The 224,332-nt window shown below is 38.0% G+C and overlaps 1 protein-coding gene across 1 annotated transcript; it reads left to right on the top strand.

Moving 5' to 3' along the window:
• Positions 1–2,432: 2,432 nt before the first annotated feature.
• Positions 2,433–223,066, top strand: SH3RF3 (SH3 domain containing ring finger 3). The gene is made up of 10 exons (XM_088136560.1): positions 2,433–4,950; positions 146,844–147,119; positions 157,622–157,717; positions 168,725–169,081; positions 183,129–183,229; positions 186,274–186,444; positions 187,481–187,728; positions 191,034–191,368; positions 209,169–209,506; positions 214,944–223,066. Exons 1-10 carry the CDS (start codon positions 4,264–4,266, stop codon positions 215,110–215,112), a joined length of 2,778 nt encoding a protein of 925 aa, XP_087992686.1. The 5' UTR covers positions 2,433–4,263; the 3' UTR covers positions 215,113–223,066.
• Positions 223,067–224,332: the final 1,266 nt, after the last annotated feature.

The raw sequence follows: 224,332 nt of genomic DNA, 5'->3' as shown, positions 1-224,332 counted from the left end.
AGTTTTTAAATAATCTTGCAGTTGATCCAACAATGGCCAATTAAGTCAATTAAGTGTTTTCGCCTTCCTTTCCCTTCCCCCTTTTAAAACTTCTTTAAGTTGCAAGATAACAACTTTGCTACTTATTTCTACAAAGCTGGACTACAAGTTCTTCTTTACTACCAAGATTCCAGGGACCTACAGAAGAGAAGAACTGTTCCTTATTCTTTTAATTATTGTAGCATCAGAGCATCAGATGGTACCATAAAGGGAAAAAAGAAGAAGAGTCTGCTTTAGTGTCAAAGGAGATACTGTAATGTGGGAAGGGTGTGTGAAGGCATCCATGTCTGCGTGGAACCATTTGGGAATGCAAAGGAAAGGCAAGGGGGCTGGCAAAAAGGGAACAAACCCTAAAAGGAAAAGGCAGGCACTGGTAGACTGGCACTTGCTTTCCTTTTAGTTTTGCCTTTCCTGGGAAGGCAAGAAGCATGGGAATGACCAACAGGTCCTGCAGAGGCTCAGCGCTGTTGCCAACCCACCCAATTTGGACTGGAATTTATGACCTTGGCTGAAGAGACAGCTGGGGGCAGCACGGGCAGCAGTGCAAATTGCCCTTCATCCAGAGTTCCCAAACTGTGTGCTGTGGTGCCCCCAGGGGCACCGCTAGCTCACAGGGGCACTGCAGGATATTTTAAACTCTATGGAGAAACACAGCAATACTTGACATCTATCAGACACCGCACGAACTACTAGCTCAAGGTGGTTGACAGTTTTGGCCTGGGGTGCTGTGAAAAAATTACTGAGTCACTAAGGATGCCATGAACGGTAAAAGTTTAGGAACTTCTGCCCTCAATGTTACAGTGGCTTGTAACTTCACTGTATCAGGGTAATGATGTGCACCACCACAGGGGAGGTAATAGCAATCCTATTTGTCTCTAGCAAGCGTAACACGAAAGTGGGACTACAGAATTATTCGTTTCATTAGGAGTACAATCCTGTTTAATTAGGAGTAATCTCGTGACTTAGACAAAATTTAAAGTTTGTATCTTTGAAGGAAATGAGCTAAGATACAAGCACTGTAAAAGCGCTCCAATATTTTTGTTGCATTTCCTTCTTTCTAGACAATGCTCACTATCCTTAAATGTAGTCCAAATGCTTTTATTCCTGAGACTGGCAGCTTTAGTAGGATAGCACCTAAGTCCTTGATAACTCATATGTCATAGTTCTTCATTAGATCAGTATTATTTAGAGTTTATTTTCTTTGCTAGTTGGGTCTGTTTTTGCAAGGATGCTGCTGAATATTACTCAGCAACAAAGGGCCATCTGACTTTTTAAAAAGGGCCAGCCTAACCCACACAGTCCTTAGATGTACTGAAATACATTATTTTTAAAACATTTGAGAAGCAGAGGTTTATATTCCTTCAGTTCTATAGCTAATCTTTATCACAGAGGCAGCAATGTCTTCCTGCAATTACAACTGCATTGTAGGTCATGGATTGGCCTTACCTATATTAGATATATGATAAGCAGACAGTAGGACTCTGAGCACCATAATGATATACAGAGATCATTAATGGATGATTGATTAAAAAGTGTAGCTTACAGAAGGACTAGAAGTATGTCTGAAAACCACAAAATAATTTCAAGCAGAGGACAGGATGGCAGAAAGCAGTGATTTGCAGTAAAACAACAGCACAAGGGAATGGTTTTGGGTTATATCCTTAATCTTGTTTCTAAATAAACCATGGGCCAAAAAAGGCAGCAGTCCTCTGCCCACTTCATATCTAACTCCTCCACGTTTTTCTTTTCCTCTTTATTTTTCTTTGCTGTACAATCTGCCAAAATGGTTTTCCCACAATTTTGGCAGAAAAAAAATGGCATTGGGTCAGATCAGCTTTCCACAGCCCTCCTACGATATAATGTGCAAGAGCAGGCACCCAGACACCAAACAGATGCAAAAATATGTGAGTTTGGGTCACGTTAGCAGCCTAAAACTAAACAAGAATATTTTCATATACTGACATGTCATTTCCTATTTTTCTTGTCAAACGTGTTAGATCAAATTCTATTTAGAAGTGGGCCAAATAATAGCATTTATTTTATTATTATATATTATATAATGAAAGCCGGCTAGGTGACTTTGGGTCAGTCACTCTCTCTCAGCCCAACTTACCGCACAGGGTTGTTGTTGTGGGGAAAATAGGAGGAGGAAGGAGGATTAGGTATGTTTGCCTATTTCTTTCACTTTTTTGTTAAAGCACTTTCTGTGTTTTTCTTTCTTTTTCTCAATAATAATAATAAAAAAAGGTATGTTCTCTGCCTTGAGTTATTTATAAAAATAATAAAAGCGGGGTAAAAAAAATGTAAAAACCATTTAAAAGCAATATAAAATGTTTGTTATAAAATTTATTGTCGTAAATGTTATCCCGAAAATATATCCATAGAATTTGAAAGAAAGCTACAGAACTATGTTAGGATTTTGCATGCATTTTTACTTGGCTGGCCAGTCTTATGGGCAAGTCCCCATACTTCCCTCTACCCAATTTAAAATCCGAACAAAGCTTTCAGCCTTCCAGACCAAAGTGCACTCCTGCTTATTTAAACATTTCTTTAATTCAGCCGATCATTTGTTTATTAATAGGGTTAAACAGAAATTCTTCCCAACTAACTGCATGTCACCCACAGATCTGTAAGGAGATCCCATCTACTGCCCTGCACATGTACACCACCGCAGATTGCTGATACATGTTATAATGGACTATTTAGTTGCAGCTAGCTAAATAGGTGTAAATCTGTATTAATTATTAATACAATTCATTTTTTCCAGTATGAGTTTGCAAAGTGGGGAGGCGAGGGAGGACCTAAATTTCTCCTTCCCGCTGCAAGTTTACCAAAACTCCACTAGAGGGAAGCCAATTGTAAGGAATACGTCTGACTCGTCCGGAGTGGGCAAACTTCTTCAAACTTCCATCTCCTCCGATTGCTCCTGGGGTACGTATTTCCGTTCCTCTGACGCTTGCCCGAGACCGAGCGCCGATATGCGAAAACATCCCTCTGTCCCCCTCCGATGGATTATACGACTACGGGAACACGCTGCGGCGTCGCAGCACCATAAGCAGAGCACGAAGTTGGTGTCTTATTGCTAATGCGCACTAACTTTCTTTTGCCTCGAGTGGGATCAGGAACGGAAAACAAAGTGACAGGCCAATTTTGAAGAGAAAGGGAGATCTTTGCCTTACGGATCTTGCGCCTCCTAGATGGAAGACGTCTGAATCCCTCCGTGCAGCAGATGAAAGACTTAGTTGCGTCGTGCAATTCAGCCCCCTTCGATTAGCAGCAGCAGCAGCAGCATCCTTGGAGGATAATAACAGGACCCGACGTCGAAGGAGTCGAGGGCGGGGACTGGGCGGTTGTCCTGATGGTTGGCGAGCACGGGAAGGGCAGAAAGACCCCAAACCTTCGAGCGACAGAACTTGGCCGGGGTTCGGGATCAGGCTGAACTCGTCCTCCCCAGGATCCATGCAAGAAACGAGGATTAGAGGAACCGACCGCTTACGGCACCCTCCCCACCCCACCCCACCCCCGCCGCCTCCTTTGTATCTTGAGCACCGCCGCCGGGAGGAATATTTGGAAGATGGGAGCCCGTGAGACCCAGCGGGCGGAGGCTGCGCCTGCCCTCGCCGTACACAACAGGGAGCGGCGCTGGGAGAGCGAGGCAGCCGCGGCTCGCTAGGAGGGAGGGCGGGCGGGCGGGGGAAGGCAGCCCGCCGAGCCCCGAGGAAGGGAACGGCCGCTCGCTCTCCGGCGCCCGCAGCCCGGCCCTGGGCTCCGGCACTGCCCTCGGGCCAAGACGGAGGCGCCGAGGGAGCGCCGCGCTCTGCGCCTCAGGCGCGCCGTGCCCCGCCGTGCTTGCTGACAGCCGGGCGAGCACGAAGCGAGAGGAGCAGGTGCTGCCGACCTTCTCCGGCGGGCGGGCAGCGTCGCCCTCGCTCTGCCCGGGCTTCGTTCGCCGCGGAGGCTGCGGAGGCGCCTCTCCGCTGGGGGCACGGGGGACGGCGGCGAGGGGAGCGCGCGAGCGGGTGGCAGCCCCCGCCCACCCCGGGGAGCCATTGCCCGCCCGCCGGGGAGGAAAGCGGGCAGGGGAGAGAGCCGCGCTCCCAATCCCCGCCCTCCGCGCGGTGGCTCTCGCTGACAGGCCCTAGGCGGGCTGGACTCGGCGGCCCCTGCGCCGGCTGCCATGTGCCGGGGCTGCCGCCTCTCCAGCGGCCTCCCTCGCTGGCCTAAATGCTCCTAGGGGCGTCCTGGCTGTGCTCCTCCAAGGCTGCCGCCGCAGAGAAGCGAGCGGCGGAGGAGAGGCGGAGGCGGCGGGCGTCTTCTGCGGCGGCGGGAGGCGGCGGCGGGGGCAACGGCGAGGGACCGCCAGCCGCCGCCGGAGGGGCCATGGACGAGTCGTCGTTGCTGGACTTGCTGGAGTGCTCCGTGTGCCTGGAGCGCCTGGACACGACGGCCAAGGTGCTCCCCTGCCAGCACACCTTCTGCCGCCGCTGCCTGGAGAGCATCGTCAGCTCCCGCCACGAGCTGCGCTGCCCCGAGTGCCGCATCCTGGTGGGCTGCGGCGTGGACGAGCTGCCCGCCAACATCCTGCTCGTCCGCCTGCTGGACGGCATTCGACAGAGACCCCGCGCCGGCGCTGGAGGCGGCTGCTGCGGGGGCGGCAACTGCGGCCCCGGCAGCCCCAAGCCCCAGAGCAACGCCGGCCCTTCAGGCGGCAGCAGCAGCGAAGGCAGCCCCGCGGCCGCCGCCGGAGGAGGAGGAGGAGGGAGCAGCGTCGTTCCCCCCGTTAACCCTGGTTGTCAACCCCTGGCGGTGGCCACCACGTCCACCGGCTCCCCGAGCGTGGCCGCTGCAGCGGCTTCGGCCGCCGCCAGCCTGCGGGAACTCGCCGCCGCCAGCCGGAGCGCCTCGCTTAAGGTAAGTCGTCCGGGGCCGAGCCGCGCTCTCCCGGTTCCCTTCCCGCCTTTTTCTCCTTCTTTCCTCGCTCCCTTAGAAGCGCTCGTGCCCCGCCCCAGGCAGCGGGCTGCCCCCGCGCCCACGCCCCCTTTCCTACCCTGTTCGTGTCTACCTTTTCAACTCTGCAGCATGGGAACATCTTTCTGCACTTCGCCTCCAGGAGGGTGACTTACCTATTGGGCTGGCTCCAGCAACTTCGCTGGCTCTCCGCGTAAACTTTGAGGATTTGAACAGACGCAGGGTACGTGGCAATCCTGAGGATGGTAGATGTTGTGCAAAGACTGCTGCCCATTAAAAGCATGTTGTGGGAAACTCTTTTTATTTACTTTCAGAAATTCCTCACCAGGAGACAAAAGTGGAGCCAGATACAGTGGGTGATTGGGGCTCCTGTCTCTCTTCGTGGCTTTCTCTGCCATTTGAGAGCTTCCACCCAGCTCTGTGAATGTCCTGATCAATTTTCCTTGAAAATAGCTCTAGCAGATCCAAATTATGATGTTTCAGAATTGCAGGACCAATAAGAGGTGCCTCTGCCAAAAATCCCTTTCTCTAAATTGGAGCGTAGAGGATTCACTTTGGCATCAGTGGGAATATAGTGCTGGTTCTTTAATTTACTCAGCTACAGATACTTCATTTACCTGACGTGTAAGGCACCTTCTCCTTTTCTAAAATGAATGCACTTTGACCCTCAACTACTGGTGATGCAGCAGAATGTAGGCTTTTACATTAGTTGTATACTGGCTTAGTTGTTGCTGTTTCTGAGTCCCCTTTCCCATACTCATACTTCGGTCTAAGGAGTATACAGTTCTGTGCAATAGTTCTTAGAAAATTCCTTTTCTCTTTGTGCTCTTTGAAGCTGTTCTTTCTGTTTCTGTTACTGTACAATGGATGATCAAATCCGGAGGTAGTTTATTTTTTTAAGCATTTTTCAAAAGGACATGTCATTGTTTGCTTCTAACATGGGTACTTCAGAGGGCAAGTGTTCTTTAAAATCACTGATAAGGTGTTTGATCTGGGCAGCATTTCTTCCTTTGAAGGAGCAGTGGCTGTTAATGAAGTCATTTACTCTTACATAAAAATCATAATGTCTTAAATAAAATTCAGTATGTTGAATAGTGGTACTGGACTTTATGGTTGAATTAGGCACATGGTACAGGAAGTTGTCAGACATATGCTACATAAATAAAAGTTACCCAGTTCCTCTAATCCCAGTTGTAAGGAGTAGTCAGCAGGTGATTGGAAAGATCTCTCTCTTCTTCAGACACCTACCCATCAGAATAGAGAATGTTGAGCTGAATGTAAAAATAAGATCTAGTATAAAGTGGCTTCCCATGTTCTTGTGAAGCAATAACGTTATTGAACCATCACATACTAAAACCAGTTTTTTCGTGTACCAGGTGAACTATCTTCGTATCTCAAATGGGGCTCTGGAACATGGCCACAATCAAGAGATACTGCTAGAAGCTATAACAAAAATCATCATTGTGTGTGCAAGAATGAGTAGTTTCTTGTACATACTGGTTTATAACGTGACAAGAGTTGGTAAAAACCTCTTTTTGTTTGCAGTGACACTTTTTCCTCACTTTTAAAATAACTTAGCTGTCACGTTTACTCCCTTTTTCAGGCTAATGAGTTCATTAATGTAAATGATTCAGTGAAATTGTTTGTTTAGCCTTCTAAGTGATTTCACAGCATTACCTTTTAAATCAGTCCAGCATTTCCAATCCTCATAAGGTTCCTCACAGCAAAAGAACATATAGCTATATCTGCACAAGAAGTTCTTAGAATTGCTACTATTAGCTATTTCACATATTTTCCTCAAAATGGAGGAGCACCTTGCATGCATTAAACAATACAAAATATAAAATAGGTCATTGTAAAGAGCAGATATTTTACCAAATTATAACATTTATTCTGCGGGATATGCCAAAAAATAAGTTCTTACTCTACTTTATAATTTAGCTGGGAATAAATACTAACTGGTTCATTGAAAAGTGGAATTCACTTACTTCCATGGGAAGAAATATGAATGGTAGAAGTAGCATTATTATGTTTACTAAGTGCAAAATTATTATTATCATGTATGGGTTGTTCGTTAAAGAAAATTAAGAAGCATTTATTTGCATGATGGTAGCTATTCTTTATGCATTTCTAAGAAATTAACTTCATAGTGGTGTTTTAAAACATAGCTGATACCTTCTTTGAATTCCTACTGATCCAATCCATTTTTAAGGACACTGAATGTTACATTAAGTTATTGCAGATTGGCTTAGACTGAGTTGGACTAAGTAATGAGGAGATATTGGGATGTGGAATTAGCTACCAAGGGAAGTAGAACGTCAGCCACAAATGTAACAAATGCTTACTGGACCAGAGAATGGCAAGTTATATTAGATGTTCTGATTTCATTATACCTATAGTTCTGTGTATTTATTAAGAAGTATGCAATTCTAACTCTCAAAATAAACTTACTGAATTAAGTAATTAAAATTTCCTTAGGGAAAATTTATCAGCCAACTATGTTAAAGTCATAAAGTTCGGGTTGGCTAACTAGTTTAGCCACTGTAGGTTACTCCACTTAAAAATGTCGATATTGTATAGCTGACAGTGACCAAAAATGTGATTGTTGTTGTTGTTGTTATTGACATTATTAAAAAAATCCTGCTTCTCACTTCTGAGATGTGCAGTTGATAAATATATCTGCCTGACCCTTCACTTTCCTTAACCAGGTTGCTTAGGTTGCTCTTGCTGATATTTCATGTTTAAAATAAAATTCCAAATCCTATTCTGTTTTATAGTTTAACAAATATTTTGCATCTGCAGAGGAGCAAAACTTTTGATCCTCAGCCAATACTAGAAAGGACTCGTTTTTACCTGACTACATATCCAATAATGTCAAAATTTTCTAAAGCATTATGATGTTTGATGGATATATTTAGCATTCATCTGACATAATATATTAAAGGAAGCAGTAACAAGCTCTGGATTTTTATTTGCATTTTAATGCTTCATTTTGGTAAGGGGATCATTGGAAAAACAAGATGTGCTTAAAAAGATATGCAATATTTATTAAGCTTGTGTTATTCAGGAAAATTATTTTGTAGTTGTCATCTTCTGTTTCTTTGTTTAAAGAGAACCTGACCTGTATTTATGTCAATGATCACATATTGTCTTTTTTTTCTTTCAATGGAAGAGGGGAAATAATTTACCTTTAACCTATAGTGCCAAGTAGAAATTATCACTGTTTCTGGGTGTTGATTTAGTAGTGCAGAGAACTTCACCATACTTCCCATCTCACCATAGCCAGACTTGCTAAATTATCTTAGGCAAGCCGCAAAGTCTATCCTTCCATCTTCATGTTGGGATTACACATACTGACATGTTTTATAGGACTTATTAATTATAGGAATTACTGAGATGTTGGATATGAAATATTTTCACACGCAAATTTACTTTACATTTATTTACTCTATAAACTGCCAGACTCGCAAAAGATTCTCAGCGGGTTACAATATAACTAATACAATTGTAAAATAAATACATAACGTAAAATCCATAGGACTGCCCGCCCACCACAATATCCATTCACTGATGACAACTTTATGGTGAAAATTACAGATTAAAACTCTGTGAAACATCTCCTTGTCACTGCTTTCCAAAAGCAGTTTGTACATGCTTGTTATTGTTGCTATAATTATGATTAAAATATCAAAACATTTTTATATTCTTGGAATCAAAACTATTTTATTTTTCTCTCCAGTTTCAGGCTAGTCCTATACAAATGTTGACCCATTTGATTGAATACAGTTTGCAGATACATACTGAGGTCAGCCATCATGTGATAATGGATGTGATAACAACCCTGTTTTGGGGCTACCAGATCTGGGCTACCCATACCTGCACAATTGCTAAGATGGCAGGAAAGAATTTTCTGTATCTCTTTGCTGCTATCTAGTGATCACCTGGATTTTTGCAGTCTGAAACTAGCAGCCCTAAACTATTTTTTCCAACATTAGGATACTGCTACCTAGAAAAAAAAAATTGTTATGTAAGTGTTCTTAAAGATTCTCATTATGCGAAGATTCTAGTTTTCTGGGATTGTGCAGCATACTGAAATAGTGTCCACAAACATAATAGCTATGTTTGCAATCCCACAGGATATTCTTTTCATTTTCAAACCTTTATCTAAGATGCAAACTAATTCCAAGATTTTCAGTGCTTCTCTTGGCTGACTTCCCAACTGGTTATATTAGATAGATATAATTCAAGAATGGCTCAGGTCTGCAAATTAAATAAATCTGGTAGATTCAGTTAAATCTTGTGAAGTTTATTCCCATACTTTGCAGATGGAATACATTAAGTCTACATAGGGATTAAATCTTTTGTTTCAGAAAATAATATCTTTATTGCTACTCAGTACATGTTGATATGCAGGGATTTAACAATAACATATTACTCTCATACAGGCTATAAGTAAACTTTATTTTTCTTCATATCGGTGTTTGACAAATGAAAGTTAATGATTAACATAAGATTCCTTTTTAAAGATTATGGTGACTGTCTTTAAAGATAACAGATAATGATGAAAAATTTTTTTCCAGGATGTAAGTGTTGATGTTTCTTTGGAATAAATAGTTGTAGAAGGTTGGTCTCCAGGGTTTAATAGCCATGAAAAAGATTTGTGTTAAGGTAGTTAGGCCTTAGATTAAGATTTAGCCCTGTCACTCTTGACTCTTCAGTGGAACCATTTTGCCACTCTGTTTTCTTTTCTTCCATTAACTGAGGCAGACAAATGAATTTTGCCCTTATTTGCTCAGTTGGTTCATATTTGGAGTGAAGCCATATTTTGTGCTGTTGTGGAAATTTATATTATAGCAAATAATCTGCCAACCTGCCATTCCCCTAGAGTTCATTAACATATCCATTACATGCTATGTCTGTTTGCATTCAGCTTTCCAGAGAATAAGGCTTTTTTATCTTATTTGGGGGGGGTTTGCCTTCAGTATATTCAGTACTGAACAATCTGGAATAGTCGAACTGTTATTTCTTTACTCCAGAACTTATTGTAACAAGATAATTCAACCTATAAATGTACAATATGTATATTTTAAAACTGGGTTTGGAAACAGCCTCACCTGGTGGGAAATGCAGGTTAGGAAAGATTAATACGTCTTATCAATATATGTTTACATATATTTAACTTAGAAATCCATTATGTATGAAATTAGTTCTTTGTCAGGCACATTTAGTGTAGTTTTATCAATATCACAATCTGTGAGCTTTCCAAATCTACTGAGGTTGGGGGCCGGCAGCCCTGTATTGTGTTGCTTCTCCTGCTTCTTCTGGGGTCTGTTTCAGTGTTGACTGGGAGCAAGAGGTCCCCCCCCCCGGCTCTTGCTTTGCAAGGTTTTCCAGGTTTGGTATTTACTCTTCTCCTGTCTAACATCTACATGAAACTGCTGGGTGATGTGATCCATTGCCATGGGGTGAGATATCATTAGTATGGTGATGATACTCAGCTGTACATCTCTGCCCCTGGCAAATCAGGTGATGCTGTTAATGTCCTGTCTCAGTGTCTGGAAGCTGTGGGGGTTTGGATGGGGAACAATTAGGCTTCAGCTCAACCCTAACAAGACTGAGTGTCTGGGCCTTTCGGTTTTGGGGACTTAACATCTTTGGTGCTGGATGGGGTGGTGCTGCCCCAAACAGACCCTGTGTACAATTTGGGAGTCCTTCTGGACTCACGACTCCTGCTCAAAAAGCAAGTGGCAGTTGTGGCCAGGAGAGCCTTTAGACAACTTTGTGTTGTGCACCAGTTGCACCCATTCCTGGACTGAGAGGTTTTATTTTCAGTCACTCATGCCCTGGTTACCTCCCAAATAGATTACTGTAACACGCTGTACATGAGGTTGCTCTTGGAGAGCATCTGGAAATTGCACCTGGCATGAAATCTGGCAGTGTAGGCAGTTATGTACACTGCCGAATCAGCATACGTTGCACCTCTGCTCCACAAGCTGCATTGGTTGCCAGTTTGCTTCTGGTTTCAATTCAAAATGCTGGTAATGACTTATAAAGCTCTACATGGCATGGGTTATTTGAGGGACTGCTTCTCCCCAATTACATCTACCTGTCCCATCAGGACCAGCAGAAGAAGCATGTTACCGTTCCCATCTATTAAGAAGTGCCATATGATGGGACCAAGGAGGAAAGCTTTTTCCACCATGGCACCCACCTTTTGGAACATCATCCTTTTGGAGGTTACTTGCCTTCTAAAGATTCTGAAGACATGGTTTTGTCATTGTGCCTAGGGATCCGGTTATGGTATGGAGCCTGCTAGATGATTGTATTGATTCATGCATGACTTGCACTTTCCCAATGATTATGTTTTATGGTTTTAATTTGTATTTAATGAGGCTATTGTTTTATTGTTATCTATCTTTTGTTTATTTTTTTTGTGGTTGTTTTAATTGTGAGCCTCCCAGAGTCACAAATGTGAGATGGGTGGCTATGTTAATTGAATTAATTAATCAATCAATCAATCTTTGGAATTCTTAGTTTTTAAACTGTTGTTGTTCACAGAAAAAATGATACATGCTTCTCATACTTACTGGATTCCAAATTTTTCCTATATAAAGGAGGTACATGAATATGTTGTGAACATTTAATATGGCACCCCCAAAGAGAGATCTCTTTGGAGAAGACCCTGATGCTGGGAAAGATTGAAGGCAAAAGGAGAAGAGGACGGCAGAGGATGAGATGGTTAGATAGCATCACTGAAGCAATGAGCATGAAACTGAGCAAACTCAGGGAGGCAGTGAAGGACAGGAAGGCCTGGCGCAATATGGTTCATGGGGTCATGAAGAGTCGGACACGACTTAACGACTAAACAACAAAGTGCACATGAGAGAAGTTACTGCCTTTTCCCTCTTTTGTTAGAAATGTGACAAGGCTACCTGTAGGAGTTAGGTAAACAGCAACTGTGGCAGAAGCAGCTAGAGCAGAAGCAACTGGTAATAAAGGGATCATACTATGAAGCAGGGATTATGTCCAGAACTGGTAACTCCCCTCACAAATTAAAAAAAATATTTTCCAAGTTTCAATTGGGAATGAATCTGCAGGGTCCAGTTATCAACATGGTTTAAAACAGGGTTCCCCAAAGTGGTCAGTATCGACCTTGAAACTTCATGAAGGGGTCAATGAGCTAAAGAGTTTTGGGACCCCTGGATTAAAAGAATTACAAGTCAGAGCTTGTGATAAAAGCTCATAATCATGTAAAAAAGATTGATTGATTGATTGATTGTCCCTATAGTCTGCTAATGTACCATTGATAATTTTCTATCTTGCACAGCATCAAGATGAAGATAAGTTAGTACAGAGAGCATGGATTGTTAAGTACAGAAATAAAGGAAAAGAAATAAAAAGAAGAAAAATGTGTGGAAATTGTTTTATGCAGAATAGCTCCCAGAACTTCAACCATATTATCTGGAAGTCCTGCTTTTTTGTCTTTTAAAAAAAATCCTACATCAACCCCATCAGTGTTCCATTGCAAGAAATCAGATATAATTTCATCTTTCAGTGTTTTATAAAAATTCTTCCTTGTTCACATAGCCAGAAATCCACAATTCTTGATAGTTTCCAAATATTGGGGATATAGCCAAGCAGAACCTATGCATCTTTGAGATACAGTGATTAATCCAGAGTCATATTAACAATCCTGTAGAATTTGCCCCAAATGCAACAATAATAGGACAAGGTCAGAGCAGAAGATGCAAACTGAAGGTCTCTACCTATCAAAAAGTATGACAGGAGGGATACTTGTGGGCATTTGTGGGCTACTGTCTTATGGGATATCTTGCTTTCCAAGATGCAAGAGTGGCTCCTATTTCCAAAACCTTCTGTAGTCTTGTCAAAAGGTGGCTTTTCTGGTAGGCCTTTGGAAATTGACTAATCTGAGTGGGATGGGTGACAGAAAATGAGAATGTGAGATAAAATTTTAACATTGGTTACAATTTTTATATTATTATGGTAGTGCTTGATTCTTATTTCTATTTTATTGCATAATACTTAGTGTCTTTTGGGATTAAAGTAGCATAAAAATCTTAAATACACAAATAACAGGGTGATAGAAGCCAACTCTTACTGAACATTTTCTGAAATGTCAAATATACAGAAGTATGTTTTTGTGGTATTAATCCCATCTTAAGATCAGAAAACTAATTCCACATTGTTTATTGGAACCTTTCTTTGGTTTGCCAGGGCGTGAAATAACGTCTGTTGTTCCAATCCCATATGTAAATAATACCAGCTTCCTATAAAAAGTATTACTGGCCTAGAAACCAAAATTAATTCCTCTAACACCTCTAACCACTATGGAACTTAAGAAACACAGTAGCATCTGGACCAAATTGATCAACTATCAGATACTTGAATAAACTGCCAGGAAGTATCACCAGGTAAATCAAACTCACTTTTTACTAGAATCTCTCATATATACTTGGAAGAAAATGTCACTTCCTTATATTCTGCAAAAGTGGTTTGATGAAGAGATCTGGTGAATATAGATCAGAACTATTCCATTCTCCTGTCTACCATGTATCTAGCTGGGGTCAGCTGCGCCATCATAGGCCATAATGTGGCTTCATGCTAGGTCTCAACAATGCATGTCAAGGCAAGACACATATCTAGGATCAAATCTTGAGTGAAAATTTTATTTGCATTCAGTTCTGTCAAATTGACTGACACTTTTGCAGTATAAAAGATAGATTTAATTTCATAGAAGTCCATTTATTCCAGCATTATTGTATTGGTGATTATGTTCTAAGAGTCATTAATGAACAATGGGTAAACATTCTGGGATAAACATTGTGTTCCATTTGCTGTTTATTACCAAGAAGAGAATGCTAAGTGTGAATTTCAAGATAGAGATGAAGTGGCATAACAAAACCATCTAAAGTGGTTTTCTGGATAAGTACTATAAACAGAATGAAATCATGCTATGAATGATTTAGTAAGTTTATGACTGTGTCTGAGGAATGCAATTTTGTACAAACCTGTAGTGTTGTGGATTTCTCATAAGATTTATAAGAGATTATTTACATTTGTTTTCCTATTATGACTACTTTTGCCACAGATTCAGGTCCTTATCATTTAATTGGGGAGCATAAGGGAGAAGGGTCTGCCAAGTCAAGATAACATATGTTCCAGATTCTTCTCTACAGTACATTTTGAGAAGCTAAATATTTGTTTTACTCAGAGCAATCGTTAACATAGTTTTTCTCTTTTCTGGTTTAAGAAGAATGGGTTTATTTAGAAGATAGAAGCCTCTAAAAAACAATATTTATCAGCATTCCTCCAGAACTCCAAAGCTATATGTAACTAGTTAACCATGGACTCATTATCACATTTCCTACTTGCGGCATAAACATGTCCTAGTAACCATTTTATTATCTCATGATCTCATGGTTTTGCCTTATCTTAACCTCAGACCATAGCTGAGGCAGCTTAGTCATCTTTGGCTGTTCCATTTTTAAGGTAGTGTTTTCTGTCTTGTGACACAATTTGTAAGAACCACAGTACTCAGTTCCCAACAAAAGCAACTCTCATTGAAACCAATGAAGGTTCAAAGGAAAGTTCATTTTATTGGAAAGTAGTGAACAGCTCTAGAGCATAGCTGGAACTGAGTCCCACGTGTGCCAAAACCTAGTTTTACCTCACTCCCATTTCACCTCCCCCTTCAGTCTTGGAATCTCTCTTGCGCATGTCGAAGATGTCCTCAGGTTCTCACGTTGGTATGGCTTTGGGCATTCCTGAGAGCACGATAACAGCCCATCTGCACCTAATGATCGACATTCCCATCCTTCCACCCCGCCTTCCTTTCTCTGCAATGGCAGAAACAAAGTGAACAAACTAGCAGTCCAAGTGATTGATTGCGAGGATTCTGACATGCCACCCCTCTGGAAAAAAGGATCAGTTTCGGTCTTTGTGGACAGAGACCTGTAGAGGGATTAGATAGAGAGAACTAAAACATGTATACATTTTTACAACATTAATGAATTCGTTATTTTGGCTTGTTAGGATATTTCTTATAAGTTAATCAGCTGTGGTGCTCACACATGTTTCTTCACCACCCACTTGCACTGAGACTTGGGAAAATGTTTCCATTGAATGCGGAACTGTACTTCTCCTCTGCGTTTTCTGGCATCTAAAATTTCTTTTACTTCAAAATGCTGCTCGCCTTCAATCATTATAGGGTCTGGTGGTGGCTGCACCACGTGCCACTCTGGTGATTCTTTGTAAGGTTTTAAAAGGCTACAGTGGAATACTGGGTGAATCCTCTTAAGATTCTTAGGTAACTGTAGTCGAACTGTAACAGGGTTAATGACTCTTTCTATTGTAAAAGGTCCCACAAATTTGGGTCCCAATTTCTTTGATGGTTGAAGTGTTTTGAGGTACTTAGTCAATAAGTACACTTTGTCTCCTACTTTCCATTCCTTTTCAGGGGACCACTTGCGATCTGCATGTTTTTTGTAATCCTCCCTGGCATCTTGTAATGCCGCTTTAATTATAGGCTAAGTATCTGTCATTTGTTTGATCGATTCGTCTACTGAGGCCACTTGAGTGGATTCCTGGGGAAATTCTGGGATAGTGACAAAATCCTGCCCGGTAGCTACTTTGAACAGGGGAAACCCAGTGCTCTGATGCACAGCATTGTTATAAGCCACTTCAGCAAATGGCAGGAGTTCTGCCCAATTGTCATGCTTATAATTTACAAAACATCTTAACTACTGTTCTAATAAGGACTTCAAACATTCAGAAGCACCATCTGTCTGGGGGTGGTCACTCAAACTCAGGGCTTGACTTGACCCAATTAGTTTCACCAATGCCTTCCAGTGTCAGATTCAGCCAGTGCGGCACGGCTAGGGACTTGCCCAGCCGTGCTTAGTTAGTTTCACCGCCCGAGCGCCAGCAAAGGAAAAGGAGAAGTGAGAAACCGTGAACTGATTAATAGGCCAGCTGGGACCGCTTTACTAAACTGCAAGCAGATACTTTGTGTCAACACCAATTTGCCTTGAGCGCTGCAGACAAAGGAGTGAGCAGCAGCTCGGGGCAAAGCAATCAGCGGGTGATTGAGAACCCCTGGCTTTGCGTGCAACAGAAAGACCCAATGAAGACAATGACCACGCCATCAGGGTAAAGCAATCAAGAAACAAAAGAACTGGACTGAATCTGCCATTTCAGTGAAGGGGGGGATTACTGCGGGTAATTTGTAACCAAGCAACGGAGCTAAGCGCGGGAAGAGGGGGACTATAAATTGTGCTGTAAGATGTGCCAAGCCAGTCCTGGCTTTGTCTGTAATTACGTACGTTACACTTGAGTAAACTTCTTTGCTGAACACACGTGTCATGAGAGTTTCTCTGAGTCGAACGGGGTAAACCTTACATCCAGAACTTTGAAGTGAACTGGACCCCATGATCACTAATGATCTGGTCAGGGCCCCATGCAGTCTATAGATATGCTGTATAAATATTTTAGCCAACTTCCCCACAGTTGGGATAGATGCGCATGCTACAAAATGGGCTTGTTTTGAAAACAAGTCAGTTACTACCCAATTCACTGTTTTCTTCTCACTTTCAGGTAGCTTAATAATAAAATCCATAGCAATTAGTTTCCAAGGCTTCTCAGGGTTTGCTACTGGTTATAAAAGGCCCATTGGTTCCCCCCCTTGTCTTTTTGCCATAGCACATGTTGGGCAGCTAGCTACGTACTCCACTATGTCTTTCCTCATAGATGGCCATTGATTGCGAGGATTCTGACACAATTTTTGTTTCATGAATGATGTGGGTGCTGACACAGGCAAGGGTAAGATCTATCTTGCTCCTTTTATGCTGTTGTGGGCACACTGTGTCTCTGAGGTACTTACAGGATCCAATGCTTTCGTCAAAATGACCAAAGTATCAACATCTGGACAGTTGCCTTCTTTTACATTGCTCTGATCCTGTTGACAACATTACAGTGGTACCTCGGGATACGAACGCCTCTACTAACGAACATTTTGGGTTACGACCAGCTTTGGCAGGAAAAATTTACCTCGGGTTACGAACTCGCCTCGACTTACGAACCGGATCCACGGCCATTTTCCCTGCTGCCACGTGGTCGCGGCTTCTGGTGGGCGAGGTCGCGGTAGCAAGGAGACGTTCGGTGAGACTTGTGGTGTGTTTTGTGAAGGTTTTTGGTGTGTGTGTTAGCCTGCAGCTAAGAGGCAAAGAAGAGAGGAAACCCCTGAAGGGGACTCTCCCTCCAACCAATAACTGCCTCCCCACCCCATTCTCCCTCTTCATGCTGTGCCAGTTGCACTGTTTTTCATGTTTTTGTGGTGTAAAAATAAAATGCATATGTTTCAGAATGGATTGTACTTTACATTGAACCTTATGGGGAAATTGCCTCGGGTTGCGACCAACTCGGGATACGTCCAGAGTCATGGAACGGATTAAGTTCGTATCCCGAGGTACCACTGTACTTGTATAGGTAGTTGAATAGTAATTTATACCCAAACTATCCAGTTTTCCTTAATAACTTGGTTATAATATTATTTTAACAATATGCCTCATAAAATGATGAAGGGGTCTCAGGAGGGCCCAGATTACCATGAATGAGGCCACCAGAAGGCTATCCATGATGCAGTGAGGGCAGATGTTACACTAACCTTACTACTATGAAGTAGGCCCTAATGATGGGTGTAATTCATGCTTGGTTGGATTCAATCCTTGCTGCCCTCCAGTGGTGCTTCACCCATTTCATTTCTCTCAACTTCTTTGTAAACCAGGGGGAGTTCCAGGATCCACAGGAGAAGAGAGGTTGCATGAGCATGATCCGATCCGAGGCCCCCACCACATTCTTATTCCAGGTAAAAACCTGGGCATCAGTCAGGCCATGCAGGAGACCCCTAGCTCCCTCTGGAACCCAATAGTTTCCAGTAGTTGGCCTGGGGCAGACTGATCAAATAGGCTAAGTGTCCCTGCAGTGGAGGGCAGCACCAGAGAACCTCTGGGCTTCCAGAGGGGCCTCTGAAGGTCTGTTAACTGAGTTGAGCACAGGGGACCAGAATGTGACACCAGCATAAGGCACCAATCTTCTAATGGTGCACCTATCACCTCTCTAATTGAGCCCATCCACCTTGCTGCTGGTAGTCATCTTTTCTTTCTTTTTAGCTTTCCCAGCATTACAGACTTCTCAAGAGAGACAGGTCACATAATATTTCCAAAATATGATAATTTAACCCTTTGGAATGCATTTAAGGGATTTATTCATGGATTCACCGTTGCCATTGTTTCAGCAGAAAAGAGACTCATAGATTTTAATCTTGTACAGCTGTAAAAAGTAGTTGAAGACTCACTTTTGTCTTATGCTAAACCCACCACAGATGAATTATACCAAGTGTTCTTTAGCAGTGAGGGTTAAATTGGCACTGCTACATTCAGAACAATTTGAACATTCTTTGAAATTCATTAATCAGAACTACAGTGGTACCTCGGTTCACAAACTTAATTCGTTCCACGACTCTGGTCGCGAACCGAATTGGTCACGAACCGAATCAAATTTTCCCATAAAGTTCAATGTAAATACGGTTAATCCGTTCTGACCCCTACGAATGTGGTCGCCAACCGATTTTGGTCGCCAACCGAATCAAATTTTCCCATAAGATTCAATGTAAATAAGGTTAATCTGTTCTGAACCATATGTATTTTTTTTTAAACCACAAAAATATGAAACAAAGTACAGTACAGTACAGTATGAAGAGAGAGAACACTAACCTTGCTTGAGGCGACTTCTGGCGTGGAGGACAGGAAGGCAGGTAGGGAGGTGGTTATTGTTTGGAGGGAGAGTCCCGCTCACCTACAGGAAGCCACGACCTCGTGTCACAGCAGGGAAGATGGCTGCGGGTCGTGTTCGTCACCCGATGCAGAATTCGCGAACGGAAGCAAAATTTTGCGAACGGTGCTGTTCGTGAACCGAATTGTTCATGAACAGAAGCGTTCATGAACCGAGGTATTACTGTACTGGGTATCAGGAGAGAAATCTGTAAAGTTGTTGTATCACTGCTTGAAGCAACAAAAAACAACACAATTTTATATCTGGAAGTCATAATCATAACTAGTTAAATACTAATAATCTAATTACCATTTTTAATTTTTATATTCAGTTATATAAACTGGATACATCTGTGACTGCCAGTCCTTCAAAATAGATCAAACTAGGAAATGAGGTCAGTACCTCTTTTGTTGCAAAGCCATACTGACAGAATCTTGCAAGTCTGAATGTGTTTCCCCCCTCCCACCCTTTATCTTCATGTGCATTAGGGAGGGACTTGTATAAGACATTTACGCATGTTACATTCTTGCCCCAGACTCGCGCCCCTTTTATCAAGGCAGTTCTCTTTGTCCACTGCATCAACTGACCAGCACATTATTAATTTGGGGAAAATATTGAAATAGATCTTCTATAGTCTGTCTGTCTGTCTATCTATCTAAATCAAATCAATCATGTATCTATTATATGTATAGACTACTGCAAGAAACTAGGATTTACAATTTGTACACACTCTATAAAATACCCGGCTTTATGTTTTTCTTGAAATATATCACAGTATGTTGAATTAAATATGTCTAAATGTATAGATATAATTTCAGTAGGTATAACCTGGTGGTTAAAACTTCTACTGAGTCTCTGAGGTAAGATGAATATAATTAATATGAATATTACATTGAGACTAATGTATATTTTAAGAGGGATTCCAACATTAATCCCTAATAGATACTTTGCAAAGATAGAGAAACTAATGAAACAATTTATGGAAAGCCCAAACCCCTGAAATATCTGTAGCCAAATTGAGGTTGCCTTATGCTGAAGAGAGCTTTAACCTGCAAGGTTTTCAACTTGGGCTTTTAATTTAGTATCTTAATTTTTATGGCATGAGAATGGTTCTGAATATCACCATCTTTGGGCCTATTTAAAGAGTAAGCGTGTAAGTTTTAGAGTGCAAGGATAGTAAACAGAGATGTTCATTTCAAAGCTTGAAAGCTGCTAGACAATATTTGCCCATTAAGCAGTGAGGTTTTCATCCAGAATCACATGAGAAATTGATGTCACAGTACTTTTAAAGCCTGAAAACCCTCTGCTCAACAGGTTTTGAAAATACCAGGAGTCATCTTAAGCAACATGTCTGGGATATTGACTTCCAACAAGTCTGAGTCTAGGCCGTGGATTTTTTCCAATTGAGCACGTGCCACCATCTTATCACTCCTCTATTCCAATTCTGACATTTTTCCAGGCCTTCACCCTGGCTATGTTAGATGCCTTAACCTCCACAGACCTGTGGAGACATTATAAAAACATTCATCTAAATCAGCACATATACCGAAGTGGAGATGGTTCTGTGGAGTCTCTGAGCCACATGTTTCTTCTTGTTCTTTTTCTGGGGAATCTTGGATGAAATTTATCTATCCCATTCTAAAGAAATACCTTGACAGAGAGTCCAGTGCTTATTTGTCACTTCTTCTATCTGACTGGGACTCTGATTTGTCTGATTCTGTGCTTCTGTATGTTCTATTTGTCCCTCTTACAACTGATGACTAACGCTAATCTTGGTGACCACCACTATTATTTGTATTATTATATTATTTTATTATATTTTACGCGTACTTTTTGTTCATAACTATAGATTTTAGGTGTATGTGTATCTGTATAGATCTGATTTACATATTTGATATATATTGTGTTTTCTAGCTCAAAAGCCACAGTGAAGGAAGGGAAAGGAAGAGGTAGAATTATCCAAATGTGAAAATAGCAGGAAAGATGTTCTACTAGGACACCTGAGCCAAATAAGGAATAAACACCTTAAATCTGTTGATTTATAATAGTTGTTTTAAAAACAGTGAGAAACTGAATTTCGAATTCAGAAATATATATAATTGAAACGTACACTGACAAAACAGTATAGTACAGATCCTTTAGCAGCCTCAGAGGTACCTGCGATTGTAATGTATCTTAACAGATGCAGCACTTGAAGTAAAACCAATAATTCAGTTTTATATGAAATTTAAAAACTGAATAAATATCCAGTCTTGGAATATCAATGGATCCAAGTTTTTAAAAATGTAAAATTTATTTCTTATGATTTAATTCATCAGAAAATATTATTTTGTAGCTATTAGATCCCTCAAAGGAAAGGTAACACATTGATTGTTTTTGCTGATATTATAAGAAATTTGGGGACTGTTTAAGTTATTATTTAGTCTTGTGTGGTCAAATCGTAGTAAATACAATTTTGGGGGAGAAATATAATAGCTTAAGATTTAATGTGAGGTTAAACTATATTCGTAATATATTGAATGTGTTATTTTATGAAGAGTTTTGACTCTGCTGAGGAGAATCTTACATCAATAGTAAGAAACTTATTCTGCTAATATTAAGGAATTGCTTTAGGATATGAGATTGTTATCTATTTTAGAAAAGTCTTTGTATTATTAAAATAAGATAAAGCAATATGTTTCTCTATGATCTCAATTTAATGCAAATTTAAGGATGAGGATGATTATTTATTAAATTTATATACCGCGCAACTTCCAAAAACACTGAGCAGTTACAAATAAAAGCATTAAAAGCAAGAAAAAAATACAACAATACCAAAAATGAAGAATAAAGATGGCAAGCATGACAAAAAACTGGACAAGAATGAAAAGAAACAAACCCACACAATCCAAAGGAGGGTTCACTCACCTTGGGCAAAGGTCTGGGCAAAGAGCCAGTCTTCAGGGCCCTTCGAAACACCAGCAGGAATTGAAGTAATTCCCTGTTGATAGAAATGAATATTGCATTTTTTTTCCTGTTATGTTTAGCTTATTTTAATCAGTCATGTATGCAATTATTCGTATTGTATAACCACTATTTTTTTTTGGCTAGTGTTATAGTTGTTGGTATTTCATTATATGATAAAAAATAAAATAATAATAGAAATATTATGAAAGCTTTGTTGTGTGCATCACAATGCAAGTGTCTCCCCTTTTGTACAGGTGTGCAACATCACAATACAAAAGGGGTGGAACTTGCAATGTTCTGGTGCAATGCTAATTAATCGTTTGAGCCCCCCTTTGGACACCTCCGCCCTCTCTCTCCAATCATGGGAACTGCCCTTCGTGGCCATTCTGGCTTTTGCTGCAGGATGGTCAAGCACCTGGCTTCCAAAGAGGCACCTGCCCACTTCATGCCTGACCGAAGGCTTGCACGGACTCCTTGTAAATACAGGATTGGCAGTCTTTTGCATAGCAATATTTCGTATTAGGATTTTTTAAACTTGAGGGGTGATTAGCATGCCAAGTGATAAAACTGGTGTCCCTGTTATTAGGTTGACTGAAAATAGAATATGTATTTTTACTACTTTTTGTATTGAAATGCATGATGGTGTTCAGGGGTACATAAGGATAGGAACTGATGCACACACACAGAACCAAAAGATCAACGAAGTATTATGTTATTTTACAGCTGTTTACATTAACAAGATGATGTAGTTTGAGTGTATGTACAAATTATTGCAAAAATAATAACAAAGAAACGGTGTCTTTATAACTAACAACAAAAGTGAAGTCTTAAAAGAAAATCTTAACAGTTCTTAGCTTGCAAACTGTACTTCTTTCACTTCTTTTCTCCTCCTGCTTATCTAAAGTGTTGGCTTTGGAATGATAATTGCTTTCCTTCTCTACTGAAAGGGAAAAATAAAGAAACTATGAGCCCCCCCCCCCATACTCAAGCTTTCTCTGGCTCCAGCACCTGAACCAATTGGGTTTTTGTAGAGGAGCAATGAGGTGAAGAAGATAGGAGGTATCTGTTAGGAAAAACATGAACTTAGCCCAGGAAAACAAGAAGGCATGAGAAAGAAACTCAAAATTGCCCCATCTTGACTCTTTTTGGTATAAGAGGGAAGAAAGGGGAAACGCTGTCAAGTTTTCAAGATTCTTTTAGTATAACCTATATTAATAAAGTAGAGTTCTAGTATTTCTTGTGGTATTTGTTTCCTGACCTGGGCTGAGAGCTTTGCATTGCAATGGTACTCAGTCCAAGCCTGCCTTTTCCAGCACTACTTTGGTTCTGTTACTCCTCCACTGCTACAGGTATCTCCTGGTTCCTTTGTGCTCCTCTGACATGGATCCCATGAGCTTCCTGCTCCTCTGGTCATCTTTCTCCTTCTCTGTCAGCATTGGGTCTGGTTGTTTTTCTCCCTGGCAGCATCTCCTGCAGAACTGAAAGAAGCCCCTATCCTTGATTTTCTTCTTCTTTGTCCTATATACAGTACGTTATCTTTAACATGCTTACATACCAGCTTCAGGTGCTTCTAGAAGAGTTTTAAGGATTTTTTTTCTTCCTGCCTCCATGCCTATATATTTGTACTTGGCCATGAGATCTCTCTGAACAAAATAATATATTCCACCTGAATACGTACACTTTTACAAAGAAAGATCCAGTTCTCAAATATGTCAACTCACTCTGCACAGTTGACCAGTTGATCCCAAGTTCTCTTGCATGAAACTGTTCTTCATGCAAAAGTTAGGCTTAATTTTAGCACTGCTTTGGTTGCACAGTGGATTACATGTTGGGAGAGGAAAAGGTAGTAGGTTCTTTTAGATCTCTTAGAAGCTTTTGATACTCTGCTTAAGGCATGTTCCTGAAAAGCTAGTTAAATTGAGAGTGAGCAAAACAGTGTTGCAGTGATCTCATTCAAATTTGGGTCTCTGTTTTTCAATTCAACTTCTTGGCATTTGTGCATTAGGGCCGTGCAAGATTGAATCTTATCTTCTACCTTGTCCAGCATCTGTCTGAAATGCTGACTTTGGTCATCTGGATATTTAAAGTCCAGTTGCATTGGTATGTTGATTACAAACAGCCCTATCTCTTCTTTTTCATCTGAATTAGATGAAACGATGGAAGTGCTAAATTTCTGTTTTCTTCCAGACATGCATATCTTTGTTTAATTGTTTTATTGGTTTTAAAATTGTAGGCCCTCCAGAGTCTTGTGGAGTCAGGCAACCTCTAAAATGTATCTATGTATGTATCAATCAAATTAACCAGTAATCATCTCTTTTGATTAATAGTGTGGAAACTCTGGAAAGGAGTTTCAACATCAGGTCTGTAGTTTGGAGTTGTTAACTGATCCATCCTTGTCTTTAGAAACACAAGTGTTCCCTGTGGCTCAGAATGTTATTTATTAATTCGCATTGGTACAACACTCTTGTATCTACATGATGAAAGTGTAACTTTAGTGATCCCTGTTCTAGTTTAATGATTCCTGCCTTAGAGACTTCAATGCCTTTGAAAACAGTCCAAAATATGGTAGGCAGAATATGAGTTGAAAGAAGATACTATGATCAATTGTCTCATCTGAGTTGTATCATCTTTTCTGTTCCTAGTTTGTTTCCAAGCTCAATTCAAAGTGCTGATTGTGACTAATAAAACCATTCACAGTTAGAGTCACAATACCTAAAGAATCCAAAAGAATATAGCTTCTTCTATGAGCTGTCTGTGTCTTCAAACCATCTTCAGAAGTGCTTCTTCCTGTACTTTTACATGTTGAGATTTGGTAGCTGGTTATGAGTCACCCCTTCCAAAGGCTGTGTACCACTTCCCCCTAAATAAATTCTTACTGCATATTGGTGCCAAGTTATCTATTTGTTTTATTAAAATTAAATACTTTTCACCTGCATTTTAGATCTGTTATACTTGTGCTATTTTTTTTGTAGTCTATTTTTAAGCATTTAATTGCATTTTTGCTGCTACAATTTCTTTTAGTGATTTTATTGTTTTATCTTATATATTACTTTAAGTATCTATGCTACAGAGAGATGCATGTGTTTAAATGATGATGATGATCAAAATAAATTTTACTTTGTACATTTTTATTATGTGCTTTACATAATTTATTTAACAGTATTGGTAGAATTAAGTGATTCCTTGGATATATGAATGATGTCACAGATTAAATATGTAATATGGAACATATCTGCTACAGATTTGTGTACTTCAAAGGATATAGTCTACCTATTAAAATTATGAGTAATTAAGGGATAAGAATTGGAGTTGTATATTTAAATGTAAATCAGCCTATTCAAATCTTAGATATACCATCACAATATGGTTCTGTTGTATTTCCCTTTTTAAGTTTTCCTAGTTTTTCATCTGCCCTGAAAATTTGCTTTGAAGCTGTTTTGACCTATAATTGGTTTATATTTATAGGTGGCTTTTTATTATTGCATTTGTTACCATTTGATAATACACTGGAGTGGAGTAAATGAATAGCTAAGAAAGTCTTTTATTGAACTTGGCAGGCTTCACACAGATAATGTAGCGACTTTGGCATTGGTATTGTAGAAAAGAATAGCACAAACAGCAAGGAGGTCAGAAAGCCAAGCTTAGTTTGGAATTAGAACATCCATCACAGCTATGAGTTCACATGCAATTCATTTGACTTTTTATATCCACAGTTTTGTAACTCTTCTCTTGTACTTAGGATTTTTTTGAAATCCATAGTGACAGTTGATCATAAAACAATGAAGCAAGTAACAAAGAATAAGACTATGTAGCCATTTAATTTTTGTTAGTTCACGATAGAGTTATACTACTCAAATCTGATTTTGAGAAAAGATTAGCAGATATTGTCTCCAATTCTGTGCAAAGTATATTTGGGAAAGAGAGCTTTCCCTTCACTTTTTTTATTAGCAAGGTACAAACTAAATAGATCCTGTTATCAGTTTTCACAAGCATTGCCTAAGAATATACTGTACCTTTAGATACATCAGTAGTTGACAAACATGTTTCTTAATCTACATTTTAGTTTCATTTTTTTTTTAAAGCTAACCTAATTCTTTTTATTTAATAAATTACTAATGAAAGAAGCAGGGACGTATGTTCTGCTTTATAGAATGAAGTATGAAATTACAGAGTATATCTTGTGCAATGAATTGTTCTGTGTGGGAGACATGCCTATGAAAGCTGCTGGAAAACTTGCTCAAAAGATGTTTAAGAAGGCATCCTGTATTCTTGTATATCTCTTTACTCTTCTACGTGGATGAAAAATATATATGTACAAATTTGGTGAAGGGCCTGAACATATTCCTTGGCTTATACACCTGCTTTCATGCTAAAATCAATTATTCCAAGATCACTATTTCTGAATAAGTGTGCTTTTGATTTACATTTTGATGTAATAGTTACTCAAAAATAAATTAAATGCACAGATATAGAATGGAGATGCCTGGGTTGATAAGAGTACTTGTGAAAAAGATCATGACATTGTAATTGATAACAAACTAGATGTAAGTCAGTAGTGTGACAGGGCTGCCAAAAAGGCAAATGCAGTTTTAGATTGTATCAATCCAGATTGTTAAAAGCAATTGTTTCATACATTCAGCATTGGTCAAAGTCGACAAGGATGAGCAGGAGATTAAAAATGTAATTTTACAAGGAGAGTGTGAGCATCAAGGGCGATTGGTGAGAGATTTATTCAGGAACAAGCACTTCCACTTGACTAGACCACTGATAGCTATCACCTCTCTGCCTCATCTCTCTGGATTCAGAACCTCATAGTCACTTCTGCTGTTGGAATACTGGGCAATGCATACCTCACCCTACCCTCCTCCACAAGTCAGTGTTTCACATATCCTTTGAGATCTGTATCATCCTTGAAGGAGGACTCTTCTTGATATGGGGAATGCAGGATGCTTCTGGGCAGAAAGGCAGGATAAAAATTGATTAGATGATATCAACACATCAGTACAAAGTGTTCTTCCACACCTAGCAATGTTTGATTTTCAGATACCCAGAGCATTTTTGTTTTGTCATGGTAGTAACTAATGTTCTTTTCCATGGCCATCATAGGGGATCTATACAATAGAAACAGGTTTGCAAAACAAAAACCTGGCCACCTAGGTTTTTGCAAGTTATTTGATCAGAATTGCAGGCCTGTTGATGAAAGTTCCAGCTGAGAGTTTATCTGCTAGGGAGAATATCCAGAACTCAGCAGTATCATAGATGCTGATTCATACACATCTATGGATTGGATCTTGGCATGACATAAAAAAATTATATTGTAGAGTTATTTATGATTACAGTCTTTGGGCTGTATTTTTCAGGAACTAAAATAAAGAATCTGCAACTATGAAAAAGGAGTTGAACTTAGTTGACCCTTCCCTCAAAGAAGGGAATATGTCTCTCTGTAATGTCACTTTATTATATTCTTGTCTTTATTACACTTTAGAAAGAATAGTTGTTTAGCTGGCCAGACAAGCTGTGAGAAATGTACTGTTGGCTGATAATTAAATGAAGACTAAAGTTGTGGCTATTTCTGTGGTTGAAGATGGAGTAGAATATGTACATATACTGCTGCCACAAATATTCTTCCAAGAGAAATTAGATGGCAAAAGGGTTTGTGGGTTCACTAATTGTGGAAACACCACATTGGCAAAGACAACAAAATACCAGTTTGCTTCTCCATGTAATAATCCTTTAGCACATGCATCTTTCAAAGGCATTGTCCAAAACACTTTAGAATTACCTGTTACAGTTTGACAGAATCTCTTGTAATTTCAATGTGCTCCTGTTGGATAACATTACAAAATGACATATGTTCTTTTTAATTATTTTCATCATACAAAGGCTCCAAAATTGCTTTCACAAATTAAAAAAAGCTTTCCTAATGTTTATAAATATAATCACTAACTACAAAGAGTATATACTGCTGCAGAACTGGATGACCAATTGTGGTAAGTAATCAAAGACAGAACAGCTTTCCATTTCTGCAGTTCTGATCTGCTTAAATACTGCTTTCATATACTGAATGTATTATTGAACTAGTGCAATACATTTTGCTTACATGAACAGAGTTGCTACATCTATTTGGTCTCAGTAGGTAATTCTAGTTTATTTATTTATTTCTCTCTCATCAGCACCACCAGAAGTGAAACTCTGCTATTAGTAATTATGATAGAGAAAAAATAATAATCACTACATAGCTGTGGAATTTTTAAGCATGGAAGATTTTTACAGTGAAATACAGTCCAATGAATGTTTGAGTGGTTTCTCATACTATATTTCCAGTGTTTTAATGAAACAGTTTCTGGCCCTTTGCAAGGTTGTTTAGTCTGGGCGTTTGGGAGTTTGGAATAGCTAATCTGTTCCAGAAGGCTAACCACCAAGAACGTTCCTTGTCTGGACAGCTTCCTTCCTTCCCAGTCCCCTTCATTGCGTTGCAAATCTTACAGATCCTGCTTCCTCCCAAGCAAGTAACACAAGTCTTTGGTCTTCTTTAGCATAACATGAAAGAGAGCAGTCTTTGGCAGTGTGAAGCTCGAGCACATATATTTCCTGTCAGCATTATTACCTGGAAGGGAATGAAAGAAACTGACTGTTTCACAGTTATGATTTATTTCAACATCATAAGGAGATTATATGGCTTCTAGTATTTGGAAAGTTCATTTTTGTTCCCATTAAACATTAATCTGCAAAGCAAAAATGTATATAATTCACACCTTTAGAAAGGTTGAAACTTACTTTTAACCACTGACATAAAATGCAATTTTTTTTTCAGACAGAAAAGCAGAAATAACATTAACACTTTTACAATCTGCAAATAATATTAGTGCCTCTAAACCAAACTAACACAAATCAATTCAAAACTATATCTCAGTAAGTTTAGTGAAAATCACTCCCAAACAGATGGGTTTAACATTGTACTCTTAGTTTCTCAAAGTCATCCTTTCACATTAATTTCAGTTGTACTGTATTTATTTGAAATCCACAATTCGAAATGCCAGGTGTTTAGTGTTTTCACTCCAGTGACAGGAAATCAGTGTATCCTCTAGATCAACATCTATGGATGCAAAATAATACAGTCCAAGTTAACCCAATTTTAGGCACTATGTGCATGAGATTCCATGATGACGTGAACTCTTGTGGATCCTTTACAGAAGATGTTCTCAAACTTTGCAATAGTATGACCCCTTACATAAATGATGAAATGATATAACTAATGAAACTAATGAAATCAGTTCCATGAATAAAACTAATGTTTTTACTGGAATTAAGGAAGGCAAGGAATATACTACTGTTAATAATTACATTTTAATCTTTACATCAAGACAGTGATGGAACTTACAGGGTTATAAATGAAAATTATTCCATTAGGAATTAACAACTTCCTGCCCCGAGCAATAAAATTATTTTTTTAATTGGAAAAATGAGCTTACTTTGCATAATTCCTGACATTTGGATTTCATTTGAAAGTTAGGCATTGTCATTTAACAAAGTGAGGAGGAGGAATGATGCTTCTTTACCTTAAATCACCTTCTGTTAAAATTCTGCAGCTTGCAAAGCACTGCCATGTTATAAATTACTTTTGGGGTTCCCTCAGCTGAGCTATACTGAAATAACAAGTCAACACACTTCCTCCCCTCCCTTCTATCATAATTCCCTCTGAAAGCTTCAGATGTCCTGTGTAATTAACAACATTCAGACCCAGATTCCACCTAAGAGCCAGAGAGCCAAATTGTTCTCAAAGCTGTGGTTTGACCACAAATGCATGGATTCAAGAGCCAATTTGATCCAAGTTTCAGAGCTAATGCACTGCATCTGTGAGGAATTGTCCTAGAAAGGAAAGGAACATATAAAGGTTTACTGAAAAGCAAAATATTAGAGGTTGAGAGGGATGATTGTTAGAAGATAGCTCAGGTTTAGCAAGACAGAAGAATATATGCTCTCATATGTATGTATGTATGTATGTGTTCTGCCTCGTTCTTCCCCAAAGCTGGCAAGTGCTTGATTATTCCTCAGGTGTGGACTGGATATTTTAATGCCAAGTTTAGTAATGTGTTTTTGTCCATGCTTTTGTATCAAGTGAGTGGATTCCCATTTTGATTTGTATTGTATTTGTATTGCTTTTTAAATTGTCAGTTTGGAGTCATGTGGCACCTACACTGAAATAAATATGTCTAAAGTCTTGATTTTGTTCAATCTTTACCCCAATATTATACAACTTGGCCACTTTTTTGTCTTTTGAGATTGCTAAACTTACTACACAACTCATAATTGGTAAAGTGGCTCAGAGTAATCTGATTTTGGCAGAAGTGCTAAAGGTGAGCATAGATTGGTGGGCCCCAGCGTTGGCTTGAGGATTCACCTATACAGATTCTTCTTTACAAGCTTCTTGTCTGAAGACTGGAGTAGCTCTGCTGTAATTCCAATATTTAAAAAGAAATATAAGAAGAACCCTGGCAAACCTTTGACCTGTCAGCTTGCTGAGTGTAATGAGCAAGCTGCATGCAAGCAGTTCTATAGAAAATTGTTAGTCTAGCTGGTGCCAGGTAACATCCTGATGCAGGAGCAGGACTGTTTCAGGGAGGAGGGTCAACACTTGATTAGTGTCTCAATCTTCAGAGAGGAGGGACAACAATTTATTAGTGTCTCATTCTTCATCATTAAAGAGAGAAGCATATTAACAATCTGCCTGGGACCTTTTGTACTGCCATTGTGGCATTTGATTCAATCTCAGGGATAGGCTTTGGGAGAAATAATCTTTTGTTATTGATATGACATTTATGAAGAGATAATGCTGGTCCAGTGTGATCATCTAGGTCTCCTCTCACCCTCAATTCATGTCCTCAAAGGGATGAAGCAAGGCTTGCTCTTTAATTTTTATATTCCTTAATTAGTACAATATCTGATAAAATTTAAATTTCATCCCCTTTGTGTTAGGCAACAGACCTGTTTCATCATTTTTATATGCTGATAGTGCAGCAATCATGTCATCAATTATAACAAAACTAAAGTAGATGTGTTCTCCAAATGAACTGTCACTTGCCACCACTCTTGGAAAATTAATGGCTTTGACATTGATCAGATCAAGAGTATTTAAACACCTAGGTGCTTCCTTGCAAGCCTCAGTGACCTGGAACAAACAACCAAGTCCCTGCCCAAGCCCATAAGCTTTCAAACACCATTCTGAGTTTTGCTAATCATATTAATAATAAGTGTGTCCCAGCTGCTGCCAACATTTTCAGCGCTGAGGTCATTTGTTATATGGTGCACACATTTGCTACTCTCATGACTTAAGCTTCATTTAGGCAGTGCAACTGAAATTTCTAAAAGCTATGTGTTGAGTACCCCATTGTGTGCCTAACTCACCATTGAGTGTGGAATCCAAGCTAATCTCTGAGGACCAGCATCTTTTTTTGCTGGCTGAAATACTGGATTAAATGACACTGTCTTAGTGGCATACTGGAAGACAAGCATTGTACAGACCCAAAATATTATGGCTCATCAGCTCATTATTTGATCCTGCTAGCCCCAAGAGAGTCTGGTCTTGCCTTGCTGTGACACTGATACTGCCTTGAAGCAATGTCTTGACGTGACACAGACATTTAGGCATGTTTTAATCAAACTTCCACCTTGTATGCAATAGGCCTGTGTGGGAGATCACACTCTTATGCTAAATATTTAGCAAATATCCTTTCCCCAATCCTCAGGAGAACTTTTATCTCAATTGCTATAACATCTTACCCTCATTCCTATTAGAAGGAAGATTTCGTTTGTCCCTGTCATTTTCCACTTACAGTTTCCTTTTTGTATGTCATGGTGAACTGAACTTATAATGCTTTTTTTAATCATTCACCATGCTATCTTGGAGGAGGAGGTTATTTGCCTCTTCCTAACTGACATTTTCATCTTAATTTTTTCCCCCAAAAAATTTACTAAAGAATATATAGAACAAATAAAACTAATACAAAAATCTAATACAAAATTGTATTAAAAAAAAGGAAGTGCAGAGAAAAAAAATTGCCCCGCAAAATAAAAATAAAAAGAAATTTTCCCCTTCATCCCCAGCAAGTATATACAACATTAACAATTTATCACTGTCTGTTAAATTACTACCAAATACATCTTCATTCCATACTTCACTCTATTTTCTATAGACCCATCTCTAAATCCTCAGTTTTCCTTATTAATCAACAAAAGATGTAAAGATTGACAAACATAACTAACAACATGAGCATTTAGTTTCCCTTTCCATTTAAACATAATCCCCCTAATCCCTCTCTTAATAATCAAAATCTAATCCCAATTAACAAACATTACAAAAAGGTAAAAACTGTTAAACATTACCAGAAATACTAATCCCATATCTGTATACCAAAAATAGTAACATAGATATTACAAACTAATTGCACTCAATTGGACATTTCAAAAAAAAAGTTATCCAGTCAAAGTAACCATTAAGCATCACCAAAAATAACAACCCATTACTTAACCATAATCAAATAAACCATATCAAATAATCAAATAAATAAATTTGTATTTTTTCTAATTCCTCCCATCCTTGAATCCCACAGATAAAATACTAACATCTGCTTTCTTCTATTATCCTTGTCTCTTCTCTCAAAATCCTTGTCATCTTTATCAAGGTCCAAGTTAATTTCAATGTAGCCACTCCTATAAATCTCTTATAATCCAATTTAAACAGGTAACCCACATCCCTCTTTTCATACATGAATTGTATGCCTTTTTTAATTTGCAAATTATTACCCAATTCCATTTGTAAATCCAACATTTCCATCTCTTTCTTATAGGTTATAATTTTTAAGTCCACCTTAAAATCCATTTCAATTATCTTTCAAGGAATTTGGTTCTCTTCAGTAGCAATTCTAAGAATCTTTTGGAAATCTTCTGGTTTTCCCCAGGTCTTGCAAAAATGGGACACTGGCTCCAAGGAAGGAAGGAGAGGTGTGGCTTGCAGAATGTATGGAACACGTGGCTTTGGGAAGGAATGGGAGGATGGGACACAAGGTTTAAGGAAGGAAGGAGGTGAGGAATGGGAGGATGAGACTTCAGGTTTAAGGAAGGAAGGAGAGGCCAGGTTTAAGGAAGGAATGGGAGGACGCTGGCTTCAGAGAAGGAACGAGAGGCGTGGTTTGGGGAACAGCATGAGACAGTGAAGGCCAGAGGTATGGGGCATGAGGCGGCATTTCTCAGTGGCAGCAGCGGCACCCCCAGAAGTCAAGGCCTGGGGGCAGTGGCAGCTGGCTGAAATTGCTGAAGGCCTCAGGCCTCTACTTCATCCCCAGCCCTGCCACTGCCACTGCCAAGTGCCACTGTGCAGGGTGGCCAAAAGGGCATAGATGGGGGGGAATTAGGCGGGTAGGGGGAATTGCAACGCTGGGGCAGCTGAAGCAGGGGTGGCTGTGGTTTTGCACAGCACTGCAGCACCCCTCAACTCACGTGTGGTCTGCTCTGAGACCCCCGGGGCCTCTCCTACTCCCTGAGGCATCCCCGTGCTTCTTACCTGGGACTCCGTTGGCTTAACAACCCATGATTCTTGCTAAATGATGGCAGCTGGAAGTGCTGGGATTGCAGTTGCTAAGCAAAATGGTCATGTGATAATTTCCTTAACAACTGCATCGCTTAGCAACCTAAATTCTGGTCCCAATTGTGGTCAGATAGCAAGGACTACCTGTAATCTCAAGTTCTCTCTTTTACCCAGAGAGAATTATTGGCAGTCTGGATCCACATCCAGCTGCCTTTTGGCCGTAATATCTCCCATGAAGAGCAAGGCGTCAGTCCACTAGCTTCACCAGAAGTGTGAATTTGCTCCTGACTGACATATTATCAATTATCTCTAGAAGAGTTGCTAAATTTGTTGCCCTTGCTATAACCAATAGGTGTTTAATTGTCTAGCAATTTCAATAATTTGCTGCACTGCTTAAGCTGATTTGCCTTTTTATCCTCATTTTATTACTCCTTGGTTGTTTTAGTGTGTGTGTATGTATTTTTTTAATTTATTTATACATATATATATATATATATATATATATATATATACATACATACATACATACATACACACACACACATACATACATACATACACACACACACATACATACATACATACACACACACACACTTTTCTTTTCTTTTGTTCTGTAGTTCTTTACTGTATAATCAAATGAAATGAAATTCCATCTGCAGGTCAGATAGTTAGAGCTTTGTGTAGACAACTCCTTTGAAGGGCAAATAGACTATGTTGGAAAAAAAAGAAAACATCCAGGCTTCATACAGGACTGTAGAATTGTTGCATTGTTTTTTATTCAGTTCACATTAAACTAGTAAGCCTGCTCAGAAGGAAGTGTAAGGAAAGTACTCTGATGGCCATTCATCTGTTGTCTTGTGACCCCTCTCCTTCCAGGGGTTGCAACCCACACTTTAGAAACACAACCTTATAAAGTGAGCAGCTTCTGAAGTCATTGGCTATCTGATTGGCTACTGGGTACTCTGCAGATTTTCACTAACTATCAGTTTGAATGCAGCTTGCTGTTATATAAAGAGATTAAGAGGTGCCGTTTCAACATTTCGGTGTAATTTTTTCTATAACTAGAATGACTGAATCTAAATCTATTCCCAGTATATTTATAAGTAGATGTGAGGGCACTTAGCGGAGAGTTTTGTTACTTTGGCTGCTCTAGCTGGCTAGGTGGGTGTTTGGAAATGGCCCAGACAGAAACCTATCTAACTCACTGAACTGTAAGAAGGAGGAAGAAGTACAGCACAATGCAACTTGCAAGATTCTGTTATTATAGCTAATCTTAATAACAGTAGTTTTAGTCTTGTGGAGTTGGTTTCTTGGTCTGGTCTACCTTAGTGGGGCTGACAGTGTGTTTGGGAGTGGCTGTTTTTCAAAAATTCAGTAAGCAGCTGTGGTGCAATTCATTGTCATGTCACAGAACATTTCTTTGAGAGAGAATGTTGATGCCTACAGTACCACCCAAATCCAGAGCTATTACTTTGTTTTTGGTTTCCATTCATTGCAGCCATCTATTCCAACCACCGTGAGCACTAACTCAGTTCTCAGAGTCATGTTCAGTACTGACAATCTTTGGTGTCAGCTATTCAGAACTCTCAGCAGTCACCAAAGGGAATCTGCTCACCTATTCCTAAATGCTGAATTTATTCATAAAATAAAATAAAGAAACATTGAAAATACCTTTGTGGTTCCTTCTACTGTTCTGGGATCTAAACTGCCCTTAACATTCAAGAGATCAGGGTGTCCTCCTGTCTCATTGACATCAACTCTGCATCCTTTATTCTTTTCAATAATGGCAAAGCTAATTGACCACATAGTGTTCCATTCTGAATGTCCATCTGTAGGTTAATGACACTATGGATTGAATTACAATATCGAGAGAGATGGTATTCTCAATCCTGATGTTCCCAGAGTTTTTCAGACAGCAGCCATTGGTTGAACCATGGGTTCATAATAACTCTTCAGGAACAAATATCTCCTGTGATACCCAGTATCCTATATAACAGTAACTGTTGGTGCCATTTTTTCCATCATGGGGTCTGAGACTATAACCAGTTTGTTGAAATGTTGATAAAAACACATTTGTACCTAATGACTAATTTCAGTATGATTATCTTATTATAGTCCATAGGATTTATGCCCATTAAGTTATTGTGCTTCTTTTCCATCTCTCCCATATTTTTCTAAGCTTTGATATAGAAATGATCATACTTCCATGGCCATAGGCCTATTTTCAGGTGTTGCTTTCTCTTTAGACCCAGCTACTATTTTAATATTTCATATTAGTGTTGATAATTCTTCCATTTTCTCACATCCTTATCCACTGACAGTCCTCTATTTCTGACTGGAGTTTTAGTCATTTTCTCAATGTGGGTGTACTTCTCACCAAAAAAATCTCTCCAACTACAGAAAATTCCCAGTGTGGCTTCAGTGCAGGAGCAGGAGTCATATGCACAAATGACCACATAAAGAACCATAGCTATAGGTATGCAACCTATTCTTGTTTTTGCTACTAAGACTGAGAAATTAACATCCATTTCAGTGCAGTCTGGTTTCCATACTCATGGTTGGTCATCTCAGTATTCCATGGGTATTTTTTGTTTGTTAGATTTATATCCCACATTTTGTTCTCAGGTCAAGGCTATATAAATAGCACTTATCTCTAATTTAGTTTTCAGGATTGACAGTGGACTTGAACTGAGATTTCCTGGTCCTTGTTCAATACCTTAATATTCTGTTTGTTATTTCATTGAACAGAGAAGAGTTCTCTTTACTGCAGTCAGTTGAAACTGAGGAGAGATATATCTAGAAATAGAGCAAATAGTTTGTCTGCAGAAAGCACCAAGTTTAACCCTGTTATCTCCATGAAAGGCTAAAGCAGCAGATAATATGACAACCTCTGTTGGAAAATCCTGAAGCTACAACAATCAAAAGGAGCAATACTGGAGTAGGTAGACAAATAGTATGACAGTTGCAAGACAGCTTCCTAAGTTCAGAGGACCATTCTTATCCTAATCACTCTATGGTTTTTCAGCATGGAAGTTTTCCAATACAACTATCATCTTAAAGTAGAAATAGTTTAACCGTTAAAGTATATTTCTTGAATTTTCCAGGATGGAGACTGTGAAATGGTAACTTTGGGTACTAGATTTATTTAGAGTAGCCATTTGCTTCTCACTTTTATATTGACTAAGAATGGAAAGCCCCTCAAATGGAACAGTGAGCCCTAGCTGCTATTCTTCAGATGTGACAGACCCATAATATGCTGCTAAGTACTGTATGGACAGAGATTGTGGATTATGGGAATTGAGGTCCATCATGTGAAACTAAGGGAAATTTCTAATGAAAGGCTATTCTCTAAATAGGGGATGTCTTCAAGTAGAGGCCCTTATAGTATTTGAAAAAGCAAACATAAGATATGATCACCGCAGATTTAGTAATTAACAGAATTGTAAATCTGCTTCCTAAATATTCATAGTTAATAAAGTCATAAATTCAGTGGCAGCTCCCAAATTTAGACCTCCTCTCTAACAGCCATCTGTGACAAATAACTTTTACAACTGCCTGCAGCTTTTCCTTTTATGACACATGCCATCTGGCTTACTACTGATATGTATCTTGAGTCTTTGAAATGTTTTGGTTCATTGTTCTTCAAGCATTCTCCCTTTCCTGTTTTGCCATGTAAGTAAGACTCTGGTGAATCCTTCTGAAAAATTATACTTTAATTTATCTGCAGGATTGTGTATTTAACCACTGGTAATCCTGGGAATTGCTAAGAGGAATCGAGGGGCTGATTTTAACCTTGCAAAGTTGATATTTATCATTAAGACTTCACTGTGTTATGCCATAGAGTTGTATGGGTATTTAAAAGGGAAGCACAATACATGGTTAGAAATCACTATATATAAGTAGGAATGGTATCAAAGAAAAAAAACGCTCATAGAATTCCAACTGATCAGACATATTCATGCAGTATTGTGACAAATCCATTTAGTCAATACTCTCCATATCCTGTATGTATCATGCATTTGGGAGAAGGACTCATCTTCCGATATGAACCCAACAGTAGCTTTGTAACATTTTAAAGACCACATATTTATTATGGCAAATACTTTCCTTAGTTGTTCATCTGATACAAGTGAGGAATTTATTTAAGCTTGCAGTTATGGCCAGAATGTTCTTTGCTTTGCTTTGCTTTGCTTTGTCCTTTCTTTGGATTGCATTAGAGGCAAAGAATATCAGCATGAATGTATATAAAAATGCAAATGCTTAATTCTGTTGTGTAGTAGCTTCTACTTTAAGAAATTCCAGGGTAGCTATAAATAAAATAAATCAGCATGACATAAGAACAAATGTATAAATTAAAATCAGCAAAATCAAAATAATGTACTAACATTAAAAAATACACCTCTAAAATCCAGTAATTAAAACAATTTTCCTGCTTTACAAAACATAAAACAAAATAGCTTGGAGAGTCATGCAAAATAAAATATAAAGCATCCTATTCCTTCAGTTAGTTAGCAGAGTCTCAGAAGATTATGGTGTCAAATGAAGATAAGCTCCCTGTAAGTCAAGTTGAACCCCGCCTGACTACATGGACACTTGGATGTAGTTTACTTGGCACTAATATAGAAGCGGTTTGCCATCTCCTTCTGAATTTTTTTTTTTTTTTACTTGCAATTTAACTTACAGCCCTGGTATTTTCTGGTGGTTCACAGGTCTGATCCTACTTTGTTTTCTGGAGATCAAGCAGAGTTGATCAGCAAATAAGAAAAACACCTTTATTGATCAAATTCTCTCTTTGTATAAGATTGTGAAAAAAATTAGTTACAAAATAAACTTTGTATAACTTGAACATTTGTATATTGTTATACCCAACTGAATGCGATCCAGCTAAAAGAATCATGGTACTAAAATATGTTTTTTTCACTACATAAAACAGTAAAAAAGACTAGCATCAAGAGTTTTTGTTAGGCATCTGCCAGTGTCCTCTTCGCCAGGAAATCCTCTGGTGTATCTTAATTCTGATGTCAATTCTCCTTTTCCTGTGTTTTATCTGTCCTTCCTAAGTGACAGAGGTGAAGAGATAGTATAATATACTTCACCTTTTCTCTATTGTCCTTCGGAGTGACTGTGAATTAGGCCTAAAGTAGAAAACAAATGACACTGAAGTTATCTATCTCAGTTCTTTCCCCAAGCCAGCTATCCCCTTCCACAGTATATGTCTGGTGTTATGGTTGTGTGAGAGCCAAAACATTATCCAACACAAAAATTAACTAAAATTCATTTGTCCTTCTCGGGCTTTGTTTTGCTTTGCTTTGTTTTGCTATAGTGGGGAGAATTGTTTGTGGGCTAACACTTCGAAAATTTGAGAAGCAAATTGGGAAGTGATTTGCAATAGAGTAATGGTAGATGAAATGGTAGGTTAGCCAGGTGTCCTCTCATCCCTGCCCAAAGGAACTTATTTCATAAATAGATGACTTTATTTATAATTGATCACAACAACAAAAGTAAATGAAAACAGTATTTAGAACAGTATTTGACTGACATTATTCTTTATCCAAAAATAATCTCTGGTTTTATGGATTTAATTTCTCATTATGTCAATAAGCTGCTGATGAATTTCCAGACTCTTAGCAAAGACCACTGTTTTCATTCTGTGTCAGTTTATGTTGGGTCCTCTTTTTTAGCAGTAGGATATGAGGGTCTTTAAGGTTCTGTTCAAGGCAGTTGACATAGTAGAGTCATTGTATCGTCTGCACACAACAACAGCAGAATTTTCCCACTGAGCAATAATGAAGGTAGAAATCAAGATAGGTAAGACGTTTAACAGTCAATTAATAAGTATTTTGAATAAAAGGGCAAGTATGCATCTCTATTTAAGCTATTTAGGTGTAGGAATGGCCCTTGATAAATATCCTGAATCATAATACAGTATCTGACTTGAAGATGGATATTTTCAAGACAACTATAAAAAGAGGAAAGCCTTCCCCAGAGCTGTTCTCTAGGAATTGTGTTGAAAACTGATTTCTGATTGGTAAAGCATATGGTATATCCCTTAGTTTAATAATATATTTTTCTGCTGAATGATGTATCATAAAGTATTGATCAGTTGTCAGTTACCCTGTCCTAAATCTTGTCTGCTCATCAGTTAGAATATTTTTACTTTCAATCCAGTCCATTGTGATAGTTGGCTGGATCACTGCAGTCATAGGTGGTCACTGTAGCTGGGAGTACCATTGCATGATTACATCTAGTGTGCCAGCTGTGCCCCTTCTGAGCCCATTGGATTTGGTGATGTTTGTCCATGTCTTGGCTATATTCCATCTTGATTCCTGCAGTATGTGCTATATGGAGATGTCCTTGAAAAGTGTATAGATATAGGTTGTACAAAATGAGGTAGGTACCTGCTAACTAATGCAAGATTTAAAAATCATGCCTGTCCAGAAAGATTTGCATTGATTGCTAGTTGCTTACTGGTCACCATTTACAATATTGTGTTGACCTTTAAAGACAAAGTGGCTTAGGGACTGTTAAGACATTGCTTTAGGAACCGTCAGTTCTAGGAATTAGAGGAGAAGCTTTTTTGAAGATGCCCTGAGATTAGACATCAATTTTTAGAGAATAAATAATGACACATATTTCTGTAGACTTTCGGCAGGTATTTTTCATGCATACTTCATTTTGGACTAGGTATTTAATAGAATTGTAGTCTTCATTTATTATAATCATAGGATGGGTGACATCAACATACAGCTATTAAAAGAAATACTAACTTCTGTGTTCCATGATGGAATTCTTTAAGTGACACTGCTAAAGCATATACTGTTCAAAGTGTATTCCTTAGTTCCTTCTACCTTGATGTATTTTCCATGTTATTTTGCTTCTGTTTTTGCAGTAAACTAGAGGATTTAACTCACATGTTTTCAGAGAGCTGTGCTGAAACTTCCTTTTGGGTTCTTTCTCATTTCCTGACTCTAACAGGCCTGGAGATGGCATCCAAGCTTAGGGAAATTTGCATATAAAATTGTTTCAACTTAAGTTATACTTGTCTATTTATTTTTACTTACGTTTTTAATAAATAGCATGGTGTATAATAAACTTGGTGTCTGATTTTTTTTTATTTACTATTTTTATTTTTTTACAGCTCTGTCCCAAACAGAATTTGACTGTCAGAGCAAGCACCTGTGTTTTTAATAGCAGCCAACAGCAGATGGAATTTCTCACAGCTGCAGATAGACAAGTCACCTACAAGTGCCCTCCTATAACACTGTTGCTAGACACAGCTAAGAAACCAACTAAAAACAGTTCCTAACCATGCTTATTTAGGCTAGGTTTCATTTAATTAAAATAGTCTTGTATTCTGAAAAATGAGCTTTATGTGAGTCTCAGTCAGCTTACAAATTTTGGTATCTTCACATGAATCTTCATGTGAATTTGTTAATTTGATTCAGGTAAAGTAAAAGAAAATCATTAAAAATTACAGATCTACAAAATACTTTGCAGTTGAAATGTTCCCGCCCTACTACAAGTGGTCCAACCTCAAAACACAGGTTGAAGAGCCTGTTTCAGTCAGATCCTTCTGGTGAATAACCATTCTGAGAGTCAATATTCCAAAGATAGAATATCTCAAGCTTGAAAATGTTTTCTACACTTTTGTTAAAAATGAGTTCAGTAAAGTAAAATCAGTGTGACCAGAGATTATTTTGAGATGATTTTGAATGAATGAGATAATTATGTAAGGATGCCAATACTTTTTGAGGTTTTCCCAGTAGTGCTTGTAACACATTTTGGCAGCAAATACAGCCTTGAGCTTCTGAGATGAGATGAGAAGGGGAGGGGGGAATCAACTTTTTAGTTTGGCACAATGACATCTACTGAAATTACTAGATGCTGAATGAAGCTTCCTGCTTTGCTGAGCACAGTGTTGTATCACATTTCCAGATTTCTGCTGGCAGCATGAATTGAATTGTGATGTTGGGAATAGGTATACATTAACCATTGCTCTATTTGAGTTTTGTACTGTTCTGTTTTTTGGAGCATAAACCTATTGATGTCTATATCAACCTTTGTACAAGATATCTTAATTCATTCTATTTGTACTTGTATAAATGTATAGATAGATCATCAGTTTTGAGATAATACATTAGTTCGATAGGGTTCCATTGGTAATCCTGTACATATGAACATGAAAATATATTGCAATGAATGCTGTGGAATTTGCAGTTGCTTGTGGAGGCATAGGACCCAGTTGTTCACATACTTTTGTGATACTATGAATGTTGCTTCAGTGAGACTGAAATTTTATGTTTAATGGCAGAAAAGATGAAATTAAGCTGAACATTTTAGTAACTGAAAATTTTTCTAGAGGAACTCTCTAGCTGAATATTTTCAATGGAAAAGTGATGACCTCCAAAAGCATTGTACCGTATTCTATAATCTTGGTTATTTGCTGCCTGTTGTGACAGATGAAGTCCAACATGTGAGCTTAGCAATTTCTTTTGGGAAAATAATTCATGGGAAAAGAAGTCAGAATTCTCATTGTTCAGGACCAGCAGGATAGAAGGTCAGAGAATAGGAAACATTATTTTGCAAGCAATCAAGAACTGTTTGTCTAATTTTGCAAAAGTTGAGAAGATTCCCAAAAGCTAATTTACTTTTGGGAGTCAAATCCTAGAAGAGGGGAACTGGAAACACACCAGTCTAAAAGGACTTTTTAATCTATCTGTCTATTTCAGGTGTTCCAGGACTGAAGTTAATATATGGCCATATGTTTTCAGAGGAATGTAGGGATAGTTGCCAATATTTTATTATGGGTTTCCATGGTATAAATAGTCATGAGACAAGCATACAGTACATTAAAAACTGAAGCTTTTCTTGCCATTCTCATGAAGCAACATCCTTGCAGAATTTTTGCTTATGATTCTCCTATTAGTGGCCCAGAAATCCTGGTACAGAAATGCTATATGAAATTAATATTCTTTGTGGCTTAATTTTTGTACTTAGCAATATTAATAATAAAATACTTTACATCCCAGAATGGCTCACTATGGCCCTTTTTTTCTTTACCCCCAATAAAACACAAAGAATGGAATTGTTGCAATTTCTTCTTATTCTGATAGGAAACCATGATAGGAAAGCTGCAGTTTTTGAGTTGGTGCCTTCTTTGGAGAGAGAGAAGCCCAGAGTATTGGTCAGGAAAGCATGTGCTAGCCATTAGATAGTTTAGTGCAGTGTTTCTCAACCTTAGTAACTTTAAGATATGTGGACTTCAACTCCCAGAATTCCCCAACCAGCATGCTGGCTGCAGAATTCTGGGAGTCCACATACCTTAAAGTTGCCAAGGTTGAGAAATGCTGGTTTAGTGATTTAGTGGCATTGGAGGTAATTGAATATAGTAATGTTCTCTATTCTGAATAAAACATAATATTTAAAATAATGTTACAGGTCTTAAAATATATATAATGTATATATAATATAAAACTGATCACAAGACAAAAAGTTAGCTCCTTTGGGCTGCATGTGCTATTTTCAATAATAAAGAACAGCAATTCACATAATCAGTGAAAAAATTGGAATTCAGTTTCAGATGAAATTCATCTGCTTCACCTTAGAAAAGACTGAGAAACTGAAACTGAAAAATAATATTGGAGTCAAATTAGCGGAACCACTTTGCCATCTTGGGACTTCTTATGATCAGTAAGTGCAAAAAGGAGGAGATCAAGAACTATAGTGGAGATAATAGGTTTCATCTCTCTTCAGTAGAATATTCTGGAAATACTCTATTGATTGGATACTGTGAGGAGAAGGAGAGGACATTCTTTCTAATCCTTCAAATCATGGTATGAAATATGAGAAAAGTGACATCTGAATCAATTTATTATTGCTATTTTCTCAAATAAATGGTCTAAGGTATAAATTAGCCATTTTTTATCACTGGATAAAATCCTTTGCTGTTTTAGTTTATGTGGTAAATAAATAATCTGCACATTATAGCTTGTTAAAGAAGACTCTGAACTTAGATTTATAATCAAAATGTTCCTAATTGAATTTATTTACTTTTTATTTATGTGGATTATAAATGGACTCTTATTTTATCTGTACATTGAAAAATTATAAAAAATACACTGATGTTGTAGAATCTTTTCAAGTTCCAGAATATTATTTGTAAGAAGGTTTGTTAAATAATCAATAGCTTTTACAGCACTGTTTCAAACAGTTTTTTACAATATATCAATGCCCCATTAAATTTAATTGTCATCACTGAACATTACCAAGCAAAAGTGTTAATTAGTCTGTGAAGCATCTGTATAGGTTCTCCAGTGCTGATGATATGTCATAAAAAAATTGCCACATAAGAGTTCATGTGCAACTTCCTGGGACTCTAGAAAGAATCCTGCTTCAGGAACAAAAATACCTATTAATGGCAGCTGCTGATTGTAGCATTTCATTTATCATGTTAACAACTTCATAATGGACTTTTAAAAAAAATAGAATTGCAGAGTAAAAGATGTTTTAAACATTGCACTGGCAAAAATTGCATTGTTATATGCAATAGTTTTAAAAATTCATATATTCAATTTATAACCTAAACAATTTGTTAACTGTTACAATTAAAGAAAGCCCGCTGTAAATACTGAGTTAATAGCTGATTAAGGAAACACAAATGTGTACAACAAAAACAAAAAACAGCAACTTTCATTACCACAATCACTGTAAAACTAAGTTGAGCCTCCTGTTTGAAAAGGAAATATTTGGCAAAAAAGATCACTAGTCTTCCTTTCAGATAAATATATCAATTTTTGTGCAGACATAGAAGCAGTTTATAGAAGAAATGATGCTGCATTACATTCTCAAAGAAACAGTGTACTCTCTTCTCTGGTGCTGCTACCAGTGCTGCTAAATTTAGATCTCTGAACTCTTTCTGCAGCTTTCTGATTTTCTACCTCCCGTTCTTCTTTCCCTCCTACCAGCTATAATCAGTGTTACATTCTAAAGTATCTCCAGGAAAAACACTTTTATCCTAAAGAGAAAATTAACATTATTCAGTCGCATCCTTGTCTGAAGCTGACCATGATGGCAAAATCCATAAGTTCCAATTGTAATTGTCCTCTGCAAACCGTGAGGCTGATACAGATGGTTCATTCCATATAAGAAAACATTTGGAGAGATTGTTCGCAGAGGTGCAGTCACAAGAGACTACAGAGGTCATAGAATTTCCCTCTTTATGTATGTTTTAATGACAGATTAATAGGCAGCCTTATCCAATGAATCTAGTCCTACATTGGGTGATACATAGGATCCCAGTTTTTCTGCATTCAGCACTTGCACCTCCTTTTTTAATAGACTGTTTGGAACAGTTCTCTTTTCATAGAACTGCTATGATTGTAAAAGAGTTTCTTTATTCAGAGCATGGTAACATTAATATACTTGATGACTCTTTGATGCCTCTTTCTATACTGAGAAGTTGAGGGTACTCCAAGAGTACTTTTTATTTGTTTATTTGTAAATTATGGTTAAAGAACAGATTAAAAGAAAGAAGAAAATATCTCATTATGATAATGATAAAATGGGATAAAAGAAGGAAAAAATTAGATAAAATAATAGGTAAAAGAAGTTAAAGGGTATTATGCATACAGCAATAGTAAGACAGGAAATAGCATTGGGTAGATATCTTCATAGTCTCCCAAGCAACCAGGTATTCCAGGTCTAAACTAGTTTAAATCCATTGACTTTTAATGACAAAATAGAGCAAAGTTAAACAAGTTCCTTAGTTTCTCCATTTAAGTGGAGGTATGCGCTAATAAGAGTGCAGAAATAGAAACTTGGACTCAGGACAGCCCCTGTGCTCAGCAAGAAGGGGGTATATCAGAACTGATTGAACAGAGCAGCAGAATGTAAACTATGGATTCAGTGACTATTTTTAAACATAGATAGTGGTGATCTAAATAAGGGATGTTATTAAATTGCCCTTCTACGAATTTCAATGGTAGGACATTAAATCTTGCCCTACCGTGTGAATGTCTTGGTGCTAGGAAGAAAGTATATTCAAAAAATAGTTGGGAATAGCAAAAGGGTTAATATAATAAGCAAAAGGGTTACTATAATTCACTATTATATAATTTGAGACTTGGTGCTGTAAATTTGAAAATTGAAATCTAAAACACATTGCTTTTTCTTAAAAGTAAGTTGCTTCAGAACCATTGTTCTTAGTCTTGGGTTGAGGGGCACAATGAGCAAGATCATTTGCTATAGCTGTCTTCGGAGAATAGTTGCATTTTCGACAACAAAAAGTTGGACTGAAAAGTCACTCCCAAATTTAATTTCAACCAGCATTGCAGGCAGCAAATTCACACACAAGCAGCTATAGGAGATCCTAGCTCAAATTTCAATGAAGCATTAGGGGGTGAATCAGGGAGCATGGAGAATATTCTCACAAATCTAGACTGAACTACTTCTAGGAGTGTTATATCTTTACAAAGGCAGAACTGTGCATCATAGACTAAAAATGAGATCACCTTAGCCCTAAACAATGTAATTGTCTCTAGGTCAGAATTGTTGCCTTTCTAGCTGACCTGTCTGGTTATTGTGTTTGAGGCCTTCTGTGCATGAGATGAGATTTTGCCAGTTTGTTACTTCATGTGAAGGATGAATGGAAAATGATACTTAGGTATTTAAAGCAGTTTACATAGGCATCCATGGGGTGTGAGTGAAAATCTATAAGATGGTGGTTGTGACATTGCAATTGCAAGGTCTCCCCTTCTGCGTATGCGTGCACCACATATACAAAAGAGATATGGCTTCAGTTGTGACACTGAGCCTATCATCCTGCAGATTTTTAAACCCCTGCAGACACTGCTGACAATTTTTTTCCTATTTGAGTGCCATTTATTTGCCATTTATATTGGTAGTAGGAAAGTATTTTAGAGAATAGGACCATGTTTGTTTCTGAATAATTGATTGTAAGCTTTTCATGTTGGCAGAAGTTAGTTGATGCTTGGAGGCACCTCCAAAGTCCCACCTGAAATAGAAAGAATGGCAGCATCAGATAGTAATAGAAGGATGGGTCTGTGTGCCAGCTGTAAGGGCTGAAATATATTATTTGACCAAGCTGAACAATACAATTAAAATAGAATTTAAATAACAATGGGGCAAGGATACAACCCAAGAGTGAAACATCATTCCATGCTATGATTTATGTTACCATAGTTTATTGAATAAACTACAGTGAATTGAATTTACACATTAAGGTATTAATCACAATGGATGGGTTCATACAGCATGCTAAATCAAAATGAAACAAACCATGTTTTGGCCTTGTGTAACTACGAACCCAGTTTTAGTGTGTTTATATTTCTAGAAATTAGCCAAATTTGTGTTAAATTTTGATGATGAGAGAGAGTTCTAGTACTCGCAAATGCTCAATGAGTATTTGATGATTAACTTAACTATTTCAACACCTTGTCCTTAATCAATTAAATATTTCTGCTTAAACTTTGTTTTTGCCCATATGTTGAATTATTCATACCTGAATTTTCTTCCCTATGCTAAGCATTTATTTTCATCCATTGCTAACCATAGAAGAGATTTGTAATACATATATAAGCAGAATGAACTCATCTATGCTTGATTTACCTCTGTATCTGAGCTTATGTGAAAACTTTAAATAGTCTGCTACCATGGATATTTGAATAACAACTGGAACAGTATTTAGAATAAGCAAGCTTGTTTCTCTAGAAATGCAAAATAAAAAAACAGCTGCATTTCTCCTATTCTGGTATCCCATCTCCTTCTTTGCTTTCTCTCAGGCAGAATTAGAGTTCCGTCTACTATAGCTGGTAGAGTAAACAATAAGGAGTGAAGTGCAAGGGAAGATCTGGCTGGTGGTCTTCCTTGCAGGTTTGTAACTTTAGAGCTCTCTCCAGCATCTCCAGACTGAAGTCTAGCAACCTTACTGTTGCTGAAAAACTATGGCCAGGTGATCTGAGATGCAGTAGATGATAAAGTAGGATGGATAAAACTTAGCAGAAAGACCCACTAAAGCTTCATCTAAGAAACATCAGTCTGTCTCTCTGTCTACTTTGGAGAATGCTTGGCCATTCAAATTGCTCAGGAACCCTGTTTTGATATAATGCTAAATGACACTATTATGGTTATTTCCATTTATATCCTGACTTTCTTAGACAACATACACAACAACAATAACTCTGGTAGGTTGGGCTTCTGGTTTATGCCTTAACCACTATAGTGCACTGATTCTTTTTTTGTGAAAGAGCAGGATCAAGCCTTGGGCTTCTCAAGTTAATTTACTGCTTTTCAGTTCCAACTTCAAATTTGAGATGCTGCCAGGACATGATAAGGAATGTGCAAAGGGGATATGAAGTCATTCATGGGTACAAACATCTGGAAAAGCAATGGAAAAGTATTAGGACTAGTAAGAAAAGAAGGGGACAATTCCTAAAAGGTAAAGGCACCCCCTGGTAGATTTGCCTATGCAACGGCTGGACAGCAAAGTGTACCTTCCCTGCATGGATGGGAATGGCAAGAAGCAGGGGAACAACCACTCAGGCCTCTAGTGGCTGTAGTCCAGGCTGAGTACCAACCTGGACCATTTGCCAATCCACCCCAATTTGGACTGGTATTTCTAAAGTTGGCTTCAGGAAAAGTGAGGATCAGTATGGGGGACAAGCAGCTTAGGTTGCTATGCATCTTTGCCCTTGGACTTTACCAATAGGCTTTTCCAAATCCTAGGAAGATACAATTCCACTATATCCTGAATTAATAAGACTCCACCTGAGTATGGTGTCCAATTCTGGATATCACAGCTTAAAGCTAATTCAGATAAACTGCAATAGTTGCAGAGAAGGGCAACCATAATGATGAGAACTGGAAGCACAAATCTTATGAGAAAAAGTAGCATCTGCAGGAGGGATTGGGGTGGGACAGATTGACAAAAGCGGCACTGCATCTTCATGATGCAAGCCCCACTCCCTTTGTGCATGCAGAGGCTCAATATCTGTTAATTGAGAATATTTTAATTTGGATTTCAGCAGGGCATTGATCTTGATGGCCTACATGATGCCTTCCATTTCTCTGTTTGTAACAGAGAATATTACATAATTTTAGCTAGGGATATGATATAAATATGGTTAGCAGCTAAGGCATAGAACTAAGCACATTCTGTTGTCTTGGGAGAGAATGGATTCACAAATGTGATTGATTGATTGATTGATTGATTATGTGCTGTGAGGGACTCAGAATTTAATTTGGCAAATAAAATCTGGGAGGGAGGGAAGGGTTACACTGTGATCTGATCTGCTTCCTTTAAGAAAATAATAACTAACGAAAAGGGGGAAATCATATCTTTCAAGCAATATTTCATTTTAACTTCAGTTGCACTAGTAGCCATTCGTTAAACATCCTCCATGAAATTATTACCTGCTCACAATACAACCCTTATTTCTTACCTGTTCATCTACTACTTTTCCATGAATTAATATTACTTTTCATTCAGTTTTTACAAGGGCAATTTCATCTGTTATTAACAGTTTACTTGGTTAAATTTTTGTTTGTTTGTTTGCTATTAGGATAAATTTTAGGACCCATGCAACGTGTTTCTTTTATTGTAAGCTTGTCGTCTGAATTTGTCCAGATAACTACACAGAGAATTTTTAATACAATTATTGTGTCATAGCTGTTCTATTAATCTTCCATTGTAAATATAGCTATTCCAGAGGCCTAGGGAATTTGTATCTATAATATAATGTCATATAAAATTGTATACAATGTGTTAATATAAAAAAGCTTATTTCTAATTAATGTTCTGTATTTGATTTCTCTGCATCTCTTTTATATTATCCCTTCTATGCTTACACTGAAGCCCCAATGGGTCCTTTCGATTGCTGAGGAGAATTTTGTCTGGTGTATCTCAGCTGTGCATAGTCTTAATCATGCCTAACCTTCCCCTCAGTTCCTTTATGACTGCTTCAATAGTCACCTTATTGGGAACTTTCTCTGCTCTTTCAACTAAGGTCAGATGAGGATATTTATCCCTTACTTCATTTCTGTCAATTTTATTGTCATCTCTATTTTTCTCTTAACCAAGAAGAAAAAGAATGAATAACAAAGAAAGATCAAAATCTTTTGGAGCTGAAAGATATGGATATGGGGTTTGAGTTGTACCCAAGGCATGAAAAATGCTCTGATTGTGGCAGCAAATTATGGCTTAATGGTGGCTGTCCACTCTCTTTGCTGTTTGAACAAAGGGTTAAAGTTAAGTTTTCCACACATCCTCCAAAGTTCACAAAACAGTTATGCAGGAACCAGCCGTACTAAATACGGATGCTTCTTTGGAAAAGCACTGATGATGGTGGTGCCTTGGAATTCTTCAGCAAGCATTCTTGCTTTGGTCTCAATGTGTCTCAGGTCTCACACTTACACAGTTCTTCAGGACCATATACTTAGTGCAGTCTTCACATTAGACTTACTAGGCCAGTCTAATGTCTTTTGAACTGCAGAGGACAAGTGTCCACCTACATCAGGGTGATCTTTATAAGGTTTCCCATGCAAGGCCAGGAATACAAAAAAAAAAAAAAAAAAAGGATCCATTCCTCTGTTAAGGCAATTGGAAAATGTTTTTGCTCAGAACACTTCCAAAATGGTCAAACTTCAAATGTAATTTCAAATGTAAAACAGTACATTTAATGTTTAATGTACATGTAATTTCAAATGTAAAACAGCTGTTCTGAACTTGAAAATAATGTTTTTGAACTCAAAATGGTACATCTCAAATTTAAAACAGTTCAAATTCCAAATGTATATCCCTTGTCTCAGCATCCAGCACTAAATACATTTGTAGCTGAGGCATAAGACAAATCTAACATGTTGTCATATAAACTTGATAGATAAGAAGGGATGTAGACTAGATAGGGTGGAAGCTGTTAATATTCAGCATATGCATTTTGTTTCATATTGCTAATCACCAAGCATATCTCATATTTCACCCTCTTTTCCTTAAGTAAAAGACAGTTTCTGACAAAAGATGAAAAGGATTTGGTCACCAGGAAATTAACATTTCTAAACATACTCTTCTTGCTATAACCATTGCTCTTTAATGTTTTGTGGCTCCATAGAAACCTCACCTCTCCCTAGAAGCTCAAAAACATGGTAGAGAATGTTTACACTATGGAAGATGTGGGGAAAAAAAATGAAAACCATAGCTTATTGCAAGGAGGGGTAGTAATCTGCACAATAAACAATAGTATTCCTGGTCCCAGACTTGATACAATGGCTTTGGCTCAAACAAACTTCCTTGTGACATTCAGAACACAATAGTAGTCAAGCAAAAACCTGTGGTTACTTCCAGACAGCATTCTCCTTACAGATGGAAGTACAGGAATGCCTTAATGTGACATTATACCATGGAGGATTCTTCTTTATATTCTTGTCATGCATGTCATCTCTATGCATAGGAATCCATTACTCAACAGGATATGTAATAGAATTCTGGACTTGCTTTGCATATCCTGTTCCACAAAGCCATTATTTCAGGAGAATGAATCTTTACTCCTTGCAGGGAAAACTGAACTTGTTCTGCTCCTCCATCAGGTTTTATATTTGGTATTTAACCATTTTAAAGAGTGATGGGGGAATGCAGGCAATCCTGGATCTTCATAACTTTAACAATTATATTCAAGTCCAGAATGTTTGCACTGCAAACCAACTAATCTCTCAAGAATCACTAGTTCCATATACAATTTGGAACCAGGAAACCCAGGAAGTACCTTAGCTTTGCACTGGGCAACACCTCTTACCAATTTCATGTATTCCCCTTCAGCCTGGGTACCACCCTGAAGACTTACCAAGTGCATGGCACTTGTCATAGCACTTCTTTGTCTACGGGCATCCACATTTACCTCATCAGTGACCCCATCAAAACGTTAGCTGCTACATCATAATCAATATACTATCCATTTCTTGCATGATGTTAGATTGATGATAAACCAACAAAAAAACTTCTTTGATACTCCTTCAGGTTCTGCTGTACTTATGAGCCCAGCTGGATTCAGTATTGCAAGATACCTTCCATCTCCTGGGACTCATTTTCTCTCAGCCATGCCCTATAATATCAGTCTTCATTTACCTCTCTCTGGGCAAAAGTGATTCCTTGTAGTAGATTTTGGAACCATCCCCTCCAGAATTGGTTCTTGGTTGTCTTTTGTCCTGGCAGGACTCTCAGAGGTTACAGTTGTATCTCCTGGTATGGATTCAACACTCCATACACTCGTAGGCTGTGTTTCACAGCTTAAATTGGGATTTTTCTTCTCTACTTTCATTACTCACTGTCACCATCCATGTATACCAGAATGGATGAGAGGGTACATTTGAACAGCTCACTTACCCATATCAGACTTTTTGTCTTGAGCTCCACAGATGTTTCCCAGACACTCAACACAGTATGGCTAGATAAGAATCTTTATTGCATGCTAGTATGATGTCTATATAAACAATTGATTGCTTCTTTGAGTGTGAGAGCAGAGTTTCTTCTTATACCCACTCAGTTCACATTCAACACTTGGGTGAAGATTATCAAATGGCTTGACCAATTTTTTTTTTTTTTTTTTACTTGTACTCTTCATCCTTGGAAAGTAAACTAAAGTGAATAAGCCTCTTGTTCACTTTAGCTTATTCGACAGGGTTTTTTTCTTCCTTAAAATACAAGGTCTTACATTTTCTTACAGTATTTAAAGATCTCCTTGATAGCAGTGCTATTATGCATGGGCCTATAAATAAATTACTCTGGGTTTTTTCCCTCACTGGTGGTGAAGCATTTCAAAAGAATTTTGAAATTTCTACCCACCAGTGAAACCTCTGATGCCAGAGTGAAATGGTTTGGTGATTCTTTCAGGGCAAAAGCAAAGCCCAACAAAACTTTCCAAACTGCTGACTACTATCTATGGTTATTTTTAAGGTTGTAGTTTTGATTACATGTCTCATTGGCCAGAAAGTCCTTTGAATTATGTGCTCTTAAAAGAGAACCTCTATGCATCCATAATTTTATCCATAAAATGTGGTTTTATGGCCTGATTATGTCTTTTTTCTGAATATTGTTTCTGACTTCCATTTCAAGGGACCTTAGTCCTTACCTTTCTACTTGCCCATCCTCAGGTCCCCTTCATTCTGTCATTTTGCACCTCACTTTATTTATTTGTGTATTATGAGGATTGAATAAAGGAACATCCATTCTACATTCAGTGGGTGGGTTAAATCCCACTGTTGCTATACATTATCATCTTCCCCCAGCCTAACTTCTTTGTGTGGGCACTTTACATTGACTCTCTCTACTTCAGTAACTTCCAGACATCTGCCACCTGTCTTGTAGATTGAGTTTTTAAAAAACACGATGGATTAGGTTACTGGGACAGAATGAATGCTGGATTACAAGCAGTACTGCCTTCATATTGGCTGGATATGGGCTCTTGGAACTGCCCTTTGTTAACTTTGCTGTTGGCTTTTATGTGTAATATACAGAGACTACAGTGAAGAAGAATTGGTTGCTTACTTCTAACAATAGTTCTTAAAAAGTGCGTTCACATAAATCACCTGCCTTCCCTTTTTCAGGTGTTACTTTGGTAGGTATTCCTGGTTTCTGGACAGCATCAGTTCAAAAGGAATTGAGAAGAAAATATGAGTATCAGTTGGGACATACAGTTGAGATGTATTTCCTACTAAAAAAGCTCTCCATTATAGAAGATTTAAAATTGGATGTCAGCAAAAGTACAGAATTTACTACAATTAGATCTTGCTCTTATATGAACTTGTAGGAACTTCCTGTTCAGGTGACTGATCAGGCGCAAGTATCTAATGCCTCCTGATTTGGTTTTAGGTCATGAAAGGTTTATTATAGCTTCCTATGAGCAATTTGTACCTATGTGGTATAGTAATACCTTAAACCTCTTTTTGAACAGGGAAGCAAGTGGTATGAAGTATAGTTGTACAGCTGTTTGTGTGGGCATCAGAGCATTCTCTGATGCAGTTGAACACTGTTACTTCATATCCCCACAAGGTGCAAGGGACAGAATTGCAGTCAAACCTCATTTCTTTCTGATGTTAATGTCTGGGGACAGGGAACTGTTCTTGATGGCTAAAGTAACTATTTAGAAACACTGCAGGTCACCACGGTCATGTGATCATGATTCAGGTGCTTTGCAACAGCCACGCACTTACAGCAGTTGCAGCATCCCCCGGTCACATGATTACCATTTTTAACTTTCACAACTGGCTTCCAACAAGCAAAGTCAATGGGGAAGCTGGAGGAAGTCACAAGTCGCAGTCACATGACATCATACTTAATGACTCGTGATTCTCTTAATGACAGAACTGATGTTGTAAATCCGGCATGGTCACGTGACATTTCACTTAATAACTGTGTCACTTAGCGACAGATTTGCTGGTCCCAATTGCAGTCAGTAAGTGAGGACTATCTGTATATCATAAATTAGATATTCTTTATTTGAAAATCACCAACATCAGTGTAGGATGCTAAATATGCTTTGTGACTAAGCAACAAGCTGAAGGCTTAGCAAAGCTCTAATACCCAGTTGTTATAGCTGTAATTGTATTTGAGTTGATGTGCCCTAATATGTCCTTTCAGAGTTCGTGCATTTGAACTAATATTGGAATGCCTAAAATTGTGACATCAAAATAATTCAATAATAATCTCATGTATATTTTGGGAAATTTACCCATATAGATATAGTATTAAATTTATGTTGGCATTACTCTGTTTTTTTCCTTGTCCTCCAAATGTTTGCTAGTATTAAAGCCAATATGGTTTCGATTTACATAGAACTAATCATATTATTCAAAAATGCCTTGTTGATTTTTGTGCATCATAATTTCTCTATAATTTTTGGGGCCTGAAGAAGGACCCATATAACACCTTTCCTCCGTGAGCTGCATTGGGTCTGCTTCCGGGTCCAATTCAAGGTGTTGGTTATCACCTTTAAAGCCCTACATGGCATGGGGCCAGATTACCTGAAGGATCACCTCGCCCCCATGATTTCAACCCGTCCCACCCGATCTCACAGAGAGGGCATGCTCCGGATCCCTGCGGTAAAAGAACTTCGATTAGTGGGGTCCAGAAGGTGGGCTTCTCTGCTGTAGCCCCCGCTTTGGAACATCTTGCCCCCGGGGGTGAGACAGGCCCCCTCACTCCAGGCCTTTCGGAGGGATTTGAAGACCTGGCTCTGCCATCTGGCCTAGGGCGGGGAGGGAGGATATCAAAAATGGGGTTGGCTGGCCCCTTAGCAGCCTGGTGTGGCCTCTATCGGCCTCTTGGATTTTTTAGCCATTTTATCTTTCTCTTTGTAACTTTGGTTTTCTAATCTTTTAATTATGTATTGCCGATTTTAGTTTGTTGTAAGCCGCCCAGAGTCCCCTGTTGTGGGGAGATGGGCGGGGACAAGTCAAATTAATAATAATAATAATAATAATAATAATAATAATGATGATGATGATGATGATGATGATGATGATGATGATGGTCACAAGCCATACTAAACCTAAGTATGGTGCAGTTTAAACCAAGTAGAAGAAATCCTTAACTCTGCCTTAGTTATGGGCAATATGGTTTTCGTTGCAGAAAGTTGTTTAGATGTTTTATATAATCTTGGGAATAGTAATTTTTTTTTAAAAAGGTTATGGTTCTGTGAAATACCTAGATGAAAATCAAGCTTGTTTTCCCAGTAACAAGAAGAGAAATTGGTTGAATAATTTTTGTTCCCTTCTTTCACTCTCATTTTCTTTCTGTAGTCTTGGAAACCTTATTTTGTACTCTAGCCAAAGTTTTACAAGTTTTGGAAGGCTGCTCATATTTGTTCCTATTGGACATTTATAAATTAGTCTGGTTAAGGTTATATTTCCTTGCAATACCCGTGAAATACAAAGGAACTGCTGAAAGATGCAGTCATGGGTTGAATACATGGGTTCAAGAACTTAATTGAGGGAGGCAGTGCCACACCATATTTAATTGTAGGAGAGCCATGTGATTCTATGGTAGCCAAAGTCTGATACCACCTTTTAAGACTAACAGATTTTAATTATAGAGCATAAGCTTTCATGAGTTGCAGCTCGCTTCATCGGATGCATGGAATGGCTTAACTGAGGCTGAGTTTAAATGCACAGAATGAGGAAGTGGGAGAAAGGGAAGAGAAGTCAGGGTGGTTATGAAGATCAAGGGAGACAGATCACTGCCTGTCACTGTATATTTAAATCCAACTTCAGTTAAGCCACCCTATGCATCTGACAAAGTAAGCTGCCTCTCACCAAGGCTTATTCCTTATAATACAATTTGTTATTAAAAGGTGCTATCAGATTTGTTACGACATAATATTCCAGTGTTTCTCTTCTTTTATTTAACTTAAAAGACAGTGAAAAGCAATTTCAGCCAAGGTATGGAAGGACAGTTTAGCTGTTTCACTTTCTAGCCTCAAGCATCATTAATTGCTTTGCATTCTTTAGTGAACAGTTTCTCTCACTGCCTTTAGTCCTGCTTGTTTTAGGGATAATTCAGCCAGCAGCAATTTGACTTTCTAAGCATTTCTTCTGAACTCCGATTTTCAATTCTAGTCAACTCGAAACATCTACAGGTAGTCCTTGCTTAACAGTGGTAATTGGGATTGGAATTTCCATTACGAAGCGATGTTGTAAAGCGCAATGTCACTTGACCGCATCGCTTAATGATGACAATCCTGGCAGTTCCCATTGCTGCTGTTAAGCGAGGATCACAGGTCATTATGTTACAGGTCAATTACTGTACGGTCATTAAGCATGACTGTGACTTGTGACTTCCTGCTGGCTTCCAACAAGCAAAGTCAGTGGGGAAGCCAGCAGGAAGTTGCAAGTCCCAGAAGGCTCGCAAACAGTCCGGTGAGTGGGTGAATGCTATAGAGTGCAGCCAGGGGGGATGCTGCAGGACCCACAAGGGTGGGAAGGAGTGCTGTGGAGCTGCACAAGGGTGGTAGGTGTGGGAAGGGGAGGTGCGGGCCATGGGATACCTGGGATTTCATATTCTGTAGCAGGCTCCTTAGGAGAAAAAGTGGCAGAAGTGATTTATGGAAGTGACTTGCGACCTTCCCTGCTGGCTTCCCCATTGACTTTGCTTATGCAAAGCCAGCAGCGAAGATTGCAAATGGCAAACATGTGACCATGGGGCACTTTAACCATTGTAAGTGTGAGCCAGTTGCCAAGTGCCCGGATCACAATTGTGACCGTGGGGGTGCTGGGATGGCTGAAACTTTGAGGACTGTTCATAAGTACTACTTGTTCAGTGCCATCGCAACTTCAAACAGTCATTGAATGAGTGCTCGTTAACCAAAGACTAACTGTATACATTGATAAATTATGATGTGAACTTAATGTATTTGTGTACCAAGCATTTATGCACTGAACTTTGCTGTTAAATATTAGAACCACTCCTATCTAGAGTTAAGAAAAGGGCTTCCAGAACTTATGGGGAATTTTCCATCTCTCCAAGTGAGGTGAACTGGCATTGACCTGGACCTAGCTGGTGAGCTTCTGATAGGTAAATCTTATTTCATTTATCTTCTGACAAAGACATACCATGCTGTCTTTTTGATTAGTAATTGGTAGTTGTCCTATGGTGCATTTCCTCTTTGATGGGACTTCATCCTTGAGCACTTCATGTACTCACTAACTAATGAACCTTTAGCAATATAAACACTGCCCAATTCATTCTAGGAACACTAGCCACGCTTCATTTAGATTAGAACCAACAGTTCGTTTATAGCAAGAAATAGGTGAATAGAAGAAAAGAGATGTGCAGGAACGCATTTAAGTTTTTTGCTTTGTCTGATGACATACATTCATTGATTTAAACTAGCACATTAGACTTCATCATTTTGTGAATCTGTTTATCTTGTGGTTTCCTCCAGTTAATTGGTGAACCATCATTAGCTGTAAATTAATAGAAAACGGAATTCTATGTGGCCTGTATGAATTGTTCTATTATTCAGTTAAACCACAGACTCATTTATGTGATACAAAATAGAGAGGCAACCAGAATTAAACTTAGTAAAATGATTAAATGAAATAATCCTTCATAACTGAATTTTCTGTAATCTCTAAGACTACTTTCTTTAGAGAAATGTGCATTGTTTCTTTTAATTCTGCATTTGGCCTGTTAGCTAGATAGTTCATGATCATGCATTTATAGTCTTCAGCTATGAACCATCTAAACATGCAAATTTAAAAGTAAATCCCCTTGAAATAAATGGAATTTATTTCTGTATATGTAAGCATAATCAGGACAAGGCTCTTAAAATACACTTTTGGCAATGAATAATGCACTTGATTTAGATTTCAAGCACACCCAATATCAGTATTAATTCATTTCAGTCTAGTCCTACTTTCTACTGAGGCAGTAACCCTGTAATTGGCATATTATACATATTTGTGAGATTATTTAACCTTGCATTTTTCTCCAGTTGTGAGAAATCATTACCTGGAATTAGTGAGAGTGTCGGGCAGAGTGATAATCACAAACACTCCTGTTTGTGCAGAGCGCAGCAAAAACTCCAGGAAAATATTAGCCATGACAGCAAACACAATGCAATGTCCATTTCTTGTTTCCCAAAGAAATCCAGTCAGAAAATATATACTAACTGGTGTTTATTGATAAAAATGCAAAATTCCATAAAATGCAAATATCATACAAAATATAAAGAAAAACACATCTTCTCATTTAATGTAGCATCCAAGACTTATTAGCAACACAAGCTTAACAAAATCCTGACACCCCTCTCAGCCCGTTTTCGACACAACAATTACACGTTACAAAAATAATACAGACAATTGATTACAACAATATAGAATCAATTACATTTGTTCAAACCCAAGTCTGGTTAACATTGTTTCATGTTGTACAATAGGCAATGATTTGGTAAATACATCTGCAAGATTTGCTTCAGATACACAATACACAAGATCAATGAAATTTTCTAACATAGCTTGTCTTACATTTTTGTACTTTACATCCACATACTTAGTATGAGCTTTTAAGTTTTCTGTTTTAGCTAACCCTATACAGGCCTGGGAATCTTCATGCACTGTATAAGGCAATGACACTTTGATGCCTAAATCAGTGAATAATTGATGAAACCATCTTAATTCACAAATTGTTTCTGACAAAGCTGCGAATTCTGCTTCTGCAGTAGATAAGGCAATTGATGTTTGTTTCTTTGCTTTCCACGCAATTGTGGATTCACCAAATTTACAAACAAACCCAGTTATTGACTTTCTGTCACCTTCTTCTGCAAATGAACTATCAACAAAAATTACAGGCTTTTCAGGCCCTTTGGTTGACATTTTGAGACAAAAATCTACTGTACCTTTTAAATATCTCATTATTCTTTTTAATCCTTGCCAATCATGCTCAGTTGATTTAGCTACTTTACGGCTCAAAACTCCAACAGCATAGGATAAATCAGGACGTGTCCATTGGGCTAGGTGAAGGATTGAACCTATCACAGAATGGTATACTTCAGGTTTTTCACACACCTTTTCACATGTCTCATGTTTTAAGAAATCACATGTCATTGGGTTCTTTACAGGTTTTGCATCTGACATCCCCATCTGTGCTAACAACTGTTCTATCTTTTTCTTCTGACTCAGATAGATTTCTCCATTTTCAGTTCTATGCACTTCAATACCAAGGTAGTATCTTAACATACCCAAATCCTTCATTTTAAAATATTTCTCCATTTGCTTTGCAAATTCTTTCACCAAGTTTAAAGAACCAGTGACAGGACAAAAATCATCAACATAAGTGATAAGGACTGTATAATTTTCTCCAGTTCCTCTGGTGTACACACATGAATCAGCTAATGATTTCTTGAAACCAATTTCTAACAAAGCTTTATCTAAACATTGATGCCAACATCTCCCAGCTTCTTTTCAATCCATACAGTGCTTTACGCAACCTGTAAACTTTCTGGGAATCTCCACATGAATATCCTGGCGCTTGTTTCATGTAAACAACTTCAGGAAGATCAGCATTTAAATAAGCTGTATCCACATCAAAATGATGAACAACCATGTTTCTCTGTGCAGCTAAGGCCAACATTACACGCAATGATTCAGGCCTAACTGTGGGTGCATATGTCAGGTTGTAATTCACAAACTGCTCTTGTGAATAACCTTGTGCCACCAACCTAGCTTTATACTGCACAGTATCATCAGGTAAAAGCTGCTTTCTAAATACCCATCTGGAACCTATGGCTTTTTCTGATACAGGTAAATCAACAATTTCAAAAACATTTTGTTTTACCAATGAATTAAATTCTGTGTCCATAGCAATGTTCCATTTATCTTGCTCATCAACAGATAAAACTAACATTTCTTTGAAGTCTTTTGGTTCGCAAGTGATGTGACATACTCTCACTTGTTGAACAACAAACCTGTCAGGTGGAACCCCTTTTGTTATACGGGTTGACCTACGTGGAATCTCAAAAACGCTTTGTTCCTGTTTTTCACTTTTCTCTTGTGCCTGTGCCTTTAACTGCTCAGCTTCAGCTACAGCCGGCAACTCCTCCGCTGCCGCTTCTTGTTTTATCTGCGGAGAGGGGGGTGCATGGGCTGCTTGCTCTCTAGCTAAGTCTGTGTATGAAGGCAAAATGACTTCTGAATTTGCATGGAGCCTTTGCCAATTAGAAGGCTCTTCAAAATTACAACTTCTGGAAATCACTACTCTTTCTCCTCCCACTGAAAATCTATATCCTTTAGATTCTCCTGAATATCCAACAAATCTAAGATACTGTGTTTTTGGTTGGTTTTTCCTCCTTTGAGCCTGAGGAATCTGTACGTAGGCAAACGTTCCAAACGTATGCAAGTGCTTTAAGGAAGGATATCTCCCATACAGCAAAAAATAAGGAACTTCATTCACAGCTGAATTCCAGTGTCTATTCGTGAGAAACAGTGCTGTTAACATTGCTTCACCCCAAAAATGGGATGGCACATTAGCATCCTTCAGTAGGCTATCTTTCAAAACCTTCAGAACGCCAACCTTGCGCTCAGCTACACCATTTTCTGCAGACACACCAACATTTGTTAATCTGTGGAAAATGCCTTTTCTACGTAGCCAGTTTTGAAACTCATTGCTTACAAACTCACCCCCTCTGTCCGTTTGCAAACTCCCTACTTTGTGCCCATGTTTTCTCTCAACAAAAGCCACAAACTCTTTGAAACGAGAGAAAGCTTCAGATTTCTGTTTAAGCAAATAACAAAACGTGAAACGTGTTTTATCATCTACTAACACAAACATAAATCTTGCTCCACCTTCAGTTAAAGGAAACGGACCAGCCAGATCTGCATGCACAAGATCAAATGGTTTTTTAACAATTCTGCTACTTTTCCTAGCAATAGGTGCAGATTTTATCTTAGATTGCTTACACACAGTACAATCAAGAAATTTTCCACACTTCTTGAATCTCAAATCTGGATATACTTTTGCCATTTTTGACAAACATTTCCATCCTGGATGTCCAAGCACTCTGTGATAATAATGTATACAATTATCATGCAAAGACACATTGCCAGTGCAACTTCCAATTAACATATCTTGTTTAGGAAGCATTTCATACAATTGATTAACCAATTCCCCTCTAGCACATTCAATTCCCTCTTTACTGACATAGCACTCAGAACCTTGGAATACAACAGTATAGCCAAGTTTAGTTAATACAGGGACACTGAGAAGAGAATAATCAAGTGTAGGCACACAAAATACATCAGAAACCACTTCCCCCAAACAAGGAATGAACACGTTACCTTGCATAGTGACCTTAGCTATAGAACCATCAGCCAAATTAACTTGTTGAATTTTAGGCTTGCATTTGGTCAGTAACAACTGCTCATTGTTTACAATGATTTCACTACAAGCAGAGTCCAACAACCACTTATCAGTACAATGTTTGTTTCTGTTAGACATCAAGGCAGACACCATTCTAGTGCTTGCTTGCTTTTTAACAAATTGTCCTTTTCCACGACGAGGAGACTTTCTGGAACTCTCAGTAGGCTGATTTTTCATAGGACAGTCTTTTAGAAGATGTTTGGCAGACTGACAACGAAAGCATTTCCTCACCATGCACGCAGTCTCTGTGCCAGTAGAAGAGCGCTGCTTTACGTTATCAAGCCTCTTCTTTGATGGTAATTGTAAATCCCTTGAACTCTGAATTTGTTGCAATCTGTTTGTCAGGTAATCAACAGTAAGATCTGCTGGCGGTAAAACATTCACAGTTTCTACAAGCATATCAAACGAATCATCCAGACTCGAAAGTATTATACATGCTTTTTGATTCTTGGGAAGCTGCATATTCCGATCTGCCAACTCAGCAAACAAAGTTTTCATCTTGTTCAGATGCTCAATCACATTAGCACCTTGCTCCAATTTAAGGTTATACAACTGCTTTGACAAACTTACGATGGCAGCTGAAGTCTGTCTTGCATAGATTTCACGCAAAGCCACCCAGCATCCATTAGCAGTCTCCTAATTACGAACATGCACTAGTTCTGAAGACTCAAGTCCCAATATAAGATTACCATATGCACGGTCAAGCAAAACTCTCTCAGCATCTGTAGGAGCTGCTGGCGCAGGATTGTTTACAACTTGCCAGAGCCCTTCCTTCATGAAGAAAGATTTCATCTTTATACTCCATGTCTGGTAGTTCTTTGAATTCAATCTTTCAAACGGAAAACTCACCGTTGTCGTTGCCATGTTTTATTCTTTATAACAGGCACTTGACACAGAAAGAACCCAAACTTCAAACGAAACGTTGACCAGATGCTCACAAGCAGGGTGATAAATCCATAAATCTCCCGTCACTTAGGAATTTCAGTCCTGGCTTCCAGCACTGGCATCAACGGCAAAACAAGCCTGGAACTTCACGCCTGGGCTAGCACACGCCTGGGACCACAGTCCTGGGACTAGCACTCCTGGAACCATAATGCTGGGACAACACTCCATACCTGGGCTGGCACAGCACCACTGGCCATAACCTGGGCCCATAACCTGTCGGGCAGAGTGATAATCACAAACACTCCTGTTTGTGCAGAGCGCAGCAAAAACTCCAGGAAAATATTAGCCATGACAGCAAACACAATGCAATGTCCATTTCTTGTTTCCCAAAGAAATCCAGTCAGAAAATATATACTAACTGGTGTTTATTGATAAAAATGCAAAATTCCATAAAATGCAAATATCATACAAAATATAAAGAAAAACACATCTTCTCATTTAATGTAGCATCCAAGACTTATTAGCAACACAAGCTTAACAAAATCTCTAGCTACAAACTCTTAGAGAAGAGGTACGCTACTTGGTACTTTGTTACAACTACGTAGCCCATAAAACCTACATAGTGGCTAACACTAAAACAACTAACAACTACTCAGAGAGGCTGAACATTTTCCTCCCCTTGTATTATAGCTCTATGCCACCCCCACTGGGTAACTAGCATACACACGCCAATAGGTGGCAGTAAATAGCACAATACACAACACACAATAACAGGTGTTTTTCACATGATCTCTGTAGTCAAAATATTATTTGTTATTGTTGTAAAGATAACGGGATGAATCCTTTCCCATGAGAAAGAAAATCCTGACAGAGAGGTCAAACTAATATGTTACCATTTCAAATTATTTTAACTGTGCTCCTCCATCTGTCTGTCTGTCTCTTACTCTCATGGAATATTAACATTTCTGGAAGATTACATCTTCTGAACACTATACATTTCACTGACTTTTTTCAATTTGAAGGAATTTTATTAATTTTATTTAAGTTTAGAGGAATATTTAGTTATATAAATTTCCACCTGAAGTATGAATGGTGAAGTCAAAGTTTTGGTTTGTGGTGAGCAATATATTTGGCTAGTATGCCTCTCCATATCCAGTTCTATTGGTGCATCATAGGCTGAACTTTACACCTTAATGAAATTTTGATTACATAATTCCTTCTACTGAAAAGCCACAAGCAGAGTATAGAAAATAAAATCAAGAGCATAGTCTAAATTTTATAAATATGAAATTATTCCTGTCCTTGCAGAGTTGCAGCATCTTCCTGGTTGGCTGGCGGTAGTATTCCAAGCTACAGACTTTTTGAACAAGTTGACAAAAAGCTCAATAATAACATTCAGATCCAAAGTTTCTATGCAAGTCCCTTTTGTATTCAGAAACTCAGATTTATATTGCTAAAAAAGAAGTAGGGGAGTGGAATGGATTATATCTTTGAGTCAAAGTCAACTTCAGGTTGACTGTACAGTTTTCTAAAAGCTATTCTTAATTTTTTTAAGGGATTTTTCCCCCTTAAGAAATTGGAAGTGTTTAAGCAATAATATTTTAAAACATTTTTATATTTGCCTGTCTCCTAAAATAACAGTGAAATTTTATATGATTAACAGGATAGTTAGCTTGTACTATGAAACAGATTTTGTGGATGATGGTTGATCATCCATGTGCAATTTTTTTTGAAGTTGCTTCTGTGAAAATAAAAAATGGAAGTCTGTTTTTGTATGTAAATAGCTTCCCTGAACCACAGGCTTACTGATGTGGGGAAACATTTTAAAAAGGAATAGTATTTACTCTGCCCTGAGCTCTTGAAGGAAAGGTGAGATATAAATCAAATAGTTAAAAGACCAATTCAACATTTCTGAAGGATTTGAAATCTGAATTTAAACCCAATTTTCAAGGCAAGATCAAATTAACAATAAATTATTAGCAGAATATGAAAATAGGTATTGCTTACCCCACCTCCCCCATCCAAATAGAAAACTGAAACTATAGGGTCTAATGATTTTTATTTCTCATATTTGGAATTAAATGAATTAATGAAAACAATGTTTATACATTTTTCACATTGATTCTGTACTATGTAGTGTAAGGAAGAAGTTTTAAGATGATACCATAAGTTTCTACAGAAGGATCAAGGATTTTTTTTTCTTATTTTTGATCTAAATGGTGTTGAAGGCTTGGGATAAATACAGATAGCTAATTACATTTAATAATTTGTTTTATAATTCTTGTTTGAAAAAATGTCTGCAGATCTAAAATGTTTTGGTAATGAATGTATTTTTGGTGGGAGAAACCCGATTAATTTGGGTCAGGTCTATGTAGTTGCTACTACTCTTAGACAGGAGTCAAAGACTGTATCTGATCTGCTGCATATCTTTGAGATATTATATTTCTGTGGATCCCAATCTACTTGCTTCCTATCCCAGTTTTTAAAATTTGTAACAACTGCATGCTAAACTGTCATTCTGAACCATTTCAGTCCCTTTGTTCAGATTGATGTAGCTTTTAGAAAACTGCATGAATTGGTCAACCTGAAGTTGAGTTTGACTCAATGATTCCACTTCCCCATTCTTTTTTAGTGATATAAATCTGACCTTCTGAATAGAAAATGAACAGTTACATAGAACGAGAACGTTTTAAAAGTGCCTTTTTCAAATGTTAATTTTCATACTTCTAATTCTTTTATATAAGATAAGGTCATGCATATTTTTAGACATCCAAACAAGGCTTTTGTATTATGATGGCAACCTATAAGAGTATTGTTTAGACACAAATAATAGCAGCTAAAATCTTATTAACCCTGAATCTAACTTTTAATTTAATATTTTAAATTTTACACTTTTAGAAATTAAAAAAAAAATATTTTTGGGTGCAGCCAATTTGTAATTTTTATATCGGAAAGCATCTTCCAATACTGTTGCATTAAAGAAAAAAAAAGACCCAAACTCCTTCTCAATCATATCCATGACTCTTGGATTTTTTTTAATTAAAAAAAAATGAAAAGTAGTTTCTGCCTAATAGCCTGTTACCTACAAGACTGTGAGGCTTGTCAGAACACTCCAATTTCAAAATGCTCTGAATTAATTTTTAATTGCTCTGCAAATGAGGTGCTGAAGGTATAGAAGTTTCACAACACCAATATTCCCTGGAGCATGAGTTATAAAAAAAACTAGAAGGGAACACTTAAATTCAAGGTAGATTTTGGGGCCTGTTGAGAACTGATAGCTATTTCAAGTACTTGTGGTGCCTCGTTAAAAAGCTAACATTTAACTCAGCCCCGAAGGATTAGAATCCCTTGTAAACTGTCTTCGTATGTTAGTTATAAATCTGTTCTACATACAAAGTTTTTTATCTGTGAGGTTGCCAAGAATCCTGTAGATGTTATTCTTAAGAGAAATTCCTGGGCACATCAAGGCTAGATTTGAACTTTGTGCCTCAGGGCCATCTCTGTCAATTGATTCGTATCATTCAGGGGTGTTCTCCAAGAGCTTCCCTCAACTCATGAATATTAAGGTGTCATTAAATGTGTCTGTTAAGAGCTATATAAATACTATCTTGTAAGCAAGTTTCTAAGCATTAATTCTTTGCCATGTAAGGCAGGCTGACAGGCAGTCTACTTTTGAATAATACTGAAAATAGCAAATGCATTTGAGATATGAAAGTTGTATTGAAGTGGCCAATGCAGAAATGAGCTTTATTACTTGCAGTTAATCCTCAAGGTTCCTGAATGTCACCTGACAACAGCAGTAGTAGATGTGGTTCATGGGTGGCAATTAATATTTGTTGTTATACTCTTTTCAAAAGACTGGCTAAAATTACCAGTCTGTGACTGTTTAGGACCAAAGCAATTTATTTTTGTGATGATGTTCTCTGTAAAACCCACACATTTATTAATTCATTCTTTCATTCATTCATTCATCAAATATACATGGTCACCATCTCACGAAAAAGTGACTCTGGGTGGTATACAATAAAAACTATAAAACAGTAATATAAAAAAAATTAACAGATCTATAAAATTTAAAAATTGTGATTAAAAGGCAAAGAGAGGGCAGCAGATATCAACAGCAGTAGAGCCACCTCAGCACCTCATTGGTCCCTTAAGGTGCCCAAGCCTGATGGCATAACCAAGATTTGAGGGACTTCCGAAAAATTAACAGGGATGGAGCCAACCTTACTTTGGGGGGGGATGATGTTCCATAAGATGCACATTCCAGTTGTTGGATATCTATTACCGTCTATTAAATTCTTATCTTATAATTGGTACATGTTTCTTCAAAATAGATTAATATAATTAATATATATGAAATTATACACATACATAAACCCCCCACTCCAAATTCCTCAGTATAAATTATTACAGACATTAACTTATTAAAACTGTAAGTCTGAAAATTAATACAAGTAGGAGTTCAGTTTTAATTTTATCCAGCAGTGGAATATTATGGCTGTTTGGTCTATAGAGCTATTGGATGGATTCACAGATGCCTCATGCAACAATAAATGTACAGCCACTGCTCATTTAGCGACTGCCTCAGTGACCATCTGCAAATACGATGGTAATAAATGGTAATAAAAGATCCATTTTCAGACCAGTGTGCGTACTTACCACCAAATTTTGTGCACCTGACAACAAAAGCCTTCAGGGTGAAAGTGATTAAGGTCTGGTCAGTTTCAGGCAGCAGCTGTGATCTGGCCAGAAGGTTCTAATTAACTAATTAAGGTCACAGAGCTGAGCTTGTTAACTTGCTGTTAGCACTTTTTAGAGAAGCCTTGGGCTGTGGAGAAAAGCAGCTCAGGAAGAGATAGCTTGTTTAAGCAATCTCTCCGCCCTGTGAGGCAGCAAAAAAAGGGGGGGGGAAACGGGTCAGGCATAGGACACTGTACAAAACAACTTGATCTGAATGAGAGGGCAGCAACCAGTGATCTTTGCAGCATGTCTCTCTCTATATCTCAATGACATGTTTACTTAGCGACCATTTTGATTAACAACCAAGTCATTGGAATGGAACATGGTTGCTAATCGAGGAGAGGGTGTACTTGCACAAGGTCTGGAAAATGCTCAGGACAGTCTTTGTAGGAGGCTAGAATGAGGATGAAGAGATAGGACAAAGTTGTATGTATGGAATGTAGCTAACAACAATAAAAGATAAAAATAGAATTATAAGTAAATATCAGGAAATCAATATTATTATTAGATTTTTATCCCACCTTTTTATATATATAACTCAAGGCAGTGAATGCCCAATACTTCTGCCTCCTATTTTCCGCACAACAACAACCCTGTGAGTTAGGGCTGAGAGAGAGTGACTGGCCCAAAGTCATCCAGCTGGCTTTCATGCTTAGAACTCATAGTCTCCTGGTTTCTAAGCCAGCACTTTAACCACTACACCAAACTGGTTCTCCCATCTTTGAGGGAAAATGTTACATTCCTCCTGTGTACAGTAAGTTAGTACAAATTATATATTACTTCATAATGTAGATCTGACCTACAGTATTGAAATATTGGAGAATGCTAATTAGTTCAACAATATAGAGGCTTTTGCAAATTGTTTTGCAGACTTTTTAGGATTTCATGGTGAATAAGAAAAAACTAAACTTGGAAGGACAGACTATAGTTTTGTTCTCTCCATTTATCCTGTCAGGTATTTTGAACAAAGAAGACAAACCCTCTGTAAGTTGTTTAATGAACATGTTTCTAAATTCAGTTTTTCACAAAGACCTTCTGTTGTGAGAGTAATTGCCAAGATATGTCCCTTCACTACTCAGAACAGATGGGAGAGAGCGGTTTCCTGGCCTAGCTAACCATTGGGATTTTGTGCCAAGACATAATTGTGCTGATTTGTGTACAGATTCCAAAACCTATGTTTGATATGCAGACTGTGATGGTATGAAGGGTTAGAGTTTTGGCAGTGTCTGGAATGCTAATGTGTATGGAAGACAATGCATTCGTTGAAAAAAGATTCGGTATATGTGGCTGAGAATTTAAAGTAATATTAATTCATCACTCTCTTCCTTATCTTCCAAACACTTGTGTTTACTTTGCCATCTGTCTTTGTATTTTAATCACAGTTGCTATTGTGAATATGGGGCTTTTTTCCTGCACCATTTAGCTAAGTAAATAAAGTCATATGAAATTAACTGTTTCTGTTCTGTATAAGTTGTGCTGAACATTTCCAATATTATTTGTAGGTAACACAGTTCATAGGAGTGTGAAAATAATCTGTCTTTATTTCTTTATCCCCATTCTTTTGATATTTCTTTTGTTAAATCAAACTCACCCCATGTTTTATTCATTAGTATTTAAATCATTTTGTTTTTTAATCTTTGCTTTCGTTATCTGTTCATTTGAATATGAAACCCATCTGCTCTCATGTGCCAGCAATATAGTCCATCTAGTTAGTTTCACTTTTTTAGGCCCCCTCCCCTCCCCCTCCCACCCTTAGACTAGATATGCCAAATCTGAGACCTACAGAAAAATGTTCTCACTTTTATAAAGTAATGATAAAATGCTGCAATTTATGGAATGTGATTCTCAGAAAGGTTTGCCTGTTGCTCTTTTATGTCTTTTTAAAATGAGGAAAAGTTGTTGTACTCCTAAACAATATAGATTACAGTTCCCAGTTACCTAGAAGAAAGTGAATTTAGGGAGTCAAGTTAAATGCCCCTAATCCAAATACACCTTCCCAGGGAGGCAAAGTACTGGCTCAGCTCAGGGGTGTCAAATTAGGCAACTACCCCCTTTACAAAAACACTTTCTCAGGGAAACTCCGCTGTCAGCTTAGCCATAAAACTTTTAGAAGGCCAAGGAATGATGATAAACTGGGGAAAGATACAGTGGTACCTCGGGTTACGAACACCTCTGTTAACGAACTTTTCGGGTTACGACCAGCTCCGGCCGCAAAAATTTACCTCGGTTTGCGAACTCTGCCTCGGGGTATGAACAGGATACGCGGCCATTTTCCCTCCCGTGACACGGTCCGCGGCCATTTTCCGCCCCTGACACGTGGTCCGCGGCCATTTTTCCGCCCCTGACACGTGGTCCGCGGCCATTTTCCGCCCCTGACACGTGGTCCGCGGCCATTTTTCCGCCCCTGACACGTGGTCCGCGGCCATTTTTCCGCCCCTGACACGTGGTCCGTGGCCATTTTCTGCCCCTGACACGTGGTCGTAGGGAGGGGGACTCTCCCTCCAAGCAATAGCCGCCTCCCTGTCCTCCACACCAGAACGGATTAACGGTAATTACATTGAACCTTATGGGGAGATTTCCTTCGGGTTGCGACCAATTTGGGGTGCGACCAGAGTCACGGAACAAATTAAATTCGTAACCCGAGGTTCCACTGTACTGGGAGTGAGCAGAGCTCTGGTAAAGGCAAAGAAAGTAACTCCCTAGAATGAAACTACTGTATGTTCATGGAATAACTCCTTCTTTGTTCTTACAAAACATCATTGTCTTTGTAGTCCAGCCCCATTGCCTCATAGTTACACCCTAATTGCCTCACTGCCCTTGCTAGGAACATGATGTGCTGTACCCAATCAAATACTTGCTGTTGTCTACACCCAGTCAACTATTTGCTGCTATATCATACGCATACTCCAGTTTGCATAAGTCTATAAAGAGAGAGTGGAACCCCACCCCTCTTTAGACCTGCCTTGGCCTCCAGCATTGTCAGTGAACCAATTTGTGCCTCAGTGTAATGTGCCTTGGTCTTGCATTCAAAGGTACCCCTGAGAAAAGTCTCCTTCAAAAACTCCACTGAACTCACTTGGATTTGCTTCTGGGTAGATATGTATAAATTGCGTTGTTAAATTTTATTAAACTCTAGTTTAATGTATTGTGGGATTTCAAAGATTTATATCTATCTACCTTTCAATAATACGTGGTTTACATTTGAGATTAAAATTGGGTTTGGAATTCTTTTATGTTAATTAGAGAGACAGAGTGGTCTAGTGTTTAAGGTGTTAGACTGGTACAGGTAGTCCTCACATCCCAACTGCCTCATGCAGCGACTGTTTGAAGTTACGATGGTGCTAAAAAAATAACTTTGCAACCAATCTGTATTTCTTGCTGGATCCTTTACTTTTGCTAGTTATTAGCAATAAAGCTCTACATGGCACATGTCTCCAGTTGTTTTTGTTCTTCCCACCATATTGGCAAGGTTCCTTTTATGAAACAATGTCATCTAGTGGGGCCTAGGAGACATGCCTTCAATGTCACAGTGCCTGCCCTGTGGAACAGCCCTCTCCACCCCCCACCTCCCGAAAGATTTGGATGGCATGTTAGTCTTCTGTAGGGCCTTGAAGACGTGGCTGTTCTCTTGTTCACTAAGTTAGAATGCTGGTTGAGCTCAATGTGTAAGATTAAGTAGGGTTTTTTCAACTGGTTTATTAGGACCTTGGTTACTTTGTATTGTTTATATACGTTGAATTATTTTGAGGCTGATGTGATAATTTTTTGTTTTTTTTTACTTTTGAGGTATGTCGTTGGCATGTTTTTATGAATTGTTAGCCAACGAGAGTACAATGCTGAGATGGGAGGCCATATAAATCATAGAAATATTCAACCCTAAAAAACAGAAGCTATCCACCACTTCAGTGTCTTCATTATCAGTTTTTAAGACTGATTGCTATATCTATCTTTAGTGAAGTCTTCTTTATATTTAATTGTAGTCCTGTTTTTCTATGCTCCTGACTTTCATTACAACAACTTGCAGATCATTCACATTTTCTACTATCAGAGTAGTGTTATCAGCATAGCTCAGGTTATTGATCTTTCTTCTTCCAATTCTAAATCCTCCTCATCTTCCAATCTAGGTTCCCTCAGAATATATTAGGTGTATAGGTTGAATAAATAAGAAAAGAAATACAGCCTTGTCTCACCCCTTTGCCAGCCTGGATCCAGTCTGTTTCACCATGTTCCATCTAGACTGTGGCTTCCTGTCCTATATATAGATTTTTTTTAAAAAAGGATCCAAACATTTCAGTGCCACCCATTCAAGAGGAGCTTTAGGGGTGCATGAGGAGGGTGGGTTGCCAGTCCTGTATGAACTGTTTTGCATTGCAGGAGGGAATTTAAGTGACAGAATGACACCATCACCTGATTACTCCATTCAGAAAATTAGCCTAATATCTTGATTTCTGTTTTAATTGGTATGCAAAGAGCTATTCTGTCTGTGAAGACTATCTGTAGTCTGAAGTAGCACAGACCAGACATAAATCCTTGATAACAATAGTTATGTCCTCTCTAGCTTATGTGGATATGGTAATCATAAAGCCATTACTTTGTGGACTACAGGTACAAATAGCAAGCCATGCTTGATTGAGAAACAAGCATTTCATGTGAATGTGAATTATGTAATTGTTGGTCTTTCTTCATTGGAACTTTATATTTATTTTATTTAAAACATTTGTATGGCTGCTCATCTCAACCAAAATGACCCCAGGTGGCTTTCAAAAAATTCAGCAGAAGAAAGAATACAAACCCTCAATACATAAACTGATAAAGAATGAAATGGCAACCAAACATAAATTGCACTATCATCCAGTTGGGCCTCCAACACATCACAACCCAAAAGCCCAACAAAAAAGCCAGGTCTTGAAAGCCTTTCTAAAGATCAACAGGGTTAGGGCTAGCCTTAAGTTGGGAGGAAGGTGTCCCTAAGATATTGTAAACTGAAATTACCCTTAAGGTGTGTTCCTGGTGGAAATAAGCTTATGGTAGTTAGAGAAGTATATTGAACTAATCAAAGTTAGTACATGCTGTCAGTATTTGAATATGTAGTGTTACTGATCTTGTCCTACTCAGTGGAGAATCTTCATATTTACAATTGTTACTATTTCGCCCTTATTTTTCATGTGTGTTTGATGTTTAGACTCCTGTAAGAGACTGATAAGCTAATTTAAGATTATTGTATGGAAGAGGAAAACGATGAAGAGGTTATTAGGATTAAAATAATAAATTTGAATTCTATAGCTCTAAATAAAATTTTCTTCTATGTGCAAAATTTTGCAAGAATCAGCTTTCCAGAGTCTTAAGAAAATGGGATTACAAATTAGATTGACAAGGAAAACATACTGCACACAACAGATTGCATTTTAGACATCTTGTTGAATAAAGTTAACCTTCTTAATAGTCTCTAAGAAAATTTGACAAATTATAGACTGCTACTAAAAATTATTTTTAGTTCTGAACTAGAGCTTTGAACTGTTAACATTTCAATCTTTTGTTAGACTGACAAGATATATTTTTTGGGAATATGTCTCTGCATTTAGAAGCTTACTTCTAAATAAGTAGAATATAAAATTGAACAGTAAGTAGTTTGGACCATATTACTTATATAATTTCCAATACACAAACACAGAAAAGTGTATATTACCACAGTAACTCACTAATACAGAAGTAACATTAACAAATACTAAAACTGAAAGTATTTTACAAATTACTTGTACATCGGAATAAATATTTTCATGGGCAAGGAAGTTTTTATAAAAGCTTAACTCATAAGCTGCACATCCGCACTTGTATACACTAAAATAAACTTACATACGGAATTTTAGCCTCAAGTAAGGTAAAGCTCTGCCCAGTTATCAGCAATTCACTCTTCTCCCAGCAGAACTTCACATTCTAGAGATCTTTTTTCAATTTTTCAAAGGTGCATATAGCTGCAGAGGAGGGATCGATTTTAAGGGATATACCTTGAATGAATGATACTTGAGATAAAATTATCCGTGTTTTTCCCCCCAGTGGTCACTCTTCTAACATCTTAGTGATACTTGGGCATTGGCCACTGAGGTGGCAGACTAAGCATTCTAAGTATAATTCATCCAGAGAAACTTTTAATTATTTTAGTCAGAGCTTTTCTTCCTTAAGGTAATTTTTATATTCGTTGTGAAACTATTAGTTTCCTAATTATTTTATTGGCAGGGATAGTGTTTAGGAAAAAAAAATGTAGATGTTGGGAGATCTTGATAGTGAAGCACTGATTGTAGTTTGCTTTCAATACCATTAAAGTAGATCAGCCTTAGCTGTTGTGTACTTCTTGTTTAATAGGCAGAAAACTTCACTTGCTACTTTTATTTTGGGACTGTCCTTCATAACACTTAACTTTCTGTATACAAGGGAGCAGGAGGATTTCCCTCAGCCTGCTGTAAAAATAATGTTTTAATTAGTAGATTGTATTTATAAGTGAAATACTTACTAACAGATTAGAAGCAGAAGCCTTTATTAGATATCTGTATCATGATTTGGGGTTTAGAAAAAGTTCCGATTGCTGCTTGTGCTATAGTTGATATTGGCTGCATTTTTGATTATTTGCCAGAACATAATTTTTCACCAAGCACAAGAAATCACTAGATCTATTCAAGGGATCAACATAGGGCCAAGCCACAATTCTTTGTTTTCCAAAATATTTCCTGGCATTTGCCATGATGTATTGCATTTCTGTGGCAACCTTCCCCACCCTGGGGCCACCCGATGTGTTGGAATACAACTCCCATAATCCCCAGTCCGCAAACACAGCATTCCTGCTGGCTAGAAATTGTGTATTTTAGTCCAATACATCTGGCAGGCATCAGCCTGGGAAAAACTAACATACTGTCATGTTCGGAAACCTACATCTTTATGGGGATGTTGCTGTAGAAAAATGGACAAATGAATCAAGTTCATTGTATTAGAAACAGCTGTATCATTTTGTTCAGCAACCTTGTTGTGATTATAGAACACTATGCAATTATAGTGGGAATGGCACCATTCCATTACTGAGAGAAGAGCGTTCCCTCCCCATCTCTAAAGCAGCCAATTCAAAGCCATGTCTTCTGCATCCCCATCGTAGTATTTTCTTTCACCCTATCTATTTCTCTCTGTGTGTGCATCTACAAGTATGATCTATTTGGTCAAAGATTTGTTTTGTGTCTGTGAAAGGATGAAGAGGAAGACAAGACAAAATCATTTGTAAGATGTCTCCATTCTCTTACCCAGTCCCACAATCACTAAGTTTAGAATGAGGCTTTGAATGTTTAAATCTAACATGAAACCTCTTTAATTTTCTGGGAGTGGGTACAAAGAGGCATATACAGCTGTATGCTGTGTAAAGAAGATATTTGTAGCAGCAGTGGGTTAAGTAGCAAGTGGCCAAATTAGAAGTGATGACAGAATTGGGTGAATGATTTCTGTCAATTTTGTTTTATTTTTTACTAATAATATGAGCAGGTACTTTAGATCTCGACTCCAGTCTTTTCTCCTTGGACTGTTTTCATACCTGAAGTGATTCTTCCCATCCACCCAAGTTTTTTTCACCTTGAAATATCAAACTCATGATTTTAAAATACTAGGATGAATCACATAGCATCAATAAAATAAAGCTACTTTGGCTTTTGAACTTCTGTTTTCATCAAACGTTATATCTATCTATCTATCTATCTATCTATCTATCTATCTATCTATCTATCTATCTATCTATCTATCTATCTATCTATCTTAGCCTCTGGGAATTTTTTACCTTGCACAGTTTTATTCTCATTTTAATTAAACTTTTGTTTAGAAAGCAGCTTTTAGAATGTTACAAAGACTGAAGTTGTACTTATTACTTATTTACTTATTTACTTATTAAATTACTTATTTGTAATTAGAAACTTGAAGTTCACAAAAGAATAATAATGTTTTTATAAAATCCTCCGGATTCCATCCAACAAGTTGATGATATTTATTTGAAGCAGTGGGTGTGTTTTGATACTATTGAACAATCATGGAAGAAAATAGTCAGACTTCAATGTATATTTCCATCCCATCATACTATACAAATAAACAAAAATAGGGAAAGTGCCAGTGTTGACACCCTGATGGGGAGTTGGGAGCCAACAGTTCTTTAGAATTTGAAGGCAATAGACTCAATATGGGGGAAAGGCCAAAAAGGATTTTATTGAATAAATGTTAAGAGAGTTAACAGAAAAAGATACACCAATCCATGTCCCTTCAGCATGCCAGGAACCCCAAGAATGTCAGTAGATTCTTTTTCTAGCAGTTGTGCTAGAACTGCTAGCAGTTGTGCAGAGTTAGCAGTTGTGCAGCACCCTCTGTGGACTTTGAGTCTATATTAAGATCAAACTGTCTGGGGGCTTTTGCCACCTTTTTATACTTTTCTTAAGAGACATTGGGTATAAACAATAATACCTGGAGATGGCTTGGTAGCACCTCTTATCAGTGCCTTTAGACATTATCACCAATGTCCTCTAAAATTCTATATATTTTTCAGTAGATTATCTTAATCAATATGATTGTCAATTAAACCTAAACGTACTGAAACTGAGTTACAGTGGAAAGTGATAGAATAAGGGAGGAACGGTACTTGCTCATCTCATAATGGGCTTGGATGAGTGTTTGGTAGATACCAGGAACTATATTGGCATGAGCATAATAAAGCATTATTGTGACTCACAGCCATTCTAGCTAGGAATTATGGGAGCTACACTCCCAATACCTCTAGAAGATGCCATCTTTGAAAATGATGGAGTTTGTAAGACTCCTATCTAGAAAGCGCCAGGTTGAGGAAGACAGACACGAGATGTTCAGTTGCAAATTACAAATGAGGTACTATCCTTACATCATTTTTAAAGTCACCCTACCAACATATATCCCACATTCTTTGATGTTAGCCTTTGCAGAAGGGGTTGGAGGTGATCATGATTTATGTATCTTTAAAATCTAGTTTGAGTTTGTGTCTTTGGAGACTGTTTCCACCAAATGAAAATAAAAAATAAGTTAAGCCAAAAAACACTTGCTATTGTATACAGCATAGAATGGGATAATTTATACCCTACATTATAGCATCCATAAAGGTCATAAATAGCACAATACAGATTGATATGTGTTTATTTGAATGGATGAACAAATGATGGTTTATTATGGCCTTAGACCAACATCTATATTTACTTGAAGTTCCAAAATCAGCATATTTATAATAAGTGTGATTGTACCGTCGTATATACTTTAGTAGAAATTCAAAATTCTAGAATAAACTAGTTAAATTGTGAGGATCCTATAATCATAGTTATTCCTTTTATTGTTACAAAATTTGGCAGAATAATCTTCTCTCTTTCCCTCTTCTTCCCTCCAAACATTGTATCCATGCTACTGAACAAACATTGCCCATAATTCCTTGTCTTTTCTTGTAACCAATCTATTTGTACTCTGATCTGAATCAGAAAAAGAACAGTATCTAATGCCAAAATATGAGCTGAAGTATCAAGAGACAAATCTAAAAAAATATTTGCTTAGGAGATCAGGGTAGATATTTAACTGTTTCTTCCAAAATGATTCCAGTACAGAAGCATAAATACGAATACAATCATTCTTTATGCTTGAATATATAAATATAGTGGCCTTTTTTGAAAAATATAAAGAAATCACAAAACTTACAAAGTGTTGAGTTTTGCCAAGACAGAATCTGCTGCTTTAGTAGGTGTTTGACCTTAGGCAATTAAATATTTTAGTATTCTTTTGATGGAGTGTATTTCAGTTTTTAAAATTAACTGAGCATAGTTATACCATTTTGTCACTCTGGAGATTTTATGTCAGTAGACTAACAAAAAGTAAAATGTCAGAATAGTGTTGCCTTGTATCATAATATAACTTCTTTCTCTTTGCCTGACCAGAGATCAATAAATCTGTCTGTTTTTTAATGGTTGTATACTGGATTTAAGTCAAGACTATAATTGATTTAGATGTTACCGTCAAAAAAGGGATGAGTGGATTATATTGTCCATTAATTTTTGCTAATTTTGATTAAGAGGAGTAGAATAACACATTGGCCAGAATACAGATCTGAGGCCAAATTCATGCAAGGTTGCCTGTTAATGGGATGCCCTTGGCAAGCATTTGTGTGAATTGGACTTCAGCTTGTTTGGGGTGGCCTCAATTGCCCCCCTGCAATTTTTGTTTCTTGAAATAAAATTCCTAAATCCATTAAAACAATTTGAGCTTCTTCCTGAGATTTCAGAGGGACTGTTATTTGAAATTTATCATGTTTGTAAATCATACTTTAACTGCTATTTGTTTTAGAGTCTTTAAACTTAAACCTTTTTTCTAGTGAAGAACAATTACATAGGAAATACAAAACTACTTTCCATATTAAAACTGTACTCAGTTTTCTAGAAATAAACTCAATAGAAATGACTTTAAGGGCTCATGCCCAGCTAACAGTCTGCATCATACAGCAGACTGTCATTGAATTTTTATTATTATTGTTGCTGTTATTATGGTTACTGTCTGATCAAGGGAGTTCCTTATTAAGACAAAACATCTAGAGGCTATTTGAATATGAGTTGGTGTCAGTGGTTACAATCCATTCTATAATTATATATACTTTTTTTTAAAATTTATTCAATTTCAAGGCTGCCCAATCTGGACAACTTACAATTAAAAAAAAAACATATAACAAAACCCTCAGCTGATTAGAAGGCTGAGGGTTCTGTTTTGTGACTCAATGTCACAAAAATCAAAGATAGTAGAGACCCTATAACCATTCTATCCCAAGGTCTGGGAGAACAACAGTTTTTAAATACCTTTCAGAAAGTCATTGAAGTGGGAGCAATATGGATCTCTGAAGGGATGCAATTCCAGAGGGCAGGGGCCACCACTGGGAAGGCATGCTTCCTGAGTCCTGCCAGATAAGCATTGTTTAATAAATGGGACCCAAAGCATAGCCATTCTGCCTGACCTCACTGGATGGGCAGAATTTGAAGACAAACAGTCCTCAAATAACCAGATCCTATACCATGAAGGGCTTTATTGGTGATAACAACTGGAGGCTATTTGAATACATTTTTAACATATTTGAATTAATTAATATTTACCTATTTTATTCAATATTTATTCTATTTTTACTGTAAACCGTCCAGAGTCACCCCACAGTGAGATGGGCAGTGACAAATTTGAAATATAAATAAATTAAATAAATAAACCAGCACCTTGAATTGCATCAGGAAGCCAGCTGGTAACCAGTGCATCTCGCAAAGCAGGGTGGATATGTGAGCATACTGTGACATGCCCATCACTGTCTGTGCCTCCACATTCTGGACCAGCTGTAACTTCTGGGTGATCTTCAAGGGCAGCCCCATGTAGAGCACATTACAATGATCCAGTTATCAGGAGGCCAAGGTGTGAGTGACCATCTAAAGGGCCTCCTGGCCTTTAGCGGACCATAACAGTGTGCTGAGTTTTAGCAACTCTTTATTCTCAGTAATAAAATACCATAGTCATCTATTTTAAGTGAGGTTAATACTACAGTCCTTTTGAATCTCTACAAATCCATTTAGAACACCTTCATTTTCCATTTATAGCTCCTCCTAGCTTCAGTCTTGGAAACTAGGAGGATTGTAGGGCTACCATAATCTGGACTGCAGAAACTCAGACAGGTACTAGATTGGGTGAGTTTTTATGTTCCTTTTTGGCTGGCTTTTTACAGCTCAGATCTAATAGATAAATGAATTTGTTTTCTCCCTGCTTTGGCTGATCAGCTTTAAAAAAAACCCTGCAACTCCAGCAAGTTGCTTATGGTTCTCCCCCTACCCCAAGGAGACACAACCCACAGCTTGAGAACTGCGGGTTGGACTATGAAAAACTTTACTCTTGGTATTAAATAACACTGGTCAGTAATTCAGTAAAGGAGGGGTAAATGTGGGGGAGGGGAGGGGAGGGAGGGAGGGAGGAAAATAGAATTTGTAATAGTTGCAGCATCCTGAGTAAATTTTCCTCTAATGCCTCATCTTTTTAGAAATGTGTAGCCATCTCCATAACCAACAGACAACCATTGGTCTGGCTTACTTCTCACTAAATGTACAATGATTGTAATAAGTCCCTTATTCATTAATGAATCAGAAGAATTAATACTCAGGTTTTCCTATCATTTTCATTCTTTTAATATTTCACAGCCACTGATGAAAAGATATTATGTATTGCAACTTCAAGAACATGTAAAGCATCAATATGAATATTAAAAGAATAATCTGGTCACCTCATCATGAAAAATACACAGTTGTGCTCTTCACTAACTTTATTTTTTCAGACAAGAAACACAGTAAATCACATAGTGTGTTGCAAAATCCAGAATATATTTTGGAGATAAATTTGAAAAGCAGAGCTCCTGGCAATGTTATGAAATTTACCCATATTAGCCAACATAATATGAATTTTCTGGTGTTAATAACTTGCCTAAGGATTAACAGAATTAATACTAGCTTACATTATAAATAAAAAATATATCAGTGTAAGCCTTAAAGACACTGCAAGCAGTAACTTTAAAGAAAAGAACTTGAATTATTCAAAAGGACCGAACAAGAAAGAAACAGGCCATGGCACAAAATAATTGGGCATCTATTTTAATTAACCATTTTAAAAACTCTATTTCCTTTTTATTGTCATATCCCCACAGTGTAGCTCTGCAATGCACCCATCCACATTAATCAGTCATTCCAAAAAATTGCCTGTCATCATCTCTAAGAATGTGGTATTTCTCACATATTTCATGCTTCTAAGAGTGGTAGACACATGCTACGTAGTACTTTTTCATTGGAGGTCACTATTTAATTCAGGACAGTTGTTGTATAATCTTCTTCCATCTCACCCAAAAAGTGTATTTATAAAGAAGTATTATTTTTAGAGGGGTAGGTAGCAGAAGTAATTGGGATGTTTTATGCGTGTTTCCTCTCATGCAACTGTGACACAAGATTTACTATTTCTGGGAATAGTGAGAAACTAGAGGTAAACCAGGGTGTTGTTCACTTATATACCAGCAACACATTTGCCCCAAGATTTCTCTCCCAACAGTGCCATGTGGATGTTAAAAATCTGGAGGCATCAGCTCAATCGAGATTTGTTTTAACCATGATTTGTTGAGTAATGGAATCAGGCATTAAAATTAACAAAATGATTGTGGTTTATGTGTCCAATTCCATTTGTTTTCCCTTTATTTCTCTTCCCTGCAGCCCCAATTATAAATATACATGTATATTTTGACCAAATGACATTCCAGAGAAGAGCAAGAAGGGACAATGAGTTATCCCTAAATAAGCAATGCTGAGAAATTGGATAACAATGAAATGGAAAGTACAAGATTTAAGAAAGTCTTTTAAATCAAGGAAAATGTTTATGCAAATATGGTAAAAGGCAAATAAGATCTACTGGAGAAAGAAGATATAATTGAAGAGATTATGCAAAAATATGGAAGAACTGGACAAAAAAGATCCCAAATCAATGATACATAAAAAGATTTGATCATTGGACTAGAGCCAGACATTTCGGAAAGTGAAGTTAAATGGACCCTAAAACATATTGCTAACAGCAAAGCTGTAGGATTTGGTGGAACACCAGGAAAACTGTTTGCAGTCTTAGAAGACAGTGAAGTGCTACATGCTGTTTGTAACCAGGTGTGGAAAACAGCACTGCCCAGAGGATGGGAAAAGGTCCCTTTATATTCCAGTACCAAAAAAGGGAGAGTAAAGAACTCTCAAGGAGTGGCAGTTATCTCACATGCTATAAAATAATGCTTAAGATTTTGCAAACCAGACTTCAGCAGTACACAAAATGAGAGCAATATATTGTGAGTTGCCCTTGAAAACCCCTCACCTCTTGAAGAATTTTTGTGATGCCTGTCATAGTGTGACCATTGGTTCTTTTACAGCTGGGTGTGCTTGTTCCTTTAAGGAGCACAGCTGCTTTCCAGAGACAAAGGCAGTGGAGGCCTTTATGTTTCTTTTACTATATACAAAACTAGTGTACAGCAATAAGAAACTACTATTTACAAGAACGGTGTCAACTTTCTCTGGGTCTCATGACCAGGGCTATTCGCCAGCAACCGCTAGCTCTGTTGCTTAGCTACCAACTCCCCCCCCTTTCTCCCTCCCTCCCCTTCAGCTTCTCAGGAAGAGAGAGATAGGAAGGGAATTGGCTGAATCACTTAAGAGTGTGCTCAACACTCATCATCAGCCACCCCTCTGCATGGACATTGCTTGGTGCACTTCCCTGTGGACCTTCTGCCCAGCCCTTCTGCTCTGGGGCTTCTCTGAAGAGTCCAGGGGTCTGTCTGCAGACAGCCACCTCCCTCCCTCCCTGTCTGCCTTGGGTTGTGGGTGGAGCAGGTCCCTGTCTCTGAATTTTCACTTCTCTTCTACCAAGGAAGCCTCCAGCTGACGTCTTCACCCTCTTTTCCCTCTGGGACCAGGAAATGGCAACTGCACGCTTGAATTTCCACCACACGTACAGCAATGTTTCTTTCCAGCCAAACAACTTCTAGCACAGTGTGTCGCGTTGCAGCACAGGCAGAAATGTGGCAGTGTGTCTCTGCTCTTTCTCCTCTCTCCGTCTTTCACTCTCCTTTACAGTGAGACCACCAGCATGTCCCCCAGCAACTGGGAAGGTGGGTCCCCCCCCCAATCAGGGCTTTAGTCCCTGACACCTATGTATACTAGGCTTGGGCAATGAGAATGCTGCCTCCATTGGTCCCCCAGCAGTCCTGCAGCAGCTAGATCAGCTCATAAGCCCCAGTGACAGCACAACTGCCCTCCAAAGCCATTCTTGAACTGCTTCTCCCCATTTTTTTCTTTCTCCTTCTTCTGACTCACACCAGCCCAGCAGTAGCCATGTCTGGCCACAAAACCCATATGCCGCAATGACCAGGAAGGAGCAGAATAGAATATGGAGCAACTAAATGATTGAAAATTGGGAAAGGAATATGCCTAGGTTGTACCCCCTAACTTTATTTATTTAACTTACATTGACAAAAATGCACATGATCTGAAGAGAAACCAGAATAGGTCCCTTCTGGATACTTCTGTTACAATTTATGCCAAAACATTATTAGATAAATTAGAAGATTGGGTAGAGATTAATGAGAATATTTTGGGAAGGGCAAAAGGATGCTTAACTGTTGCCAGGTTTTAATATATCTTGCCTCTAAAATAATAAGCGCTATTATGAAACATTTGTATGTAGCATTTGTTGATTTGGCTACTGCTTTTGATTCAGTAAGCAGAAGTAGGTAATAAACAAAATTAGCTGATAATGATGTAGATAAGCATTATTGTATTTAATATAGCGATTATAATATATATATTAGGGCAAGTTTCCTGGATTGCTTCAAGAAATAATATCTAAGAAAACAAAGAAAAAGCCCCAAAGTTGCAGTCTTGCACATGTATTGTTTAATCTTTATAAAAATTCAGTTGTGCCTTATTTGTCAGCTCCAGTGTTTTTGTCCTTCATCTCTAGATAATCAAAAAGTATTTGTTTTATTCCATGCTGATGATATGCTTCTTCTCTCAGTAACAAGAATTGGGTTGAAAAGAATGTCTTAAAAAATAAGAACAATTAGAAATCACTTTTCCCAAAATTAAAGTTATGGGTTTGGGGAAATAATCCAAAATGTTTAAATGGTCTATTGGAAGAGCTTCTACAGAGCAGTGTAAGCAGTTTAAATATCTAGGAATAGTGTTTAATGAGTCATTGTCTTGGAAAGCTCACACAGAATGCATTAAAATAGTAACAACTAAGACAATTGGAGCAATTTTACCACACAAAAGGAGGCAGATTAATATATCTAATGTGAAATTTGTTCTGTGGGAAAATGACCCCACAAATACTGTTTGGAGCAGAAATCTAAACTCTGTGTAGATTCTGTGTACATTCTACTTCAAAATTTTTGCTCCAAACAGTATTAGAAGATATTAGAAACAGATATTAGAAATCATACAAAATCAGTTTTGCAAAAGATTGTTTCTCACAGGAACTTATGTCCATCTTTCTACTAGCTAACTTTGGCTTACCCTCAAAGCTCACATTAATAAGGTCTTACTTAGCTTTTGTATGGTTAGCTTTCCAAAGAGTTCAGATTTCTGTTAAAGAAATGCTAGGATTTGTTAATTCAAAAAGTTGTTGGAAATCTGCCTTGTATGAATTGTTCAATAAATATCTACTCTTAATGCCATCTATTCCTTTAGCATTTAAAGAGTTGTTAGAGTTGAGTTATAATATCCGGAGTTCCAGAAGATGTGATGAAAGAGATGCTTAGCTTGCTGGTGGAGGAAGACTAAAAGTGAGTTTGAGCACAGATACAAACCCAAAGTTGGACCTATACTATGGCAGTAAGATAAACTGTATGTCCTCTCCTGTGTTGTCAGTCCCAAGATTGTTAGCCAGTCTCTGTATAAACTGTAAAAAAAATTTTTTTCAGATTGTACAAATTACAATCTAATACAGGTATGATATGGTGTAGAATTACAATCAAATGTACTGTATAATTAAGTGCTGCTTGATTTGGAAAATGTATGTTCCAGAAATGATACTGTACTACTGCATGGAATAGAATACTTCTCATTGTTAGCCCAATATTGACCTGATTCCCTATTTCAAACATTCTTTCTCTCACCAAATAATGGGTTTTTTTCCTCTGTGAGATATTGTTGCTTTCCCATATGTGAAAAATAAATGTTTTTTTAGTATGGTTACCAGTTGATCTGCATGGCTTTAGGCCTTTATAGACTTTCTGAGGCATGAGGATGGATGGAAAAGAAAACTTCCTTGGCCCTACCTGTAGTGATACTCACCACCCCTCAGTGGATTTTAGCAGTCACTGGTTGGGTTGATTTCAAAGACTGTTTGTTCCTTAAATTTGTAACTGGTCTGTTTGCTGAATCATGGAAGCGCATGGAACAGCAGTCAGATAACATCCCAAGAGTATACACAGCCTAATAATATACAGTTTAAATAAGGCACTGAACAGAACTTTATGAAATTATACTTAATTCTTAGGATAGCTTCATTGCTAATAGTAATTACTAGGTATTCTAATTTGGAAAAGCTCTGTCTTCCAAAGGTGGGACTTGGTGCAAACAGAATATTCAGAGAGATTAATGAAAAATTCAGACTCTCAAATAGAGTAATTTTCTAAAACTCACAGCTGTGTGATTATTTGATAAATACAACTTCCATAAAAATAACATGCATCATTAAAACTTTTTAATAGAATATGTGATAGATTTTTAAGGTTAGGTTAGAAAGTATATGACTATCCTTCTGAAGCCACAGATTAAAGCAGAAACAATTAAATTGTTTTGTACTTAATATCCATTTGATTTAATACCATTTAACAAAATGAATGGTACTAAATCAAATAGATATGCTTTCATTTCATAATTGCATCTTTATCTAAGTCTATACACTGTAATAACAAGTTCTGAGTATCCTTTATGCATTTCTTAGTCTGTGCTTCTGCTTTCCCATGTATTACTGAGACTTGGCTGGGACTGGAAAAGGGGGATTCCCCTTTCAGAAATTTGCCCAGCTGAGTTTCAGGTGTGGCATCAGCCAAGACCTCTGGGCAGGGGTGGTGGTATGGTAATCATCATCCAAAAGTCTTTTAAGGCTTTCAGGGATGCTCCTCCACTGATTGCTGGATGTGAGACCCTGTTCATTAAGTTGGACTCTTTGGATCAGTTGGGATTGTTGTTACTGTACCAACCTCCCTGCTGCGTAGCAAGCTCCCTGCCTGAACTCTGCCCTTGGCTCCATCTTTGTGGGGTTCCACAGAGTTTGGTGCTCTCTCCTCTCCTCTTCAATGTTTACATGAAGCCACTGGGTGAGATCATCCACCGCCATGGCATGCGGTATCATCAATATGCTGATGATACCAATTATATTTTTCTGCCCCTGGTAGATGAAGTGATGCTATTGATATTCTATCCCTGTGCCTAGAGGCTGTGGGGGTCTGGATGGGGAACAACAGGCTTCAACTGAACCCTGGCAAGACTGAGTGGCTCTGGGTTTTGGGACCTCTGCTTAAGGGATTATGCCATCTTTGGTACTGGATGGGGTTACACTGCCCCAAACAGAGCCGGTGCTCAATCCAGGGGTCTTCCTGGACTCACGACTCCTGCTCGAAGAGCATGGGCAGTTATAGCTAGGAGGGCCTTTGCACAGCTTCATGTTGTGCACCAGTTGCACCCATTCCTTGATCAGGAGGCTCTCCTCACAGTCACTCATGCCCTGGTCACCTCCTGGATAGACTATTGCAATATGCTGTACATGGGGCTGCCTTTGAAGAATATTCAAAAGCTTCAGCTGGTACAAAATGCGGTGGCGCAGGCAGTTATGTGTCCCTCTAGAACAGCACATGTTACACCTCTGCTCTGTGAGCTGCATTGGTTGCTGGTTTGCTTCCGGGTCCAATTCAAGGTGCTGGCTTTGACCTTTAAACCCTTCATGGTATGGGGCTGGGTTACTTGAGGGACCACCTCCACCTGATAACATCTGCCCATCCCATTAGGTCCAGCAGAAGAAGTTTACTACAGGTCCCATCTGTGAAGGAGTTACATCTGGCAGGATCTCAGAGATGGGTCTTTTCTGCTGTGGCTCCCACCCTGTGGAACATCATTGCCCCTGAGGTGAAACTGGCCCCATCCCTGACATCCTTCCAGAAGTCCCTTAAAATATGGTTGTGTCATCAGGCTTGGGAATCTCAAGGAAATGGTGAATTAGTGAGATGGCTGTATTGCCTATCATGATAGCTCTCTCTGTTACTCTGTCATTGGTAACTTTGACTGGTGTTTTTAATTGTAGAATTTTTTTTCATTGTTAGTTTTTTATGATGTGTTTTCATTATATGGCACCCAGAGTCATGTTCTGTGAGATGATGAGTGGCTATATGGCTGACAAAAAAAGGATGGATGGATGGATGGATGGATGGATGGATGGATGGATGGATGGAAGGAGGTGCAGGTGAAATCAGGCTTGGTCCGTTCTCTGTCGTAATTTATAATCTCTAAAAAAGGAGGAGAGACAAATTTCTTGATGTAATTTTCAGACTTTTGCTTCAGACATCTCTTAATACATTTAACTGTTTATTTTGGTATTTATTTTAATCTGCCTTTGTAACTATTTATGTTTTGTTTGTTTTTTTAAATCTTAATATTTTTAGGCATGTTGAGTACTCACCAGAAAAGAAAGCTGAAGTATAAATCAAATAAATGATGAAATAATTAAATGTATCAACCTTGTCATTGTCTGGAGTAGTGAAGCTGGTGAGGCAGAGTCCAACTAAATGATAACCAGATGCATATGAATTACTTCAAATAGAGAAGACAATGTCTTTAAAAAAAATTCATATTGTTCAAATGTTATTGTATTTAATTAATTACCATTCTATTCTGTAATATTTAGAATACATTTTGCCCAAATATGTACAATCATTAATTAAGTGACAGAAAATGAGGTCTGATAAATAATCTTGACTATATGATAAGGAAGCCTGTATTTCTAGTGCATTTTCAAATCCCATTATCTGTAATGAAAGTGAATAAAATGGCAGCTGTATACTTTCCAACTTAATCTAGATTTATTCTTAGATTTTTGATTATGAGTTTTTAAATTTTGAGAAATAAAATGTGAAATGAAAAAAAACTATTTTTCTTTTTTCATTTCAAGTTTTATTTGTGAAAAATTAAAAATATTGACATACTGAAAGGACATAAAATAGGGCACCTCTGAGCAACTATTTATGATTTCCAAAATAATCCTCTTCAGAAATAGGTATGTATGTATATATTTGTTTTTCAGGACACTTCAGTTCATTAAGTGCAATTTTATTGCATTTGAGTCCCTTTTCTGAAGGTGATTGTGTCACCCAGAGCACATCAATTATACATATGCGTGCATCACTTGAAATTGATTTGCATGATTATTGCAGTGAATAGACAAAAGAATAGGACTGATAATGTCCTATAATGATGAAGACTGTCTTGGACAGCATCTTGATTGATGTTACAGAGTAGGGGTTCTTAACCTTTTCCATTCAGAAGCTAGATACATTTGGGGGTCAGCTTCATAAATATGATTCAGTTTTGAATGAATAATCATTTCCTATTTATTGTTTTACTGTTGTCTACTGAAATTAGTTATATTAATCTTATTAAATACAGCTAAAGATTAGAAAATTAGATACTTGTACAATATAATAATGAGATATAATGAATAATTATTTTATCGTTTGTAAGTAAATAGTTTTACAACAATAAATATTTGAAGAAAAGACAAAATTAAAACAGTGATTGTTATTTTAGTATGATTCTTGACTTTGTACAAGTTCTGAAAGTTCTTCAGATTGTGGTCTTATATTTCAAAGGCTTCATCTTCAGTTATGTTCTGCTTGAGTCAGCTTCAAAGCATAAATTTTGTGATTGTGACTGCAGAAAAATGCCAATTTATCTCCAGTTGTTTCTGCCTGCCTGGTTTGTTCAGGCAGAGTGGGAGCACTCCAGTTTCCTACAATTAAATGCTGCCATCTTGCAGGACTGAGGAAGTGTGCCTTCTCTGTCATAGCCCCTGCCCTCTGGAACAGCATCCCCCCAGAGATTCAGACAGGACCCACTCTACTGGAATTCTGGAAAGCCCAGGCTGGGGTTAATGTGGGTGTCACTTATTGGATGAGCCCCTGTGGCATTGTTTTTTGAACTGTTTGTTCTAGTTGTTATAGTCCAGGTTGCCTGTTTTTATGGGTTTTAAATGTTTTAATTTTTTAAATCAATTTTGTAAGCTGCCCAGAATCTTCCAGAGTGGGCGGCTAGATTAAATTGAAGAAATTAAATTACCATATATGCTCACAGATAAGCTGAACATTTTAAGGTCCCAAATACACTAAAGAAATTGGGTTCAGCTTATCCGTGGATGGGCTTATCTGCAAGTATATATGGTAATACTTTTTTAAAGTACCCGTATATACAGGTAGTCCTCGCTTAGGGACTGCCTCATTCAGCAACCATTCAAAGTTACAACGGTGCTGAAAAAAATAACTTTATGACTAATGCCACATGTACGACCTGCGCAACATCCATCAGTCATGTGATCACCATTACAGTCAGTTTGCATTGTCCTGTGCCTGACCTGTTGTTTTTCTTTTTCCCACTCCCTTGCAGAGCAGAGAGATTGGAGAGGAAGGGATTACCAGAGAGTAAGCAGGCACAGCATGGGGGATACACTGGCTGTTTGTGTAGCACCCTCATGGCTGCTGGCACAACCTCATTCCTTTTGATGTGTATTCCCCATTGTGTGCCTGCTTACTTTCTTGTAATCCCTTCCTCTGCAATGAATCTAAATGCATACATTAATTCCCTTATTGCTAATTATCCCAGTGCCAGGGTGAGCATTCCAAAGGGTGGGGGAGCGGGGAAAAGGAAAGCACAGTCACAGTCATGTGATTTCCCACCTGGTGACCACTTCGCTTATCAACAGAGCTGCTGGTCCCAATTGTGGTTGCTAAATGAGAACTACCTGTACTTGCAGATAAGCCCATCCACGGATAAACTGACCCTCAAATTTTTAACCAAAATACCAGGAAAAATGCGATGCCAGCGGATAAGCCAATTGTGAGAATTAAAACAGGAAAATTTTGAGGGTCAGGTTATCCATGGGTGGCACATTTTTCATAGTATTTTGATTAAAAATTCAAGGGTCGGTATACATGGATGGGCATATCCACAAGTATGTACAGTAAATTAATGGCTACACACAAATTGCTTCACACAAAGATGTAGAAAAGTAAATAAAACCTTCAGAATCTTTTTTTCCATGGTTGGTTTTTCTTTTTTCACTTTGATGTAGAACCCACTATTGTTGTCTTCCAATAATACATTTAATATCAGGAAAAAAGCAATTTCTTGCTTTCTTTGATTTTCTTCTCCCAGAATTTATGTTTTCCTTTGAAAATTGTTAGCTCCTCTGCTGGTCCAACTTTGTTTGATCACAGTCTTGCATAGATTGATCAAGTTCTACAAGTATAATGAAAACATAGGCTAGTTTCATGTATCTACTTGGAATTTAAGAATTATGAAATAAGGAATTACCTCTTTCAGATAAAAGTGTTTCTGCCTCATTTCAGAATTGCTGTAACTTGTTGAAGAACATTTTCTCAAAAGTATTATTTACCTTCAAGATATTTCTTTAGTTAGTGATTCATAACTCATCATAGATCACATGCTGTTTTAACTATTCCATGGTTAGTGAGAACTTGTAAACGATGTCTTTAAAAAAATCTCCTTGTACTGACTTTTTGCCTTATTTTGAAGTTATACAAGTTCAAATCTGTAAAAATAAATTAATTACTTCCACCACTCATTTATTTCTTGCATATTTTACATACTTCAGCCAGACTTTTTGCACAACATGAACACTGTATATAACAACAGACTGAGCGCATGGAGCGCTTAAACAGTGATGATTTTTTTTTTAAATGAGGTCACTATGAGTCAACAGATAGGGGATGGTATAGATGTTGAAAACTGGAAGTCAGTAAAAGGAGGGGTGATATTTTAATGTAGTAGAAATGTCTGTTTACTCAGAGTCAAACTCACTCTTCTCCACTGAAGGTATACTTAGTTCAGTTGAATCAGCTCACTTCAGTTCATCACACACACCATGCTTATGCCAAAGGAAATCAAACTTTATCAACACAACTGTCAGGTTCAGCCCAAAGAACTCCAAGAGACAATGCAAATACAGTTCTGTTGCATTTATTAGCTTCCACCTCAAGACAGAATCTCACCAGACTGAACCCTAGTTCCCAAGCCAGCCAGCCACAACACCGTGAATTCCTTAGGGAGGTGCCAGCCTCATCTTCTTGAACTTCCCACACTCTTGTTGAGGGCCAAGAACACGCTTATCTCCCTGAGCATGGCCTTCATAAGTCCATTCCATCACAACAACCGTGGCAGGAAAGCAGGATTTCACAAGGAGGTTTTTGTAGCAATGTTGCATTATATTTCCTTTGAATTGTTTTGATATGTACAAATTCAAACTAATGAGACTTTATCCGGCCCCCCTGTGAATATTTATTTATTTATTTATATTTCAAATTTAGACACCGCCTATCTCACAAATATTAAGAGTTCTAGGTGGAAAGTTGTGTCTGTGTGTGTGTGTGCTTGAATGAAAATTCTAGGAAATGTTTATCAAACCAAGTGGAATGGTTATAGGATCAACATGCTTACTCAAATGCATCTCTAATACCAGCCAGGATCTCCCCCTCCCATGGGCATCCTCAGAGATTGCAAGAGGGCGCAACTTGTATCAGGCATCAAGATACAAGAATGTAAGGGCAGCATTCAGATGAGAATATCACAGTGCACATGTCATTTTTATGTCATTGCAGTTTGCTGCATGCACTGCTGCCTTCCTGCTTCCTTCTTCCTGATTTGAACTACTGAGGCTAATAAGATTGCCTCAGATTGCATTAACTTGAAAGTTCACAACTAAAAAAAAGTTTTTTTCCCCCAGTTACAGCTATTATCTGGGTGATTACTTCATTAGACGTAGCAGACCAGAGAATTTGTAGGCAACTCAGTGGAATAGGTAGCAAGTAATAGTGATGGATGTATTGAAACTTTGAACTCTGTAATAATAAAGAGAAGTCCTGTTATGCTGTTATTATTCATTGGATTGCTGGTATAGATAAGGTCAGGCCTGGTCTTCATATCAGTTTATTAGGTGATTAATGCATACTCGATATTTCATTGTTTTCTTTGAGATTAGTAGAACAATATTTATTCAATACTCAACCTTCATGCTCTTTTTTTGGATTGACTACACCATCTCTGAGAACAATAAAACCATTTCTGACTTTGAAAATTATGCAAAATTCAGTAAACAGCTGTGGCTCTCAGTATGTGTTGTTTCAGGCCCTTTGTAACAGGTGGCTTCAGAATGTGGTCAGATTCCTCTTATCTCACAATTGCAGCTATATTAAAGGAAGGCACAGAAGTAATTCATCACTCTACCATGAAAGGATCTGTGTGTAGAGGAGGAGCTTCTGTGAAGCTTCACACAATCAATAGTCCTATCATTCTGTTCACAGAAAATACGCCTTTGCTGATGTAGGCTGGTGAACATCACTAAACATAGAAGCAAGTGGTAATGTTTCCTATTTTCACAGCTTGCTACTAAGTGCAAATTGAAAGCTGCAGAAGACAGTTAAATAAAATGTCAATAACCTATGCCTGACTTAGACATTTTTGCATCTGAAAAGAAAAGTCAGAAAGGTACTGTTGCCTTTCCCCCAAATATTTTTAATAACATGCTAGAGCCCTGCCTTGTTCAAGATGGAGTGATTATTTTTAATTCAATAAAATCCATGATATACTTTACACATGTGTTTATAATGTCAAAAGTTTATTTTTTTTAGTGAGTCAGGGAGGGGAGAATGCTTTGTCCTTTTATAATCACACATAAGCAATGCCTAAAGGATTGGGCCCTACTTTCATGCCTTTGTGATGAAAAAAGCAATAGGAAAAAAAATACATGTGTACCTTTCATACTTAATTTGTGATATGTTAGGCATTGTTCTTAAATTAAACAATGTGTGTGGCTAAGTATCAGTCTATAAATGATACTTAGATTTTGGAATCTCCTTCATCTCTTATCCCTAAAATCTGCTTCATGGTATTTTGGGATGTCCATGTCAGAGCAGTATAGCACCCAAGATAAATGTAAGTTTTCTTCTAGACTTAATAAACAATTGCCCTTTCACTGAATGTTGGTTAGATCTGAGAGTCTTTTTTTCAGTTTTTGCAAGACCTCTTGGCACAGAGTAGCAGTTTTTACACTGACACTGCTAGTTACTGACATAAATGAAAGTCTCATAGTTCCATCATTTTCCATGACTACATGTGTGATTCAGGTAAATATTTCTATATGTGCCTATGCATTAGTACCTGAACAAGCCATTGGATACATCTGTTGTTGTATTGTTCATATTAATCACTGAAGACCTGCAACCAAGAGTCTTGACTCAATCAAGTCATTAGGTTATAGTTAATGTTTCAATTTGATGCGACAACTACAACGTTTTAAGACAGTTACTGCGTGGTATTAGAAATTTATTGCATATCTGAGTCTTTGTGTAAGCATCTGACATTTACCGCATTATAAAAGTTAACTTGTCATAAACTTCTGTTTCTTTCAGAGAACCGTCAGTGTTGTAAATGCTTTTTTTTTGCAGGAACAAATAATGGCAATTTCAAAAATAAGAAATAGAGATCAACAAGGACATCCAGTATTTAAAGATTATCAAATGTTCAGGGGAGTTATGTTGTTGAAGAGCACGGCTGTGCAGATCCTTCAAAAGAAGTGCTGCAAACACACAGGAGTCTACAAAAGGAATCTCTTTTTGAATTGTTAAGGCAGCTGCATCTTTTTACAGGCTTAAGTAGCAGCTGCTTAGAAGCTACTCCCAGCTGTCTCCACATGTGTATGCATACACTGCCACTTTGCTTCACATTTTTCCCAGGGTAATGCAAAGTTTTGTCATACCTAGAAGACCCGATAAAGAATCTCTGTTCTTTTAAAATTGTATGCAAGTCTTTTGACAGGTTCAGCAGGGATTGAAAAAAGGCTAGATAGAATGAAATTCTACGGTCTGATATTTTGATATGTTAACTATCATTAGTACAAACTGCATTTTTCTGAATTCAGATGTGACTGGAAGCTGCAGTTAGTTTAACAGTAAAGTAGAAACTTCTGATACAATCTCCTCACATATGGAGAAACAGGACAGCAGAAGAAAGTCAGTATGTCCTCAGGGCATTTGCAAGCTTGCTCTTTTTATGCAAAATATGATTTCTGTAGACACATGCAAATTATTTTTTATTCACACTCTACTTGACTTTGCAGTTCCTTAATGGTTAAGCTGTGGTCCCTCTGCTTCTTTATGTTACTTAGCTTAATTTAATTTTTCGCATTGTCACAGATTTAAGCAACCTGTGCATTGTAAAAATCAGACAAAACTATACAACTGTGAGAGGGCCAGATAACTTAAATGTTCCATTTCAAGATACAGTTTGAATCTCTGTGTCCCAAATAAAACTAAGTCAAGCTAGTATTTCTTCAAGTGAGAAGAGTTACTGTATGCCAGTTCCAAAATTAAAACGTTCAGAACCAACATACATGTAAACCTATCCCATATTCCCACGAATGGTGAATTTGACCTGAAACAATACAGTCTAGTTGTTAGTCATAATAAACCTGAGGGAGAGGAGGAAAAGTGGAGCCCACACCTGTTTAAAGAAATGATTTTTGGCTGTATAAATAAGCAGGGCCAGCTGGTTCATAATCATCTGTTATCATTTTGACTTATTGTTCATGAGCTTGAAAATGAATTTTGGAATTAGCAAAGGCTCATTTTATATTAAACTGGAAACATGCACGAGAAATGTGGCATTGCACAGATGCTCTATTAAAATAAGGAAAAAAGCATCTAGTCCACCACAGTTCTTTGCACAAAGCAGCATCAGAAGTTAATGAGTACATTTTGAAAAATTATGTAACATTAATGTAAATTATGTGTACTGTATTATACTTGCAACCCACACAATTATTTTTTGTTTTAAATTTCTGGAACTAATTTGATAGAAAAAAATTGTCTCTTGGTAGTATCTTTCCTGCAAATGCCTATTTAATTTATGCTACATGAATTGTTATCCTTCACCCCAAAAATCCAGGCAGTGTAGAGTGAGGGCGTTGAGAATGGTGTTAACAAGTGCCATAGCTCTCTTTTCCTTTTGCAGCTCAGTGAAGCTAAATGGTTCTGCCTGGACACGTGCAGATAGCCCACAACAGCTTTCAAAGCAGCTGTCTGAGCAGGGAATGTTACAGTTCTTTTAATGGTTGGAAAGAGTTGTTCACCTCTCCCACATTCCAAAGAACTTTGGAAGGATTTACACAGCTCTACCAGTTATAAGTTGGGTTGGGTTGCAGCCATGGACAAATCAAGCTAACCACAAAATGGAATGCTTCTGGTTGCTAACCGTTACACAGACACCTGTTTCTGAGATTTTCACCTGCTCAAGGTACATTTCTGTGTTTTGGGAAGAAGAAAATGGAGGAAGATGTTGAGCAAGGGACTTTTTAAACTAAATGCTTTGTAAGAATTCACTTTGAAAATATACAAAATCAACCCCTCTTCAAAGTAGTCCAGGCATACCTATTTGTTTATTTTATTTTTATACTGCTTTATGCCAGAAAATATCTTTGTCCCAGAATACTTTAAGCACTTTTCTCATATGAACCTACATGAGTCTTAAGATCCACTTTATACTATGTTCTTTCACCATCAGATAGATATGCTTCTTTCTGAGTGATGTTTAACCCTTGGTATTTAAATTCAAGAACTGAAATCCATTAAACTTACTCTTGCTTTAGATTTGACAGACAATTTGACAGACATTGTGCAGCAAGGACCATATATGCTGTTAAACAAACAGAAAGGTACTTAATATGTCAGCGTTAACAAAAATTATGGTCTTTATCTAAAGAATTGTAGAGACCATTGAAATTATTTTCATGAACAATTTCATGTTTTCTATTTTGTATATTCCAGTGGTTAACTTTGATAAGCAATGTGTGGTATGATTTTGGTATCTGGTATTCAAAGAGATTTTTTAAGTTTCTACTCAGCATATTCATTTGTAATAGTTCTTCTGATACTATGTATCTTTGTTCAGCATTCATCATTATGTGGTGGTATTCAGGTGTGTTAATTATCCTCAGTTACATGCCATATCTCAATTTATTTCTAAGTATATTGTTTTCACATTGAAGGTTTGGACCATAGAATCTTATGTTCTTTTCCAGTAATACATTGCAATTTGTCTATAAGGATTCTATTTTAAAATCTAATTTAAGATTTAGAATTGTTTTGTAGATTTGCTATGGTAATTCATGCTGTGCATTTTGATACCTACCAAATTATGGGAATGGTTATTGAAATGTGATATGGAAATAGATAATATCCTGCATAATGTAAGGAATTTGAGTTAGGCTTTTGTTGTGACTATGATAACAATCCTTGACCAGTCAGAAATCAACGAATTGTTCAGTATTATTTATGTTTCATAATATAGTTCTATAGAGAGAGAGAGCGCCCTAAAATAGTTCTTTGAAGTTCTACAGGACATTTTGGAGATGGACCTTTATAGTTACTACATATTGTGTAGTACTGTAGAACTGTAAGAAACCACATTGGAAGCCATCACACGCTAGTTCATTTATAGTTTCATCTATATGTGTGGGTAAGACTGTACGCATGAAGACTACCAAACGGAGATTATAAATGTGAATATTCAGAACAAATATTTATGTCCTTTCCATATTTCAAAGTGTATTCCTCTTAGTGTATTACTTAGTCCATGATATCCTCCTTCCCTTGTCCTCTTGAACCAACATAAAAGCATTTGTTTCCAATTAATAAATAGACCTCATTAAGAGTGTAAGACAACTTATAGGTTAATTTCAATTAATAAAACTACTAAACTTCACACAGCAATGAATGAAGCTCACTTGTTTTCACTAACCATAAATAAAATAACCTTATAGTTTACTGTTTAGATAAGCTATAACTAAAGAGTATTTAATCTAAAATAAAACTAGTAGCCATAGTAGTGTAGTATTGGGCTACAACAGGGAAGATCCAGATTTAAGTATATAGTCAGTCATGAAAGGTCATTGGTGACCTTGTGGAAGTATTGCAAAGGGCCAGCAGCTTCCAACATGAGATGCAGAGCTTGCACTGCACCTCCAGGTAGCTGTCGTCCCTCTGCTTCCTCCAGTTCTGCTGCCACCCTGAACAGTGCCTCCTGCACAGCTACCACCTTTGCCCGGGGAGCTACCACCGGCTGTCCTGCCTTGCCTGGCAACAGAGCGCACCGCGCCACACTGTACTGTCCCACTGCACTCCCCATGTTTTGCAGGCCATCGCTTCTTGTGCCAGTGGCAAAAGATGGGGCTCGTCCCGCATGCACAACCACCCTGCCTCCTCTGCCAGCTCCATCCCACTACCTCCTGCATAGCGAGGCCTGGCAAGCTCCCTTTGGCAGATGAGGCTCCACCGCCCTGCCATGCTCACTGCGTGTGTCATAAGGCTGTGCCCTCATCCAGCACCTGGATCCCAGGCCAGCAGGAGGAGGAAGAAGAAGACAGCGAAGGTCAGCTGGGGCAGCAGGGGTAGGCAGTGGAGCGCAGGGAGGCCAAGGGGCAGAGATGGGGGACGTAGGCAGGTGGGAATAGTTGAATCAGAAGCACTTTGTGGAAGGCAGGAGAACATGATTGTGGGACGCTGCGAAGGTTGTAAATGTGGATCAGTTGCCAAATGCCCAAATTTTGATCACATGATCTCAGGGATGCTGCAATGGCCAGAACTTTAAGCGACATTGTAACTTTGAATGGTTGCTGAACAAATGGACATAACTCAAGGACTACCTGTATCTTTTTTTTAAAATCTTTTTTGGAGTTTACATAAAAGAAATGTTCTAAGCCAAGTGGAGAACTAATATGAGATGGAGCACCTGAAAATGGGCTATGTCAAAACACTGTGTGTGGATTAGAAATTACTCAACAGATATAGAAGAACCAAAAGGCTTCTGCAAAACTTTGTCTCACTCACCTTTTAGCTTTTGAGAGGCATCAGCTATGTGCCAAAAAAGACATGTCATTTTAGTGAAGAATAGGAAGCAGGGAGTAAGAGTAAATGGACAGTTTTCACAATGAAGAGATACACAAGAGTGTGGCAAATTTGTGTTGGACCAGTGGCTTTAATTTTGTTTAGAGATGACCTGAACTTCAAAGTAAACCACACAGAGTCCAGGATCGCTGATGACACCGTACTGGGTTAAGGTGATGTCTGTAATCTGCTTGGATTCATTACTAGTTGAATGCAATGTTATAGTGTGAATGTAGCTTATCCAGTCTTCCTGCCCCCCTCCTCCCTCTCCTCCTCCCTTCCTTCTTGGAACTAAATTGTAGTAAAATCATGCCTTTATACACTTAGCATGAAGTATAATTTTAAACATGCATGCACATACATACATACATACACACACACTTTACTAATCATGTGAAGTGTATTTGTGGGGAGGCAGGGAAAGGGAGAAATGTCTGCCTTATAACCAGGAATAAATATATAAGAATTGGGTCAAGAGTTTATATATGTTTATCGTTAACACATTCCATTTTTTTTTCTGTGTTCTGAAGTACTATAGTGTCCCAAGTTGTTGCTGGAGATAAATTTTAACTTGTGTTTTTAAATTACTCTAAATGTGGCTTATTTATCAACATTTTTCAAAAATGGTATCAAAAATACATCAATGACAGTTAAAGTTGAAGAATTCAAGTGCACAGTGGGGCTTCAGTGGGTTCATTTTTCTGTTTTAGGGTTTTTCAACCACTGGTTTTTTAAAAAGTCATTATTTCTGGGTCATCAGATCAGAGCTCTTCCAGGGTTCACAGAGAATAATTTCTTTAAAGCCTGAGGAGTTACAGGTAGCCTCACTTAGTGACTGTTTGCAGTTACGACCATGATGAAAAAGTAACTTTGCAACCAGTCTTCACATATATGACCTTTGCAGGTCTGTAAAGCAAAGGAAAGCTGATGTAAGATCATAAGCACAGTTGCAGTTTCACTGAACAATCGCTTTGCTTAATGACTGAGTTGCCAGTCCCACTTGTGATCACTAAACGAGGAATACCTGTATACTGGATTTATAACCACAGCTGAGATTGGGATATGGTTGCAAAGTTCTTCCAACTCTGGCTGTATCAGCTGTTAAAAATTTAACTGAAGCTAATCAACTTGAGATAAAAGCTTAAGTATACATTTTATGTTGGACTAAGCAAGAACTTTTTTTCTCATTGGACTTTTATTATTTTGTTCTGTATGCCTGTAAGTTTGTTTTGGAACAAGTATATTTATGTTACTATTTGCTTTCCAGGGGTTTTGTTAAGCATATGTTATTAGATTTTTGTATTTTGTATGTTTTTATGCACATTATAAGCATCTTTTAACTTACACAATTTGTAAATAATTTCCAAAATAGGAATGGCTCTAAGAAGACTGGGATCACTTAGTGTTTAAAATGCATTTCAAATGACAGATGCAAAATAAATCTCTCTTTGGTGTGCCTTTCAAATAATATAGTGATGATAGTATATTCCTCTGAGGCTGAGATTAAATGAGGTCTTGAAATATTGCTTGAAGAAAGGTTAGGCTTTCTTATTGTTCAAACATATTTATACGCACAGAATTTCAAAATTCCAGTATGCACTCATTTACTTTAATTCACTTTTCCATTCTCATGTCTCTGAATGACAAGTTATTAAAAGAGCAGTGCCGGAGATATTCGAGGCAGCATTCTAAATTATCTTCTAACAGGAGAGATGCTTGCTTGAAGTTCTCTCTGGGGCTGTGAAGATGATTCACTGAACTCTAATTGAAACAAATATGTGAGAAAGAAAAATACACTTCTCGATTAATGGTGCATGGAGTTATATCCTCAACCTAATTTCCTCTGGGGCTTTTATTTTAAGTACATATACAAGCTGACAGTTCTAGGGGGCAATTTTCTTCATATGCATATGAATTAAGTGAATTACATTTTTAAAGTAATTATAAATAACAAGATAATTTTGTAATGTCTATTGTAGTCACAAGGAGCAAATCTGATAATCATACTGGATTTTTATTGTGTTTGTGCACAAGATGAGGTAGCTTTTTCTTGCTCCTTACAAGTATTAGAGGATTGGAAAATAATTCTTGAATACCTAAAAGTCTTAAATTGATCAATCTGATTGCGGCTGATTTTCCATCTATGGACATTGGTGCATCATTTTGTAAAAGCAACCACTTTGGTTTTATTGTAATTAATTTCTAATTTTTCTTCACTACAGTAAGTCCCTAAGGCTCATAGATTCTGTTGGAGATCAATTTAAGGAGAAGATACCATCTGCATAAAACATCTGCATAAAACAGAATAGATACTGTTTATTTGCTAACATAGGGAGGTAGAATTAACTTTTCATCATGGCTTGAACTAGAGAATGAGTATAAAGGTTAAATAAGAAGAAAGTCAGAAACTGGGCCAGAAAGGCCTCAACTTCCTGTACATCTAACTTGCATATATGTATTCTCTTGGAGCATTATGATTAATATAATAAGAGGCAGTCCATAGATGGAAGCAGTTTCATCCCTGCTGGAATCATGCTCTTCCAGGTCAAGGTGTTGAGCCTTCTGTGGTGCGCAAATTGGTGCCTATAGTGATGTACAAAATTTGAAGTAATCCAGTCTGAGTTCTTAAGAGCAATACTTCATTTTCCTCACTGCATTAGCAGTGTAAATTTGAGGCTGGAACTAGGTTGCATGTCAGTTGAGGTTTGCATGAGGATTTGCCAATTAAAATACTGGCTAAAACTAAAATTGGGGGGGGGATTTCTCTTTCCCATTTTATCTTTGTTGATAAGTTTGACTCATCATTGGAAAGAAGTATAACTCCATATATCCTACTGTGGATTTTCAGCTCAATCATTAGGGTCTGAGAGGGCCTTACAAGTGATCAAACAATGTATCCTAGGCTTACAGAAGAACAGGAGCAAAATATCTCATTATTATAACATTGCCCTTTGGAACAGGCCTTTATCTATCCCTAAGTATTTTCCCAGCAGAGCTTTTACTCACACCAACAAAGATTCTGGAAAGGAGTATAGCAACCTTCCCTTGCAGGACTGAATCTGTCCTTGCGTGGAAGGTGTTGTTGAAACAATATCTCATGTTCTGCTGAACTGTCCATTGTACAGTACATGGTGCTGTAAATTAATATTATCCATGCTCATTAATTGTTTCAGTTGTATTGTGGAAGAGAATACATCCTTTTTACTAGCCAATTTAGAAGTCTTTAGCCTTTAATGAAAAGCAGGAAAGGACTGTCACTGAAAGTATCGTTCACAGAAAACTATCCTTTTTGGTTATTTTCCCACTTCAAGTTGCTTTTTGTCAAGAGGAAAAATACAGATCATCAGTATTTTCCCCACAGTAGATTCTGGAGAGCACTGATTAATTTTGAGAAAAAATAAATTGGAAGGGAAAGATTTAAGCAACCTCTCCTTTCTCCTCTTGCCACTCAACTTATTTCCTTCAGAGCACACTGTTTTTTAGAAAATGAAATCCTGTGGATTTCTGCATATACAGCCACTTTTGGATTTCATAATAAGCCAGAATTGTAAGATCATTGCTTGATTGTTCCTGCTTCTCTTCTCCTGCCAGCGGTGTCATCTATGGTCTGCTTAGAGTTGGGAGTGGGTTGCTGCAGTGTGTTTGTGCTCATTTGAATAACATTCCTACACAGCTCCTCTTGTGGGAGGTTGGGTTGTTACTTTAATAGCGGAGTACTTGGTTAGTGTGGATTTCTTTCGGATAGACTTGGGTCTCTAGTTTGTTGTCATTTCCTCTGATGAGGATATCCAGGAAGAGTAGAGTGTTGTTGGTTTCTTCTCTTGTGAATTTTATTCCTTCGAAGATGTTTGTTTCATGTATTTTCCCTAGTTGTTCCTTTTTTATTATGACAAAGGTGTCACATACATACCAGATCCATACTTTTGGTTGTATGTGTGGGAGTGCTATAGCTTCTAGACGCTGCATCATAATCTCATGACTGTTTAATTAATTGAAAACATGATGTAATACCTCAGATAAAATTGAAAAGTGGGAAAGTAATTTGTAAAAGAAAATTGAGTTTCTATATAAGCTATTTCTGAATATTCCTAAAAACTTAATAACGAATACCTGCTTGGATATAAATAAAAAGATATCACCCACATACCATGTAAACATGAGTACATGGTGTTTCTGAGAATAATAATGTGTGGTGTTACCAAAGCAACACAGAACCAATGCTCCAATAAAACAGGCTTCAATAGTATCTTTTTTATTGAGTTGGCATGTTTTAGCTACTTTCTTATTGCTTATACAACATTTTTGTGGCCTGGCTTAGATGAGTTTCTGACTCAGAATTAGCCTTAGTACTGTATACTGTATCTGTATCATCTTCTGTCTGCTCTATGCCTAATAGTATTCTCATAGGATTTTCTGTACCTGTTTTTCCTTCGTTGTACTGATTTTTAAGAACTGAGGAAACCGAGCCTTAAAAAACCTATTCCAGACTATATAGATATCTATAAAAAATGAGCCCCAGTAGCATGTCCTAAATACAACCACTGTAATAATTCTAAATTAAGTCTGCTTATTGTAATATCTTCCACAATTTGGACTACTCTCTTACACAGTTCTAAAGTGTTGGGAAGATTTCTGTGCCCTTTACTTCCTCAGATTTTCATTTAGTACTAATACATGAGTTTCTGTTTTATGCATAGCCTTTGGTAAAAGTAATGACCGTTGATCACTGACCCTTGATCATAAAACAGGAGAGTGATTTGCTGCTTTATTATTATTAGTTTAGTGTGAATATCCTGTTTGATTGATGAACTCTATTAGAGTGGGGAGTTCTCTTCTGCCCCTTTTTGCATGAGTTGATTTTAGATATAGCTCTAATTTCAGAAGGACATTCTAATGAATGGTGCAAGGCTTCAAGTAAATCATGGTCTTAGAATTATGTACTTCCTTGATAGGTGCAGTTGTTAAGCTTATCTGTTTTTCACTCTAATCTGTATTTCCCTCCTTTTCATATTTGTGCTCCAAAGTCTTGCATTGTGCTATTAATTATGATTTCTGAGCAATCTGTTTTAGTCAAGTATAGTTATTAAAAGGGCCTGTTCTTAGCCTTGGGTATTTTTGGCAAAGTTCTTCATTATTCAATCACGGGAATGTGCATCATGTCATTCACTTAGTTCTTGAAATTTTGCAAGTATAAGTAATTTAAATAAATGATTAGATTTTGTATTAAATGTCATTAAAATAGTTGATACAATCAGATGATTTCACATCAACTTTGAGACTTTATTTCTGTACTTTTATTAATACATGAACATTCAAATTCAAATCCCTATTGTTATGCCCCTTTCTTTCTCTCTCTGTATTTTGGTAGTGGTGATAGTTTTTACAAAGCTGAACTAAAATATTTGCCCATGCTCACAGAATTTCAACATTTGACTCACATAAAGAACATTCAGAAAATCCAATGTATTAGGCATTTTCAGTTAGTATTTTAATCACAATATTGTATTTATTAAACCATTTTAAATTGTCTTTCATTTTTACTGGCTCTTCTGTAATGTACAGGTATGAACAATTAATCATTCATAGTCAAAATAATCACATAAAATAATAAATGACATCGTGATTATAGCTCAGTTATTGAGCTGTTAAGACAAGAACAGACCATCAAGCATATCCAAATTATGGGAGCTTATCAGGCCTCTAAGCAGTCAAATCATGGAACATGCAAGTTTTCATTCTAGCACAACAAACAAGAAGTCAGAAGCAGGTTCATAATCAAAACCAGGCATAGCTTAAAGTCCAAGACAGGAATAGAGTCATAAAGCAAGAAGCACATGTACATGGTTAAAGGTAAGGAGAGACAGCAATTAGGAAAAGGAGAAGTAAGGCCAATTGTTCAGAATTAACAATAAGATTAGGACATACAGGGCTTTATATGGTTTGGTGAAATAACTTTAAACCTTGGACCATCTTCCAGGCTAATTCTTCAAAGTACTGGGCATTGTCAAAAAATAGAGTACAGTCTTATAACCACAATACTGTGTTTAAGGTTCTGAAAGGCCCTTGAGCAAGATATTCTCAATGCCCCCGTTCATTCAGTGAGTTCATGTCCTCCTCTGTATCCCAATCACCTATTTTCCTGGAGGAATGATTTCAAACCATTTTCACTAAGTCCCCATCACCTGTGGTCTCGGCCAGAAACCATAACTTCAGAAAGAGATGTGAGTGCTCTGTATATTTGCTGAATGTTAATAGTTGATATACTTAATAAGACACAAACAAACACATGTGCTGATAAAGGTATATCTGAATTATAGCCCCCGTTCCCCTGTTACGCATTCTCATGCTATGACAATGTGCCTAATAGGTGTGTCATCCGATCAGGATTAATAATTAACCTGGTATAAAATACAGGTAAATTAATCCCTTTTTTTTTAGATAAATAGAACACATTGACCCAAAGAAGGTACCAAAAAGTTTCACTTCCTGTCTAGGTTCATAGGCAGAAGAGAAAAGCACAAAAGTCCAGGTATATTCTAAAGGTGCAAGTTATAGAAAAGATTAATAAGAATGAAAAAGAGATATGAAATGAAGTATAAGAATTACTTATTTTTTCATTTTAATTTTTATTAAAGATTTTAAATACAATTGTAAAAGCAAATACAAATTAAACTCAGAAAAAAGAATAGAAGAATAAAAAGTGCAAAGAAAGAAAAAGAAAAATAGAAAAAAAGGAAAGTAGAATAAAGAAAAAGAAATATATAAAGAATTGACTTCTAGTCTTCATTACAACAAGTAAAAACAAATTTGATAACTCACCACCCCCTATAAAGTTACAAATGAATATTTTTTCTTCCCATAACCCATCCCTTTTATATGCAAAACCATAAATCAACTTTTCAGTCCCAGTGTCAACAAAAAGTCCATAAAGGGTTATTTTATGAAAACATGTCTTATTTTAACCTTGATCAAATAAATCAACTTTGTATTCCTTTCTTTTACTTCTAACCATCTTGATCTTTAATTCATTCACATGTTGTCTTTCTCATCGCAAAGGTTTTTTCCAGGCTTTAACAGACCTCTTGTAAATCGAGTGGAAAGTCATTTTCTAGGTCATTGTCTTGGTTTGTCTTTTGTATTTCCCCTTTGATTTTCAAAGTTTTAACCAGCTTCTCTTGTGTATCAAGTAAAAAGTCCTTATCAGAGTTATTCTCTTAGCTCTTCTCTATCTTGTAATCACACTTTTTCTTGTCATTTGTATTTCCTGCTTGAATACCTTGTCTGTTTTGTAATCCACCCTCAAGCAAAATTTGTTTCACATCTGTCATTCCTTCATTAACATCTTTTAGACATAGTCTGTCCATAGAAGCAGACATCATTACTGATATTGTTGATATTGAGGCTACTAATTTCTGACCCCATACTTCAAAGATCTCCTTTAATATATCAATTGTTATAGTATTTTGTGTCATTTTATAAGTCCCAATGCTAAAGGCAAGTAGTTTTTTTCCCCTTTTTTTGCCATACTTTAGACCCCTCTAGTGTCCAATTAAATCATAAGGTCTCTCATCTCTGTTATGACTTGCAGTAGTCAAAATAATTCTGGTTCTCATGAAAAGCTGTTTATTTTATATAGTTAATTCCAAAATCTTATAATAAAAGTTTCAATATTTCAAATTTGTCTGGGGCCTTAATTTGTGTATAACTCTCAGTTCAAAATCTTATTTAGCTTTTTACCATTTATTTCGAATTCTTTAAGTTCTTAAACTTACTGTTATTTTTTCTTTTGTTCAGGAATAAAGGTACACTCACCAGGTGACTTTTCAGACTTATCATTCCAAAGACCTCTAATAGCCTTAAGATATTTAAATAAGCAATTTCCAAAAGTGATTAGAAGTGAGGTTAGCGAACTTGGTGTCCTTTAAAAGGCACTGGTTGCCCTTGTGAGCTTGATGATTAATCCCTTTGTCTCCCAGCACTCAGACCCACTGAAAACCGCTATCCTGCAGTCTCCTTGCAAGGAGCAGCCATCTGGGGCACATGTGGGCAATCTGCTGTCCTCTCCTTATCCGGAAAAGTTCTGAAGAACTGGTCTACTCAGTGGTTCTTTGAACTTTGCTGCAGTCATTGTCTCCGCTCTCCACCGAGACGTGTTTCACTTATCATGCCTCCACCAGAAGTCTCATAAGAATTTTTTTGTGTGTGGAATAGACTGTAGCTTAATATGGATATTTGACAAAATCCAAAATAGAACAAGAAGCCAAAAATGAACATACAAGTGGAGACCAGAAGAAGACTAGAAAGAATGATATGACTCCCTTTCTCAGGATATAAGTATAAGTAAGGATATAAGTATAAGTATGTAACTACAAGAAAACATGGGCTTTGATCTTACCTGTATCTTAACTGTTAGGACTGTGGGTAAGGACAATAGAAAACAAATTTTTTACAGATTCTTAAATTTAAATCAAAATTAAAGAAGAGATAGTGAACAAGCATTAAAGAAGAAAATTATTTTATAAAAATACTGGGGAAAAGGAACTGGGGAAAAAGGAACTGATAACACTAAGCAAGAACAGGAACAAAGGCAACCAGCAAATTTGGAAGGCTTTAAGGTAAGCTAAAGAACAAGCACAAAACAAGGTCACTAAGCCGATATCAAACTGACAAGAAACAGGGCTACCTGGAGGTTGAGTAGATATTGCCCCATAAAGAGAGGCCAACGTTGAGGCAAACAAATGACCTTAGTCATGTTAATCAGGAAGTGGATCATAATTGAGCTTTATAAGGCCAGGAGTTTCCAGCTATTCATCTAGATCCAGTTAGCATTGTTTCAGACGAAATGCACAGAGCAAGTGTTTCTCACTATTGTCAGTGCTTGTGAACTCAGAAAGTGCAAGAAAATCAACAGTGGAAGCAAGAAGAAAGAGCAGAAAATATCTTAAAATTGGAAACAGGCTTTTTGGGATGTTGCTCTGGTAGCCCTAGGTAGGCTTTCTCTGGAACCAGAGTACTAGTAATGCAGGAGGGTAAAGTATCTGAATGTAACTGCTAAAAGACCTAGTTCAAGCTTCTCTCAGCCCCTGGGTTGCATATTTTGCTTAAAAGGAACCCTCAACAAAATTTCCCTGCACATCTAGTTATGTTCCTTAAATGCAATCCTTTCCTTTCCAAGGTAATTTTTTATATGAGGCCATTTCCAACAAATGATTCCATATACAGTATATGTTATGAAGGTAGCACAATCCCTTGAGAAATATGTCGTATCACAAACAGCAAATCTGAGCCAACCTGTTTGAGTTATACACAATAAAACAGTTTGCAGTCATTTTGCCTCACTAGATTCCTTTTGACAGAAATCTGGAGGGAGCCAGAGATTGCTTTGGTAGGAATGTCAGCGGCATCAAGGCACAATTAGTTCTGCGTTTCATACATGGCTAGTATATCTTAAACTATAAGGATGATGGTAAGACATAAAATATATTCACGCTTCCATCATAACCTGCAGAAAATTGTATTTAACAGTTCAATTTAAGGTGCTACACTCATTTCTTTTAGCTTCACTTTTCTCTCCAAAATGGTCTAGAGAAAAAGCCATATATTTAAAGCTTAATGCCTTTGAGAAGACAGGTCACCTGGGCTGAATGTCTTTCATGTGAACAAGTCTGAAAATTAATCTTCCTGCCACAAGCACAAGGTGTATGATAACCTAACCTGTGACAATTTCAGTAATATAATAAATTTTGCTTCACTTTTATTTACTGATTTTTCATTCAGATGTGAACATAATCTGACCAAAGACATGTTAAATTAGTTCCATCATGCCCTTCTCTGTCAGTTGGCTGTGAATTATGAACAATAAATAACTTCTGAAGAGAGGAGACTTAAAGAGCCTTCTGTAGCTCTGTTAATATAAATGAAGTCTATTTAATCTGCCCATCTTGAATTCTGGGATATTTTAAGTGGAAATGTTCCTTTAGCAAATGATAATGGAGTTCCTAACTAGTTTAGCGTACTGTATGTCATTACCTTGACATCTCTGACCAAGATCTATATAGTCCATCATTCTGTTTCTATACGGTGGGCAACAGGAAGCTGCTGGCATTCATAAGCACAGCATAAAGCTGTTGTCTTTTTCTTGTTTTTGATTCTAGCCATGGGATTTTGTTTAAGCCCAGTATTTTAAACCTTAGACTTTGATTATGATTATTGCCCAAACCTGTTCCTAATTCACAGGCCAGATCTGGTAATGCAGGGGTTCTCAAAGTACGGCCCACGGGCCAGATACAGCCCGCCAGGGTCATTTATCCAGCGCGCCCCCCTGATTGGCCGCCGCTGCTGTCTGTGAGAAGCGGAAGTGTCGGGGCTGTGTCGGGAGCTGCAGGCGATGCACAAGGAGGGAGATCGCAGAGCCGAACTATTCTACATGACAGGTATGCCGGGTCGGGCGGCTCTCCTCCTCTCCTCAAACTCCGCGGGAAGGATCCTCTGTGTGCATAAGAATTCGTTCGTGTTTTTTTCAAACTATAGTCCGCCCCCCAACATTCTGAGGGACCGTGAACTGGCCCCCTGTTTAAAAAGTTTGAGGACCCCTGTGGTAATGAATGACATCATTCAGAAAATATGATTAAATCCCTTTGTGAAAATCTTCAAAACATCCCAGACCCATTGATGTGTACAAAACACATCAGTCACTGATTACAAAGCCATGCAAAAAGTTATTAAAATGTTTAAATATTAAAGAAAAAATAGACTTGTACAGAACAATGGTTAGGAGACAAAGATTTCTGTAGCCTTTTGTTATCATGGTAAATGGGGTACAAGAATAATTAGTGCACAGATTGAGAGAGGAACTACAGTGTGGTTAATAGTTGGAAGTTTTCCAGTAAGGGAATGCAGAACATAGTTCAGAAGGAGTTAATTCTGCTTGTGGTTAAATAAAATTATACAAAGGAAATACGAAATCATATACAAAGGAAAGCTCAGAGTAAGGTATGTGAAGAAATACCTTGTTCAAATAGTATTCCATAAAAATTTGTAGAGGTGAAGGAAATTCATCTAAAAAAAAAGAATTGTCAGACTACAAAAGAAACATGAATTCTTAGTGACCTTTTAGAGTCTCTTTAAATGTATAGAACCATATTGGGTAACAGAATACTTTTAATTTATCTTCTGAAATTATAGCACAAATGCAAATTAATATGTTAATTATTTCCTTGCTTCATAAAACAAAGAATGAAAAAGTTTGTGGGTTATCGTTAGCATAAATCTGGGATTTATATCTGAATGATTCCCAAGTGATCCAATTAAAACCCAGCTTGCTTTGTTGAAACTCTTTCAGAACTTAAGAGGAGAAACTCTTTCTTTTTAATTTGATAGGAAGAAAAAGTATAATTGCTGTTTCAACTAAAATAGATCAGCTGTGATCAACAATCACCAAATACATTAGCCTTCATAACCCAGTCTCTGTATTGATGAAATTAGTTGTCAGTCACCCAAAAAACATTACAAGAAGAGAAGTATGATATATAACAAAGTAGATAGAGTCATGATGGAGTCTGGTGGCCCATAAATCTAAGAATTTTTTCTATCTATCTATCTATCTATCTATCTATCTATCTATCTATCTATCTATCTATCTATCGTAAGCAAGTAGGATAAGATGGCACAAAGGCCAGTGTTATTGTAGGCTTTTTAATGGAAATTAAAATTATCATACAAATTTATTAGTTCAGCTTGAGTTGAATGAAATGTATTCCCAACTGTAGCATCAGATTGTACCTTCATTCAGAAATGTAAGATTGCATGACATGTGCCGTTGGGTTTCTTCTGGATCTGAAATAACTTCAGCCAAGCTGATTGATTTAACTAGAATTTAGAAAGTCAAACTTTCAGTCATTCTTAGTTCCTGGTGATTTCATGGACGTGTCCATGTCATTCCTTGGCAGCAGTAGAGAAGTGGTTTGCCATTGCCATCTTTCAGTTTTGTTTTGTTTTGTTTTACTTCTACTCCTGTTGTAGCCCAGATATTCTCAGCCCTTTTTAGCTTCTGAGCTTGGACCAGGTCAGCCAGCCAGCCAGCCAGCCATCTGCTGAGATTTATCTGGCATAATGCCAGAAAAAGAAGACTCAGTTAAATAAAAGTAGAATAGCTCTATTTTGTGAGAAGATGTTTGTTCAGGATAACTTTTTAAATTTTAAAATAATTAAACATTAATTAATCCAGAAATAAATGTTTGTGAGAAAGGATCCCTGTAGTTATTTTGAGTTTAGGCTCCTGCCAAGCTTATTCATCTCTTTAGATTAGCTCCAACTCTTTGTTTCTCTGCAGAAGATTCAGAGGACCTTATGTGCAGACATTCTACTTGAGAGTATAATAATCTATGGATGGATTTTATTCTAATACTGGAATGAGAAATAGAACAAGACATCTCTGACTCCTTCTTAAAAAAAGACAACTTTGTTAGACCAAAGCTATGGTCTTTCCAGAATCCAGTCAAGACGATACAGCAAATCACAGATTTGTCAACATACAAATTGAAGTAGGGGTTTCAAAGGTACTAGGAATCACTGCATCTGATGTTCCCTGTCCACATTCAGTGTATATTTTCACAACAAGGTAATGCCATATCTTAACACTATTTCCATAGGAATAGCACATTTTCACCAGGCTATTTTCAGCAATGTGTCCTGACTTGTGAATTGATTAAAAAAAATGAAAAATTGATCAAAGCAGTGGGAAAATTGTCTTATATGATTCATCAGGGGAACAATAAAACAACTGCTCCTTTACACTCTTGCAGCATAATGGCATTTTTTTGCTCTAGGGAATAGTTAGTGTTGCTAATGTGCTCTGTAAGAGCATGATCCAGCCAACGTTAAGCACTCTGAAGTCTCATTTGTTTTAACAAGAGAGCCAATCAAAATGTGCTTTCCTATCAAATACAGTACAATGGGACTTTAATAGATGGTTAATTTGAGGTGGGTCATACCCTGTATGTGTCTGCATATTGCTCGTAGGTGATACAGATAGTGTGTAACTTCCCAGTTCTTATAAATCAAAGCCTAATTAACTTTTCTACCGGTATTCATATAGTGTTATTACAATGTTTCCCAAAACAATGAATCCTAAAAGGTTCCAAGGACAGAGTGCTTACCAGGTTTAGTTCCCTTCTGAAATAAATCACTGGAGATGTATTGCGTTGTATAATGTGCATACTGGAGGCCCTGCTTCAGCAGAAAGTCAAAATCCATTCATCACAGGGTACATCTCTTACCATTACAAACTTCTTTTGACTTACAGAGCACAAACTGAGCTTCATATCATATCCTGAAACCATAACTTAACCTATATTTTAGCTGATTTTCTTTAACACAGGATGTTTTTCTGCTGTAAGAATCATTTGCAGCCATTTTAGTTCTATTAAATTACTCTTTTTCAAACCCATCCCAGATTCACAACATTATTTTAGATAGTGAGCACACTGGGATTATTTTATATTGGATATATAAATATATTTGGCATACAGCACTAAAATCCGATAGTGAATTTCCCTTCCCCCAACCTAGAATAAAGTTGTTAAAATCTAGAACAGTGTTTCTCAACTTCAGCAGCTTGAAGATGTGGACTTCAGCTCCCAGAATTCCCCAGCCAGCATGGGGAATTCTGGGAGTTGAAGTCCACATATCTTAAAGGTGCTGAAGTTGAGAAACACTGATCTAGAATGTTCATATTGTTATTAGATTGGAAATAAAAAACTGCATAATGCACTTTGAAAAATGGAGCAATTATTCCATACTCCTATACAGAAAACATGTGTATGAGTTCTCACATCCATACATGCTTCATATACACAGGGCTTTTGAATACTTACCAGACAAATCCATATACCATCCTTTTGCCTCACAAAGTAAAAAGAAAAAAAATGATGGAAAGGCAAAAGCTGAAACAAAAGCATTTAGAAACTTATATAAAGCATACTGGTTCTTTCTTACAGTACCCTGATAAAGATGTACTGTATAGTAAAATGTGCTGGCCATTCTAAGATTTCTCATATATCTCTTTGTTTTATTTTGAGGTTTCTTCTCACTTTTTATTGCTGCTTCTCAGAATGCATTCAGAGCGATAGTTTATGTATAAATACCTTCAATCATGTATTCTTTTAAAAATCCCATTCTTCCCAAAGGTTCAAGGAAACTAACAGGGATATCTAACATGTGTAGCTAAACATATTAACAATACAATCAAGATACAAGGTATACTAAATTCTTCAAACCCTAATTATGTAAAAGAAGGAACAAAGCAACAAGATTCAAAGTTTGAAAAGTAAAACCTGGAAGAAGAATGAAAACATCAAAGAGCATCAAGTAAGAGAAAGTGGAACTCTCTAGGCAGGAAATTCCAGTCTGGGTTCAGTTGTGAAAAAGCCAAATATACTTCTATTGCTCTGTGTTCAGATATGACCAGCAGTGCCTGGGATTGGAGTAGTGGTGTACAGATGATTTGGGATAAAATATCCTTTTTTTCTGCTGTACTGTGCAACAAGCTAGTGGCTACTAAGGATCTGTTTGGTATTAAGAAAAACTGGCAGTGTGAATTGGCTGTGGAAAATGCAGCCAGCTCTGTTCTCCTCACTTCATGCACATGGAAACTAATTATGATGTTAGAAAGCCTGATCATTTTTCATGACTGTTACAAGGTGGATTCTCAATGTACAAGCTACAGTTCTCAACAAGATTATAAAAGTGTATCAGGACAATTATAGCCATTGAATATGGCTTATGCTGGGGAAAACTGAGATTTTTTTTAACAATTTGCTTCAGTACAAAGGGTCACAGTCATGCTGTATAGTTAAAATTGCACAAATAAACTAGAAAGTGAGTGGCCTTTTTCTTCTAGTTCCACAGTTTTTCACTGCAGTGAGAACTACAGTCCAGATCTGTGTAGGGAGGGAATTCAAAAGCGTTGGGATGGCGATAAAAAAATGCCTGCTTCTGACTTCCCGTCAGATGACAATTTTGTATAGATGGGACCTGGAGGGTGTTGCCTCTATTGAATCTGATTCGACAGAGAGATGAATACAGGAAAAGGCAGCCCCTCAGATAACCCAGTTTTGAGCCTTAAAGGTGACATCTAGCATCTTGAATTGCACCAAGAAACCAACTGCCAACCAGTGCAGCTCCTGAAACAATGGGGTCACCTGAGTATATTGGGATACATCCTTCACTGCCTGGGTCACCTCATTTTGTGCCAGCTGTTAGCTTCTGAATGTTTTCCAAGGACAGTTTCATATATAGCCCCATTACATTAACTCAAGTGGGAGGTGACTTAAGTCATGAATGATTATTATATGCACTCCCTCTAAATCCAGTGATGACCATAGGTGGCACACAAGATGTAACTCAACAAAAGGCAGCTCTCCTGGTCACAGCTGCCACCTGTTTATCAAGCAGTTGGTGTGAAAAAGCCACTCTGGTGCAATCAGATAAACTGCCTTAGGCACCCTTATTCCGATGGCGACCAAGGTGGTGACCACCAGATTCTCAGGAAGCCCACCAGATTCTCAGGAAGCTCCTCAAGCACCCACTGAAAATCCAAAGGATCCATAGGCATCTGGGGCAAATGGTCTAATAGGACCTTCCCCACTATAGAAGGGGGTCGTGATGTAAAACTTCATAGCAATCAGAGAGTAATTTGCCCACAATAGACTTAGCTTCATACCCCCATTTCAGATCACATTGTGTCTGCCTCAAGGCAAAAAACAGATCTAGTATGTGACCTATGATAAGTTGAGTCAAGTCATGTTGGGGCCATAAACTCCTGAGCCGCACCAGTTCCCTCATCCAGGAAAGCAGTTTGAAGTCCCCCAATACTACCGTTTTGGGAAGCTCCCCCACCACTCAGCAATTAGATCCAAAAGCCTTGTGCAGCAGGGGGAGCAGTACACAGGTAGCAAACCCAACAGATCTCATGTCTGCTTGTCTGCTTGGCCTCTTGATGCCAGCAGAGTCTCATATATGACAATTGCTACCCTAGGTTCACAACTGGTCCCAAACCCACAACCCAGGTGGGATCTCCATGACAGCAACTCATCCCTACTCCTAAACCCAGGGTTTGGTAATGCAAGCCAGGCCAGCCCTCTCATCCACAATCAAATCGCAAAAGAAATACAGGCAAACCAGGCTTTCAGTAACACCTGCCAAGGTCTGAAGGATCTGGTATCCTGGGGATGGTGAGAGTTGAAGTCCATCATGCCTTAAGGGTATTGGATTGGGAAAGGCAGTTGTAATGGGACTTTATAGAAGAGGAGCACCACTGAGCAAAAGAAAGCTAGTTCTGAGAGCAGTTATCTGTCTATCAAATAAGTTAATCTGCCAGTTACGAGCCCTTCTAAAAAATACTGGTGGTTGATCACAAGTGAATAGTTTTCTGCCATTTAGTTCTTTTCTAAGAAAGACTAAGACAGATTTTTTCTGACTTGAGAGGTGCAGTGCAACTTCTTATTCTGATTAGACTTATGTCAAATGTATTCCATTTTTTGTCCCCCTCCCTACATCCCAACATGGGAAAGAAGAGGGGAAAACTACAACCCAATGTCAGTATACAAATAAACTGAGAATGGGGGCTACCATAGCCTAATATTTTTTCAATGCCTTCCTTTCTTTCTAAACAGCTAAAACTAAAGCCAAACATTCTGGAAATGAAATTAAAACATCTCCAGAAAATATTGCTAATGACAAAGCTGCAGGATTTGTGCCAAAACTGTATACTGTCTCTTTATTTATTAACTTATATGCAGACTACCTCATGAGAAATTCTGGACTAGATGAAATAGAAATTGGAATTAATTGTAATATATGGCTGTGAAAGCTGGGCAATCAGAAAGACTGGGCAAAGAAAATTGATACATTCAAATTCTGGGATGCTGGAGAAAATTGTTGAAAACAGTTCATTCAATCATAGATCATGTAAAACCAGGCTATTCACTGGAAGCACTAATAATGAGGCTAAAGCTTAAATCTTTTGTTCATGTAATACTAAAGCAAGAGTCATTGCAAAAAACCCGATGCTGGGGAAAAAGGCAATAGAAAAAAGGGCAACAGAAGGAAAGATAGGTAGATAAAATTACTGATGACACAAGCAGGAGCTTATAAGAATTCAAAGAAATTACCGACAGACAATCCTGGTGAAACATGTCCATCAGATTGCAAAGAGTCAGACGTGACTGAACAACTAAACAGCAATAACAACAAATAAGTAATATACATAGATAATATAATTCCAGATTATAACAACTAATTAAAATTCATTTTCCTTTCTGAAATTTCTGGTGTATAAATGATGAACTTCAATTTAAATCAGATTGTCCATATAGTTGGCAACAACAGACAGGAAGTACATTTTGATATTTCAGGCAGTAAGTTCAGATAGGCACTCAGTTACGTGCACACGCGCGCACACACAGGCACACTTGCACACACCGCCCCCACACATGTCATTCGTGTCTATATTATGTCTATATAATTGCTCATTTATGAATTGCATGCAGCGGTACTGTGTGTGCATTCTGATGGGAAATAGCCCTAAAGTAGAAGAGATTGGATGTGGGTAAATGATCCCATTTCCCCCAAACATTTATTCTTTACCTCCCTCAGGGTGGAATTTATTGCAGTGTAATTTAATCTAGCATTTCCAGCATCATTAGCTAACACATTTTACATTGATTCTTCCAGAATATCAAGTCCTGATGGACAGTTTATATTTTCCAACAGTTTGTTGTCTGTTGAACCTTAGAAACAAAATAGAGCTGAATTAAGACTTGAATATTGCATGTTACTAGAGGGTTTAGATTCTTGCATTACAGAACTGAACAAAAGTAAATGATGATTTTACTGAACTATGTACGCTTTAATAAACGTTTGGCAAATGTATGTCAATCCCTGATTCCTGTAAATAGATATTTCCCTTGCTAATTGTCCAGCCCACTTGTTCTTTACTATGAACATTTGGCTGTAGTCCATGTAAGTTTGATATGATGTATATTAATTTATATTATCCACATTTTCATGATGAAACTAAAATGATCACACTAGCATATTTTCAGAATTGGAATTACAAATAATAACATACTGATTGGATATAGTTAGTTGTTTGTTTTATTCATAAACTGATTGTGAACAAAGATAGATTGAGAGTTTTCTCAAAATACTGGAAGATCTGTCACAAAAATGGGAGCTTGTTTGCTGCCACCCCATAAAAAGAATTGTATCAAATGGGCAAAAGTTTCAGAACAAAATATTTCAGTTGAACATTAGGAGTGATGGTCTTTCCCTCACCAAAGATTGTCAAACAGAAGCCCATCTTTGGGGGACATTCTAGCTCTGCATTTTCTTCCTCACTGAGCAGGGTGCACCAAGGCTCTTTCTAATTCTGTGATGTACGTAAATAAGCTAACTGATCGGATGGCCACGTAAAACATACAAATGGCTATTGTATGAGGTCTAACACTTGAATAACACTGTCGGTGTTCTGTACTCTCCTACCACAAAATAAGCAGTACTGAATAGCAAAATAAACAAGAGACGGCACCTACAACCTAACCCACTGCCAACCCTATACGTTACAGTACTACTGCCAACCCTATACATTACAATACTACTTACTGATGACACTACACGCTGCCACATTACTCATGCAGTGAATGTATCAATCCAAACAATAACAGTAGGAATTTTGTGGTGACATCACAGAACCCAGTCTATACAGGATCCTGCATGCAATGCAAGACAGTATACGCCGCGATCAGTAGTTTTCTGTGCTTCCCCTCCCCAATGGTTAAAAGGCTTGCATGAGACCACAGATTTCCCAGGAGAAAGGCTCAGGTTCCACTGGAATGCAGTCTGTCCACCAAGCCAATGCACACTATGCATCAAATTCATTTCACCATCTGTGTGAGGGGAATAATTATTTTTGCAAATGTTTACTTTCCTACTTCATTGTTAGCTATGCCTATCTGTTGCTTGTTGGAAATGCTTCTTTGTTCTAAGCACTGAGCTTCATCTAGATTTCTGGATGAATTATACAAAGACAGTTCTCTAAATATCTGATCAGAATCTCATGGCATCTATTTTACTATATGAGCTCAGTTCCTTAACATAGTCTGGGTGCTGTACAGATAGTCTTCACTTACCAATTGCTATTGGGACTGGCAACTCCGTCACTAAGCAACACAGTCGTAAAGTAAAATGTCATGTGACCACGCCTAACTTATGACGTCAGTTCTGGCAGCAGTCATTAAGTGAATCACTGTGGGTCATTAAGCGCAACATCACATGACTGCAACTTGCGACTTCCTGCCAGCTTCCCCATTGACTTTGCTTGTTGCAAGCCGGCTATGAATGTCACAAATGCAGTCACGTGACAATGGGATGCTGCAACCATCATAAATGCATGCCAGTTTGCCAAATTGTGATCACTTGACCGTGGAAATGCTGCAATGGCTGCAACTTTGAGGACCGGTTGTAAGTCTCCTTTTTCATCACTGTCATAACTTTGAACAGTCACTGAACGAGTAGACAGTAAGCAAGGACTACTTGTATTGCCATTTATCCTACAAAATCTGTTGGAATCCCATCATCCAATGTGGTGGAGTAAGGCAGCAATGGGCAACTTTTTGGTAGCTGGAAACCACGCTTTGTCACAGCGGGCAGGGCCAAGTGGACAGGATTATCTTATACATACAATTTTGTATGCCAAGTGGACAGGATTATCTTATACATACAATTTTTCTGGAGTTTTTTTCCTGGATTTTGGGAGACAGTTTTTTTTTCCAACAACGTTAAGCTTCTTTTAGGGGCTACACTGCAGTAATTATGTTTCTTGCCTCAAAATAGTGGAAAAATACACTTCTAAGTTTGGGGCTCGCTGTTGCCCATTCCTGGAATGGAGATGGAATGTGGAAGGTTTGGAACAGACATCAGAATTTGCCAATGGAAGTATATTAATTAATGACATGTGTATTGGTATGCAGAGAACTGGCTAAATCCATTTTATTATTCAGTTTTCAGTAACTAAAAGAGAACACAACAAAAATACAGAAAGGCATTGCAAAAGCAGTCATAGCAGGGAAGAAAATATAATGTGCAACTGGTGAAATGGAAGGTTTTTCTGTCCAAAAGATGCCAGCATAAGTACCCAGTAAGTCTGCCTAGAGAAAGTTGCATTTTGACAAGCAAGTTAACACAGCCAAACAAGCTCTCTGCACCACAACCACATACAAGTAGTCCTTGCTCAACAACCACAATAGGGACCAGAACATTCATTGTTAAGCAGGGCAGTTTTAAGCAAGTTATGCCCAAATTTACAATCTTTTTTGCAGTGGTCATTAAGCAAATCACCGCAGCCATTAAGTGAATCACATGGTTGTTAAGCGAATCACACAGTTCCCCACTGATTTTGCTTGCTGGAAGCCAACTGGGAAAATTGCAAATGACGATCACATGACCCTGGGATGCTGCAACCATTGTAAGTGTGAGCTGGTTGCCAAGCATGCAGATCACAATCACATGACCACAGGGGTGCTGCGATAGTTGTAAGTGCAAGGACCGGGTGTAAGTCTCTTTGTTCAGCACTGTTGTAACTTTGAACAGTCACTAAACAAATGGTTGTTAAGTGAGGACTACCTGCACTTCATTTTAGACAGTGAGGGCATTTAAAGAACAGGCTCTGAGGAAAATATTAGTATGCAGGAAGAAGCTACTCCCCTAAGTACCTAGATTCCAAGCCGTATAGGGCATGAGAGAGAAGCACACACTATTTTATTAAACTGTGAGTTTACTTAACTAAATTATATTTTGAAATGGAGCCAGTGAAGCTCTTTAAGCACTGTTTATAAAGATATCCGATCCCAGCTATTAACTTTTAGGTTCAGCTATCAAGCTTCTGTAATGTAACTTTTCTGGCTAGTCTTAAAAAGTAGTCTCACGTACAGTGCATTGCAGTAGCTTAATTTGGATAATGACAAAACAGTGTTGGGCTGTCTTTCTGCAACTGAAATATAGCTTTCTAGTAGATCAGCAAGAACCCCTGACCATAAACCTGTTTTTTAGCAGGACTGCAAGCCCTTCCAAAACAGGTTAACCATTCGCCAAAGTACATCTGTGTCATCAGAGCTAAGCTTCAGTATTAACATCTCTCATCCAGTCCATCACTGCTTTGAAACTTCTAATACCTTCACAGCAAAGGAGATTTAATTTGAAATCATTTACTTTATTAATTATACTTATGCATGAAATCACAAATAATGCAGGGAGATGAAATCACTCTTTTTTAAATAAGATGATAGTTGTCTCCTGGGTTTAAAGTAGCTAGATGAAATAAGTTGAGAAGCACCAGATTTAATACAGTATATAGTAGGCTTCAGTCCTCCATGCACATTGTCTATATCTTTGGTCTGTAATAGTTAAATTCATCCCTCCAACTCAAGACTAGAGGGTCTAGACTCATTGGAGTGAACTGGTAAATTAGTGGAGTACCAAGTCAGATAAATACAAACAACTTCATCTTCAAAGTGTTTAGAAATCCTGTTTCAGTTGATCTCTGGATACCTACCAGCATTACAGTACTGCTCTTGTTATAATGAGCTCAGTTCTGTTTTTCCAGTTATGCTGTCAGTTCCCTGGCAGTATAAGAGATGAATCCTGTGCTGCCACACAGGCATCTTCTCACCATGTTTGTGCATCGTTGTGCTTTACCAGTGCATAATCATTTATAATGAATATTTCACCATATAGATTCACACATTTTTAGAGATCAAACACTGAAACAGGATTTGATTTAAAGGCAGTCTAAAATTGGGAGGAGAGCACAAGCAAGAGCCAAGCATAATCTAGCAGGAGAATGGTGCCTTGCATTCTTTGCCAAGCGTTCAGACCGGTGGAACATGAAAGAAGTTAAGTCAAAGCCAATACTGTTTTGACAGGCTCTATGTGTATGCTGATATATCTGTGCATACAGCCTGGAGAAGACTTGGAAACAGAATTTTAACTTGGGGAGGGCTGTGTATTAAGACTGCCATTTTACACAGTTTGTTCCATATTAACCTTCTTGAATGGTGGGATTAATGATTATGAGACTAGATAGCTTATCCTTTGCTTTTCAGTTGTTGCTTTTCTTTTAAACAGTGTTTTCTTCCAGTCCTAGTAAACTTGGATAATTGATTAGTGCTTCTCTAGCAACCAAATCAGTAGTACCAGACAAGCTTCCTTAAACAGGTTGTTCATCTTTGCAACATGCAATTACAGGAAAGAATTAAGTGGACATATTTCTAGGGTATAGGTGAGAGAAGAAAGAGTGGTGTGAATTTAATTTGTACCCTAGAAAATTCCCAGAATAATCTATAATTTTGGGGGAACTGGGAAGGGCTATGGCAGATACTCTGGAACAGAACATTGTTTCTAGAAAATAATATTCCCTGAGAAGAGAAAATTCAAAGGCTATTCCTTAAAAGCATATGTTAATCTTTTCTACTTTTTTTTTTTCTGTTATTTTAAGGAGTTGTTTCATCATATATTTGGTGCAGCATTCCCTACCTTATCTTTACAGGGATTATTTAAATTGAGTATGAGAGAATGTTCAGACTTTGAAATCCTATACTGTTGGATTATTAGCAGGTCTATGAGCAGCTTTAATGCCCTGTCACATTTGAAGGAGAGTAGTAATAAATGTCTTGTAAGGTCAGATTCTTGCAGATTTTAACTTGGGGCAATGCATTTCCAACTCTCTATTTATTCTTGAAAAGGACTATTATTTATGTGGTATGCCATCTTTACAATGACAAATGTGACTTAAAATAGGCACCTAGGCTTCTGCATGCAAATACAGGTGGTCCTCACTTAAAGACCTTAATTGGGACCAGCAATCCATTGCTAAGCAAAGTGATCGTTAAGCAAAACATCATGTGACTGCCCTGCTTAGCAATGGCAGTTCCAGCAGTCCCTGTTGCCTTCATTAAATTAATCCAGCATGGTTGTTAGGTGAGGACTCATCCCGATCCAAGCCATTCCCAGCTTGGTCCCTCCCAGCCCTGAGCCTTGGTTCTTCCAAGGCAAGGGACTGCCTTCACTTCAACTCCCCCCACTTGCCTATCACCCTCTCCATAGCACAGGCCCCAGAACCATGGCAGGGTGCACAAAGCTCCAGAGCTGCAGCGTTGTGTGTGAACAGGCCTATACCCCGAGGTTACCATATACAGCACTTCAACCAACACTTTGAATGAGATTTAGAAGGACAACAGAAGACAGCCCAAAAAGTAGCACTGAAGTCAGAAACATTTTCTTCAGTAATCATAGCTAACCATAACTTCCAAACAGCCCTCACACTTTGAGCATGTTGAAGACATCTAGCCAAAGCATGAGTATTGCTGGCCAAATCTACTTTTTGCATTATAACCTATGTTGCAGGAGACCAGGGTATCTGCAGATTGGGGGTGTCAAAAAAAGTAAAGATGATGGTCACAACCACATGATTAAAACCTCACCCCTTTTTATGTGTGTCATATGTGCAGTGCATATAAAAAGGGGTAAGGTTTCATTGATATGGTTACCATCTTGACTTTTTTACCCCCCCTTCTTGTAGACACCCCTGTGAGGGACTAAGGTCCAGACTGAAATCAGAGCTTGTATATTACAACAGCTGTCTTTACTTAAATGTCTCTTTTCCCTGTTCACCTCAATTTCAATCATATTTCATTATTGTTTAGTAAATGCAATAAGTGTAACAAAGATTCTGGACATCTTACAGATTAACAGTAATAAAACATAACATTTCATGGACAAGAACCCATCACATGCATCAAATCTGGGTAATTTCTATAAAAGTGAGGATGAATTTTAGGGGATTCTTTAGGAGAGGCAAAGATATTTCTTACATGGGGGGATCTTATCATGATAGAAATAAGGAACCAAGGGGTTCTTCTGTGTGTGTGTCTGACTGTCTGTCATGTCATCCAGCAACAGAGCTGAAGTGCCTTAGTGGGAATAATGCCCTGTAGGAACAGCATTTTTATTTTATCTTACTGAAAATAGTGCAGGGCATCAGTGAAAGGAAATTAGAAATTAATGTTTGAGCAAGCTAACTAGGGTAGCCAAGTAATAAGCAGAAAGTGTAACTGCCCAAGTAGCTATATTAGATCAGTGATTATGAAGTTACTTGTTTTAGCTGCTTAACATAGCTAGTCCTTTAGAAATTATTAGTTTAATTTTCACTGTTACTTTGCAGGATTCAAGCCAGAAAGGAGAAATTAGAAAGTAGCTTACTTCATCTCTTTGTTTCTAACATGAAACATAATATAAAAGTGATTTACTTACCCTTATAAATACTTTTGGGACACATATTTGTACAGTTTGAATTAGCATAATGCACATCAGGGCAGACATTCCCCATAATACCGCACAGCATTTGGGGGGAAAAAACCTGTGCCTGTTAGTGATGCCTTCTAAAGTTTGGAAAGCCAGGCTCATTATCAGTAGCCACGCAACCCACAACTAACTGATTCCAAATATCTAGAAATAGTTGACTATTCCATTAAGTCAATGGCAAATGTTGCTTAGTCTAAAAGAATATAATCAAACATGCACTCCCCTTCTGGCTGAATTGTGCCCAAGGAATATCACATGGAATTATTGGCAATGATTTCGATAGTCTAAACTCTGTTATAAAAGGTAACACTGACTGCATTCAGTAAAATGAAACTAAGCTTTGGGGGGGAATAAGCATTAAAAAAGGGCTGGGAGACTGGGCAGAATTTGCATTCAACTATGTTGGTTGCTGTGTAATTGGGCATTTTCTCTTTATCGATTGGCTCTCTGAGGGAATAGAACTGCTGTTTTAGATCTTTGTGGCCAATTTGTAAGCATGTATTTCCACCTTGCTCGTTTTCTTTAAAATTGCATGTTAGTGTGGAATATTTGTCAGTCATTGCCATATTTGGGTTCCCTTTGTGGGAAATGAGATTGCACATTTTAGTTGGGTGCATATGTTTGTCACTTGATTTGCTGTGTCTTGTCCTCCTCTGAACAGTAGAATATCACAGAAGGACAGTTTTTATTCTGCAGTATTTTAAAAAGAGTTCTAGAACTGGCAGTCTTTGAGGGAAAAAAATAATTATACATTTAGTGGCTGAGAAGAGATGGCTAAAGAACCACAATTAGCAGAGACAATCGCTTGCCCCAAGTCATGATCACAATCAAATAAGTGCGGGATAGTTGCTTCTGTTTCATTCATCTTAAGCTTCTAACATCACAGATAAGCAGTTCCAAACTAGAGATGTCAGTCATGGCTCAAACATCTGCCCTTGAACCTGGGTTTAAGACAGTGTTTTATATATTTCTGCTAATTGCACGATACTTTTTGCGTTTAAACTGAAGGCACACTTGACTTTCACATCTCTGAAGATTAAAGATACAGCATGCAACATCCCCTAATAATTTTGGTGTCTCTTTGTATCTGGTGTAATTTGGATGCTACCAAATATACAGGGAATAGACTTACCTGTGCTGAAAGGTTTGGTGGGAGGAAGATACGTAAGAGCTTAACAAAAATCTTTCATGATTTATTGTTGACCCTCCAGAGTAGTGGCTTTCTCAAGGCATACTAAATATCCTGACATCATATGTTTGGGCAGGATTATTATTATAAAACTGTATCTTATTTGTTGAAAAATGTAACTATCTGTCAGTGCTCCTATATTAAGTACCTGAAGGGGAAACAAGATTGAGAAAAGAGAGGTCAATTCTGGGGCAGTATAAGAACTTACTAGAAACAATGAAGTGTTTGTGAACTGCCTTTTATAAAGCTAAAGGTCTACATAAAAGTGCCATTTCAGTAACTACTGGGAAGACTTAAAGTCTGAAACCCAACTGTCATTGGTTGTAGTGCTTGCTTGAGGGAGAAGCAAAAGATGGGACAGATTTCCTCTGTTGCTGTCATCCAATCCCACAGAGAGGTAGGGAACTGGAAAGGAAGGGAATTTTTACAAATGCCAGAAGTTAATTTAAATCCCAGTTGGGATAAGGTTCCATAACATTAGGAACAGATTTCCATTTATTTTCATACCAATTACTTGAGACACAATATTTGCTATTTTAGCTACATATGAGCTGTGTTCCCATACAACTCTTAACCTGCTGTGGAATTAACCCATTTTTCTAGATTTGCACTCTTATGGAGAGCTAACAGGAGTTTGTCAGGCAGTTCAACAGGAAGAAGAGAAGCTTTGTGTTCTGAGAGATTGTGTGCTGAGCTGTGAGGAATGAAAAAGTAGTTTTCTAAGTAGCTGCTGTGTGCAAGGGTTATATCCAGAAAGCTGCTGATTGCCCAATGTGGGAAACTGAATTATGGCTTCTTGCTGAGTAAGCAGAGACTGGAGGGGAATATAAGGCAGCCAAGTTCCAGGGAGCAAGCTAATTGGACAAATGAATAGGCAACTTACTGGGAATTTCAGCAGGAGAATTTCATGGGGAGTCCCTGACCATTTTTCTTCTGTCAAGAGTTTGTCCTTGGCTAATCTGAGAGAATGAGAAAGGAACAAAAAATAAAAGCTAGCTAATATTCTGTTTCTAGCAAAATAAGAATATTACTCTGCTTCTGCTTTCTCCTATCTCTAATCTTCAAAAAGTAATATTGTCCATTTCCTCTAGAAATCACTAATTGTTTTCTATCCTACAGCAACATTCCTTTGCAGTCAGTGTAACTGAGGTTTAATTGAAATAAACTCTCAATTTTTGCAACTCTCTTCTGTAATTCAGAAAATCACACAGCAAGTTCCATAAATGGCCTTGGGTTTCTTAATCTTTTCCCCCCTTTTATTCCCTTAGCAGAAGGTCTTCAGGTTATTTGATAAGCTGTGTTTGCAGCTTTGAAGGAAAATTTTAAATGTGACTTATTTAAATGTGACTTATTTTAAATGTGACTTATTTAAATGTGACTTATAAGGAGACACCTTTTTGTCAGGAAAGGATGAAATTAAAAGCCCCTGCAGTGTGTCCAGAGGCCATTTTTTATGGCTGAATGATTCACATTTAGCTTGTGATGTTTTGTATACCTTTAGTTAATATTTCACACACATTTAAATAATGTCTTTGATTTCAGAGTACTGTATTGTAAACTAAATGTAATAAACTTTATCTATACTAAGTTTGAACATCTCAATCAAGAGCCTGAATCCAATGTTTGAGATGGAAAACCAAAAAAAAGTGTATGCCTTAAAATGATTTATATGATTTAAAAAACAAAGAAATAAATACATCAAAGAGCAAGCTATCCTTGTGCATAATTGCAGCTTTTCCTTCTGGAAAGAATCACCATCTAGTCAATTGTAGTTATTTTAGGGGAAACAAAATCATTAGTTTTGGTTGGTTAATTCCTAATCATCATAAGGTATGGTCATATGATAGTCATAATAAGATTAATATGACATATTAATATTAAGATAATTTTCCAAATTAGACAAATGGATAGACCTCTGTCAGTGGTCACTACTCGTGATGATTGTAGGCAACCTCCTGTTTCAGAGGAAGAGTTTCTGAATGCCATTTACATCCTATTGACCACTGTGGGAAAGAGAATGTTGGATTAGATAGAATTTGGTATATTACGTACAGCTTCTATGTGTAGTAGAACATAGTCGATTAGTTCCAAAGGTACACAATTACATTTTCTAAAATGCTGAGGTACTTTTTCCATATCGCCTGAAATACTGTCTTCCAATTTCTTTATTTTGCTTGGGATGGTGGTGGCGGAAGAGTTAGAGACACTGGAATGAAGAAATTGCTGTAATGTTGAGTTCTGTAAGTTAGCAATGTCTATCTTAAGCATAAGGGCAAAATTTGCAAATCTGACAGTTGATAACACATTAAATTGGCCTGCAGCTATATTTATTTGTATTTCTGAAATACTTAGATAATTCAGTGTTTCACAGCTTACTTCATGGGTCCTGATGGGAAAAAAGTGAGAATTGGAAGACATTAAACAGTTTGTTGTGTTTACGGAAGTAATATATTTTAACATGACATTGTTTTGGGTTTTATTTTTCCTATAAAGAAGTATGAAGTACAAATTAATCTTAGTATTTTTCACCTTGGATACTTTGTATTCCAGTTCACAAAACATTCATGAATCAAATCTGCTTTACATAAACTCATTGTTTCTCAGAGAAATAATCCACTGATATGATATGATATGATATGATATGATATGATATGATACGAAATACGGAGCCATCTGGATTTATGATCCTTCTGCATTTATTTTCAGGATGGTAGAACTGTAGTAATTGAGTAAACATTTGTTAGTGTATTTTATTTTGTTGTGTGCAGTATTATGTAACATTTTCACTTGGAGGTAGTATGGACTAATTTTAATCTTATTTAATATTAAGTTCAGCTAGTATTGTAATTTAAGTTAAAGGATATAATTTGTAAGAAAAACTGCAGGAAAATAATTTGTCATAATTTTAGCCACAATCAGTATGGGAGACAAAAATTCAGAAAGTTTACATAACATTTCAGCCTGTTTCATAGGTCATGAATTTCCTATATGCAAAGTTTTGATAGAAGATTGCAAACATACAACTGTATATCGTTTCATTTGACAAATACATGTGTATATTTTACTAGGATATGTGCTAGGAAATTTCAAGAGGTTGTACCAATTTTATTTTTGAGCTACGGTCCTCTGGGATATATAAATGGAAGTTACCTTCAGTTTGGCATAACAACAATTTAAATCATTTACAGGGTGATAGTACAGGCAGTATCAACTAAACCATGGGATCAAGAAGCATTTCAGATTTAGTTATGAGCCTTTAGTTTTTAGAGAGAGTTGACATGAAGACAAGATCACTTGTAGCAAAAATCACTGGAATATCTTAGCTGGAAGTAAATTGATTCCAGCTACAATAATTGGGTTTCCTAGATCATGTTTCTTTGACCTATATATTGTAAATAATGAACTTTTTCTTATGTAAAGAGATTCAGTGTAGGGACCTGAAAGGCTCATTTGCATTCTGGATGCTTGCATCTTCTTGATACTTTTCCCAGCTGGTTTTCGAAGTACTGCTGTTATCTGATAAAAAATATAATGAAGATAGGGTTTATTCTAGTTGGAGTTACAAAAAAATAGAAAGCTGTTAATGACAGTTTTTATCTGAAAAGAGTTCTCTTTTAGAGAAGGACAGTTTGAAATGTAAGAGTGCTTGACCTCTAAAGTATTCAGAGCTTGTTGGAGACAGGTCAATGTTGTAGCAAGCTGTATCCTCTAACCACTCAACACTTATCAAGGCTGAGCTGATTAAAGACCCTGTGGCGGGAGTCAGGCTAACATGCGTGCACAGGAATGTGCCAATCTGTACTGTCAGCAGGATTTACTTTCAAGAGGCTCTTAATCATCTTTATGAAGGGAGTGTGTGCCAATGAATTGCAGTTAATGAGTTGCTACATGCAGTGGATCAGGGTGAATGGATAAAAACAGGAAGATGCTGAAAATACCTCTTCAGACTCATCTGCAACATAAAAGTGAGCAGCTTCTAACAAAATGTTGTTCTTGTAATTTAAATGGTATTGAAGCTGGTTACATTTAACTGTTAATATGTTTAACATTCCAATTGTTATGGCTAGAAATGTTAAAAGGAAAAAGAAAAAATTATGATAGCTGAGAAACATAGATATATTGAATTTCTAATTGTGCAGATCATTCCTCTTAAACAAGAACAAATATGCAAGGAATACTACATACTATTGTTGTGTCTTTCAACAAGGCATTTTTTAAAAATACATTTATTGTAATTCAGTCATACTTTTTAAGAGATAAAAGCCTAGTTGTCCAATGGGACAAATCTCCATTGATCTACATAAGAGCATGAACTTCAGAATGTATGTGTAGAGAGAAGAGAAGGAATGGAAACGGAGGAGGAATTGCATTGTATGTTAATGGCATCTATTCCTGCTCAGAAAGCCAAATGAAAGAAAATCAAATGGCAGTGCTATAGAAAATTTCTGGTTTAAACAAGTGGAGAAACAAAAGTAATACAATTGTTGGTGACTACTATTCCACTCCCAACCAAAGAGAAGATGTGAATGATGCCTTCCAAAGGCAAATTTCAAGTCTTTCAGAGGCATGAAGTGACAGTGATAAGACATTTGTTGGAGGCAAACTCTGTCAGGCTTGTCCTTCCAGAAATTCCTGACTTGCCTTGCTGACAACATTCTTCTTCAGAGGGTAGAGAATGGCACAAGAGGATCAGCTATCCTTGACTTGATATCTAAACAATAGAATAAACTTAACTAAGGAAGTGGAAGTAACAAGAACATTGGGAAATGTGGTGATGTAATGCTGGAATTATTGATTTTAAGGCAAACTAAAACTACACGTAGTCAAATACATATATTGCTTATAAAAAAGTATATTTTAATAAACTCAGAACAATGTTAAGTAGGTTCTCACGGCAAGGTAAGTTAATGGGTTAAGATGCTCAGGATCTATTCCTAAGAAACAGATTCTAAAGGCGTAGTTGCAAGCAATTCCAATAAATAGGAAAAACATGATGACAGCAAAAGAAGCCAATGTGAGGATCCGAAAACAAAAGAGGATGCATACAGGAAATGGAAAGGGCCAAGTCCCAAAAGATGAGTACAGGTGTATAACATAAAACAATGAAGCTGGTGTCAGGAAAACCTCGGAATGGATATAAGGAAAAGAAAAGGAAACAAATCAGGACATAATTTATTCAGTTTAGGTGGCAAAATGCTGGCAGGTAAAAAGAAAAGGCAGAGCTACTCAATTCTTTTCATTGGTCCAGTTTTCTCCAATAAAAATGGCTACATATTCCACCAGAAATTAGTGAAAGACATGATTAAAGGACAAGATTGAAGCATGAGATTGATAGAAATGTGGTCAGGATCAACATGGTCAATGCCTTTTTGAATGAGTTCAAATCTTGAAGTGAACTGCAACCTAGCATATTATCAGAGCTTTATCCAAGGCTTGGCAATAAATCTCTCTAGAAAATCAAACCCACGTTTACTGTGGATACAAGAAGAACTAATAGTGAAGTAGATCAGCTACTGCAAAATTGAGCCATGAAGCCTTCTATTTGTAACAGCCCCAGGGTTTTAATCTTGCATCTCTTTCTCCTACCGTTAAGTGGTAATGGTCTTCTTGCTGCTAGTTTTTCACATTTGATTGGAGGGCATCTGCATTGTGTTTTAATAATAGACTTCTCTGGTATCAGACTCTTTGCTTCCAAACTTGCCAGCATCAGCCTTCAAAAATACTAGCTGATGGTTTGGCTGAACACACATGTGTTGAACTAGATGGAGTGCCAGATCACTGAAGAAAAACAAACATTGTCCCATCTTTAAAAGGGTGGGGAGGAAGATCCATAAAGTCAAGATGTCAGCCTGACAATGATACCTGGAAAGATTCTAGAGCAGTTCAAAGAGTTTGATTGGTAAGCACCTTGAAAACTATGCAATTTCCCAGACTAATCTTACTCATTTCTTTAATAGACAGAGGAACTGCTGTAAACATAATATATGGTACTTCAGCAAAACATTGGACAGCATCCCATGATACACTGACTAGCAAGCTAGTTGGATATGGGCTGGATGCCAGGGTGAAGTGGATACATAGCTAGCTTGAAAATCATATTTGAAGAGTATTCAACAAGGGTTCCTCATGACACTGGAGAGAAGATCAAATGGGATGCCACAAGGATCGATTTTGGGTCTTCAGTACTTTCATCCATGCTTTGGATGAGGAGGTAGGGGGAAGAGTTTTCAGATTTGCAGATGATATAAAATTGGGTGGGATAGTTGATGTTTAAGAAGACTAAAACAAGATCCAAAATTATTTTGATAGGTTGGAGAAATTGCCTGAAAGCCACCTAATTAAATTTAACAGACACAGATGCAAATTCTTCAGTTAGGAAACAAAAATTAAATGGTCAGGTATGGGATGACTTGGCAATAGTATTTGCAAAAGCAATCTTGAAAGAGTAGTTGACTGCAAATTGAATATGAGCCAGTAACGTGATGTAGCTGCACTGTGGCTGCATCAGCAGAAGTCATCACTCTGTTTTGTTTTGGTCACATCCTATGTCAGGTTCTTTTTCCAGTTCTGGAAGCCAACTAACAATTCAGAGAAATAGGAAAAGTTTTAGAGAATAGCAACAAGGATGATCAAGGGATTAGAAACGAAGACTTATAAAGAGAGATTGAACAAGTTGGGTATGTTTAGCCTTGTGAACTATGGTAACACTCTCAAATATCTGAAATGAAGTCACAGAGAAGAAAGTTAGAAACAGTTACCTTTTGCTCCAGGGTGCAGGATACAGAATAATGGAAATTACAGGAAGTAAGATTCATTTGAAAAGCATTCTTAATGGTAGAGTCAGTATTGAATGTGTTGAAGAGGAGGCTAGATAGCCATCTCTTCTGGAGTGTTTTAATTTGAATTCCTGTACAGAGAAGGGTAGTTGGACTTGGTGGTGTAAATAGCCCCTTCTATTTTTCTTTTATTTTTAAGATCTCTGAAGATCAACTGGTTGTAGGTATTAAACTAAACAATACCACCTTCAGTGGCTATATAATCCTTGAAATATTAATGTTATGTAGTAATGAGAAGACAAGATCAACCAGCTAATTAGCTGATGGAAAGCAGTAAACTGCAAGAGAGAAGGAATATAGCTTGTGTCAGCTCATGATGAGCATTAAGAATTCAGAGGTAAGGATTCCCAGTTGCAAGTTGGACTACATGCCATATTAGTAATGGATATGTATGTTTTGTGCAACCCTGCATTAATGAAAGGAAGAAAACAATATGAGATGGTCAGCAAAGAATTCCCACAGTCTCCTGGCACCTAAGGCAAATGGTTGTGGGAGGAACTTGGACAAGATGTAGCTTTCACATACAAAGCCAAGGTGAGATCTATTCAAGCATATTTTTTCCCTCCCACACCTTATGTTAGAAATAAATTTATAGAAGGCTGTTAACTTCATATGCTTCTTATGAACTTCCAGACATCTGGATGACTCCAGCAAACATAATACTGAAGTTGCTGGATCTTGACTGATGAAGCAAGGCACTTCTTACATTCTAAGCCATGCATTTCCTGTGATATGAATGAATACTGTATTCTCTCATTGACTAAGCCAAATATCCTTTTATCAATGAGCCAAAATTGCATTAGAAGGTATTAATAGCTATCCTATAAATAAAGAGATGCTGTCATTTTAATATCTAGATTTAAGCAAGCTAATTGTTACACTGCTAAATACAATTCAGCTGTATATATTCACTCAGTGTTATGGGAATTTATTCCTTTAGTTGAGCTTTGCAACAAAACCCCAAAGTAAACAAAGTTTTTTGCTTCAGAAAAGAAACCTCTTAACTGAGGCTATCAGACATTCTGGCAACTTTAGCTGGTACTTTTTGATAATCTGATGTCAAGGAAACCATTAATACTGCTTTATAAAAATGTCTAGAGGGTACTTAAAGAATGTACTTTATGAATTTCTGGGCAAGAAGACAATAGTATATGTAAGTGCAAAGATAAATTTTTTCATGGACATGAGCTGTGAAGGTAATTAAATCATTTCCCAAGAATGAATGAGTAAATGAATATATATAAGACAGATGGAGGGATGGATGATAAAATCATAAAACAGCCACAGTGTACCAGTTACAAATTTTGAACACTTGACTCATCAGACTGCTCTGGAAAATATGTATCTAGAGATGTACAGTATATCTTGTGACATCTTGCCAGCCAAAGTACTATCAGAATATATTGATATCACTATATGCAGTGAAATGCAGTGGACTTCAGCAGATGCACTGTAGTACAATCAACACAAGCTATAATGTTTGTTTAATAGTGGAAAGAGAAGATCTGTTGATATTTTATTTCTATGGATTATGATGGAATCAGTTACAGTAGTATATCCTTTGCATTTTACATATTTATTTACAATATCTCTATACCACTTTTTATTTAAAAACAAAGCAGTTTATATATAAAAATCAGTGTAATAAATACAATAATCATAGCAAAACAATAGAAAAATGAAACAGTAGAAATAATAAAATGCTGCCACAATGGCATTAAAATGAAGCTTGTATTTATTTAATTTTTATACCACCTTTCATTCAGGAACTCTAGGTAGACTACGTCGCTTCTCCTGTTTTTGTCCCCACAAGAACTCCGTAAGTGAGGGTGGGCAGAGAGTGAGTGAGTGAGTGAGTGGCTCAAGCCATCCAGTGAGCTTCTGTGATTAAGGGCAGAATAAAATCTGAGATTTCCTGGTCCTAGTCCAGCACCGTAACCAGTATACCACACCAGCTCTCGCTGAGATGATAAACTTATATCTTGATGTCATTGGAAAGTACAGTAGTATAGAAGATTGCTAAACCTAATCTGGACTGTTCCAATGTAGCTAGCAAGTGTGCACTCAGGTGAGGAAACATCCATATCCATGTGTGTGTGTGTGTGTGTGTGTGTGTACATATATATATATATACACACACATACACATATCTCCAATGTAAAACATTAAGCATCAGTATCAAACAGGAGGAGGATTCCAGCTGTGTCTTCTCCTTGTCATTTTCTGCATGCAGGTTAACCGCACCTATATGTATACACGTATACACTTTGCAATCTGCAGTACTATAGCCCAGAAATACATTTACCAGTGTGAATCTGAGAGTTAATAAAATAGCATGGGCAGACCTATAATTAGGAAGATTAAGACAACCATCTCGGGCAACTAATTTTGGGTGTCGTGAATGGAGACTAAATTGTTGATTATTTACTATGTTTTTACTTGAGATGTTAGTTACAACCTTCCACTTCAACTTTGAAATGGGGTATTTTACTACAGGCAATAAAATATTTTGAGCAAAATATTACATAGCCAACAGTCTTGATTTATCCAGCTGTACCCTGCTATAGAAATCACATCATAGTAAATCTCTGCTTCTATGTTGTTGCTACCACGCAATCTCTAAAATAGTTCCTCCTCCTGTATCCTTCTCTGTACCTCTGGAACTGCAGAGATGGAGCAGTTGGCTCACAGATCACTATGGCCATTATTTCAATTCTGAAAGGTTCCCTTTTCACGTGGCCCCAGAAGTGAAAATAGGAAGAGGGCTGTGAGAATGGCCAGGATATAAGAGAAGCTTCTTGACCATGAAGTAGGGTATTATTATTTTAAATAATTGCTGAAGAAAATGCTCTGCCTTCATAAATATTTATGTAACATGCTTGTTTATTTAGCATTTCTCATTCAAAATAATATTTTATTTGCCAGAGTTGCTTAAGTGTTCGAGTGAAAGGCTTTCTTGTCCAAAATAATGTTTTGTTTTCAAAGGTTGCCTCAAAGCTGCAATGAAACTCTTTATCTAGATTAAATTATTCTAAATAATTTTCATTTTAATCAATAAAAATGTCTAAATAATGAGTGATCTGACTGGGTCTGAAGCAGTTTTTTTTCCCCCCAATGAAGGAAAAGTAGCTCCAAACTAATGAATATATCTAAATCATGAGTAAGAGGTAACTAGAGCTGAGTTAATGTTTGCCACTGACCTACTTAAAGAAATTCTTAAGAAGCTTGCTTCTTTGCCTAGAAGTATTTGTACATGGACAAATGTGGTTTATGATTTAATTCAGTGGTTGGTGATCATTCAGCATAGCCAAATGTCTTAAATAAATAAATTTGGCCATAGTTACACAGAGAATGTTTCTAAAATCTGTATCTTCTGCATCTGTACAAAGCATTTGAAGATGGCACTTTGGAAAGCACATTGCCTTGAGTGAAATATCTCCGAAGAGTTAAAATATCCACCTTCTGCAGAAGGCTGGGCATGACCAAAGGCTGGCTCAACGATGTGCATGCACAGACAACTTCTTCACTGGAATTGCTAGCAAAGCAGCTGCACATGCACAAACATGGACAAACAGAAAGCCTTCAAAGCAATTGCTGTGAACTGTTCTGCTTTAATGCTTTGTAAAGAGATGTTTCATTCATCTATAGTAATGAGCTTTGCAAAGTGCCCTTTCTAAATGCATAGCAGAGTCTTATTCTGCATAAGATCTGGCTATAGCATATTCTTCTGTTGACTTCCCCAAGGAACTTCTAGCCTCAGTTGTATTTTTTCCAACTATGCTGAAAATATCTCCACAGAAAGCTTTACTGTCTTAGATAATTACCACATATTTCACAAAATGAAAAAGTGTTGGAAACTCTGATTACTTGCAATATGAATAGCTTATGCTGAAACTGATCGATCTTACTTTCTCAAGATACAGAGCAAGTTGATCAGTGAAACACACATTCTACATGAACTCTGTGCAAATGATATCCGCTATGTAGTAATACAGTAATACAACTGTTTCAGAAGCATTTCTGTCAAAGAGAAGCTCAGCTATTCTTACCCCATAACTCAAATACAGTGGCTATGTTAAGTTCCAAGTCTTTGAAATGGAAATATAATCTCCATGTTTTAGCACAAAAATTAGCAACTTCAAGATCCAATTTATGGATCAGCTGCAATGCAGCAAAATCTATATACAAGTTTTTGTCTGAGTTCTGAAATTCTTCCTTTGTGATATCAACAGACAGTAAATCTTCTTTGTGCTTAAAAACAGTTGATGATTGAATAAAGAAGCATTAATGGTCCATTCGTCTATCTAGGCCTAGCTCTCTTCTGTGGCTTTTGATAACTATGTGCAGTCAACCAAGACAGAATGTCTTATTAGCTTCTCCTCCCATCGCTCAAGTTGAATATGGATTAGATGGAAATTGTTGGGTTCAACCTGATTGTGCTTCCCATCCTTCATTGTGTCTTCCACTATTCCACTTTCCAGATGGCTTTATAAATCCACCTCCTTCCTCAGCTTATTATATCAGGAATTAAGTGTAGATTCACAATATTTTTACTTGGATGTTTGTTTAGCCATAATGGAATAGTATGTTCTGATCTTGTTTGTTTGTTTAAGATTGGACCACATGACCTATTCCCACAAAGGGAAATATTGCTTTAACTCCTATTAGTGATATCTTTTTTTGCTGGGTTAGGGTTAGACAATAAAGACGACTTGTCCCATATGCCTTAGGACTATCACTTATATAAAAAGTTTAACACAAGCCATTATGTGATAAGAAATCACTTGTTATATATAAACTAAATAGAAACATTTGTGATGATTGGGTATTAACAGTGATAAAATGTTGTCCATGTAGCCTGAACTGCAATCATTTCAATGTTCTAGATATCAACAGTCTTTCACATGGGGATTATCAGAGTCCTCAGACTTCTGGCAAGCATTTCATATCTCCAGGTTATCCTGGTTTTTCACTTTTACTGCAGCGGTGCTCATTTTCTCTTCATTCTCTTTAAATATGGTAAAGAACAGTAAATTCAGTAGACTGATTTTGAGTCTTTGGGAATTTGCAAACAGGAAGCTACTAAAAAATGCTTGCCTTGATCTTAATAGCATGTAACACCCAATGATCTGTCACATAGTCATTATCCCCACCAGTAATACCAAGTAAAAATTTGTGACTCCACAAATTGATGCTACTGTACTGATTGTGAAGATCCATGTTAGCTGTATATAAATTATTGGGGGGGGGGTATTCTTATACAGCCATCTATGGATAAAAATAGACACTGTCTCAGAAAATTCAGTTATTTCAATAGACAAGAATATGTGTAGCTCAGGGTTGAACTGTGGAGTTTTTGGGGTTCTCTGAGCTTGGAGACATACAACATAACGAAAGAACTGACAAAAAGGCTTGGACATTTCACAGAGAAGAGTGAATATTCTATCAACTCCTCAGTACACTGCCTCCAGAAAATCAAAGATGTACACATAGATGAATATGAAATTATGGTCTCTTTGATGTCACAGCACTCTTTACATCCTAAAACATCCATAAACCCAGAACTAGCGAAAGAATCCATATCAACAATACTACACAACACACCTGACCTAACCAAATACATCCAGATCAAAATACCCAGAATCGTGGACCTCATCAACCTCTGCCTCACTACCTATTTTCAGTTTGATGGACAAAAATACCAACAAATCAGAGGCACACCCATGGGATCACCACTGTCAGGACTCACAGCAGAGATTGTAATGCAATGCCTAGAAACTATAGCACTTCCACACATACAACCTAAAGTATGGATCAAGTACATAGATGACACTTTGTTATAATAAAAAAGGAACAACTAGAGAAGACACGTGAAACCATCAACAACATCTTCAAAGGAAAAAAATTCACCAGAGAGGAAGAAAACAACACGCTACCCTTCCTGGCTATCCTCATCAGCAGAGGAAACAACAGCAAATTAGAAACCAAGTCTATCAAAAGACAACCCACACTAATCAAGTACTCCATTACCAAAGTAGCAAGCCAACCTCCCACAAGAGGAGCTGTGTAAGAACATTATTCAAACGAGCACAAACACATTGCAGCAAGCCAGCAAAGCAGAAAAAGGAAACAGACCACCTATACGACATCTTCCAACAAAATGGATATCCACGTAACTTTATCAAAAAGTGCCTGACCATTCAACCTACTACAACATAACCAACATAAGCTATGAAAAGGATAACACTTCCATACACCAGAAACGTCTCAGAAACGACCAACAGAGTATTACAACCACATGGCATCTCCGTAGCACACAAACCAACTAAAGCCCTCCAAAACATCTTAAGCAAACCAAAAGACCCAGTAGCCCAAGAAGAAAAAACAGGAGTCATCTACAACATACAGTGTAAGGACTGTAACAACCACTATGTAGGACAGACAGGCAGAAGGCTTGCAGAGCGCATCCATGAACACCAATTAGCAATCAGAAGACATGATGAAAACTCCTTAATCTCACAACACATGGACAGACTTAACCATAGTTTCAATTGGGAAACTGTCAGCATCTTAGACCAGGCTAAATCCAAAAATGCGAGGGAATTCTTGAAAGCTTGGTATTCAGACAAGGCAGCCATCAACAGGCACATAGAGATAAACAACGTCTACACACTATTCAAAAGAGACAATAGAAAGGAAAACAAAAGACCAGAACATCTCCTCACCAGCAATCATCACCCAGATAAGCAGAGACTAATACCAAGATTATCACCAGACATACAATCAAGCAGTAAACAATACCCTAATCGAGGAACTACCAGAGGGAAAAAATAAAACAAAACCCCCACCAACACTGGTAGGGCATGCCACAGTATATAAACAGAGAGCAAACCCCATTCCATTCTAGCACTGAAGATGTTACCTTAGCCGAGTAACGAAACGTTTGCAAGAAAACAACCAAGCTCAGAGAACCCCAAGGACTCCACAATTCAGTTATTTATTTGACTCCATAATGGTGCATAAAATACTTTGCTTTGAGAACAGAAAGAAAAGTTATTATTGGTTTTTTGGAATTAAACATTTATTTTCTTTTGTTTTGACTGGCAGTATAATGTAATGCACACATTTCCAAGCAGGCCAACTGAGTAGGCCAAAAAAGCCAGAAGTGCATCAGCAACCGTACAATTGAAGCCCTGCTCCTTCTTACATGCACTGCATGTGTGATGCACATAAAAAGGGGCAAGGTTTTGACCACACAACTGCAGCACCATCTTGATGTTTTTGACCTGTAGGAAACAACTTACTACTGCTGTATCTAGATATAAAAGTCTATCTGAAATGGGAAGGGAAAGATTTTTGGTTTGCTTTAATGTTGATCTGACTGTGAAAGTCCAGCACTTGAAAGAATGCTGGCACTAGAGGAATTATTTGTGAGGGATATAGTTATGTTGAAGGAATTAGTACTTTGAATACAAGACCCAGCAATTCCAAACATTTTGCTATTTAAGTACCTCCAATCATTTTAATTCCAGTTTTTGCTTCAGTTTAGTTGGAGCCCTAAGGTGGTTGTTTTTTCCCCCAATATTTCAGAAATCTGTTTTCATGCATCTGGCAGGATTAGGGTTACCAGAAGTCCGGCAAGAAGGGGACATGTCCTCTGTCCAGCAAGCATAGCCTTAAAATCAAATATTGTCCAGATTTCTGAGTATCTAACAAGCTATTTCTTCCTGAGCAGCTTTTCCCAGTGCTGCAGCACTTCCCTAATAAGTGCTAACCACAAGTTAACCAGCTCAGCTCTGTGACCTTAATTAGTTGATTAGTTCTCTGTAGCAGGCTTGCTTGCCCTGAACTGACAAGATTTTAATCAGTTACCCATGAAGGCTTTTGCCTCCTAATGGCTATACCACATTGCTCCAATCAAAAAACCAGTCTTTCTGATGGTGGCAAAAGTAATTTCATATACATGTAGGCTTTGTCAGGTTCGGTCAGCACGGGGCTTCAGGGAAGCTCGCAGCCAGACCATGCGGAATCCACCGGCGGTAGCTAGCAGGGAAAAGAGGAACTGAAAGCGCCGCTAATTAACGGGCCACCTGCGCCCAGCCAAACCGGAAAACCGCAGCGGAAGCTTTTAACTATAAACTGATAACGGCGCGAGCCAGCAATGAACGGGGCCGCAGGCAGCGAAACAAGATCGCAACGCAGCACAGAACCCGCGGGCTTGCACGTAACGGGGAGGAACCAACCCAGCCGGAGGGGGACTGGCAATCAAGGACAATAGACCCTGACCGATCCTGCCATCATGAACAATCAAGGGGGATTATTGGGGGCCCATAATCCGCAGCTGCAACGTGATCGCGGGGCGGGAAAAAAACGCGGGAAGGGGAGAATATAACAAGTGATGCAATTGTACCAAGCCAGTCCTGGCTTTGCTTGTGACTACTACGTTACGCATGAGTAAACCTTCTTTGTGAACCACACGTGTCACGAGAGTTTCTCTGTCGAACGGGGCAAACCTTACAGGCTTAAGTACTTTTTTTTTTTTAATACCTGTAGCACTCAAATGATTCAAAGCCAAGCCAATAACACAACTTCTTTATTGTGCCCAGCTGGGCCCCTTCACCAATTTTGCACCATTAGAACTTGTACAATCCAAATTTCTAAGATTGGCCCTTCAAGTCCCAAAATGTGTCTCTAATGCCACCCTGAAACTAGAGACAGGCCTCATGAAAGTGGAGACTAGAGTGTGGGTGACCATACTCAACTGTTGGCTCATACTCTCCTTTTTTTCCCCTTGGCCTTGCCCCATTAACTATGAGTGATGATTTTCAATCCACATGGAAACAGGTAGCGACAACTACAATCTCATTCTTGGGCTTCTCTCCCGGTCTTCTACTCAGCATGGGATATGACCAGGGCATAGCACTCATTAAATAGTGTGTAGCAGACTGTTTAAGCGCCAGTTGGATCTAGCCAGGTCCCCAACCTTTATTGCCAGTGAATCCAACAGGTACTCTGCCTCCTCTATGATGTACTTAACTAAACTCAAAGTCCCTAAACACTAGAGGGCCTTTACTCAGGCACAATGTCATGTGTTCTCCTCAGATGTCCTTGAAGGCTGATACAGGAAGATTCCTTACCCAGAGAGACAGTGCCCCTGTGACTCTGGACACACAGAAACAACAGAGCATGTGCTTCTCCAGTGCCTGTACTACAAAGACATTCATACTAGCCTCATCTCACCATTACTGCATTAACACCCAGGGCACACGGGATAATTCTACACCTTCCTGCTGCTTTCAGATACCAACCTTGCTACAACATATAATGTTGCCAAGTTCTGTGCAGCAGCGCTTAAAATTCATTGGATGATGACCTATGCCATAAACTAGACTTAATAAGCATCTAGTTCACCATACTAGAATGCTCCATAATTTGAAGACTTCCACATACTAACCTTCATACTCCCCTATACCCATCTAATGCTCCTACCCCTCCTCTTAGATTCTTTTAGACTCTTGTTTTTTATATATACTTTGTTTTAATACATATAGTTTTATATCTTTTAGCTTTTCATAATTTTTTTAGACTCTAATGTATCTTCTATAGTTTTTATTGACTGTACCCCACCCTCCTTATGCTGGTCTATGACCATAATAAAGATTTGATTGATAATCTAGAGATATGTAGACTAAATGCCCAGTCCTGACCCCTGTTTCAGCATGGAGCATTCCAAAGGGTATTAAAAAAGATCTGTTCCATTTTTAGCAGGATGGTAACCGTGATGCAGCCCTACTTTTGATCCATCAATCCAGGCTCAGCATACTAGCAAATTGTCAGCTATTTGAAAATACCACTACAAGGCCTTTTGATCCGTAGAGCATAATACACAGTAGTGAAATGGCAACATAAACCATTTACTACAAGGGTACCATGATTTTTACAATAAGAAAGAATCCAGAAAGAACAGGATCAGAAGTTACCCAGGAAATAAAGAAGCAAAGGCTTCTATTAGGAGAAACAGATTAAGTAAGCAAACTAAGGACTAAAAGATAAATACATACACACACATATTATTCTGAATATATCATTGCTACAGAGAGTTGCCAGATGTTCAAAAGAGTACCACCAGTCTGTATTTTGTAGTCTCAGGCAAGTCAGCAAAACAAGCAAATCTTTAATTGAGACTCTGGTGGGCTGAAATTCATGACTTATGGTCTGTCTTCAACAGATCTTAATCAAATTTAATGTTCTTTCTCTCTGAACAAGCATTAGAATCATACAAAGTAGCTTCTCAGTTAATAAATATGAAGATCTTTTCAATTAACTGTTTTGATAGCACTCCATTGCCAAATCTGTGTTCTTTATCTACCCCATACTTTTCTTGGAGCTGCTAGAGTAACAAATGGTTGGGTTAGGGAATCAGTTGTCTCCCAGTGGAGAACACAAAGCCAAACTCTAACTATATCACTGCACAAATATGCAGTTGCACTGAAGATAATGCTTAACAGTTTTTGGAAAACCAAAACATAATTTGACTCCAAAATGTTCATAGCATTTATGGCATACACTAAACAGATGGGAGTTGCACAGTTAAAGATTTGGAGGGGGGCAGGGACAATCCACTGCCATAATTCAGTCCAGAATGTAGCACATCAGAAATCAGCTCTTGGCCATGTTCTCTGTTTTTCATACCGTTGAACTGCATAAATTAACATAATTTGCATATAAACTTCACAATGTAATTGGTATCAAATTACAGTTGATGGACTCCATGCAGTCAGGACATTTATTAATTTATTTGCATTTTCTATTCTGCTCTTCCACCAAAAAACCCCAAATGGTGTTTTTCCTTGTCCCCTTCATCCCCTCAGTACTGTGAGGTTAGCTCCGCTGAAGAGAGTAACTGTTTTAAAGTAACAGAAGAAGCTTCATACTAGATGGGAATTTGGTAACTGTGTACCTACAGTACAACTCTGACCACTACTTCAGTCTACTAAACTGCACTGTACTGGTTCTGTATAATGTTTTAATTCTGTAACTGATTTCTGCAACTTAAAAAACACACTATTCTTTAAAAATTCAAACCTGAAATCTTGATTTGAGGGCCATTAAGAAGTTTTGTTATATTTTAAAGTGTTTTCAGGACATTTTATTTTCTCAAAGTTATTTCTGCAACCACCAGATTTATTTTTCTTACATTTTGTTTGCAATAACAGTTCTCAATTTATACATTTATATATTAATGCATTGATACAAGTTGGGGAACCACCATTTCACTACTAAACCAGCTGGAATGTATTAAACATGACTTCTACATAAAGAGTTACTAGCAAAAAAGTTGTTGGAAAGGTGGCCAAAAGTGAAGGAGAAAGGAAACGTGTGGTTAATTTATTTGCATAGAATTTGAGAACACATGGACTTGAAATTTGCAGTATTTTACTCTGAATGTTTTGAGTATCTTAGTAGATACAGTATACAAGAAAATTTATTTATACAAAGTTTTAAGATTCTTTTATGCGTTTGAAAGAAGTAAATACTGAAATCCAGTGAAATAACATAGATTATGGTAGATAAGTAACAAAAGATCCTGTAACACTTTAAGAATTCAATAAATTTATTGTTCAATAAGGTTTGAGTTATAGAAGACTGTCATATGCATGAAATGATCACTGTAACTGGAGGATGTAGAAAGCAGAAGCTTTTATACAAAGAGAGGAAAGAGCCCAAGAAATGGTATATATTACACATTCTAATAATTATCCATAATTGATATTTTATGTGCTAAGTACTGCAGCACCAAAGTGATCTGATAGCCCTTGAGAAGACTTCAGCACACCACTTTGGTTTTCCACAATGTATTCAATAGAGCTGTTCCAAAATAAGTTGTGACACAATATTGTTAGTTTTCCCTTATTAATGTAATTTTCAAACAATTGTAATTTTGCCTTGAGAAGTGGAACTTTTGAGGTCCAGTTTAAATATGACAAGTCAAGACAAAGCTGAACCTTTGGTGCTATGGCTCTTCCATTTAAGAGATTGTTTATATTCAGTATTAGCACACCATTGATAAGCAACTTGGGCTGCCTTCTTTATACATCAAATAAATGATCTGGAACATTTGGTAAGGAACTTTTAATGGGCAAGGACTTTCCATATGCATTTAAATTGGAACTTTCTCTTCACAAATGTCCAAAGAAATTAAACATGTAAATAACCCCTTAAATTAAGGTCTTTGAGGAGGATTTGAGGAGCAGTGAGAAAATGGAACTCAGTCTTCATTATATATCTCTCTGTGTGTAGCCGCATGCACATGTCCACATATGGAATGTTTCAGGAGTATAATAGGGTATTTTTTGTATAAATGCCATCAACATGTCAGCCATTGCAGCAACTTCATGTTTGCTTCATGCACAAGCTCAATTAGTCTCCCTTTTCCCTCCCTAAATCTTTAAAACAAGAAGGAATTCAGCAGGCCATGTGCCTTTAATTCTGAATTTCATATACAGAAGATTAAAACAGTAGACTGTTACTACAGGATTTGAATATGTCAGCTGAATCCACAGTTAAAAACTTAGCAAATTTGTCTTTCTTTAGCTTACATGTTTTTTAATGAAACACTTATTTACTTATAAAATGAACTTACATATTAATGACAATATATCCCTTGGACAAAACACTATTGTCTCCATCTTCCATTGTTGTAAAGGAAATTTTAAAAATGCTTGCTTTTGTAGCAGGATTGAAATGCCCACGCCTGACAGTAAGCTTTTCCCAAAATGTGGCCTTGTGAAAATATATCTTTATTTAGATAGGGGGTTTTGCCAATCCCTTTTTGAAGAATCATGGAGTGGCATACATTTTTATGCACATCTAGGTGCAAACCTTTCCTTTGGTGGCATTCCTTGAAGCTTATTTGGGATCAGCAAGTGGAAAGCTCCTTCAAACTGTGCAAACTCAGAAATCCTTCAAGCCCCCCCCCCCCCCGCATCTTTGGGCATATTCAATGGCAGGATTTTCTCTCTAGACAAATGGAAGTAGACTATTTTTTTATTGATGGAAGAGTGTTGAAAAATTGCTGATACGCTCCAATAATTCTGAGCAGTTTGTATGATATGGGAAGAAGGGAAATAGTAAGAAATTAGTGCCCTTTCCATCGTAATAACTGCATAATTAATGAATATATGTAATTAATAAGCTGATGAGCTTTATTTTTCTGATTCCTATTGACATGCAATTAAGAAAACTTTTGAATTACACAGAATTCTTCCAGCTTTTCACAGTGGTAATGTAACAGTTATCACAACTGTGCCTTTTAGCTAGAGCTGAAGGAAAGTGAAACACTACGTATACTATTGTGAATGCCCCAGTTCAGCCAGTTTCTCTACCTTGCTTCTCCTCCTCAGTTTCTGCTGGTTTAAATTATTTCAATATATATTTAAATAAGAAGCCCCCTCTCTCTTCTGGATACAGCTGATGAGATTTCCAATAAGGTGTAATGAATGACAGAAACCATATGCCTTGTCCTGACCGCCTGTGTAAAGCATCTATCAGAATGTGGAGGTGTTCCTTTATATTCTTTCACAAAATGAGAAATTGCGCCAGTGCTTCTCAAGTAATGAGCCACAAAATAAGCATTATCGGTTTTAATAGTTATTAATGCCTTGTACTGGCATTTATTGTTTCATTGCTGAGCGGACATACTGTGGATGTCTTACTCTTTTCGTTCCCCTTCTACATTTTGTCTGGCTGTATTGGCTAGTAATGACTTCAGAGCCTAATCTGAAGTAGGACTAGGCCTGAGATAAATAAGCTCAAGAAATGGTTTATTTATTAATTATTTGTAATGTGTTTTTAGCTACTTTTCAAGACGGCGGTCTTCTCAGAGCTGCTTATAATGACAACAGCTCAATAAAAGTATAAACGTAATATTACAAACCACTTCTAAGCCAGTTGAAGAGCTGGGCCAATCAAAGCAATCCAGACCAAAACTAAAGGAAATGTAGCATCTGTAATAACAAGTGCGGACCTCTGTGAGTCTATGTGGAGTCAGTGGTAGGGTGGCAGGATCAGTGGTAGAAAAATGCTATAAACAAGTTGTTCTTTAGCAAAAAGCCATGGGGCTCACATAATAAAGCTTTTTACAAGCAACAGCAGAGGAAACCAATTATACATATTTTGGAAGAAATTTTATAGGTGGGCCTTCAGTGTGAATGCCAGTCATTACAGAACTTAACAGTAGGACAGTGGGCAAGGTCTCCAATGACTGCAATATAAGGCAAGCACGAAAGAGAGCGCACATTAAGTTTAAAGTTCAAAACTAGCAGTTTGGGCCCAGAAATACTTTGGCAACTATTGCAATTAGTAAGGATGTGATATATTGTTGTGAAGCATCAGGAGGAGCCAATAAAGAAGCCCAGTTAGAATGTAAATATAATTTATAATTTACAGGAAAAGATCCCAGATCCTGGAACTGGAGTTTTCCATTTTTGGTTCTTGTTGAGATTACACTTCTCCCCTCAGTCGTAGCGTGCAGCCCTCCTGGATTCACAACTCCTGCTCAATGAGCAAGTGGCAACTGTGGCCAGGGGGGCCTTTGCACAACTTCATTTTGTGAACCATTATTCCTAAATTCAGAGACCCTGCTTGCTCTCACTCATGTCCTGGCTGAGAGTGTGGACCATTGCAACATGCTGTACATGGAGCTGCCCTTGAAGACCATTTAGAAGCTATAATTCATCCAGAATGCAGCAGCACAAATAGTTATCTGTGTACTTTGGAATGTCCCTGTGTAACACCACTATTTCATAAGCTGCACTGGCTCCCTATCACCTTTCAAGTGCAATTCAGGGTGCTTCTTATCACCTATAAAGTTCTACATGGCATGGGACTGAGTTATTCTGGAATATCTGTTGAACCTAACCACTCTAAAAGTGTGGGCATGCTTTAGGTCATTCCTTGAAACAGTGCCATCTGATGAAATCTAGAAGCCATGTCTTTTCTGTAGGGACATCTGCCCTTTGAAATAATTCCCACCCCCATTGTTCAGTTGTCCCCAATACTGCTGGCCTGTAGATAGACTTTAAAACTTGGCTATTCCCCTGGGCATCGGGGCTGAGATGAATAAAGTCCCCATCAGGAGAGGATTAATGTCAGACAGGTTGCCTATTCCTGATCATTATAGGCTGTTATTTTTATGTTGGTTTGTTTTCTGTTGTAAGCTGCCCAGAGTTGCATTGTTTGAGTTATACATTCTCTAAATAAACCAATGAATAAATAATTGCTATTGTTGCACCAGTGCTGGAAAGGCACTTCTGTCTTCTGCTGCTGTAGTAGATGATGACACCAAAGACATTGCAATATTTGATCCTTGTAGAAAATCCCTAAATCTCCAGATTACCGTTTGTTTATTTATTGAATTTCTCCCTGCCCATCTCCCCCCAATGGGGGACTCTGGGCAGCTCACACAAAACATTAAAACCATAAATACTTCTCAGTCATGGGATTTCTACCTGTCTGGGTTAAGCTTCAGCTTGTTGCCCACCTGTGTGGTAGGGTGAGAATTGGGAAAAAGGTTCCAAGATGCAGAAGAAGCTAATAGGCATGAAGAAATTAAGGAGCTGGCAGAAAGAAGTATGTAAAGAAGCTGTGGACTGAAAAACAGGAAGGGTGGGTAAAAGAGAGGGAGGAAAAGTTCAGAGGAGATCAGGAACTGAGACAGGAGGTGGTTAATGAGAAGGATCACAGCATGTTAAAAAGAGAAGTGGCAACATGCTAAGCTGGGGAGAGAAAGTCGTTGAGCCAACAAGGCAGAAGATAGGCTGAAACAGAAACATGAGGTACTGGAGATTTAAAAAGAAAACAGAAAAGTCTTTAAGAAAATAGAGTAATGCTGAGGAAGCCTTCACACTGGACTGGAGGATAAGAGGAATTGCGCATAAAACAATTGAGAGCTCTTTGGTGGTCGGAAAACTTTCAAACAGGCAAAGAAGATAGTGATGCACTGGATTTCATACAATGATTTCTACTAACCAATCAATTCATTGGTTTCAGGCTCCTAGTTACCATTTAATTGCCTCGTGATTGTTGTTTGTTTGCTAGTAGTTTCTTTCTTAAGCGTTGCCATTTGACTTGGCTGAAATATAAATGCTCAATGATTGAATCCGCAGCATATCATTAGGCCTTTACTTTTCCCCCAAGTACTAATCCTTCAGTTTGTCTTATCAGGATTGATTGATTAAAATAAAAAAGAAACATTCTGCAATGTTGACATACAAGAAATTATCAGACTTCCTTGGCTTCTCTACCTGTTTATCGTTTGTATGACAAACTTAAATTCATAGTAGATGCACACTCTTATTTTATTTTTTGTTGATGTAAGAAATCCAAGGGAAATCAATACAACTAATCAATTACTTGGTGGGTTTTTTTGTTTTGTTTTTTTGGTAGACAAATTGCGTTAATGTGAAACCACATTTTCTAGGAGTCTCTTTTTAATTAGAGTAACTACAGGAAAAATGGAGAGAATTCTGTCTAATTTAGAGATTCAGTGGCCAATTAAATTGCAATGGAAGAGAGGAAAACAAGTTTACAAGCAGGGAATAGCTTGGAAAGGAGGGAAATTTCTGGTTGTTTTGTTTTACATCTTACACAACATACACCAGGGCTTATCTCTGAGTGTGCACTCAGCAAAGAGATACAGAAAATGGTACTTACTTGATTGATTGTGCAATTAATAGTTTTCCTTTTGTGTATTCCAATGCTGAAATATAGAGACTTAAAGATATTCAACCATGGCTGATACATCATAAAAGTAGAGTTGGATTTGTAAGTTGTTTTCTGTTTCTTGTGCTATCCAAAATTTTAGGTAAATGAACCTTTTTGTATATCATTGTGGGGCCTCTTTTAAACACAACTGTATTTTATAGATACATATAAATATACCCCGAGTGCGAACTTTCTTGCAGCATAAGATCATATGGATCAGTTCCATCAAAATATTATCTTCAAATGGGAGTATAAATTCACTCATTGTTGAAAGAGAAGGAGAGTTGAAAACACTGAAGCAAGAGAAAAATAAAATATAGTGGATTGAGAGAATGATAATTATCTTATTGTCTCAATTCATAAAACAGCTGTTGGGTATAACAGAAACATTCTTGCATAGGTGTCCAGATTAGCAAATAATGTGAGACAGTTTTTGTCCAAAGTGCAGGAAACAGGAGTTTAATTTGTAGGTGCCTCATAACGAAACTATTTTGTAGTGAAATCTGAGATGAGAAATGGGTTTCCTCAAAATAATTTGGGCAGGAGGGAGGGGATGTAAAGGCTGGGTTTGAAATAGTCTTCCAAGAAGCACATTTGGCACTACTGCTGCCTAATTTTAGGTAGGCAAAAATGCTATTTTCTTTAAGATTATTTCTGTTTATCTCTTGTTATTTCAAAGCTTTTGTTACTTTTGCTGTAAATGTTTTTAAACACATTATTTTTAGAATTTGCCTTCTGAACTTCACTTAAAAAGGCAGTGTGCGACAATTTAATCCAATAGTAATAATAATGTATATTATAATTAATTGCATAATAGTACATAGTATATTTTCCTTTTTTTCTTTTTTTTTCTTTTTTTGTTGCAGAACCCCACTCAGCTTCCCTATGGAAAAGCTCTTTATGCTTACGAAGGGAAAGAACCTGGTGACCTCAAATTTAACAAAGGAGACCTTATTATACTACGCCGAAAAGTAGATGAGAATTGGTATCATGGGGAACTGAATGGAAATCATGGTTTTTTCCCAGCAAGCTACATCCAGTGTATCAAGCCTCTTCCACCAGCTCCACCGCAAGGGAAAGCACTTTATGACTTTGAAATAAAGGACAAAGATCAAGACAAAGACTGTTTGACTTTCACCAAGGTAGAAATGCACATTCTTTCCTAATTAGTTTCATTATAGTTCATAATGTGTTTGCTTTAAAACAGTATCCTTTCAAGTATGAATTTTGGAGCTATCATAGGGCTCCACTAAGAGGTGTCTATGTGGGGGGCAGGGCCAAAAAAGTCATGATGGCAGTTCAGACTACATAATTGAAGTCCCAACCCTTTTTAATGTTCATTCCCCAAAAGCACATGTAAAAAAGAGACAAGATTCCAATCATGCAGCTGCGGCTGTCATCTTGACTTTTTATACTCCCCTTACTGATGTCAGTGCTCAACTTTATTCCCTGAAGCCCTCTGAACCTTATCACTCCCATTACTTTCCTTCAGCCAGACAAGAAAGCCTGAAGGAATGATAAACTTACAAACAGAATCTTTAAGTGATAAGGTATGATTACTTTTCATTTGAAAGTGAATGCTTTTGTAATATAGTGAGATAGTTTCAGAAATATTTTTGCATGCATCTGCTGCCATTTAGTGAGTGATTTTCTGCCCTGTCAGTTAGGCCCCAGAACAGGACCCATTGTTGTAAACAAGGGGGTGGGCTTTCTTGAGGTTAGTGGCTGCAACTGACCCAACCATCAGCTGGAGGGCCACAGATTACATTACTGGAAAGGATAAAGCCGGCTGTTTTCTGGGCCTGTTTTTGATGTTTTTCTGAATGTTTAAGTGGGGGAGTTGGAGCTGGAATCTCTCCCATTTTCATCCTTTAAAATCATCCAGGTCCTCTCTCCTTCCAGTCTGCACAGTAGAACAGAAAATAATTAATCTTGAGTTTATTTGTCCAGCTATTTTCAGAACAAGAGAGAAAATATGCCATTCCTTCTCTTCCTGTTAAAAAGCCTCTGTTTTATTCAGTGATGATGCTAAAACAATTGTGTGGAGTCATTTTTGCAACCAGTTGCTTCTCATAATAACTAACCCTTGTTGTAGACTGCAATGTGGAGCTATCTTGGATGTGGAGTGGGGAGGGGCACAGAGGCTAATGGTTCATTCAAGCAGGGGGGGCAAGGGAGTCAGGATGAAGCAGGAGTGCAGTATACTCGGCTTAAATAAAAGGGAAGTTAAACTTTTTACATGAATTGTAAAAGTGATTCAAAGGACTGAAATTGGGTTTGCTGATAAAAGCTGTTTATATAAACCGAGAGTTTCCTGGATTCCTTTCCCAGCATGGTTTGGTAACAGCACACGTTAAGCATCGTATCAAACTGCAGAATTCTGAGACTCTGGAAGATTTCGGCTAAGCTCTAAATCTTAGCAATCTAACGATAGAATGGAATGTCCTCATACTGCTAGCTATTTATATAGCAGCCAAATTTTAGCCACAAATAAGGTATGTGGCAGCCCCACTAGGTAGCCGAGACCACACTGGGAGTGGTTATAATAACTGAATTTTGCAAGTCTGATTGTGCTGTAACCTCCTTCCTTTTCTTATAGTTCATTGAATTAGGGAGGCATCTGCCTGAGCGACTTCTGAATGTTATCTTGTTGTAGACTTAAAAAATGCTTCAGCCCCTTTTGCCTGGGCAAGAGCTCCTGCACATCTCTATCAGGGTCATCTTCCTTACTCCTTACAGTAGTGCTTCTCAACCTTGGCAACTTTAAGATGGGTGGCTTCAACTCCCAGAATTCCCCAGCCAGCACGGAGTTGAAGTTTCCCCGTCTTAAAGTTGCCAAGGTTGAGAAACACGCCCCTACAGTAATAGAGCACAGTGAAAAGATACACCTCCCTTCCCAATATTGTATGGGACAACTTTGAAAGTGGAAGTGGAGATGGAGTGTATGCTACAATCCTAATTTCAATGGATATCACATTCCAGGATATTTCAGACTGCACGTCATTCCAGGATATTTTATATTACTTATGACTTAAGCAAGCCAATACCCTCTGTTTTTCTTGTCCTTCTCTCAGCTGTTTTCAGCAGTCCATGTTTGAGGGGATGGGCTGGAGAGATTCCAGCATTAGTGTTTTACTTATAAACATAAGATACCAAATCTATTATTAGTAAATAATTCTGCCAAGGTTTATAGGCATGTGACATTCTCTCCCTTATACTGACTATGTGGTATTAATTAATTAATACTACATAGTATTATTGGGTGATTTTGCTGAGTTATATCATCACAATTCACCCTTCATTTTTTGGCCAGACCAAAAGAGGACAGAAGCAGGCAAGTCCAATGAGAAGAACAAAATGTGGAGATGAAAGAAGGAAGGAGTGCTGAAAGGAGGCTACAATGAGAAGAGGAGGGGGAAGAGGAAGGGATGAATGTATTGAGGAGAGAAAAGAGTGGAGTTGGAAGACCAGAAACAAAACTGGGAGATCTGACAGATATTATAGGAGTCAGAGCTCCTAATACTCTTCCTGTGTGGACTCCTTGGGGATAAGAGATTTGAGGAAGACCCAGACCAAAATGCTAATTTGAATCCTCCAATGAAAGCCGTGAGATAGAAAATTTCAGAATAGGAAGAAAGCACAGGAAGATTTTACTAAAAGAATAGTCCTTTTTGTGAAGGAGACCCTTGGAAGTACCTAGTAAAGTTTAAATAAAATAAAAACAAAAGTTACCTGTTTGTATATCATTATATAAAACACATGCTTCTGCCAAGGAAAACCCTAAAATGATAAATTTGATTAGCCTATGTTAGGCTGGATTTTCACAAATACATTATCTGGGAAGTGTCTCAATGAAAGTGTGGGCTTACTGCCCAACGTAAAATCCATTTTGGAAAGGTCTGGAAAATTTACATTTTATCAGTAGTTTTATATTGATCTAATCATAGGCTGATGTATTCATAGGATTACATCACTGTGTGAATGAAGGATCCTCAGCATTTTTAATTCCTCTGAGATGCAGCTATTTAGTGGGAAAGAAAACCAAGAACTTAGCAGTATCTCAAAACTGCAGCTCCACCAATAATAACTAATCATTTCTGTACTCTATGCCTTTTCTGGCAGTCCTGAAGGAAGAGGAATATTTTCATTAACACACTTTGATTGAATTAGTCTCCAGAGTTGACTATTTTTATATGTCACGAAAAGGCGGCAACAAACTGTTACTCACTTAATTTACTGCTACAATATTTTTACTGCCAAAAAGGAAAAAAAGGCTTTGCAGGATTTTCAGCCTCAAGTACCAACATAGTAGGACTGTTGTTGAATAGCATGTGCTTTGGCTTCCTGACCTCAGGAAACAAAAGGCTGTGGGTCAGCCCTGTGGCATTTTACCAGAGCACCTTTTTTGACCTTTCAGTGTCTTCTCCTCTCCCCTAGAGACCTAAACACCAACTCTATTTGCTGCATCCACCAAACGGTGCATTTCAGCTGTTTTTTTCTGAATGCGTATCTTATATCATTACCTAATAAGTTTTTCTCCCTCTGGTAAACTTCGTAGCTGCTTTCTCATCCAACTTTGATCCGGTTACTATCTCTAATCATGTTTCTTCCGCCCTCCCTCAGTGCCTTGGGACTCTTATTGTGTCTCCATCACATTTTTATTCTTTAGCTTCCTTCCTGCTATATATGTCTTGTCACCTAGAGTAACCATGTCTTTGGTCCTCGTCTGTTGTTTTCTCTGACAGCAGATAATCTATTTCTCATCTCTGGATGTCACTCTGTCTTTATTACGTCAGACGTTTCTGTGCTAATTATAGTTGTCACTTTGCTGAAGAAGCTTTTCCTATTGAAACAGATTCCAGATCCCACACCCTGCTGAAGTCACTCACTCACTCAGCTCCACCACAATGACATGGCCTATCTGTTGTCACTGATATGATTTCTCAGTCAGAGAGATGCAGGCTAAAATTTTCATTTCATCTTGACTGAGAAGAAAAGGGAATCCTATTTGTGTTTGCGACCCTTGAGCCAAACTTTTCATCTCATTTCCATTAATGGCTTTCCAGTAGTAAGTTGATAAGATTGGTCAAATCCAAAAGGTAAGAATGAGAAATGCTTTTCTTTACATTAAACAAGTCTCTGATTCATTTAAAGTAGGATATTATGGTTTTATTCAGTTTAAGATTGCTATATTAATAAATATATTATAGGAATTTATTTTACAGTCCTACTTGCAAAATCTATTATTATAAAGGAATGTTTATCATCTTAATCAAACTTATATCCTGCCACAATCACAGGACTCTTGGCAGCTCACAAAATAAGAATATACAATACAATTTAAAATATAAATATGAAACAAATACACAGAATCCCAAACGCAGAGCATGGTTCAAGCCCCAAAAGCTCTGTCTTCAGCTTTTTCCTGATGGCAGATGATGACAGAGACAGACATGAGATAAACATATCTCAAACAGGAGGTCTATGCAATAATTTCTGTTATATTAGAATTCAGATCAGCATTTTAAGCTCCCCACCCAATTTTTAATAAGATGCCTGAAAGGAAAAGAGGCATTTTGTGAGGTTTCTGCCTCAGCTACAACCAAGTAGAACTGTTGCTGAATACCATGCACCTTGGGTTGGGGAAGAGGGAATTCCATTTGTTGCCTACTTCAAGCAACAAAATGCTTGTATGCCTGTTGTATTTAAGCCATTGTTTTTCAAACCAGGCAACTTTAAGATGTGTATACCTCAAGAATTCCCCACCCAGTACTGGCTGGGGAATTCTAGGAATTGAAGTACACACATCTTAAAGTTGCCAAGTTTGAAAAACACTGATTTAAGCCCTGCCCCATTTTTGATAAGACAGTTGCTTTACATTCTTTTTTTTTTAATTCTCATTTTCCTTGTTACTGAATGGATGCTTCAAGCACTAATAATTAAGTGGATGACAAGCTATTCCCTTTCAGTTCAGAAATGCTTTCCCAATTCTGATGGCCAGATTCTGTTTTGAACATTCTGGCCTTTTAGAACTGAGGGCTTCTCAACACGGATAGGACATGTTCACCCAAGGACGTTGTACCACTTTGAAGACTCAGCAGAGCCACTATGTCAGCTGAGTTTGAGGGCTGAGCTTATTTATTTTTGGGTCAGCTGCAATGTATTTGAAAAGATTACAGAAAAAGTAATCTTTTGTTTCAAATACTGCAACTGTGTAGAGCTTACAGACAGTCCGCTTCTCCATTTGTAGAATCTCTTGCTTTACCCCATCTCTAAGTTCCTGGGTTTAGCAGTCCTTTTAAGGGGAAAGGTGAGTTGACAGCTTTTCAGCTCCCCTCTGTTCGGCCACTTTGTGGGGAGAAAGCAGACAAATACATGCATGAATTAAGAAAGCAGAGGAGGGTGCAAGAAATTTATTATACAGTATTTCCCTTTTGCACAGGGAGAGGTGAGAGCCTTTTTATTTCTGCAGAACCTATTGCAATATTGTATGGTCAACAGAAGAGAAGGTGATTGCAGATTCAATTCAAAATGTTTTTGAGCAATTGGAGAGTAGGTAATGGTGGTGTTATTTTAAAAGAAAGGACTGATTTTGATATGAAAGGCTGATCAACTACAGATGTAATAAAAAATGAAAAGACCCGTAATGATTCCAGCCATGGAGTTTTCTTGGTAGTGTTGTGGAAGATGTTTGTTCTTGTCTTCTTCTGGGATGATTTTCTGACTTAATAAGAGGCCATTAATCAATTGAAATGGCAGAGGCTTTATTTAGTTACTTATTTTTTTTGACTCTGACAGCTGAAAGGCTCACAGACCAACAAGGTAGACTTTATCTTAAAGCACAGCTCCAAAGGTAAAAGCATTGTGGAGGTGAGGGGAAAGCCAGAAATGGACAAAATTAGTATAATCACGGGGTAGAATTAAAATGAGAGCCAGTTTGGTCTAGTGGTAAAGGCACCAGGCTAGAAAGTGGGAGACCAGGAGTTCTAGTCCTGCCTTAGGCACAAAGCCAGCTAGGTGACCTTGGGCCAGGCCCTCTCTCTCTCTCCCCTAGGATGAAGGCAAAGGTAAACCACTTCCAAAAACGTTGCCAAGAAAACTGCAAGGACTTGTCCAGGCAGTCACCAGGAGCCAAGGATGGTTCAAAGGTACCAAAAACAAAAACCTGAAACAGTTCAGAGAAGGCAAAACCGTAAAATGTTTTTTAGCAGAGCAAAAGAAGTGATCTTGCATCTCTTTTCTCCCGCTGCTCCCACCTGATGGAATAGCTGCTGTCAAGTGAGAGCTGAGGAAGAGCCAAAGGCAGCTTGTTACCTGGGTGACTTTAAGCCAGTCATTGTCTCTCAGCATAAGCTTGCTACGAGGTTGTTGTGAGTTAAATGAACATGTTGTTGCTCAGGCACACCAAGGAAAAGCAAAGCAGCTGGATCTGTGCCTTCAGAAGGCAGACAGTTCCTTCTTATCTCAAGTCCTTACTCAGTACTCCTTTGAAGAAAAATTGTAGGCAGGCACTCCTGAGAACATTTGTTCCTCATTCTCAGCTCAGAGCATTGATTCAGAATTAAAGGGGGATTTATATAGAATACATAATTTGTATGAGGCACATGAGGCTAGTGAGTATTGGAGAAAGTGAGATGTCCCTCTTCACATATTTTTCAATTTCAAATTATTTATTTTAAGTATACTAACTATGCCTGATTCAAATACTTGTATTAGATCTTTTGCCATTTATCCTCGTATGGGTAGTTCTTTTTCCCTAATTATAAATAGCTACATTGTCATTACTAGTTGGCAAATAAGGATGACACTGACAGTGGAAGAGTATGTGACATGATGCTATTCTGCCACCATCTCTCCTTTTCTCTTACTCAGTTTGGCTATACTTTCTCAATAAAATGCCAGGAATGATGTTAATAAATGCCATTATATGTGGCTTGAGTCTGTTCGAAACATAATTCCATGTAATTTCCCCCTCCCCCAAAAAGAGCTGACTTCTACTCCGTTTAATAAAAATAAAACCAATTTTGACTGTAGTGATTGATTTCCAGCATAGCTTTTGATGTCAGTGATAAAATAGAATTTCTCATTTTAACAATAACATTGAGCAGACGGTCAGACAGTGATTAATTCTGAGGCATATTAGCAACAAGGGACAGAAGAAAGGACGTAACATCTCATTGCAGAACCATAGACAATGCTTTTGAAACAATGATTCACAGCTTTGTTTGATGGAAATCAGTATGCATAGAATAGCAGACAGTGCAGTTAGATCAAGTGGTACTTCATCATTTATGTAAATAAATGATGGATTGTTTATTTCCTGATTCAGTTCATACCCTCCTTCTAAAAGACACTCCCAAATCAGCTTACAACAATTTAAAAACAAAGGAATCCTGTTGGATCATGTCAAGGGATCATCTACCCCAGCATCCTACATACTAACCAGTCAAGTGCTTCCCAGAAATTCACAGGCAGTACACAAACACAGCATCTTCTTCAGCAGCCATTGTTGATTCAGAGGGTGCCTTTAATAGATTTAGTCTAATCTCCTCGAATTTGTCTTGAATTAAAATAAAAGAGAGCATAAGAAGCCAGTCTGGACAAGAGAAACTCATTCCTGTCAAGTCTGTGCCTGAACCCTGGGAACATATGGAGCTCATCATGGTCAAAGCTGGGTACCTGCCAAATTCCACAACAGACACAGTGTGGTACTAGGCAATGTTTCTAGTCTTTTGAGAATCAAAAGATTCTAGTCTTTTCCCCTTTCTCTTTCCCCCTCCTCCTCTCCTTCTCCTCCTCTCCTCCTTCTCTTCCTCTCCTCCTCCTCCTCCTCCCTTCCTCCTCCCCTCCTCCTTCTCCTTCTCCTTCTCCTTCTCCTTCTCCTTCTCCTTCTCCTTCTCCTTCTCCTTCTCCTTCTCCTTCCTCTAGTTTCCAATCTGTATGGTTACAAAATATGCCTGAATGTTAGTAGGCAAAGTCTATTACAGTCATCGCCCTTGGTGACACCTCCTTTGAATCATTGACCCAAATAAATTATGTAACATAATCAGTATTGCAAATAAGAAAAAAATGGACTAGGATAAAGGAGTTGGTTCACAATCTGCTGTGAAGGATGTTACTACAACCCTTGTTTTTTTCCTGTGTATCCTTGGTGTAGAAATACAGGTTACCAGATGCAGAATGTTTGTTTTTGTAAGCATGAAATATAAACAGTTCAGGGAACTGTATGTTAGTAATTTGTATGTTATAATATTGTGGTGGAGCAGAATGGTAAGTGTTGTGCACATCTGATGTTTTCATATAATATGTGACATGAGAATCTGATCTGAGTCCAAAAGACCTGGAATGACCCACTGAATTTTTCAGTGGAATGTTCAAAGGCACTTTCCAAAGCTGGCAACAGCTGTGCTTTTGTCCTGCAAATGGTATATTTTGTGTACTAGAGTATCATCCCACTGATTTCATTCCTGATGTAGTTTTATGACATTCCAGAGTTGCATGAGATGGAAATTAGGCAGACAGCTTAGTCTACATATCAGTGAATCTGCCAAATCAATTTTGCTGTGCTCCTTTTAACAGCCTTAAATATATTCCACCTTGTTTCCTTGTCAAGTTGTGATATTTTTTTAAGCCAACATGAAGAATTTACATGTATTTCTCATAATATAAATATTTCTATGCATTTCCTCCAGTATGCACCTTTTTATATGTATTTTTTTCCCAAGCATAATTTTTTGGTGTGTATTTTCCCTTCTTGTATGCATCTTTCTGCATACTTTTCACCAGCATACAAATCTAATTTGCAGATTCCATGATTTGTGGTGATTTATTTCACTAAATGACATAAATTGTCTTGAGTGACATAATACACCATTAATATAAAATTAATATACTGTAGTTATAATGCCTCATTCAGACTACATATTTTTGATGCAACAGGCTTGTCCATTATTTCAGGGTGGTCTGCTGCATCAGAAGTCTACCAAATGGGGATCTGTTAAATAGAGGTTTCACTGCATTATATTCATTAGGGTTGTGTGGTACTTTGCATTTGAAAGCAGAAAACTGCTTCCTTAAAGAAGCTGCACCATTTCCCAAGAGGCTGCTCACCACAACTGCTGTGCAGTTGCACAAAAATATGTCTGTTGTTTCTAAGAATTACAGACCGACACTACATGGGCACTCCTGCATGCCTTGAAGTATCTTTCTGCCTTCAAATCCGTGGTCATCACATCTAGGCAGATGGAGATGAAAAAGTGTTGGGGAAAGCCTATAAGATGAATATACTGTCCTTTCCTTATAACTAAGGAAGAGGAGGGGCTTTCACCAAGAGCAGGAGGCATTTATCCTCTGTTTATGGGAAAGGCGGGGAGCAAGCCAACTGCCCTTGGATTCATGCAACTGCTCAGAAGACGTAGGAGCCCTGCAGCCAAAGGACTCATGTAGAAGCAGAAACAACCAAACCAGCTTCTGCAGTGTTGACGATAGAACTCAGGCGTACTGTTTGTGACCCTAATTCAGTCCAACACAGTATCTGTCTTCCTTTTGTGCTACACAGTATTTTTGTCATTTTCTGTCAATATATCTTTATGGATTTCAAATTCTCAGAGCTCCAAATTAATTATTTTATATTTTCTAGTTGTAGTTTTTGGAAATTCTCTGTAAAGATGCTTCAGAACAGATTTGAAATGACCACAGGATCTGGTATTTCTTTGTTTGTTTATTTGGCTTTTATAGGGCCACCAAATCAGAAAAGATTCAAAGTCGCTTACCTGAAAAACTCAATAAAAACATTCAGAATGCCAAAGATATAAAAACTAAACTTTGCTATTAAAAAAACCGATCTCAATCATCCCTTATTGATCTTTACTCGGTGGAATCACAAAGCCCTTCAGCCCATGGCGTATTTGAAAAGCCAGATTTTGTCAATAAAAGGAGGCATGAAGTTGTGTTATTCTTTTTCAGCTATAATAATTGGCATATCAAATGTTTGTCACTGTACTCATTGATAGGCGAATTATTACAGCTGAAAAAGGAAATAGAGGAAATAGAAAAAGGAAATACTTTATATAGCAGAAGGAAAGGAGTTAATGTAAAACACATGAACACATTTCATAATATAAGTTGCATTCCTTGCAAGAAGGGTTTGGGGATCTATGTTGTTTTTACTTGAAAACCAGGTTCTTTGAACTGGAGTCAAGTGTAGAAAGCATACACTTCAAAATTAAATTTGAGTACCAGAACTGAATTATCTGCCATTCTTATCTTAAACGCATACACATATAATGCTGAAATGGAAATATAAGGAAATGTAATTTGAATTAGAACATTACAAACAAATCAAGATAGCACCAAATGATTTCATACTTTGTTTTTTTAGCAATGGCTAAATGCAATTTAAAAAATCAATTTGTAGTCTTTCAAGTAGTTGGAAGAGTAGTTGGAAATGTGTAGCTAGTTATATCTTATTCTGGTGAAAATTATGGCTGCTTCCTGGAATATTTGTTTCTGCTTTGCTTTGTGGGAAGTTTGTGAGATATATTTGAAGAAATCAGCTTTCTCCCTCCCCCTTCCAGAAACAGGAATATTAAAAAAATCATATCTTTATTTTGTGTATTATGTTGTAATCTCTATCATTTTTTAGGATGAAATTTTGACTGTCATCAGGAGAGTAGATGATAATTGGGCAGAAGGAATGCTGGGAGATAAAATTGGAATATTCCCTATTCTGTATGTGGAGGTAAGCTCAGATTACTTTGTGTTTGTTGAAAGAAAAAGCTTGATTACTTTATCTTTGCATTTGATTTTTAGGGTGAAATCTAATTCTTTTGATGGCAAAGTACAGGATTTTTCTATTGCCCTGAGATGAACAAACACACCAGTTGTTCTGTCACCACAAGTGCACTCCTAAAAAATGTCAGGCTTTTCTGTGAAGAATATCTAACTCACTTTTAGTTGATCAGGGTGAGAAATAAGAGTCAACAATCAAAGATATAACTTCAGTTTGAAATTTGACCGTCAGTTACTATAGAATAGGAATTCACGCTTGTTTGAAATTGTAGTTCTTTGCTGTTTTCCATTTCTGTGAATGTCTAGTGTACTGAATTCTTCTCCTCTAATCCGGGTAGTTGCTGCTTTTTGAATACGCAAGTTGCTAACCAAGCTAATCCTCTAATGAAATGATTTATTTAAAATGACCTTCTCCAGGAAGATTCTTGTTCATAGCGGTCTTTGCCCATAAATCAAGACTGCAAGGGTAAGACATGACTGGTTGCACTTGATAATGCTGTAATTTCTGGAATCCCCAGTTCACATGGTTGGGTCTCCACTTTCACTGGAATCTTGTGCCAATACTGATCACAAAGTTTGGCTAAACTGCATGTATAATTTCCACTCTAGTCAGAAGTTTATTTCTACAGTGCATAAGGAAATTTGCATGTAACAACCAAATGTAACAGGTAAAGCAAATAGTTTATCACAAAAGTAAGTACTCTGGGTTTAATTCAGTTGAAACTAGAGTTCATTGGAATATATATTATCTATAGCTGATATTAAATTAAACAATAGAAAACAGATGCCAATACGAGGGCTGTCCATAGGTTATCTATATTATGTCGCTGTGAAGTTTATGTATTTCTGTTGTAACATGGTCATGTGGATATAATACTGTGTGTTGCCAAGGTTGCATAAATGTTGATTTTAAATGAGTTTTTGGTGTAAGTGTAATCAACCATTATCTGAAGTTCAATGTGATGACTTTTGAGGTTTTGTTTCCCATTTAAATATTTATTGGATTTTGGTTTGTGCAGCTGGATTAACTACATTTTAGGGTAATTTTATGACCACTGTATTATAAACATTGAATTATGGGCCAGTTCCTGACCTTACCAATAAGGGCTTTGTGTTTATTATATTGAAATGACAATTTTGTTCATTGTGAACCACAACATATATAGTCAAATATTTAAGATATTGGGTAGAGTGGGGAGATCTAATCACAATTCATTAATGTTTCTTCTTAGATAACTTAAAGCCAATCACTCTTAGCCCAACCTAACTCACAGGATTTGTTATAAGGATAAAATGAGTGGAAATCCTATATGCACAAGCCTTCAGCTCATAACTTGATATTTACGTGATAACATAACGTGATAAATGTAAATAAATGTGATAACATGTAAATAAATCTCTCAGAAATAAGTCCTTCCCACGATAGTAACCCATCTCTCAGAAATCAGTCACCACCCTGTTTGAAAGATCTAAAGGAAAATTAAAAAATAAAATAGCTGTCTGTGTATTCACAACAGCAGTTTTCAATATTATGCAAAGCATCATGCATATAAATTCTTCAGCTGACAACAGCTATAATTTTAAAATTATGTTTTAGCAACTTATTGAAACATTGACTGCTTATGGTGGTGTAATGGCTGATGATGTTCTCTTCTCGTAATGTTAGATGCAGACAGTTTATTTGATTAAATGATACACAATGGGAATTCTCTTGGCTGTTATGCTCCTGTTAATCAATGCACTAGGACTAAACTAATTATGGTAAAGAAATCTGCAGGGGATTGTACAGTCAGAAATATTCTGAGAATTATGATGTGAAGTCTACTATTCATTCTAACTTGTTTTGGCATTCCATAATGTCATTATCAAAGGAGGAACTTCACAGACTTTTTAAAATTATATGTTCCTAGCTCATATTTTGTTTGTTTAAATGCAGAGGAAGAAGCTGAAATTTTCAGGGCCCATCTTCTGTAGGATCCTACCATTTCCCATAGTGCTACCTTCCTTCCCAGCAAAGATGTTCAAAAACAGACACAAAATATAACATTTCTGGGAAATACAACTTATGAGAGAGAAATGTAACTTCCACACGTTGTTTTCTTGCAAGGCCACATTTTATTGAAAAGTTCTCATTAAACCTTTTACTGCTCACAAAAGCACATGTACTGTCAGTTTCCTGGGGCCCCAGTTGTAAAGTAATGAGAGATATACACTGCTCAGAGGAGATGGTGCATTTGAAAGATGAAAGGAGCAAGAAATAAAATAATAAATACAGTCCTATTTTGGCATTAAGATCACTTTGTCCTACCTGTGCTGGGTCAAAGACAGGAAATATGACCCTGTTGATTTTCCTAGTTACCCTGCTTTTCCTTTCCATCAAATTTGGATAAAACCACTCCTAGTCTGTTTCAAAGTTTAACTCAGAATGCTGGGTTTGATCCTTAAAGCCTTTTTTATGGCTTATGACCAGGTTACCTGAATAATTGTTTACCTCGATATGAACCTACCTAGACCTTCAATGAACAACCACTGAAGGAGGCGTCCACTATCTCAGTAGTGGTTCTCCAGTTAAAGAAAGCCCATCTGGTGCCAATTTTATTGTCTTCTCAGTCAAAGCAAAGACTTTTTTAAAATTTTATTTTCCCAAGCTTTCATAGATGCAGTTTTAATCATGCTGATTGATGTGATTTTATCATTTTCTAATTTGTACCTTACAGTGGAACCTCGGGTTACGAACGCCTCTGTTAACGAACTTTTCGGGTTACGACCAGCTCCAGCCACAAAAATTTACCTCGGTTTGCGAACTCTGCCTCGGGGTACGAACAGGATATGCGGCCATTTTCCCTCCCGTGACACAGTCCGCGGCCATTTTCCGCCCCTGACACGTGGTCCGCGGCCATTTTTCCTCCCCAATACGTGGTCCGCGGCCATTTTTCCACCCCTGACATGTGGTCCGCGGCCATTTTCCGCCCCTGACACGTGGTCGTAGGGAGGGGGACTCTCCCTCCAAGCAATAGCCGCATCCCTGTCCTCCACACCAGAACGGATTAACGGTAATTACATTGAACCTTATGGGGAAATTTCCTTCGGTTTGCGACCAATTCGGGGTGCGACCAGAGTCACGGAACGAATTAAATTCGTAACCCGAGGTTCCACTGTATCTTGTTTTTGGACTTTACATTTCAATTGTTTTAAGTGCCTTGGGAGTACTGTATAACTGAACAAATGATCTTAATCATATGCACAAAAACATGAATGTAAGTTTGAAGAGTTATTCTGCTTCTGTTCTGGATAGAGTGACCTATAGTGTTAGGTAATGTAGCTCTGAAATGTACACTAAGTACAAAATCTGATGTTATAAACAATGAAAGAAAAAGAATGCTCAGTTAGCTGGTGATGAAGCATACTTTTGCTACATCTGGCATTCAGTAGGACTGCCAGAGGATGAGACTTCAGGCAATAGTTCTGTACTAGTCACCTTCTGACCATCAGCTCTATGTTACAATATAGTATGATCTCCATAATTGACAGAGCCAAATCTCCAGATAGGTCCATGCATTTCTGCCTTTTCTTCCTCTGTGAGTTATTGTTAACATTACAGCTTGTATTATCAATAGCATTAATTAAGAAACTAAGAAGCAACTTTGTACTGAGTTAAACTCCTGGTCTGTGTAGTCAAATGTTGACAATGGCTAACAGCACACCAGCATTCTAGTGTATTAGCCAGGAATGGAAATATTTAATAAGTCTGATATTTTTTTTCAATCTTACCTAAGTTTCAGCTCTTTCCCATGAGTAGGGATTCATTGAACCACAAACATTGGCCAATGTTCTCATTGGCAGTGTAGCCTATAAATGTTGCAGCCTGCTTTTGTATAAATTCTCCTGGTGGTACAGTGGTCACAGCCACTAAGTAGAATTTCAGTTAATAAAGGAAAATTTTCTTGGGTCATGTACAACGTAATATGATTAAGTCCAACACCAATGCAGATTTGCAAAGAGGCATTTATGAAACTGGGTGCCTTGTTTTTTTATACACGTGTCATGTATATTCAGTTAGGGCTTAATTGTTCTACTCATACTCACTTCTACTCTTTAAATATGGACTAATATCAATAAGGTAATGGGAAATTTATAGAAGAGGGTAGAATCAAGAAAATATTTTATTGTTTATATTTACTGAGATTTTTTTTAATTGATAATTTTGAATGATAAATTGTATATTGTGATTGCCAACAAAGCTTGGTATTCAAAGAGAAGGCTCAACAAAATTAAAACTGCAAATCAAAAAATGAGATCACAGGACTGTATTATAGACACTTTGAAATAGCTGGATTATACTACCTAGAAGTAAATCACATCTCAGCAATTGTCAAGATATGTTTTGTGTGGCAGTTTAAGGTGAAGGAATTGACAGTCTGCTCAAGGATTTTATTTCTCCCCTAAACGTCTACAGCCTGTCAAATATCAAATTAAAGGTATATTATTCAATGTTCTATATTCATAGAAAATAGCGTTCTTGAGGATTCTCCTCCACAAAACATCCAAGTTTTTGCTTAGGTAAAATATTAACTGTAACATTTCCTATTCAAATATTATAATTGCTCTAGGAAAGAAAAAAAATCCCTTGTTCAGTGTCAGGGGATTAATGCTTACTGTTGCTATATGCATTATTTATTTTCTTTTTACAAACTCATGGATGCTATCCTGTCTTAAACACACACTGCTCTGATAAGCATTCTTTTTGGAATTTACTTATAAACAACCTTGCTAGTAAATAACACAGGTGTAGTATAAAGTTCATATTAATAGTAAATAAGTATTGTTTGATGTTGGGGAAAATAGTGGTTATGTCAGAATTTGTACAAATATTGATAAGTGTGTAAAAATCAAGAAGAACATGAAGGAATATCAAACATTAGCATCAGAATACTTATGTAAGTATAAAAAATGCATAATTCTCTTTTTAAGCATAAGTAACTGGGCTTTTAAAGGGGAATTGAACCTCAGCTGCTGGGTGGACTAGCAAAGAATCTGTGTTTTTATCCTTTGCAACAATCTAATAGGAAATTAATATGTTAAAACTGATTAATTGCACATAATCTTTTCCTGAAATAAGGACTGTAAGCTTTACACTACAGACCTTTGATACTATAGAATACATCTCTCTAAATTATTGTAATGGAGACTGAATGAACTGCCCTCAGGTCCATTCCTAAGCATGCATTATATGATTTTTATTTATTTATTTGATTTATATCCTACCTTTCATTTAAGAGTGCAAGTGGCATACATAGTTCTCCCTCCTCCACTTTTTCCTAACCACAACAACCCAGTGAGATGTTGGGCTGAGAGAGAGTGACTGGCCAAAAGTCACCCAGTGAGCTGATGATGGACTTGAACCTGGGTCTGCCCGCTCTTGGTCCAACATCTTAAGCACCACACTAGCTCTCTTTGTCTGTCTTAAAAAAAACCTGCTAATGTTCCCATGTTTTTAAATTCACCATAGTGGCAAGCTATTCCCTTAAAAGCTCGTAATGGCAGCATGCTGGCAGTTCTGGATATGGGCTCTTTAATCATGCTAACACACTGCTGCAAAAGCACTCCAGGATATGGAAAGCAGGTTGAGCCAAGATCACTTCCAGTAGGATCACAGGCTGCCTCTTCAAGCACAAGACAGCAATAGTCCTGGTGTATGGAACCTGTGAGGGAAGGGATAAAACAAGCACAACCAGAATCTCAAGAAGATGGAGTTAATATTTATTCAGAAACATCTTGGGTCTATGTTGGGTTAGGGTTAGGGTAACGTTCCAGGGAACTGAACTCCAAAACTTTCAAATAACATGCTACAGGTGGCATTCCAATGTGACTGCTCATTTATTAATAAATCACATCCATTATTCTCATATTACTTCTTATTACAGGAACTGCACTGGCTACCAGTTTGTTTCTGGGTGCAGTTCAAGGTAATAGCTAGTACCTACATGTACTAGCTATTACCTACAAAGCCCTACCAGGTTATCTTCAAGCCTCCCTACTCCTATAGAGCCTCCTCACCTAAGCAGAGGAGACATGTTGACAGTTCCCACCTACTTGGAAGTCCAGCAGGAGGGGGTTCCAAAATGAACATTATCTATTGCCCTTCCCTTTGGAATAGCTTGCCTCCAGAGGCTAGATTGGCCTCATTCCTCATAATCTTCAGGAAACCTGTGAAGACCTGGCTATTTCAGAGAGGCTTTGGGGACTGAAGGAATTGTGTGATCTTGGAATACTTGTTCTGACTGTACAAGATGGAGTTATGGGTATGGGTAGTAAGGATTACTTCATGGGTAATACTGATAATACTTGTACATTTCTGCCCTAGACTGCCCAAGTGATACTATCAAGGTTCTTTCACAGTGTCTGGAGTTGTTGGAGTCTGAATGGGGAAGAAAAGTCTTTGGCTTGATTGATTTTAGGGCTCACCAGATCTGGAAATTTCCCATTTTTGAGTCTGGATGATTTCCCCAGAGGGTTTTTTTTTAATTTTTGATTCCAAAAAGAAGAAAAAACATAAAAGTGGTTTAACAAAAAAATGGAAAAAAAATGCAACAAAGAAAAAAAAAGTGTTAATATATCATAACAATATACAATTTCAATTCTATATATACTTATCTAATCCAAATATTATTCAAGTACATACATATTTCTAATAGATTTATATGACTATCAATTTCCCCAAACAGAGTTGGTGCGCAATTTGGCGGTCCTTTTGGACTTACGGTTCTTCCCTTAAGGAACAGGTGGCAACTGTGCCCAGGAGAGCCTTTGCACAAATCCATCTTGTATGCAAATACACATGTTCCTGGATAGGGAAGCTTTGTTCATGGTTACTCATGCCTTAATCTTCTCCCGGGTAGACTATTGCAATACATTAGTCTTGAAGAGCATTGAGAAGCTGGAACTGTTCTAGAATGCAGAGGTGCACCTATTGTAAGTTACAGTTTTTACTTTTGCATTATGTTGGTGGCATGTTTTTATGTATTGGTAGCTGCCCAGAGTCACTATGTTGAGGTAAACAGCCATATAAATAATTTAAATAAATACATATATATATGTATGATTGGGATGTAATTATCAAGATGTTTTATCCCTTATTATTATGTTAGATTTTTACTGTATTTTGTAAGTCATTAAGATTTGGATAGATTGAAGTGGCACAGAAGTCACAACTATTAAATTGTTTAACATGATAACATCATTAATATATTATTGATTATTAATATTTAATTAAACTTAATTATTAATATTAATTCATTTTAAATTCACTCAGAGTCATATGATTGAGCCAACACAGAAACAGTATAAATATCAAACAACTAATTAATTATTTTATTACCAAGGAAAGCAATTGAAATATTTGCTAGTGAAAAACAATGCTACAGTAAACCTGAAGACCTTCAGTGATGGCATCTACTTTAATTGTTAGCTGGAACAAGCCTTGATGATAAATGATAGGAATAAAGCTGTCTTTTCTAGTAGCTAACTTTCTCAAACTTGTGAGCAAATTAGGAAGAACTTATTATCTTGAAGAAACACAGGGGGATTGTCCAGCTGCTTATGAAGGAACAAGAGAAACACAAGTATTGGCAGAAGTTGTCTTGTAGGGTGGTCAATAGCTTCAGGAAAAAGAATAAGTTGTTTTGAGGATGGGCAATGGGTCTGTTGCTTTGTTAGGATAAGGAGAGGATAGGAAAGCACCCACATGTGCTCCTGACAGCGGTTCCTCATGTGGAGACCACAGGACAGCAGTTTTCCATGGGTTTGAGCATTGGGAGACAACAGGATTAGCCATCTTGCTCACAACCACAGCAGAGATTTTAAAGAACACTAAGTTCGCAAACCTCACTTTCTAATCACTTTTGGAGCTTGCTCATTAACTTCTTCTAAGCTATTAGAGTCCTTCTGACCAACAAGTCTGAAAACACCAAGTAAGTCTGTCTTCAATCCTGAATAAAAGAAAATTTTAATCATAAGCTTAAGAATTTAAAGAAGCTGAAATAAACAGCAAAAAGTTAAATTAGATTTTGATCTTAGAAAGTTATAGATGGATTAAGGGTCCAGATAAAATTGGAATATTCAAAGTTTTACAATAAGATTTTGGAACTAAACTAATTATAAAGAACAAACAACTTCTCGTGGGAAATAAGATTCTGTTTTGGTTTTTACAAGATGTAACAAAGATAAACAATTTCATGATTTCGAAAACTGAACATTAGAGGGGACTAAAATTTTTAGGTAGAGGAAAGATTTACAAGCCTGTAAAATGATGCAAAATATTATAACAATAAAATACTGAAGGAGACTTTTGAAGAATGGAATCAGAAAATAGCCACAATATCACCTATGTCAGTAATGATGTCTGCTTCTATGGATAGACTATGTCCAAAAGATGTTATTGAAGAAATGACAGACGTAGAACAAATTTTAGCTGACAAGATAGAGATAGTATTGAAAGTGGATTTACAACTGACAGGCCAAGAAAATGACTTAGAAAAGGATGTTTCATGGATCTACAAAAGAAATTGGCTGAGGTTTTAAAATTTAAAAGGGAAATACTAATGACAAACCAAGAGAGTGACCTGGATATTTTTTTTCCTACTGGATTTACAAAAGAGGCTTGTTAAAGTCTTGAAGAACTCTGTGCGATGGGAGAAATGAAGAGAAATCAAATCCTACAACAATATTTGACTAAACTAAAGATTAAGACTGATAGAAGTAAAAGGAAGGAATATAAAGTTGGTTTATTTGATCAAGATTAAAACAAGATATGTTTTTACTTCTAGCAACCCTTTAATGACTTTCTGCTGACACCAGGACTGAAAAGATTATGTTTTATGGTTTGTTTATAGATAAGAAGTGGGATATGGGATGAAGAGATAAATGTTTATAACATTAGAGGGGGTGAAGAGTCACTAAATGTGTTTATACTTGTGATGAAGGTTGGAAGTCACTTCTTTATATATTTCTTTTCTCTTTCATTATTATAATTCTACTTTTCTTTTTCTTTTCTCTTTCTCTTTTTTCTTGCACTTTTTATTCCTTCTATTCTCTTTTTTTTCCTTTAAGTTTAGTTTGTATTAAATTTTACTATTGCAATCAAAATCCTTAATAAAAAATTATATATATTAAAAAATTTCAGCCAAAAATGTTGCCACCTTAATAATGACTTGTAAATTGTGATGAATATGTAGAAGCTTTAGCAAACTTTGTGACTCTACTGGCAGTTTAAAAAAATCTCTGTTCAGCCTATTGGCTTATTATTGGGACATCTCATACTGAGCTCTCTTTCTGAGAGTTTAAGTGTTTTCTAACTATATTATTCCTCAGTATTTTCATTGAATTGGATATTGAAGGATGCTATTTTTTTTCCTTTCATAAATAATAGTTTTGTTTCAACTATTGCCAGTGACATTCATTGTTTTCATTTTTTTTTCTTCTGCTAAAAGCAATTGTTTGTGTGTGTTTGTATATACTAGGTATTTCAGTTCCATTTTTGGAAGATTTTGATTTGGGGAGATGCTAACTTTACCTTACAAAGTATTTTTAAAGTTACAATCATAGTACAGCTTATTAAAAACACATTAGCTAATTATTTATATTTCTTTTAGGATACTTTCTGAAAATTTTTATCCAGAAAGACAAGATATAAATAATTGCTCTTTGTTCTTTCTTTATATATATCCATCAGTCTATATATCTTTCAGTCTTGACTCCCGGCAACCACCTGGACAAGTCCCTGCAGTTTTCTTGCCAACATTTTCAGAAGTGGTTTGCCCTTGCCTTCTTTTTCCTATGCTGAGAGAGAATGTCAGGCCCAAAGTAAAAAATTTATTTGTGACAAGAAAGTTGTTTTTCGAAATATTCATGGAAATGTGGCCTCTCGTACAGCCATTCAAAATTAATGAGCTGCCACATCCAATAGGCTCTCAGTGTGGCACCTTGCAGTGATATACAATTACACACGAGAGTCGCTTACAGTATTAACCATATGCCATATCTGTGAAAAGTTACACAAAATGCATTTTCCAATATAATTTATAAATATCCTATTCAGTGCTTCAGTCTAGAGTTTTGTCTAGAGTAGAAAGAAAGATAAGAGCCAGTTTGGTGCAGTGGTTAAGACCTCAGGCTAGAAATTGGGAGACTGGAGTTCTAGTCCCACCTTAGGCACAAAGCTGGCTGGGTAACCTTGGGCCAGTCCCTCTCTCTCAGCCCTAGGAAGCAGGCAATGGCAAACCACTTCTGAAATTTTGCCAAGAAAAATGCAGGGACTAGTCCAGGCAGTTGCCAGGAATCAACACTGATTCACAGGCAAGGAAGGAAGGAAGTCTTCTGTTTTTATATTTAGGATTTGCGTGAAATAATGTCTCATTTCAGTGATAGAACTGTAAATTTTGCACTGCACTAATAGAGTTACAGCTCTGTAATACCGCCTTCTTTTTCTCATTGTATGGCCTTAATGCCTCTATGACAGGGCTGATCTGAATAAATAAATAATAACTTCAGTTTCTCCAAAGAAGACTAATTCAGTGGGATTTTAGTCCATTGTACCAACTGCATGGGAGGAATTGGCTCCTGTTACAACAAACCATCTATGTAACAAAATATTTTTATTCCAAATTATAGCCACTGTTCATGTGTGTTGCAATCTGCTGATAAAAGAGAGAAATCTGTTAGTCGCATATACATTAATTAACAGTAAGTTCTAGCTGAACCTAGGTGGGATCTATTTTTGAAAACAAACATACATAGGATTGTATTGATATGTGTAAGTTACAGTACTAGCAAAATATCATGGTTAGGATGATGGACTTCTACTGTTTACGCTCTCAATTGATGATGGAATTTGAATTCTATAGCTATCCAACTATAACACCTCGGTAATGCCCCCTTCTTTTTTTATTTCTTCTTGTAGCTCAACGAATCAGCTAAGCAGCTTATTGAGATGGACAAGACCAATGTAGCTGCTGCATCTGGCAGCGATGTCCCTTTGCCAGCTGACACTAACCTGGCCATAAGCACAGCCCAGTGCTGTACCCTGAACAGTGCCGGAGCAGTCAGTGCCATTCAGCGGCACATTGATGGCAAGAAGAATGCCAAGAAGCGCCACTCCTTCACTGCGCTCAGTATGACCCACAAAACCTCCCAGGCCATGAGTAACAATAGGCATTCCATGGAGATTAGCGCCCCGGTCCTGATAAGTTCAAGCGACCCCCGTGCTGCAGCCAGAATTGGAGATGTGGCTCATCTCTCCACCAGTGCGCCAGTCCAGGTAAACTATCAATTAACCACAATACTCAGTCAAGGATGGGAGAGACCAGATAGAACTAACCCCTTCATATGCTTTGGCTATTGAATTATAGTCAACCCAGCAAGCAGAGGAATTGGGTGGCAGAAATTCCCCAAAATAACATCCTAATAAAACAAGATTTTAATTATGTTACTTTGTATTTTCCCTCTTCTACTGTCATCTTAAAAAATAAAACAGAAACAGAACATCTAAATCTGTTAAGGAGGAAAAGATGAAATAGGTCTGTTCTATAATTTCATTTGTCACTCTTCCCCATTTTCCCCCAGAAGCATCATCAGCATATGTTGTTCATCCCATAAAAAAGGCAAACAGGCAAAACATTGTTCAGGGATTGCCTTGAGGCAAGAATAGGGTGTCAAGTTGACTTTGGCTTAGATAAGGTCATAGGGGATTTGTCTGTGTGGTGAGTTTTCCCCATGATACATGCAGCATGATAGGATTTTGTAATATGGTTCTACTCTGCTGTAAACCTCTTTAGAGAAACTTTTTTAATTTAATACTGTTGCCAAGAAAATTACATGAATGTATTCATGTAGTCACCAGTAGATGAGCTGAACTTGAAGCACTCATTAGCCGTTATTATCAGTACATTAAAAATGCTGTAATATTGTTGTATCGTAACACTAATGTTGTGATTCATTGGCCCTGTTCAGTGTGTTATTCTTTGGGATCTTTGTGCATTATACATACAGGATTGGTATCTGCTCAGATAATCATTAAAGCAGTGTTTTTCAGCCTGGGCAACTTTAAGATGTGTGGACTTCAATTCCCAGAGTTCCCCAGCCAGGAATTCTGGGAGTTGAAGTCCGCACATCTTAAAGTTGCTCAGGTTGAGAAACACTGCATTAAAGTTTCCAAATTCCAAATTTCTGGAGAATTTCTCATGCAAGCAGTTGAGGATGCCTCATGGAAAACTCCTTTGACTGTATAAAGCTAAGTGACACAAATCTGTTTTTAAAAAAATCTGTTGCAAGAAAACGTGTTCTGTTCATTTGGTACTATACTTTGGGGTGTTTTTGGAGTCTAAGCAAGTACTATCTTCTCTCAAAGTCTGAGAGCTAACTTTAGCAGCACTGGCTTTCTGCTTCTGTTCCCCAGTTTTGTCATTAATGGCTTTTAAGCATTTTTAAAAAGATAGTATTCAGTTTCAGGAGTGGTGGTGGTGGTATGGATTTGTTCTGGCTTCAGCTTTTAGCTGGTATTTTAGTTATTACACATATTTGTTGCTTTGGTTTTAATTGTTAAATATATATACTTTTTTTAAGTGATGATAGAGAGGCGGCATGCTATAGTGCAGGGTTCCTCAACCTTAGCAACTTTAAGATGGGTGGACTTCAACTCCCAGAATTCCCCAGCCCACCATGCTGGCTGGGGAATTCTGGGAGTTGAAGTCCACCCATCTTAAAGTTGCTAAAGTTGAGGAACCCTGGTATAGTGGTTACGGTGCTGGACTAGGAGTAGAGAAATCCAGATTTTAGTCTTCTCCTAGGCACAGAAGACAGCTGGGTGATCTTGGGCCAGCTGCTTCCTCTCAAGCCCAATCAGTGTCACTCTGCAATAAGCCAGTTGTTAAACAAAGCTTTGTGATAAAGAACTAGGCAAGTGCAGTGCCAAAACCAGTAGACTCCAACCGTGCCAAAGAAATGCTAAGAAAAACAACAACTTTTTAAATAATTTTTCAAACTTTATTTTCATATATATTACAGATGTGCAGGTTTGAGAGCAAAAAGATGTTTTGGAGCATGCAGGCCCATGAACATAGTGCCTTTCTGCAACTCCTTAAATCAAATATACGATTTCCCAGGATTGTGCAGCAGCTGCAGAGGGATAATCATGGAATTAGGGGAAAAGATACAGAGTTTGCAGGCGCTGTAGTCCAAAACATCTGGAAGACATAACACTTCTACAGTACTTCTGATTTGTATGAAAAAAATTAAGACATTAATCAAATAATAACATTACTATAATAGTAATTACTACTACTACTTTAGTGGTATCTTTTAAAGCTGAGATAAAGGATATAAAACCTTTTGATTTTTTTTCTGCTGAACTACAATTCCCAGAGTTCCTCATCATTGGTTTTACTAGCTAGGATTGCTAGGAGTTGTGAATCAACATCATCAGGAGGACCAAATACTTCCAACCTTGCTTGCAGCCATTTAAAGACTTGCCTGGATTGAGTCCCATTGAGCTCAGTAGGGCTCATTTCTGGGCAGAGAGGCATAGGACCATGTTATTGTAACATGTTTCTTTTTTTCCTCTGTGGGAAGAAATGTTATTGGGCATTTACCCAATAGACCAATTTACATTAAGAAAGCTTTTTAAAACTTTAATGAAAATCTAGAAGCATGCAGTGAAAGGTACTGTTTCTACTAGTCTACACATCAGAATGAAGTAAGCTTTTTCTAAGACTCTGCCTAGTGTTTTCTTTCCATGCGCTGTTCTTTACACACTTCTGTTTTCCAAGAGCATATGGAAGCCTACAAGTTTTACAATACAGCAGATTTGCAAGAGCTGTCCAAAATGGACTGGTTGTGTTGTACTTTTCATGTAGGAGGAGCAGAGACTGCAATACAGGGAGTCCTTTTAGCCAAGCAAAAAGGTTTGTGTAAACTAAAATTGGCTTTAAATTGCCCTCCCATACATACAGTGATGCAGAGGCAATAGCAGCTTTTACATGTTGTTTTGCAAAATGCTTTTATGGCTCCCTAGGTTTAAAATGCAAATTGTGGTGTGGAAAGCTGCTGTTAGAAGTGGGGTAATAAAATAAAATCCTCCCAAGGAAGCAAAATCAAGTTTGCTAAAAAATGAAGGGTGCATATTTTCTTTATGCAATCATACATACTCAAGGATACAACCATATGGGGAACACTAATATCGTCTTATAAAGAACCAGCAGCAGCCATTTTGTAAGGCTGTGACTTTAAAAAAGGAGCTATAAATGCTATTCTCACTACGTAATCTGTGGGTCCAGACTTCATGTTTTACTATTTAGTAAGTAGTATGTCTGGGTAAACAATTGTATGTTTAAAAAATACTCACTGTAACCATCCTTTAATATCACAGTTCCTTGGATTGCAACAAACCAAAATCCATAGATCTCTTCCACATCCTGTTGCAGTAAAAACACAAGCCTGGTTTTCTAATAGCCTCTAGTGCAGTGTTTCTCAACCGTGGCAACTTTAAGATGTGTGGACTTCAACTCCCAGGATTCTCCAGCCAGCAAGGCTGGCTCAGGAATCCTGGGAGTTGAAGTCCACACATCTTAAAGTTGCCACAGTTGAGAAACATTGCTCTAGTGTATAAGAACTATTTTTCTGTGGCGATATTTCATGGCATCTTGAATGTGAAGATTAGAATCACAGGAAAGGCCATCTAGATCTGAAACAACCATGCCATTGCTATATTCACATATCTGTGGCAATGTCAGATCTTACCGTAGGCAGCAAGTTCCATCTCTGATGGAAATTTCTACGAATAAATGCTTAATTATCACTCTCATGATGGGTGTGGTACTGTGTCACAGAACAATAATGGAAAGCAAGAGGACTTCAGGGAATTCTAAGTAGTGAGAGTTGGTTGTGGAATTTCCCCATAATGGCATTTTGCTAATCTAAGCTCCAAACCTGTGATCCCATCAATACATTGGAAGGTCAGTTTAGTTTATGTAGCCTCCATTGTAACATTAAAGTTAACCCTAAATTCAAGAGCTGATCACCCCCAACTCCTGCAGTTTCCTAAGCAGAATCTCTTTGAGCTCTCCTATAGAATTGATTCTCATCAGGCCTGCTGCCCTCAGCAGAGGGACTCTATGGAGCAAGTTCTGGAGTATCTAGTAAAAAATATCCTGCCCCTGTTGTGAGCTTATTACAACTTTTATTTACATCACTTGGAAACAGTGTACAGATACATGAACAGTATAACACAGGTACATTGCTAGCATTAAACAATCTTAAGGTATTGATTTCAGTTAAGGTATTGATCTCAGTGGGGATGAATTCTCCATTGTCCTGTTTAAACAATGGAGCTCTCCGTTCTTTTTTCTTATTTTCTATCTTCTTTTTTTATACTTTTATTGCATTGAAAAATTATAATAAAAGTATATTTTAAAAAGTGGAGCTCTCCCTGTCCCTTGGCAAAAATATTGACCATAATTGGCTTGGTATGGAGTCCCATGTAGCAGCGTTCCTCTCTATTGCTTCCAAGTTCCCTCCAGTCTGTTATCTCTGCTTTTCTTCATCTTGGCCTTCCGAACCAAAATTCACCCCCAGCTGAATTCACAAGGTGATTGTCTCACAGCTCCTTATGCCGTGTAGCAGTCAAGCTACCAACCAGCACTTGAGGATACTTGGTACAACGCTTAATGTCTTTTCTCTTTTCTTTGTTTATAAAAGATAAACTGTTATCCCTGGCTGCTGGTTCTAAGCACTCTTCCTTTCTTCTTTCCCTTTTCTCCCTCACCACACCCAAAGTTGGGGTCCTATGTATGTTTTTGAAGTAGTAGCTCTTTGCCTCTTCCCCCAAACTAGCCTTTTATCCCTTCATTCTATCCCCCTTCCCACTTTAGGCTAGTTAAATTATAACCTGGACATCAGGAAGTCTAGGGAGAGCTTGCTGTCTCTTTCCATGACCTATAGCTGTGACTACCATGGCCACCTCCTTCTAATTTGCTTAAGAGCTTTAACCACACCTGCCTTGCACCAACTTTTCTACAATTACTAGTTGCATTTATGCTCACTCTGATGGCAGAATTCTATATTCACTAAGGAAGAAAATCACTGTAAGTGCTATTTTCGAATAGATCAAACAGATCTACTTTACTGCAATTATGTATCTTTTAGGATAATGCTTGAAATGTTGCTTGGAACCAGAGTCTTTATTAAAGCATTTTCTGAATATGCAAACCAAATAAATGAGAAATACAAAGTCCAACAGGATTTATGTTTATTAAGAGGGGCAGTCGGTTACTTTATTATTTAAATATTTTGTAAAATGTATTTGTATTTCATCAGAGATTATTGGCAATTTTTAAAAGTTTGGTAATATTATTCACATCCTGATGCAAAAGATGGTTTACTCGAATTAGATCCTCTTGATTTCAGTGAGGTAGATGCAGGACTTACATACTTAAGACTTTCTGTACATTAAAACCTAGATATGTTAACATATTACAAGAAATTAACTTGCAAAATGCATGTAGCACTATTACATTAAATAACTATGTTTAATACTATACGGTACAACATAACATCTCAGGAAAAAATCTGCATTTAGGGATACTGCTGTGCTCAGTATCCAAAACTACAAAGATTATTCTTCAAGTCTCAACTGTTCCCTGCTTGTCAGTAATAAGCACATAAATTTCTTGTGCTGCTATAAATGCATTTGAAAACAAGTAGTGGTCTTAAGCCTTTTTGTTGTCTAAAAAGCATGAAACTAATGGATTCTAACTGCCATAGTCACAAAAAGCACAGGAATAGCTTTCAACAGCCCTAGGAAGCAAAGGATTTAGTGGTGGGTTTTTTTTTTAATGTTTGTTTTTTGTAGAAACCTGTATTGTCTTGATCAGTATGTGCCCTGCCTCAACTTAATTTGCATTTAGCACATTTGATGCCCACTCACTGAATGCAGCCATAAAATTTAAAAAATGGCCTTCTAAATTGTGTCTGTCTGTTCTTATAGGCTAGTTAAATTGATTTGTATTGAGAATGTAATATAGCTGCAGGCCAGTGATAAAACTGAGCCTGAGTGAGGTTCATAGAGAAGATATTCGAAAGTATACTGCTCTGAACAGCAGAGGAAGTCCCACTTGGCTTACCAATCTTGCCTAGGCCTCAGATGTCTCATCTTCGCTCCATTTGAACCCCTTATGAATTATTCTTCTTTGCTCTTTGGAAAGGTCACAGGTCAGCTAGCTCCAAATCCCTAGGTTTTTCTGACCAAAGATGAATCTCATAAATAATAAAGCATGGCTGCTTCTCACTATATAACCTGAGCTGGGAGGTAAGAATGCAACAACACTGCTTGTATGTGTTCAAAATAAATTCTGATCTTGAACAGAGTGTACATTTGTTCACAATTAGAGATAATACCTACTTCCCAACTGTATGGTATGTATTTTGAAGATGAAAGCAATCTTGGTGCAGAATGATAAGTTGCAATAGCAACACTAAAAAACAGAGTCTCTCTTAATGATTTTCCAATATAAAAGGATGTGGGTACATATATCTGACTCTTCGTATAAAACAAGAAACGGTCTCCAAATTTGTAGACTGTAGAAGTTCATTGGCAGACTAAAGATAAGAACCATACGGATTATATTTAAAAGTGAAATAAGCCAAAAACAAAGATTTAGTTTTATGGCTGTGCGTGGGAGACTAGGAGAAATCAATCCAAATCCCCTTTTGTTTTTGACTCGGACAGAGTCAAATAATTCTCTGTTCCAAAGAAATATTGTTTTTGTGAATAATGATAGCTATACTCATAACATATCAGATGAGCTCATGAGTTCAAACTGCTTTTTGTATCAAATTCAGCTGGCTTCCTCCCAAGCCCAGAATGTTGGTTTGAGTTGATTAGCCATACTGAGACAAAGCACCAAGGTCATATAATCACATACATTGAGGTGGAGATTTGCATATGTTCATAATATGAGCATGGCTCTGTGTTTAATTTAAAAAAAACTGAGCATGTTGTACTATTCCACGTATGTTATACAAACTGCACATTTTTGTGTTTATTTTTTTACAGTTTTGTAAAAAACTGTAACTTTTAAAAGTTACAAAAAAAAATTTTTTTTAAAAAGTCACTCAGAAAGCTGATAGGTGTGAAGATCCTCCCATATACACCTGTGGCAGAAGACATGTTTAGCATGTAGAGGGGGAAAATACGTTTTCCATTACCGCACTCGTAAGAATTACTGTTGGGCAGCTGTGTCTATATTTATGATCACCCAAGGTCACCAATATGTTTTGAATCAATCTAAAATTACTGCTGCTGCCTGCAGTAACACTATTCTTGAAATGCTTGAAATAGAAATCTGGAAATTAACAAATACATCCATCCTAGTCAGTCATACCAATTCCCTAAGGCAAATTAAATTTAAGTATTGTTATTCTTCATTCTTTGGGGGGCTTCTTGAGTACACCTACCAGAGCATGAGAAAGCTTTAAATGAAGACACTTTCACAGAGACCACTATTCATCATAATGCATTTTGTTGCTAGTTTGCTTTTCACAACTTCAGACGTTTTTTATGGGTAAAAGGATGGAAGAATTGGTGGCAGACACTGGAGGCGGTTTGAGCTATTCATAAAGTTCTGTGATTGAGGCAAGTGATTTCACGTTAACAATCATCTTGACACCCTGAAATGACAACTTTCTGCATTCCTAACTTGAAACTCTTGGTCACAAACAGGAATATGAAACAGTGTTAGAAAGGGGAGTACTCAAATAGTAGTTATGAGATATACTATGAGGAGCTACCCAGTTTAGTTCTCTATTTGTCTGTGCAGCCATATGAGCTCATAAGAATAATGTCTGCACTTAACACTTTGCGTTATTTAAATGGCTATTTAACTAAAATGAACATTATCTTTTTCTGCACCTGAACTGATTATTGTATAGAAATTTCAAACCAGAATTGCAAATATGATTAAAACCTATCATTCATTTTCTCTTACTGGAGAAGAAGCCAAGTTGAATTAAGTCACACTTACTACCAAATAAAGTAATAAATATTCATGAAATCATATTGTACATTTTTTGCTCATCTCATAGGAAAGTCAGTGTAAATTCTCTCTCTTGGCCAGGACAAGCTGCCGATCATGCAAGTGACAAGTGAAAAGCTCATTCACACAAGCTCTGCAGTTTGGGTCCTCCTCAGAATGGTGTTTCATTAAACAGATGCTCTTGGTTACTACAGAATGATCTTAATATCCCCAACCAGCTACACAGAAACAACTCAGCCGTAGTTTATTTTCTAGCCTCTCACGCTGCCTGGTGTAGGCAAGAGTTAGAAGTGCCACAGATGTTTCAGTAATTTATGGGTTAGATAAATCTATAGCAGGAATTGATGTTTATCGCCTCCTGCAGTAGAGAAGTAGCTTGTGTGTGCCCATCTGCAGCTGTAATTACATTTTATCAATGTGTGTAGGGGTGTTTATTAATATATTGCACCATTAAAAGAAATGCTGTGTTCTGGAGTCATTGGATGCCCTAACTCCCACTTTGTTAATTAACATTTGATGAGAATACTTTATCTCGGGTGTAGCTCTTTCTTGCCAGGAGTTGATAGTGCAAATATAAATTCAGTGCTTTGACATTATTTCTAAGAGCATTAAGGCTTGGAGTAGCTGCATGACCCACTGGTTAGTCAGTGGATTTGGCGGAAATGAGTAGCATGAATCTCAGAGACCATTAGTCATTTTTCTAGCTGAGATATTGCCAGAGGATCCCATATTATTAAGCTCTATAGGTGGAATCTAAGTTTCTCTCTCTCACCTTAAGGATAAAATATAAATATGCAATGAAGGCATGAAAGAACATCTGATTTCCATTAATAAATATGGCATTACTGCACACTTTTAAATTAATTTCAAATTTAGACTAACACAATACTTACCCAGTAGCAATAATAATAGCATTTTGAACTTGTAGTAATGTTGGTCTGTATTGCTGTTTTGTTATAGGTCTCATGGTTCCCATTCATCTTGAAAATACCATCAAAGAAGCTAAAAAGTATCTGATATTGCTGTTTAGCCGTTACTATGGAACTGTGAAAAACAAAATTCAGGCTGGAAATAGAAACTGTTATGGCTGTTCAATGTGTGTGTGTGTGTGTATATAATTTACCAATTTGAACTTATCCTAAAGTCTGAGCAGGTCCAAACTGATCAGATCTTAGCTGAATATCAGTCTTTAGACACTGAAAAAGCCCACACAGCGAACAGCACAATAGAGAAAAGACCTTCTACCAATGATAACTTTATTATTTCCCACCCCAAAGAGAACAGCAGATATCAAAACAGACATATCACATACTTGGGGTGTTGCCAAAACCACACTTTTGTTTTTGTTTTTTAATGCCTTCGAGTCAGTGTTGACTCCTGGCGACTGCCTGAACTAGTCCCTGAAGTTTTCTTGGCAGGATTTTCAGAAGTGGTTTGCCCTTGCTTCCTTTCTAGGGCTAAGAGAGAGGGACTGGCCCAGGGTCATTCATCTGGCTTCATACCTAAGACAGGACTAGAACTCATAGTCTCCTGGATTCTAGCCTGGTGCCTTAACCACTACATCAAACTGGTTGTCCCATTGTTTTTTTAGCTGTATGTTGACCTTTGTCTTTAATGGGCTATTGCTAGAAGTGGAAAAACGATTCAAAGAAGTGCTTATTAATAGAAGAGAATATGTGTAGCTCAGGGTTGAACTGTGGAGTCCTTGGGGTTTTCTGAGCTTGGTTGTTTTCTTGCAAACGTTTCGTTACCTGGCTAGGTAACATCTTCAGGGCTAGCCTAGCACTGAAGATGTTACCTAGCCAGGTAACAAAATGTTTGCAAGAAAAAAACCAAGCTCAGAGAACCCCAAGGACTCCACAAAGTGCTTATTGTGTTGTATGTGCCAAACAATTCCATTCCACCAAACTTTGCCTTTGCTTTCAAGAACTTAAAGAGGTCTTGTCAACTTACCTGCCTCCCATTGGCTACAGTAACTGTGATAAGGTGTAGCTTTGCCAATAAATTATTCTCTGTACAGATAAATGCCTTGTCCTCTATCTATCTTCCTAACCTATCCGCGGTATCATCTCAATAGGAAACTGTCACCATTATTGGTTGAGTGTTGAGCAATGACAATGTTTGCAAGGGCTCTAAGATGTTTCCCTTGTTCCTCATACCCTGTAGTAAAATTGAGGAAAAGAAGTGTCCTGTATTAATAAAAATCTGGCCATGAAGAAAGCTATGGAAGAGAGAAGTATTTGGGCAACTGGAATTAAGCATAAGCAACAGATGACATTGGAAAAGGAAAGGTAGGGGGAAAAAAAGGAAAGACTAATTAGCATGTATGTAGCAACTAGCAGTAGCAAGAAAGTGGTAAAAACCAACAGATATCCTTCCTTTTGCCTTTTTCCTCTACCCCAGTTCCTTCTGGGTCCTTGCATTTGATAATCATAATCCCAAACACATTTACAGCACCGCAGTCTCAAGTAGCTGTTTTCCATTTGGTTTTGTGTTTGATTTTCATCTGTTTCCTTTTCTTGGAGACAGATGCATATATAAATGATCATTTCCCTCTCATATAGTTAGTTAAAAACTAAGTCAGATGTTTGACTCATTAACAAAATAGAAGAGTTTTTTTTAATTTTACTTTTCTAGATTTCATGATTTGTTTTCTTTAAATTCATGCTTTCCTAAACAAATATGTCACTATGTTGGGAAGCAAAGAATCTGTTAAAAGATCACTATGATCATAGATCAATGAAATGTAATTTTCTGCAGATTATTGGCCCTCTAAATCAAAATGCCCTCTTGCAAGCATTCTTACTGTTTCCTGAAAAAAACAAAATATAAGTGTGCATATTATACTTAGCAAAGCCAAACCACAAACAACCTGATTTATGCAAAACATCATTTTACAAGGTATTAAGTTCTAACTCTTCCAATATGATATTTGAAAACAGACATAATTAAATAGGCAAGGTTTGCACAAGTGATAATATATTTGACCAGAATTATCTTCAATCACACATTCCACTATTTTATCATCATAAAACCTAACCACAATAGCTATCATACAGATACAGCGTGTCTTGCCCTGAGTCTTGAGATTAGGTAGGAAGTAAATGTAAATTAATTGCAAATATATCATGTAACACTTCCCTCTGGAAATCAAGCCAATGGGCCTGCATACCCAGATAGCTTTCATTCTGTCCTATGTAATATAATGTTTCATGAGCAAAAGAATGGTATTTATCATCTATATTAAGCCACCAGGGGATATCTTCTATTGGGATATCATCTGCTGGCTTGGATGGGGTATTATCAATCTACAGATTATCTCTCTCTACCCTGGTAAGGCTGTGGATGTCCATTGAGGCTGCCCCAATGTCCAAAGGCAGTAAAGAATTGGGTGGGATGAAACCAGGCTAAATTCTGGCAAAATGGAGTTGCTGTGTGTGCAGAAGCAATTGTGTTTGCTGATGGCCTCCCTACTCATTCTGAGCGGACAATCCTTGAATGGGTGCTGCATTGGTTACCAATACATTTCCAAGTACAATTCAGGCTGTTGGTGATGACTCATAAAGTCCTTTATGACTTGAGTCATAATTATTTTAGGAACTGTCGTGTTACGTCATCCTAGAAAAGAATGTCAATGGTCCCCTCTTTCTAGGAAGTTAAAGTGACAAGCTTTTTCAATATTGGATATCCTCTATTTTGTTAATTTTAGGACATCTGCTAAGACTGGTTCTTTAAAAGAGCTTTTGGAACTGAGTAATTATGGTGTGGGATTATCCTATAGCTCCCTTATGGTGCATTGTTTCAGTTATGATATTTTTATGGTTTTAAATTGTAATTATTGTGAGCTGCCCAGACTTTGTAAAGTTAGTGGGATACAAATGTTGTAAAATAAATAAATGTCCAAAAAAATCTACTAGGCTTAAAATTCATGACATAGGAACTTCACCTGGAGACCCATGATTTACAAAGTCTGTTTTGTTCAATTCCCTGCACTTTTTTTGGAAAAGCATATGTTATTGATGGATACAGATCTACACACGGAAAATCCATGTCACATACTATATTTCTTCAGTCTTCACCAACCTGGTCCACTCCGAATGTGTCAAGACTGGGCCTGGCTTGGGAATTTTAGGAGTACAGCTAAAGAGAACCATATTAAGGGATTATTTGTATCAGTAGCATATGGGGACTGATTTTGGCCAGGTTTTTTTGGTCTGATCTGAGCTACTGAGAGAGCCAAACTGGTATTTGTATGACTCAAAAAAAGTGTTATTTGTTTGCATTTTTGCTGTGTTCTGAGCTCTTGGAGGAAGGGAGAAAGTCCAGATGTTTTAGGTCCAATATATTTCTTCTTCCCAACCCTCCTCTGCAGAGTCTTACTCTCCTGTATGTGTGCACAGGTAGTCCTTGACTTATGACCACAATTGGGACCAGACCTTTCATCACTAAGTGATACAGTCATTAAGTGAGTCGTGCCCAATTTTACGACCTTTTTTGCCATTGTTGTTAAGTGAATCAAATGGTCACTAAGCAAATCCAGCTTCCCCCATTGACTTTGCTTATTGGGAGCCCCCTGGGAAGGTCACAAATGGCAATCACATGACCCTGGGATACTGCAGCTGTCATAAATACATGCCTGTTGCCAAGCACCCAAATTTTGATCACATGACTGCGGGGACACTGCAACAGTCATAAGTGCAAGGACCAATCGTAAGTCGAGGACTACCTGTACTGTTCAGAAGGACAATTCATTAGAAAACCAGATGTCCAACATTCAGCATTAAAAACTGGTCCTTCTACACTGTTGCCTTTGTACCAGTCCCTGGTGCTACAATCAGCTAAGTAAATGACTGATAGAAGTTTTAAGATTAAGAGACAGTGAGTTGGAAAGAAGCATTAAAACTTTGTCACACTTCACAGCTTCTGAAATGTGTCTTAGCTCAGGGATTTGTAAAATCCCACAAGGTGACATAAAGAAGAGGAAGGATTTATAAATATATTTCATATCAGGACTCTTTATAGCTGAATAAGTGATATGTTATATCATATCATATGTTGCCAAACCTTGGAAACTTTTAAAACCATTGGTCCAGATTCCGTCAACTGAGAGAGAATGATGGAACAAAGAGTTTATTAAAAAGAGCTGTAATTTCTTCTAAATTTGTCAAGGAATAGCCAGAAGAGCTTTTAACATTTCTTTTCTTGAATAGGCTCTTTCAAAAAGGGCAAAATTTAGCCTCATCTCCAGTATACTCCCTTCCAAACTAGTTTTTACTGTTAGAAATTAGAGAAGGCATAAGTATTTTTATTTTTTAAAACAGTATGTTTCATCAGTGGTGGATCTGGTTTCCCTTTTGACAATGAAGTATGAGCTCAGAATAAAAAAAATCAGTACAAACTGAGTTACAATGACAATAGGTATTATTTTATTGCTCTGTGGTTCCGCTCCAATCACTAAAGAGATTAACATTTCTGGCTGATTATAAAAAGTAATATACAAAATAACCATATTGGAGCAATTGATAACCATCTTATTTTTTTAACAAATATATCAAGTATTATACACAGCTCTTATCAAATTAAGCATAGTCCCAGTGATGGAGAGACTAACCTTGTCTTAGGCTGAAACAAAATACTGATTTTCTGAATGCAGTTTGCTCAGATTTCTAGTTATATTACAGTGGAGCTTTGACCATTGCTGAGAACAATCAAGTGATCCTTCTGCAAAAATTATGTTGTTAGAATGTATAAAACTAAAGAACCTATCCTAAAGAAAAAAAGGATGCTAATAAATAAAATACGCATTTATTGGAGGTCATACAATTCAATCACAAGAATGAATGTGAAATCTTTAGAAGACTTACTAGCTGCTGCATATTACATCCAATTGAACGCATCCAAAAAGCCCCTGAAAAAACAGCTTCCAATAGCTATTTTGTTATTTTGCAATAGCAAAACAAGTTGGGGAGGACAACCTTGTTACAGTCAGTGACAGGTGTCTAAGGGGTTTTCTGGACACTGCTAGGAGCAAAGGCAAGGGAAAATCAAATGTAATCTTAGAGTGATTAGAATATTGTGGAAGAATGCTATCTTTGTGTCCTGTGCTTATCAAACAATATGTAAATGGCTGCTGACTACAGTAGAGCTCACAACCTTGTTTATGTCAGTGCTGACATTTGTACTAAAGAGGGAAGAGGTACAGCACTAACTTCTAATGATATTAAATATTTCCTAAAATGATGCATTCCTTTCATTTTTCTCCACTTCTATTGCTTCTAGGATTCTACTTCAGCTGGATCTGCAACCATGGCTGGACACAGAACAAGTGCAATTGTTGGAGATCAAGGAACACCACCAAAGGTCCAGCTACCACTCAATATGTAAGCAGAAGTTTTGCTCCAAAGAGCAATGTATCATTTTGGTTTTATTATTTATACTTCGAAAATGTTGATCCATTGCAGAGCACCTCACCATGGTTATCACTGATTTGGATGACCCAGCCTTCTGCCAAAATTGAAAAGTGAAGAGTGAAAGGCCAGGTCACTTACTTCACAGAGCCCAGTTTTAGCTTCCAAGTTACTTATTACAGTTCTGTGAATGATTACTTGGCAGGCAATGTGCCTATCTAATAGGGAACATCTGATATTATAATTAGACCATTTATGAAATAATATTCCTATACAATTGAACACCTGAGACTATATTATGTTAGGAAGTGTGGTTCATAAAATAAAATTCATCCAGTTGTGTATTTAGTACAGTAAATGAAGTTACAACATTAACATGGTACCTGCAAAACTTTTAGTTTCAGTGAAAAAAACTAAAAATAGAATGATTAAATACTAATTGAAATTAAATTACACAGTCAAGAAAAAAAAAACAGACCAAGCCCAATTTTCTTTTCCTTGGATCCAACATTTTCTGTCCGCTGGAATGTTCCCTTGAAAGAACTTCCATTCAAAATATTCTGATCAGTTTTGGAGATGGTGAGTATCTTTCACCATTTCATTCATTACCTTTGTAATAACTTCTCAGCTTTTGAATCACCATCCAAGACATCTGAGGTGTCTTTGCTCCTTTTAAGGAGGGAAACAGGACGTATACATTTTCCTGCCAACAATGTCCAAAGTGACTGAAAATGTTTAGTGGCATACAGCAGTGAGGGTAATTGCACAAGTATTGAAGGCAACCTAATGTGAGATCATGGGTCCTGTCGTATAAATAGCAGGTACAAACTGCATTACAGGTAGTCCGCGTTTAGCTACCACAGTTGGGACTGGCAACTTGGTTCTTAAGCGAAGTGGTTGCTAAGTGAAACTGCAACTGTGCTTGTGATCTTACTTCAGATTTCCTTTGCTTTACAGACCTGCGGAGGTTGTAAATGTGAGGATTGGTCACAAAGTTACTTTTTCATCACTGTCATAACTGCAAGCAGTCACTAAATGAGACAATCGCTAAACGAGAACTACCTGTATTCTTTATACATACCATGAGTGCTTAATTCTATAAACTGTCTACAATATTCCACTTGACCAAGTTGTAGAATATTTTAATATGTGCAAGGAAGAGGAAAATAAGCACCTTTGTGCTCTTAAGTGCTAGAAAGCCAGGCTTCCCTTCAAAAGAAGTATACCACAAACTCATAACAGGCCTACAGAGATGATGTCAACTGTAGCACCATGAATCCAACATTTTAAAATCAGTCACAGTTGAGTCCCTCTTTCCCAAAGTTAAAGCTGGAAATTCTACCTGGTAACTATTAGTGCTGAATCCTATAGATGGAAATGGTGTCAGTTAACTGGGTACCACTCATAATACCGAGACATCCAGCACCGCACAAAAGAGGAGCCCTTTTTTTTCATGTTAGGCACTCTGAGCTCAGTTCTATTTTCTAGTGTCACTGAATAGTCACTGTGAGTTTTATATTTTGTTCCGAGTGGCTAGCACTGATTGCAGTAAAACCAGAGAATGTGTTCATGCTAATTAACATAGTTCACTGCACATACACCACCAAAACATAATGTGACAATACTTCCTCAGGCCTCTTGTGAAATATATACATTAATTATTTGATCAGGATGCTGCCTACTGCAAACATACGATAAATCAAGGCAAAGAGTGCCTAAAGGAATTGTTAGAAGATATGAGCAGTCTAATAATTATTGCTGTTTACTTTCTGCTTGCAGTGAGAATACTTACTGCACACAGGAACAGAATAAAAAAGCAAGCAACATTTATTCTTCAAATTATATTTTCTAGAAAGCAGAAAAAATAAGGCCTCACAAGTATTGATTGCAGTCTGAAGTCACACTGAATTATGAAGTTCAGTATTTCTTTTTTCGTCAGCTATGTGGTAGATCTCCTACTTTTACTCCTTCCAGTAATTACAAAAAAATCACATGTAATTTAGCCATTTAGTTTTATATAGTATAGTTTTATTTAGTATAACTATTAGGCACAAAACAGAATATATATTTTGTTTTGAGCTTGAAACAAACCATCATGTCCCAGAGGTTCTGCCAACCGTTTTGGATTGGCTGTGTTCTGGCAGAATTTTGATTGTTCTGGGATTCTGCTGAAGCATTGATTGTTCTGAGTTTTTCCTGAAATAAAAATCTGGAGGAATCCTAGAGTGATTGTATGGGGCAAAGAAGGCAAAGCTGTTACATGTCATCCCTGTTCCTCTCCATGGCCAGTGTACCAGCCAGTGATGTCCAAGCACAACATATCCCATCAGCCTACCTGTGCCCAGTCTTTTAAGTCCCTTCCCTTCCCTTCCCTTCCCTTCCCTTCCCTTCCCTTCCCTTCCCTTCCCTTCCCTTCCCTTCCCTTCCCTTCCCTTCCCTTCCCTTCCCTTCCCTTCCCTTCCCTGTTTTCCCTCAGCTACAACTACCAGTGTCCCAGAACAGAATATCCCACCCATCCTGATTTTCAAGGATTTTCCCTCTGGTATGTATAATAATAAGGAAAATTAAGAATTATGGTTTTTAAAATTATTTCTAGTAATTTTAGAAATATTACTTTCAATAGTCCCTTAGTTCAGCTGCCTATTTTGAAGTGCAAAATATCCTAAAAATACATTTTGTGGAATTTCTTATTGCATCATTTTCATCGCCATGATTTGCTTTTCATTTGATAGCTAAAGTTAGTTGTGTAGCTGTCCTATTGTTGAAACCTGTAGAAAAAGTTCTAATTAAAGTTCCAGTTCTGTCAGTGTGTCAAAGATTGTTTCTAACTATCCCGATGGAGTTTTCCCTTCTTTTTTCCTATATTCTTTTGCTGGTTCATCCTTGCAGTTGTTCCTCACTGAATAAATAAATTTGGCAATAACAGGTGTTTTGTGTTAAAACAAAATATGGTTTAGTTGCTATGTGCGTTTTCAGCTTTAACCTTTCACCATTAATATCTTTTTCATTTTTGACAGTTATTTGGCATTATATGCATACAAACCCCAGAAGACAGATGAACTAGAGCTACGTAAGGGTGAAATGTATCGTGTTATCGAGAAGTGTCAGGATGGCTGGTTCAAAGGGACATCCTTGAGAAATGGCATGTGCGGAGTCTTTCCAGGCAATTACGTTACTCCTGTTTCCAGGTGAGAAGCAGTGGGAGGTTTAGCAATTTGATATCATCACTTCCCAAAGGAAGGAAATAAATCCCAAAATGTATCTTCCCTCAGTTACACTTCAGGTGTTCCTTTTTCTTTTTTTAATTTTTAATATAGAAGTACTTTTCAATTCCATAAGATTTTTATCATAGTATCCTCACCAATGGGTTTTAAGAACAGTTTGTGATGCTGAGGGATTGTGTCTGACCTCACACTATATCTCCACGATGTCGCACGTGTTTCTCCTGTCCGTGCTCTCAGGCCTGTGGTCTAGATACAGAGGTTGCTCATAGCTAGGCTGGGAAAGATCTCAGCTGCTGCACGTGGCAGCAATAGCCCCAAAATAGTTAGATGATGTATATGATTCAGTGACCAACTGAAATGTCCATAGTTTCTGCTTCCTCCTTTCTGTGTAGCTCATGTTTTCTTTAAAACAGATTAAATAGAGTTTTTTATGCAAGTACTAGTACAGCCTACATTTCTTCTCAACACCAGAATTAAGGATTTCTGACCAACTTTTTATTTCTCTATAAAAGAGCTCTAAGCAAGTTTGCATATTTTGTATTACATATTGCTTCTGTGGCTACTTTCTCACAGTTCATTCACTGTGGAAAATATATTTGTCATATAGATCTCTCCCTCTTTCCATCTATCTCATAATAACTATATGTATAGAGAGAGCACTACCTTTTTGCAGAAAAATAAGCTGAGTTAGTAAATTAGACCTGAAAAAGTTTTAACTAAGTATTCTTTAATTAAAATATCAGCGTTGGCCAAAAAAAAATCATGTATTAAGTAAACAAATAATCAGATGAGACTGAATTAATAGGCTGTTCTATCTAGCAGCTACTGAAAAAGCTTGTCTTTTATTTTATTTGGTAGGCACACGATAAAAATCTCAAGAGATGCTGTACCAAATAATGGCATAGGAGAGATCTAGTCACATGAGGAAACATTGGTTTCAGTAATGTTTCCTTTGACTTCTTGCATAGAGCATTTTGGTTGGACTTCCCTTTTTTCCCAGGGTCCCTGCAGCAACTAACCAGCCCCGGAATTTAACAGGAGGTTCTCCAACAGCAAAAGGCTCCCCTCGAGATGCTCAGCCAGGAGGCTCAGCTCTTACCAGTTCTGCTCCTGTGGCCAGACCAGCGGTTCCAATCACAACCCCTCCCTCTCAGACCCAGCTGCCAGCAGGCTCCCCACAGATGAATAACTGCATGAGGTACTCTTCTCAGCACACCGTTGCCCAGCCTCGCAGTTCTGTGCAAATAGGTAGGTATTATGTGCAGGCACCCTGTCTTCTAGAACTCATATCAGAGACAGGAGCCTCTGGAACCCTTTTGTCTCTGTAGGGTTCCTCAGCAAATCCTTGGCTCTGTTTAAAACTTAATCAGTAATAAGGATTAGAGGTTTTGTTTTTTGCCTGCAGTGTTTAAGGTCGTATTTATTGATTTCAAGAACCATATTATGGTTATTTTGCTATTCTATACCCACAACGGAAGTCCCATTATAGCGCTTACAGATGTGACACTAATTCATTTGGGGAGCATAAAACATCCTGTATGTTAAGAAGTAAATATTGTAAGTCCACTTAACAGGTCGTACGTGGCTTTAATGTTTTAAAACGGTCTATTAGGTTTAAAATATGAAAGATGTTTATTGTGCAGTGCAAATACAAGTGATACTTACAAAGGCTTGAAATACAATTTCCTTAAAAAAAATGGAGTGTATACATTCTGTAAAGGACTTTTTTCCCACATGGTATTCTTTATTCAAAGAATTTTACGCATGCATATGTATTCAGTTTTTACATTGTGGTAGTTTTTAGCTTTTATACTTTGGCTATAATGTGTAATAAATAAAAGTTAATTATATATTCCAGTGGCTTTTCAGAACCATTTCAGAAATGCTTTCTGATGGTCACCAGGTTACTTTCCTAACATACAATACTAATTTGTCCTAAACACATTAAGAAAAAACACTCAGCCTCTGATCAAAAGTGCAACAGAACAGAATTGAGTTTTATATGACTGTTTCAAGTCACAGATTAAGTGGCTTGTTATCCCACATTTTCAAGAAAATTAATTCATTACAAAAGTCTTATTTTTAAATGGCTATACTCTGCATGTAGGTTCTGCTAGACGTTCAGGAAAGAGAGAAAATAGTTATTTATTGTATTAATTGATTTAATGATAATTCTGCTCCGGCAAGCACTGAAAGCAAGTAACAATTTAAAAACAAAAACAGAATATCAACACTTGAAAATACAAATTAAAATTAATGTTAAATATATATATAGTAAAATTAACTAACAATTAAAACCCTACTGAAAGTAATGTATTGTTACAGATTTCCTAAACATTGAGAGAGTTGGCCCAAGGACAAAGCTCTTCTCCATATGACAAAAAGACAACAGAGGGCCTTTCCGACATATGTTAACCACCAGACAAGGCCATGATGGAAGATGTGGTCCTGTAGATGGTTGGGCACTAAACCAATTATAGTTTAAAAGTCAATACTAACATCTTCAATTGTGCCTAGTCAGCAACTGGCAGCAGATGTGCAGATGTTTCAGTACAGGCAACATCATACAATTCCAATTTCCATTTACTCTGCTATATTTTCTCCAACTGCAACTTCCAGACATTTACTAAGAATAACCCTACGTAGAACATGCTACAGTACTCAAGATATCCAGGCTAATAAGCCTTGCCAAATTCATCTGGCTCAGGAATGGTTATGTGCATTCCTCATCAAAGATGCCACCAATGGCAGCTGAGATTCAAGGAATGTTCTCAGGCTGCAAATCTGTTCTTTCAAGGACAGTGCAACCCTTTCCAAAACAGTCTGAAACTTAGTCTCTGAGATCAGTTCCCTGTTTCCCAATAGCACCTTATCTTGTTTCAATTTAATTTCAGTTTGTTTTCCTTCATTTAGCCCACTATCAAACTTACATAGTAGATATCAACTGCTACCTTGGTAGTTAGGTAATTGGGTAGTAAGAAGTATAGAATTAGGTGACATCAGCATACAGCCAGTGTACTGATGACAACCCACTCCAAAATTCCAGATAACCTCTCCCAGTAGTTTTGTGTAAATATTGAACTGTTAGCCCTACCAGGTAGATCCGATCAGGAATCAACTCCATGGGATAGCTAAGACTACTTTTATTGAGAGTGGCTATAATAATAGAATCTTGCAAGTCTGATTGTGCTGAACCTCCTCCCCTTCTTATAACCGTGTGAATTAGGGAGTTGTCTGTTTGAACCACTTCTGCATACTTTGTGCTTGTTTTGGACTGAAGATATGCTTTTTCCCTTGTTGATTTGGTAATGAATCTCGCCTACCTCTGTCAAGGTCATCTTCCTTACTCTCTACGTGAATAGCATGGGAGACAAAACAAAATGGTCCTATGGAACATGATAAGTCAATTAGGTGTCAAATCATGCTCCCCCAATATCACCTTCTGGACCCAACCTGACAGGAAGATTCAGAACGACTGTAAAATGATACCCCCAAGGCTTAGTCTCCTCAGGGAGTCCAGAAGGATATCATGGTTGATAATATCAAAAGCCACTGAGACATAGTTCTAGGAGAACTAGCAAGGCTTACTCCCTCATCCCAGTTTCCAGCATATATTTTCCACCAAGGCAACCAAAAGTAGTTTTAGTACCATAACCTAGTACTACACAGAATTGCAAGGCCAACATGTTTCTGATAACCATTCCCAGAAATTATACATTTGAGTTGGTCTCTAATTGCATAGGTCTCTCAGGTCAAAGGAGAGAGGGTTTCTTCAATATTTCTTTATGACTGCTTTCTTGAGAGAGGAGGAAACACATCCCTTTTCTAAGGAGGCATTGATCACATCTCTTGGCCACTCTTGTTTTAGCTGATTTAGAGGAGAGGCTAGGGTTGAATAAACAGATGGTAGTCCTCATCTCTCTGAACCTTGTCCATATCCTTGAAATCTAAACAGCTAAAAAGTCAAAATAGAAGAACAGATAATGGCTGATGTAACACCTCTATGATCTGCCCCAACTCTGAAGTCCAAGTCAAAATGAATTGGACTGACTTTCCCCACAAATAATTCAAATTGTTCACAGTATTCTGGATTCCTTCGTCTATCATCTGTCAGAACAGATAGTGCTGGTTAGGTGGGTAAATAAGGCAGCTTCCTGAATTTATATGTAGGTAAGAAATTTTGTGGTTTCCAGTTAAAGTATTCTTTATTACTTTTATTAAAAAATATCCTACAGAAATCTAGTTCAACCTGATTCTGAGTATATTTACTTGGATTGCATTTATTTCTGAACTGAGTGTGGATGCAGTGTTTTTACATATTGCAAATCAAGATATAAGATGAAAATTGTAAGCTCTCGCATTTTAAATTACTGCTTCCACTGTGTTGCTGTTTCTGCATAATGGATATATTGTATTGTAGATGAGCTACACTCAGAGTTTCAGTCTGAACCTTAGCAGTTTGAGGTGTTCAAAATCGCCTATTATATCTCCATCTCCAGACAATATTCCTGAAATCAATTTTTTTTCCTCCTTTTCTCTACTCCCCTTTTCAGTTGTGCACAATTCTGTGCAGGCACAGGATCGCCCCACAGCCACAGTCTCACCTCTGAGAACTCAGAATTCTCCGTCTCGCCTCCCAGCAACTGTGATCAGGTCACACTCAGTGGTTTCTCCACAGCATGTCCATCACTCTCCTGTGCATGTCATCCCTGGAGCACAATGCGCCAGACCTGTTATTCCTCTCACTTCAGCAGCAGCAGCAATTACTCCTCCCAACGTCACTGCAGTCAATCTGAATGGAGAAGCTGGAAATGGGCCCATCAGTAGCTTGGTGACTTGTAGCCCAACCAACACAGCTTGCAAAACAGAAGAAAGGAAAAATGAAAAGGTAAGTCATCACTCTGGTGTTGCAAAATGGAAGAGTAGATATATTATGCCAAGCCTTAAAATGATTGATTAATTGAATTAAATTGCTTACTAGATATGTACTAAGTTTCCTTTTTCTGTCACATTGAGCATTGCATTGAGCTCTGGAGGCATCAAAGGTTTTCAGAAAATATATATGGCCTTGGGTTATTCACTCCTGATTAATTTACTATTTACACACTTTTAAAATTTAGCTTTGGAGCTGCTGATTGGTTGAATAACTACCTGTATATTAAGAAATTCATTGTCCTCTCCATCTGTTGTATATCTTTCATTAATATTCTTTGTTTAAATCCTGCAAATTTGAAACAGCACAGGTATCCAAAAAAAAGTATCAATCTTTTGCCATCTGGCCAAGTTCAACAAAAACTGATTAATTACACTGAAGATGTTAAGTGAGGTTTAGCCTTGGGGGCTTAGAGTCAGAGGCATAATAAAACATTGACTTGTGAATGTTTGAGGCTGTTTTAACAGTACTGTAAAGACCTCTATTTCTTTCCAAAAATTGCACTGCCATGCTTCAGTAAAACAGAGAGGACAGGATTAAATATAACTTGTTGAATATGTGATTGATACATTAGATTTGCAGGCTTATAAGGTTCACTTTTGAGAACAGTCTTTCAGTGTTAGTGCATTTAAACATATTAATAAAAGCTAGTACTAAACTGATCTAAACATGGTTAACTCATTAGACCCTTAACAAATGCAGTTTGTTAAGCTCTATGCCCTATCTTTATGCCCTATCTAAAGCTCTATGCCCTATCTTTCATATAGGGGTTTTTTGGTGGTGGTGTTCAGTCATTAAGTCATGTTCAACTCTTCATGACCCCATGAACCATATCACGCGAGGCCTTCCTGTCCTTCACTATCTCCCAGAGTTTGCTCAGTTTCATACTCATTGCTTCAGTGATGCTATCTAACCATCTCATCCTCTGCCATCCCCTTCTCCTTTTGCCTTCCATCTTTCCCAGTATCAGGGTCTTTTCCAAAAAGTCCTCTCTTCACATTAGGTGGCCAAAGTATCTGAGCTTGAGCCTCAGTATCAATCCTTCCAATGAGCAGTCAGGGTTCATTTCCTTTAGGATTGACTGGTTTGACCTTCTAGCAGTCCAATGGACTCCTAAGAGTCTTCTCCAGCACCACAATTGAAAGGCATCAATTCTTCAGCGCTCAGCCTTCCTTATGGTCCAGCTCTCAGAGCCATACATTGCTACTGGAAAAGCCATAGCTTTGATTATGCAGATCTTTGTTGGCAAAGTGATGTCTCTGCTTTTTAATAAGCTTCCTAGGTTTGCCATAGCTTTCCTCCCAAGGAACAAGCGTCTTTTAATTTCATGGCTGTAGTCTCCATCTGCAGTGATTTTGGAGCCCAAATAAATAAAGTCTGTTACTGCTTCCATTTCTACCCCTTCTATTTGCCAGGAATTGATGGGTCCAGATGCCATGATCTTAGTTTTTTTAATGTTGAGTTTCAAGCCAGTTTTTGCCCTCTCCTCTTTCACCCTCATCAAGAGGCTCTTTAGTTCTTCTTCACTTTCTGCCATTAGGGTGGTATCATCTGCATATCTGCAGTTGTTGATATTTCTCCCTGCAATCTTAATTCCAGCTTGTGATTCTTCCAGTCCGGCATTTCTCATGATGTACTCTGCATGTAAGTTAAATAAGCAGGGTGACAGTATACAGCCTTGTCGTACTCCTTTCCCTATTTGGAACCAATCAGTTGTTCCATGACTGGTTCTAACTGTTGTTTCTTGGCCCACATACAGATTTCTCAGCAGACAGGTAAGGTGGTCTGGTACCCTCATTTCTTTAAGAATTTGCCGGTTTGTTGTATATAGAGGTTACACATGCTGTAGCTAACCACCCTCATACATTGGTGATGAATGATGTCTACTGAAAACTGGTTGTAGAACTTAATGATTAATCACTGTTTCGAAATACTATATGAGGAGGGAAATCTGAGTGTGTAAAAGATTCATCCTTAATACTTTTTTTTTTTTTTTTTTTTTTGCTAAAGACTATGAATTTCTAGATGGAGGATTTGTTCCCCCTTCTTCAACTTCTGGAGCCATTAAAAAAATAGTTACAAATTACCAGTTTAAAGCATAGGGGTTTTTTTTCCATGAGTAAATTCCAGATAAGTAAAGAATCATATATTTTTCAGATCTCTTATCTTTTTATGATAAAGGTTTTTTTTTGTTTGTTTTTTTGCTTAACCAGAAAAAATCCTAAACAACAAATGAGAGCAGTGCAATCAACGTTCTGTTAAATTGTAGATGAACTTTCTTCTTTAGGTACACTACACATTTTTTAGGCCAGCATGATTATAAATTTTAATTTATAATGGACTCAACTAATACAGGTTTTTATTTTCCCTGCACTGTTTCAGAACATATTCCAAATTCAGATCCCATTGATTGCCCGAAGCAGTATAACTGGACTGTATGCCATCTCTTCTAAACTTATGTGAGCCTGAACCCTCCCTTGTTGTCCCATTCCCCACAAACTGATCAAGCAATAGTGTGATTCCTTCCCTCCTTTTGGATGCTTTGAGTTCATCATTAAAGGTCCCAAAAGAAACTAAGACTGGACAGTTTGCACAGGCCCCTTCCAAACAGAAGGAAGGACTAGGTCTTGTACATACCTAGGTGCCAAGCCTTATAGGGCTTTGTAAGTTAAAAATAGCTCTTTGAATTGCACCAAGAGACCAATCAGTAGCCAATGCAGCAACTGTAAAACAGGTGTTTTATGTCTGTGGCCATCTTGATTCTCCAATATGCGAGTGGGTGCATTTTGCATGAATTGCAGTTTCTGAGCAGCCTTCAAAGATAGCTTCACGTAGAAAATACTGCAGTGATCCAGACTTTTATCTTTAGAAACTGAACGTGAAACTGGAGCACTTTAAGGACAAGCTTGATATCTTGGTCAACCATCTCCATTATCTTCTCCAAGGGTTTACAAAGCATTTTATGTAAAAATCAAATAAAATTTCTACAGAGAGTATTTAAGTGCCTTTCTTTGTTTCTCCTTTTATTCTTCTCTTAGTTTAATTAACATATTAGTACACAATACTGTTGAAAGTTAGGTACATCACAAGGAATAGTTAAAAAGAAGCAATGATGAAGCCATATGCTTCATTGTGCCATGCTTTTTTAATCTTTCATATATTTTATTTTTAGATTAGCTGTAATTTACCATCCCATCCAAAAGTCCAGCAAAAAAGGAAAGCTGTAATGGACATTTTTATGTTATACTTGCTTGTTAATAATACATTCACCTGCTACTTTAAGTTTTAGGTTTATCCCCTAGAATGAAACCTCTCTTCTTTGAACCAACAATAGTAAGAGCAATAATTTAAATTTGGGCTTCACCATATACCTGCATAGTTTCTCAAAGCACGCTAGATTCCCAGAATGTATAGACTTCATATTAAAACTACAGTACATACATGAGTAAGAACAGGATTTAGCTATATTATCACTATCAGCTTTACTTCTCCCCTCAGCTGAGTTGTATTAAATTAAGGACTTTGCTCAGAATTTTAATCTACTTGTTCACAGATGCTGTCAATACCTTGTCACAGTTTTCATGAAACAGTATCAACCTCATCAAAACAGAGCAGCTGCAGAGATACAAAATCCATGTTCTAATATTTTAGTGAAAACTGGAATAGGAATAGAAGTAAACCAAGTTTGGATGACAGGTGGTCAAAAGCCACCTCTCTATCACGTCAGCTTGTCTTCAGCCTTTCCAGGTTTTGCTTCTCAAAAACTGTAGGAAGCAACTCAAGCTTTTTCCAAGTGTTTCTTGGAGCTCTGGGATTCCTTCAAATCTCTTTCTTTTCTCTAGGATAGTTTCTCTTGAAAAGTTCTCCAACCTTTTTCTAAACATTAGAATATGGGGGCACAAGGAAGGGAGAGAAAAGGAATAGTAGAGGGGAAAGCTTTATGTTCTCGGAATCTTATTCAGAACCTGACCAGCCACCTTTGACTATAATTCATCTTGTACTTTTATTTCTTCCTAGCTTCCTACTCCTGTGTTTTTGGCAGTAGAATCATACATTTCAAAAGTATTTTGGAGGATCTTGCAGAAACTATAATACAGAACATAACTATTGCATAAGGCAATCCATTCACTGAAAGAGAGCCTGCCACTTTTCAAGGCTATTGGTTCCAAACATTTCCTACTGATTGGATATTTCTCAATGTTTAGCTTGATTTTAATTCTTCCTTCTTATCTCATGTGACCGTCTCTGTCCCAATAATCTTCTATTCTCCAAGCTGAATGGGTTTCCAGCCATTTCTCATAGGTTTCCTTATCTCTCACTATGCTTCTCATCCCTTTGTGGACATACCTCCAGTTCTTAGTGCTCTTAAAATGTAACATCTGAGATTAGTCAAAGGACTCCAAATACAGCATGACTGGTGAAATTAGTTTGAAACTATCATTTCTCTGTGTCTGCCCACTATGGTTAATGTGACATAAGATTGCATTTGGGTTTTTAGCAACTGCAATTCCTGCTGGCTTATGATCTGTAAGCAATCCACTAGATACCTAGATCTTTTTTATATGCTAAACAGGTCTCTCACACCTAGGTCTGTATTTTCTAAATCCAGCATGTATTTGTGTTGAAGTTCATATTGGAGATCTCAGCTTTGTGTTCTAGTCTATGAAGACAATTTTGAAGCTTCTGTTTCAAAAAAAAAATCCTGTTTTACATAGTATGCACTTTCACATAGTTATCAGTGATAGACTTATTAGAAAATTACTGGCAAGATATTTAATGTGAGCAAGCCAAATCAATGTGGTAAATTTGCTTCAGTCCATTGTTGGCTTCAGATTTTTGGAATAGAGATAATTTGTTTCTGAAGCCTCCAAGTTCCAAGCATTAGCCTCTTTAGAAATTAAAACAAGTTTCAAGGAGGAGCAGTAGGATAACTACAGATGTAGATAATTTAATATTACAACATTAAGCACATGAGGCAAAAAAATGCAGACTTTTAGGAAATATGATTAAAACCACCCGCATTTGCATTGTTTTTATAAGAATATTACATTAATTTCTTTTGTTTATTACTATAAACCAATCTGCAGCAGTGTATTGTGTTAAAATCATAGAATATAATTTCCTCTTTAACAGGATTAAGTATTTCAGATAATTACAAATATGTTATGATTTAATATCAATCTATTGTTCCTCTGACAGTTTCCCTGATAAATAATTAAGCTACTGTTTTCATGTCAGGTATAACTACTGACTTCAACAAAATGATAGTGTTCCAGGAGCTTAATCTGATGAAGCAAATTACACTGGAAGCGTTTAAACATCTAATTATTCTTTTTGGGGGAAAAAAAGACTTCTGATAAGAATTCTGATTAAACTTTCCCAAAGCATTGTGAGGGAGTGAAATTGGGAAAAGTAGCTGCAGCCAGGCAGAAATGCTCCTCACCACATTTCCCTCATGCATTCATTCATTAACTCAAACTTTACTCACCAGCATCCAAGCCAGCATTCCAGCTGCCTGTGATAATGGAGCCACACCCTGACGACCTCCAGAGGCAGCCTCATCCCACTCAGGCTCTTAGCTTACACAAGCAAATGCTAAGACAGAGGGGGGAAGGTATGTGTAGGAGGAAAGAAGATAAGCAAATAGCCTACAGACAGGGAAGGGGAGGTCTGGAGATTGGCAGCTATTACAAGCAGGCGAGAGGGCTATTATTCAACTGCCAGGACCGCAAGTTATGATGAACAGAATATCCTGGAGGGAGTCCTGCCTGGAGCTTGGAGCTTTGGCAGGAGGTCAGTAGCAATTAGAAGAACAACCACACTGAACAGCACCTCATCCCAACTAGAGTAAGAACATTTGGATAAAGGCAAAGGTTGTATGCCACTTTATAGACTTTGGGACTTTTACCCGAACTAAATATTAAAGGACTGAGTATTAGAGACATATTTACATGGCAACATCACCTTGCAAGTCCTAGAAGGGTGGAGAGCAATAGTCTGTTGTTGGGGAAAGTGTGTGCTGTAATAAAGCACTTTGTACAGATTTGCTGTGCTGTGGTGTGGCCAGTCCTTGGAAAACAAAGAACCCTCATGAGCCTGTGGCACTGTGGCTGCTAAAGAAATAAATACATTGCTGGTTCTTGGAACAGTACATGAATCCATCATCAATGACAGTGCATCCTTATAGTTTTCTGATGCCTAAAATATACCCCAAATTAGTTGAAAGCCAGCTATCCGAAAACACCATTTGTTCCTCTAAGTCAGTAGTAAAATCTGTTCAAAATGTTTAATGTAGGGTAGGATTACCATATGGACTTAAAGAATGATTGATTCATGCACAATTTCATTCATGTAGGCCAAGCTTAAAATACTTTAGTGATTACTTCTTCTTACCAGCTAGTAAACACCATCAGTTCTTCTTTTGTGTGACCTACAAATTTACTTACTTACTTACCTTACAAATTTATATGGCTGACCATGTTAATCAAAGAACTCTGGGAAGCTAACTAAACATAAAAGCAGAAATCTCAGTAAAAAGCAATACAAGATGTCAAGTGAAAATAATCAACTCTTCACCAAAACGGTCAACCAACGCAGAACAGAAACACACAGCATCCTGACCCTAAAGCTTGAGGGAAGGGCCAGGCCTTACATAGGATCAGGGCATTTGAACCTCAGGAGGAGGCTTTCCACAGGGCAGGTGCCACAGCAGAGAAGCCTCACATGACTGCAGCAAATGTGTTCAGCAGCTGAAGCTTGAGCAAACCTGGCCTTGGAAATTATTCAGAGGCACAGATATATGCTAGTCCCTCCAAACTGCTAGAGGAAAAGTAGACTATAAGTATAATAAAATAATAATAAAATTAGCCATAGCTATTGGGCAGCTGATACCCATCAGATGAAAGCATGATGTTTTCACAAAACAGTGACTTTTATTTATTTTACATTTTTATTTATAGCAACTCTCATATCAAGTTGGCTTACAGTGGTTTACAACAACCAAATAAAGAATAATTCACCCCAACAATAACATGCCACACGTTATGGAAACAATTTTAACCTATTAAAGTAATAAATAATGTAATAAGAAAAAATACAGCACAAAGACAAAAAATGTTTAGCAGTAACATTAAAAAACAGACAGCAAAATAAAAATGACACCACTCTATGGGAAAAGCTAACGTTTTTATTATTTATTTAAATGTGCCATAGAAGGGGCAATCCAAGCAGATCGGGTAAGGCAATTTCATCATATTGGTGCTCCCACTGACAAGGTCCTAGTAGTTTCAAGACAAGCTTCTTTTTTGGAATGACACACAACATAGCAGGACTTTATCTAATGAACGCAGCTCCACAGCTTCCCAAAATAGCACGGACTGAGCCTTCCAGCTGAACAAAATCTCCCCCAACCCTAGTTCCTCCAATTTGCGTGGATTCACTTTCAGCTGGTTGTGCCTCAAGCCAGTCTAAGAAGCAGTGATGGAGCCCAGCACAACTGATGAGGATAGAAAGGAAAAGTAGACCTGGGTGTCATCCATGAAAAGCTGCCACCCAACCCCATAAATTGGCAGTGTTCCTTATCAGAAACTATCCTTGAGATAGGAGTGGCCACACGTCAAACCCTTAACTAATTGAACAGTATGTTCAGTCCTCTTAATTACTTCTGTAGACCTGTCTATGAACACAAGAATCACACAGTACTCATCAGACCAGCCCAAGTGAGAGGTTAGTGGGGCACTCATAATTCATAGTGCCATGATTGATAGAACAGTCCAGAAGTTCATGCAAAACTGTTTTGATCAGCCCCTATGGACAAAGGCATAGGCCATCTTGTGGTAGTGTATTATTAAATCTTCCCTTCCAAACCACTAGTGGCAAGACATTGAGTCTGGCTAATGAAAATGCTCTTCTCCATGGTACAGAAAGGATATTATAAAAATAATTAGGTGAAGAAAAAAAATCTACCAGAGAGGCAAGTCCAGGACTCTCTGTTTAAGCTCTAGTATGACCCTCTTGGGCCTGACATCATCAAAAATTGGGCTGAAATCATTCCTTTTGTTGACAAATTATATCTTGGGCTATTCTTCAGTAAAAATTGTTGGTGTTTAAAGAAAAATTGAGTATGTCAGATGTTTAACATTAAATTAGTTCAAGATGGAATTCGTTTCAGTTTAGTATATTGATTATAATTCTTGGTTTTTTGGCCCTAGTACATTTAAGAAGTCATAATATGCATTTTAGATCCAGAAATTGGTGAAGTAAGGAAAGCAAAATAGCATGCAGCTGCAGACATCGATTCTCCTCATTTCTAATTTATTCTTAACTATAGAAATGTAGCATTGCCAAGTTTGGTTTTGCAATGATAAAAGCTTGATTTAACTGCTAAAGTTCAGTTTCCTTTTAATACACAGATGGGGTTCTATTCAGTGCACATGGCCTACAGCTTTCCCTGCTCCAAAAGACTGATCTGGCTGGCTCTGCAATAGTCACATGATTCATTAGAAACATAGCATATCTGGAAAATTCTCTCTTTTATTGTTTAAATAGTTGTTGTTTAGTTCCCATGAAACATTAGGTAAAGAACATTTGGATGATATTCTTTTGCTAAACAGTCTCTGTTGACACACTGCTAAGAGTCGTGAAAGGTTGTATTCAAACAAAAATGAAGAAGAGGATGTAACACAAAGCCAAACTATATTAATCTTATGATGTAAATTGTACAGTATATCATTCTCTAGCTCTTCTCCACGGCCATCTTTCTTTCAGGAAGAGATTACAGAATCAAAGTACAGCACAGAACCAGGCATCTCTGGGAACACCCGTGCTGAGAACTCCCAGTGTGATCTGCCTGTCTTCCTCTCTTGAAGAACATACTTGTCTTCTTGTCTTCAAGTCACATTTTGCATACTGATTTGGCAGCAAAACATGCTTTGCAAAGAACATAATACTGGTGGGGTTTTTAAACATAGTTTTAATATGTTTCACTCTTGGGGCATCAGACTGTACAAAATGAGATTATCACGCTACAGTAAACAACTAAAATGTATCTTAAATGACTTCAACATCTAAGCACCTTGAGAAAATTACAGTGAGTCCAGAAAATTGTTCCCATCCTTCAATTCCTACAATTATAGAGTTATAATTATTAACTATAATTATCATAGAAGTCCCACAATCTTGACTTCAGGAAGAAATCATACTGCTCTATTGAATACATAGAAAAGGAAGTGAGATGGCACAGCTGAAAGCTTTATTTCTATTATACAGTACTGTATGCTGTTTCAGGAAAGCCATCTGCCAGGTGTACTTCACTAAGTATCAGTGATGACCAGGTGGCAACAATGGCTAGAGGGCCTTTGTGTAGGGAGTATAGGGGATGGCCTTGACAGAGAGAGGGAAGAGCCATTATCAAGGCAACAAACGTAGCTTAAGCCCATACAAAGATAGAGATTTACAAAAACTTCTAAAGCAGGGGCTCTCCTAATTCACATGAAGATAAAAGGAGGAGGAGGGGAAACATATTCAGATTTACAAGATTCTGTTACTATAGCCATTCTAATAAAATAGTTGTAGGCCTATGTGGTGTCTGTTTCTTGATCTCGTCTACCTGGTAGAGCTGACAGTTTGCACAGGTTCATCTCATGCACCAATTGCACCCCTTCTTGGACTGGGAGGCCTTGCTCACAGTGACTCAAGCTTTAGTCATCTCTCATTTGGATTACTATAATGTGCTGTACGTGGGCTGCCCATAAAGAGCATTTGGAACTTGCAGCTGCCCAGAATGCAGCGGCGCAGGCAGTTTTTGGTGTTGCTTGATAAATTCATATAACACCATTCCACAAGCTGCACTGGCTCCTGGTAAGCTTCCAGGTGTGATTCAAGGTGCTGGTTATCACCTATAAAACATAGGGTCATACTGTTTGTGGGAGTGGCTCACTCCATTGTTTCTGTTCACCCCACCAGATCTAGCAGAGAGAACATGCTCTGATCACCTCTATTAATGTCAACTTCCTGGACCAGGAGTCATGCCTTCCCTGTGATAGCACCCTGAAAATCCAGATGGCCCTGACCCTGTTACTCTTTCGCAAGTTTTGAAGACCTGGCTATTCCCCCAAGCATTTGTACCAGGGGGTTAGGCGAGCTATGCTGCTGCTGTGATTTTTCATGATTGGGATTTATTGTTTATCTCAGGCATCAAGGGTTGTCAGTTGTTCCTATTGCCTGGAATCAGTCAGTGGCCTGCTCAGGGATCGACGATTGGCTAGCTCAGGCTAAGCAACGATTGGCTGAAGGTGCTTCCTGTGAGCTGAAAATAGGAGCTATGCTAAACATGTTTGAGATTCCAGGATGGTAAAGACAATATGGAGAAACTGTGGGTTGGATTTAAAGCGCTTTGGAAATGTCTTGCAAATGGAATAAATGATGGTATGGCAGAGCTCAAAGTCTAGATTAGCTGTCTCATTTTTTTCAGCTACTGTTCATTATCCATATTTTTATTTCTTTATCTAGAAGACGTCTTTACAAGTAAAGATACAAGGAATCCCATGAATAATAAAATACTATATCAATTAGCATATCAGATGGTTTTCGGACAGCAAATTCCTCAAAAAGAATGAACAAACACAATTAAGTTTTGGAGAAAACTCCAATGCAAAGCAAACATTAAAACTCTTTCCCTGTGCTTGTTTATGCCCGCTGTCCTATCAGTAATTCAAATGATTGAAATGTTTAGCTTTAATGCAAATTATTGACCTTATTCCCACTTGGATCGTATATTAGGCTATAAATCCTTTATTTCATTTGTTTTGTGGTCATGAAGGTTTTTGATAATAAAGCACTTATCTAGAAGAGTTATCTCATGCTTAGCATTTTACCTGCCATTTCTTTCCTAACATTACAGCAAAAGATCTATAACAACAATCAATGGATAAGTATTTCTCAGGCTGGCAATTAACTCAGCCAAATGTATGAAGTCCAGCTGTCAAAACATAGTATGCTTCAAATTATGTAACAAAACAGGTTTCTCTCCTGTTGTTAACTTTAGCACTTCTTCAGACATACTTAAAAATGACTTTTCTTAAACATTTGTAATATTCAGAAGATATTTAAATGCTAACGGACCATATGCTATGTTGAAGTTATTGCCAAGTTGTCTCAGAATACATTTTAAATAAAACAAACGAATAGAATAAAGCCATAATTATTGTACAACAGGTAGTACTCAACCATTTTCATGGACCTCAGTTCTTATTCTGCACCCATGCTTGTGAGATGTTTTTAATTCTTAAAGCATTTTCCTTCATTTAGAACATATTTTCACATTTCTCATCAAAGAATTGGATTCAGAATAGAACTTGGATTTCTTATTCCAAATGCTAAATTCTGAGTTGCACCAGTGGCCAAAGTAGGTCACTACTCTGAGCTAGAGCGAGGGGTGCTGATCTACAGAACTTGGTGTGGTGTACATTCATTTTTATCATAACTGTTCTGAAAACAAAAATCATAGTTGGAGGAAAACAAAGTTCTCACAGTGGCATATCACTGAATATTTAAGTCCAATCTGACAGCCAGGTACCAGCACTAAATTCTAGCAGAATTATTCTTAGAAGAAAATATCTGTAGCTCAGGGTTGAACTGTGGAGTCCTTGGTGTTCTCTGAGCTTGGTTGTTTTCTTGCAGACGTTTTGTTATCCGACTAGGTAACATCTTCAGTGCTAGAAGGGAGTGGAGTTTGTTCTCTGTTTATATATAGTAGCTTGCCCTATCAGTATTGGAGGGGGTGTTGTTTTCTCGTTAGTAGTTCCTTGATTAGGCTGGTGTTTCATGGATTCTTTCGCTAGTTCTGGGTCTATGGATGTAAAGAGTGCTGTGATATTGAATGAAACCATAATTTCATCTTCATCTATTTTTAGGTCTTTGATTTTCTGGAGGCACTGTAGTGGGGAGTTGATATAATATTTGCTCCCCTCTGTGAGATGTCCAAGGACTACTATTACCCCCTTGTAATGAAGAGATTTCTGATTTTATTTATTCCAGTTTTTATAGACTTTGCAAGAAATAATCCCATTTGCTCACCTTTCTCAACCCAGTGGGAATAGGGCCAATTTAACAAATGCAAGGTCCACTTGAGAATCAGGCATGCGACAATACAAGAGATGTTAGGCAAGATATGTACATTATTTAGAATAACATTTCAAATGCACCAAACGTATTTATCATTCTTTTGTTATCATGAAAAACAGGGTAAGCATAATCACCCTGCAGCCCTAAGAAATTTGGCACACGTGTGTTTCTTTTGTTCGTCTTTGTACGTGTATGGAGGGAGAGCCCTGCATTATTATCTCAGCTGAAGGAGAAAACTAATTCTGCTCAAGCAATACTGACCTTTGTGTGCTGAATGTATCTAGTACTTTTAGTTTAGTTTATTGTTACAATCCAAAGACCAGCACTGATCCACCAGTTCCAGCTAGACCCCATCCTGAATCAGTCACATAGTGTATTTTTATAAAAAATAGCTACATTCAACAGCCTTCCTCCAGCAATATTTACCATTCCATTACAACCCCTTTCTTTCCATCTCGTCACATGAAAACGAACCTTTAAATAGCCACACAATACTACTTTATTTCCTGTACACAAAAGAATAGTTAGTATGCAGAAGTTTGTAAGCTTTTCTCTTCTTCATGTTCCCAATGGTTCTGAAATCAGTCATGGGACCGTTAGTGCAGCAAGAAACCTTGACTTTTTCATTTGCGGTCCATCATCTGAAAGTCACAGTCCTGATTCTCTGGGTATATCTGGAGAAAACAAGGTATTGCACAGGTATTTTCAAACTCCTGTTTCACACATTCGTACTCCACATATTGTGTGATACGAGATATACATCTGAAGCAGGATTAGCAGGCAAGTAGCCTGCTGGAAGTACCAGTCTTGAAGGGAGGAGCTAAGGTTTGTCGTAGGCTGGATAGTGACAGCATCCACTGGCTAGAGCAGGATTTCATCAGAAATCTTCTCATAACAGCACTCTGAGTTCCTAACAATGATGAAAAGATGAAGGACAGGGAAGGTGAAATTAATGAATCCCTGCATCAAGATGATCATCCAAGGCCTCTCATACATGCTTCCTCTCATTTTTCCATTGAAAAATGGAGGAGAAAGGTAGGGGAAAGTCACCATTGGTATGCACGTGAGAGGAGTCATTGGTGGAGATGAAAAGGTTCATCTTGCTTGCTAGGCTCCAGGTAGAATAAAGGGAGATGCTCATCTTCCCACCTTCCTGTATTTTCCTTCATTAAGTTCCTCAATCTTTTATCATAAACATCCAAGTCTGTCATGCTTCTAGATGTACAGTATATCCATTCCTTTTCCACGTGTATACATGAATGGAACTGTTCAAATCACTTATTCAAAATGAAGACATTTTTCCAAACAAACTGAGCAGTCACCATTCTCATTCATCCTTGGGTCTCTGAGTGGCTATCTATTTATTTAGGGTACTGTCAAATCTCCTTTCCACCCATCCATTCATGTCACTTAGCAGGATAATTTGTTTTCCCTTTGATAATATGCATTCCAGAGGTTTCTCAGTTTTTTCCCCAAATTCATATCTAATTCTTCTAGTATCACCATTCACTGGAGTATAACATTCAGCTACCACCAACATATCCCTACTCTCGCATGGACCCATAATAACTAAAATGACACCAATTCATACTTTTTGACATACATATTAGCCCTTCAAGAATAAATGTTTTCACTGCCCTTTGTTTCAGAGGATTAGCCCAGCTTCACTTTGTTACATCTTTCCCCCCCTTCCTTAGTTTCACAGGCACACAACATTTGTTTTTCTTGCTTTTGTGTTCCTTACCATTTACTGCTCTTACATTCCTATTGCAGTCCTCCATATGCTGTGTCATCACTAGATGGACCCATCAATACCTGTACCACCTTGTAGTGTTCCCTGCTAACAGTGAGGATGATGCTGGACAGTTTTGTTATACTCTGGCCATTATGTCACAAGGGCAGCCAAAGACCAATTTTACTCCAATGATGCTCACACTATTCTGTGCAAGTTGGATCTCTAATCTGGAGACTACCTTGCAAGCCAACCTTTTGTTATCCACATCCCACCAACTAGGAGGAATACTCATTTTATTGACACACGCTGAGGAGGCTTCTGTCATTCAGCATGCTTCATTTACTGCTTTCACTTAGGATATCTCTGTTATTTCTGATATGCAGAATGATTTTGTCAGCTGTGTGCAAAATTTCTCATCTGAACTACTGCACGTTCTGTTTACTCTGCTGTTTATTGGAAAAAATATTTGCAGTTAATACTGTATGCATTTTCACAAACACTTCTGAAAATCTGTAATGCGGGCATTTTAATGCTTTTCTTATATGGGGATTTAGAGTAACCAGTTTTTCTTTAGGAAGTAGCATTTTGATACATACTTTTTGCTAACATATTCATTTGGGTTATATTTTCACTTAAGTGTAAACATTTGTGTGCTAATTTTTGAGTTGCCAACCACTAAATTTTGAAGTATGGATTTTTGTGTATGCAACATAAGCTAGCAAGTCCAAATTGTATATTTGTCTAAAAATTCTGATATACTTCTTATCCAACCTAAGGATCATCCATCAGTAGGATTGTGGATGGCAGATACTTTGGGTATCGGTGGCTCCTGATGCTTCCTATCAGATGTTAGCAACATCCCATTCATATACATAAAGACCTGAGTTGTAGATACTAACTGTTGAATAGGTAGTTATGTAGCAGTATTGCCAGAAAAACCAACCAGAGATGCTATTCTTTCTTTAACTAATCAAAGAACTGTAGGTTAGGATGGAAGAATAGGACAAGCCAAGCCAAGTGTTTTTATTTCTTTTTACATGTAATTAATATTCATTACTCAGACTTATAGTCTGTTTTAGTGTTCCATCTCTCTAACAAGTTTTAAAAATGCAAAAATCTCAATACTAATAAAAAATCCTAATTCATTGAGAAAACATTCTTCCATAGTAAACAGTCACAGCCTGCAGGAGAGCTATCTCCACTCCGGTCCCTGAAGACATCCCGGAACAACTGGATGTCGATGCCTTTCCTGAATTCAACATTTGGTAGATGGCCTTGCACAGTTCGTCCAAATATTTGTTTCCATTCAAAGTGGCTACTCCCAAAACTATTCATTAAGATATTAGTTTTTCTCCAATGAACTTTACATTTATCTGAGTAAATATTTAAACCACATGTCTGAGCATTTTTACCTGATAAATAGTGAAAACTTTTATTTGGAGAATTGAAAAGGGTAATGGGTCTGGATACCATTAAGCTGAATCTAATTAGGGCAAAACAAAGTTCAGATATAGTTTGCATTCTTTAAGGCTGTCCCAACCCCAAAATTTGGGTAGGCTAGCCAAAAGCAAGAACAAAGCTTGTAATAAAGCTTTGATTAGATATTCTTTTCCAGTGTAGTCTTGGCCAATGCTCTGTGCTACCACGCAGGAAGAAGATGATGAGCTCTTGAGTCCCACAACCCACAACTGTTGAAAATCAGGATGAAATTTGAAAAATCTGAGAGTGTCAGTTTTATAAAATATTTATAAATGGATGGTAGGTTAATGTGACTGAAATAGAGTCTTGGGGAGTTGGGTGGCATATACATTTTAATAATAACGATGTGTATTTGAAAGAAAATTGCATTAAGGCCATTAGATCAGGCATCCTTAGTCTTTTAAGTGACAGTGCATATATATGTATTTGTGTATAAATGTGTGAGTAAGCATATAAATGTGTGGCTATAAAGAAGACTCAACTCACTGTTAGAGAAAATGTATTTCCCTGGTATCCAGTTTGATACCAATGCTGGACAAGATAAATACACTGGAAAATAATAATTAAACTTATCCTTGATTGATGATATCAATGATATTGGATATCATTGGATAACCAATGATATCCAATATCATTGATTCTGAATTACTGTAAGTCTGCAAGACCATAAAGAAGTTAAATACATTGCCTTGGTTAACATTAAATATTTTCTATATCCCGCCAGACTAATTTGCCAATAGATTAGAAGGAAGCTGCTGCCTATGCTTGCAGGTTTAAGGGGAGTTTGCAGAAAAATAAATGAATAAAAGAAATTACAAAATTGGAAAAAACATGTCAGGGTTAGTATAGCGTGTCATTCAAATAAGCTTCTGGGACTTTGCACGTTGTTTGTTCCATGTTGTAGTAGTAGTAAGAAATGGGAAATTATTTTTTCTCAAACTTGAGCTTTTACAGTGTTGAAACTCCCCATATGTGCCCACATCTATACACAGATACACAGACATAGAAAAAAGTCTCCATTGTGCTTTTCTTAGTAGTAAGCAAATTGTTTTTAGAAACCCTGGGCTCACTCTAACACCCTCTTTTCAGCATTCTTACAGGATAGATATCACGAACTCCCCACGGCACATTGTCGCTGCCTCTGTGGCACACCAGAGGGAGAATCGATAGCACATGTTCTTTTATATTGCAGGTTTTGTATAACATTATAACAAAACCTTATTTTTCCCTTTCTAGCAGCAATCCTTGGACAATCAGATAGCTTCCGTGTTGATTTTCTGCTCGCTGATAAGGTTTTTATACAACCTACAACATTGCGAGTTTTGTTATTTACCATCAAGGCTTTGGCAGAGACTCCATAGTAGGATTTAGGATGGATTGCTGTATATGCTTATTTGTGTTTATCTCTTTTTATTTCTCTCTCTCTATTTGCTGGCTAAAGGCCACTGTAGAGTCGAAACTGAATGGAATAGAATGCCATGTTTAAAGTGACAGACTAAGGATAAGGAACCTGGGATAGCCTCTGTTTGGCTACCATCTTTCAGCTTAACTTGTGAGGCTGAGTTGATGTGAGGACAGAATGGGAGGGTACAGAGCCATGTCCCACCCTGTGCTTCCTGGAAAGAGGGTTAAATAAATGAGAAATAAATATTTAGAGGAAGCTTTAAAACACCTTCTCTGGACTGGGGCTTGCTTGTGTGTTAAATCAGAATTCCCACTGTCCCTAGTCAGGATGGCCCACTGTCATTGTTAGCTAGAGATGGTAGTGTCAAGGCTGGCTTAAAAGACCTTGTGAAAAGGAAAATTGTGCGTTGCAAGAACAAATTGTTTTCATGTTGTGATCTCACAAAGGCCTCAGTGCTGGAATCAGTCAAAAGAAGGGAAACCAGAGAAATAAGCAGAGAAGCAACATGCTTCTGGGAACAACCAATTTCTTGTTGCACCAAGGACTTAGATATTCACTGTTCTGTTTCCCCCATGGGTAGACTCAAACATTATTGCCTTTTCAAATTTCAGCAGTTTAGAGTTGCCTATTCCCTCCCTGGGATGAATCATTTGTCTTTATTGCATTGAAATGTAATACTAACTCCAGTATTGCACATCACGTTTACAATCCATAAGGACGTAACCATCTCTTTGCAAAAATAATGATGCTTGCTTTCTTTTTTATTTTTCTGCCTAAATAAAATCCTTCAGTGCAACAACCTGGGTGAGTATTTGTGTTTGCAGTATGTGCATATGCACACAGAGGTGCATACGCACGCACACACACGCACGCACACACACATAGACGCACACTCACAGAAGTCCATACTTTGCCTGGCTGCAAGACTATTTAGTTGGTGGGCGTGAAAAATAGGTGGTATTTACTTCAATCGCATAATCAGACTTTAAATGCTTTATTTGATCCTCATGCAGAAAGAAAAGAAGAGTGGACTCTTAAAACTTCTAGCAGGAGCATCAACAAAAAAGAAACCCCGCTCTCCTCCCTCGGTGTCTCCAACACACGACCCAATGGCAATAGTGGAAGGGATGCTACAAGGTGCAATGGGACCAGAGCTGTCCTCTCTCTCTAGCCATGGGAGGGCAGGATCGTGCCCTATAGAAAGTGAAATGCAAGGAGCAATGGAGATGGAACCTCTGCACAGAAAGACGGGGTCTTTGGATTTGAATTTTTCTATTCCTTCTCCCATAAGGCAACTGCCCCCTTCAGTGGCAACCAGCCACCCAGAAGCTAAGCCGTTGTCTCGAGAAAGGTAAGTCATTAAGCACAAATATGATGCAATGAAAATTCCTCATTTGCATACCTACATTTTCAAATACTTTCAATTCAGGCCAATTTTTTTAGATCGCAGCACAGGAACAATGCTAGTATTTGCAGTTTGTTTTGCTTTTTTTTTTTTTTTTTACTATTATCAAAGCAGATCAATAAGAATTCTTCCAGGGCAGAAAGCAGAGAGACCAATCCATCCCCCTGATTGTAGTATTGGGGGTGGGGAGAATGATCAAAATAATAATGTTCCATTTGTAGTCGTCAGGATGGAAGTGAAACCAATACTTTGATTGCCTGTCAAGTCTGAGAATAACCTCTAACTTGAATTGTACTCAGGAATCAAGATTTTCTATAATTGATTTATTAATTAAATCAATTCATATTCCTGGTTAATCTTTGTCCCCTAGCAGATCATGTTTTTTAATCAATAAGTGAGGAATATTAATTTCATCTTCATATGAGGAGCTTAGTCTTGGAATTACTTGAGCTGCTACATTAGTCTGGAAGTTCATTCCACATTCTCATAAATATAAAAGTACCTTTTAAAAATTGTGTATCCAAAGCTGCATGTCATATCTGATCCACAATGAAGAGTCACTGCCAGTTTACAACATGACACCAGGCACCACCATGTATACCCAAATACAGGTAGTCCTCGCTTAACCACAACAGGGACTGGAAAATTGTTTGTCAAGTGGGGCGGTTGTTAAGCAAGTCACTACGTGACTGAGCCCCATTTTACAACCTTTTTTACAACGGTTGTTAAGCAAATCCAGCTTCCCCAATGGATGTTTTTTACTGGAATTCACTTAACAACTATGTGATTTGCTTAACGACCATGTGATTCACTTAATGACTTGTAAAAAAGGTCACAAAGCACAATCATGTGACTGCAGGAAGGTGGTGCGATGGTTTGGGATGGTTGTAAGTGTGAGTACAGGTCGTAAAGCACTTATTCCAAGGCTGTTGTAACTTTGAATTGTCATTAAACAAATGGTCGTTAAGCGAGGACTACCTGTACTCTGCATTTAGAGCTTTCATATTTTATTCATAAGTATGTATATACAGTGGTACCTCTACTTACGAACGCCCCTACTTACGAAATTTTCGAGATACGACCAGCTCCGGCCCCAAAAATTTACCTCTACTTACAAACTTGCCTCTACTTACGAACCGGATCCGCAGCCATTTTCCCTGCTGCCACGCGGTTGCGGCTTCCTGTGGGCGAGATTGCGGTAGCAAGGAGACGTTCGGTGAGGCTTGTGGTGTGTTTTGTGGAGTTTGGAAGGTTTTTGTGGCGTTTGGAAGGTTTTTGAGGTTTAAAAATAAAATGCATGTGTTTCAGAACTGTTTAGCCGTATTTATATTGAACCTTATGGGGGAAATTTACCTCGGGGTGCGACCAAATTCGGAAGGCGGATTAGCCGTATTTACATTGAACTTTATGGGGAAATTTGCCTCGTGGTGCGACCAAATTCGGAGGGCAGAATGGATTAACCGTATTTACATTGAACCTTATGGGAAAATTTACCTCGACTTGAGACCAACTCGAGTTGCAACCAGAGTCACGGAACAGATTAAGTTCGTAACTAGAGGTACCACTGTATTACTAAAGCTCTCATTGTGTTTATCTGTTTGTGTGTTTGTACCTTCATATTAGCCCAAGTGATGCATTATACTGCAACAATTTTTGAATCAAGGTACCTAAAATCAGCTAACTTAAAGAATGCATAAAAAATCTGGGACCCATTACACCTGTGGAATTGAAATGTCCATGATATTCACATCACTTTTATTCTCAAAGTCATGGCTATTGCAGCATCCCCACAGTCACATGGTCATGACTTTCCTGCCAGCTTCCCACAAGCAAAGTCAGTGGGGAAGCTTGCAGGAAGTCGGAAGTCGCTCCCACTTCCACTGTTTTTTGCCTGCCCTTGGTCATTCTGTTTATTTGTTTGGGTAAGTAAATATTGACTTATTATTCAAGTTTTCTATTTATGATATATACTCTTCTTAGATGATTACAGGACCGTCCAGCATTGGGGTAAAAAAAAAAAGTATGGTCAGCCTAAAATTTAATGTTCATTTTGGTCACATCAGACTGCCCTACCTTTCTGTCAAAGACCCAGTGGCTCACAGGGTTGTCTAGTAATATCTAATTCCCAAACTGACTCCAAATTACTACCTCCCTCTGTCTTTAAAAACAGGTCCACCCAATCCAGATATAAAACAAAGATTGGGATTCAACTGAAAGAGTTACAGGGTACAAAGGCAAAGTGTTGAACCCTTCTCTTTCTGCTGCTCTTAATCTCATTACACATCTCTTCCAGCACTTTTTCACCATCTGGTTTTAACTCAAGAAGTGAACCTCTCTGGACCAAACATTCCTGGTGAATGGTCATGCAGGGAAATGTAACAAAACAAAGGAGAACCTGTGGGGATAGAATTACTGTGAGGGAAGATGGCTTGTCCAGCTCCATTGGCCCACAGCAGAAGTTGGGAACCATGTTTTCACCTTTGATTTTGTCCCTGCCTCCTTGAATATTGAATAAAACTAAACAACTACGTTAGGTCAGGCTCCCCAGCTTAAACACAGCTGAAACTTCCCAGACACTCAGTACAGAAAGGCTACATAGAAATCTTTATTGCATATTAGCATGAAGCCACTAGAAACAGAATGAGTTCCCTTTTACACTCACTTAAGGTCAGAACTGGTGTTCCTTTGCCCCACCTTTCCCATAGTTCATAGATTTTTTTGCCTTGTACTTCTTGGCTTTAGAGCTAGTCAACAGCTGATTGTTGGCAAAACTGACATCTTGGCTCTAAGAAGCTTTGGTTCTCAATGTCACTCCTAGAGCTTGCATTGGGATTAGAATTTTTAAAAAATACTTTCGTCCTATTGGATGCTTGAAATTTAAGCACTTGAGAAAGAAAAGACCTGGAACATCCTAGTCTGACTTGGACTCATATCTTCCAGATTTGTGCAAACCCTTGTGCCAAATCTAGTCCTACCATTCATTACAAATAACAATAGCAGCTACGCTTTTTGAAATTTTCAAGCTGCAGTATCTTTGCTTATTGTCATCTATATTTGATACATTGATAAATCAAATATAGCTTGATCTTCCAGATGACCAGCCTTTCTGTGTCCCAGTCCTCCTCAGCCTTGGTTAAAATCCACCCCTAATTGATCCAGGCTATGTAGATCTATTCAGACATCAAGGTCTTACAAGCAAGATTATATCTGGTTTTTTTTTAAGTCTAGGGCTCAAAAAAACCTGGCTTTTCTAGCCAATTCAGGGTTGTCTGCAGAGTCTGGTCAAATAAGTCAAGGTGGTGGCCACAACGGTGCAGCAAAGCTCTGCCCATGTTGCTTGTTAAAAATATAAGCAATTACAGTGGAAGCCCTCAAAAGTTGTCATGACCACAAGCCACAGTTACCTTCCCAACTCCTGCCACATATAATGCTGGCATACCAGCAGCCCTGCCTTCAGGCATCTTTCCCAGCATGCCACATATTGCTATGACAGGAGTTGAGAGAAAGGCAAAGAAAGGATCAGTGCTAGTGGAAGCACAGACTGTCCAAGGCAGCATTAGATTGTATCAGCACTGGCCTGAACTGCCATCTCTCCATTCAGAGATAAAACACGACAGTGGTGCAAGGATATGTGACCAGGAATGTTAGCTAGTCAGTTTGGTCTGGTTCATGGGAACCAGTTGCTACTTCTTTAAACATACATCTCATTTTGTTTCATTCAGCACTACAGGGAATAAAACATACAATTTTTACCATTGTTGTAAGACACAATTAAAAATGGGGGGTTGTGGGAAGATCGTCATCACTAGTGGAAGACACTGTGAAGGTGAGGGGTGAGGAAGAATCCAAAAGGAAGGTGCTGGAAAGAGGCAGGCCACTGGGAAAATGGGAGGGGACAGAGGAGGATGTTGGGAAGATCAGGATGGGCCTCTGAGAAGATGCTGAGAAGACCATCTTCCTAGTGAGAAGATGCTGGGAAGATGGGGGCTTGAGCAGGCTTGTGGGAAAATACTGAGATGTGGCCTGAGTGGGCCAATTGGAAGTCACGGGAGGAGTGGGCAGAGGTGGGTCAGGATGGGTCAGTGGGAAGAGGTTGGAAAGAGTGGGGGGAGTTGATAGCAGTACAGTGAGATCAGGGAAGATAACAAGTAAACCAGTGGTTGCCTAATTTAGATAACAGTCTTATATGTCATGCTTGCAAGCCTCTGGCAACACTGCGCAATCATTGCTCAGGCGGCACCTGTCATCTTGAAGCCATGCGTAATCATATCAATAGCACTGAGACAACCCGCTGCAAAATGTTGTGAGAGCTACTAGAAATTGCCACAGAAATACCCCTGGTATTGTTAGGGACTGACACTGCAGTAGCCTGGTTTGGCGAATCAGCAGAGCGTTATTCTGAGACTTAACGGCTAGTTATTTGTGCTACATTTTGAAAAGAAAACCCACAAAAGCAAATGTAGCCAAATACTTTAACAGACAGAAATGTCATGTGTCTCTAAGTGTATATGCATATATATGTATCACTTTAAAGTTTTGCCATCTGTTAATTGGAAATAAGTCTGTCCTTCAGTGGAAATTTTGTTAAGTCTGATTTTCCATCTCTTTTTTAAAGCATTAGGGGACCTGAGCCAGTGTCAAGATTGTTGTGTCAGTACAATGCGTATCAATCTGAAGAATTCTGGGGAAAAGGAGTTTACACGTCCTTTTGCCAAAATGATATGGTCCAGTGAACTATGACTAACTTTCTCTCATTTTGTTTATCCATATGGAGTTGCAAGATTGTTGGCATTGTTTTAGCTAAAATTGCTGTAATGTAATAATGCAATTAGTCAACACTTCAGCAGCATGTTTAAAATAATGCAAACATTTATTTACACAATGGCTGAAATTGGCAGTGCACCCTAAATGTAAGAGGAGCAGATCTGCCATAAGTAATTTGATAAGAATTTTTTTCCCAGCCAGACAGCATTTCTCATGCCAAACCTTATTACATGTGTATATGCATATATAAGAGAGGCGACAACCAGATTTGGTGGGGTGGGGTGGGGTGGGGTGGGGGTGGGATTGCCAATTAATTTCAAATCAGGGAATAAATAAATTCACTAAATAAATACACATACACAATGAGCATTAATTATATATGCTGCATTATGCCTGCATGGCAAGTTTTGCGCGCGCGCACACACACACAATCTGATATGGTGTACTGGCTCTTCTGTCAATTTCTGACCATGACAAAGTGGCAGTCTTGCTGGAGTAGGTCCGTCTATGGGGCTGCTAAGCATTGATGCCAACTTGATGGCACAGAATCAATCAGTCAAAATCATGTTGCTTTGCAGATGGATCTGCAGTAAAGCTTTTTTCTTTTCTTTCTTGGAAGATACCGAGTTGTGGTCCCGTATCCCCCGCAAAGTGAAGCTGAGATTGAACTGAAGGAGGGTGACATTGTGTTTGTCCACAAGAAAAGGGAAGATGGTTGGTACAAAGGGACGTTACAGCGGAATGGCAGGTCAGGCCTCTTCCCCGGCAGCTTCGTGGAGAGCTTTTGAAGGCTTGGGTCCTGGACTTGAGGGACCTCCTGGAGGAAGTGCCAGAGCACAAAATCATATAAAGCAGCAGCAAAGGGAAACTTTCCTAATGTCCACTAGCGGAGAGAGCCGTGATTATGATTTCCAAAGGCTCTCAGCTCTTCGATTGACCACCTGGGGAACAAGGGGGCTTGCACCGCTTTCAAACCCACATTCAGTGCATACAGCAGTATGTTGGAGTCGTGCCTTCTACGTGGAACAGATCAGAAATGGAGAGGACACACGTTAAAATCCAGCCAGTATACTTTGTGTAAATGATAGAGAAACTATGTTTGAAAAAGAAAAGAAACTTGTTCTATTGCTGTAATTTATTTCTCTGAGCTGCAGTGTTCTTATTGCTGGCCGAGGGAAGAGAAAGAGGGATGGCATTTCAGAAGGGAGCCAGAGGATGCTTGGAATCATAGACCTGTTTTCTCTCCTCTAAATAAAGGGCATAGACAAAAAATATTGCTCACCTAGAAAGAACCAGAAGCCCAAAATATTTATTTCCATGTATACCTCAAAAATACGCTATTCCATGTCCTCATGATGGCATTCCCAGCCTGCCACCACAGCCCAAAGTTGGCTTCAGTTGACTTGGTTTGGAGGTGGTGGTTTCCTCCTCTTCTCAGCCCAAAAGGTCCCAGGCTGACAATCCAGGGCGCTGTGGGGTCGGCGCCGTCAGAGGCAGCGTTCAGCTCCAGTTGGCCCAGCAGACCCGCTGCAGGAATGGCCTCTCCTCACCTGGGCATGGTACCAGCTCCATGGCCATTTTGGCTTCAGTTGTAGGAGAGGCCAGACATCTTGCAAGTGCAGCCTCTTCCTTTTTCTCTGGGTTGTAGAGGCTGGACATAGGAACGGGTCTTCTGGGGGGTGGATATTTCCATGTCCAAACCCCAAAACCCTAAAAAGCCTCGGAGCTAACAGGACAGAGGGGTTGTGGAGGGATTGTTTGCTTTCCCAAAAGTAGAAAGCTCTAGAAGAAGGTGAGCAAGAAGGCTCAGGAGACAAAGAGGGCTGCAGGCAACCGGGAAGCTCTGGCTTACCCCTGGCAAGGCCATCACAGGTCTGGGAGCTGAGCCACTTTTTGCCATGCCTGGCTGATTCGGGGGCCTCCTGGGCTGGGCATCAAATGCCCTTTTTGCCATGGGGGGCATGTCGCCTGGAAGCAAGAGCAGGCAGCCGAATTGACTACATAGCCAGAGAATTGGCTATGTATGGAATGTGGGAATTCTCAGATATTGGAGAGAATATGGCCCAGAGCATTCAGGGCTGGAGCCGGGACTTCTGCCAGTGGAAGGCAGCCTCCCACCTCCTTGGGACTGACTGGCTGCTTGTCCTTCACTTTGGCCTGTTGGTCCTTGCCTGTGCAGTCTAGGGAAGGGTGGCGACTCTGTGTGCAGGGGAAATTGGGGTGGTGGTGGGGCAGGAAAGCTGCTAGTCTAAGGGAGTGACGAGCTGGAGGGTGAAGGGCCCAGCCCAAATGATCCAGCCCACCCAGTCCAGCTGTCAACAGCAGAAACTCAGAGCAGCATGAACAGGGCAAGAGACCCTTCTGGGAGAAGGTTCTGGGACTGGAAGGACAGGTTCTTTTGGCCAGCAAGGCCCATAAAGGGCAGGCAGAGGGAAGCACTTTTCTCTCCCACCTGCTGTCTCACCCAGGGCTTGACTGCTTGGAAAGCAGATTCAAGCAGGAGCTGCCTCCTGACAGCCATAGATCTTTGAATCACAGCTCCCATGTTTCCCTTCTCTTGGCTGTGCTTGCTGGGGATAATGGACCCAGGCTACCAGCTGGGCTCCAGCCTGCCTCTACTTCTGGTTCCCCAGAGAACCTGTGTAGAAACCCCTCTCCCCCATAGTTCACAAGTGGGGAGTGCTTAGTGGGGAAGAAGCAAAAGCCTTGGGCCACAGCTTTCAAACACCCTGGCCGTTCTTGCCACAAGAACATCAAGGACTTGATCTCCCATCGATATTCCCACTGCCTCACTTGGACAGCTGTTGACACTGGGAAATCATTCTTAAAGAAGATCAATAGATCCTGCAGAAAGGGGGAAAAAAATCAGAGGAGCATGTTAGGGAGTACTGAAGTCCCCAATTCTGCCTCAGTCACATTCAGGAGAGAGATTGTGGTTGGACTTCCCGCTCGTGGGAGAGGTCAACAGGACGAGGGAAAGGGTGACAGGGAATCCACCAACAGCTGCACTGAAACTAGTCCATAGTACAGATGGGAAGGACAGCAAACTGCCCTGCCCTGAGGTATTAGCAAAGCCCACTTGAGCTCAGTGTATTTTTCTGCTGCTCTAGGGAAGGGAAGAAAGCTCATGAAAGTGGCTGGCTGGTTAAGCTCAAAGAAATTAAGTATCTGCTGCCTTGCAGAGAATTCTGTTCTCAGGATCTTCCAGGGCTCCCCGACGCCTTCTGTGTGTAATGGACAGTATGTGACCAGCCCGTGTCAAAGCCCCTCCCCTTCCCCACATTAAAAATACAGCTAAGAGACCCCCAGTATCGAACTGATGCTCAACAGTTCTATACTTTTTCATTTGTTCTGAAGTCCTTTTTTGGCTCCCTTTTTAATATTCAACTTCAATTGTTGCTTTATTTTATCAGGATTTCAGACAGGAGGACTTTTTGTACGATATATTTTGCTAAGGTAAGAAAGGTTACCCTCTTGGTATTCCTTATAGGTAAAGGACTTCCTGCTTTGCAAATAGGAAGCATTCTTTAGAATTCATTTAAAAGAAACCAATTAGGAAATTATCGCTGTAGAGGTAATTGTTAACTCTGGTAAACTCGCAAAAAAAAAGATCTTTACCCTGAAGCTAATTTCAGCCTAGGATGTTAATGCCCCAATTAAAAGAAAAATACACCACTCAGCAATTATTCATTTGTACCAGTATAGGGAATTAGTGGCCCTCCAGATGTCCTGCAGATGTTGGTGAATTACAGTTTTTAACATCTCTCACTATTGGAGCTGCTTCCTAAGTGTTGTAGTTCAACATCTGCACGGCCATGGGCTCATCATTCCTGATAAACACAGACAAGCAAAGTGTTGCCTTGGTAAGTACACCATGAGTTTTGTGATTCAGGTTTCTTAATGAAGACTTAATGAAGCTTCTGGGTGCACCTTGACTTGTTTCGAGCATGAGAAAAATACCTGCTCTTTATGCAGAAGAGAATCCCTGGATTCTAATCAATGTAATGGGGGAACATGCCAAAACTAGGGCAAGATGCCAGATTTTTTAGTTAGCTCCAAAGAAAGAAGAGTGGAAGGAAAGCGGCCGCTAATCACTTCAGTAAACACAGCAAGAAATCACGTTGTGCTATGATAAATAAAAATAGTCCATAGAGGGCAGAGGGAACCTCTGGTCCATAGTGCCAATAAAATTCATCCATGGCAAACAAAAATCTGGCAAGGCCTTGCCTCTAGCCTCTGTTGCAATCTGCTTCCCACACCCATCGTGGCTGCACTGCCAGGAACAGGCTAAAGTTAGGGAGGGCTGTGCTTTGGATCCAAAGCTAAAAGGGGCTCCAGAGCAGGTCTGGGTGTTCTCACTGCCCCTGTCGATGCCTCCTTGAAGAAGGTGTCTCTTCCGGGCTCGCATAATACCAGGAAAACATGCATTAAGCTAAGGGGTCCAAAAGATCAAGATGGTAGATGCAACAACACAATCAAAGCTCCACACTTTTGTACATGAGTCAACATAGCGCACCTGTATAAAGACTTCAGTGAGACAATTGCATGCACCTTCTTGCAGATGCTTCGGTAAGGAGGCATTGACAGCACAACTATGCCTTCTCCAAAGCATCTTGTCACACACTCTTAGCACCTTCTGAACTCAAAACACACATTTTTGTGGACTCTCATGGCTACCATGCAAGTTGGTGAAGATGCAGCTTCTTTAAGGGGTCACCAAGAGGTGGGCATTCCAAAGGGCCTTTTTGCCCCTATTGGGACCCAAGCACATCTTGCTGCTCTGATCAGATTAGGAGCTTTTTCTCCCCAACAAAACTTTAACATTATCAACTGAGACTGCTAACAGCTGCAGAGGAGGAGAGACACAGGATATTGCTGGAGAAGAACCTGTCTCCCCAGTGATCTTGATCCATTTTGGGGAATCACCATTTCAGGCTGCAATCAGGTTTCAAAAAGGGTGTCCATTGTTTGCTAATGGAGGCTGTTTAAAAATTCTAGTTACAATTCAAGGGAGGAATTTCAGAGGAAGAGATTGGCTGTCAAACATTGCCACTCCTCTTTAAATATCATTCCTCCAAGTTACAGTGAGACTTTAAAATTCTTTCCATAGGTCAGGTGTTGGTGAAGACTATTTTGAAGCCTCTCCTATTACAGTGGAGAACCATTTCTGGAGGGATAGGAGTACAGTTCCAGGAAAGGCAATTGGTTGCATCTGCACAATAGTTGCCCACCCATTTTAGGATCAGCTGTGTCTGTATCAGTTTGGCCAGTGGGGTTTCTTCTGCCCAATAAATACTTGTTTCCCATGTCTTCTGCAAAACCACATCATGAGGTTTAGAAGAAAATACCTTGTATACACAGTCATATCTGGATTCAGCCTATTCTTTGCTGAAAGAACATCTGTTCATAAACTCAAATTCCAACCATTTTATTACTCCGTGTATTTTGTATCACTTCTAGGAGTTAATGTCAGATTCTGGAAGATCAAACATTTTGGAGCTGGTAATGCATAATCAAATGGGCGGGAAAGTCTTCTGGGATACTGCTAAATACCGTGAGGTCCATCTCTCCTACAGTAATATGTCAAAAGTCTCTTCAAAGTATGGTATTCCATCTAGACAGATGATCATTCCAGGAGATTGGGGAGCTTTTCCAGGACAATTCATTTTAATTGGCTTCTACTTGGCAATAAAAAGAACACTGCAGACTCCCATAAGCACAGAGCATTGGAATTTTTCTTACACTCTGTTTTACCATCACAGAAAAAGATAACATATGACTTGTTGTTGTAGAAATGTACCGTTCTAAATACTGTTTAGTTTTGTAACCTGGGTCAAGTGACAAAATCAGGCAACAGAAGCTTCCTGCAACCAGAAACCTAAAGGTGCAATAAATAAGAAGCCAAAAAATAAACCTACAAGTTGGCTGGTGACATTGCTAACATTTTTTAGCAGATTGAGGAATATTTTTAGTAGTGTCTGTGCTCAGCCTCATTCAGATGTCAGAGACATCTCCCAAAATATTCTCGGTAATTGAAATGGATGGCTTTGTCCTGCTTAAAGTATGTCCTTTGTGTCATACGATACCTGATGAATACCAGAGATACAGACCATTATCCCTCCAAAATGTAAGGTCATTATATTTGGCTCTACATATTTTTAATGTTGCCAAACCGCAAACTAATTGAAACAGCAAGCAAGCATTTGCCTACTACAAACAGATTTCTGATGACATCCATCTTTGGACAAAAGCTCATGTATTTGGGGGCTGATCTGTTGGCTGTATGGTAGTGGGTGGCCAGCTGATAGTTGAAATGGAAATGTGCAAATAATTATTTTACAAAAATAAAAACCCAGAAGCAAGAACGTAATGCTTATATACTGAAGTACCCTACAGGTCTCCCTGCTTTAAAAAAAAAAGCCAAAAAAATCTAAAGAGAACAAGCAGAGCAAAGCAAGTAAGTTCAACAATTTCTCAGCTATTTTTCTTATTTTCCCTTTTTTGTACTGTGCACTACACCTTTATGTAGCCAGAGTTGCAGGTGGGACAGTCTAAAGTTTTAGCAGGGTATTCCAGCCTTCCTAAAATGAGAGGTCCTAACTAGGGTGCGTGCTGTTTTCAGCTATCATTCATGTCTTTCAATCCCTACCTTTTGGAGTTAAAAAAATACCATCCAGCACATGATTGCTCTGAGGAATGTAGCAATAGTGTTACTCTCTCCCTTTCTCTCTTTCTTTTGGTCCAGGTGAAGAAAACAGTCTGGGATTTGATTCTTCTAGGTTTCCTTTGCAATGATGGAACCAACCTCCCAGGTCCCAACCTGAAACCCTCACTGTGGGTAGGACATTCCACGCATGGAGCACTTCCAATGCATCTCTACTCATTGCTCAAATAATTCCCAAGATCCAGCCAAAGCAAACCATTTTTAAATCCCTTTGTTTTTAGTGGCATATAGTTTCCATATGCTTAATTTCCCCATCAAACTTTAAAAGATCTTAGAGAAAATTAGACATTACAAACATTCAGGCAAGAGTTCAAAAAAAAAAAAAAGCTGGAAAGGAAATTTAAAGGGGGCAAATGGAAGGAGATAGTAATGTAAGTTTTTCCTTATGTTCTGTTAAATCATAATACTCTCAACTGCTATGTGGGACTTCAGCCACATTTTTGCATGAGTTTTAGACCCTCAGTGGGGTGGGAACTCCCTCAGATAGCAATTGTAGTGAAGAAACAATGGGATAACCACTTCTTCTCCAACAACTTTGCTGCACAATATCCTACACACATACACCCTAAAGTGTTTCTTTCTTTCTTAATGCCTGGGATACTTTAAAGCTGTAAGCTACATTAGCAGTGTTGCAGAAATTAATTGGGAGGAGAAAGCTTACCTAATCCCAAAAGAACAGCCATGGCGAGCAGGATGAGTAAGAAATATATTGACCTGAAGGCAAACTGAGAGCTATTACTTGCCACCCACAGATTCAGAATGCTCTCCACCTCACACAACTCTGCTTAATGTTGTCCTTTTGCTGGACACATTCCCAAAGTACCAGGCTCAAATTGACCTATGGGATCTATTTAGGGTCTAGAAATTTCCCTGGAAATCTCATTGGTACCAAACAGCTAGCAACCAGGGTTTTGCTTTCCACATACCAGATTCCCATGTTAAAATTAAAATCTCATCAAGTTGGGTGCGCCTGAAGAGCTGGAGTACCGGAAGTGATGTTGGAAGGGCCCTGTATTTGTGAACATCACCTTTCCTAGCTTTGTTGCCTGGAAAGTCAGTTTTAAGTTTGTGGGGAATATGAAAGGCAATTTGTGATACAGAAACTGGCAGTAGGTTGCTATTCAGTGGGAGGGCACACCCATTCCCCCTTAATATGGACAAAGGCTTGCCTGCTGCTAAAATAACTCTGGCTTGGTAAACATGAGGCCAAATTTATCTCAAGCTGGCTTCCTTCCTATGCTCAGAATGTAAAATTGCAGAGGTTCTTGGTTCTCATACTTTTTCCGGGGGGGGGGGGTAAAAAGCTAGTGGTTTACTGGATGCAGGTGTTACATAAACTGGGTTAAGCCAAAACAGCCAATAATTTACCTCACCTCCCCCCAAAAAAGCCCTGTTCAGAATTCAGTATTTTTAAAAAGGGTTGGGTTACCACGGTTTCCCCTCCAGCATTAGGTGCTGAAAGACTCATCTATCATACTTCATCTGAGGATAAAGACAGTTCTTTGACTGTTCAATGCTCTGCAAATATTGGTTGCTGGTGCTTAGATCTCATTCGTCATGGTAGCTCGGACTAATTTCCAGTGGTCAACCAATCCCGCATAAGTAGCACAAGCACCCGCGGCAAAGGCAACCCACAGACATCAGACAGTGAATTCTCTGTCCTTATAAGAGTTTTAACTTCTACAGTGAGTCCATTGAGAAACATGCCTCCAATGGACTGAAAGCATGGGGACGAAGGGGTGTGTGAGTGCACGCACATGTGTGCATTTCTTGTGACAGAAACCTGTGAAGAAATTGTCCTTGCAGCCTTGTTTTGTAAAAGGCCAAATTTGTTATACTGAGAAAAAAAAAGGTTTCTGCAAATGAAAAAGCCTTTGTACTTTGCACATGTCAGAAACAAGGATTTTGTTACACATTAATGTTAACATATTATTTAGAAAATGTCAATGGTTGTTATGAGTACAATGACAGACAGTGACAGTGTTCTCATCCTTTAAATAAAATAACCATTAGTGTAACCTGAGTGAAAGAGCTTTCTTTTGCTTGGCTGAAGAGTAGTAATTCAGAAGAGAGAGAGAAAGCATGGTGCTTGGTTAACAAACAATATAAGTAACCCAGTCCTTCAGCTTCTCAACAGTTCCCAGGATCTCTTTCCTCCTTCCCTCCCCAAACATTCTTTTCTGATTAGTCTAGTGACAGAAGTAATTCATGCTTTTCTTTTTCCTGTCCTACTCATTCAGGCTGATCTACACAAGACAGGATCCTCAACTGTCCCAAAGATCACTGAGAATCATGCTGTTACCTTGGGGCCAGCATCTCCATTCTATTCAGCATCCCTCTGTTTGCTTGCGATAGCAGGATTTTATGTGTGGATGAACATTTCTGAGGAGTGGGAACCAAATCTGAGCAAGGATTAATAAAGCAGAGTTACGGTTTTCTCAGAAAGAAAGGTTGATTGAAGGAAGCAGATGTTAGACAGGCTGAGCCAAGCTCCTCGCTAGCTCTACCCCATCAGCAAAGTCAGAGTGAGACCAAGCGTTCTGTGGGGGTGTGCCTGGAAACAAAGGCAGAAAGAAGGTAGCAATTTCAGAAACCAAAAGCATGCAGAGTGATAGGCAAAGAGGGGACATGAATAAATCCATAACTCTCTTACCCCTCTTCACTGGTAGGCTGCGAGTTGCTGAAGAGTCAAGGCATGGGAGTCACCCTTCCAACACAATTAGCTCTCTCTGGGAAGATGGTCCCATGTAGAAATCTGGAATTGTGAAGGCTCATTGGGCTAATCTGCAGCATCGAACTTTCTAGAAGGAGAAGTCAGTTTAACAGGGGTCCCTGGGACATAAATGCAATTCTGCCTGTCTGGCCCATGACACCAATTTCACCCAAGGGCACCACTGTATGTGAGATCACTCCATTGCTTTGCTACGTGGAAGTACCTTTACGACGCTTTCCATATCTATATACATACGTACATACTCTCTAAAGCCCTTGGCAATTGCTCCTGATGCCACCCCTTTATGAATTGTTACTTAAGCGTAAAATATGTTGCCACATTAATTACAAGCCAGCGCTTCAAAAATTCATTAGCATGCCAATGAAAAGTATGTCCCACAAAAAAAGAACACTTTTATAATAACATTCATGCTTTGAATCCAGAAGTTCCCAGAAGATGGTTCCTAATATCTCAGGGTAAAAGGCTAAAATAGCAAACGATAGGACTCTGGTAAGTCTTGGAAAACCGCAACCAATCACAGGAGACAAGACTCATTAGACAGATAATGAAC

Source organism: Python bivittatus, unplaced genomic scaffold (assembly GCF_059951505.1).
Source record: "Python bivittatus isolate LINGU-HERP-01145 unplaced genomic scaffold, Pbiv_v1 ctg000060_np1212, whole genome shotgun sequence".
Classification (NCBI taxonomy): Eukaryota; Metazoa; Chordata; class Lepidosauria; order Squamata; family Pythonidae; genus Python; species Python bivittatus.
This window is presented reverse-complemented; position numbering and strand designations above follow the sequence as displayed.

Coding starts and splice junctions, on each gene's coding strand:
- SH3RF3 (XM_088136560.1), top strand. CDS start 4,264: ATGCTCCTAGGGGCGTCCTGGCTGTGCTCCTCCAAGGCTGCCGCCGCA. Junction 187,729..191,033: donor TCGCAGTTCTGTGCAAATAG/GTAGGTATTATG, acceptor TCCCCTTTTCAG/TTGTGCACAATTCTGTGCAG. Junction 209,507..214,943: donor AAGCCGTTGTCTCGAGAAAG/GTAAGTCATTAA, acceptor CTTTCTTGGAAG/ATACCGAGTTGTGGTCCCGT.